The 217,672-nt window shown below is 42.2% G+C and overlaps 1 protein-coding gene across 4 annotated transcripts; it reads left to right on the top strand.

Moving 5' to 3' along the window:
- Positions 1–24,277: 24,277 nt before the first annotated feature.
- On the top strand, positions 24,278–169,564 carry DPY19L1 (dpy-19 like C-mannosyltransferase 1). 4 transcript variants are annotated; one of them, XM_032234962.1, is made up of 23 exons: positions 24,278–24,774; positions 27,459–27,527; positions 28,371–28,395; positions 36,579–36,666; positions 38,534–38,671; positions 40,414–40,534; positions 43,554–43,647; positions 59,801–59,858; positions 74,339–74,430; positions 75,328–75,427; positions 86,000–86,077; positions 92,568–92,654; positions 110,820–110,879; positions 112,700–112,780; positions 114,429–114,530; positions 131,462–131,518; positions 133,073–133,113; positions 134,339–134,366; positions 150,715–150,834; positions 156,449–156,623; positions 156,989–157,088; positions 163,044–163,169; positions 167,520–169,564. In XM_032234962.1, exons 1-23 carry the CDS (start codon positions 24,402–24,404, stop codon positions 167,674–167,676), a joined length of 2,370 nt encoding a protein of 789 aa, XP_032090853.1. In that variant the 5' UTR covers positions 24,278–24,401; the 3' UTR covers positions 167,677–169,564. The 4 variants fall into 4 exon arrangements, with proteins under 4 accessions (XP_032090853.1, XP_032090852.1, XP_032090854.1 ...); XM_032234961.1 differs by having other exon boundaries at positions 24,279–24,774; positions 131,462–131,533; XM_032234964.1 differs by lacking the exon at positions 36,579–36,666 and having other exon boundaries at positions 24,511–24,774; positions 131,462–131,533.
- Positions 169,565–217,672: the final 48,108 nt, after the last annotated feature.

Raw genomic sequence — 217,672 nt, 5'->3', positions numbered from 1 at the left:
CCCTCCCCCAGTACCTCGGCTGGCTCTGAGCAATTGGAGTCCAGGTCTGCCCGAAACCTTTTATCCACGAGAAATTGGACAAATTCCTCAGCTCTACCTTGTAAAGGGTTGCCCGCATCCCTCCCTTTCAAGAGGGAGCGGGTTATTCTGAACAAGGCGGCTGGGCGCGACTCAGCGGAAGCAATCAGAGCGGCAAAGTATGTGTTTTTTGTTGTCCGAATTGCCAGGAGGTAGGCTCTGATGCAGGTTTTCAACAGTGCTCGGTCTGACTCGGACTTACTGGCCCTCCAGTGGTGCTCTAGGCATCTCTTTTGGCATTTTATCTCCCGGAGTTCCTCAGTAAACCAAGGAGCACTCCTGGATCCGCTACCTCGGAAAGGCGCAATCCGGTTGAGACCCTCCGATGCCGCTGAGTTCCAAGCAGCAACCAAGGCCTCACCGGACTGTGGATGAGAGTATCAGGTATAACACCAAGCGCCATCTGAAAGCCCGGAGGGTCCATAAGGCGCCTGGGGTGGAACCACCTAATCGGTTCCTCCTCCCTACAGTGGGGGATTGGTCTCCGAAAGTCAAGCCTCAGCAGGAAGTGGTCTGACCATGATAGGGGCAAGATCTCAATACCCCTCAAACCAAGATCACAACTCCACTGCTCCGAGAGAAATACGAGGTCGAGCGTGTGACCCGCTGAGTGAGTTGAGCCCCAAATTACTTGGGTCAAGCCCATGGCTGTCATGGAAGCCATGAATTCCTGCACTCCATCAGAGTGTTCGCCGAGAGAAGGCAAATTGAAATTCCCCAGCACCATAAGCCTAGGGAACTCAACTGCCAGCTCGGCTACTGACTCGAGGAGCGAGGAGAGGGCTGTTGCAATGCTGTTGGGAGGCAGGTACGTTAAGCCCACTTGACCCTCAAGGTCCAACTTCACCAGTAAGGACTCACATCCGACAAGCTCCAGAGCAGGGATCCTGCGAGGAACTAAAGACCCTTGGATAACAATGGCCACTCCCCCACCCCTTCTCTGGGGTCGCGCCTGATGAAGCACCTGAAAACCCTCTGGGCACATCTCAGTGAGGGGGACACCTCCCTCCGGGCCCAGCCAGGTTTCAGTAATACATGCCAGGTCTGCCCCCTCGTCTAAAATTAGGTCCCGGACGAGGGGCGCCTTGTGAACCACAGACCTGGCATTTAGCAACAGCAGCCTGAGACCAGGGCCCTGAGTACCCATGCCACCTGGCCTTGGAGTGGAACTAGTAGGGCCAGAAGGAGGGATCTCTGAGACGTAGTGAACCCTCCTTCCCTGGTAATGGCTAGCCCTAAAATTCCCGCCATATCTGCCCCTCCCTGTTATGACCGTAATGTTTCGGCCCACTCCTGGGTCCATGGTCCCCCCATCGTTCCGTCTGGCAACCGCATTCTTTGGCAGGCCCTTCGAATCAAACATCCTAGGCTGGGATTAATCCTAGGCCCCTTTGACACTTCTGCAGTGCACTCAGTGCAGAGGCTACCCGGTTGTGATCCCAGCCTACTTAGACATACAACACGTCCATACACCCAAGCAATCTCCACGTAGCAGTTAAAAACACAAAAATACAACAATAATGGATTAATAAAAAGTGGGCTCATTCATGCAATCATACAATAACACCCATATCACATGCACTCCCCATACAAGTTAAAAATTGCGCAGCGGTGCAAGAAGTTCGTATAAGCTTATGCTAAATGGAAGACGGAGTCCTAATATTCCTGGGCTTCTCCTCTGCGAAGTCCCATAGAGAGGGCAGAGTCCAAAAAGTCTGGAGTGATAGGGAAGCTAATGTCAGTTGGAGGAAGGTGCGGAGCAAGCTCCCTGCCCGCGTTCTCTTCATCCACTGCTCAAGTGGGAGTCTCAGCGAGGCCGGGGATGGATTCAAAAGACCCAGCTCGCTCCAAGGTGATGGTCTGGAGAACGAAAGCGAGGGCGGGGATGACCGGGAGGCAGAAAGGCCGTGGTTAGTCTCAGGTACAGCAGCGAAAACCGAAAGGCTGGTCATGATCGAACGGCCAGGGGTTGTAGCAGCCAAAGCACAGCTCCCCCGGCAATCTGGATCCAGCTGAAAAAGGCTGTGTCCCCGATGGAAGGGGGGAAGAAGAGGGAGAAGGACACCCCTCCCAGCAGCCAAGCCGCAGTATTCACAAGGTGGCATCAGCGAGCCAGCAGTCCATCAGGCTAGCAACCCCAACCCTACCCCTACCCCTATCCTAACCCTAACCCTGGCCCTACCACTAAACCTAACCCTAACCCAAATCCTAACCCTAACCTAACCCTAACTCTAGCCTTAACCCTTGCCCTCACCCTGACCCTAGCCCCCTCCAGCAACAGCACGGTAACAGTTGTAGCAGTCAGGGCAGTAATAGCCGGGTCAGGGCCCCCCCAGGACGGATCTCCAGTCTGCTGAGACCAAAGCGTGACAGCTGCAGCTAGTCACAGGGGGGGGGGGTCCTCCTCCTCAAAGCCAGAAGCTGGAATCTCGCCGTCCCAAGATCATCGCTGCCACCGGAGATTAGTTTAGAAACGCGCCACATTCAAAGCGCCGCCGCCATTTTCCATAGCTGGCCTGAGGTGTGGGCAGGTCTCTGGAGCGTTCAAAATGTCCAGGGGCCACTAAAGCAGTCCCCCTTACAACACTCCCCCAATCCCTCTCTCTTCCCTCCGAAGATTAACAGTCAGGAGTTTGCCGCCATTGCTGAATGCAAAAAGCCGCCCTGCAGCTAGTCTAAAGCCAGTCTAGCGCTGATCTTCAATGACGTCTTTGTTACAAGCCAGCATAAGATGGAAAAATTCGGCGACTGGGGAGCGTTTACACACACCCCTCCGCTCAAAAAACACACCCCCGGACAGCCAGCTCAGTCACCTCCAAGGGGGGAACTTCTCCCTCTGAATTTCCAGGGACTCCGTCCCTCCGTCCTCCCAATTCCGCTCAGAGAGCCTCTCTACAGCTGGTCTGAAGCCGCTCTACAGCTGATCTCTACCGCTGATCTTCCGCGCTGTCTCTGCTGCAGGCAAGCATAGGTGGGAAGATTCAGTTCATTCAGGGCCCCTGGGGGGTGTTTACGCAGCCCCCCTCCGGTTCAAAAGCGCACCCCCGGATTGCCTGGTCGATCACCTCACCAATATGTAGGTAAGTGTAACAAAACTAGGCTTCTACAGGCCTTAGGAAATACCCATTATCTTTCATCAGTGGCTATCCTTCGATAGTTGCATTAAAATGTTATCATCCAGTCCATGAAAAGTACAAAAATATGTTAGCATAAAGTATGCTGCCTTTACTGCTGATTCCTTTTCTGTTTCATTAACAAGGTCAGAGGTGGTGCTCTCCTTACTGTTTTAAATTGGCTCAAATTACTGAAAGCTATTGGTAGATTCCTCTAATTTTATTTCTTCCCCTTTTTGAATATTCCCTATGAGCAAGAGAAATGACCATCATCACTATTTTTAATTTGTAAAATGAGGGTTAGCATCTGTGGGCAAGTGCTTAGAATGATTGGCTTAGCCAAATGAAAGTGGTTTTTTTTTTATAAATTTTTTTTTAATTTTTTTTGTTACATAAACAACACATACCCACAACAGTGGGGAAAAAAAAGTCAGAACAAAAAAGAACAAAAAACAAAACAGAAAAAAAGAACACAAGTATACGTTATAAAAAAGTATATCAGCTGGTTACAACAAGTTTTTGTGCATCTCTTCCATTAATTCATATTAATTCAAATATCTTAACTCAAATGTTTACCATATTAACATCATCATACCTCCACTTTTAGTTGACTACAGTTGTTTAAACGTCCTTCATCCTTAACTATACCAAAGATTTAATCCATAACCACATGCTGGCATTTCATTTACTTGTTTATAAAATCCTCCATTAACATCAAATCCTCATATTCTGTTTTAGCTAAACATCCATAATATTTAATACCAAAAATTTCATCCTCCATGTATATAATTTATTATCATTCTCCTTTCTTTATTTAATTATATCGTATATCATAGCATTTTCCCCATATTAGTTAAGATTTAACTGTATATAGTTTTATTTTATTTTTTATAATAATTATTATTGTGATTAATAACCTTTATATATAGTCCAAAGATATTTCTAACCTTCCCTTCTCATATCCAATTATTATTTATCATAGCAACTCAATATTATATACATTACTATCAATTATTATTTAACTATATCTATTACAAATGAATTTAACTAGGTTTAGCTAGTTTTAAATTATATTCTTCCATCTATCAGCCTGTGTCTCTCCAGTAACAGAACCGCCTTAAATCTGTTGCCATTCGTGGGTCCAATTCTCCAAACATCTTTATGAGCAAGTCCATACGAAGAAATCTTTGCATCTTTTTGCTTATGGTGCCTCTCATATAATGCTGCCGTCCTCCTTTTATTTCCTTTATCAGCTTGTCTTTAATTCTCAGTGGTGGTATCAAAAGTTTTGCAGATGGTATTTCATAAAGTATAAATTCTTTAATGCTTCTCACTCCTCCTGCGCCCTGTCTTTCGAAGTAAATCTTCTGTGTGGCTGCTCCCCCTTCAGACATTCCATCTTTTTCTCCCTCAGAGGTAAACCAGTTGCCCCGAATATCAGCAAATTGAGAATCTTTATCTCTGACATCCTTAGTTTGTATTTGAAGAACATTCAAATGTTCAACATTCTCATTTTTTTCCTCGTATTTTGTTGCTAGAAACACCAGATAATCCAGTTTCCTCTCAATTCTATCATGTGTGGCAGATAATTTCTGTAGTGCCGAAAAAATCATTTGAATAGAGGCTTGAATGAAAGTTTTGAACTGAATAATCTCCAGACTTGTGACCTTTCTGCATGGTATTGGACCTGGGTACTTGAGAGACCGCCTCCTGCCAATTACCTCCCTACGACTGATCAGATCTCACAGATTAGGCCTCCTCCGAATTCCATCGGCCAGCCAGTGTCGACTGGCAACTCCCCGGGGGAGGGCCTTCTCTGTGGCTGCTCCGGACCTCTGGAACGATCTCCCCGTTGAGATCCGGACCCTCACCACCCTTCCGGCTTTCTGCAAAGCCATTAAGACCTGGTTGTTCTGGCAGGCCTGGGGCTGATGAATTTCTAGCCCCATTTGAATTGTTGCTACTGTTGCTGTGTTTTAATTTGTCTGTCTTTTGTTTTCCTGTTTGTATCCCCCCTTCCCCTTTGGTTGTTAGCCCCCCTGAGTCTCTCAGGGTAGGGCGGCATACAAATAGAATAAACATCAACATCAACATCAAATTATTTTTGAACAAAGGTCCACCACTCTTTTGAAATATCAAAAATAGCCTAGCTGACAGATCAGAGATATGAAGGAGAGTTTCAGAATGAAATGGGGAGTAGCAACTGATACTGAGCAGATTCCAATCTCAAGTATTGCTTCAAGGGAATGATAGCGATGGCAGCAAGTAGTTATAATTCATACAGTACTCAGAATGATGCCATTTTCATACCAAATAAAAGCAAGGAAATTATGGTCACACCAAATCTTGTTGACCTAAGACTGGAACTTAGCAATCGTTCAAAGATATGACAGGTTTCCCCAACCTGGCTCTATTCCCCAGTTTATAATTGACCTTTAGTGCAACACAGACTATAAATCTTAAATCTGTCTTAAAGAGAAGTCTGGTTCAAAAGATGCCAAACTGTCTAAATAAGCAGCCAATGTGACAAGCACTTTGAAATAATACGAGGACAGTCATCATGCAGGCAGATATTTTTGCAACAGCAGCTTTTTGTGCTGCAGCCAAAATAGTCATGAGTGTAGTGCATAGCAAATATAAAGTTGATCATTACGTAGACAATAATTCAAAATGGCAAGACATTAGTAATGAAAAATGTTGGATATGGGGGGGAGGGGAAAGGTTGGGGGGGGAGCTTTCAGAGCCTTCTTTTTAATTGCTATTTTCATACCCTCTCCTTCCCAGACTTTGAAAATCCATGTTTTCCTTTTCATCACTTACACCACAGCAGTGTGTTCAACTCTCAACTAAATATTTGATTTGGTTTTCAGTTATAGGCTTCCTAAAATTGTAGTCTGCCTACTTTCTGGTTCCTGAACTTTACCAATCCATTCTTTATAGCTTCAGTTTCCACTAGAACTATGTTTGGGATTTTAGAAGTACAGATCTGAGGGTCTGAGATCTGAGAAGTACAGATCTGAGGGTTTTTAAAGTATCCATATTTTATGCTTTAACATATATATATATGTTATTTCCCAATGTTCAGAATCATTTATTTCAATTGGCCTTGTGCAAACCAATAGCCACCGAGTTATTTTTTAAAAACTGATAAGTAAATAAACTGATTAGTTTATTTATCACTTTTCTTTTTTAAGAAACCCATTGTTTTTCACTATCCCTAAGTTCTCTGATTAAAAAATTACCCATGGTTAACGAGACTGCCAAAATACATGGTGGCTACACACCATTGAAGCTGACAAAAGTTACAATATAAAAGAACTGAAAGAGGATGTACAAGACTGGAAAATGTAGAAAGAGTTGGTCCACAGAATTCTGAGAATAAGACATGATTGAACGGATAGCATCATCAAGACCCAAACGGTAGACAAAGCCGCCACCTGGTGACGAAGCGTGGCTGGAGCGAGGCCCCTCCCAAGGCCCCCTTGTAGAAAGTCCAGCGCCCTTGCCACTGGAGCAGTGACAGGGTCGAGTCCTGAGTTCTCACACCACTGGGCAAAGGTAGCCCAAGTGGAGTCGTAGATTCTAGTCGTCGACGGATGCCGAGCTGCTTGAATGGTGTGGATGTCGTCGTCTGACAGACCCTCAGCCCTTAGCAGGTCCCCCTCAAGTGCCAAACGGCCAGCTGCATCCACTGGGGCTTCGGATGGACAATGGCCCCTTGGCTGAGGGAGACCTGTTCCGGGGAAATCCGCCATGGCGGGAACACCGACAGGCTGACTAAGTCGGCGAACCATGACCTCCGGGGCCAATGGGGCGCCACGAGCAGCACTTCCACCCCCTCTTCTATGATCTTGATTAGAAGACGGGGAAGGAGTGGAAGAGGAGGAAATGCATAGAGGAGGCCGCGAGGTCAGCTGCAGCGAAGAGCATCTGTTCCTTCCGCTCCCGGAGAATGGAAGCGGGAGAAGAAGCGCGGAAGGTGCGTGTTGGCTTTCGTCGCAAACAGGTCTACCAGCGGAAGACCAAACCTGCGGGACAGTTGTTGAAACAGAGCAGGATCCAGCCACCATTCCGCGGAGTCGATGGTGGTCCTGCTCAGCCAGTCCGCCTGGGTGTTGTCCACACTGGAGATGTGGTCGGAGCGGATCGATTCCAGGTGCCGCTCCGCCCAGAGTCCCAAGGCTTCCGCCTGCGCCATCAATCTTTTGGACTTGGTGCCGCCCTGGCGGTTGATGTGACGGTGGAAATGGTGGAGGGCCAACCTCGCAGCTCCAGAAGGTTTATGCTGCAATGTGACTCCGCCGGGGACCACCTGCCTTAGACCACAAGATGATCCATGTGTGCTCCCCAACCTGCGAGACTGGCGTCGGTGGTGACGACCAGTCGGTCGGGCTCCTTGAACAGGTGTCCCTTGGTCAGAGCTGGAGATGTCTACCACCGGAGGGACCTCTTGACCGACTGAGGTACTGGAATCAGTCTTGGTGGGTTGCTCCTGTTGGCCCTCTGATGAGGTAGGAGCAGCCACTGCAGGGCTCTGAAGTGGAGACGTGCCCAAGGGACGATCGACAGACAGGAGATCATCTTCTCCAACAGCTGTGAGAGGAGGACAATCGGAACCTGCCTTGCTTGCCGTACTGAGAGGGTCATGGACCTGAGGGCCTCTAACCTGTCTTGGGAGAGGAACACCCTGCAGGACATGGTGTCTATTACCGCCCCCAAGTGGTTGATCTTTGTGGTGGGGGTAAGGTGACTTTTTTTGAGATTCAGGGAGAACCTGTGATGCCTGAGAGTCCTCATTGTTATCCGGAGATTCCGCAAGGCCTGCCGCCTGGACGACGACTGGATGATGATGTCGTCCAGGTAGCATTGGAGCCTTATGGGCCTGCTGTGGAGATGGGCCGACACTACCACCAGAACCTTGGTGAAAGTCCTGGGGGCTGAGGACAGGCCGAATGGAAGGGCCCTGTACTGGAAGGGGCGGCCTGCATAAAAGAAGCGCAGGAACTTCCGATGTCGGGGGTGAATGGGGATGTGTAAGTAAGCCTCCCGCAGATCTATGGAGGTGAGGAGGTCTCCCTGGCGGATCCCCGCCAAGATGGACTGAAGGGACTGCATCTTGAACCTCTGATAGGCGATATGCCTGTTGAGGTTCTTGAGGTCCAAGATGGCCCTCCACCCCCCCCCCTGAGTTCTTTGGGACCAGGAAGAGAATGGAGTGGGAACCGCTCCCTTCCTGGTTCGGGGGCACCTGCTCGATGGCATTGATCTCCAGGAGATGGAGAAACTCCTGGTTCATCTGCTCCCTCTTGATGGGACACGAAGGAGTAGGGCACCTGATGAAGTTCCTGGGAGGGGGGGGAACAGGAATTCTAGGGATAGACCCTCCTGAACTACCTGCAAAACCCAGGCATGGTGAGCTGTCTGGGCCCAGTGGGAGGCGAACAGCTGCAGTCGACCCCCGATTGGTGATGAACTCGGGGAGTCACTTGGACTTCCAGAAGGGCCTGTTGGAGGCGCCTCCGCGATTGAATTTGCAGAAGCCAAACTGCTGCCTACCACGGTCTCGAAAGGAAGACCTGTCCTGAACCCTCTCCCCCTGCTGCCCCGCTGCTCTGTTAGAGGGGTAGGAGGAGGTAGATGTGGATGGATCAGAGGAGCGAAAGGACTGCCGCCTCGCATAGGGCGAGGACTTGCGGTCCTGTTTTTTAGACGTAGAGGGAAGGATCTTCCTCTTATCTTTCGATTCAACAAGGAAAGAGTCCAACACCTCACCAAATAATTTGGACCCCCTGAAAGGGGCAGAAGCCAATTTCCACTTGTGCTTCTGGTCCGCTTGCCAATGTCAGAGCCAGAGCAGATGGTGGGAGGTGACATTCGCGGCTAGAGCCCTAGAGGCGAATTTAGTGGCGATGAGGGCCGCGCAGCAGCATATTGCGACGCCGCGATGAGCTTGGTCACGTTCTGATGAAGCCGGGCGTCCCCTGCAGGAATCTTGTTTAGGATGTCACGTGACCAGATTACAGTAGCCCTACTGAAAAAGGAGGCGGAAGACGAGGCCCTAATGGCCCAGGCCGCCGCCAGGTGAGTCTTGTGATAGACTTTCTCGGCCTTCGTGTCCTCCGCCTTGAGGCCTTCAGGCAGGTCCGCAGGCAGGGAGGCATTAGAAGTAAGGACCGTAATGGGAGGATCTATGGCCGGGAGAGTCAAGAGATCTTCCAGGACAGGCTCCATTGTGTACAGTTTCTTGTCCACCCCGCTAGGAGAGGACAAAGTGGCTGGCTGCACCCACTGACTCTGGATAAGGTCCAGGAACAACTCTGGAACTGGAACCAACTCTTGCTGGGAAGTTGGGGCATCAAACATGACTGCATTCGGGTTTATTGGAGCTGAATCAGTCTGCGGTGGAGTGGGCTTTGGCTTAATGCCTACCATGGTAGTGGCCTTCACCTTGCGAAGGACCGACTTGAACAGGCTGGGCTTGAACAGGCCGGAAAAAGAGGGAGCGTCCGGGGATAGGTCTTCATCTTCGGACAGGCCCTGCTCTATAAGGTCCATTGCCTCCAAGGCTGAGGCCTCGTTAACAAAGGAGGACTCCAAAGAAGGGTGACGTACCCACTTGGCAGGTGGGGGACCATCCTGAGTCAGGGGAACAGAAGGGGCCACCTGCCTATCCCGTGCCCGCATGGCATTAGCTATGCCCTTCGTTATGGCACGTTCCACTATTGCCTGCATCCTAGGGGACAGCTTGGGAAATTGGTCCAAGTCAATCTCAGCATCCCTGGGCTCCTCCCCTTGGAAAGGTGGGACCTCTGGGGGAACAGCTTCCTGGGCTGGCTCTTGTTCGAGGAACCAAGAATTAGCTGGGGAAGGAGGTTCAGAAAAGGACCGACCCGGAGACAGGTTTTGAGAGTCAATGTCTTCCGTCATAAGGGCTGTCAAATCCCTTCTGGGAAGTGGCAGAACAAGGAATCCCCGGAGGGAGTCTCCTTAGCCGCCTGGCGACGGGCCTTTTCAAATTGCTTGTCAAAAGTCCGTTGATGCCATGCAGTATCCCTGGCCTCAGCAGCAGATATATTTCTGAGGGGAGGGGTCTGGGAGGGAGCCCTGTCTCCACTAGCCCCCCCCCCGCCCAAAGATAAAGAAGGAACCTGATCCAGGCCCTGGGAGGGTCCCGGTCTACTGGACAGAGGTCCCGATTCATGGATGACCAGATTGCAAGCAAGCAAGCAGGCGCAGGCTGAAGGAAGAGTTGCAGTGATTGTAGGCTACTCTGCAATAAAGACAAAAAGAGAGGATTTTAGTAAACAGTTCACATGCAATGACAATATGATAGAATGCAGAGAGATTTCAGTTAGTTGCCTTATCTGGAGGTTTTTATAGGGACATAGCCAGGGACTGGCAGGCCCAGCAGGGATAGAGGGAGGCCTAGGCCTAGAAGTAGGCTCAGATTAAGGTAGGCCTCCCTAGGCCGGGGCGGAGGCCTTTGAGTAGACCAGGGCCCCAGCGCCGCTTCCAGGAGATCCGTGAAGAAAAATTGTTGGCAAGGGAGAGGCAGATGGCCAGTGGGCACCCCCCTAGGCTGTCCGAGTGCCTCTCAGCGATCCCAGCAGTAGCGTGGCTGCGTGGCCCGCAGCTAAGCCTAAACGGTGCAAAAACGCCTTTAAAATGGCTACTGCGCTGTGAGGGGAACTAGGAGGCCATGCGGCGATCGCCCTAGCCATCGGGCGATCGCGCGTGCCTCCGCGGCAGATCCTACAAGCAAGGGTGTTGAAAAAACGAAAAAACTTGCTAGAAAACAATAAACAGGGACCACGAGGGGAACGCTGGCTCCTGGAGCCTTCTGCCGCTCTTGCGCCGTTTTAAAGACGCAGCAAAGCCTCCAAGACCGCCCTGAGGAGAACGGAGAGGGAAGCCCTTCCCCCAGCCTCCTGGAGGCTAGTAGAAAAGGAATTTGTTAGATTAGAAGAGAGAAAAGGCAAGGATTGCCTAAGAGGAAAAGATACTCAGTTGAAAAGTCAGAAAGAATAGCAGAGGGTCCAAGCAAAAAGTTATTTCAGCTGGAGCTCCCAAAACAGCTTCCAAACGGGCCAAACTGAGGAAAATTTCTGGGGATTAGGCACGCCTGGAGGCATGGCCAAGGAAAAGTCTTTTCCTCAGTTCCAGGGCAACCAGACTGAAATAATCCACAGCTTGGACTCTCTAAGCAGTGTGCAGGAGAACAAGTTAGTGTCTACCTGGTCAGAGATCAACATGTCAAATTAAGATTTTAATATGGTGATTGCTTCCTTAACCTTTGTATCGCCTGGATTCATTGTTAACTCCAGCTCTTTCCTCTTAATTTCCTCTTCCAATTCTGTTTGTTTTATCCCTTGTTTATGTGTATGTGATTTATTTATATTTATCAGTACTCCTCTCATATACGCTTTGCTTGCATCCCATACGAATTCCATAGGTGTACCCTTATTCATATTAAAAACAAAGTATTCGGTTAACATTTTTTTGCAATCATTGATATACTTTTCATATCTAAATAAGTTTTCATTCAATCTCCAGGACCTTCTTGCCTGTACCACCCTTCCCAATTCCATCCAAACTGGGTTATGATCCGAAAGGACCCTAGCCGCAATCTTTGTCTTCTTCACCCTAGAAAGTAAATCATTAGTGATTAGTATGAAATCAATCCTAGAAAGGGATTGATATCTATCAGAAAAGAAAGTGAAATCATATTCCTCTGTGTTTCTTTCTCGCCAAATATCTCTCAGTTCAAAGTCATCCATCATATCAAAAAAGGATTTAGGTAGCTTTGCTCGCATCTTGATCTTTTGGCGAGAAATCTTATCTCTCTTAGTGTCTATAACCCCATTCCAGTCACCCAGTAGTATACAAGACCTATAGTCCCACTGTACTAATTTGGCATGAAGATTTCTATAGAATCCGTCTTGCTGTTGATTAGGGGCATAAATTCCCAAAAGTAATGTCTTTTTCCCTTCTAGGATTAGATCTAATGCAATGTATCTTCCAAAGGGATCTGCTTCAATTAATTCAGTTTTCATATCTTTTCTTAAGTATACAACTATACCATTTTTCTTTTCCATAGCAGAAGCTACAAAATGTTGACCAAGTTTTGAGTTAATCAGATATTTTTGATCAGTTGATTTGATATGAGTTTTTTGCAAACAAATTATGTCATTCTTGAACTGTTTAAGATAGTGAAATATTTTCTTTCTCTTCTGTGGAGAATTCAATCCATTGACATTCCATGTTAAAATCTTAGTTGTCATCTCTGGTTACCTGAAACTTTTTTAGAGCCTCCTGCATGGCCTGTTTAACCTTTGGCCTAGCTCCTCCCACTGCTTCTATACTTGTTGCTGTAGCTCCTTGATCGATGGCCGGTGATTGTTGAAGTTGTTGCCTTTTAGCTTGTTTCTCCATTCGTCTAGTAATCATACGGCTAGGTCTTTGTTCCATAACACCTTGCGCTTCTAGGGGAGAAAGATGCTCCATCTTGTCTGATAGTTGTGTAGTTTGCTGTCTCTCCTGTCCTTCTTGTGGTCTTTCTCCAGGTCCAGATGATGCAGGATGTCCAGCCATCAAAATATTATGGTAAAAATCTCGAGCCTTCCATACTAAGTTGAGACGATATCTTTGCCTATCAAATGTAAATATAATACCAAATGGTGCGTCCCATCTGTACTGTATCTGACGGTTTCTAAGTTCTTCGACTTCCTGGCTCTTAGCATTTGAGGTGGTATCTCTTTCAAAACAGTCAGATCTTGACCCCCAATTTGGAGCTTAGTATTATAAGACTCTTGCAATATCGTGTTTCTGAGCTCTCTTGTAGTAAAATATATAACAATGTCTCAAGGAAGCTGCTTCTGCTTTGCAATCCACGAATTGACGCGGTAAATTTTGTCAATTTGGCAGTCAAACTTAGCCCCCGGTCTTCCCACCAGACAGTCAAAAGCTTCTGAAAGAATCTGTTTCAAATTCTCCTGATTCTCTTTACGCAACCCCCTTACTCTTAATGCCAGTTCCATTTGCCTGTACTGTATCATAATAATTTCTTTCTCAGCATTTTCAACTTTTTGTTGCACCACCTCTGTTTTCGCAGTCAAGTTGGTATTAGCTTCATTAAGATCCTCTAGACTATCTTCAATTCCAGAAACATGTTCTGTCAGTACAGTTACCAGCCCCAGCATATTATCCTTAATCTTAACAACCCTGGCATCAATCTTATCATACAGCTCCTCTTTAAGTTCTTTTATCTCCTCTTTTATCTCCTCTTTAAAGACTTTAAGTTTATCTTCCACTTTAATTGTCAGGGTGTTGATAACCTCACTTATTTTTCTCATGAATAATTCTTTCGTTAACAAATCGCCAGCAGGGGGCATGGAGAGCGGAGGCTGCGCCTTTGTGTTAGGTATTGGAGATGTATTTCTGGGAATTGAGGGGGAGGGGTTCAAATTCGGATTTGGTTTTGAAGCCATTCCAAGTTTTATCTTCAAGCAATTAATAAAACTCTACTGGCCCACTGTACAGCTAAGGAAAGAGGTACTGAATCTCCCCCTTTATTTTGGAGTTTTGAGGCTCGTTATAACTTTATAAGAAGTTTCAGTAAATAAGCACCGTAACGAGACAATTCAGCATACTCATCGCCATTTTAAGCTTCTCTATATTAGAGATATATATTAGCAAGATTGATAAAAGACTTATAAAGTGAAACTACTTAGTAAAAATCTGCTGGCCGGCTATGAGGCAAAGTGATGATTCACTCCCTTCCTTTGAAGTTTTATAGCTGTTCTTCACAAGAAGATTAGAAAGGTAAACATTGTTACAGAGAATTCATCATTGCTATTTTAAAAGCAAAATTAACGAAGGAAGATCTTGTAAAAGTGAAGCTAGGATTTAAATAAACAAATGAAGTTCTCGCGTACGAACTCTGCTTGTATTAAAATCAAATAGTTCAAATATTGTTCTAAGTGGGAGGATTCTTACTTTGAGCTGCAAAAGCTGGCCCCCCTCTCTTCGCAGACAGAAAAACTGCAAAGATCAAAAGGGCACTTTGCCCAGTTGGACCTCTCTCCTTCCCTTCTTGCCTGAAGGATAAGGTACCTGTCAGATGTCTGATAGACGATCATCTAAACAGATAACGCGACCAGAAACTCGGGAGCAACTCTGTTAAGCTGCTACCATCAGCAAGGTCCCGCCCAGGAAGTCCAACCCTGACTGCTTTTTAGAAAGCCAGATCCTGAAGATGAAACTCAAATACTTTGGCTACCTAATGAGAAGGGCTCACTGGAAAAGAGCCTAATGCTGGGAAAGATTGAGGACAAAAGAAGGGAGAGAATGAGATGGCTGGATGAAGCAGTAGGTATGAGTTTAAATGGACTCCAGAGTATGGTAGAGGTCAGGAAGGCCTGGAGGAACATTGTCCATGGGGTCACATTGGGTCGGACACAACTTCTCAACTAACAACAACAATGCACATAGCAGATGTAATATTACCTTAAAGAACTGAGAAACTGATAAAAGGACTGAAGAGCAGTTTATCTCCAAAGATTTGAGTATTAGTGGAACAGGACAAAATGTGATGTTTTAAGAATGAATCCTCTCTGCCCTTACATAAGGTCCTAGGGCAGTAAAAAAAAAGTCTACCAAATGTTTGTAATATAAAATTAAAAGGGATGTTTTACAATTATAGCTTGGCTGGAAAAGACTCTCTAGAACAGGAGTATCAAACTTGATTTCATTGAGGGCCGCATAAGGGTTGTGTTTGACCTCGGGGCTGGGATAGATGTGGCCAGGATGAGCGTGGCCAGCTCAACATCACACATGTCAAGGGTGCCTGTGGGGGTCGAGTGCTCTGCCAGCAAAAAAGGGCTGTTTTCAACTGCAACGGCCTCCTGCAATCCTCTGGAAGCGAAAACAGAGCTCAGTAGCGCCATGCACAGTCCTCATGAACTTCATTTTTGGCTGGACAGAGTGCTGCTGGAATCTGTCCAACCAAAAACAGAGCTCGGGAGCACATTTTCGCTGGCAGAGCGATCGGGCCACCACAGGCGCCCCTGACACAAGGAATGTCAAGCTGGCCACATCTACCCCAGCCCCCTAACACAACCCTAATGCAACCCTCAATGAAATAGTTTGACACCCTTGTCCTATAGTTTCATGCCCCTATTATAGTTTATAGTTTAGTTTATAGTTTTATTGATTTGTATGCCGCCCACTCCCGAATGACTCTGGGCGGCTTACAATAAAACAAGGGAGGGGGGAATAATACACAAACAACATTAAAATATACAACAATCACAATCTCCGGGGGGCTGGATATATCGAGGGCCCCCCAGCCTGCTGGAGCAGCCAGGACTTAACAGCTTTGCAGAAGGCCGAGAGGGTAGTAAGGGTCCAGATCTCCACGGGAAGATCGTTCCAGAGGGCTGGAGCTGCAACAGAGAAGGCTCTCCCCTGGGGAGTCGCCAGCCGACATTGGCTGGCAGATGGAATCTGGAGGAGACCTAACCTGTGTGATCGAATCAGTCTATGGGAGGTGATCGGCAGGAGGCGGTCTCTCAGGTACCCAGGTCCGATGCCATCAAGGGCTTTATAGGTAACGACCAGCGCCTTGAAGCGGATCCAGAGACTAATGGGTAACCAGTGCAGCTCACGGAGGATAGGTGTAATGTGGGTACCTGGGTGCACCCACAATCGCTCGCGCGGCTGCATTCTGGACCATCTGGAGTCTTCGAACACTCTTCAAGGGCAGCCCCATGTAGAGCGCATTACAATAATCCAGTCTTGAGGTCACAAGGGCGTGAGTGACTGTCTGAAGGGCCTCCCGATCCAGGTAGGGTCGCAATTGGTGCACCAGGCGAACCTGGGCAAAGGTCCCCCTGGTCACAGCTGACAAATGGTGTTCAAAAGTCAGCTGAGGATCCAGGAGGACTCCCAAATTGCGAACCCTCTCTGAGGGGCGTATAATTTCACCATCCAGCCTGAGAGATGGAATATTTGGCCAATCTTTGGGAAGGAACATCAGAAGCCACTCGGTCTTGTCTGGATTGAGTGCCAACTTATTTACTCCCATCCAGACCCTAACAGCCTCCAGGCACTGGCACATCACTTCTACCGCTTCGCTGAGTTGGCACGGGGTGGACAGATACAGCTGCGTATCGTCCGCATATTGGTGGTACTTAATCCCGTGCCAGCATATGATCTCACCCAGCGGCTTCATGTAGATGTTAAATAGGAGGGGGGACAGGACCGAACCCTGCAGCACCCCATAATTGAGGGGCCTTGGGGTCGACCTCTGCCCTCCAACTAACACTGACTGCGATCTGTCCGAGAGGTAGTAGGAGAACCACCGAAGGACGGTGCCCCCCACTCCCACCTCTCGCAACCGTCGCAGAAGGATACCATGGTCGATGGTATCGAAGGCCGCTGAGAGGTCAAGGAGCACAAGGATAGAGGGGTGACCCCTATCCCTGGCTCACCAGAGATCATCGATCAGCGCAACCAAAGCAGTTTCCGTGCTGTAACCAGGCCTGAAACCCGACTGAAAGGAGTCAAGATAATCGGTTTCATCCAAGGACCGTCAGAGTTGGGAGGCCACCACTTTCTCAACAACCTTCCCAACAAAGGGCAGTTTGGAGACTGGACGATAGTTGCTCAAAATGGCTGGGTCGAGAGATGGTTTCTTCAGGAGGGGTCTCACCACCGCATCCTTTAGGAGGAGCGGGAAAGTTCCCTCCCGAAGAGAGGTGTTGACTATCGTCCGGATCCAGCCGCGTGTCACCTCCCTGCTGGTCGAGACCAGCCAGGAGGGGCACGGGTCCAGTATACAAGTGGAGGTACTCACTGCTCCCATGGCCTTGTCCACTTCCTCAGGAGAAGCAAGTTGAAACTCAATCCATAAAGCATGCTCAAGACCTTCCCCCGGTACCTCGGCTGGTACCGTGCAATTGGAGTCCAGCTCAGTCCGAATCCGAGTGACTTTATCCGTTAAATATTGAACAAATTCCTCAGCTCTACCTTGTAAAGGGTCATCTGCATCCCTCCCTTTCAAGAGGGAGCGGGTTATTCTAAACAAGGCGGCTGGGCGCGATTCAGCGGATGCAATAAGGGCGGCAAAATGCGAACATTTCGCCGCCCGTATTGCCACAAGATAGGCTCTGATAAAGGCTCTCATCAGTGCTCGGTCTGACTCAGATTTAATGGCCCTCCAGCGGCGCTCTAGGCGTCTATTTTGGTGCTTCATCTCCCGGAGTTCCTCAGTAAACCAAGGGGCCCTCCTGGATCCGCTGCCTCGGAGAGGTCGCAAAGGCGCAATCCGGTTTAGGGCCCCCGCCGCTGCTGTATTCCAGGCAGCGACTAAGGATTCCGCCGGACTGCAGACGAGAGTGTCAGGCTATTACAAAAAGAACCACTTATTTTGACTTCCGGGTGGGCGGAGCCTGACAGGGGGTTGTTATTTTTAACAGCTCTGGAATCTTGGCATCGTTAAACTGTCTAAGCTGTTTAACAGTTTATTTACCCTCTCTTCGGGCTTAGAAGAGAGAGGTGAGAAGCTATGCATCGGAAGCCCTCTAACTAAACCTCTCAGCCTAAACGCTGGGAGGAAGGGGAGGGCACCGACTGCAGCATGGAAGCTCCGACCCGGGGTTCATTCTGCCTTTTGTTGCAGAACGAAGGTTTTCGCTCATCCTCAGCACAAATGATTTACAGTGGACTTCAAGCCGAGCTGGACCAATATTTGTGAACAGCTAATTGTATGTATAAATCCTTAGCTCCATTTGCAAAGAATTCCTTCTGCTAATTACTTGCTGAAAGTTCTATAAAAAATGGCGCCGAGCTGTGTAGGAGGGGCGTGACCTGGATAGAATTTTTGTGAAGCCTAAAAGTGATTTATTACCAAGAAATGATTTATTATCAAACCAAATAGCAATTACTGCATAATTGGACTGCTTGGACTTTTTAACTGACTACAGAAGATTAAACTGGAGATGGCTTCTAAGCAAAAATCCCCCCCTCCTCCCCCCGTATCGAAAAGTGCTGGAAATTCACCAGTGCCTTCTGCTAAATTACAGTCATTACTCCCTTCTACTTCTGCAGGGGACCTCTTGACAAGGGAAATTCTGCAGGAAGAATTAATTCAAACATTAAAAAATCATGCTGTTACGATGGAAGCAAAACTTAAGGAAGAGATAGTTGCTTCTAACAAACAGATGTCTGAAGAACTTATGACATGTAACCAAATGATTAGAGGGGATTTTCTGATGGCTCTGAATTCGCTATCTGGTTATGCATAGGGTCTTGAAGAAAAGTTAGAAGATCTTCGTTTCAAAAGTTTTATTTTCTTTTAAAACAAACATTTCATCATTCCTCAATCAGTGAGACTTCAGAGTACAATTTTTTTGTGTGTCAAAATAGTTCTAGTTTACCACCAAATTCTTGTCTAGCCTAATGTATACCCCTCCCTCCCTCCACCCTCCCCCCCAACCCCCTCCTCCTCCCCCCCGACTTCCCAGAACCCGTACACGGTATGGATTTTTAACAAACACAGTCTAAAATCTATTGAGAAAAAAGAAATAAAGAAATTAATGACATCTCTACATTGATCTTAGCGTCTTCCTGCTGAGCTAACTTTAAACAATTTAAATCATTTCTGATCTTAAGCATAGGCTAACTGGAATTTCTTGGTCCCGTATTTATTTTGTATATAGTCAATCCATTTTTTCCAGTCTCGTTTATATCTCTCATTTGAGTGATCTTTAAGATATGCCGATATTTTAGCCATCTCGGCTAAGTTTGTAACTTTCAATGTCCATTCTTGAATTGTAGGCAAGTCTTCCTTCTTCCAGTATTGCGCCACCAACAGTCTTGCTGCCGTTATTAGGTGCAGAATCAAGTTAGTCTCCACCACTGTAAACTCAATACTTATACCTAGTAAAAATAACTGAGGAGTAAACTTTATCCTTCTTTTAAAGATATTTTGCATAATCCACCATATTTTTATCCAAAATGCCTTAACCTTTTGGCAGGTCCACCATATATGAAAATATGTAGCATCGAGAGAGCCACATCTCCAACATTTAGGCTGTAAATTTGGATACATAGAAGCCAGCTTTTTAGGATCTAAATGCCATCTATAGAACATCTTATAAAATTTTTCTCTCAGGTTTTGAGCTTGTGTAAATTTCACATTTCTTACCCAGATTCTTTCCCATGTATCCAGCATTATTGGTTCTTCAATGTTTTGAGCCCACTTTATCATACAATCTTTAACTAATTCTGTTTCCGAATCCATCTGTGTTAATACATTATATATCCTCTTTACATGCATTAAGCTTTGATCTCTTATTTGTTTAAACAGATTATCCTCAACTTGAATAAAACCATTTTTTTGATCTATTTTCCACCTAGCCTGTAATTGCCCATACTGGAACCATGTTTGAACTACCTTCTCCTCTTTTAATACCTCTAAGGATTTTAGTTGTAGTACCCCCCTTTCCAAGATAAGAAGCTGTCTGTAAGTAATTCTATCCTGTTTTTGTGCTATATTCATATTTTCAATTGCGTGTCTAGGAATTGCTCACATGGGTATCTTGTCATAATATTGGAACAACCGCAGGAATCCAGTATGGTTTTAATGAATACGATTAATCAATATGGTCAAGTGTCTGGTTTTAAAATAAATTTAGAAAAAACAAAAATATTAGCTATAAATATGAATAATAAACAAAAGGAAGAACTAGGAGTGATGCTAGGATGTGAGGTAGTTAAAAAAGTCAAATATCTTGGAGTTAACATCTTAACTTCAAATGGGAAACTATATAAGCATAATTATGAACCACTTTGGCATAGTATACAGACAGAGATGAAAAAATGGGAGACATTGCACTTATATTTTTTGGGTAGGATAGCGGCAGTGAAAATGAACATCTTACCAAAATTTTTATTTCTCTTCCAAATGTTACCTATACTTAAAAAAGATGCGAATCTTTTAGAATGGCAGAAGGGTATCAACAAATTTGTATGGGCAGGAAAGAAGCCGAGGGTAAAGATGAAAATAATGCAAGATGTACGCGAGAGAGGAGGCTTGAAACTACCTAACTTAAAACTATATTATGATGCAGTGGCACTATCTGTAATTAGTGATTGGACTCATTTAACTAATGATAGAATATTGAATATTGAGGGATACGATCTGGTATATGGTTGGCATGCTTACCTGTTATTCAACAAAAAATTGGACAAGAATTTTAAAAGTCATATTTTAAGAAATGCTTTACTGCGGGTCTGGAAAAAATACCAATATAAATTAAATGACAAGAAAAGTTAGAAGTTTTTAGTGACTCTAATACTAACTTGGTAATGAAGATGGATGCGGTCCAGCAAAAGGTCAGTGATGCAGAAAATGAAATCATAATACTACAGTATAGACAAATGGAATTTGCTTTAAGGATAAGGGGGCTCCCTGAAAATACACAAGAGAACCTGAAACAGATTCTCTCTGAAGCCTTCGACCTGATGGCGGGAAGGTCAGGAGGGAATCTTGATTGGCAAATCGAAAAGGTTTACCGCGTTAATTCCTGGCTGGCAAGACAAAAACAATTACCAAGAGATATAGTGGTTTATTTTGCCACTAGAGATGTGAGGAACACGATATTACAGGAGTCCTACAAAAATAAGCTTCAAATCGGGAGTTGGGAGGTGATTGTCTTGAAGGAGATACCATCTAAAATGCTGAGATCTAGGAAAGACTATGCCTTTTTAGTTGAAGAGCTTAAAAATAGCCAGATACAGTTTAGATGGGACGCACCAGCCGGCATCGCATTTAGCTACCTTGGAAAAAGACATCGCCTCAATATAGTATGGAAGGCCCAAGATTTCTACAGCAACATATTGAAGGCTGGACAACCCCCTCCCTCTAGATTTAGAGAAAGAGAACAAGAAGGATATGATGGAAAGCAAACCACTCAAACATTAACAAGGGGGAATCAACTTGTTCTCTCAGAGGTACAAGAAGCTAAGGAACAAAGACAAGACCGCGTGGTTACTAGACGAATGGAACAGGAATTTAAAAAGCAACGAACACAAGCCACTGTTCAGGAGCATACAGGCATTACATCAGAAGCAGTGGGAGGAGCTAGGCCAAAGGTTAAATTCCAAGATGTTCAGATGGCTCTTAAAAGGTTTCAGGGGGCTAATGATGGTAACTAAGTTTCTAATTTGGAATGTTAAGTGATTGGATCAATTTAACAGATGATAGAATACTCAATATTGAAGGGTATGATTTGGTATGTGGTTGCTTATTTGTTATATAATAAAAAGGTGGATAAGAATTTTAAAAATCATATTTTAAGGAATGCCTTACTGCGGGTTTGGAAAAAAACATCAATATAAATTAAACGATAAGTTATCTATGTGGGCTATCCCTAGACATGCAATAGAAAATATGCACATAATACAGAAACAGGATATAATTACTTATAGGCAGCCTCTTATTGTAGAAAGAGGTGTACCACAATTGAAATCTTTGGATGTATTAAAAAAAGGAAAAGGCAATTCAAACATGATTTCAATATGGGCAGTTATAGGCTAGATGGAAATTAGATCAAAACTGGCTTTATGCAAGCCGAGGATAATTTATTTAAACAAATTAGACACCAAAGTTCAATACATATAAAAAGAATATATAACGCAGTAATAGAAATTGATTCCGAAACAGAGCTAGTTAAAGACTGTATGATTAATGTGCTCAAAGTGTTGAAGAACCAATAATGTTGAATACATGGGAGAAGATATGGGTTCTAGATCCCCCCCCAAAATGGCTTCTATGTATTTGAATTTACAATCTAAATGCTGGAGATGTGATTGTATGGATGCTATATATTTTTATATATGGTGGACTTGCAAAAAGGTTAAGGTATTCTGGATAAAAATATGATCGATTATGCAAAATTTTCTTTAAAAAAAAAAGGATAAAGTTTACCCCCCAGCTATTTTTGTTAGGTATAATTACTGACTGTACAGCAGTAGAGATTAACTTGATTTTCCACTTGATAACTGCTGCTAGATTGTTGGTGGTGCAATACTGGAAGAAGGAAGATTTGTCTACTATCCAAGAATGGACATTGAAAATCAAAAACTTAGCAGAGATGGCTAAAATATCTGCTCATCTCAAGGATTATTCAAACGAGAGATATAAACGAGACTGGAAAAGATGAATTGACTATATTCAAAATAAATATGGGTCTTGGAAATTTCAGATAGCTTATGATTAAGACCAAAATGATACAAATTGCTTATAGTTAGCCTAGCAAGGAGGAGCTAAGCTCAATTCAAGAACGTTATTAACTTTCTACTTTCTTTTTAAGTATATTTTAAACTGTTTTTGTTAAAGATTTATACCTTGTATTGGTTCTGGGAAGTCGGGGGAGGGGGAAGGTTGGGGGGGTTGGGGGGAGGGAGCGGAGTTTACTAAGTTGGAGGAAGGGTGTTGGATTTTAAGGTATTATGATTGTACATGTATACTGCTATTTTTTCTTTTTTATGTATATTGAAATGGAATTATAAATATCATCAACATAAAAGGGAGTTTGCTCAGAAGCTGAAATACACCAAGTGAATTAGAGGAAGAGTGGGAAGCAGAGGAGAGAAGAAAGATAGGAAGAGAGGGACAGGAGAGAGGGTGAGGGGGGAAGATGAAGTGTATAAGGAGTGGTAAGAGGAGAGAGGAGGAGAAAGGAAGGGGAAGTAGAGTAGAAAATGATGGAGGGAAGACAGGATGTAGAAAGGGGGAGGAGAGGGGGAAGAAAGTGTCGGATAAGGTATAAATATGATGTATGGAGAGCAGAAGAGCCAATAACTGGGTTTTTTTTTTCCTTTGGTAGTTGATGGTAAGATGAATTGATGTAATTACTTAATAATACAACATGATATTGACTATGTAATAGTATACATGTGATTATATGCTATGAAAATGGAAAATAAAAAAAACTTTCTATGTGAAAAAAAAAGAACCACTTATTTTGTTATACCACTGATACCTTGTCTTTCCATACTGGTAAGTAGAGCAATACAGATAATCCTTGACTTATGCATATAATTAAGTCTGAAATTTCTGTTGCTAAGTGAAATATTTGTTAAGTTACCACATTTTATGACTTTTCTTGCCAGTTAAGTGGCAAGTCATTTAAGTCACTTGTTAAATTAGTAACATGGTTGTTAAGTAAATCTGACATCCCCACAGCTTATCTGAAGATTATAAAAGGTGGATCACATGACCCTGGGACACTGAAGTAGTCATAAATCAATCAGTTGCCAAGCATCTGAATTTTGATCACATGACCATAAGGAAGCTGCATAAGTGTGAAAAACGGTCATAAATGATTTTTTCAGTGTCATTGTAACTTTGAATGGTCATTAAATAAAGTGTTGTAAGTCAAGGACTACCTGTATTCAAAATGCCTTTTTAAAAAAACAGGTGCCCCCAGGTGGCATCTGCATAGTTGCAATCTGCTAAGTGCATGTCCCTTGGTGCCAAACAAGTTCCCTGACTTCCCAACGGTTTTCATGTATTTTTCCTTTGAAATAAAAAAGGGAGAAGCTGACATGTTAAAGCATCCAGAGCATTTTTGGCGGTTAAGGTAGGGTGAGGAATAGGAAACTTGGGGGGAGCCAAGGTTAGGCTACGAGGAAAGGCATGAGTGCTTTAGAAACAATTGTTTTGTGAACAGTTATCCGGCAGAAGCAGCCATTTTGTTCTGAAAAAGCTAAATGACCGCAAAGGATGGACAATCTTTCTGAGGAAAACACTCTTACCCCAGAATTAGGAGGGGGGTGCCCTTTCCTCCATACACCAAGGAGAGCTTTTGTCGTGCTCCAGAATCGAGTTCCTCGTTTTGCAAATAAAGCAATAGTTTGGGACGCGACTATAGCTGAAAAGGAACAAAAGAGATACGTGGGCGAAGCGCCATCACCACAGGGAGGTCTAGGCTCGTGTTACTAGTGTCAGCTGCCGGCGCGCGCCGTGCCTTCTCTCGGCCGTTACCTTCACGCGTCCACGGCAACTGTTAACGCTCTCGGTGGGGGAGGAGCGACCCATCCCATTCATCTAAATCCGAAACCCAGCATCGGTAAACTATTCCGCCTTCATTTCCTGTCATCTGCCCTTTTGGAACCTGTCCGCCTGTCCCCTACTTCGGAGCAATGAGAAGGACGGGCCGGCTCAGGCGAGGAAGCGGCAAAGAGTCGCCGCCTCTCAGTGGTGAAGGCAACAATCGCGGCAGGCGAGCTCCTCCTCCTCGCCTGCCACCTCAGGAAGAGAATTTTCAGGGCCGGAGCGAAGACACGGAGCCCGATCGCAGCGCTAGCCAAGACGCCGTGAACGAAGCAACCGCCGCTGTCTTCTTACTCCGCGGGCTGCAACAGTCGCTGGGGAGGCAGCTTCCCGGTGGGGCCTCTCCTCACGCAATGAAGAGGGGAGTACCTGGCAGGAAAGGGACTAAAAGCGACTCTCAGAAGCAAGCGAAGCGGCACCGCTTGGCCCACGAATTCGGCGAGTGGCAAGACTGGCTACGCGGTGAGAGACCTGCGGTGGGGGGTGGGGGGGAGCGTAGGATCTGGAGCGGAAAAGCAAGAACCGAGGGAAGGACTGACTCTGGCGCGGGAGCTCCGGATTAGTCAAATGTACTTCCTGCAGCTCGATCTCCGCCCGCCTTCTTGGAATAGGCGAGAGGAATTGAGTTCGTTGGAACCTCTTCTCACATGAGAGTAGATTGTAGGGTTAGTGGCGCTTCCTTCTGAGTCCTCCGAGTCATTGTGTGGATATGAAGATCAAGCTGCCAGGGACCCTCTTGAAACTTATAATTGTTGTTGACGCCTGTGTCAATGGGGAGTTATACAAAACACCATTCTTGGGGCGGGGCAAGGTTTTATCAAAATACTTTTCTGATGTTTAACAAAATGAAAATTATTTTGAGTAGCGGATTCCCACTTTCCCCACCCAAATTTTGCTTTTTGGTGGTCTTCGAATCAAACTTCTAGAATAGAAAGGATAGTGGGGAAAGGATGTTGTCATAGATAAACTTTAAGAGAAAAATGAGATTGGTCAGTTTTATTTTACTCGAAGGTATACTTACCTGAATGTGAAATGCAGATAAAGAAGAAGTTAATAAAAGCAGAAGATAAAACAATGGGCTTCTATATCTAGCAGTCTAGGTTTGACAACATCATTCATTACACTTACATTACTTTCTATCTTTGCGGATCATCCTTTTTCCCACCTCATTTGTACCCTGATTCATATATTGCCTTTTCTCTCTTTTTCAACATCTCATCAGTTCCATCCAGCCATACATTTCTTGGTTTTTTTTTCAGTCATTCATTTTAAATTCATTTTTTTGGTAAACCACCTTGTACATTTTGTGTTCAATACATATTTCATTCACCTTTTGTTCACAATGCTCACTTCTTTAATAAGCTTTTCCCACTGCATTCCTTGTACTTTCATACTTGTTCTTACATACATAACTTTCACTTTCATATAATCAAGTGACAGATCCTTAATGTTAATGCAAACACTTTCACTTTTGGCAAATATTTTTCCTCTGCCCCTTCCATCAGCAAATACAAAAAAGAAATTGCTACGGAAAGGCCTTTGATTCTATTGATATACTTAGAAAAATGGGAATCCCAGAATATTTAATTGTGCTCATATGAAATATATACACAAGTCAAGAAGCCACAGTATTAACAGAATATGGTGAAGCAAAATGGGTGAGGATTTAAAGTTAAAGGAAGAAAGAACAACCACTATGTTATTGACATTATTCTGATAGCTGAAAATGCAAATGATTTGCAAGACCTAATAATAATGTTAAAAATGTGATTAAAATGAACTACAAAGTGAACCAAACTAATAACAACAGGTACAGCAAGCAGCATTAGAATTGATAGTAAAAGTATCAAAATGATAGATAGCTTCTGCCTTTTGGGAATCAATCATCAATACCAAAGGAATAATTTGCTATCCACTAGCATGTGGTAGAGCAGCCATGAAGTCCTTGGAAATGATATTTAGATGCCATAATATGCCTATACCTATAAATATAACAAACGTGTTCCCTGCAGCAGCAAAACCTGAATTTTGAAGAAGCAGGAAAGGATGGATGTTGATGAAATTGATAGAACTTGCTGAAATGGATAAACTGATTTCTTTGCTTAGTGAAAAGACAATATCAACCTCTATTGGTGTTTGGAAAACCTTATGGACTTTTTCATGAAAATGAAAAAAAACCCTTGTCATTTATAGTTTTGATTATTAGTCAAGATAGAGTGTAGGAAGAAAAGAAGAGTGATGCAACTTTAAAAAATAAATGTTAAAATATATATTTATTTAAATGCTGTGAAGAATATTGAAAGCCATTTCCAACATTTCTGTTATATTTTAGTTTGGACACTATGCAAAGACTTAGTTCCCTGGAGCAGGTATAATTCTGGGAATGAAGTGGAATGAAAGAGGAAATGGGAAAAAGAGAATCATACTCTCTGTATGTGATTGTTAAGGCTCAACATTGACTTAATAGTGCATAATCAAAATCTCCCAGCATTTGTATGTTTAAAATTTTTTGAAATGAATAGCTATCTTTGTTGGTTGGTTTACTATCCAATAATGAGTAGTTTTGTTGTGATAGGATATGAAAATGGGAGGAGGTTCTTTCCATTAATGCAGGCCTGTCAAGTTGGTGGCCACGGGCCAGATGTGTCACGTGCAGGCTATGCCCACCTGGACTCCGCAAAGGCCAAAAACTTCGTGATACGTCACAACACATGTGATGCAATCGAGTTTGACACCTATGCATAAATGGCATATTATTGCCTAATCTTCTCTTATACCACATAGCTTGTCCCATTTAGGAGAGTCTTTTCAACTTTCAGTATAGGCTGAAGAAGAATGGAAAGCTGGAAGAATTATAATGTCAAGAAAACTGCTTTTGTATCCTACTTAAATGTAAGCTAAATCTCTCAACGTTTTACAGTAAGATATATCATCCTATTGAAAAAAACATTATTAGTGTTAACAAAATTTGTTAACTCTTTTTTAGTATTTAGTATTACTGAGAAAAGAACTAGATTCAACATGAGGAAATAAAAGTTACCTTTCCAAATATAATAATCTTTTTTGCGAGGGAAATTCTTTAAAATACATTTTATAAATTCTATGGATTATAGTATGTTAACTATGTTTAATTTCTTTTTATATAGATACTCTGAGAGAAACGGGATTCTTTATTGCAAGAACAGATAGCAAAATATGGCTTACACTTATAATGGGTGAGAATTTTACAATTCTTATTTCTTTACAGGGGTCGTGGAAAAGTCAGTCCTACTGACTAGATTTACTCCCAAATAAGACTATATAAGGGTACAAACTAAGATTTTGATGTTGATACCCTGCTAGTGCCACAGACATAATGCAAGTAAAATATTTGGATATTTAACTTATGGATATTTCCTACAAACAATTTAAAATAATATGTTCATATGGTAGTTGAATCTATATAATAAACTATATATTTGCATTTATATTTGGAATTGTTAGTATTAAAGGCAATAGCTTAAGGCTGATAACACCTTTGGTGTTAACCTTAAATTTTTAGTTATAGATCCAGAAATTATACATTTGACATTTTCTATAGTTGTATTACAAAGATATATCCAAACTACAAGAATATTTCTGCAGTGTTCTCATGGACTTTATATATATTTGAGTCTATCCTGTCTTCTCTCTTTTTTTTTCCATAGCAGAAACTGCATGGATACTTGTTTGTCATTTTTAAAATATATAAAATTGGCTTCATGAGAAGTTAGAAATTTGTTAGATGTATCCTAACTATAACACTGTAATACTTTTAAACCACTAATATATGAAAGCAATAATGCATATATCTATTTTATCTGTTTTAGTTTAATTTTTAAAATTATATATTTGAAATTAATACAGTATAAGAATGATGTATGGATATTCCACAAAAAACAGAGCATGCCTTGTGCAGAGAAATTCTGTGCAAACTTTTAGAACTGTTATGTATATAGCCCTTAATTATTGGGATTACATTTTTTAAAAAATACTTTAAAAATCATTAAGGTGGTATGATTTGTTTTGTTTTTTAACAGCTGCTGTTGCAGGAATCCTTCATTGGTAAGTTTATATTCAATAAACAAAAATGCTTCATCAACATTTAATTACAGTAGCATTATCTCTATAATTTATAACTTAAGTCCCTTAAATTGGCACACAGTGGTAGGCCAGAGGTTATGAAGTAGTGATGGATGGGCCTTGTGTGCCTTCCACTCCTCCTCTTTCAGACTGGCCTCCTCCTTCCCCTATAGCAGGGGTGGCTCTTTCATCCCTCTCCTGTGGCTCTCCATCGCTGGTTGGTGCCACAATTTAGAGAGAAGCTTCCGGTTGGGAGGGGGGGAAAGCACAGTGCACCAGGAGGAGACTAGGGCAGGGGGCAGGTCAGCTCCACAATTGATAGGGTTTTTGGTTAGGACAGGTAGAGAAAAAATGACACTGCGCTAGGAGGAGACTCTATGGTGTGGTAGCCCCAGAATTGAATGGGGGCTTCTGTTTAGGACCTTTGTGGCTCTTTGAGTGTTTAAGGTTGTCAACCCCTGCCCTACAGGCAGTCCTTGGATTAGATGCCAAACGGGATTAGAATTGCTATTGCTAAGTGATGTGGTCATAAAGCATGACCACATTGCTTAGTGACAGCAGTCCCAGTTGCCATCACAACCCCAGGATGTTCAAGTCATTAAACAGGAACATGTGGGAATCCCACATAAGGGGCATGTTGGGCATGTGTGTGCTATGGGTGAGCACTAGGAAGTATGAGTTGATCTGCAGCGGACACAGGTATGTAGACTCGAGATAGATGGGGCTGCTATGAAGTAGGAGATAGTGGACTCCTTGGGAGAAAAAGCAGGACAATATACAATCTTTCCCAATGATTTTGTTTGTGAAAAGCTGCCAGTGGAATTCATATAACACAGCTCACTATGAAGTTATCATTGTGAACTAGGCATTGAGCATTTGGATCATGATCATATGGGGAGGCTACAACAGCAGAAAATTACAGGACTGGTTGTAAGTCCATTTTTTTCTCCAATCATATTTACTTAGCTTTCTCTTCCTCTCAGTATGTAAGGAAGGGGCAAAACATCCTTCCTGATGAATTTAGATCTTTCTGAGTTGACACTGGAAAAAGCTTTTGGAGCTTGCTGGTTCACAGTTCTTTCTAGTGCCACTCCACAAAGAGAACAATTATCTACAAATTACTGGGGAAGTCACTACTGGCTCTGTGCCAAGTGTAGCCCAAGGTTGTGCTCAGCCTTCAAGTAGCCTGTGTGTAATTTAGCCCAGAATTGATATGTTTTTACTTTTTCTCTGTATTTTTGAATTCATTTATATAATAGGCTTCATGTGATTTAGCACTGCTTGGTTGCCCGGCTTAAAAAAAAAAAAAGACTTCACTGCCTCAAACGCGACTGCAAGAGCCTCTGTAGAGGTGCGGAGTGCCTGCCTAGTCCAGGCTAGGCATATCTGTTGTTTTGTTTGAGGCACAGAATCCCTGCCTAATTTTGGCTAGGCATACTCTAGTTTGTTGAGGCACGTCAAATCGCAGCAGTTTCCTCCCTGCCCAATGCTATAGCCTCACGCCTGCTTGCCTAGAAAGGCTTGGAGTCCCTGCCTAGTCTCGGCTAAGTATATCCACACAGCAGGCAAACAACACCACCACCAGCAGCAGCTTTGCTTGTTTAGAAACAAAATGTAGGACAGGGCTGCAGAACAGGGAGACAGGGCACTGCTCCCTGAAAGATCTTGTTCTTCTGTGGAAACTTCAGATTCCAGGTACTCAAAGTCGAAGTCTAAGGCTTCTAGCAGGAAAGGGCATTCCAAAGCTTCTGAAAAAGATGCCAGCAGAAGGCAAAAGGCCTTGGAGAAACAATTTCTTAGTGCTGAGAGACAGCTGTCAGAAATTCAAACAGCTTCCTCTCTGACAGAAGCAGCAGATTCCCGCCATTTTCAGGCTGAGCAATTGCCTCACTCAGGAGATATAATACCACAGGCTTGGTCACCAGAGGGAGCAACTCTTTTCACTTCTCAAGCCTGCAATGCAGCTGAAATAGACCCCTTTTTCTGCCCAGCAACAAGTGAGGGACAGCAAATCTCCACTGTTAGAAGGCTAGTGCCAGAGGCTACTTCTATAGCTAGGCTTCGCCATGAGGACTCTTTGATGTCTGCCTTGCCTGGAGATATAAAATTATTGATTTCCGAGGCTATTTCTTACTGCAGCACTGCAGCATCCCATTACCCAGATAGCAATGCCTCCTCAGTCCTATTAGCCTCCAAGAGAGTCCCAAGTTAATAGGAGCCCGGTCCCACTGGCATGGGACACCATCTCACAACCCCTCTTCTGACAGTGAAAATTCACTTCTTCCTGATGAGGGCCAAAGGGATGCAATTCTATCAGCGGACGAGGGTTTAACCCCAGATATCCAGGCCTTCACCAGGCTGTTTCCCCTTGCTTTTGCATAAAGCAAAGATGATACCTGTCATAGGAGCTGATCCACTCCAAGAATCTTGGGCCTCAGTGGTCCTATTGAACACCTTTTCTTTGAGCCAGCCATGAAACAGGAGGATATTCCTGTACCCCAACTCTTTGTAGATGCACAAACAGTGGGCGGAGCAAGGTTCATTTCTGACCCAAAGCGGAAATGACAAACGTTTTTACAATTTGGCTCCCAACCTGGCTGATACTCTGGAGATACCAAGGTAGATGATCCTGTGGCGTCCCTTGTCTCTTCCTCCCTTGTGTCAGGAGACATAGCATAAGACCGAAGATAAAAAGGTGGAATTAACATTGTGCAAGACGCACCAATCTTCAGCCTGGGTGATCAAAGTGGCCTCTGCAGCTTCCTTTTTTTAATTGGACCTCACTGTTTTGGCTTCACCAGATGCAACAGAGAATTCCACTGCATGAGGCCAGGCTCCAACAGGACCTCAACAAATTAATTGCAGCTACTCAATGCTCAGCAGATGCCACCCTGAATGTAGCAAAGTATGCCTCCAGAGCTCTTTCATCCTCCGTTACATCTAGGAGGATGCTTTTGCTTCATCACTGGCAGGCTGATTTCAAATCCAAATGGAGGCTAGCCTCTGCCCCACAGGTGGCACACTATTTGGGGAGGCCCTAGACCTGATCCTTATTGAAAATAAGAACAAAAAGAAGATTCTGCCATCATCATTTAGGAGACCGACATCCCTCACCATACTACCGCAAGCCTTTCAGCCAACTGAATCAGCATTTCCCCAGCACCAGAGGTTCCTCCCTCAGAGGTCTGAACACCAGCCAGCCAGAGCGGGGTTTTGCAACCAGCCCAAACAATAGTTCCAAGTCAAACAGTCCTTTCATGGAGCAGGAGGCCACTCTTTTCATATACCAAGATGACTTCAAAACCAATCCTCCCATAGGCGGCTGATTAGCTCTATTTGTGGCCCAATGGGTGATAACAACAACAGACAATTAGGTATTCAACGCAGTGAGGCTACGCCTCAGTCTGGAATTCCTTTCTACACCCCTCAATTTCTTTATTCATTGCTTTGTCTCAAAAAAGAACGAAATGCAAGGTCTCATGGAGACCGCCATCCAACACCTGTTGGATATTCTGGCCATCAAGGCGGTCCTAAAGAGCCAAAGAGAACAGGGATTTTACTCCATTCTCTTTGTTGTTACAAATAATTTGGGAGGGTGGGGTGGAGAGCTATTTTGGATCTAAAAAGACTGAATGTACATCTGGTTTACAGAAGGTTCAAAATGCATTCCTTCCAATCCATCCTGGAGGGGATTCAGGAGGGTGACTTACTTGCTTTTATCAATCTGACGGAGGCCTACCTCCATGTACCGATTCTTCTGGCCCATCACCAGTTCCTACACTTTATTACAAAGGAACTCACTTCCAATACTGGGCATTGCCTTTTGACCTGGCATTGGCACCCAGAGCCTTCACCAAGGTCCTAGCGGCACTGGCAGCCTACCTTGGGTCAATACCTGAGTAGTCCAATGCTATTTGGACTATATACTTATCCAGGCATCCTCACTCAGGAGAGTGGAGGACAGGGGACTTACAAACCACCATCAAGATCTTGCAAGATCATGGCTTCTCCGTCAACTTTCAAACAAGTCATCTGCTTCCTACACGACTATTGCATCTGGGAGCAGTGATTGACATCACATTAGGTGAAATGTTTTATCATAGGACCGCAAGGACAGCGTAGTATCCCTTGTTCAAAGGATATGAGAAAAGTGCATGGCTCCCATAGCCCTCCTAGCTCGGCTATTGGGGAAAATGTCATGTATCTCTATAGTTCCCTGGGCAAGACTACATGCCAGGCCATTTCACTGGTTTCTGCTCCCATTCCAATGGGCCTGCAGCAGCAACTCCCGGACCAGGGTTTGGGTCCATCCAAGGGCATTACAGTCCCTCTGATGGTGGACATCCCCAGCCCTTCACAAGGAATGTGCCTTCAAAGAACCCAGCTGCATCACTATAACATCGGATGCCAGTCCATGGTCCAGGGTTGTTGGTCTCGAGAAGACTTGCACAACAACATCAATTGGCTGAAGCTTCAGGTGGCACATTTGGCCCTTCGACAATTCAAGGAAATAATCCAGGAACAACATATTCTCCTTCTTACCTACAATGTGACTACCAAAGCTCACATCAACCATCAAGGAGGCACCCACTCCAGCATCCTCATGACAGGAGCAGAGCATTTGGGGATGTGAGTGGAGAAACCTCCTCTCTCTCAAAGAGGAGCACATGGCAGGAGCAGCAAATGTGCAGGCGGACTGCCTCAGCAGGTCCACAATAGACCACTCAGAATGGAGGTTATCCAGACCTCTTCAGGCACCTGTCCAAGAGATTTGGTCAGCCTGTTGTGGACCTATTCACCTCTCGACAAATGCTCAATTACCACAATATTTCACCAGGTTCACAACACCAGGAGCAGAAGGTACCAACAGTTTCCGCAGCTATGGCCCAGGGGACTGCTGTATGCCTTCTCCCCCTTCCTCTCATCCTAGGGTTCATTCGGAAGGTACTGAAAGAGAGGGCAGAGATCCTGCTCATTGCTCGCCACTGGCCCAGACAGCCGTGGTATATGGACCTGGTAGGCCTTTCTGTATCTCAGCCCTGGGTATCCCTCAGGAGAGAATCTCCCTAAACCAGAGAGTCTTGGTCCATCTGGAGCCTCAGTGGCTCCAAATGACAATCTGGCATTTGAGAGGAGCCTCCTGAGGAAGGGCAAGTTCTCCTCCAGGGTGATACAGACCATTCAGGCCCCGAGAAAACTATCTACTAATAGAATCTACAATTCTTGGACAATGTTTACCAATTGGTGCCTTAAAGTGGACATTACTCCCACCTCAGCATCAATGCCACAAGTCTTGGAATTCCTCCAGGAAGGGCTGGACAAGAGTCTGTCCCACAACACCATCCGAAGGCTGGTGGCAGCCCTTGCAACGGTATTGACATGTGGGGAAAGATAATCTCCGGCTCACCATCTGGTCATTCGGAGATTTCTCAGGGGGGTGGCAAACCTGAAACTGCTTGTGATCCACAGGTACCCAACTTGGGACCTATCAAAGGTCCTACAAGCGCTAACCTTCGTACCATTTGAGCCATTAAGGACTATCAGCTTGCATTTCCTGACTTTTAAGGTCACATTCCTTGTGGCCATCACTTCAGCCAGGTACCTTTTGGTGCTCTTTAGTCATGAAAGACTTAAGTGTATTTCATCAGAAGAGGGTGGTCCTCAGGATGGATCCCTCCTTCATCCCCAAGGTGAACGCCTGGTTCCACAGGGCCCAGCAGATCTTTCTGCCAGACTTCTGTCCAGGGCCAACTCATGCCCTGGAGAAGAAATGGCACATCTTGGATGTGAGGCGGGCCATTCAAGTTTACAACAGGAGGACTTCCTCTACTAGAAAGACTGAGGCACTGTTCATTTCTTTCCACCCTGCATCGATGGGCTCCAAGGTAACGCCATCAACGATTGGCCATATTGGCTGAGAGCTTGCATTGCTAAGATCTATGAAGTTCAGGCCTTACCAGCTCCCAGGGGGGTGACTGTGCACTCTACCAGAAGTGCAGCAACAGCAGCAAAGGCTATGCAAGCATCCATCAAAGGAGTTTGCGGAACGGCAACATGGACTTCTCCTTCGGCCTTTATTCGCCATTACAAAGTGGACGTATTTGCTTCGACCGAAGCATCCTTTGGACGAAGGATCCTACAAAGAGTGCATGTGGAGACGAGGACTTCTAACCAAGCCGTGTCCTATCCTTAGATTGGCCAGCATTGGTAAGTCCCATCCACTCTACCGAGAAGATAAAGGGACATTGGTCCTACCTGAGATGCCCTTTCTCTGAGTAGCTCCAGGAGAGTGCAACCTGGCAACTGCTTGGTCGGAAGCCAGAAGCTACCACTTAACCTTGTTGAGATTTGATTCTCAGCTACATCCTCACTGGGCCAGAGAGGGTAACGACGGGGCATGGTCACAAAGTTGACAGCTTTGTCTCTAAGCAGAACAGATGAGACAACCCATTCTTGCACTCTCCCGGAGCTACTCAGATAGGACCAATGCCTTTTCTCAAGTAAAAAGGCTGTTAATTTATTGCATGCCTATATTTCAAGGAGTAAACAATATTTCATGCTGAGATGAAGGCTTTCTAGTTTAACTTGCGTTTGTTGTTGCTATTTTAATAGCTCTAACGTGCTGTGTTATATTTTAATCTAAAAGGCTCTTCTCAGATATTTTCTAAAGTCAAATATATTTCATTTAATATAACAATCTCCATGTGTGGAGACTTACATGACTCTGAATGTCATGTTCATTTAATGTTTATTTTCTTATAATGGACTGGTTTGTGTAGATCATTTGAGGCAGTGGTGGGATTCAGCTGGTTTGCACTGGTTCGGGAAAACCATTTGTTAATTTTCTGAGCAGTTCAGCGAATCGGTTGTTGGAAGAAATCTTCCCACAGCCTTTTGTTTCTCCCACTTTACTGGGCTAATCCTGTCAGGAAGGCAGGAAGGAAACATTTTGGTGTGCCTCTGTGTTATTTCCAGCCTAATCCTGCTTATTTTTAAATGTCTTCAGAAACTGCCTCTCAGGCTAAGCCTTGTTACATTGTAAAAGCCCTTAATGGTTCTTGGCAGTACGCCCAGACTAGCTGGAGCTGCTTCTCTGGAGGTTTTTTGTTTGTTTGTTGGTATTTTAATTAGGGGCTTGACTTTTTTATGCTTTTTATACTGCTTGGGGTGTATTTGTGGGGTGTACTTCCAAGAGGCAGGGTGCAAGCTTGGCAATCTGTCTGATTTTTTTACTGTCTTTCTGTGGGCATGTGATCTTTCCTTAAATCTGGATGATTTCCTTAGGATATCTTGTGAGGTGAATAAGACCAGCTGGTATCTTTAAGTGGTGCAAATGGATCTAATGATTGTTTCTGGGTGGGAAAAGATGCTTTGTCAGTTCACTGAGCACATGAGTCTCTTGTCTATGGGGATTCTTCAGTCAACCAGGTCAGGGTTATCTCAATTTTTTTTTCCAGAGGTAATTGGACTTTCTTGGCTTCTAGAAAGTCCAGTTGCCTCTTGAAAAATCACCTTTGGGACAGGAGTCTCTTGCATTGCTTCAGAGTGGCTAAGGTACATGATTGCTCACTGATAGTAAGTGGATCCTCCTTCCACTTTGTTTTAGTTTTTTTTCTCATGATAATAAGGCTTTCTAATCTCTAATGATCTTTAATGATTGGTATTTAGGGCAACTTTTTGCAAGTTAAGAAGCTTTTTTGTATTTTTGTAATCCTTGACTTACAACAGTTCATTTAGTGATCAAAGTTACAATGGCACTGAAAAAAGTGACTTATGACTATTTTTCACACTTACAACTGTTGCAGCATCCCCATAGTCACGAGAGGCTGGGTGAGGCGAAGTGCCCCTTGACGTGAGTGACATCAAGTTGACCACGCCTAGTCACATGACCACCTACCCAGCCAGTCATTAGGGCAGCGAACCGGTTGTTACATTATTTGAATTCCACCACTGATATGAACGATTATAGTACACCTAAGTTTTAAAAATATGTGCAAATGATTGTAATGAAGGTGAGTAGACTCACTAGGAAAAGGTAGAATGCTCTACCACTCCATGGCAGGATTCTGCATTTTTGTAATTAGGTTTTATCCAATAATCTCTTTACCCAAATGATTCCTGGCCCCTTCTTCTGATTTGTTGCCAAATATATATACTTTTAACAGGTATCACATAACAACTCTCTTTGAAAATGATCGTCACTTTTCTCATCTTTCAACTCTGGAACGGGAAATGGCATTTCGAACTGAAATGGTTAGAACTTATAACTTAAGTGATATTATTACTTTTAGACATATTAATTCTACAATAAGGATATCAAATAAGATACCCTTTCTTAATTTCTTAATTTTTAATTTTTAAATGCAAACTAACATGTATTCTTGAATCAAGAAGACATTGTACTTGTTTAGATGATTTATTTTTTGTTCTTAATTTTTTAATATTTATGTGGTGTTTGCAGTTTCACAGATTACTTGTCACAGTTTCTTTTATAATGCTAGAAAACTTTCAAATGCATGCAGCTTCTTTAGATTATATCTTTACTAAATTAATTTGCCCTGTAGAGTCACTTGAAGTCAAACAGCTTATAAATTACGTAAGTAAATTGTTTCAATAAATATGATGTAGTGGTTAAGGCACCAGGCTACCAACTATGAACTTCTGAATTCTAGTACTGCCTTAGATGCAAAGCCAGTTTGGTGATCCTGGACCAGTCACTTTCCCTGCCATAGGAAGGAGGCAATAGCAAGCCATTTCTGAAAAACTTTGCCAAGAAAACTTCAGGGATTTATCTAGGCAGTCTCCAAGAATCATAAATAATTGGATAGCAGAAAAATATAGCTATAAGACAGAGGTCTCCAAAGATAATCTTTCCACGGATTTGAGATGCAACCTAAATTCCACCCATGGACAGATAAACCTTTGCTCACTCATCCACACTTGTATGGCCTGGTTGGGGACTCCTACAATGAAAGATATTTCTCTTTTCTATAAAATACATTTTAAATATATTTTAGTTATGCTTAAAGTAAAATTTATGGAATTTAAATTAGTAATGGCTAAGTGTTGATTCAGTTGTTATTTTTAATTTATTCTGTGTTAATTGATTTCGATTATTTGAAAATTAAGAATTTAGAACCTCATAATAGTAATACAAGCTAGTTAGAAATATATTGATTGATTATTTAGATTCATATCCCATCTTTCTTGCATGATCTCAAATATAGTCCTCAACTTATGATCATGATTGAGCCCAAATTTTCTATTGCTAAATGACACAGTTGAATTTAGCCCCACTTTATGATCTTTTTTGCTATAGTCAAGTGAATTACTGTGTTAAGTTAGTAACAGTTTGTTAAGTGAACCTGGCTTCCCAATTCATTCTGCTTATCAGAAGGTTACAAAAACTGTTCATATGACCCTGGGACACTGCAACCATCATAAATATGAGTCAGTTGCCAAGTGGCTGAACTTTAATCATGTGACCATGGGGATGCTGCAATGGTCATAAGTGTGGAAAATGATCATAAGTCATTTTTTTCAATGCCATTGTAACTTCAAATGGTCACCAAACAAACTGTTGTAAATTGGGTACTATGCATAGTTTATGTAGCATTTTTTCTTAGCTATTTATATCCCATGTTTATTATGTTTATAAATAGCGTAAGTTGGTAAAAATATCTAATACTCCTTCTTCCTCCTATTTTACCTACAATAACGTCAAGTCCCCCAACTGACTTTAATACCTAAGAATGAACTAGTATGCACAGTCTCCTGTTGCCTTAACCATTAAGCTAAAACCTCCTTACTCCTATATATATATTTTCTATAGCAATACCTGATGATTGATGTCAGTGACTTAGTATAGACTTGAACTTGGATTTTGCCAGATCTAGTTCAACATATTAAGCAAGTGTTAATATGTTACAGATAACTTGTAATATTTGTTTTAATCTTGTTTTATTCCACTTCTGATCTAGAAATAGTAAAATTACTTCAATAGATATTTTTGTATTTATTGCTATAGCAGATTATTTAAATTCAAATGTATAAATATGAAGCAAATTATATATTTAGATATTAAACATTTAAATATTGTTTTTAAATATATTCACTTTAGGGTCTCTATTATTCCTACTTCAAGATTATAGTTGAAGCACCATCATTTTACAGTGGAGTTTGGATGATTATGAATGATAATCTAACTGAATATCCTCTTGTAATAAACACACTGAAAAGATTTAATCTCTATCCAGAGGTAAGCCACATTTTTAATAACAACAATGACAACAACAACAATAATGATAATGCAATAAGAAAGATGAAACAGATTTACTTTATCAGTGACTGCAGCAAAATCGAGTTGCCAAAATCACACATTGGAAGCTTTTCCAGAAGTTTGGGTTCAAATGCAGCAAAAATTACTGGGAACACCAAATTTACAGTTCTTGAAAATGAACAGGTCAATATCTTGTAGGTCTTCCAGATCCAAAAAACACTCCTCTAGCCCACAAACGCTTGACATCACTATTGTGGAAAAGAGAAAAAGTCTGGTTCACGGATACTGCAATATTAGGTGATACACAAATTGAAGAGAAACATCTAGAAAAAATAACAAAATATCATGATTTGCAAATTGAAGTTGAGCGATTATGAAGGAAGAAATCAATGGTTGTACCAATTGTAATAGAAGCCATTGGAACAATATCCAAAGGGATGCCTAGATATATAGACATTTTGAATTTATTACACTTGAATATTCTGACATTGCAAAAAAACACCTTGATAAATGTGCAACAATTGCTGTTAAGCCAGGAAAAATTGTTGAAGATGATGGATTTGATTTTGATAATGAAGAGTTGATAAAAGCAGTAATACTTTTATTACAGGATACAAGCACTTAGGAAGCTTCTAACATGCTTCTGACAAAATACATAAAGCGAGTGCAGAAAATCTTGAGATCAAAGCTGAATGATATTTCTTTATGAGGAAATATCATAAAACAATAATACTTTGGCAGTGCCTGTAATAGGATACCCAGCTGCAATAATTGATTGGATTCAGCTAGAACTTGATAACTTGAATCAAAAGACAAGAAAACTAATGACAATGCACTATGCTCTGCACCCAAAAAGTGACATTGAACTATTGTTTTTAGCAGACTGAATTGAATTGAAGATTAACCATAATAATATTAGTAATAAAACAATAATAATTTCAACACAGAATTACATGTAGTTTTAAAAATGTAATATCTTTTGTTAGTATCTAAGACTTCTAAATATACAGGTAATCTCAACTTACATCCATTTGTTTAGTGATTTAGAAGTTATGATGGCATTGGGGGAAAAAAACCTGACTATGGCAATCCCTCAAAGGGATATGTGATCAAAATTTAGGCTCTTGGCAACTAGCATGTATTTATGATAATTGCAAGGTCATGTTATTGCCATGTACTTTCTTAATAACAGCATGATTCACTTGTCAGCCATGGCCAAAAAGTATTATAAAATTGCATGTAACTTACTAACAATTGCTTTGATTAGCAACATAAATTATTATCTTAAAAATCTTAATTTGATCAATTTTATTTGGTCACAAGTCTAAGAATATCTGCATTATAAACATAAGATCTTGATTTCACATGATGAATCCACAGAGAAGAAAACATTTCTGTGAAAAATATTTATTAGTAAAATTTCAGTCGGTATAAATTCCAGAAGAATTACTTTATTGTCTTCAGAATATTTAATGCGCTATCTAGTTTATTGTTAAACAACTTGAAAGTTTGCAAATGTGTCTTTATGTTTTTAACAGGATGCTTGTATAATGTCAGTTACCATGTTATAAAAAATACACTAAAAATTAAAATGAAGTTTCAGGAAGGAAGAAAAGGAATCTTAAAATATTCAGATACTGAAGAAGAGCCATAGAAAAAAATATTTTAACTGCTGAGGTAAACAATGTTCTTTTGAAATTATAATCCTGTTTTCTGCACAGGTTGTGTTAGCCAGCTGGTACCGCATATATACAGGGGCAATGAATTTGTTTGGCATTCAGACACAAAAGTGTTGGACTGTGAATAGAGGAGAAGGTCTGAGTCCTGTTGAAAGCTGTGAAGGCAAGTGTTCCTTATTTATTCATTGTGAACATTGCACAAAATGGAGTGTGAAATAATATAAAAATTCCTTTTTGAAAAGTTATTAAGAATTAGAATTTATGGTTATCCATGGTCTAATTAAATATTTAGTTAATCAATTAACATTTGACTAATTTGTGCTTATTGCAGGAGTGTTAATATAGAAATCTTATTTTCAGAAAGGATAATACTTAATATTAGCTTGTTAAAAGGAAATAAAGAAATTGGCAGATATAGGTATATAAATAATTTAGAAACCTAAAATTATAAAAACACAACATGTATAAATAGATTTGAGTCCAAGCAGCATCACACGAATATTCATGTCAATGGGCAGCCCTATGAGGTCTACCTAGGCTGTTTTTTATTTGACCTTTCATTTTTTAAAAGTTTAGTATATTAAATTTAAATAAAATCAAATGGAAGCAAAATACAAGTCATTCAACATTATTTTTGTTTATTACAATGTCTTGGTACTACATAATCTTTCATTGCAAATACAAATTATGGATGGCTATATTAGAAAATGTAGAGTACTTCTATGGGAGATAATCAAGAAAACTCAGAGTTGAGGACTAGATCAGAAAATTAAGAAAAAAATCAGAAAGCAGCAATAGCAAACCATTTCCATGTTGTCAAGAATAATGTATATATCCATTAAATCAGCATGAATTCAGCTCAAAAGAGGCTGCCTTTAAACTGACATTAGTAGATTATATCCAGCAGCATCCAGGAGATGAAATTCTACAAAACTGCATGTGCAGTGCAAATAAAATTGTTCTGCACATGCGCAGAACTGAAAAATAAGATGGTGCTAATTGTGCCAACCGGGGCGTGGCAGGCCTGAGTCACTGCCGGTTCCAGCGACCCAGGCCACCAAACCACTACCGGTTCAGTTGAACCGATCCAAACCGGTAGGAACCCTCCACTGGACTGCAGTGATTTTAATATGATCTGGCCATCTTTAAGAAGCTGAGTTATCATTATTATTATTGAAAATTATGTTACATTTTGAAATGGAGCTCTGGGAGGATGATATTGCAATTATTCCTTTCTAGAAATAGTACAGTCTAAATTCATGAAGGATTTCAGATCCTCAAGCATGTTCTTCCTCCTTACAGATGAAAGCTGGTTTAGCATTCTGCTGAAACCTATAAGGTGTCCAGCTAGAGGTATCAAAACTCTTATCCCGAACACTGTCAAGCATATTCACAACTTGACCACATTTTCTGGTAGTTACCACTGTCTTCCAATGAGTATCATCTGATCTCCCATCCTCTAATAAAGCACATACATATTTTACTTGAGGAGCTTACAAAAGTAGTTATAATGTTCCTGGCAGACCACAAGATGGTGCTAGTCTCCTAAGAATGAACTTGAGATGGTTTCCAAATTATTGTCAACCACAAAAAGTTAATAAAGAAAAAAAATGGGGACATAACCTGAAATGAAATAAATCTAGGATTATACAGAAAGAGAACAATAATCAGAAAAGGTTAAGTAATAATATACACACAAACAAAATCAATAACGTAATGCAGTTTCCTGACTAAATCTTTACTTATCCCATAAGCAAAAGTGGTTGTTTGGTCTTTCTGTAGGTTCCTGGAAAGTCATCCTTCACTTAGAAACTTTTTAATACATCTCTTTTCTGCCAGCTCTAGTGCATAGATTTTTTAAAATTACCTCTTCAAATTCTCTTCACTTTTTAATGAGGTGCTGAACTAGCCAAATACATTTTCAGTGTTCTCAGTGTTTTCTTATTTATATTTTATATAGATGAATCTATCTTACTAACTAGCTAATCCCTCATATTCCAATTAAAGTGGCATAATGAAGCTTTTCAAATATCATCTTACTCTAAGGAAATATACATTTGTTTCCCCCTATTTTCTGTCATTATATAGAATTACCCATAGTCCTTGACTTACAGCCATTCATTTAATGATCATTTGAAGTTATAGTGGCATTGAAAAAAATAATTTACAATCTTTCTTATGACATAGAGGTGTTACAACCTTCCCAAGGTCAAATTTGAAATTTGGCAATTAGCTTTTATTTATGACTATTGCAGCACCCCAGGACCACTTAATAACTGTCTTGCTTAGCAACTGAAATTCTGGTCTCAATTGTGATCATAGGTTAAGGATTACCTGTAATTAACGTTAAATACTTTCATACATGAGCAAGCTGCTCCAAGATACAGAAATGCTGGGAGAAGTGCATCGGCAGCAAAAAAAGAAGAGAAGAAAGGCACTGTTGGAATAAAGATTGAAGGGATGCATTTTAATTTAAACATGACAAAAGCAAAAGAAGGGATAAGAAAGGAACTGGGATAATCAGTGATGGTTAGGTTCATGGGACATAATAGAGGTGAAAAGAAAGAGACAAGGAAAAATAGTATTCTGTCCAACAAATCCAGTCTACAATTCATCAGGCCCAGGGGTAGGTTCTGGCTGCCGCTACTGTCGGTTTGCTCAGGGCTGCGCTGCAGGCATTTAATGCACGCTATGTGCGCATGCGCAGTACTATAAAAATGTTTCTGCGCATGCGCAGAAGCAAAAAACAAGATGGTGATGCCTATGGCGCCATCCATAGAACCAGTTTGGGGTGTGTGCCCGGCCGAGTTATTACCTACTTGGCTGAACTGGTCCAAACCAGTAGGAATCCACCTCTTATCTGGCCAAAATATAAAAAAAGCAAGAGGTTTTGGTGTGACCAGATCATAATGCACCCACATTTGCTGGAGCTAAGAAGCTGTACATGTTTTGTGCATGGAACAATGCAAATTTTTCACTTCAGTCATATTTTTATTAAGTTGTTTTGTGAAGTTGTCTTTGAAACCTATTAAATAGATAAGTTAAATAATGCAAACTTAAACATAAAGAGAATTTAGTTATATAACAATATATTAATATATGCAGAATTTTTGCACAGTGGAACTTAATTTAAAAATCAAAACATGAAGTATTTTATTTCAATGTGAATTGTTATTTGATAGGATTAGGAGACCCTGCTTCTTTTTATGTGGCTATGATATTTCTTCTAAATGGATTGATGGTGTCAGTTTTCTTCCTATATGGCACATATCTAAGGTAAGATAACATTAAAGAGGTTTGTTTGCTAAGTGGATAATTGTAATTATTCTGCATTTTGTTAAATATGCACTAAATGTGAAAATTTGTACAACACACTTTACATTATTTCAGAATGCCACAATTTATGGGACGTATATACAATTCTTAGATTTAATTTGTATGGGACAGTTTGATGTTATAGAATTATGGGGCTAGGAAATATATTTTCACAGATATATTGATTCATCCATGGAATTTCCAGGTGATAGACTATGGTGCAATGCTTGTTTTTAACATTTTAAGAGTAGATGCTTGTCTTTTTTCTTTCAATGATTATTGTGAAAAGAAAATGTATAATACCAATTCCAGTCTAATGAAAGATATGATCTAGAGCAATGATGGTGAACCTTTTCGGACCAAGTGCCCAAACCGGAATGTGCATGCATGCACACACACCGGAAACCTGAAGACCAGCTGCCCAGCACGCACATGTCTGTTTTGTTAGCCATTTTCAGGCCATTTTCCAGACTGTTTTCAGGCTGTTTTGGGGGCCAAAAACAGCCCAGAAAATAGCCTGGAAAAGGCCTGAAAAGCGGCATGGTTTTTGGATGTTTTCAGGCCATTTTCCGGTGCTCCGACACCCACGAAGTGCCAGAAACCGGAAGAGGAGCTGGCAATGGTGCACGTGCTCACAAAGAGGGCTCTTTATGCCACCTCTGCCATGTGTGCCATAGGTTCGCCATCACGGATCTAGAGCCATTCAGAAAAATGAATAAGAATTTGTACTCTAGCCCTTGACACTCTTATTGTAATATCTTCATTCAGCTGTATTTTTCTGTCTTCAGTTATTTGCTTTCATGGCTATGCCCACAATCTTTGCTCCTTCCACCCATAAAGGCACAACTTTGTCTTGTTAAAGTTGGCTGTTACATAGGAGATTGTGGTTGTGGAGTTAGGGCTGTACAATAATCGGAGTGCACTTCTGCTGATGTAGCAAGACTTGTTTTTTCTCATCACACATAGGCGGCATATATTTCTTTTTTCCCCTGCAGAATGTTGCCAACTTCCTAGAGCATATCTGTACTATACAAGTGAAAATGAGGAAAATATTTCATTCAGTGGTAGATACTTTCTACAGTAGAAAGACACTTCTACATGTAATTCAAAAATTAGTACTAACTTAACAACTTCAGTGATTCACTTAACAACTGTGGCAAGAAATTAATACTTTTAAACATGACATAATATTTTCACACTGGCCTTTTATTTTTTATTATTTGATTTGACTCAGAGGTTTCAATTATTACTGTTTTGATCATAATTATTTCATTAAATATCAATATAATTAAGCTCTAAGATTTTAACCCAAATTTCTGTTCTTTTTTAATCAGGTAAAAAATACATGTTTTTATTTAAGAGAGCATTTTTATTGCTTAGTGTTTAATAAGAACCATATTTTCGTACTGTGACACACTCCCCCCCTCCAGTGGGTGGAAATGTCTGTGCATCTTATAGAGTGAATATTGCGGCAGGTGGAAGGGGGGTTGGTGGCTGTCACAATGAGAATGCTGGAGCCTTCACTGTCTAGCAGCTGATTGGCAGTTGGATTGGCCTCATGGAATAGCGCTGATCAGCTGTTCTAGCTGCCTCTGCCTATCGTCGCTGAGATTGGACTGGGATAACTGGTTTCCAAGGCCCTGTAATTTTATGTCACTCTATGGGGGTTGGAATACAGCAGCATGGCACCATACTGCTGAGGTTTCCTGAAATTCTGTGGCTTTGTACCATGCAACTGGGGCAGAATATGGCAGTTGAGATTTTGAAAGGTGGCTTAATACTGCCTAGAGTGGCTCTATACCAAGAAGATCTTCTTTGTCATGTTAAAAATAACTTTCTGTTTTATTTTTAACCATTGACAACCTTCTCAGCATCTTTCAATTATCTGATTGCCATTATCTATATAAATAAAAACGTAAAGGTTGTTTGTTCAAAATCGCTAATCTTCGAAAGTTCTTTACCGATTGCTTTGAAATTTTGACACAACGTTGCATTCGAATACGCAAATGTTTTTATATACGTATATTATATAGATATCACATCTGTGACAGGTAAAAACATGCTTTTTTGTAAAAACATGCTTTTTTGAAAATCAGCGCCATCTGGTGGACGTAAAAGCAACACATGCCATACTAAATATTTCATGATTCCATTTCAATGTTTCCGATTGCATTGTTATATTGAATTTTCATAGATTTCAATTTATTTTCATTTTGATTTAATTATTTCGTGTGACATTGCATTGGAATTGAGCTATGTCATTTACCATAGCGTTCATTTAATGAGTAAAGTATATTCAGAACAGTTTGGCCTCTCTCCAGCTTCATCCTGACGGTCCCTCTATATGTGTGGCTGGGCTGCGGCCGCACCCTTTCCCCTTTCTGCCCCTCCTCTGATGAGCTTCGGCCATTTCTGCCAAGGGGAGCCAAAGCCCTTCGGCCTCTTCCTCTCCTCTCTCCCCTCCCCTCCCGCCGGGCCTTTGCTGTCTGCGGCGGGGCACCACCTATGCCATCCCTCAGCCGCCTCCCCCCACCCTTAAGCTGGCCTACCCTGGCCAGCCCAGCAGAGCTCCAGAGGAGGCAGAGGCGGAATTCTCCTCAGCCCAGCTGGCCATGTGCACTTTCCACCCCCCCTCATAGTGAGCCAGCTATAGCCTCACCAAGGAGGCAGCGGTGGCAGTGTCTGCTTGAGGTCAGGGGGCTGGGGTGGCCCCGGGTGCCCAGTGAGGCGGCATACTGAGGTCTTCTCCTCCTCCGAGATCCTGGACATCTCACTCTTCTAGGCCACCGACTTGGGAGAGCCCGAGAGCAGCTCCTCCAAGGAGATGCTCAACAACTTCCACGAGGCCGACAGCCCCTGCGCCGTCTACCCCAACCAGCCTCGCCCGGCCCAGCAACCCCGAGTCCTGACAAATGGCAGCACCCACCTGCCGCCCTACTATGCCCAGACTGGGCCACAGCAATGCGTGGCCAGGTACAGCTAGTAATCAATATAATCAGTATGTATTGTCCTGCGCCTAAACTGTGGTTTCTTTTTTCTTTCCCACTTTCCAGAATAGGGAGATTGGAGAGAGGGATTGCAAGAAAATAAGCACTTTATAAGAATTCAAAAGCAATGTGATTACACCAGCAGCAGAAAAGTATAGCATAGATTGCCTCTGGCATAGCAGAGATTGCCTATAGAAATTGCTTTCCTCACACCTCCTATCCACTCTCCAAGATCAGAGAATTTGGATACAAACAGATTTAAAGAGAACAATCTGTGATGAGATGCAATCATATTGCTTTTGATGTGTACAAGACAATAAGTAAGCATTCTAGCATTCAAAAGAGCAGGGGAGCAGTTAGGAGAAAATAAAAGCTCCCTATACTGGAACACTTCTGATGTAGAAATGTTTCTGCATGCAAAAGTATTCTTCAGAAGGCAATAACAGGTAGTTCAAAATGTTTTAAGCGTAAATTACAAGAAATTCAGATAATTGTTTCAAATTTAAAGCAAGTTGTTCCAGCTTAGTTGAGAAATATTCTGATGCTGTTCTAATTGTTATGCTATACAAAGTGATTTTTGAAGTTGAAACACTTAATTGATTAGAATAACATGAAGCATTAGTAAGATCTTGTCAACATCTTTTTTACATTGTGGCAAAACTGGAATACTGCAACCAGTTTTGCTCACCACGGTGTAAAAAAGATGTTCAGACTCTAGAAATAGTTCAGAGACGAGCAACAAAGATAATTGGGGGACTGGAGGCTAAAACATATAAAGAAAACAAAGATATATAAGAAAACAAAACATAAAGAAAAGAAATTTGCTGGAATTGGGTGTGTCTATTTTAATGAAAAGAAGAACTAGGAATGACATGATAGCAGAGTTTCAATAGCTCCGTGGTTGTCACAAAATAAAGGCAGTCAAGCTATTCTCCAATACACCTGAGGGCAGTACAAGACGAAATGGATCGAAACAAATCAAGGAGAAAAGCAACCTAGAACTAAGGAGAAATTTCCTGACAGAACAATTAATCAATGGAACAACTTGCCTCCAGAAGTTGTGAATGCTCCAACACTGGAAGTTTTTAAGAAGAGATTGGATAACCATTTGTCTGAAATGGTATAGGGTTTCCTACCTGATCAGGGGGTTGGACTAGAACACCTTCAAGGCCCCTTCCAATTCTGTCATCCTATTCTATTCTAATTGAACAATCTGTTTTGACCTGAAATATAAAGTTTAAAGCTTAAAAGCAATAGCAATAGCAATAGCAGTAGCAGTTAGACTTATATACCGCTTCATAGGGCTTTCAGCCCTCTCTAAGCAGTTACAGAGTCAGCATATTGCCCCCAACAACAATCCGGGTCCGAGTACAATAAAATGTTTTAATATAGATTAAATTGTAATGTGATATATAGGTAATCCTCAATATGCAACAGGTCACTTAGTGACGATTTGAAGTTATGGATCCCCTCTCAAAAAATTACTTAGGATCCTGAGGAGGAGCCTATGTCACTACAAAATGGTCACCCAATCTCGTTGCTCCGAGATCGCTGCCAATACTTTTATTGCTGGGTGGTACAATCAGACGTAAACCATCCCGTAGAGACAGTGAACAGTAAGACTACGTTCTGCTGATCACAGGGACATTGCAAAGTCCCTGATTGATCCAGGAGAAGATCTTTTAGCTGGCATTAAAAGCTCAGCCCCTAGGCTGATGAAGTAGGGACAGCTCCAAAATGGAAGGAAACGTAAGAGAAAGTGTTTACAGCTGGTGAGGAATTTTTATCCGTTTTAAAAGAGACTGCCTATAAAAAACTTAAAGCTAATTTAAGAATAAAAGAAATAAGCGGCGGAATTAAGCTTTGGAAGGTTTTGGTCAGTGTATCTTAATTTTTAAATGTTATTTTCATGGATGGAATTTATGCAAACCATTTGAAATGAATGAATCAAGTTTTCTTCTTCTATAATTTTTACTATTATTTTCACAACCTACGGACTAAATTTCTCCTTATTCATCACTACGTGTGTTTTTTACTCTTTCTTCTCTTTCATGTAAAAATTTGACTTTTTAAAGCTTGGAATATTAAAAGATACAAAAAGAACAAAGAGAATTGCAACAATTGTAACAACAAAGGGGGAGATAACACTGCAACTGGAAGACTGGAAACTTGTGTATTGAAAACAAAATACTTTTACTTTCACTACTGATTATCCTGGTCTGGAACTTTAAAAACTCACAGTTTGTTTATAGAAAGTGATAAGAAGTAAAGCACCATTTGTTTATACAAATGTTCCTTTGACGTATATCCTTAACCAGAGATCTCATGGTGAACCTAGGTGTAACTTTGTAAAAATCTTCCAAGTCAGACCAGCAGTGTTTTAACAGCTGGAAACAATGGGTTATTTTCAACAACAGAGAGAAACTGTCAGCTTGCAAAAGATAATGTTTGCAATACAGAAACTATCAAATACATTTGAGAAAATGTTTGAAAAATTAGAGTACCTAACAGAAAAATATGATGAAAAGGATGGAGATACTTATCAAATGAGAAAAATAGAGGGTAGAGTCCCAAGCAACAAAGAGAAAAATGACTACAAAGAAATCAAATCTGCTGACATCCATGGTGAATGGTTTCTGTCTGGAAATGGAAAAAGTGGAATATGGAAAAGGGAACTAGATGGATGGGAACCTTACCCTAGATGGCAAGATACCGAAGAAGAAAAAATAAAAGAACTTATGGACTTAAAGGGAGAAATTTTATTAGTAACACCATTGATAACAACACTGGCAATTAAAGACAAGCTGATTAAGGAAAAAGAAGAACGGCATCGAAATTACATGAGAGAATCAATAAACAATGAGTTGCAAAGAAGAGTCCATACAAACTTGATTAAGGAGGACTGATGCCACAAACGGCAGAAGACATGAGACTGTTTCGCTACTGAAAAAATACAGGCTGATAGATGAAAGTGTTTAATCTAAAACTAGTTGGACTTAGTGAAATTTAGTGACAATAGATATGGTTAAATAAACAATTGAAAATGATAATAATGTATACATATGTATTGGTATAACAAGTAATAATTGGATATGAATATTGAATAGTACCTATGAAAGGAAGATGAGAAATGATTTTGTTACATATAAAGATTAATAAAAAAGAACTAAATTATGATAATGGATATAGTCAAATAAAGGAGAGATAACAATGTATATAAAGGTATGGGTACAACATGGGGAAATTGGATGTAAATTGTAAACAGTGAATATTTGTTACTAAATATTATTGATGTTTAGCTAGAATAGGCCATAAGGAATAGTGTTATTGGGATACTAGAAATAGCAAATGAGATGCCAGTATGTGGTTATGTCTTGAGTTTTGGTATGTTTTATGATGAAGGACGTTTGAACAATTATAGTCAAATGAGAATGGGGGTAGGATGATGGTAATATGTACAAATATATTTGATTTAAAATACTAGAATTAATATGAATCATGGGTGACTGTGAAAGAAACACACGAATCCTTTTTGTAACCAACTGATACACTTTCTACAGTATGTAAGTAAGTACAACCATTGAATAAAAGTCTTTATTATGGCAACAATCACATTGCTCGCTACAAACACAAAGGATAGCTTTTAGAATCCATTTGAACAGACCTAATTATGGACGTTGGAATTCCAGAAGTGCAATATTAAATTCCCTAAGCCAGCTTCTTCACTGTCACAGGTGCATGATTGATCTCTGTGCTGTGGAGTGGTTACCTGAGGCCCCAAATTGGAAGCAGATCCTTCTGTCTTTCAAACAGCCCACCATACCACAGATGTTATTCAAGATGAAGGCATTTTTAGCCTCCTTCCAAATCTTTCCCATCAGAGTCTTTGGTGAGGAAAGGGTTATCCCGTTAATAACTAACATGCGAGCCTCCAAGGCGAATGACACCACCTCATTTTCAACCTTGGAAAAGAAAGAGAATGATAGTGAGAGTCAATCAATCTTGCACGGAGAAGACATACTTAACAGCACAGAAGCTGGCCTCATTGACGCTTTTGGTGCTCTCCCAAGGAAAGAACAAGACAATATATTATTCAAGCTAGAAAATTTAAAGAAATCCTTATTGGTCACAGTGGAAACAGCAGAGCCACTTATAGACCTGGTTTCCCCAATAATTGAGCCTCTCACTTCCAGAGGACAAGAGATTGCATTAATTCAAGATCATAGAAAATAGAAACCAAGACCCAAAGGGGGTATTAGAGACCCCAGAAGAGATGGAGATGTTTTCATCCCTGTGTGAAAATTCCATGATACCTTCATCACCGCCAGCTCCAAACCAAGATACTGAGAGTCGACTCACGAAAGAGCCACCATTGCAAAGAATGAAAGATGACCTAATAACGCCTTGCCCTAGAACCAGAGAAGAGGCTTCGAAATGGCAAGCTCTGCTAGCTGGTGCTAAAACCTCTTACCCTGAACAAGTTTCTCAAGAGTCTACACATGACCTAGACGGGTCCTCCCTATTTTTAAAGAAGACCAATTCAGTGTGCAATGACACCTCAATCCATGGTAACAACCAGACAACTTCCCTTTGTACAAATCAAGTTTCCTGATGAGCTCCAAAAGTTGACCCACTCTCCCTTATAACCTGGAATATAGCAGGTCCATCCCATCAAAAGACCAACTCTTTTTTGACTATATATCACAATTTGACATCCTCTTCTTGCAGGAAACCTGGGCCTCCACAGAGATTCAGTTAGATGGCTATTGGGTCAACTCAATTTGGGCTGTCCCAAGCAAGGTCGGGGGGGGGGAGAGCTAAAGGGGGTATTGTGACATTAGTTAATACATCCTTGCATTTTAAATGTGTACCACTGCCACCTTTCCAGTCATGGGTTGTAACTACATTACTCTTATTTAAACAGTGGAGATTTTGCTATTCAATATCTATATTCCTCCACTTAATAAGAATAATGTGATTAACAAGATTTGGGACAGCATAGAAGATTTTATCTTTGGCTGTTCAGCCAAATTCCCCAAAGCTGCAATAATTATAGGGGGGGACTTAAACGCTAGGATGGGTCCAAATGATCAAGCATTATATAAGCAGTTTAAGATTCACTATGATGAAAATGTAACAGATGAATCTTTGCATACCAGACAATTTAAAGACCCTAAAGCTAATCGGGCAGGCTTATGTGTAAGACAAATGACTGAACGTTTGGATCTGTGTATCCTTAACGGGTCCCCATGGGGCTATTTCCCAGCAGAATATACTTACCGGGGAGCAGGAAGAAAATCCACAGTTGACTACTGGATAATATCATATGACCTCCTGAAGTTCTTACAGAAGATAGAGGTGGACTCGTGACTGGAAAATGATCATAATACAATACTCCTTACTCTCACATTGCACCAGAATTCTCGTAAGGGCAGGCACAGCCTACCTACCCAGGTTAGAAACTCAAAATACCCAGGTAAACATTAAATGGAATGAGAAAAACGCTAAGGAAGTTACCAAATGGATGTTAGCCCCTGAAACCATAGAGTTACGTACATCTCTACTAAGAAATAACTGTGGGGGATCTTACCTAGAGGGGTTTGAATCCTTAATTGTATACTTGAATTCGGTTCTCAGTAACAGATCACTAGCTCACCCCAAAATGCTAGTTTCAAAAAACAAAAAATGGTTTGATAGAGATTGCGTTCAACTAAAAAAGATATATAATGAAGAATACAAGAAAAGTAAAGGTGCCCCCTCCGAGGAGCACACTTACTACTTAAAGCAGCTGAAAATACAATATAAGAACCTTCTAAAAGAAAAGAAAAGTGCGGCCCTGAAGGAGTCTTGGCATAGACTAATTACGGCAGTCAGGACAAAAAATACATCCCTTTTTTGGTACATCACCAGGGGACTGGGAAAACCTCCCGTACCCGCTACAAATCAGGTTCCAATTCATGCTTGGGAAGAGTACTTTAGGGAGCTTTATACAGATCCTGACTATGTAATCAAGGAGAGCCAAGCTAGTTTGGACCACACTCCTCACTGGCCCCCTGTTACACCAGAAGAGATATCCCAGTTGATCGGAGCCCTAAAGGCTAATAAGGCACCCAGAGCTGATAATGTCCTGCCAGAAATAATTAAAAAGAACGCCAGTTGGTGGGCTCCACTTTTAGCATCACTGTTTACATTTATAGACAATACAGGCCATATGCCTAGAGATTGGGGAGTAGCAATTATCATACCAATTTATAAAAAAGAGAATAGAAATGACCCAGGCAACTATAGACCCATTAGTCTTCTAAGCGTTATTAGTAAACTGTATGCCAAACACCTAAATTATAAACTTCAAGATTGGCTAATTCCAGGAGGGATAATCAAAGACGAACAAGCCGGTTTTAGAGAAGGAAGATCGACGGTGGATCATATCTTGGTACTCCACCATTTAGTACAAAAATATACACATAAAAAAAAAATCCTCTCTTTTTGTGGCCTTCCTGGATTTTAAACAGGCCTTCGATTCAATATCCAGGATCACCCTCTGGGAGAAGTTAAAATGCACCGCTATCGATAAACGCCTCCTCTTCCTCATACAAAAATTGTATGACAATTCCACCCTGAAAGTGAGGTGCAATCCCCAAGGGAGTGTAACCGGCTCAGTAAGAATACAAAAAGGGGTATGGCAGGGTTGCATCCTGTCCCCCTCCCTCTTCAACTTCTATATTAATCCCCTGATTGAGCTTTTACAGAACCCGGATTTCCATCGTCCTAACCTATCACAATGCAAAGTGCCAATTCTCTTATATGCTGATGACGCCGCTATCATTTCACAAACCCCCATAGGACTGAAGAGAGCAATTAGGGCAACACTCGGCTATTGCAGGCAAAACAAGCTGGTCCTTAACTTCGATAAATCAAAAATTTTAGTTTTTGCTAAAAGACCACGCAAATATTCCTGGCAAATAGAAGGATATAGTTTGGAACAGGTTAGAACATTTAGATACCTTGGTGTGGTTTTCCACTCGCTAGGGATATGGAAGGCACACCTGGATCACACATTGCAAGTAGCCATTAGGTCCTCAAATGCAATCAAACATTTCTTTTATACAGGTGGAGGTCAGTTAGTACCTGCTGCCTTAAAACTTTTTGAGGCCAAAACATTGGCACAAATTCTTTACGGGGCACAAACAGGAATCCTTACAAAGAGAGACTTGTTAGAAACCATTCAAACATTCCTGTGAGCCATCTTAGCTGCTCCCAATGGAACTCCAAATGCCCAGTTAAGAATTGAGACAGGCATGCCTCAAATTCAAGTAAGAGCCTGGAAGATGATGGTCATTTATTGGCTTAAAATGCATTTCTTTCCAGAGGGTCTGTCCCCACTAGTGTTGACTGACAATTTCCCTTCCCCCTGGAAACAAGCAATTGATCACAAGCTAGGCTCTTATGGGCTTTCACCATTATTCTTAATGTCCCTAGGCTTTGAGCAAGCAAAGCAAGAAGTAATCAATAGAATGAGGGACATGGAGTTCCAAGAAGAACTAAATAGGTTGCCTTTCCACAGTAGGGACAGAATCAAACAGGGTGTGTGGAAATCGGCAAGATATCTAAATGACCTGATCTCTCCAAAACAAAGAATAGCTTTCTTCAGAGCCAGATTTAACATTCTTCCTTCAGCACTCCTCCAGGGCAGGTATAAGAGAACACCTATAACCGAACGCGTTTGTATATGTGGTAAAGGAGAAGTGGAAGATAATTCACATGTACTATTACACTGCGAGCTATACAGAGCTTGTAGGTCTGCATATATTCTCCCCTTATTAGAGAGATTACCAGGGAGGGCAGACAATTTTTATCCAGGCTTTCTCCTCCAGGACACTAACCCGGTTACCACATATGCAGTGGCAAAGTTCTGTGCTGCTGCAATGTCCATAAGAAAAAAATTGGCTACAGTATAGTACCATCTTGTACCAATTATCTGGACATACCTTTAACAAACTTTGGACCATAATGTTATTATCCACTTTTAATGTAAATACTTTTAATTATATTTTAATGTTAGTATTTTTAATATAGTGTAAAGACAAATGTATATTGCTGATCTTTGACCGTAATAAAGATCTTACTTACTTACTTCTACAGTATGTAAAGAAAAAGGATTTTTTTGTGTGTTGTGCCTGTTTTGAAAAATAAAAATAAAAAACTTTAAAAAAATTACTTAGGATCCTTTTGAAGTTATGATGGTTGCCCCTCCCCTTTGCTCATCTCATTATGGATGCCTGGCAATCAGCTCAGTTTTATGGTCATTTGCAATGTTCCAAAGTCATATGACTGATTTTGCCACTGTTTTGCTGATTTCTGGCTTTTACTTTTGTTTTGAAATGTATTTTGAAATGTGCTACCCTGTTTCTCTGAAAATAAGACCTCCACGGATAATAAGCCCAATCGGGCTTTTGAGTGCATGCGCTAAAATAAGCTCTCCTCCGAAAATGAGCCCTCCCTGAAAATATTGCAACACAGCAGCAGTCATGAGGTGACCATGCTCGCTGCCTCCTGCACCTCAAAAATTGTAAGACCTCCCCAAAAATAAGGCCAAGCGCTTATTTCAGGGGTCGGGGAAACACGGAAAATAACTGGTAGTTCGATGTTTATGTTATGATAGAGATTATATAACATATTTTTTGGACTATAAAATGCAACACAGTATAAGATGCACCTTAAAGTAGGGAAAAAAATTCTGCCTACTAGGCATTCATTTTTTTTCCCATAACATCAGAAAAGCAAGCAACAAAATAGTATAATAAAATAACACTTTTTGCCAGTTTTTTTTCTTTCCCTAGGCAGCCGGGAAACTTAATAAGCTTAACTACTGTATATACTCGAGTATAAGCCTAGTTTTTCAGCCCACTTTTTGGGCTGAAAAAAGCCGCCTCGGCTTATACTCGAGTCAGTGAAAAATTTGCCCGAAATGGAGGAGAAAAAGGGGCGGGGCCATGCCGCTGGGTGACACTCGTGAATGGCCCAGTGCCCCTGTGAGTTTCCCCTCCCTCTGTGTCAGTTTGCCGCGCAGCGCGCACCGCACCATCCCCCCTCCTCACGTTCTAATGTAATGCAGGGCTGTCTTACGATTCCCCTTCCTCCCCCTCCTGCCGCTCTGCAACGATGTCCCACCTCCTCCTTGTTATGGCAAGCAGCCACATAGCGATGTCCCACCTCCTCTGGTACAGTGATCCAATGATAGGAATCACTGTACCGTGTGTCATAGGAGGCGGGACATCGCTCCCGCGGCTGCACGGGACATCATCATCACAGCGGGACATCAGCATCATGAGGTGAGTGAAGTATTTCATTGAATACACCGCTAGTTTACTGTTTTTCTTTGAAATAAATATTCAAAAACATTATTGGTATCTATTTTTATTTTTGAAATTTACCGGTAGCTGCTGCATTTCCCACCCTAGGCTTATACTCGAGTCAATAACTTTTCCAGTTTTTTGTGGTAAAATTAGGTGCCTCGGCTTATATTCGGGTCGGCCTATACTCGAGTATATACTAGATGTCTGGGCATTCAGCCAAAAGCATTTAACACCCAGTAAAAATGTAAGAAAGCTGAATCAACAAACCAGCCCAGCGTTTGCCTGAAGGGAACCATTGAGAAATCTCAGATAGCCCATAGGAAAAATCTCTGCCTTGCCCTTAAATCCCCAAAAGAATAGAAATCACATAGTCACAGGAACTCTCTGCCTTGCCCTTGAGAGAATTATCTTCCAAAAATAGAAACAAAAAGGACAAAAGAAGTACCTCTTAAGGCAGTCTTCAAATATTTTGTCCTGGGTTTTACCCAGCTGGAATGAACCGGGAAATTTTTCCAACAGTATGCTGCACTAAAAATATTGGAAGTTTTTTTTCAGCCTTAATGAGGTGCTAAGGAGTGAAGCAATTGCTTCACTTGTTAGCATCTCATTAGGGTTGAAAAAAGCTTCCAAAAAGCTACAATCATGAGTATAAGAAGCAACCAAATTTTCAGCCTCTTTTTTGGGGGGGTGGGGGGTGGCTGCGTCTTATACTCTGAAAAATACGGTATGTCTACAGTCATAGAGGTAGTCAAGATAAAATTTCTGAGAGGACATGTTTTATCAAAGATAAGCGTTAACAAGGAAAAGTGTTTATGTTTTTAGATTCATAAATTCATTATTTTGCTTCTGAAATGTAGGTCATGATTCTAATATGTGGCCAGAATAAAGACTTTTATTCAATGGTTGCACTAAAATGTAATACTATAGAAAGAAAATTCAAATATCTATCCTTTTCTTTAAAAATAATTTGTTGATTCTAAATGCCCATTGTATACTGTTTTTCGTAATGTCATCTAACTCTTGGGTTGATAGATGGATTTAAGGCATTCCCACTGCCTTTTAACTGTGCATTTTTTTTTCTTTTAAACCATTTTCATTTTGTTAATTTTTTTCCTATGATTTTATAATTTTATTTGTAAACTGCCCAGTCATGCAACTGTGATGGATAATATAAAAAATTGACAGAGATAGATGATAGATAGAGAGATAGATAGATAGAGATGAAAGAAAGAAAAGAAGGAAGGAAGGAAGGAAGGAAGGAAGGAAGGAAGGAAGGAAAGAAAGAAAGAGAGAAAGAAAGAAAGATCTGTACCATTGGGAATTGTATCACCATTTACTTCTATTCTCTCAGAGTTATCATATCAGATCTCTTGCAGCTTTTAGATGCTATTGTAGGATGAGTCAGCATGTACTACTACTTCAAAATGCAGAATATCAAAACACATTGTCTGAGTGCATGAAATAATGAGAAATAAAGAGTGCTAGTTTTTATTCTCAGTTTAGTTTAATAATATAAGAAAGTCTTGCTAAATAAGTCCATTTTTTAGTATTCTCTCTCATATAGTAACTGTTGCTTGTAGCTAATTCTATACTGTGTAAAATGTTTTTCTTTTTGACGATCATGAACCTTCCTGCGTTTAGATTCAGCATGTGACTCAGGCCTCACCATTATATGTGTAAGAAAAAAACCTTTCTTTAAATAAAGATTGAATTATTTAAATCATGCATTAAAAATAAGTTTATTTAATGCAATATGCAGAAATAAATGTATTCCACAGAAAATATTGTTGTGGATAATTAAAAAATTAATACATGCAATACAGTGATTGAAACTTCCCTTCATTTCTCTTAGTTCTACTTTATAAATTAGTGATCCAGATTTGTAAAAGTCATTCGAGTTTTATAAGCTACTTTGCAGAATATTTCTGTTCTATTCACATGTAAAAGTACAGCTAGACCTTATTTAATGATTTTAATTGGGACTAGATTATCTATCACCAAGTGATGCAGTTATAAACCATAATGTTGTGTGACCACCTCACTTAGCAACAACAATACCTGCTGTCTCCATTTACATTGTAAATATAAGTAAGGACTTTGTCACAACTTTCTGCTGGCTTCCAACAACCAAAATCAATGGTGAAGCCAGCAGGAATTTATATGTCCCAAATGATTTGAAAACAGGCTTTCAGACATGTAAAGAGGGATGTGCAGGTGGCTAAGAAGATAAAGTGCAAATACAGTGGTGCTTGGGGTGGCAACTACCTGGCAGGGTTTGTGAGTGGCCATGGAGAAATGCAAATGCTACTGCGTGATTTGCCTAACAGCTGCCATAAATTCAGGTCTGATTACACTGGAAATTTTGTTCTTAATTGTTGTGAATGGAGGACCTTCTGTACCTGTAATTTACAAGCTATAGAATTTTCAGTTGTTTCAATATTTCTTCTACCTGTAATAAACGGATACTTTTCATGGGTTCACATGATAGCCAGGAAAATACATGTTTGAATTAGGTGGAAGTAACAGTGAATCAAATCTATCGAGTACCTCTGTAACTCAAGCATGTCTTTCCCTGGGAGCACAAGACTTACTTTTTAATCCAGGAAAAAATGCGTCTTCTTAAAGAAGGTACTGAAAGCTGCACCTGTTTTTCCTAAAACATCTTTTTTTAACTTCATAATATGATCAGTTGTATATTATGAATACTTGTTTATTTGTTCGCTGGATTTATTTGGCCACCCATTAACTGTCAGTGACTCTGGGCAGCTTACAAACAATAAACACCCAATATAAAGGATAAAAACAATAACCCCCTACCCACTGGTAACAACAGGCAATTAAATGAGCCACTGGATGTGCCCCATTCCACTGTGGATTCTTCAGGCTTGTTGGCAGAACCAGTCTTCAGGGCCTTGTGACACTGTCTCAAAATGAAGACCAGTCTAATCTCTCCAGGAATGATGTTCCAAAGGAAGGGAGCTATGAGAAAAAAGGCCTTTCTTCTGGGTGCTGTCAGATATATCTCCTTAGGAAATAGGAATCTCAACAATCCGCGCCTACTTGTCTAGTGCCTGAGGTGACTGTAACTGGGAACAAATAACCTGATCCCAAGCTATAAAGGACTTGAAAGGTGACAACCAGCACCTTGAATTGCACTAGAAGCAAATCAGCAGTTAATGCAGCTCCTGCAGGAGAGGTGCCTACCTGGGGGTGCATAAAACCATCTGACTGCTGCATTTTGAACCAATGGGAGCTTCCGGATGTTTTTCAAGGTCAGCCTCACGTAGAGAGTGTGTTGCAATAGTCAAGCCAGGAGATGACTAGGATGTGAAGCAGGGATTGTTGGTCCAAGAAAAGGCATAATTGGCATACAACCCATAGTTACACAGAGGCTGTCCTGTCCTGGCCATAACCTGCTCCTTAAGCAGAAGTTTTGAGTCCAGGAGAATCCCCAGATTATGCACTGGATCTGTTTGGGGTAATGCCACTTCATCGAAAACCAATGGTGGCAATTCTCCATGGATCAAGAAGTCACAAACTCAGAGCTATTCTGTCCTGCTTAAGATCAGTTTTAGCCGGTTGCTCACCATCCAGCCCTTAACAGCCTCCAAGCACTGTTGGGAGGGAGGATCATGAAATCACTTAGCTTTTTTACTTATCTAAAATTTTGAAGCAGATTATTTATAAAATGAAATTATTATTATTTTGTCACTTAAGCTTGTCTGAAAAAGAAAATTTTATTACTCTCCCCTCCTTTCTCTCCCTTCACAGTGGGAACAGATTTGGAGGGCTACTTACAGTGGCATGCTACTTTTTCAACCACGGGGAGGTACGTCTGCAAATTAATAGTTATTTTAACATTTGAATTAACATTTCAGATTTAAGTACTTTATACTTAAACTAATTTTTAAAGGATTTACTGTTGGAAATAAATTAAGATGTTCATATTTTCTTCTTAGATCAAATGAATTTGGATCCATTTCAGAAAGATGGTTTGGAATATGCAGAACACCAATGTAGCATTTGTCTGTAACTCTTTAAATCAGATGCACATTTTGCTTGCTTGAACAGTATGCTTTAAATCACAAAACTATGTTCCTGCATTTCCAGAAAGACAAATGAAATATGAAGCCCTGCGGAGCTCTGCTTGCTATGCTTCTTAACTGTAAAACTAATTCTATTCATATTTATTTGGAAATAAGTTTGCTCTGGGTGTAATTTTGATGAAAACTGGAAATAACTATGGGTTTTTGACAAAACTATCATAAAATGAGATCACAGGACCTCATTTGCAGGATGCTCCAAATGATGCTGCTATGTTGCCAATTGACCATAGAGTTGGGTTGCGACCATCATAACTATGGATCCAGGTCATAAGTCCCTTTTTTCAGATAGGTTATAACTTTGAATGATGGCTAAGTGAAGAGTCAAGTGTTACCTGTATTTGTTTTGCAATTTGAGTTTCATTCATTGCTTGTATGACCAAACTATCTCAATATCATTCTGAGAACTGATTAGTCTATTTTGCATTTAGCCCACTTTACCCATATTGATGAGGGGGAAAAATCTGACACTGACAAGTTCTAATTTGTGTATCAAGTATCAAACAAACAAGTACTGAGAGAAATTTTTCTTGTCAAAATTCATTAAGTACCAAATTCAATGAATTTCAAAACAGTTGAGTACTGAGATATCACTATACTTTGTTTTAACTTTGATCAAACAAACTTTACATTCTCCACGATTGGTGGAGACAGCAATCACATAGGATTCACTCTGTCCAGTAACCAGTAGGGCTGAGTCTACAGATTATAAAGCCTTCCTCCTTGCTGCTCTTCCCCAGCTTTTTAGACTCAGGCAGTTCTGGGCTGGACGTGTAGTTGTATTTCTCTGATTATATTGTTCTTTCTTACTAATTGGCTATTTCTAAAACTTTCATATTTCAACCCCTGCCATTCTTAAGATCTTGCAGGCAGAGGGAGTGCTTACATTAAGCAAGGGGCTTTGTCTCTCGCCATGCAGCTAGCCACGCAGCTGGGACAGCCTTTTTAAAGCAACGGAGGCTTTTTTTCCTGTCAGCGATTGTCGAAGGCTTGCATTAAGCAGTGAAGTGGCTCTGACGCTTATCTTTCAATCGGATTGCTGGAAGTTGCCCCGGTGAAAAGCCCAAGGGTGGTAACCTTGCGGTTGTTGTCAGGAACACAGCGCTGGGGTTGCAAAACTCTCAGGAAGATTGCTGTTTTCCTCAGAGATTGCAGCAGGCGCCATTTCAAGCCAGCAGAGAGTGTGTGACAGTTGATTTTGGCGCGAAGAGCAGCGAGCGCCATTTTGAAGCCAATGGTCGGTAACAGGGCTCTTTTGCAGCATTTACCTTGAGGGTGGCTGTTTCTGCTTGACTTCTATTGATGGCTTCCAGCACAGGAGATGAGGCAGTAATCTCTCCCAAGCCCTCTCCACTAGAGAGCCCTACTGCTGGCTCTTTATCAACTCAGAGTTCTAGAAAAAGTGTTGCAGCTGAGGCAGCTGAGGAGCTCCCTGCAAAGGCTCTTAGGACAGCAAAAAAAGGGGGAAAGGGGCAGCTCAAGTCCTCATTGCACAACAGCTCCCAGCAAGCGCACACAAGATGGCAGTGAGAGCCCTCACCCTTTCCAGGTGATCCCTGTCTCTCCTGGTAACCCTCCTCCTGTGGGTCTTTCTTCTGGTTCAGAGGATTCTCTTTCTGAATTTAGTTCTCCTTCTCAGTTAGGGGATGGTACAGGGGTTTTTGATTCTCCTCAAAGTGAGGATGATTCATTAGAGGATGCAGGCCCTTCTCAGGTGGCAGATCAGGCTTCCTCTTCCCCAGGACTTTTGGGGTTTGAACCAACCTCTGCTACTACATCTACTATTGCCACTGATGTAGCTGCCATTATCTCTTCAGCATTGAAAAGGGGATAGCTGCAGGTCTCAAATGGAAGAGATTTTCTGGCCACAGCTCTAAATCTAAATCGGAAGGGTCTAAATCCAAGAATAAAAAGAAACACTCTTCTAGTAAGGATACTGCTGATCCTTCGACTTCGAGGTCTGCCACAGCAGGGGATGAGGATGAGCACACCCCCCCCCCCGAGATTCTGACCTCTCTGAGGACGAGGATCTGGCTCCTGACCAACCAGCTTTTGTGGGATTGTTCAAACCGGCTCTTTTCCGGTCCTTGCTGTTTAAGGCAAAGAAGATTGCTGGTTTTAAGCCTACCCCTGATCCTAAGCCTGCAGCCTCTGACACTGGGGATTCTGAGGATCCTCTTTTCCTAGAACCTACCATTGAGAAGGAGGTGGTTCTTTCTCCTAGGAGTTTTATGAACGTGGTGCAAAGGCAATGGGCCCCTCCTGGCACCGGTCCTCTTCCTAATTCTCTTGATAAGCGCTTGTATAATGTAGAACCTGCCTTAGTTAAGACTCTAGACCTTCCAGCCATCGACCTGCTTGTGGTAGCTCTAGCCTCTCCTAATGCAGCTGCCAGTGCTCCTGAGGATTCGCTTAAACCTGAAGACAAGCATTTAGAACAAATGCTTGTCAAAAGTCACCAGGCCTCTGCCTGGGCTATTAGGGCTTCCACTTCTTCCTCATTTTTTAGCAGATCTGTTCTCCTTTGGCTAAAGCAACTTCAGAGCAGGATTCTAAATAAAGACACTAGGGCCCATAGGGATTTAAACAAATTAAAAACAGCGCTTGAGTTTTCTGCAGATGCTGCGCCTAACGCAGCTCACTTTGCCTCAAAAGCCATTGCTTCTCCGGTCACTTCTAGACGATTACTGTGGCTAAAAATTGGCAAGCCGATGCCAGACACAAGTGGCATCTGACTTCATCTCCCTTTTTGGGGGTTAATCTGTTTGGGGCCCCTTTGGAACCCTTTATTAGTGGAGTCAAAGGACAAGCGTAAGGTCCTCCAATCAACTTTCCGCAAGGCAGACAATAGAAATCCCTCTACCCTCTATAGACGCCAGCCCTTTCGAGGGAAGGATGGGGGTTTCTCCAACTCCTATCTGCAGTGTCATTCACTCTCTAGGCAGGGGTCCAACCAACAGCAGGTTAGGTCCAATAGGACCTTCCAACGATATCTTCCTAGGGAATCCTTTAGAGGGGGCTTCAATCGTTCCTACAGACATCAGAAGTAACTGTCTGGAGGATCTTCCTATAGGGAGCCGACTGACATTGTTTGCGGACTGATGGGAGGACATAACAACAGATGCTTGGGTCGTGCAGACCATCAGATGGGGTGTGACCCTGGACTTTTTCTCCATTCCCCCGAGGCATTTTGTCCCTTGCCCAGTGTCTCGGGACAGTCTCAAGAGACAGTTGGTTTAACAGGCCATTTGCCATCTTCTTCAGATCAGGGCCATCCAAGCTGTTCCTAAGGGCCAGGAACGTATGGGATTTTACTCCCGGCTGTTTGTGGTTCCAAAGGCCTCAGGGGGATAGAGACCAATTCTGGATCTGAAAATCTTGAATCAATATGTCCTTTATTGGTGGTTTAAGATGCACTCCCTGCAGTCCATCCTGGAGACCGTCTGCAAGGGTGACTTCCTCTCCTCGGTGGACCTCATGGAGGCATATCTTCATATTCCCATTCTCCGCAAACACAGGCAGTTCCTTCGATTCGAGTACAAGGGAAATCATTACCGATACCGGGCCCTCCCCTTCTGGCTGTCATCAGCCCCAAGGATATTCACAAAAGTGCTAGCAGTGGTGGCTGCCCATCTCTGCTCAAGATTAGTCAGAATCCAAGTATATCTAGATGACATTCTCCTGCTGTGCCCCTCCATCAGACAGGGTCACAGGGACATTTGAACTACCATTCCTCCAAAGGCTAGGCTTCTCCATAAATCTGGCAAAAAGCTCTCTAAGCCCAGACACCCGCATCCTTCATCTGGGAGCTCTAATAGACACTGTGCAGGGCAAAGTGTTCCTCTCAACAGATTGGCGGAACAGTCTGCAGGAACTGGCGAAGACAATCCGGCAACATTGCCGAGCCCAACTTCTCCAGTTGTCTCGTCTCTTGGGGAAAATGGTGTCCTGCTTCTTCTCCAGTGCATTGCTCGGAGAGTCCAATGCTGGGTTAACACAGCCTATCTGCCCTTGGACTGAGTGATGTTTTTAGTTGACCACGCCTCCCTTTGCCTCTGCATGCTCAGTTCGAAAACTCAGTCCGCCCGTTAGGACTGTTTTGGGAGAGCTCCAGTCTAAGGTCAGATAGGCTGGAAAGTTTCTCACTTTGGACCACGTTTAGATTCTCAGATAGAGAAAATTACAGCTACTGTAAGAACTGTCAAAATTGCCTCCATTGAGGCTTCTGTCGCTTTAAAAGGGCTACCGGGCTTTCTCTGCTGCTGCTGGTCGCAAACGCTCCAGAGGATCGAGAAAGCTCGCCCAGCGGATGCTGGCGAGCGGCAGGAGCGGCTAGTGGGATGAGCGATTTCCCCAGCCAGGACAGGGCCGTTCCAGGCGAAAAGACGCCCCAGAGAAGGCTCTGAGAAGGCTCTGAAGCCTGCAGGCAGTATTGCTAGGGATCCCTCAGCTGCTCCATTCTGCCCGGCAACAGCGGCGACGGTTGGAACCTTCGCACGCTTTTCTGGGCTGTGAGGCTAGAAAGAGTGGGAAGCGGCTGCGTGTGCACCCGCCGCCATTTTGGATCGCTCCGAATCGCTGTGAAGAGCGGCAAGAGCACAGATCGTGCGAGGAGCGAAAAAATTCCTTCAGAGGCTGCTAGTGAGAGGCAGGAGAAGCGAAGAGCCAGACAGCCCTCAGCGACGCAGAACGCCGCGAGGAGGCTGGGGACTAGCCTGGGGAGCCAGCTAGTCTCTCCCTCCTGAGAGGAAGATAAGTCTCGGGGAACCGAGGGCGGTGGGAGGAAGGAATCCGACCCCCAGGCGGCCCTTCCCTCCTGAAGATTCTGCGAGCGCATTTGAGCCTCAACGGCCAGCGCGTGCCCATCCCAGCTCCAGCTATCTTCCAGGCCTCGTGGGGACCTGAAATGGCAGAGGAATGCAGGGAGGCCTTAGGGGAACAGGCAGGGCCCTCCAGCAAACGCAGCAAGCTGGATCCCTCTGTCAAAAAAGGCAAAGGGCACAAGGGCTCACTTGAAAGGTCTTCACCAAGAGCCACAGTGGATCCCAGGGAGGTTTCTAGGCACCATCAGCCAGAACCTAGCCCAGAACATCGCAGCAGGGAGGTAGCTTCCCCTGTTCGTGAGGCCCAATCCCCTGGGGACAGTGAATTCTTGTCTGGGGATGACTATAGGTCCAGGGATCCGTCTCCAGAAGCTTCTTGTGGGTACCCCGACTCCCCTAGCTCCTCCATTGGAGAGGAACGAGATTCTATCCAGGATTCCCAGTGTGGGAAGGGTGAATCCAGATCAGGCAGGCCTAGCCATCGCAGGCCCAGTAAGCAGAAACTGAAAAGGGGTAAAAGCCCTGCTCTTTCTGATGAAATGAGGGAGGTAATTTCCTTAGCCATTTCCCAAGGGATAGCTGAAGGCATTAAGCACAGGGGCTCTCGCAAGGGCAAGGCCCCAAAGGAAAAGCGCAAGCCCTTAAGGCCTCCACTTCCAAGAAGCCTGTATCCTCCTCTCAATCTTCTAGCCCATCTCATTCTGGGCTTTCAAGTTCTGAGCAGGAAGAAGGGGAAATTTTCGTATTTTCTGAAGACGAAAACCCTACCCCTGACAAACCAGCATTCACTGGCCTGTTTAAGCAGTCATTATTCAAATCAATCTTACACAAGGCCATGACGGCTACAGAGTTAGGCCCCACTTCCAGGCATGAGGCCACTCAGGCTTCCGCATCCAGGGATCACAAGCATGGCTTATTCAAAGAGACAATAGAAACTCCTGAGGTTATCCCTGTGCCTGACCTCTTTATGGACGCTGTGCAGCGCCAATGGCTACAGCTGGGCATGCTAACCAACCCCAGTGGGGGGGACAGAGCACTGTATGCCCTGGAGGGGAAAATGGAGGATATCCTGAAATTCCCTGAAGTAGATGCCCCAGTTGTGTCTCTAACTTCCAACTCAAACCTGCCAGATGAGCTCCTAGAGGGACTAAAGGCAGAAGATAAGAGGTCAGAAAAGGCATGTTAGAAGACACACATGGCGTCTGCCTGGGCCATTAAGGCATCCACTTCTGCCTCTTTTTTTATTAGGGCCACCTTATTTTGGCTACGCCAACTCAGGTCTAGGCCACCACCCAGGAAATCTAGATGGCGCCATGAGTTAACAAAAATTATTACCGCTGTCGAGTATTCGGCAGATGCCACCTTGACAGCAGCCAAATTCTCATCCAGAGCCCTCGCTTCCAACATCACTTCACGCTGCCTCCTATGGCTCAGACATTGGCAAGCTGAAATGAAAGCCAAATGGAAGCTGGCATCGGCCCCGTTTGAGGGAGGCCTTCTATTTGGAGAGGCCCTGGACAAGTTTGTCACCGAAACCAAAGACAAACGCAAATCCTTCCTGCAACCCTTAAAAGGGGTGACCGGAAAGAGGCGGGGTCCTTTCGCAAGAGACCTTACAGGAGTCAGGAAACAGGGCAATCATCTCACCCTTCCTCCTACCAGAGACCCTTTCAGGCAGGGGGGGATAGGCACCAAGACAGACCCTTCGGTGCTCGGGCCAACCAATCTCAGTCTTCCTTTCGGAGACCATTCCGAGGAGGCGGAAACAACAGTGGTAGCTCCCATCCCTTTTGTAAGGGAAAGTGACGGTCGCACGGATCCCCCCATCGGAGGTTGGCTACGGCTATACGCCGACAGGTGGGAGGAGATAACATCGGACAAGTGGGTCCTCAACACCATTTGGAGGGGCCTTGTCCTGGATTTTCTAACCTTTCCCCAGAGAAAGTTTATTCGCTGTCCTACCCCCAGGAACCCAGAGAAGAGGGAGCGCATGAGAGCAGAAATCCGCCATCTCCTAGAGATAGAGGCGATAGAGCCAGTCCCCAGGGATCAGCAGGGGAGGGGCTTCTATTCCATCCTCTTCCTGGTGCCCAAGAGTTCAGGGGGGTGGAGGGCCATCTTGGACCTCAAAAGTCTAAATCTGCATCTGGCTTACAAGAGGTTCAAGATGCAGTCACTCCACTCCATCCTGGACTGTGTGAGGGAGGGGGACCTATTGACATCAATAGATCTCAAAGAGGCCTACCTGCATGTCCCCATCCATGTGGCCCACAGGCGGTTCCTGAGGTTCTGTTCGGAAGGGAAGCATTTCCAATACAGGGCTCTTCCCTTTGGGCTATCATCTTTGCCCAGAACATTCACCAAAATTCTGGCAGTGCTAGCGGCTCATCTCCGCAGTCATCCGGTTCGTCTGGAATGTTATTTGGATGATATAATTATTCATTCTCTCACCACCAAGCAGGCACACCGCGATGTTTCTCTAACTGTGCAGACCCTGCAGCAGCATGGCTTCTCTGTCAACATGGAGAAGAGCCAGTTCCGGCCGTCCACCTGTATACAGCACCTGGGTTCAGTCATCAACTCCACCTCCTGCCAGGTATTTCTTTCTCCAGACCGGCTGTCCAACCTGAGACGCAGAGTGAAACACTGCAGCCTTACCAGGTCGGTACCAATCATCCAGCTGTCCCAGCTCCTGGGGATAACAATATCGTGTCTGAGGGTGGTTCCCTGGGCTCGTCTTCACGCCAGGGAGCTGCAGTGGTTCCTGTTACCCATGCAGAGGGCCAAGGCCAGCAACTCACACAGGCGGGTTTGGCTCCCATGAAGGATGATCTGATCTCTGGCATGGTGGAGTTCCAAAGCAGTCAAGAAGGACTGCTTGTTCAAGGAGCCGGAAAGACTAGTTGTCACCACGGACGCCAGTCTCCTGGGGTGGGGCGCCCACTGTCAGGGCCACCTAGCCCAAGGCCGATGGAATCAGAGGGAGGCCGCCCACAGCATCAATTGGCTGGAACTGAGGTCAGCTCGCCTCGCGCTGAGAAGGTTCGCTGCTCTAGTAAAAGGGGCTCATGTTCTGTTGATGACAGACAATGTGGCGACAAAAGCGCATATAAACTGGCAAGGGGGCACTCGATCAAAGGCCCTCATGCTCGAGGCGGAAGCTCTGGGCAGGTGGGCGGAACGTCATCTGGCTTCTCTCAGTGCAGATCACATCTCCGGCGTAAGCAACCGGGAAGCAGACTGGCTGAGTCGCCAACGCATCGACCACTCGGAGTGGCGCCTGCACCCGGACCTGTTCCAGCAGATCGTGAGGAGATTCGGCAAGCCACAGGTAGACCTGTTTGCCACACACAACAACACACATCTCCCACACTTCTTCAGTCGCTACCACTCGCCCCAGGCGGAGGGATCAAACGCACTGAGGTCTGTGTGGCCTCAGGGACTACTGTATGCCTTCCCTCCACTTCCGCTCATCCCTCAGGTGGTGAACAAGCTCCTGGCCGAAAAGGCAGACCTCATCCTGGTGGCTCCCTTCTGGCCCAGAAGGCCCTGGTACGCAGACCTGGTCAGTCTCTCAGTTCAGAGACCGTGGCGAATCCCTCAGGACCAAATCTCCCTCAGCCAGGGGGCCGTCACCCATCCGGAGCCCCAGTGGCTACAGCTAGCCGTTTGGCACTTGAGGGGGAGCTCCTGAGAAAACAGAAGTTCTCTGACCAGGTCATTCGAACAATCCAAGCGTCCAGGAGGCCTTCTACCACTAGAATCTACGATGCCACCTGGGCCACATTCTCTCAGTGGTGCAAGACTAGAGACATAGAGACCTCATCAGCCTCAATCCCTCAGACCCTAGACCTTTTGCAGGAGGGTCTGGACAAGGGTCTTGCGGTCAGCACCCTCAGACGTCAGGTTGCAGCACTGTCTACTATCCTGGCTAGGGGCTCCTCTCGCTCTCTGAGTCAACTTCCTCAGATCAAGAGCTTTCTCAAAGGAGCAGCGAACATCAGCCCCCCAGCTGTTCATCGGTATCCGTCTTGGGACCTTCCATTTGTGCTTAGGGCTCTGACAAAAGCCCCATTTGAGCCTTTGAGAAAGACCAGTGTGCGCCACCTTACCATCAAAACTGCCTTCCTGGTGGCTATTACATTCGCTCGCAGGGTATCTGAGCTGGCAGCTCTTTCTGTCAGGGAGGATTTGTGCGTAGTTCACCCGGACAGAGTAATTCTGAGGCTTGATCCGTTCTTTACTCCGAAAATTAACTCTCTGTTTCACAGGACTCAAGAGCTTATTTTGCCCAATTTCTGCCCCATCCTTCTCACCCTAAGGAGCATGAGTGGCACAAGTTGGACATGAGACGAGCCGTGCGCACGTATGTAAAGAGGACAAAAGACCTCCGCCGTTCAGAGGCGTTCTTTGTCTCCTTCCTCCCTGCGTCCCTTGGCCACAAGGTCTCCTCTCACACAGTGGGACGTTGGCTACGCGCTTGCATCAAGCTGGCATATGAACACCAGGGCAAAGCAGCTCCGAGACGGGTCACCGCACACTCCACTAGGAGCGCAGCAGCTTCTGCAGCCTGGGCAACCCAGGCTTCTATTCTAGACATTTGTAGAGCGGCCACATGGGCCTCCCCCACGGCCTTTATCAAAAACTATAAGATTGACACCTTTGCCTCAGCCGAAGCCTCTTTTGGCAGAAGAGTTTTGCAAGGAGTGGCTGAAATGCCAGAGGCTACGGCGCTTCCCCACCCTGGGACTCAATAGCTTGGGCATGTCCCAGCATTGGACTCTCCGAGCAGTGCACTGGAGAAAGACAGTTGGCTTACCTGAACGGTCGTTCTCGGGGCACTGCGAGGAGAGTCCAAACCCGCCCGGGGTGTTTATTCTATTAAACGATGTGACTGTATTGACTGTGACTGATTACAGGACGGTTTCCTTCGTTTTCGAACTGAGCATGCAGAGGCAAAGGGAGGCATGGTCAACTAAAAACATCACTCAGTCCAAGGGCAGATAGGCTGTGTTAACCCAGCATTGGACTCTCCTCGCAGTGCCCCGAGAACGACCGTTCAGGTAAGCCAACGGTCTTTCATCGTGCCATGGGCGCACCTCCACAGCAGTTGCCTGCAGTGGTACCTGTTACCATACCAGAAGAAGGACATCAGCTGTTCTCTGCAACAGGTTTGCGCCCCCGCACACATGAGGAAGTCCCTGGGGTGGTGGCTTTCCCCGGCATTGACTCAAGGGACTCTCTTTCGAGAGCCAGTTCATCTAACTATCATCACCGACGCCAGCCTGATGGGGTGGGAGGGCCACCTTCAGTAAGGGATGAGTCGGAGACTGTGGTCACAGGCCGATCTTGCCAATGCTATCAATTGGCTGGAACTGCGAGCCATTCATCTAGCCCTTTCTGAGGTTCTAAAAAACGGTGCGCAACACCCATGTCTTAATCCTCACGTACGACATCACCGCGAAGTCGCACTCAAGTCGACCAGGGCGAGTAGAGCATCTAACACAGCTCTTCCAGGAGATATCCCGCAGATACGGGAAACAGGTACTCGACCTCTTCGCCTCGAGGGAAAACGCCCTTGTCCCACGGTACTTCACCAGGTATGCGGAGCAGGAGTGGAGGAGGTGGACGCTTTGGGGTGCCCATGGCCCCCGGGCCTTCTGTATGCGTTCCCTCATCTGCCACTAATATAGAGGGTGGTACGGAAAATGCTAGACGAGAAGGCAGAAATTCTCCTTCTAACACCACATTGGGCCCGCCAGCCATTCTTCGGTGACTTAATGGTGTTATCTGTAACACCTCCATGGCGCATTCTGCTACATAGACTGTCCCTCTCACAAGGCTCGATCCAGCATCTAGACCCACATTGGTTACAACTAACCGTGTGGAGGTTGAGCAGCAGGCGGTGAGAGCGGATGGGCTGTCGGACAGTGTCATTCAAACCATTCAAGCCTCATGCCCTCCCTCCACAACTCAAATATATGATGCAACCTGGACAGCGTTTACCAAGTGGTGTTCTTCTTCTGACATTCTTCCCTTGTCTGCCTCTCTGGCTAATGTGTTAGACTTTCTCCAACAGGGCCTCACCAAAGGTCTTTCGCCAAACACGTTAAGGCGTCAGGTGGCAGTCCTCTCTATAGTCTTGACTCTACCGACAGGTGAGCCCAACTCTCATCTTCCACATATACGTCGGTTTCTCCGTGGAGCGATCAATATTCGTCCTCCGACTGTTCACAGATACCTAACCTGGGAGAACCAAAGTTTTAGACTTTCTGACCAGGGCTCCGTTCGAGCCATTGCGGACTGTATCTCTTCAATATCTCACGCTCAAGGTCTGCTTCCTGATCACAGTGACGTCGGCAAGATGAATCTCTGAAATCGCAGCTCTGTCGATTAGAAGCGACCTTTGTATATTTCATGCAGATAGGGTCGTTCTCCGTCTAGATCCAACATTTATGCCTTTCATAAGGTTCAGGAACTGATTCTCCCTAATTTTTGTCCCAATCCTTCTCATGGGTTAGAAAAAAAGTGGCATTTCCTAGACCTTCACAGGGATTTATGTATCTATATCAAAAGTTCAGGTATGTTCAGGCGTTCTGAAGCCTTGCTAGTTTCTTTTCAGCCAGCTTCCCTGGGTTCTAAAGTCTCCTCTTCCACCATAGGTTGCTGGTTTAGAGCCTGTATCTCTAAAGCTTACAGAGCCAATGATCTCGTTCCTCCACAGGGTATAACCACTCATTCCACTCGTAGTGCGGCCACGTCAGTTGCCTGGGCTACTCAGGCATCAGTGGAGGAAATTTGTAGTGCGGCCACATCAGCTGCCTGGGCTACTCAGGCGTCAGTGGAGGAAATTTGTAGGGCGGCCACTTGGACTTCTCCCATTTCCTTTATCTGTCATTACAAGATAGACCGGTTTGCTTCAGCTGAAGTGGCCTTTGGAAGGAGGGTTTTACAGCAAATCCATTCTCTGGACTCCTCCTCCACGGGGACCGGATTCCTCCCTTAATTGGGGACTAGCTTGGGTATGACCCTATGTGACTGCTGTCTCCACCAATCGTGGAGAATGGGCATTGGTACTTACCTGATTTACAACCATTCATTTAATGACTATTTGAAATAACAATGGTACTGAAAAACGTAACTTATGATCGTTTTTCACACTTAAGACCATTGTGGCATCCCCATGATCATGTGATCAAAATTTGGATGCTTGGCAACTGGCATGTATTTATGATAACTGCAGAGTCCAGAGGTCGTGTTGATCACCTTTTGGGACCCTCTCAAAAGCAAAGTCAATAGGAAGCCAGATTCAGCCAACAGCCATGTTCCTAACTTTCAAGTTTAGTACAGGGTTAAGACCAAAGCATCTCCTAGAAACTAATCTGAGACTTCTAACAAAAAAAGTGCATAACACTTCATAAAGGGCCAAAAACTCTTACATTTTTAAAATCTCTGAATTCCCTTTTCTTAAGAAAAAATCCTTTTCAATTTTTTTAAAAAAGTCTTTTTTCAATTTTTAAATTCCTTGTTTCAATTTTAATCTTTTTTCAACTCTTAAATATATTTTTAAATTACAATTCTTTTTTCAATGTTTAAATCTTTTTCAATTTTTCAATTCTTTTTTCAACATTTTAATAAAATTCTTTGTTTCATTTTTTAGATTCTTTTTCAATCTTTTTATAATTTTTTCCCCATTTTTCAGTCTCTTTTTTCAACTAAATATTTTTAAAAACAGTTTATTCATATTAATTCTTTAGAAATTTTAAAATTCTTAATGACCTAAGAGGAATTATCTTTTAAAAAACACAGAAAAAGAGACAGACATTTAGTGCATACTTGCAAAGTGTACCATATGTTTCAGCTTATGCCCACAAAAGACCCAAACTATATATGTATTAAATGTAAACTATTTGAATTACTAGAAGAAAAAGTAAAGTGTTTAGAGGCAACTCTAGCCACTCTGAAAATCAATGAGCAAAATAAGAAATCCCAACTTTATAAAGCCTTGGTTAGACCACATCTGGAATACTGCATCCAGTTTCGGTCACCAAATTACAAAAAAGATGTTCAGATTTTGGAGAAAGTGCAAAGAAGAGCAACTAGGATGATTAAAGGCCTGGAGGCTAAAACATATGAAGAATGGTTGGAGGATTTGGGTTTGACTAGCTAAAGAAAAGAAGGACTAGGGAGGAACATAGTAGTAGTATTCCAGTATTCAAGAACCTGCCAAAAGAAGAACATTTCCAAAGCATTGGAGGGCAGGACAAGAAACAATGGATGGAAACTAACCAAGGAGAGAAGCAACCTGGAATTCAGGAGAAACTTCTAACAATGAGGACAATTGACTAGTGGAACAGCTTGTATTTAGACATTATAGGTGCTTCGTGACTGAAAGTTTTTAAGAAGAGAAAGAATAGTCACTTGTCTAAAATGGTATTGGATCTCCTGCTTGAGCAGGGGGCTGGATTAGAAAACCTCCATGGTCCCTTCCAGCTCTATTCTTATTCTTTCCTCAAGATTCACTGTTAATATTTAAAAAAAACAATAGTCTGCCCCATATTCAGGACTCTTCATCCTTGAATCTCTTACAGATTTTCTTTTCTTTTTTTATTTTAAACAATCAAATTAATTATTGTTGTAAATTCACATGAATTCTTTTTTCAGAAGTATTCATGAGGACATTTGCATATATCAGTTATTTGAAACAAACAAGCTAAGGAAGTTGAGTCTCTGTTGGGCCTTCCTGGCCACCTGGATCATGTTGTTTTTCCAGGTGAGGTCTTTGCTGAGATATACTCCCAGGAATTTAAAGGAGGAGACTCTCTCTACACAGCCCCCCTTAATGTAAAGTGGGGCAGGTTCCTCTCTCTTCCTCTAAGTCCAACATCATCTCCTTGGTCTTGCTGATGTTCAAGTGCAGGTTGTTTTTTAAGCACCATGTGGATAGTTTTTTAATCTCCTCCCTGTACACTGTTTCGTCTCCACCTACTTATAATGTAAGTATGAATATGTATGTATACGTATATGTATTCATATATGTATAATTTTAATTGCCATGGCCCTTATTAGCTATAATTAATCTTAGTTTTCTTTTGAAGTTATGTTCCCAATTTAGACTAGAAGGACTAGTTCGGGAAAATAGAAGAAAAATAGCTGCAATATTCACCTGTAAAATAAAATTACAATATATTTTTCTTATAATATGGACAATTTTTCTTACATTATGGACAAATTTTCTTACATTATGGACTATTTTTGAATCTTTTTTTTAAACAAAATCCATAACTGCAATTCAGAACCCCGATAAATATATTTTCCAAAGATTGATGAAGAAAAAAAGAGCATTAGAATATGAAACAAATTACCTGAATTTTTATTTTCAGAGTACTCGTGTGATGTGGACTCCTCCTCTCCGTGAAAGCTTTTCTTATCCCTTCCTTGTGGTTCAGATGTTACTATTAACATACATTCTCAGGTAATTTCCATTCTTTTCCATTCTTAAATATGGAAACAAAATCTTCAGATATGATACTGATTTATACAGTCTAAGTTATAAGATGTATTACTGCTATGTAAATAATTTGCTTTAATTTATGGTACATACATGTAATGGTATACAAAAGCAGGAAGGTGCTCTGAATTCATATTTAGCTGCACCTTCCTATTACAGCCAGTATTGTCTTTTCTAGTCTCTTCAATGTAGTGTCCTTCCTTCATCCTCAAACAAAGATGATAGGACAAGAGAGATAATTCAAAATGTTGGGGCACCACCAGATTGGGAAAGACTAGAAACCTAATTTGTAATTTGTCCATAGAGAACCTATTCCTTCTACTGGAAAAAAGAAAGAAAGTTTACATGTGACTAAATACCAACTTTTCTGTCTGTTTTTGAGGAATGATTAGGATGATCCTGTGTACATCTAAATGTAGTAAGAATTTGTGTCAAATTTACTTTTACTTCGGATAAAAAGGAAAAATAATAAAAGATTTCCTATCAGAGAAAGTGGGGAAATGAAGATCAGACTAACATTAAAAGAAAGTTATGGGATTTTAAAACAAATCTGTGTTGACCCAAAGTTTTTATAATGATTATGTTTTTTGCAAAGTCAGCCAGTTGCTTAGACTGGATTTGGGATTTTTATCCAATTATTATTATGTAATTATTAATTATATTACACATAAATAAAAGGTGTGAGTGAAAGGTCCTTTTTTGTTTAATTTTATGGTATTAGATATCTATTTTAAGAATTTTTCTATACAATGTTTTGAAGCTTAACCAGAGTTCAAGTCTGTTGGGGAAAAAAAACTATTGTTATTTGGGTACATTAATAGAGCCATTATTGTTAATGAATCTCTTATTCTTTTCCCCAAGGACGCAGAATGTTAATAGAAGAAGCTTGATTGCACTATCTGTTTCTAATGTTCTATTCATGCTTCCATGGCAGTTTGCTCAGTTTGTTCTTTTAACACAGGTAACATAATATCAATAAATATTATTAGAATTTTGCATACCCCTTTATCAGCAGTACAATGGTTCAACAGTTAAAGCCACTGAGCTTTCAGTTGGAAAATTTACAGCACAGGTTCAAGACCTGGTGCCATGACAAGGTGAGCTTCTGCTATTTACCCCAGCTCTTGCCCATCTAGCAGATCAAAAGCATGCAAATGTGAGTAGATAAATAGATATGACTTTGATGATAAGGTAACAGCATTCCATGTACCTTGGCATATAGTCATGTTGGCCACATGGCCATGGAAATGTTTTTGGAAATGCTGGTTCCCTCGACTAAGAAACAGAGATTAGAACTGCCTTTACCTTTATTTTATCATTATGTATATTTGTTGTCTCAAATAACTGTTGAAAGAAGAATAGAATACACATTATACATTTAACGCCTAAGAACAATAATAGTTTTTGATTTGACCATGAAAAAGTTACATAGGCTCCTTCTGAAAAGAAAAAAGTCTAAATGACAAATTGGGAAATTCTCCTGTGCGCTGCTTGGAGAGTCAAGCATGGGTTAAATACAGTCTATCTGCCCAAGGACTGAGTAGATTTTTTTTCAGCCACGCCTCCTTTGCCTCATTAAGGACAGTTTAAAAACTCAGTCCACCCATTAGGACTAATTTTGGGGAGCTCTTCAGTCCTTGACAGATAGACTGGAATTCTCCAAGCAATTCACAGTAGATTTAGGATTTTTAATTTTTCTTAGTGTAGTTATTCAGTTAGAGTAGGGTTAGAACCTTACTTGAAGTTTGATTTCCTTTAAGAGGTTGCTGAGGTGACTGTCAGCAACTCGACCTGCTGCTGGTTGCACGCAGCAGTCGGGCTATCAGAGACCACTTGTCCGGCGGCTGCTGGCGGGTGCGGAAACGACAGTAAGGTTCTGTGCGTTTCTGACCATGTGACAGCATCATGAGCCTCCAGAGAGCCCTGCGAGGCCAAATCGCCCTTCCTTTCGATTCTGGCAGAAGCAGACTCCTGGAAATCACGCTTTACAACCTTAACGCAGATTGCCACAGGGGAGTGCTTGGTTTTGCTCGGAGCTCCGGCAGGGCCTCCCTCCCCCTCCAGAGGACTCTTCCTGTAGCAGGAAGGCGGCATTGGAGTGTCCTGGCCGACTAGCCAGCCTCCAGCTATCAAGCAGATCTGCAGATGCTACAAAGCCAGCCGGCCAGCGTCAGTTGTCCTTCACTACTGCAGCTTTGCCTCACAAGCCAACAATTCAACCACTTACATTGACTATGGCAGATGAAGGTTTGTGGACACGGGAGAAGCTGCAGGGCCCTCTTCAAAGCACAGTAGGCCAGATCCCCCAAACCAAGGGGGGAAAGGGCAGAAGGGCACTGGGGGGAAATCCATCCATTGTTCATCAGGGAGTAAGGGCCCCAGAAAACAGGATTCTGACAGGCCCAAGGGCGAGCCTTGCCTCATGAGAGTGACAATGCTCCAGACTCACCTCCATCCAGATCTGAGGAGGGGGAAGTCTCCTCATACCAGGAGGATCAATTTCCATTCCTGTATGATAGTAACCCCAAATTGGATCTCCTGCTGCCTCCTTGGGATACCCGGATTCCCCCAGTTCTTCTATGAGTGAGATATTGGAGCCTTTTCAGTGCATTTTACCTGAGGAGGACTCCTCAGCCCCTGTTAGGCGTAAGCGTCTCCTGCCTTCTTCCAGGTCCAGGCCTGCAGAAGACAAAGGCCCGGCTCTATCAGCTGAGATGAGGGAGGTTATCTCCCAGGCCATCTCCCCGGGCGTTGTCTCCAGTGCCTGTAGGCCACGAGACGGGCTTGCCCACCTGGCATGGGGAAATGCAAGACTCCCATCCCTTCCAGGGCAGCAGGTGCCCTTCTTTGCTAGATGAAAGATCTGGGGGTGATTCCCCAGAGGCATCCTGGGGTGCCCCAATTCCCCTAGCTTCTCTATCAGAGAGGAGCTAGAGTCCTTCCAGGGTCTCTTCCCTGCTGAGGAGAGACCCAGCTCAGAGAGGCACAGGGGTGGTCCTGGTCCAGCTAGGCCTCGGCCTAGGGAGGAGAAAGGTTCGGCCTTGTCTGCGGAGATGAGGGAGATCACCTCCATTGCCATATCCCAAGGGATCGCTGAAGGCATTAAGTACAGGGAGGCGGGGACATTTGCGGCCCCCTGGTCTATATGGGCCTCGAATTCCGCTCAGGCTCTGGCCTCTCCGGGCACTTTGGTCGCCACGGAGGAGTCAGTCTGGGAAGATGAGGAGGTGGCTGGAAGTTGAATTGTTGGAAGATGAGGATTTGCCTCCCGACAAGCCAGCCTTTACAGGATTGTTCAAACCAACATTGTTTAAGTCCATTTTGCATAAGGTCAAGGCGGCTACCGACTTAGGTTCTACCCCGAAGGCTACAGCTGCTGCATCCTCCTCTACCAAGGATCCCAAGGAAGATCTGTTCAAGGAGACCGCTCTCACTCAGGAGCTAATTCCAGTTCCAGATCTGTTTTTGGACGTGGTCCAGAGACAGTGGCTTCAGCCTGGTACCTTGACCAATTCTAGCGGAGGGGGTCAATCCCTTTATTCCGTGGAGGGTAAAATGGAGGATGTGCTGAAACTGCCCAAGGTGGATGCACCGGTGGTTTCCTTAACATCAACCTCGAACCTGCCAGCAGACCTCCTGGAAGGTCTCAAGGTGGAGGATAAACGACCTGAGAAGGCCTGCCATAAGACGCACCAGGTGGCTGCCTGGGCTATCAGGGCATCCACCTCGGCCTCTTTCTTGATCAGGGCATCCCTTCTTTGGCTCAGACAGCTGAGGGCTAGGCCTCCAGAAGGGGGATCCCAGTGGGAGCATGACCTCAGCAAGATCATTACGGCTGTGGAATACTCAGTAGATGCCTCATTGAATTCTGCCAAATTTGCTTCTGAGGCATTGGCATCCAATGTTACTTCACGTCGGCTGCTGTGGCTTCAACACTAGCAAGCCGACATGAAGGCCAAGTGGAAGCTGGCTTCCACCCCTTTTAAAGGGGGGCAGCTTTTGGGGGATGCCCTGGACAGGTTTGTCATCGAAACAAAGGACAAATGTAAGATTCTCCCAGCCACCTTGAAGAAGGGCGAGCGCAAAGGCTCTGGTTCCTTTCGGAAGCAATCCTTTTGGGCTCAGGACGCCCACCATCTGTCCACTTCTTCCGCCTATCAGACACCCTATTCCCAGGGTGGGGATAGGAATCAGGACAGGGTTCCTTTGGGTCATGCGGCAGGCAACAGCAGCAGCATTCCTTTCAGAAGCTGTACCATGGTGGGAACAATTCCCGCCAGTTCTGTAAGGGCAAGTGACCATCACAGGGGTCCTCCCATAGGGGGTTGGCTACAGTTATATACTGACATGTGGGAGGAGATCATCACGAACTCTTGGGTCCTCAACACGATCAGAAGGGGCCTGGTGTTAGAATTCCTGTCCTTTCTGTAAAGGATGTTCATCCAGTGCCCAACCCCGAAGAGTCCCCTGAAGAGGTCCCTTATGCAGGTGGAAATTGCTCATCTTCTCCAGATCAGGGCCATAGAACCCGTCCCCCAGGAACAGGAGAGGCAGGAGTTCTATTCCATACTGTTTTTAGTTCCCAAGAGCTCAGGGGGGTGGAGAGCCATCTTAGATCTGAAATGCCTAAATCAGCATCTGGCGTACAAAAGGTTTAAGATGCAGTCGCTCCACTCCATTCTGGACTGCGTCAGGCGGGAAAATCTTCTCACGTCAATAGATCTAAAGGAGGCCTACCTGCACATTCCAATACACGCGGCTCACAGATGATTCCTGAGGTTCTTCTACGACAGGAGGCACTATCAGTACCGGGCTCTGCCGTTCGGCCTCTCGTCTACGCCCAGGACCTTCACGAAGATTCTAGCGGTGGTAGCGGCACATCTCAGGAACCACCTGATTCGTCTGGAATGCTACCTGGACATCATCATTCACTCTGCAAGCCGAGATCAGGCCAAAAGAGATGTCCAGCTGACCATCCATACCTTGCGTCTACACAGGTTCTCGGTGAATCTGGCCAAGAGCCAGATGGAGCCGACCATGCGCATCCAACATCTAGGCGCAATACCTGACAGGCGCTCTCTCGACTGTCAGGTATTTTTCACTCCAGACCGCCTGCAGAACATCAGACGCAGAGTACAGCAGTGTCGGAGATCCAGGTCAGTGCCGATTGTCACGCTGTTGCAGCTCCTCGGGATCATGATCTCCTGTTTGAAGGTGGTTCCCTGAGCGCGTCTCCATGCCAGGGAATTACAATGGTTTCTCCTGCCGATGCAGAGGGCCAAGACCAGCAACTCTTCAAGATGGGTGAGGACTCCCCCCAAGGTGATCCGGTCCCTTGTTTGGTGGAGGACGGCAGTGGTCGAGAGGTGGTGCCTCTTCAAGGAACCCGAGCAGATTGTGGTGACTTCCGATGCCAGCCTTCTCAGGTGGGGGCTCACTGTCAGGACCAACTCACTCAAGGACTGTGGACCCAGAGGGAAGCCTCCCAAAGCATGAACTGGTTGGAGCTGAGGGCCGCCTGCCTCGCCCTAAGGCGATTCTTGAGCCTGGTTGCGGGGCACCATGTACTCTTGCTGACGGACAATGTGGCCACAAAGGCACACATAAACAGGCAGGGCGGCACCCACTCCAGAAAGATCATGGCGGAGGTGGAATCTCTGGGCAGGTGGGCAGAGTGCCACCTGGCGTCCATCAGAGCGGACCACTTCTCGGGGTCCAGCAATCAGGAGGCAGATTAGTTGAGCAGGCAGCAGATCGACCATTCCGAATGGCAGCTGCATCCGGACCTGTTCCAACAGATTGTGAGGAGATTCGGCAAACCGCAAGTAGACCTTTTTGCCACACATGCCAACACACATCTGCCATGGTTCTTCTCCCAATACCGTTCTCAGTGGGCGGAGGGGACAGATGCACTGAGGTTCAAGTGGCCCCCAGGACTATTGTACGCATTCCCTCCTCTACCTCTCGTTCCGCACATGGTATCCCAGCTCATTGCAGAAGGTGCGGAGATCCTTCTGGTCGCCCCCCATTGGCCCAGGAGGTCCTGGTATGCGAATCTAGTGGGTCTCTCACTGCAGAGACCGTGGAGGATTCCTCAAGAGCAGGTCTCTCTCTGCCAGGGGGCAGTTTGCCACCCGGATCCCCAGTGGCTGCAACTAGCCGTCTGGCATTTGAGGGGCAGCTCCTGAGGAGGCAGAAGATCTCGGACAAGGTCATTCAGACTATCCAGGCTTCCAGGAGGCCTTCGACCACCAGGATATATGAGGCGACCTGGGTTGTGTTTTCTTCCTGGTGCCAGAAGCAGAACATAAGGGATGTGTCTGCATCTGTTCCCCAGCTGCTGGACTTTCTGCAGGAGGGTTTGAACAGGGGTCTGGCCCCCAGCACTCTCCGGCGTCAGGTCATGGCTCTTTCTACCATCCTGATCAAGGGGTCCTCCTGGCCCTTGAGCCAACACCCGCAGGTCAAGAGTTTCCGAAGGGAGCGATGAACATCATCCCCCGAGCAGTTCATTAATATCCATCCTGGGACCTGCCATTGGTTCTTCGAGCCTTGACGGGGGCGCCGTTTGAGCTGCTTCGACAGGTGAGTCTTCACCATCTGACTTTCAAGACGGCGTTACTGGTGGCCATCACATCCGCTCGGTGGGCGTCTGAGTTGGCGGCTCTCTCAGTCAGGTCAGATTTCTGCATCATTCACGCTGACAAGTTGTCCTGCGACTTGACCCCACATTTGTTCCAAAGGTCAACACCATGTTTCAACAGGCTCAGGAGATAACCCTCCCTGATTTCTGTCCCAAGCCGTTGCATCCTAAAGAACGTGACTGGCACAAATTGGACGTGAGACACGCTGTCAGGATTTACGTTAAAAGGACCAAAGAATTTCGGCAGTCCAAGTCCTTTTTCGTATCTTTTCATCCGGGGTCCCTTGATCGTAAAGCATCTTCCCACACCATTGGGCGTTGGTTGCGGGCCTGCATCAAGCTTGCCTACGAACATCAGGGCAGGTCTGCGCCTAGCTGGGTGACTACGCATTCGACGAGGAGCGCTTCCACTTCTGCGGCTTGGGCAACCCAGGCATCTATTCTCGACCTATGCAGAGCGGCCATGTGGGCTTCTCCCACTGCATTTATCAGGAACTATAAGATTGACACCTTTGCATCAGCCGAAGCCTCCTTTGGGCGAAAAGTTCTACAGAAGGTTGCGGAGGTTCCGGAGACTCAAGTTTCTTCCCACCCGGGGATATTATAGCTTGGGCATGTCCCACACTTGGATTCTCCAAGTAGTGCACTGGAGAAAGACTGTTGGCTTACCTGAACGGTCGTTCTCAGGTTGCTGCGAGGAGAGTCCACTCCTGCCCCCGGGTCCTCGCGGATGCGAGGGTGAGGACTGGACGTGACTGTGTACGGGCTTCCTGCTCGGTGGTTCCTCGTTTTTTAAACTGAATAATGGAGGCAAAGGGAGGTGTGGCCAAGAGAAAAAACTCACCCAGTCCTAGGGCAGATAGACTGTGTTAACCCACGCTTGGACTCTCCTCATAGCGCCCTGAGAACGACCATTCAGGTAAGCCAACGGTCTCTTTCGGTGAATTGGAAGAAAAGTCATCTAGAACCAGCAACTCGCATTCAGCACTTGGGCACCATAATAGACTATGTCTCCTGCAAGGTGTTTCTGTTCCCGGATCGCCTATGCAATCTCTGGAACATGATCTGCCAATGCCACTGGCTCCGGTTCATTCCGATTGTTCAACTAACCCAGCTTCTTGGGATCATGATAGCTTGCCTAAAGATAGTTCCCTGGGCGAGACCGCATGCCCGGGAGCTACAATGGTTCTTATTTCCAATGCAACGGTCAAAGAACAGCAATTCACCCAGATGGGTTTGGCGTCCGCTGAAGGTGCTCCGCTCCCTCAGGTCGTGGCAATCGTCTTTGATCGAGAAAGGATGCCAGTTCAAGGAACCCTAAAGAGTTGTGGTCACCTCGGATGCCAGACTCTACGGCTGGGGGGCACATTGCCAAGGTCAACTGACACAAGACAAGTGGTCACAGACAGAGTCCCATTGAAGTATAAATTGGCTGGAGCTGAGAGCAGCCAGACTTGCACTACGTTGCTTTTCAACGCAAATGGTGGGCTACCATGTACTGTTACTCACAGACAACATTGCAACAAAGGCCCACATAAACCGGCAGAGCGGCACCCACTCCAAGAGGCTCATGGCAGAGGTGGAGACCCTGAGTCGCTGAGTGGAAGGACACTTAGCATCAATCAGAGCGGATCATATATCTGGCTCAAGCAACATAAGAGCAGACTGGCTGAGTTGACAGATGATCGACAACTCCAAGTGGCATCTACACCCAGACAGACAGATAGTGCAGAGGTTTGGTCAACCACAAGTCGACCTGTTTGCCACTCAAGTCAACATGCAACTGCCGAGATTTTTTGTCATGTTACCACTCGCCAAGTGGCTCCCAGGCCTTCTATATGCATTCCCGTTCCTGCCGCTTATTCCGCAAGTAATCGCCAAGATCCTGATGGAGGAGGCGGAAGTTATACTAGTGGCTCCACACTGGCCCAGGAGGTCCTGGTGCGCGGATCTGGTCAATCTCTCCCTCCAGAGGCCATGAAGGATTCCTCAGGAGCAGATCTCCCTCAGCCAGGGGACCATCAGTCACCTGGACCCTCAGTAGCTCCAGTTGGCCATCTGGCACTTGAGGGGGAGCTCCTGAGGAAACAACATCTTTCCGATAGGGTCATCCAGACCATTCAAGCGTCCAGAAGGCTATCCATGACATGTATATACAACACGACCTGGGCCACATTCTCCACCTGGTACAAGGGCCATGGTGTTGTGGATGTATCTTCATCCATACCCAATATTTTGGACTTCCTTCAAGAGGGGTTGGACAAGGGACTGGCGCCCAACACTCTTCGTTGCCAGGTTGCGGTCTTGTCCACTATTCTGGCAAGAGATTCTCATCAGTCACTGGGGCAACATCCCCAGGTCAAAAGTTTTCTGAAGGGTGCATCTAACATCCGCCCTCAGGCCATACATAGATACTCTTCCTGGAACTTACCTTACGTTCTGCGAGCCCTGACCAAAACGCCCTTCGAACCTATTCAAATGGCCAGCATTTGCCACTTAACTCTTAAAACTGCCTTCTTAATAGCAATTACATCTGCTAGGAGGGTGTCAGAGATTGCGGCTCTCTCGGTCAGGGAGGAACTGTGTATAATGCATGATGACCGAGTCATTCTCTGACTCGACCCTTCTTTTCTACCAAAAGTGCACACTCTTTCACAGGGTACAGGTGGTGATCCTCCCGAGTTTTTGCCCTAGACCTAAACACCCTAAAGAACTTTCTTGGCACAAGCTGAAGAGAGGTTCACATATAGGTCAAAAGGACCAAGGAATTCAGACGCTCTGAGTCCTTTTTTGTGTTATTTCAGCCTGGGTCACTAGGCCGCAGGACCTCTTCCTCCACCATCAAATGTTGGCTACAGGCCTGTATAAAAATGACTTATGAACACCACGGCAGGGCTGTACTGGGTTGAGTGTCAGCACACTCTACAAGGAGCGTGGCCCCTACAGCGACCTGGGTGACCCAAGCTTCCATCATTGACATTTGCAGAGCGGCTACGTGGGCGTCTCCCACAGCCTTCATCAGAAACTATAAAATCAATACCTTTGCCTCAGCCAAAGCCTCCTTTGGAAGACTTATTTTGTAACAGGTTGCCTTGGCTCCAGACAATCAGGACATGAACTCTTCCCTCCCTGGGACACAATAGCTTGGGTATGTCCCATGCTTGAACTCTCCAAGCAGCGCACAGGAGAATGACCGTTGGCTTACCTGAACGGTGGTTCTCGGCACTGCGGGAAAGTCCAGGGTTTCTGACAGTGTCCAAAATTATGCATCCACTTTGGGGACACACCGGGAGGAGCGTCCTGCAGAAGCTTAATCTTCGTTTTTAAACTGCCCTCAATGAGGCAAAGGAGGTGTGGCTAAAGAAAAATCTACTCAGTCTTTGGGCAGATAGACTGTATTTAACCCATGCTTGAACTCTCCCGCAGCACCCAGAGAACGACTGTTCAGGAAAACCAACAGTCAATTTGTCCAGATTACCACCGATAAACATACCGCAGTAATATTTGTCTCATCTGCCTTTCCTAGGAATTTCCTCTGGACCAACAGGTTTTTCAGGATACATCTCCCTCAAAGCATGTCTTGAGCATTTTCAAGCCCATTTTGGTAGTATCAATTGCGTTCCCACCTCCCCAAAATATACAAAAGTGGAATTTTGTGACTTTATCCGATAATACTAAACTTACATTTCTACTAAAAATAGGGAAGGCTGCTGTGAAAGATCGAACTTTTGCAGACCAATGCAGACATATCAATTGCATAATTCAAATACTACCTGTTTGGTTTAAAACCATTGGCATCCTCAGTTTTTAAAAAAAGATGACTCCCCCCTCCCCCCAAATATTAACTTTTGCTCACTTATTATGGTGAGCATTGTAAACAAAATCTCTGTAAAACTAAGTCTAAAAGTGACTGGCTGCTTGATGCAATACAGTAAGTATCTTAATAGTGGAGCAAGCTGGAATCCAGCTTTATTAAAATTATTAAATTATTAAAAATGTCTACTATTTCTAATCATGAAGTATAAGAACAACTTTGCATAAATTTAATATAGTTTCTAGAATCTGTTGTTCTCAATGATCCAATATTATAGTTATAAACGCATAGAGTGAATCTATGCGTTTATAGAGCTTGTATGTTGGCCCTATCTTTTTCAATTTCTTTTCAAATGCATGTGTGTAAATCCTATCGGGGCTGAAAGTCCACCCATTCTAATACAACCATTGTCATCCTATTGGATGCAGTTGATATATCTCTTCTTTAAATATCTTTAGTAGTTAGGGCTTGCTCCGATAATATAGATAAAATGACCTTGACATCAGATATGAAAAGAATACATTCGTCGTTCTGTAGAAATGGTCTTCCATTTCACTACTTTTGGAAAAATTATAGAGCGTATGGAGCAGAAAGCCAAACATCTTAGATTTTTTTGTTTTGCATGATGAAATGTCAATAATCATGTCCTGGTGACAGTTAAGATATATACAATGGAACTATTAGTTGTTTAAGTCTGTATAGGTCTGTAAATATTGCTCTGAAGCAACCCTTTCAGATCCTGAAAATTCCCTACCTATGACCATTGTTAGGAATTCTGGGAATAAGAGTTCACTTGTTGGAAAACAGATGGAAATTTGGGGAAACAGATGGAAATTCACACTATATCAAAAATTAGATATTGTACTGTAAATTATGAAATTAGTCAATTAAATTGTAGTACTTGTACTCCAGTTATAAATTTAAACTGTTATCTGTAGTTTATATGATAAAACTGTTTAAAATTCATTTTCTCTTTCCATTTTTTCAGTTCATTTTCACAAGATGAATAATTTGGATCTTTGATACCTTTCTTTAAAATATTTTAGGTAAAATGCACTATATTTTTTCAATTGCAGGTAGCATCTGTTTTTGGTATATACATTTTGGGATTTATTGATTCAGCCAAACTACAGAAGATAATCTATGCACATATGGTAATATTTCCTTTATATTTTTAACAATATTCTTTGGTAAAACCAGTTTCTCCTATGATCGTGGAGAAAAGCAGCCAGACTGGGTTGCTCTGTCCAGTAACCAATTGGACTGAGTCTACACTTGTGATGTCATCTAGCCCTGGTGACTCCTCCCAGTTTAGACTCAGTCCAACCTGGACTAGCTGTGAGAATTTCTCTCTCCTCTTGAAATTGATCTAAATTGTACTTTTTTCTCATTGGCATTTTTCTAAATTTAAAATTTTTTGATTGGGATTTTTTTTCCATTTTTTTTCTCCTACTCAAATTGAAGGGGAGATTCAAAATTGCCTTTGGGCTTCAACTTGCTTGCCTGCCTGCCTCGCGACCACGAGTTCGCTCCAACCTTAGCCAGCACGGTGCTGGCTCAATATTGAGCTCATGAGCTACAGCTCTCCAATCGGTGTGCTCTGCTTCTCCTGGCCGTTTAGAGGGACTGCTGCCTCATGAGCCTCGTGGATTGCCATCTTAGCGCTCCGGACGGTGTCGGAAAAGACAGCCGCCATTTTGGAGCCCTGTAGGAGGAGGAAAAGTGCGTGAAATCAACGACTGCCATCTTGCGGCCCACAAAAAGCGTGCGAAAAAGCAGCAGCAGATTTCTTCACCACTCGCCATTGTGAAGTCGTTGGGGGAGCACACAAACTGTTCCGGGATGCAGCACCTGCATTTGTGGACTTACTGGGGTGAGATCGCTCCTTTTCCTAACCGGGAGATAGTTTAACCAGGCTGACCTTCCAGTAGCGGGAGCTATTCCCGACAAAGATCTGTAGGGGGCAGGACCATCGGGGGTGAGGAGCAGCCACAAGAGAGCGGCTAAGGAGACCCCTGTTCCTGAGAAGGCCTCCAAATATTCCAAGTCCTCTGCTAAGGGGGAGGAACGAAGACAACCTGCCCCAGAGAAAGAGTGCCAGCGGGCCCAGAAACAGATGAGCCAAACCATCTAGGCCTCTCCTCCCCCTCCCATAGGGGATCAAGCTACCTCACCGGGGCCTCCCGAGTTGTCACCCATGGGCCCCTGCCCATCATTGGATGATTCAGATGAGGAGCTGCCCTCCTCCTCTTATCTTCCTCCATAGAACCTGATACCGGGGAAATTTCTTTGATGTCCCTCTCAATAGGGATCATAGTTTTGAACAGGCCAGTCACCCTCCAGTTCAATACTCATGGGTGCTTCAGGCCTCTCTATCCTCCCTACAGAAATGGCAGTCATAATTTCAGAAGCCATAAAACAAGGCATTGCTGCTGGGCTCCAGCAGTGCCCCCCTCCTGGCCCATCTCACAGAAACAGACATAGATCACTGGGGATACCCAACAGCCCCTTCCTTCTGCTTCTACCATTCAGGCTTCCATCTTTGGGGATCAGGATACCCTCAGAGACTTTGATCTATCTGATGACGAGGGGGTCATGCTAGATGCCCCGGCTTTTGCTGAATTATTCAAGACTGATCGCTTTAAATCCCTCCAGTTCAAAGCAATGAAAGCTGCTAATTTATCTTCTTCTTCTTCAGCTTCTTCTTCCCAGGATCAGACTGCTGTGCCCGCTTCCTCTGATCGCCTTAACACTCTTTTCTCTGTACCTACAGTGGAAAAAGAAATCATTCTGTCTCCAAAGATCTTCATGAATGTTGTCCAACGACATTGGGATTCCCCTGGTACAGGTCCACAACCAACCAACCTAGACAAACGTCTCTACAATATCGCTCCGAACTTACCAAATTCCTTGAGACTCCTCCAGTGGACGCACTGGTGGAGGCCTTGTCTTCGCCCACTGTGGTCTCTGGAGCCCCCGAAGAAGTCCTCAAGCCTGAGGAGAAAAGGTCAGATCAAATGTTAGTCAAAGGTTATCAGGCTGGTGCCTGGCAGTTAGGACCTCCACAACCACTTCCTTTTTCTCCAGGGCTGCGCTAGTCTGGATTGAACAATTCCAGGAGCACTTTGCTTCCACTGATACCAGGTCACACAGGGATCTGAATAAGATTAGGGCTGCCATTGAATATTCAGCTGATGCTTCTTTAAACGTTGCAAGGTTTGCTTCTAAAGCCATGGCCGCTTCAGTCACAGCCAGGTGCCTGCTATGGCTCAAACTATGGCAGGCAAATGTCTGTACTAAGTGGCACCTCGCAGCCTCCCCTTTCAATGGCACTCAGCTCTTTGGAACTCCCTTGGATCCTTCCTTACTGAGTCTAAGGATAAGTGCAAGGTCCTGTCTTCTATTTACAAAAAACAGGACAGCCGCCCTTCTACTTTCTATAGAAGGTCGTCCTTTCAGCCAACAGATGGGGGATCTTCTTTCTCCCATCCACAACATCATTCATTCATCCCCAGACAGGGATCCAATCAGGACAGGTCCAATCGTACCGCCCAACATTTCCCCCAAAGAAGTCTTACCGGGGAGGAAGTAGCCACCATTTCTCAAAACGAAAGTGACTATCTGTACTCTCTTCCAATAGGGGGCCACCTAGCGTTTTTTTGCCCACCGTTGGGAAGACAATTGGGTACTCAAAACAGTCATATTCGGTCTTCATTTGGAATTCCTCTACACCCCCTAGGAACACTTTGTGCCTTGCCTGATAACCCAGTGCCCTCGCAAAAGGCTACTGATGGATCAGGCCATCCAACACCTGCTAGAGATTTGGGCCATCCAACCGGTCCCTCCCCATCAGAGGGGTCAGGGCTTTTATTCCCGCCTCTTTGTGATACCAAAGGCTTCTGGGGGCTGGAGAGTGAGCCTGGACCTAAAGTCATTGAACCGCCACATCATTTATCAGCTGTTCAAAATGCACTCCCTCCACACCATCCTACAGGGAGTCAGAAAGGGCGATTATCTCACCTTGGTACACTTGACCGAGGCTTATCTTCACATTCCCATTTTTGCAGACCACCATAGATATCTCCAGTTCTCCTATGGGGGAGGGGGGCACTTCCAGTTCCTGAGCCATCCCGTTTGGTCCCTCCTCCACTCCCAGGGTCTTCATGAAGGTGCTGGCGGCTCTAGCTACCCACATCAGGTCATCGCCCATCAGAATTCTTTGCTACTTGGACGACATTCTCTTGTTGTCCAGGTCGCCCCAGCAGGCAGAGAGGAATCTTTCCCAAACAATCCAGACCCTATAGGATCACAGGTTTGAATGACTCTCAAGAAGAGTTACCTCATCCCCAGGACTTGCATTCTACATCTCAGAGTTGTCATAAACACCGTGGCAGAGAGAGTATTCCTGTCCCAAGATCGTAACCTCAGCCTCAGGGAGTTAGTCAGGAGAGTCATGCGTCTACGCAAAGTGTCTCTCCTTCTTCTTTCCCAGTTATTGGGAAAAATGGTGTCATCTTTTGGGGTAGTCCCGTGGGCCAGGTTCCACAGCAGGTGCCTGCAGTGTTTCATGCTCCTGCACCAGAAAAGCAAAAGGAGCTGCTCCTCCCACAGGACCCTCCTCCCCAGGCAGGTCACCCAGTCTCTACAGTGGTGGCAGCCCCCAGCGATTTTGCTGGGGATGTTATTCAGTGAGCCGGCCCGTCTCACACTTACGACGGATGCCAGCCTGACAGGGTGGGGAGTGCATATGCAGAACCTGGTGGTCCAGGGTCAGTGGTCATTAGAAGAAAGCCAAAACAGCATCAATTGACTAAAGCTAAGGGTGGTACTCCTTGCCCTGATTCGCTTCCGACAGACAGTTCAGGACAATCACATCCTAGTCCTAACCGATAACACCACTGCCAAGGCACACATAAACAGATGGGGTGGGGGGACACAATCCTGGCCGCTAATGCAGGAAGCCAACCGGTTATGCAATTGGGCGGAGTCTCATCTACTTTTCCTCAGGGCAGAGCACATCTCGGGGGCCTCCAATGTCCAGGCAGACTGGCTGAGTTGAACCAGAACAGATCAGACAGGTTGGAGTATTCACCCGGATCTCTTCCACCGACTCACGCTCCAATTCGTGATCACTGCCAGTGCTAGATCTGTTTGTGGCAGCACACAACATCCAAGTCCCCAGGTACTTTTCAAGGTTTGCGGATCCCAATGCAGAAGGATCCCAATGCTTTCAGGTGCCAGTGGCCCAGGGGTCTCCTATATGCATTCCCTCCACTTCCTCTCATCTAGAGGGTAGTACAGAAGATATTGGAACAGGAGGCAGAACTCTTACTCCTGGCCACGCCAGCCTTGGTTTGCCGACCTCGTAACACTATCGGTCTCCCCCCCGCATGGCGCATTCCAGTCACTAGCCTCTCTTCATCAGGGGTCAATCTTACATCCCGACCCCCCGTGGCTGCAATTAACCACATGGTGATTGAGTGGCAAGCTTTAACAGCTGATAACATCTCCCCCAACGTCATCGCTACTATCCAGGCGTCTCGTAGGAGTTCCATGAACCGTATTTATGATGTCACTGGCGAGCGTTTACTCTCTGCTGCTCTAACATCTCTACTACTCCACTAAAGACCTCCATCTCTCAAGTACTGGACTTCTTGCAGAGGGGACTTGATCAGGATCTCACTCCAAACACTTTACTGCAACAGATGGCTGCTTTGTCTTCCGTTCTAGACGGCTCTTCCTCAGAACATCTTTCCGCGCACCTCTTGGTCCGGAGATTCATCCACGGAGCCTCAAACCTCCGATTTCCTGTCATCCATAGATACTCCACTTGGGATTTACCACAGGCCCTGAGGGCTCTTCCCTCCCCCCATTTGAACCAATGAGGTCCATATCATTGAAATTGCTGTCAATGGTTTCCTGATCCTAGGAAACAAGGCCTCCCCGTCGAGTCTTGGGCTGTGGCTCAGGACCTGTATGAAGATGTCTTATGAATTTCAGTCCTTACAGATCCCACAGAACATTACAGTCCATTCTACTTGGAATGCGGCAACTATGACAGCATGGTCTACACAGGCTTCCTTGGAAGAGGTTTGTCGGGCAGCCACTTGGACATCTCCCACGGTTTTTATCCGTCACTACAAATTAGACAAGTATGCAACGGCTGATACATGTTTTGGCCGCAGAGTGCTGCAGCAAGTACATGTGCCCCTAGCAATCCTTACTCTATTGTTCCCACCCTGTAGACAGCCCATTCTTTGGTATGTCCCAGTCTGGCTGCTTTCTCCACGATCATATGAGAATGGGCGTTGGTCCTTACCTGATACGCTCATTCTCTGTGACGTTGAGACAGCAGCCAGCCTCACCCTAATGTGCTTTAAGTTGCGCTTTATTTTTTGTGAGGAGAGAGAGTTTGCTTTGCAGAGTTATTTTTGTTTCATAATTCTCACTTGAGTCTATAGTCTACTTCATCTAATCTGGGAGGAGTCACCAGATGACATCACTAGTATAGACTCAGTCCAATTGCTTACTGGACAGAGCAACCCAGTCTGGCTGCTGTCTCTACGTCACAGAGAATGAGCGTATCAGGTAAGGACCAACACCCATTCTGTTTGTACTTATGATTATTCTCAAAAGAATGTTAAGTTGTTGTTTTTATTAATAACAAAATGTTATCTCACTTTTTAAGGTAACATTAAATGTAAGAGAAGTATTCTGACAGAAATATACAAGAATTGTTACTTAATCAAAGAGGGCTAAAACATTCTTTAATTCCTGTAAATCAGAATAGCATTCAGAAGAGACTCAGGCAGGCTTCTCCCTTACCTATTGGAATAAAACAAGAAGGGAAGATAAGGGTCACTCTGGCTTGCAAGATTTTATTAATACAGGTAGTCCCTAATTTATGACCACAATGGAACCTGCAATTACACTCATAAGTTGTGACAGTTGTCACTGCTTCTTGATTCCCTTGTATTTTATTTGTAAGAAGCAACAGTGATGTTCACAAATAGTGATCAGGTGATTACAGGATACTGCAACATAGTTGCATGCTGATTGCAAGCACCCAAATTACAATTCAATGGTATCAACTATGAGTACCTCTCCTAGGTCCTCCTCATTCAAGCACCTTTGTAAATTTGAACAGTCACTGAAACAATAAAAAAATGGATGATGGGGGAGAAAGAGAGAAATGAGCATTAATCCTCATTGAATCATTAATCCTCATTGAATCATTGAATCAACAGTCACTGAAATAGTGTCTGTTGATTCAATGATTCAGTGAGAATTAATAATTCAATTATGATTAATGCTCATTTTTCTTTCTCTCCCCAATATCTTTTAAGTGCTTATAATCCAGTGTCAAGAGTTATTTAGTTGCTGTTTTTAAAAACAAACAAACATGGTTGTTAATTTATTTTTAAATTGAAACCTGAAATGTCATCAATGATATAAAGTTAGAAAAAATCTCAATTATCAAGAGTAATTTATATTTCTGAATATTTTGTCAAAATGATATATTATTTTAAACATTTTAAAGATAGCATTTTATACACTGTTTTTAAATATCTTGTAGTGTAGATACTCTACATATTTGTCATGCCTCTGTAATCTTAATTAACATCTTTAATCATGTCACATCAGGTATCACTTGCTGTATGCTTTGTCTTTATGTTTGGAAATTCTATGTTGATGACATCCTATTATGCTGCCTTTTTGATAGTCAGCTGGGTAAGTATTAAACAGATAACCAATAATGATTTACTTAGGGTACAATTACAGTAGTCATGTTATCTAAGTTGAATATTTTTTCATGCAGCTTATGCAAAGCCCAAAATTTCTATTTTAAAGCAACACATTTTAAAATGACCTTTGCCCCCTTTTATGACTTTTCTTGCCATACTTGTTTTAATGAATCACTGCAGTTGTTAAGTTGACTCTGGCTTCCCTACTGACTTTGCTTATCAGAAGGCTGCAAAAAGTGATTCCATGACATGGGATCACTGCAACTGTCATGAATATGAGACAGGATCCAATCTGAATCGGTTACTGGGACTAGAGATTTGTTCTTCCAAATTGAAATGCATGCCCTTGTTCATTGCAGTGTGAGGCTACCCATGAGTTCGGATCTCCTTGTCTAACCATTCACTTGTGTTCTTGTAATCCTTGCAATAAAAGAAGGTTAGCTTCTTCTCCTTTTGTCCTACATAGTGACAGGGAAATCCATGATTGGGACTTATTTTCTGGGAAACATGGTAGTACTACCACCATACCTTCTTCACATTTAAAAGAGAAATATATGAGCAATTAAAAGGGATGTCCATGGGATCATCCGCAGTATCAGGAGTCACTGAAGAGTCAGTCTTATCCGAAGTAGAACACTGTGCATTTCATAATTGCAGACCTAAAATTTGGCATGAATGACATCTTTGTCATCATCAAAAGAAATATGCTCAAAGACTTTCATACCTTACTGAATTCCATTTTCCTGGATAAACAATTCACAGTGGAGGAAAACAATGGTTAGACTATTGCCATTTTTTAGATATGCTTTCAAAATACAGGAAGATGGAAGCCGAGAAACCATAATATATAATTTATTTACAATCTATTTACAATTTACAATAATATATTGCAAGGCTATCAACACTCCATGCATTCTGTGTTTCAATAATAACCACCCACTGTCCACATCTAAAAAGAGTTGCACCAGAACACTATATGGGAGGGTGAAATCCACTGTAGTACCCAGCAAACAAAACAATTGCAGAGCAAGTACCTATGTGAACAATTTAAGCAGAAGGCTACTCACAAGCATTTATCACAAGATGCCTGAGCAACATGCTGGGGAGAGAAAGGTACAAGAAAGAAGGTATAGCCTGCCACAATGAAAAACATTTCAGAAGCAGTAGAATGCAGCTTCTGAAATCTGCAAGTAGGTATTGTCCACTGCCCAGAGGCTACCATATAAGGTTAAATCATGTGGTAGAAATACTGCAGGGGAGGTGGGGGAAATTTCTAATGTAATTTACCAGATTCCATACATGGATTGTCCCTGTGACTATGTAGGACAAATGAGGGGGAAGCAAATCACCAGAATACAAGAATGTGAGCAGTTAAATAAGGAGACCCAAACTCACTGGTAGTCTCACATTGCAGTAAATAAAGGCATGCATTTCAATTTTGCAGCTACTAAGATTGTTGGCCAAGCAAGGACAAAAATAGCCAGAGAAATTATTGAACTCTGGGAACAGCCCCCTTGTCAGTCAGTTAGAGTGCTGATTTACCACCAGCTTGCCAGGTACTTAGGAGCTGAGGATGCCTCAGTGTTGTGGTCCGGCAACCTGTGGAGGAGGTTGGAGAGGAACATGGGCCAGTCCTGAAGTGTGGGGAAGGCTCAGACAGGAGCTCTGCATCAGAGGCAGAGAGGGGGTCAGGGCCATCTGAGAGTTATGTGCTGCCTCCGGAGCCTCCAGAGTCGGAGAGCAGCAAGGCAGAGGAACAGACTCCTCCAGTTCCCAGTGCATGCATGCACAGAAGGCAAGAACAGTTAAGACAGAAGGGACAACTCAGGAGTAAGGCTTGGAGGTGGTTGGCCCCTCCCATAGGACATAAAAGGAGGAGCAAAAACACATGAGCTTTTGCAGGAAGCAACTTAGTACACGTTGGTCAGTTTACCTTCTGAAGCTCCGTTCTGACTCTTTGCTGCATATGGCCTTGCCAAGCTAATTGCCAATTAAGTCTTTGGCAGCAGTTCCAGGAATAAAGGTGGGTGCTTATCAGCCTTATCCTGAAGGACTTTGACAGCCTACTGTAGGACTCGTTACAACTATTGGGGAGTGCAAATGAACATAATTCACAGCCTTTGAAATAAAAAGAGGGTTTTGGGGACTAAATGTGTGCTTTTTACTATATCAGGAAGCCTAGGTCAGAACAATCAGCATAAGAAAACAAACAGTGACTTAATATCTGGCCATCAATACTCCAATCAACAACTAAAAGCCACAGAGGGCTTGATTTCTTCTACCAGACCCACATTTTGTGCGAATTCAAATATTTACTGAAATATTTGTCTTTTGCACAATTTAGATCCTGTCTTAGTAGACTTGGTATTTGTTGTCTTTGGCTCATCATTTAGGGATTTTTGGCTGGCATCCTTACTTGGGTGTCTCATGAGGTGGGAGGTGATTTTGCAAGCTACTAGGGCTCCCAAAAGGAGAGCTTTCAAACCATGAAGTCTAGCAGCCAGGACAAAAGTTCTGGACAGAAATTTACAGTATCCAATTTTCCTGTGCCAATTCAGATATTTCTGAGGCTTTTAGTTATGACTAATATTTCTAAAGTTTTCCTTATGGTTAATATTTTATTTGGGATAATGGGGTGTGGGTTGATTTCTTCTTACACCAACAAATTCAATAATGCTTGGTACTTTCCTAATACCTTGGCCTGCGTGAGGAACTCCTGTAATCTGTAATGTTTTTTGTGCTTATCTTTTCTTGTATTCATATCAAAAGATTCTTAACTGGTCCCTCTATTCCGATTCCTGAATCTTTCTTCACATATAAAGGCACCCATGAACCTTTCCCATTCCCCAATCCCGATAATGTTTTCTGACCTATTCTTTTTGAATTTTTCCACTAGGTTTTAGTAAAGTCTATTACATTGACCATTTTTAATTAATACTTTTAGTTTTTATAGGTTGTTGGTTCCCTATAATCTGTGAATTTGTATAGCAAGAGTGGAATCTTGGAGATAACATAATTGAACTATACCCTCTTTTATTTATATAACATATCCTGTTTATTTTATGCCCTCTCCAATCTTCCCAAGAAAGCAGGATTCTTGAAACTGCAGTTGTTCCAAGAGGACCTTTTATTGAAAATCTTGTGATAACAAGAGATCTAGGCAAGAACTGTAGTTTCCCAGTTAAAACCAGCTATTTAAACCAAAGCTAACCAAACCCCTCCCATACTACATCATTGCAGGGAAACAGAAACTTTATATAGAGATTAGCACAGTAATGCAGGAAACAAACGCTTCATAAACAGATCACTCCATTCCATCCCTCTTTCTCCCACCAAAATGCCAGCATCCCTGTAGAATTATCTGGGACCTGACATGCCGCCCCCTAGAAAAATGGGAAGTGCTCTTGAAAGAAAACAAAAGAGGGAAGGGGAAACAAAGGAAATAGAAAAGCAATGAGGTTTGTCAGGGTACAATCGATGAAATATGCATACTGATTTAGGGGCATGCACATGTTTTTTGTGAACCCATTCATTATGTGAGAAGGGGAGGTGTTTCCAAACCACCAGTTACTGAGTGGTCCCGTGGAATTTCCTATTACCTCAAAATGTTGTTCACCCTGCACCATAATAGGGGGTGGAATAGGGGTAGTAGCCACACGAAGATCAGAGGTGACTTCAGACTTCAATAAACTACAATGGAAAACAGGGTGGACTTGCTGTAATGACTTAGGGAGTTATAATTCCACAGTGAATTACACACAGCACAGTGACTGCTGCAAAGATTTTAGAAACTTGGTGGAAAGGTAAACTTTGCCCGCCACTTTATAAGGTTTAGGTTGTGTTTGTTTCTTGCCTGTGTGTGCTTTATAGGCAGCCTTGGATTTATTCAAGGCTTTGTGGACCACCAGCTAAATGGTTTGCAAATGAATGATCCACTGTTTCAAGGAGGGTATATCTGGCTCATGTGAGGGTGACTTGGGTATAGCATTAAATTCTTGCCTGTGGCCACTCTGAAAGGGATAAAACGTGCTAGTGTGAACTGCATTATTATAGGCTACTTCTGCAAAAGGCAATAGTTCAGTCTAGTTGTTCTGCTGGTAATGAATAAAACACTGTTCCAGAACTGTATTCATTCGTTCCATGGCCCCATTTGTCTGCAGATGATGACTAGAACTAGGTCCCAAGTAGATTCAAAAAATGATTTCCAGAACTTGAACACGAATTGGACCCCTCTGTAAAATAATACATCATGGGGCCCTATGCAAGCGGTAAATGTGGATCAAAAACACTTTAGCCAAGGCTTTATCTGTAGAGATCTTTTGGCATGGGATCAAATGAATCTGTTTTTGAGAAAAGATCTATGACAACCCAGATCACTGTGTTTCCAGAACTCTCTGGCAATTCTACAATGAAATCCATGGAGAGCTCTCTCCATGGTGCTGATGGGTCGGCCACTGGCTGCAGAAGACCAGGGGTTTTCCCCTGCCTGCATTTAGTGGCTACACAAATGGGGCAGCTTGCTACATAACGTTCTATGTCCTTTTTAAATGAGAATTGCCTTTTCAGTAAATGTAATGTTTTTACAAAACCAAAGTGACCAGCTAATTTGAAGTTGTGACAAGCTTGCATAGTTCTCAGCCATTCCCTAGCTGGGAGGTAGAGCTTATTTCCAACCCAAGTTAACCACTTTTATTATACAAGTATATTTATTGGCACTAAACCACTCATCTATTTCTAAGGCTTTTTTTGAAATCTGTGGTGGTGGCATTGTCTAAGGTAGAGGAGTTGTTCTTCACCTGAGAATGTGTGATGACCTAAGCTGCTAATTGGGAGATTGGGATCATGGACTTAATTACTTCCATCTTGATACTGTTGGATTGCGATAATTTAGAGAAGGCCAAAAAGTTTTTCCCACCCCGTAAATACTTCAAAGTGAAATTAAAGCTGTGCCCACTGGACTTGTTTTGGAGACATTCTCTGTGGGGTTTTGAGTGCTTTCAGATTCTTGTGGTCGGTCCATATTTGGAAAGGTATTTTATTTCCTTCCAATAAATGTTTCCAAGTTAGGAATACCCAACTAACTACAAAAGCCTCCTTTTCCCATATTGCCATCTCTGTTCAGTTTCAGTTAAGTTCCTAGAGGTGTATGCACATGGTTGTAATTTGCCTTCTTCATTTTCTTGTAGTAAAACAGCATTGACTGCCACATCGCTAGCATCGACCTGTATTACAAATGGTTTATCTGGGTCTGGGTGTTTTAATACAGGTTCAGCTGAAAAGAGTTTTTTTCAGCTTTTAAAATGCTGCTTGGCAATCCAAAGTCAAATTCAGTGGTTGGCTTGGTTTCTATTTATCCCCTTGATTTTTAACAGATTTATAATCAGCAACAGTATTTGGGCAAAAGAGGGGATAAACGGCTTATAAAGGTTAGCGAAGCCCAGGAAGCTCTTCAATAGTTTGCGAGTACTGGGGTTTCCCAGTCAAAGACTGTTCTGACTTTTGCAGGGTCATTTCCACATCCTGGTGAGAGATTCTCTGCCCTAAGTTGGCAAACAACTTAGCTGTCCTTAATTTCTTCAAAACGTCCTGCACCAACTTAACATGTTGAGTCTTAGTTTCAGTATAAATCAGTATATCATCATGATAAACCCAAGCTCCCTTATACAAATGCTCATGCAACACCTCATTAATTAGCTGCATGAAAATGGCAGGAGCCCCTTGGAGTCCTATGGCTGAAAACATCCTAGTGGACTGAGACATCCTAGCGGACAATTAAATGCTGTATTCCATTCATCCCCTTCTCGGATCCTAATCCGGTAATAAGCCTCCTACAAGTGTAGTTTGGGGGAAAAAATTCCCTTCACCATATGGGCAGCAAGTGCTTCATTAAGGATAGGGGACAAAGATTCCTTGCAAATAGCATTTAAATTCCTATAATCCACACATAAACAAAACGAGCTGTCCTTCTCCCAGAACAGGATGGAGACAGCCATCTTGGGTCTCACCAGTTCGATGAACCCAACCTTAAAGTTTTTGACTGAATTGCCACAATTCATCCAGTTCCTGGGGAATCATTGCATAAAGTTTTGGCTTAGGTAGTTATCCTATTGGTAAAATCTTGATGGGACAATTCGTAGACTAGTGGTGGCTTCCGGATTCCATTCCAACTGGTATGGTTGGAATGGCCCCGGCATCATCCACATGCACGCATGCATTGTAGCTTCAAATGACGCTTCCGCAAGCCTCCACGATGCTTCAGCTGTTCAGCAAAGCGTCGTGCATGCGCTGTACGTGCCGTGCGTGGAAGCGCTGACAGCTTTAAAACACGGTAAGGAGCTTGGGTGAATGAGTGGGCCCTCCTGAGCACTGTACCAGAATGCAACCCACCACTGCCATAGATCTATGGAGGGGGAGTTCATCTGAGGCTGCTTTGTTGAAAACATCCATCAAATCCTGGTATTCCCTGGGGACACCCGTTAGAGGTCCATTTGCCGCAGCTGTCTCCTCACTCTGCGGTATTTCAGTCTGGTCGGGTTGTTGTTCCGAATCAATTCATCATTAGTGAATTGGAGGGGCCACTCTGTCCAGTCCATCCTTGGGTTCCACTTCTTTAACCAGATTAGCCCCAGAACTAGAGCCCAGTCCATCCCTGGTGTCACAATGAAAGCAATGGTTTCAGAGTGAGTTACCATCATTAGTTCAAGTGGTTTAGTGGCAAACATGGCCAGGGCACCCCCTGTAATGGACCCATCAATTTGGCAGAATGAGACTGGGATTTTTAGTGGCCTTAGTTGAATGTCCAGTTCTCCGACCATACTTGGGCTTATTAGGTTTCTCATGCATCCCGAATCTAGCAATGTCTTAAGTCTTTTCTCCCCATTACCTGAATTAACAGTTCTATAGTGGTTGTAAAGGGTCCGATAACCCCATTCGCCAAAGTGTCTCTGTAGTTGCTCTCCGACTGACTAGGTTCCTCCACGAGAGGGGTCAGAGTTTCTTGCACCATAATTGATTCCAGCAGGAACTCAACGACTGCATGGGTTATCAGGGCAATATCTTTGGAACATGGTGGTGATTTTCAGAGTTTCCCTCCAAACTACTTCTCTCCCTTTCGGGTGGATATTCTCAAATGGAACTTGTTTGTGTGATGACCTTCCTTCCTGCAATGGAAGCAGGTGACTGAGCACGGCATTCCCTGGAGAGTAAGGTTTGGTTTCCTCCTTTCTGGCGGGGGTCTCTTCCAGGAGCAGTTTGCCCGGTACTGGTTTTGAGCTTGGTCAATTTCCACTTCCTCAGCCAAGACACACCAGCTATGTAGGCAGACGAGGGCTCCACGGGTAACACAGGCATTGTACAGGTCATTGTTTAAGCCATCTTTGAACCAACTCTGGCCAATCTACGTGGCAAGTCATGAAACTCTTTGATGTACTCGATGACTAGATGGCGTCCCTGTCTGATGTGCCTTATGCGGTCTCTAGCCTTGTGGTTGGCTGGGGAGTCCTCAAATCTCCATCTCATGGCTGTCATGAAACAGTTGAAGTTATGGAGCTCTTGAGCATATGCATTATGGAGGTTCACCATCCAACATGCAGCTGATCCTTCTAGAACCAGGGTGACTACCCTGACTTTGGCACCTTCTGTAGGGACATCCCTCCCATACTCCTGCACGTAGGTCAGTATGTGTGTGAGGAAAAATCATAGTTGCTGGGGATTCCTTTTGGAAATTTGACACCAAATTTGACACCAAGCCTTCCTTTCTAAAGGGGGGAGCCTCCTATCGTCAAGACACAAACTTTGCTTTGCATCGAGATGTGTCCTAGGTGAATGTTCCATGTTGGAACATCAATAGCTCCCATGGTTTCAGCCAATGCCCCTGGATCCCTTTTATTCACTGGTAATCCCCTTTTGTACTCCTAACTGCGCAAACCTGAGCATCCTGGATTCATGAGGTTCATGGCTTCCCTCAGGAGTTGGTTGGTTGGGCCAGTCTGGGACTCCTTCCAGTTCATCATTGTAGTAAAGGTCTCCCATCTCCTTTCAACCAGGTCGTTGACTCCCATGGGTGAAGGTGACATCTTTGGTTCTGCCATCCCAACTTTCCATCTTCCAAACACTGATGGACCACCTCAGCTTGGCAGTGGTGCTTGAGACAATGTTCTCCTTGATCCAGGCATTGAGGGTCACAATTGAAATTTGTGGTTGGGGTCCTCTCCCAGTCTTCATCCTCTTTGTGGTCGCTACCCTGGGCAGACGTGGTATGCACGGTCCCCATGGTAGGGCTTTTACCTCTCTGAGTTAACCAGTTTGCAGTTTTTGCCTCTCCAATCTTCCCAAGAAAGCAGGACACTTAAAACTGCAGTTGTTCCAGAGGAGGAGCCAATGTCGCGACAAGAGGTTGTGTGGTCTCAATGCTCTGAGACCACAACCAATACTTTTGCCACTGGGTGGTCCCAACGGACCTAAACCGTCCCGAAGAGACGGTGAACAGGAATATTACGTCTTGCTGATCTCGGGGATATAGCAAAATCCTCAAAAGAAGCAAGAGAAGATCTTCATGCCGGTGACAAAAATTCCAGTCAGAAGGCTGACAAAGTCGGAGCAGCCCAAAATGGAAGGATATGGAAAGAGAAAGTGTTTTCAGCTGGTGAGGAATTTTTATTGTTTTAAAAAATAGTCTGCCTATAAAAACTCAAAAACCAATTTAAATTACAGAATAGAAGAACCAAGTGGCAGAATTGAATTTGGAATGGTTTTGGACAGTGCTTATCTTACTTTTTAAATGTTATTTATATGGATCAAATTTATGCAAGCCTTTTGAAACGGATGGACTAAGTTTTCTTCTCTCTTTGTGACTCTCTGTAATTCACAAATTAAAGTTTTCCTCTTTATCCCTGTGGCTATATACAAAAAGAAACTCTTTAAGAGTGTTTACGCTCTTAAAAGTAGTAGAATACTCTTTGAATATTCAAAACGGAACGTTTCTTCTTTTCTTTCATGGATTACTGAGTTGGTGCCCCAAGGCATTGTTTTGGCTACACACTGATAAAAGAATGCACAGATGTCCCTTTGAAATTTGATCAGAGAGGAGAAATTTTTTAAGCTAAGGTTGCTGTGTTTGTCAAGAATGACACAATACCCAGAAAAAATAGAGGTCTTGACTTTGCAAGATATACTTTCAGAACTACAGAAATTAATAAATAAAGAAGAAAAACAATTGGAATACTTAGAGCACATAACAAGAAAATATGATGAGAAAATTGAAAATGTTCATCAAATGCAAAACAGGGTGATTGAAACTCAAAACACCGAAGTGGAAAATGAATATAAAGAGACCAAACCTGCTGATATCTATGGTAATTGGTTTGCTCCTGAAAATGGAAAGAATGGAATACAGAAAGAGGAATTAAACGGAGAGGAAATCTACTTCAAGGGCCAAGATATAGAAGAAGATAAAATTATGGACTTAAAGAAAGAAATTCCACTAGCAAAAGTTTTGATAACACTGCTGACAATCAAAGACAAACTTAACAAGGAAACAGAAAGAGGGCATCAAGATTATATGAGAGATCTTACAAGCAAGGAGTTGCTAAGAGAAGTCCATACAAAGCTGATCAAGAAGATGACTAGAGGATTGATACCACAAATGGCAGAAGATATGAGATTGTTTTGTTATTGGAAAGATACAGATTGATAGATAGAAGAATATAACCTAAAACTAGTTAAACTTAGTTAAACTTAGTAATAATAGATATAATTAAATAAATAATCGATAATCATAATAATGTATACAATGTATTGTGTTATAATAAGTAATAATTGGATATGAATAGGAAATGGTACTCATAAAAGGAGGATTAGAAATCCTTTTGGATTATATACAAAGGTTAATAAAAAAGAACTAAATTAGATATAGTTAAGTTATGATTATTAAGGGGAAAATGTTATGATACAGGATATAGTCAAATAAAGGGGGGATAATGATGACAACCTATATATATGTATGGGTATAATATAAGGAATCTGGATAAAAATTGCAAAAAGTGATCTCGGAAGGAGAATTAGAAAAGTTTGTTACTAAATATTATGGATGTTTAGCTAGAAAGGACATAAGGATTCAGTGCAGAAATATTAAATGAAACACCAGTATGTGGTTATGTATTAAATCTAGGTATATTTTATGATGAAGGACGTTCAAACAATTATAGTCAAATAAAAATTGGAGGTATAAGGGAAATATGTGTTTAGTGTTTATTAGGATTTGTATGCCGCCCACTCTCGAGAGATTTAGGGCGGCTTACAGATAAAAGCAGGAAGGGGGAACATATAAAAATAATAATAATAAAAAAACAGACATTAAAATTCACAACATTCATAGCTCAGAATGGGGCTGGATAAATCAACAGCCCCAGGCCTGCCAGAACAGCCAGGTCTTAATAGCTTTGCGGAAGGCCGGAAGAGTAGTAAGGGTCCGGATCTCCACGGGGAGATTGTTCCATAGGGCCGGAGCCGCTACGGAGAAGGCCCTCCCCCGGGGAGTCGCCAGCCGACATTGACTGGCAGATGGAATCTGGAGGAGGCCTAGTCTGTGCGATCTTATAGGTCTCTGGGAGGTAAATAGCAGGAGGCGGGGTCTCAGGTAGCCAGGTCCTAAACCATGTAGGGCTTTAAAAGTAACGACTAGCACCTTGAAACGTGTCCGGAGACCAATGGGAAGCCAGTGCAGCTCGCGGAAGATAGTGTAACGTGGGTGTACCTAGGTACACCCATTATCGCTCGCGCGGCTGCATTCTGGACTAACTGAAGTCTTCGAACACTCTTCAAGGGCAGCCCCATGTAGAGCGCGTTACAGTAATCCAGTCTTGAGGTGACGAGAGCGTGAGTGACCGTCCGAAGGGCCTCCCGGTCCAGATAGGGTCGCAACTGGTGCACCAGGTGCACCTGGGCAAAGGCCCCCTTGGTCACAGCTGACAGATGATGTTCTAGAGTCAGCTGCGGATCTAGGAGGACTCCCAAATTGCGAGCCCTCTCTGAGGGGCGTATAATTTCACCCCCCAGCCTGAGAGATGGAATAGCTGGACCATCCTTGGGAGGGAGCATCAATAGCCACTCAGTCTTGTCGGGATTGAGTGCAAGCTTGTTTGCTCCCATCCCTAATAGCCTCCAGGCACTGAGACATCACTTCTACCGCTTCGCTGAGTTGGCACGGGGCGGACAGATACAGTTGCATATCGTCCGTATATTGGTGGTATTTAATCTCGTGCCGGTGTATGATCTCACCCAGCGGCTTCATGTAGATGTTAAATAGGAGGGGGGACAGGACCGAGCCCTGCAGCACCCCATAATTGAGGGGCCTAGGGGTCGATCTCTGCCCTCCAACCAACACCGACTGTGACCTGTCCGAGAGGTAGGAGGAGAACCACCATAAAACGGTGCCTCCCAATCCCACCTCTCGCAACCGTCGCAGAAGAATACCATGGTCGATGGTATCGAAGGCCGCTGAGAGGTCAAGAAGCACTAGGATAGAGGAATGACCCCTGTCCCTGGCTCACCAGAGATCATCGATCAGCACGACCAAAGCAGTTTCCGTGCTGTAACCAGGCCTGAAACCCGACTGAAAGGGATCCAGATAATCAGTTTCATCCAAGGTCCGTCGGAGTTGAAAGGCCACTACCTTCTCAACAACCTTCCCTACAAAGGGGAGGTTGGAAACTGGACGATAGTTGTTCAAAATGGCTGGGTCCAGAGAAGGTTTCTTCAGGAGGGGTCTCACCACCTCATCCTTTCGGAGGTGCGGCAAGGATCCCTCCCGGAGAGGGGTGCTAACAATCATCTGGAGCCAGCCACATGTCACCCCCTGCTCGTTGAGACCAGGCAGGAGGGGCACTGGTCCAGTATACAGGTGGAGGCACTCACCGCTCCCAGCGCCTTGTCCACTTCCTCAGGAGCGACAAGTTGAAAGTCACTCCATAAAATCCGCTCAAGACCTTCCCCTGGTACCTCGGCTGGTATCGTGCAATTGGAGTCCAGGTCCGTCTGAATCCGAGCGACTTTATCCGCCAGAAACTGGAGAAATTCCTCAGCTCTACCCTGTAAAGGGTCGTCTGCAAACCTCCCGTTCAAGAGGGAGCGGGCTATTCTAAACAAGGAGGCTGGGCGCGATTCTGCGGCTGCAATAAGAGCGGCAAAATGCGCACATTTTGCCGCCCGTATTGCCACGAGATAGATCCTGATATAGGCTCTCATCAGTGCTCGGTCCGATTCAGAGTTACTAGCCCTCCAGCAGCACTCTAGGCATCTCTTTTGGCGCTTCATCTCCCGGAATTCCTCGGTAAACCAAGGAGCCCTCCTGGATCCACTACCTCGGAGAGGCCATAAAGTTGCAATCTGGTTTAGAGCCCCCGCCGCCACTGTATTCCAAACAGCTACTAAGGACTCTGCCGGACTGTGGACGAGAGCGTCAGATATTTCATCAAGCGCCGTCTGAAATCCCATAGGGTCCATTAGGCGCCTGGGGCGGAACCACCTAATCGATTCCCCCTCCCTACAGTGGGGGATTGGTTTCCGAAAGTCAAGCCTCAGTAGGAAGTGATCAGACCATGACAAGGGCAAGGTCTTAATGCCCTTCAAATCTAGATCACGTCTCCACTGCTCCGTGAGAAATACGAGGTCAAGCGTGTGACCCGCTGAGTGAGTCGAACCCCGAATTACTTGGGTCAAGTCCATGGCTGTCATGGAAGCCATGAACTCCTGCGCCCCATCAGACTGTTCGTCGAGCGAAGGCAGGTTGAAATCCCCCAGCACCATAAGCTTGGGGAACTCTACCGCCAGTTCGGCTACTGACTCAAGGAGCGCAGGGAGGGCTGTTGCAACGCTTTTGGGAGGTAGGTACATTAACAACAAGCCCACTTGACCCTCAAGGTCCAACTTCACCAACAGGGACTCACACCCGACAAGCTCCAGAGCAGGAATCCTACGAGGAACTAATGACCTTTGGATGATGACAGCCACTCCCCCACCCCTTTACTGGGGTTGCGGCTGATGGAGCACCTGAAACCCTTCTGGGCACATTTCAGTGAGGGGGACTCCTCCCTCCTGGCCCAGCCAGGTTTCAGTAATACATGCCAGGTCTGCCCCCTCGTCTAATATTAGGTCCCGGATGAGGGGAGCTTTGTGAACCATAGACCTGGCATTTAGCAACAACAGCCTGAGACCAGGGCCCTGACAGTTCTCGCCATCTGGCCCTGGAGTGGAACTAGCAGGGCCGGAAGGAGGGATCTCTGTGACGTAGCAAACCCTCCTTCCCCAGTAATGGCTAGCCCTTAAGTTCCCGTTGTACCTGCCCCTCCCCATCATGACCATAATGCTCCGACCCACCCCCGCACCCGTAGACCCCATTTCCCCTCCCGTAGCCTCCGGTCTCTCTGGCAGGTCATTTATATCAATCATTCTAGGACGGGAGGTAGGCCTGGGCCCCCTACCACTTCTGCAATAGCACTCAGTGGAGGAGGCACCAGGCTGTACTCCCAGTCCTCTCATACATACACAGCCGCTCACCCATACAGTCCCCACATAAGTCAATTTAAAACATACAAAATACAATGGTAATAAAAATTAATAAAAGTGGGTACAGGCATCAGCAGTCACACCATACACACCTCATTCATAAAATCGCGAGAACTGTGTTTGTGCAATTTTAAGATAGAAAACAGTGAGGAAAAGGAGGGAGAGCTACTCCGCTCCTCTCCCTTCCTATAAGTCCTGAAAAGAATCCCAGAGGCCAAGGCTCCGAAGTCCATGTTGGATGAGATGGTTGCAGATGGGGGAGGAGGGGGCATAAGCACCAGATTGAAACAGGTGGTAACTTTGCAATATGTATAAATATCTCAGTTAAAATACTATGGCAGAAGATATAAGATTGTTTTGTTATTGGAAAGATACAGGTTGATAGATGGAAGAATATAACTTAAAACTAGCTAAACTTAGTGAAATTTAGTAATAATAGATATAATTAAACAAATAATCGATAATGATAATAATGTATACAATGTGTGGTGTTATGATAAGTAATAATTGGATATAAATATTGAATGGTACCTATCAAAGGAAGATTATAAATCCTTTTGGATTATATATAAAAGTTAATTAAAAAAATTAAGTTAGATACAGTTAAGCTTTGATTATTAGGGGTAAAACATTATGATACAGGATATAGTCAAATAAAGGAGGGATAATGATGACAACCTATATATATGTATGGGTATAATATAAGGAATCTGGATGAAAATTGCTAACAGCGATTTTGAAAGGAGGATTAGAAAAGTTTGTTACTAAATATTATAGATGTTTAGTTAGAATAGGACATAAGGATTCAGTATTATTGGAGGTTTTTAGAAATATTAAATGAAATGCAGTATGTGGTTATGTATTAAATTTCAGTATATTTTATGATGAAGGATGTTTAAATAATTATAGTCAAATATAAATGGAGGTACAAGGGTAACATGTATAAATATTTGAGTTAAAATACTTGAGTTAATATGAATTATGTTTGATTACTGTGGAAGAGATGCACAAAAACCTTTTGTAACCAACTGATACACTTTCTACAGTATGTAAGGAAGGAAGATTTTATGTGTTGTGTTTGTTTTGAAAAAAAAATATTTTAAAAAACCCGCAGTTGTTCCAAAAGGAGCTTTTACTGAAAGGTTTGTGATAAAAAGAGATCTAGGCAAGAACTGAATCTTCCCACTTAAAACCAGCTATGTAAAGCAATGCTAACCAAACCCCTCCAACACTACATCATTGCAGGGAAACAGAAACTTCATATAGAGATTAGCACAATAATGCAGGAAACAGAAACAGAAACTTTATATACAGATCACTCCATTCCTTACTCCGTCCTCTCACCAAAATTCCAGCGTCCCTGAACAAATATCTGGCTGGGACCTGACACCTATGCTTGATGTCACACTATCCTGGTCTGTCTCTCTCTTCTCCCTGAGGATTTTTTTTAAAGCCCTCTGGTTTACATTATTTGTCAGTTTTCTTCCAAATACGTTCTCCCTAGGCTTTGTGAATTATAGGGAATCTTTTATCAGATGCCACTTATCTATATCAGAGATGTCAAACTGGATTTCTTTGAGGGCCAGATCAGCATTTTAGTTCTCCATGGGCCAGTGAGGAGGGAGGGAGCAGGCAGGAGATGGGACAGACTCCTCCTATAGTACTGTGCTGGCCAAAAGAGGGCACAAGTCCCTCCTTTCTGCCCCATTTTCGGCCTGAACGGCCTCCTGCAACACGTTGCCAGCCAAAACATTCTGTGCGGAGACCCGCAAGGCACCTGCACAGCACATTTTCAGCCTCCATGGCCTCCAGCAGCATTCTGCAGGCCAAAAACAGGCTGCAGGGAGGCACCTTCATGCAGCCCATTTTTGGCCGGTAGAGTGCTGCTGGAGACTGGGGAGGCTGAAAACGGGCTTTGCAGGTGCCTCGTGAGGCCTCTACAAGGCCTGTTTTTGGCCAGAAGACACATCACGGACTGATCCTTTGATATTCTGAATCAGACCTGTGGGCCTTGAGTTTGGTAGCCCTGATCTATATCATAATGTAAAAAATGAGAGTGTATGTCAGCTTCCGGTAGGTCAGAAGAAGTGCTGGTTTGTAGAGACTTTATCTCTGTTCTGGCATGAACTGATCATTAATGATTACAAAGCAAAGCAATGAAATATAGTCAGGGCTGTCTTCCCAGTGCTCCCCGTCACCATTAAATGTTCCTACTGCCCCGCCCTTGTGCACGCCAAGTGTTCCATCTCTCGGGCTGGGGGGTCAAACAGTACGCCCCTCAGACAGGGTTCGCAATTTGGGAGTCCTCCTGGACCCACAGCTGACTTTTGACCACCACTTGTCGGCTGTGACCAGGGGGGCATTTGCCCAGGTTCGCCTCGTGCACCAGTTGCGTCCCTACCTGAACCGGGAGGCCCTCACAACAGTCACTCGCGCCCTTGTGACCTCTGGACTACTGCAACGTGCTCTACATGGGGCAGCCCTTGAAGAGCATTCGGAGACTTCAGCTTGTCCAGAATGCAGCCGCGCGAGCGATCGTGGGTGCACCTCGGTTCACCCACGTAACACCTATCCTCCGTGAGCTGCACTGGCTGCCTATTGGTCTCCGGATACACTTCAAGGCGCTAGTCGTCACTTATAAAGCCCTTCATGGTATTGGACCTGGGTACTTGAGAGACCGCCTGCTGCCAATTACCTCCACGAGACCGATTAGACCCCACAGATTAGGCCTCCTCCGAATTCCATCCGCTGGCCAGTGTCGACTGGCGACTACCCGGAGGAGAGCCTTCTCTGTGGCTGCTCTGACCCTCTGGAACGAACTCCCCGTGGAGATTCGAACCCTCACCACCCTCCAGGCCTTCCGCAAAGCCCTTAAACCCTGGCTGTTCCGACAGGCCTGGGGCTAAAGAGCTGTTGCCCCCGTCTCGAATGGTATGACTGTTGTGTGTTTTAAATTATGCATTGTTATGTGTCGTTTTTTTAATTTTTTGTCTGTATCCCCCTTCCCTGGTTTGAGTTGTGAGCCGCCCTGAGTCCCCTTCGGGGGAAAAGGGCGGCATATAAAGATAATAAACAAACAAACAAACAAACAACCCCCACACAACACTGGAACTGCTGAAGCAAGTCCTGTGCTCCTACGGCCACCTCTCAGATGTTCTCGCCACTCCCTGTTTTATTTAGCCACCTCAATGCACATGTGGCTGCCTCCCAGCTGTTCCTGCCACTGCGGCTCAATTGTTCCAGCCGGAACCATGTTGGAGCAACAGAAGACAAGCAGGGCCGCCTCTCACCAACTCGGATCAGTCATGGAAGGGGTATGCAGTGGTTGTATTGTCCTCACCAGAAGGGTCCCGCAGTAGCCTCCCCCACCAGAATGGCAGCCCCAGACCGCCAGGCACGCCAGAGCTGACAGTGTGTTTCTAGAACATCTCTTCATTATTAGCTCAGTGAATTAAATGTGTTTCAGAGTCTATACAAAATTATTTCTAGTTTCAATTGTAACATCATCTGAATGTCATGCAAGTGCAGAACATTACAGTATTTTTCAGAGTATAAGATGCACCTTTTTCCCGCACCCTTTTTAAGAGGGTGAAAATCTGGGTGCATCTTATACACTGAATACAGCATTTTTTGCCTCCTGAAACCCCGCCCCCTTTGCAAAAATGACCATGCATAGCCTTTAGGAGGCTTCCAGAGTGCTCCTGGGGGCTGGGGAAGGCAGAAAATGAGCTGTTTTTTGCTTGTTTTTGACCCTCCCAGTCCCCAGGAGCACTCTATAAGCCTCCTAAAGACTATGCAAGCCATTTTTTTGACCAAAAAAAAAAAAAAACGGGCCAGTTTTCGTGAAAAACAGGCCATTTTTGAAAGGTCTGCAGAGTGCAATTTTTATAGAAAAAAATTTCCTCTTCAAAATCTTATACTCCAAAAAATACGGTATTTGTTTGTTAAATTGATATGCTGAAAGTAACCATTTGCAGAAAATGTTGCGGGTTTTGTAATACAGTGATAAAATCATTAGCCTAATGCTAATATTTAGTAGCTTAAATATTAATATTTAATTTAAATTAAGAAAGGCATTGATAGGCATAGGGAAAGCTATAAGTTGTATTTTAAATCAAATTAAGATGGCAAAATATTATTGGCTTCCTCTTTCACTGTGAATGCATAGTGAATGGATGTGCTTTACATGTGATTGAAACAATTCTAAATATTCTTAAGACTAATTCTTAAAATTTTTAAAAATATTTTAATTGAAGTTAATTGGTTTTATATATTACAAAGTGGAATTTACAATGACTGTCAGATTACATGAAAAGCAAATTATGTATATTAAAATTCCATGGAATCCTGCCTGCCTACTTTAGTAACTCAATCTCTACAAGTTGAACTAGCAGCGATGATACTTATCAGTTTATGCAATAATCAATTTGGCAAAAAGGTTATGTTTATAGTTTTACTATACTTATTCAAGTATATCTGATACCATTTTTAATTATTTATTGTTTCATCTTCTGAATCACATTTACAGAAATATTCTGGAACTAATGCTTAAGCTGCAAGTGTTAATGCAACAATTTTCTTATTTTAGAGTATTCTGGAACTGGGCCCTAAGTACCTGAAATTGTATACTAAAAATATTCCTTCATGGGTACGTTTAATATTTTATTGCACAAATATTATGATATTGTATCATGATTTTAAAACTATATAAATTTTAATGTTATATTGGTCTTTTCAAATAAATTGTATTATTTAATCTGTTATTCTATCTGATTTAATAGTAAATTTGATCTTTTTTTTCTATTTGTCCATTTGTTTGTTATCTTCATTTTTATTTGTTTAAATTCTGATTTACATCATTATGAGATTTATTTTCTGATGAAAGTGTTTATTTATGATCATGCTTTGTGCCCTGACAACAAAAGCCATATGAAACGGATTAAGGTCTGGTCAGTTTCAGCAGCAGTGTAAGCTAGCCAAACCAATTTAAGTCACCGAGCTGAGCATGTTAACTTATGGTTAACTAAGAGCCGCGGAGGCGCAGTGATTAGAGTGCAGTACTGCAGGCTACTTCTGATCACCAGCTGCCAGCAGTTTGGCAGATCGAATCTCACCAGGCTCAAGGTTGACTCAGCCTTCCATCCTTCCAAGGTGGGTAAAATGAGGACCCAGATTGTTGGGAACAATATGCTAACTCTGTAAACTGCTTAGAGAGGGCTGTAAAGCACTGTGAAGTGGTATATAAGTCTAAGTGCTATTGCCATGGTTAGCATTTTTTAGGGATGTGCTGTGTTGCAAAGAAAAGCAATTCTGGAAAAGATAGCTCATTTAAACAATTTCTCCTCAATGTGGGAGAATAAAAAAAGAGGGAAAGGTCAGGCACAGAACACAGTATGAGGAACTTTATCTGAATAAGATAACAGCAATCAATGATCTTGACACTCTCTCCCTCTCGCATTTGCTCCCTTTCTGTCACATGTTTACTTAATAACCAAATTGTTGGAACAGAATGCAGTCATTAAAAAAGGAGAGGGTATATTTTATAAGTTTGGTAAGCTACTGTCAGCCCTCCTGGATTAACCAGATAGGAAACATAACTATATTAGCTATATCTACTTCATTGTAAAAGCTATATTAATAGACTCTTATGAGTCTGAAGGTACAAACTTTCAATCACCACTTTTAACATTTGATCTATTAAGGCGGATTCTTCTTTATTTTCTTTCTCTAACAGCTAGGCCGTTGGGAGCTCCTCCTTCTCTTATATGATTGTTTCCTGGTCAGCATCTCTTTCCCTCATCCTACAATGTCATTGCATATTCTATTTCAGCTACTCAATGATGTTATAAATAAAAAAAATACTGATTCAATAAACACAGTATTGCAAGCACAGGCAGAGCAAAATACTTGGCTAGCATGCTGCTTTTTCTTCCATCAAAATATTTTCTCAATTTATTTCCTATTTATGGGTAAACAGGTTGCTATTGCATCTCATTGCAGCAATAGACTCAAGTTTTAAATTATTAGTTTTTAAATTGGTAAAATTGTGGCTTACAATTAGATTTAATAATAAAAGAATGTCTAAGACAATAATTTTGACTATTCAGAGAAACATAAGCAAAAAAATCTTTATTCAGTTCCTTAGAGCACATCCCGAATGAAAACTTGCTGATTTATTTAAAATTAGAATATGATTCAGAGCAAACAATTATGTAAAATTAAAATAGCTATTTTATTATAATAATTATAGTTGTACTTATGTGGAAATCTTTCAAATGTCTACTGTCACTAGCACTGCTCAATTTTTAAAGTATTTCCTTCAAACCTTAAACAGTGATGACTGAATATTTTCTTGCAGTTTAGGAGCAGAATAAATGCAAACACAGTTTATGGAAATTGCAATCAAATGTAATAGATCCAATCTGGAGGACATTGTCCCTGTTCCATCTGTTCTTATCATTTCTATAGGCTTTGGAAGGATTTTCTTGCCTGTTTGGGACAATTATCTTGAAATTCTTGATGTGTCTAATATTTGGAATATCTGACGACGTAAGTTAAAACCTAGTTTTTATGTTTGCTATCAGAGTAATGCTTGCTAGCTTTATATATTTTGTATTCTGGTAATATGTATAATGTTAAAATTTCATATTAGATGTCATTGTTTTACTTGAAGTTGTAAAAATATATTTGAGAACTATGCCTATGAATAGAGTATTATAGTATAGTTTAAAAAATAAATTAATACCAAATTTAAATCTATTAATTAATCACCCTCCTTGGATATCTTTATGTTTCATTGGGGTGTACTACCTGAAGAAAATTACGAAACACAGCAATCATTGTGCAGTAGTAAGTTATTTGACAGATTATAAATGTCTTTAACTATGTCTGTATCAGGTGTACTCTCTGAGTGATGTCATTGAGTTTCACAGCGCTCTTCCTTGGAGATTTGAAGCAAGTGTCAAGTAATACATATCCTGATCTTGGAATGAAAAATTTAGCCTCCATTTGTTCCTAACACCCAGAAGCTACTGAAACTTTTGCAGGGGTGTTCTTCTGGTCCTTTTTCCTTCACTCTTTTATGCTGGTGAAGATTCTGGGAATTATCTAGGTTTCATGTTTCGTTGCTCTCAGTGAATTACAGAAGTATCTGGTTGCAAATTATTAAAAATAGGGGGTAAGAGACACTTATATTAAGTGTAATAATGATAGAAATCATAAATCAACATATTTTAAATAAATAATGAGAATAGGAAGCATAATTGAACGCCAAATAACTTAGGCAAATAAAAGGGGAAAAAAAACCATATATTGTTTTATGTGTTGTGAGAATAAATGTGTACCTGTGGTGATTTACCAGCAATATTTTAGGCAGCATTAAATTATTTATTTATTTAGCAGCATTTCTAAGCTATTCAAATCCTGAATTGTCTGGTGGAAAATAGGGAAAACAAGAAGCAAAGTCAATTTCAAAATTTGATTTTGAATAATATAATTAATACAAAATAGTATAATTAGAACAATAAATCCTAAAATCTACTTTGCCCTCTAGTTTAAGCCAAAGACTTGGTGGAAAAGACCTCCAAAGGGAGAAGACCGTTGCAAGTAGAGATTATTATTAAGAACACCTGCTAGTTTGTTGACATCCATGTACCTCACAAACAACAGAGATTCTTAGCACCTCCAGGACACCAGATTGGATGGGTATATGCTATTCAATAAAGTATTGTTTCACATAATCCAGCACAATATTGTGTAGGGTTTTAAAGGTAACAGCACTTTAAATATGCATGGAAGCCTACTAGTAACAATACACCAACTTTAAGGTTGGTGTTATTTTTAATCGGCAGATTCATTCCACTACCAATCTTGTCACAATACTTTGCATTAGTTGTAGGTTCCAGGTCATCTCCAATGGCTGCCCCAGAGCTAATTACAGAGTGATCTAGACATGAATTGCTGTTTCATGGAAAGAAGTAAATAATGTCGAAATGAATACAGGGAAACATATATGCCTTCCAATTTCCTAGTCTTTTTTTAAATTAGAATTCTGCCCAATTCTTGCAGTGTACTCTGATAGGACAAACAAAACTGAATGTAGTTTTCAGCCAATAATAGTTACTTCCCTATTTTACATTACAGCTCACATAATACTAATTTGTCTAACAAATGTTTCACTGTCATTTTTTTCAATTAGGTCCATATAAGTAATTTGTTAAAAGCAAAACTTACCGGTTATAGAGATTTTGATACATCAATGTATACTTGTGCTGTGGAGTTTGATTTCATGGAAAAAGAAGTAAGTATCATTGATTCATTCATTCAATACATTTCAATTCTTTTGCAATTAATAAGATTAACATACTAATTTATTGAAATTTTTCTACTTTGCCAACTCACCTCCATCCAAAACAATATTTTGACTAGACTGAATGTATATATGTTTGTGTGTGTACAAAAGCAGAGAAACTTCAAAAATTCTCTAAACACTATTCTGAATAATTAGCATATGAATGGCAAAGTGCTCAATTCTCACACATGGGAAATTTATATACTATATGCATTAAAGGGAAAGTTAAGAAAATGCTGTTCAGTTTATCTCTGCCTACTACTTTGATAATGTTTGTTTAGATTTCTGCATCATTGTTTTTGTAGTTAGATTGAACCATAGTTAAATAGTTTCACTTATTTAAAAGCCAATTAAATTCTATTTCAAAACAAGCCCCATCTAGTGTAGTAGAAATAAAATGAGTTCAGAAAAATGTGTATTTATTTATTATGATCCAAAGGCTTCCCAGTCCAAACCAAAATAGTTTGCCAAATGTGCATTGCTGAAGTGAAAGGCATAAATAAGAATTATTTCTGAATGAGAAGTGATCATTTAACTATACAAAATAATCCACAGGAATCCAATGGATTTGTAGATAACAGATTCTAAATCCTGTGATGTGTTTATATCAGTGTGGGATTTAAATAATTTAACAACCGGTTCTCTGCCATAATGACTCGGTGGTCATGTGACTGAGTAGGCTTGGACAATACAATGTGATTCTCTCCTCGAGAGGCCCGAGTGGGGTCTCCTTCAGGCTCTATCCTGGGATACCAAGAAGTAATATGAATTTTGAAACCCAGCAAGAAGCCTAATTTGTCCTTGCACTGAACTGCAGGCAGAGCAGGAAGTTCGCCTGGCTCCAGCTGGGGAAGCTCCCATCTCGGGCCTCAACTTTTCTCTACCGGGTAAGAAATGGTGGTGGCAGGAGTGTCACCCTCTGCTTACCCGCCTGATGCTGTGTCATGAATGAGGGAATAAAGTGACAATAAAAATTCGCAAATCCCCAAAAAATCTGTAATTGTTTGCGGATGCAGAGGGGCGCCCATTCAGTGACAACTTGGACCTTTGCTGGGTCCATCTCGATGCCATCATGGGAGATGCGATACCCAAGGTAGTCAATTTTCCCCTGATGAAATTCACATTTAGACAGTTTGGCATACAGTTCCGCTGCTCGGAGTTTCTTGAGCACTGAATGCACCAATTTCACGTGTTCTTCACGTGTTTCTGTGTAAATAAGGATGTCATAAGGATAGACCATCACGCCTTTGTACAGGTGCTCATGCAAAACTTCATTTATTAGTTGCATGAAAACAGCTGATGCCCCCTGTAGGCCAAATGGGAATACTTGGAATTGAAAACAACCAAGTGGGCAGTTGAAAGCAGTTTTCCATTCATCATGGTCTCTAATTTAATTCTGACTCTGTAGTAGGCTTCTCTTAGGTCCAATTTCGTGAAAATATTTCCTTTACCCAATTGGGCCAACATATCCTTCATTAAAGGTAGTGGGTAGAGATTCTGAACACACACAGCATTCAGTTTTTTGTAATTAACATATAGACGAAAGGAGCTATCTTTCTTTTCTCTGAACAATACTGGAGCAGCCACTCGGGGCCTAGCAGGCTCAATAAACCCCCTTTGCAAATTTTTGTCAATAAACTTCCTTAATTCATCCATTTCATGGGGGTCATCGAATAAATCTGAGGTTTTGGAAGTTTTACCACAGGGAGAATATCAATGCTGCAATCAGTTGGATGGTGTGAGGGTAATTTATCAGAGGATTTTTCACTGAAAACATCTCTTAGGTCCCAATATTCTTTTGGGATTTTCTCCTCCCCCTCAATTTTTTCTTGACCCCTGGCTGCTATGTTAGAGTCAGCGTTAATTCGTTTGGGAGCGCTCCCCACCCTCAGGGAGTGTAGCAGATCGGATATGCAACCACCCTTTCCTCCAATTGATACGTGGCTTCCATTTACATAACCAGGGTAAGCCTAATATAAGAGGCCGGTCCATCCCTGGAGCCACAATAAAATGTATTGTCTCTTGGTGAGTTCCCATCCATATGTCTGTTGGTTCAGTTAAAAAATGGGCAGGGCTCCCTCCAGCTATTGAGCTGTCCAGCTGGCAAAAAGCAATTGGGACTTTTAAAGTTTTCAGTTTCAGGCCCAATTTTTCCATTACTTCGGGGCTAACGATGCAACGTGTGCAACCCAAATCTAAAAGGGCCAGCATTTTTCCTTGCACTCCAGTAGAGGGCACTTTAAGTTCAACTAGGATAGTCATGGGACCCGATCGGGAACTTACCAGATGTTCGTCATCAGATTCGGTTTCACTTTCCTCCAATGAGGAGGGTGATTCCTCTTCCCCGGGGGCAGGGAGGAACTGTGGATTAGGTTCCACCCCTTCCATGGCGGTCTCCCTCCTCTTCCCAGGCAGTTTCTCTGGCTTTTTCGCCCCCCCAGCAGAGGGCTTCCGGCTCATCTTGGTGCAGCAATTTGCCCTTCTTCCTGCAATAGAAACAGTCGATCGGCCTGGGTTTGCTTGCAGACCCACTTTTCCCTCCTTTAGGAGCTCCTTTGGGGGGCGGGGGTTGGGAGGGGTAGTCTTTTCTTTTTCACTATCTCCGCGGTAATTGTCTCGGGCTAAATCAATCTCCACATGCGCAGCCAGTTCATATCAAGGCTGCAATCTGCGGGGGATCCCCCTGTTTACACTGTTCTGGTATATGTCTTTGTTTAGCCCATCCATGAAATCGTCCATCAAAGCCTCTTTGGACCAACCCCACATATACACTGATAATTCACAAAATTCTTGTATATATTCAGCAATTCTCTTCTTCTCTTCTTCTTCTTTTCTTTTTTCTTTTGTATGGGATATGTATGTGGTATGCATGTGATGTATGTTTGATGCTTGTGCCCACTTTTATTCCTATTGTCATTGTATTTTTATAATTTTAACTGACTTGTGGGGACTGGATGCGTGAGTGATTGTGTATGGATGAGGGGACTGGGGGAACAACCTGGTGCCCCCTCCACTGAGTGCCATTGCAGAAGTGGTAGGGGGCCCAGGGCTATCTCCCATCCTAGAATGTCTGAAATACATGGCCTGCCGGAGAGCGCGGAGGCCACGGGGGGGGGGGAACGGGGTCTACGGGTACGGGAGTGGGCTGGAGCATTCCGGTCATGATGGGGAGGGGCAGGTACGACGAGAACTTCAGGGCTAGCCATTACCGGGGAAGGAGGGTTCGCTACGTCACAGAGATCCCTCCTTCCGGCCCTGCTAGTTCCACTCCAGGGCCAGATGGCGAGAACTGTCAGGGCCCTGGTCTCTGGCTGTTGTTGCTAAATGCCAGGTCTGTGGTTCACAAAGCTCCCCTCGTCCGGGACCTAATTTTAGACGAGGGGGCAGACCAGGCATGTATTACTGAAACCTGGCTGAGCCCGGAGGGAGGAGTCCCCCTCACTGAAATGTGCCCAGAAGGTTTTCAGGTGCTTCATCAGCCACGACCCCAGAAAAGGGGTGAGGGAGTGGCTGTCATCGCCCGAGGGTCTTTAGCTCCTCGTAGGATCTCTGCTCCAGAGCTTGTCGGGTGTGAGTCCCTGCTGATGAAGTTGGACCTTGGAGGTCAAGTGGGTCTGTTGCTAACGTACCTATCTCCCAACAGCATTGCAACAGCCCCCCCCCTCGCTCCTCGAGTCAATAGCCAAGTTGGCGGTAGAGTTCCCCAGGCTTATGGTTCTGGGGGATTTCAACCTGCCTACTCTCGGTGAACGCTCTGATGGGGCGCAGGAGTTCATGGCTTCCATGACAGCCATGGACTTGACCCAAGTAATTCGGGGTTCGACTCATTCGGCGGGTCACACGCTTGACCTTGTATTCCTCTCGGAGCAGTGGAGACGTGATCTAGAGTTGAAGGGCATTAAGACCTTGCCCTTCAGCCCCAGACCGTTCCGCCCCAGGCGCCTGATGGACCCTATGGGATTTCAGATGGCGCTTGGAGAAATACCTGACACTCTCATCCACAGTCCGGCGGAGTCCTTAGTCGCTGCCTGGAATACAGCGGCGGCGGGGGCTCTAAACCGAATTGCGTCTTTGCGACCTCTCCGAGGCAGCGGATCCAGGAGGGCTCCTTGGTTCACTGAGGAACTCCGGGACATGAAGCGCCAAAAGAGACACCTAGAGCACCGCTGGAGGGCCAGTAAATCTGAGTCAGACCGAGCACTGATGAGAGCCTTTATCAGAGCCTATTTCGTGGCAATACGGGCGGTGACATGTTCGCATTTTGCTGCCCTTATTGCATCCGCTGAGCCCAGCCGCCTTGTTTAGAATAACCCGCTCCCTCTTGAAAGGGAGGGATGCGGATGACCCTTTACAAGGTAGAGCTGAGGAATTTGTTCAGTATTTAACGGATAAAGTCGCTCGGATTTGGACAGAGCTGGACTCCAATTGCATGGTACCAGCCGAAGTACCGGGGGAAGTCTTGAGCATACTTTATGGATTGAGTTTCAACTTGCTTCTCCTGAGGAAGTGGACAAGGCCATGGGAGCGGTGAGTGCCTCCACTTGTATACTGGACCCGTGCCCCTCCTGGCTGGTCTCGACCAGCAGGGAGGTGACACGCGGCTGGATCCGGACGATAGTTAACACCTCTCTCCGGAAGGGAACTTTCCCGCTCCTCCTAAAGGAAGCAGTGGTGAGACCCCCCCTGTAGAAACCGTCTCTGGACCCAGCCATTTTGAGCAACTATCCTCCAGTCTCCAACCTGCCCTTTGTTGGGAAGGTTGTTGAGAAAGTGGTGGCCTCCCAACTCCAACGGTCCTTGGATGAAACCGATTATCTTGACTCCTTTCAGTCGGGTTTCAGGCCTGGTTACAGCACGGAAACTGCTTTGGTCGCTCTGATCGATGATCTCTGGTGAGCCAGGGATAGGGGTCACCCCTCTATCCTTGTGCTCCTTGACCTCTCAGCGGCCTTCAATACCATTAACCATGGTATCCTTCTGCGACGGTTGCAAGAGGTGAGAGTGGGAGGCACCGTCCTCCGGTGGTTCTCCTCCTACCTCTCGGACAGGTCGCAGTCGGTGTTGGTTGGAGGGCAGAGGTCGACCCCAAGGCCCCTCAATTATGGGGTGCCGCAGGGTTCGGTCCTGTCCCCCTCCTATTTAACATCTATCTGAAGCCGCTGGGTGAGAGCATACGCCGGCACGGGATTAAGTACCACCAATATGCGGACGATACGCAGCTGTATCTGTCCGCCTCGTGCCAACTCAGCGAAGCGGTAGAAGTGATGCCCCAGTGCCTGGAGGTTGGTAGGGTCTGGATGGGAGTAAATAAGTTGGCACTCAATCCAGACAAGACCGAGTGGTTACTGATGTTCCCTCCCAAAGATTGTCCAAATATTCCATCTCTCAGGCTGGGGGGTGAAATTATACGCCCCTCAGAGAGGGTTCGCAATTTGGGAGTCCTCCTGGATCCTCAGCTGACCTTAGAACACCATTTGTCAGCTGTGGCCAGGGGGACCTTTGCCCAGGTTTGCCTGGTGCACCAATTGTGACCCTACCTGGATCGGGAGGCTCTTCAGACAGTCACTCACGCCCTTGTGACCTCAAGACTGGATTACTGTAATGCGCTCTACATGGGGCTGCCCTTGAAGAGTGTTCGAAGACTCCAGCTGGTCCAGAACGCAGCCACGCGAGCGATCGTGGGTGCACCCAGTTACACCCACGTCACACCTATCCTCCGCGAGCTGCACTGGTTACCCATTAGTCTCCGGATCCGCTTCAAGGCACTGGTCATTACTTATAAAGCCCTTCATGGCATTGGACCTGGGTACCTGAGAGACCGCCTCCTGCCAATTACCTCCCATAGACCAATCAGATCGCACAGAGTAGGCCTTCTCCGGATCCCATCTGCCAGCCAATGTCGGCTGGCGACTCCCCGGGGGAGAGCCTTCTCTGTTGCAGCTCCAGCCCTCCTGAACGATCTCCCCATGGAGATCTGGACCCTCACTACCCTCCCGGCCTTCCGCAAAGCCGTTAAGTCCTGGCTGCTCCAGCAGGCCGGGGGGCTTTCAAAATATCCAGCCCCTCGGAAATTGTGACTGTTGTATATTTTAATATGTTGTCTTGTGTATTATCCCCCTCCCTTGTTTTATTGTAAGCCGCCCGGAGTCCTTCGGGAGTGGGCGGCATACAAGCTCAATAAAATTCAAATTCAATTCAACTGGCCTCCTCCCCTGGGTAAGGGTTTTAAATTTAATTCTTGCTTTACGCTCCATGAGTGGATCATCAAAGCGTTTTCTCAAGGCAGCGATAAATATATTATAGTTTCTCAGTAGGAGGGAGTTAGCATTATGCAGGGCCACCATTCAAGCAGCTGATTTATTTTCCAACGCCATCGTAAGAATTCTTACCTTGGCTTCTTCAGTTGGTAGATTGTCTCTGAACTGTTGCATGTAATTCCACACTTGAACGTGGAAAAGACCTAAATCTTTAGATTCTCCCCCAAACTTCACACCCGGGGGGGGGGGGACTTTAGCCATCTGGTATCTCCCCCTCTTGGAATGTTTCTGGTGGCTGCTGCTGGGGTCAGAGCTGGGTCATCCTGATCAGTTCCACCTTCTGCCCCCCCCCCCCCCGGCTCTTCTCGGGCAGAACAGGCCCTCTGCAGACCTCTCCTCTGTTTCTGGGAGATCTGCTTCTCTTTCAGGACCACTCTCACAGAAGTGTCGCCTCTCCCAAGCCTCTTCAAAGAGCTTCATAGCCTGGGATATCATAAGGTTCTCATCCGCCTCCTGCCAAGCAGCTGCTGGTCATCTGTCTCCTCTTGGTAACTCCAGACGGTGTTTCCTCAGGGTCATACTTCTGTCCCATTCCCAACGTCCATCTGGGGCAAACAGATCGTTCTTCCAAGTGCAGTCCAGCCATTGCTCCGTTTCCAAAGGGCATGAGGACGCAGCCGCTCCCATGTCTTCAGCCTGGTCGCTGCCTTGGTGGGACATTCTTCAGGGGTTTGGGATTTTGTTGCACTCCCCTTGGAAGGTGTTAGCTCTGGGATGAGCGCAAAACTGAGTTCACAACGGCCTCCCTCAGTAACCAAGAAAGAAACCACTCAACTCCATTTTGCAGAATTAAGAGTACTGCAGGAGTCTAGGATGGAAAGGAAAATGCAGAGCGGCTACTGCAGGACAAAGTCAAATTATACATACTATTAATAACTACCAAAACCAGGAAAAACAAATTACCAATAATAATAAGGAAGCTTCAGTAAAAAAAAACACGGAAAAACAAAATTGGCAACGTAACTAACTTCATGCCCCACATTTCCCAATCATACCACAACCAATTACAATGATCTACTACATGTCGATTTTACAGAAGATGCCGTTGAAAAGGCACTACGCAACCTAAAACCATCTCTATTGACCCTGATGGATTAAGTGCCTACTTCTTTAAAAAGCTCTCAACCACCATAGCAGAACCTCTTAGCATAATCTGTGAAATATCCTTCAGAACCAGCTCCTTGCCTAACTTACGGTCACTAGCCACGGTCATCCCTATCTTCAAAAAAGGTGATCTGAGCCTAGTTGAAAATTACAAATCAATCCCATGTTGCATGACTGCAAAGTTATGGAATCAATCATAAACCAATCCATTACCCTCTACTTAGAGACAAACAATTTACTCTAACAAGCAGTTTGGCTTCAGAAAAAAATTGTCTTGCAATCTGCAACACTTACACTGCAAAAACACTGCACAACTCGACCAGGGTAAAGCAATAGATGCAATTTATATAGATGTCTGTGAAACCTTTGATTCAGTGGTACATAACAAACTACTTCTAAAACTAAAATCTTATATCATCTCCAGTTCCCTGCATAAGTGAATAGATGTGTTCCTATCAAACAGGCAACAAGTAGTCACATCAAATCCTGCACCTGTTAACAGTGGTGTCCCACAAGGTAGTGTTTTAGGACCCACACTCTCTATAGTTAAGTTACCTTTGCAATCATATTATAAGCAACTGTGTTCGCTTCGCTGATGATGTAAAACTATTCAATACCACTGACAATGCTGCTACCCTACAAAAAGTCACTATGTGTCAGAATGGTCAAACAATTGGCAAGTTCAAATTTAAACCAACAAATGCTCTGTCTTACACATTGGTAAAAAAAAATCAGAACACAAAATACAAGCTGGGTGGATATGACCTCGTATACCACTATGTCAAGGACCTTGGAGTACTCATATCAAATGTGCCAGAGCTCACTGTAACAGCATGGCCAAAATGCATTAAGAGTTGTTAACCTAATCTTGTATAGCTTCTTCTCTGGTAATATTGAACTGCAAACTAGGTCATACAAAACATACAAGACCAATTCTTGAATACAGCTCATCTGTCTGGAACCCACACTGCATATCAGACATTAATACAATCGAACAAATCCAGAGATATTTCACAAGAATAGTCCTCCAGTCCTCTGCTTGCAACAGAAGACCTTATACCACCCGACTTGAAATTTTGGGCTTAGACAATTTTGGACTTCACTGTCTTCAATCCGACCTGTCAATGAATGCTTCACCTTCAACCACAATAGCACACAATAGATACAAACTTATGATTTGCAGAAATACAACTTTACTAAAGAGTTGTCAATGCCTGGAATGCACTACCTGACACTGTGGTTTCCTCCCCAAACCCCCAAAACTTTAACCTTAGATTGTCTACTGTTGACCTCACCCCATTCCTAAAAAGTCTTTAATTGCAACCCAGTCCGATGCAGTACAGGGGTATGAGCGCTTGGGGACAGCTCTTCACTGGGGCCCTGGCAGACAGCCCACTACAATCTCTTGTTTCATGTCTCCATCCATGCAAGTTTGCTAACAGGAGCAACTGTGCTCGTGACTGGTTTTCACTGGAAGCATGGCGCAAATTGCATGGCCTCGAGCAAAGAAGCTCCCAGAAATGGATTTTTTACAGCTGGTCTAGGCCAGCCTGTGCAGAAATAACAAAAATGCTCAGGAACCTGTATTTGAGAGTAAACCTCTGAGTTTTATTTGTGCTACAGACAAGACCTTAGCACACAACTAGTTAGGAGAACCAATTAAAGCCAGCATTGGGAGTCTCTACTTTCCAGCGCTTCTCATAAGTTTCCAGTAGCCACCATCCGGTGTTGCTCCCTCTCGCAGCTGATTGCTCTTTAGTCAGTTCAAACAGCCTGTCTGGCTGCTCAGCGCAGTGCTAGTGTGGGGAGGGCACTAATGTGACATCATTACCCATCAACACCTCTGGCAACTGCCTCCTGCCGAGAGTCAGTCCCTTACAGCCGCTTCAAGTCTGCACCCCCTGTCTGAAATAATTCGACATGGCACTTTGTGCAAATGATAAAAATGTGTTGGAGAAACATCCTTGCCAATTTCCGTGCCAACGGTATACTCTTGTATGGGATGAAATGAGCTTCTTTTGAAAACAAGTCTATCACCGTCCATATCACTGTATGTCGGTTGCTACTGGGTAGCTCCATGATAAAATCCATAGCGATTTCTTCCCACAGACAGATGGGATCAGACACTGGTTATAACAGCCCAAGGGATTTTGCGGGCCTCCTTTTAATGACTGCACAAAGGTGACAGGTTTTTTTTTAATTAAAAATTTAAAAAGCTTTTACAAATATTTACCTCCCCTCCCCCACCTTCCCCCACCTCCCTCCCAACCTCCCAGAGCAAATACAGGGTATAAATCTTTAACAATTATTCTAAAGTAAACTAGACTTTAGCATCATCCTTCATTTGTACTTTAACTCCCCTTTTGTTGAGCTAACTCTAAACAAATTATATCATTCCTTGCTTCTTCAAACATAAGCTATCTGGAGTTTCTTAGTCCCATATTTATTTTGAATATAATCAATCCATCTTCTCCACTCCAGCTTATATTTCTCGTCTGAGTGATCCTTGAGATATGCTGATATTTTAGCCATCTCTGCTAAATTTGTTACTTTTAATGTCCATTCTTGAATAGTAGGCAAATCTTCCTTCTTCCAGTATTGCGCCACCAACAGTCTTGCTGCTGTTGTTAGGTTCAGAATCAAATTAGTTTCTATAACAGTACAATCAGTAATTATACCTAACAAAAATAACTGAGGGGTAAACTTTATCCTCTTTTTAAAAATATTTTGCATAATCCACCATATTTTTATCCAAAATGCTTTGACCTTTTTGCAAGTCCACCATATATGGTAATACGTAGCATCAGCACAATCACATCTCCAGCATACAAGCCAATTTTTTGGGATCTAAATGCCATCTATAAAACATCTTGTAGAAATTTTCCCTCAGATTTTGGGCTTGCGTAAATTTTACATTTCTTACCCGTATCTTTTCCCATGTATCCAGCATTATTGGTTCTTCAAAATTTTGTGCCCACTTTATCATACAGTCTTTAATTAATTCTGTTTCAGAATCCATTTCTATTAATACATTATATAACCTTTTTATATGCATTTGACTTTGATCCCTAATTTGTTTTAGTAGATTGTCCTCATTTTGCGTAATACCAATTTTCTGATCTTTTTTCCATCTGGCCTGTAACTGTCCATACTGAAACCATGTTTGGATTACCTTTTCCTCTTTTAGTACATTCAAAGGTTTTAGCTGTAATACACCTCTTTCTATAGTAAGAAGCTCTCTGTATGTGGTTACATCCTGTTTTTGTGCTATGCTTATATTCTCTATTGCATGTCTGGGAATTGCCCACATAGGTATCTTGTCATTTAATTTATGTTGATTTTTTTCCAGACACACAATAAAGCATTCCTTAAAATATGACTTTTGAACGTCATCCACCTTCTTGTCGTATATCAAAGAAGCATGCCAACCGTATACCAAATTAGGCCCTTTGATATTCAGTAATCTATCCTCTGTTGAATTAATCCAATCACTAATTATTGATAAAACTACTGCTTCGTAATATAGTTTTAAATTTGGCATTTTCAAGCCTCCTCTCTCATGTACGTCTTGCATTATTTTAAGTTTTATTCTCGGTTTCTTCCCTGCCCAAATGAATTTATTAATACCCTTCTGCCATTCAAGCAAGTTTGCATCTTTTTAAAATATTGGTATGATTTGAAAAAGAAATAAAAACTTAGGCAAATCACTCATTTTCACTGCTGCTATCCTCCTCAACAGAGACAATTGTAGTTTTTCCCAATTTTTCATCTCTACCTGTATTCTATGCCATAATGGTTCATAATTATACTTATATAGTTTCCCATTTATAAACTCCTAAATATTTAACCTTTTTAACTATCTCACATCCTGTTATTCTTTCTAATTCTTCCCTTTGATTAGTGTTCATATTTTTAACTAACATCTTTGTTTTCCCTAGATTTATTTTAAACCCAGATACTTGACCATATTGATTAATCATATTCATTAAGACCTTAGTAGATTTCCCTGGTTGGGTTAAAGTTACAAACAAGTCATCTGCAAATGCTCGTAATCTATATTCGTGATGCCTAATCTTAATTCCCTGTAAATCATCTGACCCCCGTATTTTATTCAGCAATAACTCCAAGGTTATAATAAACAATAATGGCGATAGGGGGCAACCCTGTCTTGTACCTTTCTCGATTAACTATAATTTGTGCTGTTTGTTCCTGATATATTGCATTGATTGATTGTAGAAAATACTCCAATTTGCATCTTTTGCATTGTTTTCATTAAAAATTGCAAATTCACTCAAATCAAATGCTTTCTCTGCGTCCAGAAATATAAGCACTGCGGGGACTTGATTATTCTTTCCCAGATACTCCAATATATTAACAATTTGTCTTACATTACTTCTCATTTGTTTCCCTTGTATAAAACCAGTTTGATCATGTGTAGTTAACATCAACCTGTTAGCTAGTATTTTGGCAAAAAAATTGTAATGTGTTGAGTAATGATATAGGCCTATAATTTTTTGGCTGACTAAGATCTTGATCTTCTTTGGGAATCAAAGATATAAAAGCTGGTCTCCAAGATGGAGGTACCTTTCCTTCCATTTGGATTCTGTTAAATAATTCCTTAAGAGGTTCTACCATTTCTAATTGTAAATTTTTATAGTAAACCGCTGTCAAGTCATCTGTGCCTGGTGCTTTCCCAGCCTTTAACTGTTTAATTACCTGGAGGATTTCCCCCGAAGTTATTGGTTGGTTCAATCTCTCCCTTTGCTCATCTTTAACTATAGGTATTTTTTCTTTGTCCAGGTATCTATCTATATCTAAGTCTTGTATTTTATCACCCGTGTACAATCCTGTGTAAAATTTTAAGAAGGCCTTTTGGATCATATCCTGTTGATAAACTTCTTTACCTTTATAATATATTTTTTGTATAGTACGAGATTTTTTGTTTCTTCCTCGTCATATATGCTAACCATCTGCCTGGTTTATTTGCATTGCAAAAAGTATTATGTTCAGCATATAACAAGTAAGTAGCCACCTGATCTGACATCAGCATATTAAATTGTGCTCCTAATAGGGTAATTGCCTCTTTTATCTTCTTGTCCCCTGGGTTGGATATTAACTCCTGCTCTTTCTTCTTAATCTCTTCCCCTAGTTCCTTTCTTTTTCCCCCCTGTCTACGTCTATGTAACTTATTTAGATTTATTAGGACTCCTCTCATATACGCTTTGCTTGCATCCCAAACCATTTCCATAGATGTATCCTTGTTCATATTAAAAACAAAATATTCTCTCAGGAATTTTTTACATTCATTGACATATCTAAATAAATTTTCATTTAACTTCCAACACTTTCTAGATTCCTTCCCATATTCCAATTCCATCCAAACCGGGTTATGATCTCTTAAGGTTTTGGAACATATCTTCGTCTTCTTTACCTTAGAAAGCAAATCATTTGTAGTTAGTATAAAGTCAATCCTAGAAAAAGATTGATGTCTATCAGAAAAGTATGTAAAGTCCTGTTCTTTAACATTTCTTTCTCGCCAGATATCTCTTACCTCCAAATCATCCATCATATCGAAGAAAGACTTGGGTAATTTTGCTCGTGTTTGGATATTTTGCAAAAGACCCTTCTTATCTTTCTTGGTATCCAAAACTCAATTCCAGTCACCCATTAGTATGCAGGATCTATAGTCCCATTGTATTAACTTGGTATGGAGCATCTTGTAAATTTTTTCTTGTTGTTGATTAGGGCCATATACTCCCATTAAGAGTATCTTTTTCCCTTCTAATAATAATTCTATTGCAATATATCTTCCTTGAGAGTCTGCTTCAATTAGTTCAGCCTTCATATCCTTTCTTAGGTATACAACTATACCATTTTTCTTCTCTGAGGCGGAGGCTACAAAATGTTGTCCAAGTCTTGCATTCATCAAATATTTCTGGTCATTTGTTCTAATATGTGTTTCTTGCAGGCAAATTAAATCATTCTTGAATTGTTTCAAATAATGGTTTATTTTTTTTCCTTTTCTGTGGTGAGTTTAAGCCATTGATATTCCAGGTTAAGAATTTAATTGTCATCTTTAGCTCCCTAAAGCTTTTTAAGAGCCACCTGGAAATCCTGTAATTTGGTTTTCGGCTTGGCTCCTCCACCGCTTCTGAGCTAGTATTTATGGCTTCTTGAGCCGTTGTCTGAGCTTGTTGCAGGGCTTGTTGCTTCTTTAATTCTTGTTCCTTGGTAGCAAAGGTGACAGGTTTTAACGTAGTCGATTGTTGTTCTCATTTTAGGCCACCAGAATTGTCGCCACGCTAGATGTAATGTCTTAAGGAAGCCGAAGTGGCCAGCTGGTTTAACATCATGACAACGGTGTAATACATTAGACCTCAAAGCTGCAGACACATAAAATTTGTCCCCCTTCCATGCCATCTCATCTCTATGGGTTAGAATGGCTCTATTTTCAGCTAATCAGGAATCTGCCATTTTCGCAGCTCCTTGTGCAGAGGATTGATAGAGGAAGCACTTGTCACTCTTCACACTGGCTGAGTGGGAGGAATGGGTTGCCTGCACAACCTCATCACGATTACTATTGTACTGAGGAATGCGAGACAATGCATTGGCTAAAAAGTTCTTCCCAGCCGGAACGTATTTCAAATTAAAATCAAAAGTGTTGGAAGTACTGTGTTCAGTGAACCTGCTGGGGTGATAACCTTCATGGGGTCTGCAGAGCTTCCAAATTGTTGTGGTCTGTCCACACTTTGAATTGTTTTCTAATGCCTTCCAGAAGATGCCAACATGTTAGAAGTACACAACGCTGGCACAGGCCTTTTCCCTGGATGTATAAGCACACGGCTGCAGTCTACCCTGCTGATTGGCTTGTAACAAGACGGCCCCACAGCAACATCGCTGGCATCTGCCTGTACCACAAAGGCCTGCTCTGGGTCAGGGTGTTTCAAGACAGGCTCACGAGTAAAGAGTGTCTTTAGCTCCTTGAATGTCTTTTGACATTTCGTTGTCCACGTCAATGGCTGTCCTGGCCGTGGTACATAGGATTTGGTATATAACAGGTTTGTCAGAGGCAATGGCATTCTGGCAAACTCAGGAATAAATTGCCTCAGCCTGGGGCTCGACATGCCTCTTTTCTCAGTGTGCACAAGAAGTTACACCCATCACTGTTTCCATGGCAACCGTAGGAGCCGCCAGAGGAGGGGGCTACTGTATAATCCTTGGATGGTTTGCAATGCAATGGTTCTAGACGAGGGGACAGGAGGAGTAACCTATTCAGATGAAGAACAATGAAGGGGAACATTCCTGCTGACCCTCAGAGGAAACTCCCTTTCCCTCTCATGCACAGTTCCAGCACAAACTTCTGCAAGCAACTGTGGCCAATGCCCTGACCTCTGAGTGTGATGGGCCTGAGCAGGTCTCCCTCCCACACCGTTTATGCTGCTCTACTCACTGCGGCTGCCCACATAGGTGAGGCCGATGGCCGGGGTGGGGGGAGATCCATTCTGGGTCTGCAGGGCTCAGCCAAAGGGCACACACCGCCATGTGGAGGGATACAGCGAGGCTCAGCTGTCTTTTGGACACATCTCCTGGCTTTTGCAGGGCCTTTGGGCAGCTGCCACCCACTCGTTCCCCCCTCCATCTCAGGTCCCACATCCAGCCCACAACTGGACAACGTGCTGCTTCCGGGCCAGCCAGGTAGGTGAGCAAGCAGCTCTCTCGGGAGAGCACCATGCTGGGGCCAAATCTGGTGTGTGCCTGCAGCCCCAGGACATCGACTGCCAGCCCACGAGTGCTGCCACTGGGCGCTGGCCATGTTGTGATCTGAAGGGCACAACGTTTTGCCCAGTGGAAGTATGTGGAAACTCTAGAGCCCCTTGAGACCGACCGACCGACCTAAACTGATCTGGTCATCCAAGACCAGTGACGTGCTGTCAGCTTTAGCCCTGGTGAGGCACTTTTTAGACTTGTAGACTTCAACTCCCAGAATTCCACAGCCAGGCATGCTCAGTTCCAATTTAAAGCGACAGCATTTTTCCCCCTTGCAAAATAAGTTTTCCCATTCTTTTTCTTCTCCCTCCCCCTCCTTCCTCCCTCTCTCCCTCCCTCCCCCCTCTCTCAAACAGACACACGCACACAGAGAACTTCGATCCCTCTCTCACTCACTCACTCTCAAACAAACACAAACACAGAAGTTGGATTGGATATATTTTCCAAAGGCTTGAAAGCAGCTCCTCTGCCATACTCCCACCTTCCCCTGCTGCCTTCCGATCAAACTTTTTGAATTCCTCCCCCCCTCCCCACATGCACCTTTTCCAGCTGTTTCAGAGACGATTTCAACTCTGCTTCTCCCTGGCCTGCCCTGCCCTCCCCTCTTGAAAAGCCAGAGCTCTGTCAGACTGAGCTAGTTGCTCCCAGAGAACTCTAAAAAGCCTCTAAAAATGCCCTCTATAGGAGGCGAGAGAATATGTGCCTCATTTGCATAAGGAATTCTTTGCTTGTTAACCCTTGCTTAACTCTTAAAAGGCAAAAAATTCCTTATGCAAAAGAGGCCCCTAGTTCTCTGGCCTCCTCCTAGTTAATACTGAGAGCAGACACCAAGTCATTGTGACTTGAAATCTGGTAGCAACTACCCTGGCTTTAATTATTTTAAGAAAATTATTTAAAATCCTTTTCTTTCTCTGAGGAGACTGGTGAGGCCCCGCCTCCCTTGCCTCTAGTGACTCCACGCCCCTGTCCAAGACTTTGCTCCCCAGGAAGGACTCCATCATGGAGGACTGTGTGCTTGGATCAGGTGCTTTCTCTCTGGCCTCCTGCCCAGAGGCCCTGCTGAAGCTGAGAGCTAGGCCCAAAAGCAGTTTTTTTTCTTTTTTTTAAACTTTTGTATTATGTGTTTCTTTTAATGTTGTATGGCGCCCTGAGTCCTTGGGAGAAGGGCGGCATATAAATCTAATAAACCTAAACCTAAACCAGTCAAATCTTGCCTTCCTCCCTCTCCCCCGAGGCAACCCTTCAAGGTGGTTCTTCAGCCGAGCCCAGCAAGACCAGATCATGTCTCCTTCCCCTGCTATTGCACTTATCTTCTCAGACCAAGCAAGGAGTGGCTGGGAGAGAAGGAGTGAGGGGCGGGACCAGGCAGTGGTGGGATCAGCAAGTTTGCTGAACTGTGCAAAAACTTAGCTACCAGTTCAGTTGAACTGGTGTGAACCGACTGCATCCCATCACTGGTTTTATGATGTCTTTCAAGAATGATTTTCCTAATGCAAAAATATAAATTTTACAAAATAAATTTGCATGTTAGCCTAGCTGAGGCAGATGTTTTAAGTAGAAAGGAAATGCATAGAGGTGACAAAATCAAATACTAACTTATGAGGGGTAATTGTGTGACTACTTCCTAAAAATGATTTTTTTTTTACATTTTTATCGTCAAATATCTCTACATAAAAGTTACTTTAATTTCAGACTCCAGTTAGATATATGAAGACGCTCCTGCTTCCAGTAGTCCTTATTGTTTTTTTAGTAAGTATTAAAAAGGTATGTCACCATTTTTTTTCTTTTACCTTTAGCATGTTGTGTCACATTAGAAATCAAATACATGGCCCAATTTTTAGCTACCCAAATTGGGGGAACAATCCCAGGGATCCTACCATCCACAATAAAGCAATTTAGAGGTTGAATGTGTTACCAACTTGTTATTCATAAATGCAGATGAACAGTACAGGTTTGAATGTATTGAATAGTATAAAATCTTAGGCAAAAAACATCAGAATGAGTCTTTTCCTGTCTCATTTATTGATTGCAATTTGTTTCAGTGAAATAGTCACTAGGCGCACCGTTTATCAGAGAAAGTGAGAAACTGCGAAGATTGCTGATTGCTGCCATCTCATTCAGATAAAATTCTCCCACACATCCTTTGATCTGCTCCCCCCCCACTTTTTTTTTTGCCTCTTCTCAGCTATCTCTTTCTGAACTGTTTCTCTTCAGTGCAGCACTTCCCTAAAAAGTACTAATTGCAAGTTAAGAAGCTCAGCTCTGTGGCATTAATTAGTTGATTGGAACCTTTAGTTGGCAGTTGCTACCTGAAATTGACCAAACTTTAATTAACTTCACATTGAAAGTATTTTTGTAGTAAATGCACATATTGGTTGGAAAAATATTTTTATTACTGTTTATTACTGTTATATTTGCAAATGGTCACTATCCAAGGCAGTTGCTAAATGAGGACTGCTTGTGCAGAGGGTTAAGAAATGTGTGAAATGGACAAATTATTTGAAATTAGCTATTATGTGCAAAATACTTTTATTAATTTTAGATTATTTTCTCTCCATCCCACCCCAGTTCCTACTATAATTAAGGAAGTAACATTTTAGACTTTTTGACTGATGCCGTAGATAAACTTTTCAGATGATATAAAGGAATGTATCAACGGAGAAGGGGAAAGGAAAAAAAATAGTTCCACACATTTTCCTTCCGCTCACTTTTCAGTTATACCTAGTAGATTTATTTAGCCTTTTTGCAATAATGTGACAGAACAAAGTCTTGCTCATTCAGGTATATATAACCAAGTTATTGTCTAAAGCAGGAGTGTCAAACTCACGTCATCATGGCAATGTCACATAACATATCAGGACTTCCCCCCTCCCTTGGCTAAACTGGGTGTCGGTGTGGCCAGTGACTGACACATCCGGTCCATGGGCTGGAGCTTTGACAGCCATGATCTAAAGCAGTGGTAGTCAACCTGGTCCCTACCGCCCACTAGTGGGCATTCAAGCTTTCATGGTGGGGGGTAGGGATTTGCTGTAACTCTGCTTTATAAATTTTATAAAGTAAAGTTACTTCCCTACTTTATAAATCATCATTACTGTGGAACCAGTGGGCAGTTAGAAAATTTTACTACTAACAGAAATACTAAAGTGGGCGGTAGGTATAAAAAGGTTGACTACCCCTGATCTAAAGTAATGTAATGCATGACCACAAAAAGGATTAGCAGTAGGTATCTCTTCCAATGTAATTCATACATATCCTTAGAGAAAAAAGCATTAACTTGTTTACTTTTTAATCAATGTTTCATAGGCATTTCAATACATTATGCTTAAAAAGAAATCCTCTGAAAGGTAAATATATTTTTATTGAAGATCCAATTAGAGAAATACCATTAGTAATGTTTTGTATCTTTAAAGATATAAAGGATTCCTGTACCTTTAACATCAGTTTGTCATTTTCTCTAGATATTAATCACATGGCTGGTTTCTTTTTCTAATATTACATATCTTGTACACAGTAAAATTTACTTCCTTTCTTGGCTCTGTGCTTATAGGAGCATCCTTCACAACACAAAAATATCATGCAGGAATGAAGTTCCCAATTCTGAAAACTAGTTTGGATATTCCGTATTACAGTAGGCTTGAAAGTTTGTTGTTAATAGATCAATGGGGAAAGTTCTATATTCAGATATTTATGAAAGGCAACTGTTAAATGAAATATAAGTACCATGCTTAGTATTATGTCATATAAAGTTAAAGCATTTTTACTAATAATCTACCGTATAAATTCATCTACCCTATCATATATTAAGTACAGGTAGTCCTTGATGTGCAACCAGTCACTTAATGAGTATTGAAAGAGAGACTCCAACGAGGAAGCTAAACAATTCTGTTTCCCGTCTCTTTACTGTTCACAAAGATTATATAACACAATATTTCTGAAGGCTTTAAAAAGCTAGCACACAGAGAGAAAGGTAACTACTGCATTGGATCAGAAAAAGGAAACTTGCGTCTTTGGGATCCAATCTTCTTTTCTCTGGCCCAGAGCAGGAATTTCCTCCTGTGCATGGATGGGAGGGGAAGGCCTGCAATGGGCTGGACAAACAAAACTCGAATCTTTGTGGTCTGAGCTTCCTTTCTCTGGCCCTTCTCATTAACAGACCTAAAGTAGCCCAGAAAATTAATATAATTAAAACGCTGTATTAATATTAAAATCAAGAATTAAATTGCATAAGTTTTTAAAATCCTTAAATGATCGGCATTGTAATAGTTAACATCTAGGAACAGCCAATATAAAAAGGTTGTGTTAAAAAAAGGTACCTAAAAATTTCAACTTTGCAACCTAATGTACTACAGAGGGGAAGATCTCACAGGACAATACCTATAGATCAAGTTCATTTTTATATTTATCACCAAATGATAATCTGCAAACTGTAACTGAAAGCATAGGATATCATCTGATAATTGTAAGTGTCTGTGAGGCTGATGTAACTAAAATGTTTAAGGTAACATATAATTTAGGGTTTTGTTAATTATTTTATAGACAAATTGATTAAGGTTGTTTCTTTTATTCCAGACAGGAGTATTATTTTAACCAGGGTGAGGTAAGGATATATTCTCTCTTTTCTTCCAGTATACCATTTAGATGTATTCTGCCTAGCATTGCCTTGTTTCAAAAATATTTATTTAAAATAAAATGGCTTTTTATGCATTTTAAAAAAGTTAATGTCAAATTAAAGGAATAAGGAAGCAAACGTAAGGTAATCCAGTTGTTTGCAGAGCAGTTTTTATAATGCTAAATTGCTACTTTGAGGCATATTATGGTATTAACAATGTATTGTTTCTGTAGCGCTTAGTATCCTTGACATATTTTTGTCATTAATATTGTTGCTGCTCTTTTCTACAAATTGTATTTGTTTTATTATATAAAATACAAAGAAAAAAAATAAAAATAGGAAATTAAGTGAAGGAAACAGAGTGGGGAAAAGAGGGTGTGAGATACAACTGTTTGACAACAAGAGAAAAAGAAAAAAGGGGAGGAAGGGGGGAAAAGGCATTCACTTCTTATTATTCTTAGCATAGTACAAGATAAAACATTCCAAGCTCAAGTTTTTGCTTTTGCACATAAATATATAACTATTTCTGTAACGACAAATCTTTCTGATCAACAAAACCAAAGTCAAAGTTTTATTTTTTTCATCACAAGCACAAATCCAGAAGTGATATCCAAATGAGAATATATTTTCCTCCTTGAATAAAATAATTAATTTAGCCATTCCTGCTTTTATCTTCCTTGTTATGGAAATAGTATGTATTTCTATTTGCACCTAATAATCTTTGTGAACTGTCACCATTTTTATTAACAAGATTCAAGGTATTCTTTCAAATTCTTTGATGTGAGGAAGAAACCTCCCCTCTTTTTTCACCCTTTTTTTAAAGTGCCAAACTTTTTTAAATCAAAACTTTCTAATATATATGTATCAGTGGTGGGATTCAAAAATTTTACTACTGGTTCTGTGGGAGTGGCTTGGTGGGCGTGGCAGAGGAAGGATACTGTAAAATCTCCATTCCTCCCACTCCAGGGGAAGGTTACTTTAAAATCCCCATTTCCTCCTGATCAGCTGGGACTTGGGAGGCAGAGAATAGATGGGGCACAGAATAGATGGGCCAGCCAGAGGTTACTGGTTCTCCGAACTACTCAAAATTTCCGCTACCAGTTCTCCAGAACTGGTCAGAACCTGCTGAATACCACCTCTGATGTGTATACACACACACATTCGCTTATCTTCAAGGAGTAAAATCTTTTTCTTCTCTGGAAGATTTATCAAGGAGTTATAAGCCTTACTTTTTATTACAAAATCCTCAACCTTGATAATAGCCTTAAAGAAAAAGTCCCAAATTTGTCTTTTTTTCTCAATGATCTTTTTTCAGTTGTGTTGAGAGGTTTATATATAAACCATAATAGTGGAAGTTAGTATCAGGTTCTTCCAAAAATGCAATGAACTCTGCATTTTCAGCTATCTGTGAAGTTGCCTTGGTAATTTAGTAACATTCTCTATATGTTTACATCTCAGAAGTAATTTGAGTGGATTTTTTTATTATTATTGAAGCACAGCTGGTCCACACATTGAGAAATTTTATTTGGAGACCTTTCAAATATATCTCTAATGCTTTGCTCCACCATCTTCCTCTTTTAATCAGCATCAGAAAATTTTAGCCACCCATAGCAAAGAAGATTAAGCTACAAGTTACTACAATAATAAGTTAAAACCACAGCCTTTAATCTTCATATTTCTATATCAGCTTTTTTCCCTCCACCACACTTCCTTTTTTGACTTGCTTTATCAACCTTCTTCCTTGTTATTTAAGACAAAAAGAAATATCTAAAATGGCATGAGTCTTCAAAAAGGCTTAGCAAGCTGTGACTAAAGAGAGCCTCTTTTAACTTCACTTTTAAAAGATTAATATTTGAAGGTGATTAAGAAGAGAAATGCACAACTTACTTTCTGTTTTAAAAGTGAATTTCAAAATGGGGGCTTCAACCTCAAACAGATTGCAGCCCCCCCTCCCCCCGCTTTTGGCATGCAGATAGCTTTGGACTTTCAACTCCATTTGCCATCTTTCAGCTGTTTTGGAGAGTTCCAAGGGAAAGTTCTTCGACTGACCTTGACTGCATGGGTTCTTGTCAGAAATATATATATTCTATATATTAAAGAAATGGTCAAGGAGACTGTGAGCAACAAAAAGCATTTATTTGGCTCTTGAGCAAAAGGATTCTCAATCAGGAAGAGAAAGAATGATCATTAAGGCTAAACACAGGGTTTAAATACATTATTTATGGGTGTCATTGGTTACATAAATGCGTTTCATAATACGTTTATATAATTGTACTTGACTATTATTCCACCTGTTATTTCCTAAAAACATTCACTTAACAGAAAGTCCTCATAATTTCAGTTCCCATTACATGACATAATTTCAGTTCCCATTACATGACATAACAAGACAATCAACCCATATCAGCCTCTTGAGAACAAATCTGACGCTAACATCCTCTAGTTCATCCAAGTTCCCCTTAGCTCAGCTTCCCCAGCTGGAAAGGCCCTAATAGTTTTGCTAAGTGTTACAAAAGTCATAGTGACCTTTGAAAGTGCTGCCTCTAGCTAAATAAAAATGCTAAGCTAAATAATAAAAGTGCTTTAATAATAGTTAGCTAATACAAATACACTAAAATGGTCTATATGTAATAAAATGTAATCAATAGCCACTCAATTTTATAAAAGAGATTTTATAATCTCTCCCATTTCATCAGCTAAAGCAGCTATTGCAGTTGAGGTTTCATTTATGCTTTTAGCTAAAGCACAAGCAAGATGCCCAAGCTGCCTATGTTTATACTGAGTAGCAATCCAGGGAATTATCCCCAAGACCCCACCCTGCACCTTATCCAATATTACAACCTCATCATTACATCCAGCATCATATGCATCACTCAATGTAGATCTCTTCCCTCTATACACATTTATTTCTGCATTCTTTTTAATATCCATCGATGTTATAGTCCATCTTATAAGATTCACACCAATATATGTAACTACATGTGATTCTTTCTCTTTTATGGTGGCTCAACATGTTCATGACCATGCTCATTGTCATGTATGTGTACATGTGTTCCATCTACTGGGTCATGTCCTGCATCCTTAGTAGCATCGTGCGTACCACCCTTGGGAACTACCTTTCGTGGCACTCTGTTACTATGATAGAGAATTTGATTCATCATCTTATAGTAAAACTCTGCTGGTTAATATCCTTAAAACATGTTACTGCCATAAAGATAGTTAAACATCCAAAGTACAAGGGCCTCCTATTGCATTAGAAGGTACATATGCATAAACATGTAAGCCACAAAACAAAAACCATCTTATGGGTAAATATAATACTGGTCCTATAGCATCTACTTCTTCCACCTCAGAACAAGTAAATACATGATGAGTAGACACCGATACGTATATTACCTTTTCCTGTTTATTTTCTAGGTGTTTGTAATATACACAATCATAAGCAGACAATACTGTTTTTAATTCTATCACTATTTTTTTCTGATTAGTCCATTTATTGGGCTTATGTGGACTTCCAAAAAGAGTAATTACTTGGGAAAGATTATAATTATTAGGTTCAATGGTGATTTTTTGCTATATCAAATGAAAACTTTCCAGGGACAGGCACTCCTACAAAACATGTAGATATGATATCAGAGACTGTTGTCTCTCCTTTCACACAAAAAGATGAACTATTCAAAGCTAGCTACATTACATCCAGAAAAACATTTCCCTCCTTTTTGTTTGGATCACTAGCTTGCTTATAGGTCCAGGTCTTGGTGGTCCACTCATCTTTTTTGTCTTATATGTGGTGGAACGTTAACATATCCTATTGCACATCTACCATTCCATACATAGGGCAACCTAGTCAGTCCCAGAAAAGCATAAGCTTCGAAGGAGCTTTTATTTCAACATAAGGTAAAAGTAATGCTTCTTCGATAATTCTAAACTTCCTATATGACAGGGTGTAATTTCCATACATGTCAGTGCATTGTTCACATAAGATTTCCATTCTATGTGATAATTCTCTAGGTTGTGTAACTATTTCATAGGTACAGTTACACTTTGGGTATTTACCTAAAGGTACACCTTCCTCAAAGTTTGATTTGATGCAGATGGCAGCATCAGCTGTAGATTCAACTAGTGATAACAGTGTCTACATTTGCAAATATCCCTGTTCAAATTTGGTATGGAAACTCAGTTGATGCCACGTTATAGGATAACTGGGCAATACCACAACAGGTTCCATCTCTATTTGCAAGGCATCCAGCAAGGCATCCAGCAAGGCAATCACTATCATCACTGTGAATTTCATTGTTCAAATGAACTAGGCCTCCTATTCAGGGTATGTATAAAACAAAAAGCTTACCCTTAAATGTCCAGGTCTTCAACTAGTTCAAGGCTTACATTCACTGGATGATATAACATAGATTTCAATCACTCTATTAATTCTTTCCTTAACAAAAGCAAAAGCACAATGTAGAAGTTTATTACCCCCAGCCAAATAAACAGTTCCCACTCCCAATGTTCCATCAATAAGAGCCGAGGTGGCGCAGTGGTTAAATGCAGCACTGCAGGCTACTTCAGCTGACTGCAGTTCTGCAGCTCAGCTGTTCAAATCTCACCAGCTCAGGGTTGACTCAGCCTTCCATCCTTCCGAGGTGGGTAAAATGAGGACCCGGATTGTTGTTGGGGGCAATATGCTGACTCTGTAAACCGCTTAGAAAGGGCTGAAAGCCCTATGAAGCGGTATATAAATCTAACTGCTATTGCTATTGCTAATTTATTAAGCTAATCCGATACTTGTCTTCGAAAAGTCAGCTTAAGTGGGTTGAATGTATCTGGTGACACTGTCCATCCGTAAAGTGAGTCCACCCATCCCTTCGCTCTGGAGTAATGCACCCAGCCTCTTTCCTTGGTTCACACAGCTGACTTAGTTGTTAACAGTACTTGGTACGGGCCTTCCCACACTGGTTGCAACTTCTTCTCCTTCAGAGATTTGATCAGGACCCAGTCACCACTTCTGTAATCATAGACTTGGAAATGAAGCAGACTATTTGTGCCAATAGTCCCTTGGACCTTAAATGAGAAAAAAATTGGGACAGTCCTTGTACATATTTTCTAAGAAAAACATCTTCTATTCTTGGCATTCCCACATTTCTAGTATAAAGCAATTCAAACATCATTTCATACGGTGATATTCCCACATCTTTCCTTGGACTGGTTCTCATACGTAAAGAGCTAAATGCAAATATTTAGTCCAAGGTAAATGGAATTCTAACATTAATTTTTTTAAATATATTTTTCAGGGTTTGGTTCATTCTTTCAGCCTTCCCAGAGGAAGTTGGGCAATGTGCCAAATGATATTGCCCATCAATTCCTAATTGCCCCATTACCTTCTTCAATATATGTGCCATAAAATGTGTACCTGTATCACTATCAATAGTTTCCACCAACCCATAACTAGATATTATCTGGTCCAATATGATTTTAAAAAAACAATGAGAAAAGGAGAGGAAAAAAAAGGGGGAAAGAAAAAAAAAAAGAACCCTATCATCACATACAATATGTCATTTGATCACAGGTGCATCCCTACTACGTTTATACATCCCGTATCTCTCTGTTGTATATTTAATAAACACCACAATAACCTAGGGTTTAAAAAAAGGGGGGGGAGGGGGAAGACAAAAAAGACAAAAAAAAAAACCATCATCCCATGCAGCATGTCGTTTGGTTACAGTTGTTTGAACCTCTGCATCTTCAAATAATATTTACCGTCTCAGATATTTCATCTAATATAACTAAAGGCCTTATTTTCATTCTACAATATATATTTAGTTAACATTAGCATTATTTTCCCCCAGAGAGTATACTTCTATTTATTGTTAACCTTGCATTTCATACCTTCAAACAGAGATCTTATTCCTTCATTTTTCAACAAAGCATCGCTGCCTATATATACCAGTTTTCATTTGTTCCCCTATTAGAATTGCTTTATCAGTAGCGACATATCATTATAGTAAGTTCTTAACCTTATACATTATATCCCCAGACCTTATATTAATACTTCATTGTGTCATTATTAGATTATTTCACAGCATAATTATATCATCATTTACTTTTTTCAATTAAGGCATATGTATATCATTTTTCATTTCCAAGGTTTTTTTTTCCCCTAGCCACTGATAAAACAAATCCCATATCTTATAAAATTGTTCATCCTCTTGCTCTCTAATTTCAAATGTCAATTTACTCATTTCAGCACAGTCCATTATTTTTCGGATAACTTTTTCCTGTTTTGGTATTGTTTCGTTTTTCCAGTTTTTTGCAAAAACAATTCTGGCTGCTGTTAGCACATTTACAATCAGATATTTTAAGTCTTTGTTATAGGTTTCTGGTATGATCCCCAATAAAAAGACCTCTGGTTTAAAGTCTATTTGTTCGTGTGTCATTTTCTCCAACCACATGTGGATTTTAGTCCAGTATCTTTTAGCTTCAGTGCAAGTCCACCACATGTGGTAGTATGAGCCAGGTATCTGGTGACATTTCCAACATTTTTCTGATTTATTCTTGAACATTCTTGCGATTCTGGTCGGGGGTAGGTGCCACCTGTAAAACATCTTATACAAGTTTTCTCTATATGCAGTAGACATTGTCATTTTGTAATTTTGAGACCACAATTTCTGCCAATTCTCTAAATCAATCCCATACCTAAGGTTTTTTCCCCAAGCTATCATAGTTTCTTTAACTTGTTCTTCATGCAATTTAAACTCCAATAAATATCCATATAGTTTTTTAATTTTTCATCAGTACCTGTTAGAATTTTGTCTAACTCAGTCATTTTATTATAAAGACCTTTAGTTTTTCTATCTTCATTATATCTAGATTGTATCTGTACATATGAATACCAGTTCATTTCCATCCCTTCTTGTTTCAACTCTTGACTAGATTTGAGCTCACCCTCTGTATTCAATAATTCTGTATATCTAACTGATTGTTCCTTTTTATATATTATCGGATATGAAAATGCTTCAATTGTTGATATCCAGACTGGAATTTTTAAATAATGTAGTCTTTTAACCTTTTCCCAATTTAACAACAACGCCTCCCTTATATAATGTCTTCTAAAGTAACCATGTGATTTAGTACCCTTATACCATAGGAAAGCATGCCATCCCAACAGCAAGTCGTGACCTTCTACATTCAATAATCTAGAGTTTTTTAATAATATCCATTCCTTAATCCACATCAAGTTTGTTGCCTGATAGTATAGCTCCCAATCAGGTAACCCAAATCCTCCACTCGATCTAACATTTGTAGTAATTTAAGTTTTATTCTAGCTTTTTTCCCTTGCCAAATAAATTTCAAAACTATTTTATTTAAATCTTGAAAAAAATCCTTATCCAATCTGATTGGGATTGTCTGAAACAGATATAGAATGCTAGGTAGAATGTTCATTTTAATTGTAGAGATTCTTCCCATCATTGATAAATGCAAATTTTCCCATTTCTCCAAGTCAATTGCTATTTGTCGTTTTAATCTGGTATAGTTATCCTCTTTAAGAGTGCTACATCTAGGTGATAAATATATATCCCCAAATATTTAACCTTACTTGTGTTTTGAATCTGCAACATTTCTGACAACTCTTCCTTTTGTGTTGCTGGGATATTCTTTGTCATGATCTTTGTTTTATCTTTGTTTATTTTCAAGCCTGCTACTTCTCCATATTCCTCTATTCTTTCCAGCAATTTGGATGCTGTTTCTAATGGATCTTCAAGAATAAAAACTAAGTCATCTGCGAACGCTTGCAATTTATACTCTTCTCTCTTAATTTTCATTCCTCTTATTTCTTCTTCTTCTCTGATCTTTCTGTTTAAGACCTCTAGTGTTAGGACAAAGAGTAGTGGTGATAGTGGGCAGCCTTGTCTTGTGCCTCTCTTTATTTCAATCGGATCTGTTAGTTCTCCATTTACCATTATCTTTGCTGCTTGTTTCTGGTATATCATTCGTATAGTTTGAGTGAATTTCTTGCCAAAAACAATTGGCACTGATGTTCCTCGATGCGCAGAAGGCCTTTGACAATGTGAATTGGCAATTTATGTTTTTGCAACTGGAGCAGATGAATTTTGGCAAGAAATTCACTCAATAATAATAATAATAATAACAGTAGACTTATATACCGCTTCATAGGACTTTCAGCCCTCTCTAAGCGGTTTACAGAGTCAGCATATTGCCCCCAATATTGCCGGTGAGATTTGAACCGCTGAACTGCTGATCTAGCAGTCAGCCTGCAGTGCTGCATTTAACCACCGCGCCACCTTGGCTCATACTCAAACTAATAAATATTTCAAAGTACCTACTGCTGGCATTTCAGTATAATCCACCTGGTTTTGCTGAAAAGGCCATACAGCCAAATCTTTTCCCCCCGCTACATGTAGCCTCATAATCTTCTTATTTATTCGTACACAATGTATACATTTTCTTACTACTTGTATTACTATAGTATACATTTCTTTGCAAATGTATTTCCATTGTACCAAATCAATTAAAGCTCGTGTTCCTTAATGAGTTCCCTCATGCTCTCTTTCTATTATATTTCTCATAATTGGCTTATTTACTATTTGTAACCCATTTATTGTAATCCATTTTCCATTCATTTTCTCTGCCCCCTTTTCAACCATTTGTTTCTCCTCATCGTCATTGAAATTAGGTTGCACGTCACATTCTAAAGTAGGAATCAAAATCATTAATCCTCTAGTTAGAGTAGGAATCAAATCATTAATCCTCTAGCTATGCTGCCTCTTTTGCAGTTTCATCAGATAATTATTTGCTATAATTTGCTTCGAATTTCCCTTCTTGTGAACCTCAATATGTGTTATAGCCAGCCGCTTTGGATATTCAACTGCCTTTAATACAACTTTAATAAGAGCCACTTGTTTTACTTCTTTACCTTTACTAGTTATTAATCCCCTTTCCATCCAGATTTTCCCAAACGTATGCAAAATTCCATAAGCATATATAGAATCTAGGTCGCGCGGAGCAGTGGAGACGTGATCTAGATTTGAGGGGCATTAAGATCTTGCCCTTGTCATGGTCTGATCACTTCCTACTGAGGCTTGACTTTCGGAGGCCAATCTCCCACTGTAGGGAGAAGGAACCGACTAAGTGGTTCCGCCCCAGACGCCTGATGGGCCCTATGGGATTTCAGATGGCGCTTGGAGAAATACCTGACGCTCTCGTCCACAATCCAGTGGAGTCCTTAGTCGCTGCTTGGAATACAGCGGCGGGGGCCCTAAACTGGATTGCACCTTTACGGCCTCTCCGAGGTAGTGGATCCAGGAGAGCTCCTTGGTTCACCAAGGAACTCCGCGAGATGAAGCGCCAAAAGAGATGCCTAGAGCGCCACTGGAGGGCCAGTAACTCCGAGTCAGACCGAGCACTGATGAGAGCCTTTATCAGGACCTATCTCGTGGCAATACGGGCGGTGAAATGTGCACATTTTGCCGCTCTTATTGCATCCACTGAATCGCGCCCAGTCGCCTTGTTTAGAATAGCCCGCTTCCTTTTGAAAGGGAGGGATGCGGACAACCCTTTACAAGGTAGAGCTGAGGAATTTGTTCAGTTTCTAACGGATAAAGTCACTCGGATTCGGACAGATCTGGACTCCAATTGCACGGTACCAGCCGAGGTACCGGGGGAAGGTCTTGAGAGAATTTTATGGAGCGAGTTTCAACTTCTCGCTCCTGAGGAAGTGGACAAGGCCATGGGAGCGATGAGTGCCTCCACCTGTATACTGGACCCATGTCCCTCCTGGCTGGCCTCGACCAGCAGGGAGGTGACACGTGGCTGATCCAGACGATAGTTAACACCTCTCTCCGGGACGGGTCCTTCCTGCACTTCCTAAAGGATGCGGTGGTGAGACCCCTCCTGAATCCAGCCATTTTGAGTAACTATCGTCCAGTCTCCAACCTCCCCTTTGTAGGGAAGGTTGTTGAGAAAGTGGTGGCCTTTCAACTCTGACGGTCCTTGGATGAAACTGATTATCTGGATTCCTTTCAGTCCGGTTTCAGGCCTGGTTACAGCATGGAAACTGCTTTGGTCGCGCTGATGGATGATCTCTGGCGAGCCAGGGATAGGGGTCACTCCTCTATCCTTGTGCTTCTTGACCTCTCAGCGGCCTTCGATACCATCTACCATGGTATCCTTCTGCGACGGTTGCGGGAGGTGGGAGTGGGAGGCACCGTTTTTCGGTGGTTCTCCTCCTACCTCTTGGACAGGTCACAGTGGGTGTCGGTCGGAGGGCAGAGATCGACCCCTAGGCCCCTCAATTACGGGGTGCCGCAGGGTTCGGTCCTGTCCCCCCTCCTATTTAACATCTACATGAAGCTGCTGGGTGAGATCATACGCCGGCACGGGATTAAATATCATCAATATGCGGACGATACACAGCTGTATCTGTCCGCCCCGTGCCAACTCAGTGAAGTGGTAGAAGTGATGTGCCAGTGCCTGGAGGCTGTCAGGGTCTGGATGGGAATGAACAAGCTTGTGCTCAATCCCGACAAGACCGAGTGGCTATTGATGCTCCCTCCCAAGGATGGTCCAGCTATTCCATCTCTGAGCCTGGGGGGTGAAATTATACGCCCCTCAGAGAGGGCTCGCAATTTGGGAGTCCTCCTGGATCCACAGCTGACTCTAGAACATCATCTGTCGGCTGTGACCAGGGGGGCCTTTGCCCAGGTGCACCTGGTGCACCAGTTGCGACCCTATCTGGACCGGGAGGCCCTTCAGATGGTCACTCATGCCCTCGTCACCTCAAGACTGGATTACTGTAATGCGCTCTACATGGGGCTGCCCTTGAAGAGTGTTCGAAGACTTCAGCTAGTCCAGAATGCAGCTGCGCGAGCCATTGTGGGTGCACCTCGGTACACCCATGTTACACCTATCTTCCGCGAGCTGCACTGGCTTCCCATTGGTCTCTGGACACGCTTCAAGGTGCTAGTCGTTACTTTTAAAGCCCTACATGGTATCGGACCTGGTTACCTGAGAGACTGCCTCCTGCCAGTCACCTCCCAAAGACCTATTAGATCCCACAGACTAGGCCTCCTCCGGATTCCATCTGCCGGCCAATGTCGGCTGGTGACTCCCCGGGGGAGGGCCTTCTCTGTGGCTGCTCCAGCCCTATGGAACGATTTCCCCGTTGAGATCCGGACCCTTACTACCCTTCCGGCCTTCCGCAAAGCAACTAAGGCCTGGCTGTTCCGGCAGGCCTGGGGCTGTTGAATTATCCAGGCCCATCCAATGTTATGACTGTTGCTGAATTTTTAATTGTTGTTTTTATTTTTGTACTCCCTTCCCTTTCTTATTGTTAGCCGGCCTGAGTCTCTCGGGAGTAGGGCGGCATACAAGCCAAATAAACCTAAACCTAATCTTTATAAATGTTCCCCACTTCATTGTCTAACAATGTTAAAACTTGTAATAAAGCATACACTTCACACGTTTGAGCTGACCAAGTAGATGGCAGTCTCCCCACTTCCAAAACTTCAGCATTGTCCCCATTAACCACCGTATATCCATTCATTCTTTTCCCATTTACAACCCGAGAAGTTCCATCAATAAATAGGTTAATACCGCCCTCTAAAGGACAGTCTTCCAAATCCTCTCTTACTTTAGTTTGTAAATCAATGGTTTGCACGCCATCATGCACAAGTCTGTCCCATTCTTTCTCCTCACCCCCACCCCGATAGGAACTTAGCCAGATTTAAATTACTATCAGTAGAAAGTATTAGATTCTCTTGAGACATCAAAATGATTTCATAATTTAAAAGTCTAGAGTTAGTAATCCATCTCTGAGCTTTCTGCATCAGGATCTTCCTCACTTGATAAGGACTACTCAGAATCAACGTCCATCCAAAGGTTAATTTCCTACTTTACCAGAATCACCGTAGCTGCTACAGCCTGTACGCACACAGGCCAACCTCTCACTACCAAATCCATTAATTTTGACAAGAACACCACAGGTTTCTTCTTCCCAGCCCAGGCCTGAGCTAATACACCCTTAGCAATTCCATCCTCCACTGCTACAAACAAATGGAATGGCTTTTCTAAATCTGGCAAGCTCAAAGCAGGAGCTTGATCATTGTTTGCTTCAAACCTTTAAATCTTTCTCTATCTCCCTGCTTCCAAACAACATTCCAAGGCTCTTAATACAATAACTTATCATACAGATACCTTATCTGTGTAACCATCTATCCACAACCTACAATATCTTACCAAACCTAACAACTTCCTCACTTCCTTCTTATTCTTAGTGAGGGTTGAGTAACTATCCCTTCTATCCATTCTGGATTTATTTTCTTTTTCCCCTGACTAAGTGACCCAAATACTTAACTTCAGTTTCTACATATTGTAATTTCTTCTTTGACCCTCTCAACCCTTGACTACCTAGAAAATTCAACAAATCATTTGTACTTTCTTCAACCTCTGCTTTCTTTTCTCCAGACAACAACAAATCATTTACATACTGTAACAACTGAATATCTCTGAGCGGTTTAAACTTCTCCAACACCTGTTCCAACATTTGTCCAAATAGATTCAGACTTTCCGAAAATCCCTGCGGTAGAACACACCATTGATACTGCTGATTACGATTTGTATCACGGTCAGACCATTCAAAAATATCCCTTGATTCCTCTGTCAATGGGCAAGTCCAAAAAGCATCTTTCAAATCTATAACATTAAAATATTTATGACTATGTAGTATGCGACTTAGAAGAATTTGATACTATAGAATAATGACCAGCAACTATTGTATTTATGGACCTGATCATGGCATATTCTAATTGATCCATCAGGTTTCTTAACAGGTAATATAAGTGTATTATATTGAGACATTGCAGGTTCTATTAACCCATCTTTTAATAATGTCTCTATCACTTTTTCAATTCCCTTTTTACCTCCACTGGTATTGGGTATTGCTTTAATTTTAGTGGTTCAACTCCTTTCAAAGTAACTTTCAAAGGAGAAATATCCAAAATACCCCTATTTCCTGTTGCCTCCCAAACTAAGGGTTCTATTTTTTCTCTTGTTTCTCATTAAGATATTAACTTCATGAGAGTTATTTGCAAATTTAAGTTCACATCCTAATAAGGCTAAAGCATCCCTTTCTAATAAATTCATCCCAGCTTCTGGTACTAATATTGCATCCAAATTAATTTTACAATTACCACTTTTAAAAACTACATTTTTCAATAATGGCACACATTAAATGATTCTCCTTTCATTCCCCTTATCCTTAATGTTTCCCCAGATGTTTCAATACCTTTTGGAAGTTTACATATTGAAGTCCGAGTCGCTCCTGTGTCTATCAAAAATGCATACTCCTCTTCTTCTGGCCCCACAAATAAATTTATCAAGGGCTCGATGGGACTCTGAAATCAATAGCCCCTGACACCCCTAATCTTCATTGTCTCCTATCAGCATGTATAGGGATTGTTCTCTCCACTGATTTTTCCCTTTCTCCGGACAGTTTCTCACAAAGTGTCCCTCCTTTCCACAGAAAAAACGTTTCTTCACACTCTTGTTTCCATTCCTGGTTAAACCATTACCTGGTTTCTTCCACTGAAGAAATCCCCTGCTCAGACCTGGCTGTTGTCTCCACTAATTTCTGACATTTTCTGGCTATTTCCCATTCCTTTGTCAAAAAACCCCTTCTTGTCTGATTTGCAGCTTTAATAACAGACACCATCATCTGGCTTTCTGCCTGGTTTTTGCTTCGTCTCAATTCACATAGACCTTCTGGGCTTCCTTCAACGAAGTCCCAATGTCAGTGCTTTCCCAGTTGTCCAGTTTTTGTATTTTCCTTTGGATATCTGGCCAAGTCCTGGTGACAAATTGAACTTTCATCAAGGCTTCATATGCTGGTGTTTCAGGAGAGAGACCAGAGTACTTATTTAAACTCTCCTTAATTCTCCCTAGGAACACTGAAGGAGTCTCATCTTTTAACTACCCCAATTCAAAGGCGTTAACTAAATTATTCCCTTGTGGTTTTGCAGTTCTCACCCCATGAAGAACGATTCCCTTTTGTTCCATCATCTGTTCCCTATCAGCAAAGTTATTGTTATCCCAACCAGGGTCAACTAAAGGAAACTTAGCTATTCCAGCTACTGGGTTGTTCACCCCCTCCTGTGTTTTATCCCAATAAGCTATGGCTGCTGTTCTAATCTGTATCCTTTCCTCTGGAGTAAATAAATACCCCAGAATATGCTGTATCTCAGTAAATGTATAAATGTTTGATCCCAGAAACAACTCCAAAGATTCAGCTAAGGCTATAGGATCTGATTGCAGAGATGGCATATGTGCTTTATAACCCCTTAAATCGGGAAAGGTAAGGGGCACATTTACAAACGTTGTTACAGGCACTCCTCCCTTAAGGGGAGCATGTTATTGTCTATTATTGTCCCTAGTGGTCAGGTCATAACTTCTAGCATTTAAAACCATCCACTTTTTTTAAATTTCTGATTAAACGTGTGGAAGACACTTCACTGTCACTTATGCCGTCCTCAGCAGCATCTTCTGCCCTGGCTCCTGCCCTCTGCCCCATTTGGGTTTTATGGGGGTGGACGAGAACAGGTGGCGTATTCTAAAGGATGCCATTTTTTTTCTTTACTACCTGGTGGGAAAGGATCAAACCACTGTACATGGAACCATGGTTCAACATACAACAGCTGAGTTGTTAACTTCTTTTTCTCTAGAATTCTTTTTAAAGTATTTATCCAATAAGTCTCTGCCTCTCCAAATTTACTCCATCTATAATTTGGTTTTATCATAATATATTTCAGCCAGACATGTGTGCAATTCTTAATCATTGTTATTTTATCCAGTTTGGCCATAAATGGGCTAAGCCATTCCTCATTCCACTGAGCTATTACATCTCCCAGAGGAGAAAAAGGAGGAATAGAGGGTATCTCCCTATCTTCTTTAGGAGCTTTAGAAAACAACTTTTTAACCCAGGATTGCTCCCTGGGTTACCCGTAGCGTCAAACTGTTCAGCTAAAATCTGTTTCCTTCCTGCAACAGTTATGAACTCACTCAACGGCTTAACCTCTTGCTTTCCAGCTAAAATCATTTAACTGAACTGCAGAAGAAAGCTTCAATCATTCAGAAAACACACACTCAACACTTTCAAACAGGAATTTTGCCAATTTGTTCTATGTATAGTTTAATCCATACCTACCTGATCTGGTGCACCAGGCCTGCTTGGGTTCTACTACGTTTTGTTATCCAGGTCTCCTCTGTTCAAATTGGCAAGAGCGGTCCTTCTGGAAAGCCTCTTCACTCCTCCGGATCGCTGCAAAATAATGCGTGGTACCCCCAGCTGGCAAAGACCCTTCCCAGATGGAGACATCTGCTCTCTTCCTGGCCAATGCATCACTTGTCAGAAAAATATATATTCTGTATATTTTCTATATATTAAAGAAACCGTCAAGTGACTGAGCAACAAAAAGCATTTATTTGGCTCTTGCACAAGAGGATTCTCAATCAGGAAGAGAAAGAGAATGATAAATACATTATTTGTGGATCTCATCGGTTACATAAAGGTGTTTCATAATACGTTTATATAATTGTACTTGGCTATTATTCCACCTTTTATTTCCTGAAAACATTCACTTAATAGAAAGTCCCCATAATTTCAGTTCCTGTTACATGACATAATTTCAGTTCCCATTACATGACATAACAAGACAATCAATCAACCCATATCAGCCTCTTGAGAACGAATCTGACGCCAGTATCCTCTGGTTCATCCAAGTTCTCCTTAGCTCAGCTTCCCTAGCTGGAAAGCTGGAATGGCCCTAATAGTTTTGCTAAGTGTTATAAAAGTCATAGTGACCTTTGAAATGTTGTCTCTAGCTAAATAAAAATGCTAAGATAAATAATAAAAATGCTTGAATAATATTTAGCTGTAGCTTTTAATTAAAATGTAAAATGGAGTCTATTCAAAATGGAGTCTGTCAGTTCATTCCTTTTTTACACAAATAACCAAATTTTATTTATCTCAGTCATAAAAATTGAAGGAATGTCAGTCCCTTTAGTTAAAGGCTGAAGAGCTGCACCCTAGGAAAAAATCCTTCACAGATCTCTCCCCAGGCGTGTATTTTAGTTGGCTATCTTTCTGGAAGTCCTGTTGCTGTTTTTTTCTAAAATGCATAATTTTAGTTAAAACTTCAAATAGTTTACATTTTAAAAATTATGCCCAGGAGAATAGGATTCAGTAAAAATTAGATGTTACTTAATGCTTATGTACCATATGCCACATTTAAAAACAATTGTATTTTCTTATGCTGTCCTTTATTTGCAGATTGTATACCATGCATTGCAACTAATTTTTTTTACTATACTTGCCATTTTAATAATGAGACTAAAGTTGTTCCTGACTCCACATATGTGCATTATGGCATCCTTGATATGCTCAAAACAGGTAAATTATTGTTTCATTGTCATACTATTATTAGTATAGTGACATAACATATTTTATGAAGTGATATACACGTATTCCTTAACAGAGCTTAAAAGGGCACTTTTCAAATGATTTGAAATTCCAGTGGCAGCCTTCCATGATGTGACTGCATTTGAGATGCTCAGCAACCAGCAAATATTTACAATCATTGCAACACTCTTGATGATGTAATTATAATTTACATTTTTGCTAAAAATTGATGTTTACTTCTCACTTGCTCACTTAATGAGCACCACAAAATAAATCATAAAATCAGGCCAATCACATGATAACCCACTTACTACTGACATGATTTAAGTTTGGGCTCAGTTGTAGATGTAAGTCAGGAACTACATCTATGCAATTTTTTTAATAGTTTAAATTGTCTTTGTAATAGAGTACACCGTCTCTTACTTTGGAAACACAATTTATTCCCTAAATCAGAAGTGAAATGTTTGCTAAGTGAACAATTTGACAGAAAGAGAGAGAGAGAAACTGCAAAAATTCTCTCATGCCGCAATACCAGCCTTATTTTTACCCCAATTTACATTGTTGTGAGGCACATAAAATTTGTTTTTAATTTTGCACATTGATCAGAAAATGTTTTTAAATTTGTTGTATTTGTAATGGTTGTTAAATGAAGTAACTGCTGATTGAAAAGTTGTTATATATGAATGTATAGAATCATGGATAGAATTATATCAATATATTATATTTGAAATATATAGTATCATTTTTTCTATATTGTGCATGATAATAATAAGTTTCTTTCCAGTTTTAAGAAACATAAATTATTTTCAACCCACACGTAGGGATTCTAATAAAGAGGTAAAAGTGCTAGTTAAATGCTTGGGTAATTAAATGTTATGCAAAGCTTGACATAAAGCTTCTATTTGTGTGGCATAAAGTATGTGTATCATCACTAATATGCATTGTGGAATATATCATGTAATATATCATGCATATGTCCTCCTACATATGCAACACTGTCAAGAAACATCTCAAACTTGCTCAAGTGATAAAGAAAACTCATTTATTGCAAGGCAAACAATAGAAGGAATACAGGATTGTTTTGGAGGAAATAAGGAGATTGAAAATAAGTGATTGAAAGGATTATAAATGTTGAAGGGATTGGTCAATTTGAATAAAAATGAATAGGGAATATATTGCAGGATAGATATAAATCTGAAAAAGATAGATGAACAGTTGGAAAAAATGTTTTTTTTAAAGCAGTAAAATACATCTGAATCTGTTTTCTTTCCTCCTGTTTCAGTAGATTCTAATAAAGGAGTGAGGCATAAGTAATGTATCATTCTTGCATTCCATCAAAGATTATGGATAACATAAAACTAATACTTAAATTATTCGTTCAAAACATACACTGGAAGAGATTGGACAACCATTTGTCTGAAATGGTATAGGGTTTTCTGCCTGAGCAAGGGGTTGGACTAGAAGACCTCCAAGGTCCCTTCCAGCTCTATATTTCTATTCTATTGTTTGTCTGATTTTGTGAAAGTGACTTTTCATACAACTATCAACCAGATATATCAAGAAATACATAAATGGAACATAAGATGATTCCTTTTCATTATTGTTCCTTAATGATACCTTTGATTTTCAAGAGAATTTGGCTATCAGAATTGATAGACATAATTAGGCCTTTTCTGTGTGATTTTGTTCAGTCCACTTTAAAAGCTGCTTAAATTGGTAGCCGTGAATTTTGAAAATAAATAATACTTTTTAAAATATGGACCTGAAAGTAATATTTTGCTCCTTGTTATTGTGACTTAAAGTTTGGCATATTTCATTACTGATACTATTGTTTTATTTACCCCATCTTTGAATGAAAGAAGTCCTTGATATTTTCTGAGCTTGATTGCTTGCTTGTAGATGTTTTATTACTGACTAGGTAATATCATCAGGATATTACATAATTGACTAATGAAATGTCTTCAAGCAAATAACCAGGTTCAGAGAGAACCAAGGATTACACAGTTAAAGTGACCAGATTTTCAGATTGGTAAAGAGGGATACCATTGACCGGGGGGGCTTGATTAAAATTTTTATATTTTGTCAAAAGGTCACAAAAGGCGATTACATGACCCCAGGACACTGAAACCATCATAAATACCAAACATCAAAATTTTGATCACGTGACCATGAGGATACTGCAACGGTCGCTAAGTGTGAAAATGGTCGCTAAGTGTGAAAAATGGTCATCAGTCACTTTTTTCATTGCCATTGTAACTTTGGTCACTAAATGAACTGTTTGAAAGTTAAGGCTAGCTTGCATTATAATGCCTTATGCTAGCTTACATTTTCAAGAGAGAGAAGCTAAACTCCTTGTTAGAATTGAAATAGAAATGAGTAGAGTAGAGTAAAGTAGAATAGAATAGTTTATTAGCCAAGTGTGATTGGACACACAAGGAATTTGTCTTTGGTAAATATGCTCTCAGTGTACATAAAGAAAAATAAAATAGTAGGATAGTGGGATCCTTGCTGCACCAAGCTCAGAAAGCAGGAGATCCCACCATTTCCCAAGCTGGGTGGAGGTGTGTGAGGTGAGGGATCCTAGGTGCACCAAGCTCTTTCTGAAAGAGGAGGTGTGTGAGGTGGGATCCTAGGTGCACCAAGCTCTTTCTGAAAGAGGAGGTGTGTGAGGTGGGGGATCCTAGGTGCACCAAGCTCTCTGAAAGAGGAGGTGTGTGAGGTGGGGGATCCTAGGTGCACCAAGCTCTTTCTGAAAGAGGAGGTGTGTGAGGTGGGATCCTAGGTGCACCAAGCTCTTTCTGAAAGAGGAGGTGTGTGAGGTGGGATCCTAGGTGCACCAAGCTCTTTCTGAAAGAGGAGGTGTGTGAGGTGGGATCCTAGGTGCACCAATCTCTTTCTGAAAGAGGAGGTGTGTGAGGTGGGGGATCCTAGGTGCACCAATCTCTTTCTGAAAGAGGAGGTGTGTGAGGTGGGATCCTAGGTGCACCAAGCTCTTTCTGAAAGAGGAGGTGTGTGAGGTGGGATCCTAGATGCACCAAGCTCTTTCTGAAAGAGGAGGTGTGTGAGGTGGGATCCTAGGTGCACCAAGCTCTTTCTGAAAGAGGAGGTGTGTGAGGTGGGATCCTAGGCAGATATCACACAAGGGCCCTTCAAAGACTAAACGGTTTTTTTTACTGGTGGGGAATTAAAACTCCCCTTTTCCTCAATGGGAAATCATATTCAGACAAAGAAAATTATTAAAAATATCCTTTCCTTTCTGAAGACTGGCTCTTTCTCTGCACCTATATTGGGAGGGGAGAACAGGGGAAATGCAAGCAGCGAGGCCACCCTGCCCCCTTCTTGTCTCCCACCTACCCCCTTCCCAACGGGACAAGAAGGTGGAGGGCTGGTCTTGCAAACGGGGATCAGCGCACTCGCCGCCTCCCCCTCCCCCTGGAGGAGCTCTTCAACGGGACAGACGAATGGAGGGGGAGATCGCCCCTTCCGCCTCCGAGCCCCCAAACCCCGTCTTCCCTGGCCTGCACCCCTGCGCCCAGGCTGCTTTGGGTTTGGGAGTAGTCCGAATGGGTGGAGCGGGGGATCCCCGGGGTGGAGGCCTCCCGGTGCAGCAACGGTCTTCCGCAGCTCCGGAGCGAACCTTCGTCTTCCCCACCAAGGATTGCAAGGCTGGAAGCCTCGGCAGCAGCCACCCCCACTCCCAGCCGGCCAACCCTCACCCATACCATGAGCGGTGGGACCCGCGCAGTTCCTCTCCTCCCCAGCGCTGTCCTGTGGGCGCTGGGTGCGAGCGCTGAATGGCCGGCCAGCCTGGAAGGCTGCCGGCAGGGCTCGGCCGCCCTTCAGCAACACATGTTTCGCTGAAAGGCGGCCGAGGGGCACGCTAAACTGCCGGCATGACTTTGAAGTGCCGGCTTGCCTTCCGCGCGGGCCGATGTGGAAGGCAAGCAAGCCAGCCCTTCAAAGTCATGCCGGCACTTTAGCGTGCCCCTCGGCCGCCATTTAGCGAAACATGTTTTGCTGAATGGTGGCCGAGTTCTAAACTGCTGGCATGACTTTGAAGGGCTGGCTTGCCTTCTGCGCAAGCCGACGTGGAAGGCAAGCCAGTCCTTCAAAGACATGCCGGCACTTTAGCGTGCCCCTCGGTCACCATTCAGCGAAACATGTTTCGCTGAATGGCCGCCGAGTTCTAAACTGCCAGCATGACTTTGAAGGGCTGGCTTGCCTTCTGTGCGGGCCGACGTGGAAGGCAAGCCAGCCCTTCATAGACATGCCGGCACTTTAGCGTGCCCCTCGGCCGCCATTCAGCGAAACATGTTTTGCTGAATGGTGGCCGAGTTCTAAACTGCCAGCATGACTTTGAAGGGCTGGCTCGCCTTCCGCGCGGGCCGACGTGGAAGGCAAGCCAGCCCTTCAAAGTCATGCCAGCACTTTACCGTGCCCCTCGGCCGCCATTCAGCGAAACATGTTTCGCTGAATGGCGGCCGAGTTCTAAACTGCCAGCATGACTTTGAAGGGCTGGCTTGCCTTCTGCGCGGGCCGACGTGGAAGGCAAGCCAGCACTTCAAAGTCATGCTGGTAGTTTAGCGTGCCGGCATGCAGGGCTGGAGCGAGCGAGCGTACTCCGTCCCCATGGGTGCATGAGCAGAGCACTTTTCCAGCGCTCCTGTTCCTGGAGAGCTCCATCTGCATATGAGCCCAGGATCCGCCGCTTGCGCTCCCTTGCTCCACCATGCCACCTGCCTTCCCTATCTAGGGGCTCCTCCAGCAGAAGTAGCAGAGTCGCGTCGAGCGCCGCTCTGCCTTCCTCTGCGCTCTTCCCACCCGGACACCCAAAGCCTCCCAGACCGCCTGGCCCGGGGCGAGTCAGCTGCAGTGCCTCGGGCGGCGATCCCACCACCATCCTCCCGCTCACTCGCCCCGCCCGTCACTTACTCTGAGTTCAGAGAAGAAGCGGCGGCCTCAGGTGGCTCTTTTTGCAGAGGCTTTCCCACGGCTTGTCCAGAAGTGGGGCTGGAAAGGCGAGCTCGCTCCCCCGCCCATCTGCCCGCTCACTCGCTACGCTACCCCACCCATGCCAGCGGCAGCGGATGGGCAGGGGAGCGAGTCGAAGAAGGCGCCAAAATTAAGCGGGATCTTTTGGGAATGGCCTGGGACGCGGGAAAAATTATGAGAAGGTGTGCCTGTCCTGCCAAATGCGGGACGTCTGGTTACCCTATACACAGTTCAATTTTGAGTTATTATATTCTCTTCTATTTGTCTATAGAGATTCTTAGTCATCCAGGTCATGGCTGTCTCAAAAGTGTTTTTTTTAAAGGCAATTGAACTTTGTTTTTCCTTCAAGAAAAAATAAAGTCAGTCCAGTTGCCATTTGAAAAAGCACTTTTGAAACACACTCTTCTATTAGCATTAATAACAGTTTTCAAGTCTTTTAAAATCAATATAAAATTAAGTAGTCATAATGATGTGAATATTTATAATTACTGAGATTAACTTTAATGATTAAATCAGCATGAACTGTGTTTTAAAATAGCTTGATGTAATTTTAAAACTTAAAACTGAAATTAATAATCACCTTGATTAAGTGCTTAACCATTTCTTTTCACAGTTGTTTGGATGGATTTTTCACAAAATCCAACCTGGAACACTTGTTCTTGCAATTTTGGCAATGATGGCATTTGAGGGAATAGCAAATCTTCAAAAAGAATGGAGTATTGTGGGAGAATTTAGCAATTTGCCCCAGGAAGAATTACTGTTGTGGATAAAAGCAAATACTAAACCAGGTAAAATCAGAGTAGAACAACTCATCTTATTCCATGCAATGTAGTATGTAAAAGGCTTAGCACTTTTAACACTGAACAGCTTTTCCTGATGCCTTGATTTCTTGTGACTGCCATGTAAATGATACAGTTTAAGAAAAAACTGTCTTTATAAATACTATTTTGTGGAATTAAAAATTCATTTTGAATGGAATAGCATGTTTTAAATAGAAAGAAAACCTTTATAATATTATGTTTATTTTTTTTTTAATTTTTGTGGTTTGGAGGGAAAATAAGATTTTTAATCAATTTTACAACCTAAAAATGTATGGTAGTTTCTAGTTCTTTTTCCAATTATTCCTGCATTTTTAGATATCCTGTTATTTCAGATGCTGTTTTTGCCGGTGCAATGCCTACAATGGCAAGCGTAAAACTATCTGCACAACGACCTATTGTGAATCATCCCCATTATGAGGATGCAGGTTTACGGTAAGGCTTTATATATTTTATAAATATTATAGATTTTTATATAAATTATATAAATATTTACATATTTTAAGGTTTGTTGTGATTGATGCAGTATAGGAAATTTCTACACTAAACTAAACTAAACTAATTGTAACTATTAATATGAAGGTATAAGAACAAGGAGAGAAAAAGTTATGTTCATAATAAAACATATTACTGCTGTTAGTTGTAGGATACCAATATGCCCATGAATAATTCTTGGTACTTACCAATCTCCTGTCTCCTTCTATTTGTAATATTTTAAAATATTTTAATTTGTAGTAGAATTTAAAAGAAAACAGGTACAATTAATATTTTCCTTTAAATATGGTGGAAGGAAATATAATAAGTAGAAGATGATATTTTAGAATGCATTTATTATAGGCAGCAACTTCATCATTTTATCTTTTAGAAAAAGATAAAAGTGTTTTGTGAAAAGTAATACTCAGACTACTGTAAGAGTAATTTTATGAATGAACAACCTCTCCCTTAGATATTTATTTTAATTTTGATTATTTGGAATGAAGGTTTATTTATTTGGAATGAAGGATTATTTAGAATGAAGAGCCGAGGTGACGCAGTGGTTAGGGTGCAGTACTGCAGGCCACTTCAGCTGACTGTTATCAGCAGTTCAGCGGTTCAAATCTCACCGGCTCAAGGTTGACTCAGCCTTCCATCCTTCCGAGGTGGGTGAAATGAGGACCCAGACTGTGGGGGCGATATGCTGACTCTGTAAACCGCTTAGAGAGGGCTGAAAGCCCTATGAAGCGATATATAAGTAACTGCTACTGCTGCTATAAGGTTTAAATAGGGAATTTGCGTCAAATCAGTTAGCCAATTTCAAGTAAATGCATTAATTTACTAAAACATTATAGTAAGTAGGATTATGTATTGTTATTCATTTGTTTCAAATAGATGGATAAACATACATTAACATAACATAAACATTAAGGATACTAAGGGACCATCTTCTTCCAGTTATTTCTACTAGCCCAATTTGGTCAGGCATGTTGGGCGTGTTGTGTGGATCCTATCAAGGAATGTTGGGTTTGGGAATCAGGAAATGTGCCATCTCTGCTGTAGCCCCTGTCTTCTGGAATTTTCTCCAGATAGAAGAATGATTCCAACCTCTTGGCCTTTCATAAGCTCATGAAGACTTGGTCATGGGCCCAGGCTTGGAATTTCAAATGTGTTAAGGGCATGTATTTTTATCAATAGTAATAGTTTTGCTTGGTGTTGTATATATTTATTTTGTACTGCTTTAATTATTTCAATATTTTATTTGTTTTTATATTTTGTAATGAATGCTGTCCCATGTCACTTGTAGAGATGGTTTGTTTCAGCAATCAGATAATTAAAAAAATAATAGTGACTGATTTAGATAAAACTTTATCATGGAGAGTTGAATGAATTGATAAATATTTGGTTTCATTTAGGATAACAAACTCTAAGAATTACTCTATTTAAGACAGGAAAGCACAAGATTTGTGACTTTGCAAGAACATCCATTATTAAAGGGGAAAACATATAAAATTATTTTCTTTTCTTTACCCTTCTCCTTTAAATAAATGTTACTCTCAATTTTGATTTACAGGAAACAACTCTTTACTGCCATTGGTTTTTTATTTTTATTTGCTGCTTATTATTATAAACATCATTATGTGATGTTTCTGGTCATATGAGCAGCAAGTATAGATAAGAAAGTTCTTTTTTCTCTAAAAACAGATTCTTTTAAAATTATAAAACCTTAAACTCTAGGTATGTAAAACCAATTAATTATTAACAAAATGAATATTAGTATTTAATTAAAATTATTAGTAGAATTAATATAACCAATATAAAGGTCAGTTCAAATTAAATTTAGCAATTGTGCACCATGAATATATTAACAAATCTAGTTTACATCTGATAATTTTGCCTGGTCTTGATTGCCATGATTTAATTAGCACCTTGTTCAAAAGAAATTTGAAAATTGGTAGGAAAAAAAAGGACAATGGACAAAAGTTCTATTCATTTCTACATATGTTCTACTGTAGCAGCTTTATATTGCTTTTTTCAAACAACTGATTTTGACATAAAAGATATGCTTCCCTTCCGTTTGAAGCTAAATCTAGCCTGCCTCAGTAGACAGATACATTTAAATGTAATAAGTACTACTGTCTGGGTCCAAAAGAATGTGATAGTGTAAAGCAAATCCTATATAGCAATTCATCCAATCAATATTTTATGAATACTTTTAATAAAGTATTATAGCAATAACACTTAAACTTAGAATAGGAGAGAGACCTTGGAGGTGTTCTAGTCCAACCCTCAGGAGAACCTATGCCATTTCAGACAAGTGATTGTCTAGTCTCTTCTTAAAAAGCTCCAATGATAGAGCACCCACGATTTCTGCAGGCAAGCTGTTTCACTGGTTAATTGTCCTCACTGTTAGGAAGTTTCTCCTTAATTCCAGGTTGTTTCTCTCTTTGATTAATTTCCAACCATTGTTTCTTGTCCTGCCCTCCAGTGCTTTGGAGAATAATTTGATCCTCTGTGCTTTGTGGCAGCCCCTCAAGCCCCTGGAATACTGCTATCCTATCACCCCTAATTCTTCTTTTCTTTAGATTAGCCAAACCCAAAACCAGCTGTTCGTCATATGCTTTAGTCTCTAGGCCTTTGATCGTCTTAGTTGTTGTTCTTTGAATTTTTTCTAAAGTCTAAACATCTTTTTTGTAATATGGTGACCAAAATTGGTTGAAGTATTCCAGATGTGGTCTTACTAAGGTTTTATAAAATGGTACTAGTACTTCACATGATCTTGATTCTGCACCCTCTGTTTATAGACACCAGGATTGTATTAGCTTTTTTGGCTGCTGCTGCACACTGCCGGCTCATATTCAAATGATTATCCACTAGGACTCCAAGGGCCCTCTCACAGTTACTGTGTTTGAGCCCGGTCTTGTCTAATCTGTATTTATACCTTTGATTTTTCCTGCCTAAATATAATACTTTGCTTTTCTACACATTAAAATTCATTTTGTTGGATAGGGCCCATTGTTCAAGTTTGTCAAGATCTTTTCAGATCCTGAGCTTGTCTTCTGGGGTATTGGCTATACTTGCCAGTTTATATCATCTGCAAATTTGATGAGTTCCCCTTCTATTCCTTCATCTAAGTTATTTATGAAGATATTGAAGAGTACTGGACCTGAGATGGAGCCTTGTGGTACCCCACTGCTTACTTCTCTCCATGTGGATGTAGTACCATTAAGGACTACTCGTTGAGTATGGTTTGTCAGCCAGCTACAAATCCATCTGGTGGTTATATTGTCTATTCCATATTTTTCTAGCTTACCAGAAGTAGATTGTGGTCTACTTTGTCAAATGCCTTACTGAAATCTAAGTATACTATGTTCACAGGCATTTTGCTGGTCTACTAATTTAGTGACTTTATCAAAGAATGAAATAAAATTGGGTTGGCATGATCTGTTTTTAAAAAACCTATGCTGACTACTAGTTATAACTTTATTTGCTTCTAGTTGTTCGCAGATCTGTTTTTTTATTATCTTTTCCAGGATCTTCCCAGTTATTGATGTTAGACTGATTGGTCTATATTTCCTGAGTCTGTTTTTTCCCCTTTCTTGAAGATGGGAACCACATCAGCCCTTTTCCAATCTTCAGGTACTTCCCCTGTGCTCCAGGATTTTTGAAAGATATGGTACAATGGTTCTGAAACAACGTCTGCCAGCTCCTTCAGAACTCTGGGATATAATCTGTCAAGTCCCAGTGATTTATATTCATCTAAATCAGATAGATGAATAGTGTGTGCACAGCAGTGTAGAAAGCAAAGGGAAGACTACTACCCTATATATTTTCCAGGAAAATAATGTGGCAAAACCTAACAATGGCCCCAAACACGGGCGCCCCTTAAATAGGGCAGGAGTGCGAAGACTGTCCCGGTCCTCTGGAAGCATGATATACCCAAAACTACGAAGGCTTCAAAACCTAAGGGACTGGACAAAACTCAGCAGCACTTTTTCATGCAACTATTGACAAAAATAGGATTGCCAACATGATCGCCAACATCCGATGACGGATATGGCAGAAGAGGAGGAGGAGGAAGAAGAGGAGGAGGAGGAGGAGGAGGAGGAGGAGGAGGAGGAGGAGGAGGAAGAAGAAGAAGAAGAAGAAGAAGAAGAAGAAGAAGAAGAAGAAGAAGAAGAAGAAGAAGAAGAAGAAGAAGAAGAAGAAGAAGAAAATTTTCTTATTTATTTTAATTTTTATTTTTGGTTCATCTTTTACAGTTGGTTTTTTGGTATGTTGGGCTATAATTTCTTTTTGCATGAAGACTGATGCAAAGAATGAGTAAAAATGCCCCTTCTTTCTCCCTGCTGCCTGTTAGCTCCTTGCCATCTTCTCTCTTTAGTGGACCTACTGTTTCCTTGATATTTTTCTTGTTATTAATATGTTGAAAAAATGTTTTTTATTATCTTTGACTTTTGTAGCAAGCCTTAGTTTATTCTGAGCCTTTGCTTTCTTGACTTAATCTTTGCATATTCTGGATATCTGCTGATAATCAGCCTTAGTTATGTATCCCTCTTTCCATTTTTTGTATTTGCCCTTTAAATACTGTTCGACGGGGAAAAGATGAAGAGGTAACTACCTAATGTCATCCGTGGTAATATCAAGCCCTTTGTCACATATGCTTTTTCCAATTGTATTTTGCTTATTCTACCTTTCCTGACCAGTCTCCAGTAGGTTCTTTTTTGACATGGACTTCAGTCTCAGAAGATTTGTGACAGACCTTCTTTGAGACCTAGTTTTTTAGACCACTCTTCTTCACTTAAAGATGACTAGGACCAAATTCCGCACAGTTTGCATATTGCAGTTAGTCCTAGTTTATTTTTTAAAATATACTCTTACACTATTTTTTGTTGGTCCTTAGCTTTTCTTTAGTTGTCCATTGATGTTCATGGAAACAGTTTTACTTAGGTCGTAATTAGCTGACTCATATATCTTATGAAAGCGCTTTTCATATATTGGTCTTCCATTATATACTAGCCTTGCATTTCTAGCTACAACCCAACTATGTAGCAATCAATTTCCAGCAAGAAACATCAAAACTTCAGTGAACTTAAAAACTTCATTATATAGTTGTCTACCCTGCCCACCAAATTGGAGAGGCAGGTATGTTACAAGTCCCCTCACTTAAGGAGGTCTATTTAGTGGAACCAAGAAGAAGGTATTTTTCTGTGCAATCTCCAACCCAGTGGAACATCACAAAATTGTCCCCCTACCCCTATTGTGCTCATTGTTGCGGGTCGGGTAGGGTAAGGGTTTATTGGGTTTTGTATTTGGGGTTTTATTTCTGTAATCTTCCTGGAGTCACTGTGAATTAAGCAATCATATACATTTTAATGAAAATAAATTTTTCAAGGAGACCTGATATGCAATTTGCAGCCTTGTATGATCTTTTGCCCAAGGATTACTGTCATTCCTTAATCACTTCAGAGATGCCTAAGCCTTCAACCTAAGCCTTTTGTTTTGCCATTAAACCATGGAAACTGCTCCATATACCACCTGGTTGAACTCAGGTATATCTCCCAGCATGTATTGATTATATTTCACCATTCAAAAGATCTTTGGTAGATCCATAACTCTTTACATGTTAATTCATATATGACCACTTGCAGAATTTCATTTACAGACTATTAAATTATTATGTTCAGTATCCATTTTCTGATTTTCTAGCAAAATATTATACACTAATATATTTCCTAATTTCTTAGTTTCTCTATTATTAATTTTATTTATCTCCTTTATAATTTAATAGATATTTAGGTTTGTTTTACACAAATGAGAAGGCATTTTGTTCTATAAAAACGAATGCAAGAATAAATTATCTAGGCTACCTCTTCTATCACTTCTTCAATCGTAATATTTTGTTTTTCTGCAAAGGGCAAGAACAAAAATCGTTTATTCCATGTATAGCCGAAAACCTGCAAAAGAAGTTAAAAGAGAACTATTAAAGATGGGAGTAAATTACTACATTTTAGAAGATTCTTGGTGCCTGAGACGAACTAAGTAAGTATTCAGTAATAAGACTGTAATTGTTTCCCTCAAATGTTCAACAAGCAGAATGCTGCTCTCTAACACATATTAGGAAAGTTTTGAGATTCCTTTTAACATCACCCATTTCATGAAATGATGTGGTTGCGTGATGTGCTTTACAGTTGTATCACTTTAGAATTCTGTTTGTTTATTTTATATCCCAGTTTTATTATTATTGTAATAACTCGAGGTGATGAACATATCTAACATTTCTCCTCTCAATTCCTCCCCCACCCACCCCCAACACAATCCTGTGAATTGAGTTGATTGAGTGAGAGTAATTGGCTCAAAGTCACCCAGTGGACATATAAAGAGGAGACCATGACTTAAGCATGCCTAGGCTTTAGGCATGAAAGTCCACTAGGTGATTTTGAGCCAATTACTCTCACTCAATCAACTCAATTCCCAGGATTGTGTTGGGGGTGGATGGGGGAGGAATTGAGAGGAGAAATGTTAGATATGTTCATTATCAGTGACGTGCAGTCACTAGAGGCAGAGGAGGCGGGGCCTCACCAGTCTCCTGAGGAAAAGGAAACAATTTTTAAAATAAAAAGGCTAAGGTAGTTGCTCCCAAACTCTAAGTCACAGTGACTCTGAGTCTGCTTAGTGCAATTAGTAGGAGGAGGCTAGAGAACTATGGGCGTCCTTTGCATAAGGAATTTTTCATCTTTTAAGATTTAACCAAGGGTTAAAAAGCAAAAAATTCTGTATGCAAATGAGGCACGTGATTCTCCCGCCTCCTCCTGCAGAGGGCACTTTGTTTAGAGCCCATTTTAAAACATTTAAGCAGAGTCATCCAGCAGCAAGTAGCCTAGCCTGCCTAGCCCTGGCTAGACCAAATCTAGCATTTTTGACGCAGCTGGAAGGTATGTAGGTCAGAGGGAGGGGGCAGGGGGGAGGAATTCAATTTATTTGTAATGTAAGAAATTGTAATTTGTTTTTATTATGTGTATGTGCGTGTGTGTGTGTGTGGTTTTTTTTTTAGCCACCTCTGCTTGCGCGTGGGTTGGCACGTCTATTTTTATTTTTCATTTTTTATTTTTTATTTTTTATTTTTTATTTTATTTTATTTTTTTTTTTTTTTTAAAGCCATGCCGCCTCGGTGCGCCATAGAGCGAAACATGTCCTGGTTTGTGGCCGGGCGGCATGCACTTTAAAGTGCAAGCGTGCCACCCGGCCCACAAACCAGGACATGTTTCACTGAATGGCGGCCGAGCCCTGCCGGCACTCTAAAGTGCCGGCATACCTTTAAAGTGCCGGCTTGCCTTCCGCGCCGGCCGGCCCAGAAGGCAAGCCGGCACTTTAGAGCTCGGCCACCATTCAGCAAAACATGTTTCGCTGAATGGTGGCCAAGCCCTGCCAGCACTCTAAAGTGCCGGCATGCCTTTAAAGTGCCGGCTTGCCTTCCATGCCGGCCGGCCCGGAAGGGAAGCCGACACTTTAGAGCTCGGCCGCCATTCAGCGAAACATGTTATGTTCCAACATCTGTCAATCGGCTCGTCACAAGAGTCCATCACGACAGAAACCCAATATTTTTACTGTTGCCTTTTGTTATATTTGTGTTTTTTATTTGTGCTGATAAATAAATAAAGGGAGACTAGTATAGATCTATTTCAAGCTATTTAGCTCTCATCAGCTAGCCACATCCTTACCGGGATTCGAACCTGTGCTGTTTCTGTCGTGATGGACTCTTGTGATGTGCCGATTGACAGATGTTGGAAGCATTTAGCTTCCTCCCATAATTGGGGCTTACCAGGGGTTGTGACACTAATATATACCTTCTTCCCTGGCTTCAGCTGTTAAGGAGGAGACCTGTGGCTTGATGGCTAAGACGTTTGCCTAAGATGCAATACAGCACAGGTTCGAATCCCAGTAAGGGTGTGGCTAGCTGATGAGAGCTAAATAGCTTGAAATAGATCTATACTAGTCTCCCTTTATTTATTTATCAGCACAAATAAAAAACACAAATATAACAAAAGGCAACACTAAAAATATTGGATTTCTGTCGTGATGGACTCTTGTGACGAGCCGATTGACAGATGTTGGAAGCATTTAGCTTCCTCCCATAATTGGGGCTTACCAGGGGTTGTGACACTAATATCAGGACACACCTCCACCCAATCAGGACACAGCCAAGCTCCTACCCAATCAGTTCAAACCCCCACTGGCAGTTAAAAGGAAGAAACAGCCGAGATCTCACATTGCTCCTGGAAGCACCAAGCGTGAAGTAGCCTGAAGATGACGAATGAGACTTCGTCGAAACATCGCCAAGACATCTCCAATTTTACGCGGGAGAAAACCCGAATAACTAGAGACCTATATATATGTATGTATGTATGTATGTATGTATGTATGTATGTATATATGTATATATGTATATATGTATATATATATGTGTGTGTGTGTGTGTATGTATGTATGTATATATATATATATATATATATATATATATATATATATATATATATGTGTGTGTGTGTGTGTGTATGTATGTATGTATATATACGTTTGTGTGTGTGTGTGTATATATGTATATATATGTATATATATGTATATATATGTATATATGTATATATGTATATATGTATATATATGTGTGTGTATATATGTGTGTATATATATATGTGCATATATATATATATATATATGTATATATATATATATATATATATATATGTATGTATGTATGTATGTATGTATGTATGTATATATATACACATTTTGTTGTATTTGTGCTGATAAATAAATAAAGGGAGACTAGTATAGATCTATTTCAAGCTATTTAGCTCTCATCAGCTAGCCATACCCTTACTGGGATTTGAACCTGGGCTATATTACATACTAGGCAGACATCTTAGCCATTAGGCCACAGGCTCTTATCCGTTATCAGCCAAGCCAGGGTGAAAAGTATCTATTAGATTTTTACAACCCCCAGTATCCCCGGTATATATATACATATATATACACACACATGCACGCACGTACATACACACACATACATATATTAATTTTAAACAAACAAAAGCGAACAAAAAACATAAAACACATACAACCTTCCTCTATTTCATATAATGTGTCGTTTGGTTACAAGATTTTGTGCATCTGGCCACCACTTACAATTATATATTGAATCACAAATTGTTCATTAGATAAACATAAGTAGATTATTATTAAATGTCAATTTTTCAACTGTAATTATTATTCCTTAATTTTAAACAAGATATTCTGAATATTGAATCCATACATGCAACATTATTTTGCATCAATAGTTCAATGGTCTCCTCTTTCTATGCTGGTGCTTTAAACCACTTGAGAGCTATTTTTATAATGTATCTTTATCTTAGTTATGTATTAAAATTCAGAGAACTTATTCCAGTAGTTTAAAATACACTTCAGACCAATGATTTAAATTAAAAGAATTTTATAATCTTGTGGGAAATAAAATGTGATTTTATGCTTTTACTGTGCTGCTTTTATTTTAAATATTAAGATAAGTTTGGTCACTAAGGGGTTTTCAAAATATGAAATTTCAGAAAATTTTACTATGTTTCCTTGTGGAACTGGATTGGCTGCAATTTTAATTGATAGGGTAATTGTTCTTGACTTTCTTGTAACCTACTGTTAAGCTTGGTCATAAAATGTGGTAATAAATAATGAATCAATTTCTCTATCTATCTACTTGTAGTTCAGCAGAACTGTCATTCTGGTTGCATTCTGGAATGCAAAATAATTCTACATTAGTAACCTTTTTGAATTTTAATATAAAAAAGAAAACTTCCCATCAATCCCCTTCTCTACCTAAAATAGCTTCTAGAAAATAATGCAGGAGGGTTTTGTTAAACACTGAGGCCTATGGCATAGTGGGAAGCTACTGTGGGAATCATTATATATGACTTAGATCTAACACAACTGACTTATAAAAGGTAAGTTTTTTGCTCACTTCTGAATACATTTTTCTGTGGTCTATCCACAATGTTCATTACAGTCTCAGAAGCCATATTCAGGGCTTCTATATTCACATTGCATCTCTCTTATTGTATCTACTTATTAAGAGGAGAAAGTCTGAAATGAGAACAACATTCTATATGTAAACTCCATGTAATTTAGAACACAAGTTATATAGAGGTCTAAAATGTGTGTGGGCCTACATATATAAAACAGTGCATGGGCACTGGCTAAAAGGGAGTGAATTCAGGCCCAGTCTTCTAATAACTGAGATGTGAAGCCTGAGGTGGCTCTATTGACCTGCATTACAATAATACATAATTCTTTTATTGCAAGATATGTGTTTTTGTTTGCTCATAATATTTATTATATTTTTAGGCCTGGTTGCAGTATGCCAGAAATTTGGGACATAGAAGATCTTACCAATGCTGGGAAAATTCCTTTATGCAATCTCATGTGCAAAGATTCCAGGCCATTCTTCAGGACAGTATTCAACAATAATATATTCAAAATATTGGAAGTTACCAGAGAATGATTCTTCAGTACTGTATCATTTTTGGCAGTATATGTTTCAAACCAGCATTTAAAAAAAAAATCTACTTGAATTCCATTTAAAAATAAAAAGAATTGATGTTAATTACAGGCACTGTTAGATTTGACTTGCATTCCAGAGAACTAAACACTCACGTTTTTGTTTTGTTTTTTTTTGAAGCAATTGAAGATAGTCATTGGATGAGATTCTTAGGAGTCCAACTGTATTTATTGAGAAGTAATGTTCATTTGAAAAAAAAAATGAAAATAAATTTAGTTTGGATCTGTAGGTGTTCTAAGATACTATATGGAATATCACTCTTTAAAATGTGAACAGTTAAAGTATATTTTGGCACAAATTTGTCTCCTCCTGGGACAGTTGTTTAAAATTACCTATGCAAATGTTTATTGCATTTCAACTCTTAATAAATACTGATCCTAAGAAAGAGAGCAAAAATATTTATAGAAAATAATGCCAAACTCAATGAAATTGTGCAGGTAATGATTCCTAGAAAGAGTGCTGCAATTTTAAACCCTGAACAAATAAGAGTTGACAAAACCTAAGGTTTTCTCACATATAGTCATCATTATATTGCTAATTTAATTTTCTTTTCATGCTTCTCCTTTTCAAGTAAGCATAGTTTTGTGAAAAAAGGTGGTTTCCATGATCCTATATTAGCATAAATTGCTGTTTATTAAAACTGAAAAAGTTCACTTATTACAACTTGCTTATTTGTTCTGCTTTAAAATTCTGAGTATCTTAAAATTTGCATTGAGCCAAATGATATATAACAAGACTTCTACATTCTCGTTTATCAAAGCTGAGAAAGCATTATAGTGTATGTGATTAATCTTTATTATTCCTATCATTTTTCTTACTTTTCTTTTTTTTTTCTTTTGGTAGAATATTACATCTAAACCAGAATTCCTGGTTTGTTATTTTTAACAAGCCAAATTTAGAATCCACCATTTATTCTTGGCTTATTTATTGTCTTGAATCCAATAGTCCAAGGAATCCTTTTCTGAATATGTTTTTAAACACTTTCACTGGTAGCAGAAATAGTTGAAAAGTAAACCACCCAAATCTATATAGAAAGAGTATATATGCTTCTTCAATAGTTACTAAAATAGGACTGCTGAAATTCATGTAAATTTATCTGAATTTTTCTACTATTGACATGCTATGATGAACAAAATAAAGTTGTTGCATGTGTTAATCTTTTAAAAACAGAAATTTTCCAGGAAAATTGTACTATTTTGCCTTAATGCAATAAAGGATCATCATTAATCCTTGTAGAAAATTTAATGTAATAGGAAATAACATTTATTCTCTAAGAAATAAATTGTAACCACTTGGTAAAATGCAGTGTAAAACAATTATGCTTTTGTGTTATTCCATTATACACCTTAGAGTTACTTTATACAACATAAATTCCAATACTGCAGCAAATGTTAGGTAAGTTAAAACCGAATTCTTAGGCTCATTTTTATAAAACCCTTTTAAAACTTCAAAAATATTGTAGTCATTTCTGATTAACTGTAAAGACGATGCATAGCTCCAAACCCTGGTCGCAGTTCATTTTTTTGTTTGGTACTATAGACCATGATTGTATACATTCTGTGTATGTTTAAAACTGTTGAAAAATCTTACAAGTTGTTTAACTAAGAACGGTTGCCACCTTCCCTGACAAAGTACAAAAGGGTCAATTCAAAATGTAAAGAAATTTATTTTCTATTGAGGATTGAAGCGTAAACTAAGATCCATTCAAAAGGCAGGAAATTGGAGTCATTATTTTGTACTTAGATTATATTGTAGAATAGAAACAACTGTACTTTTATGGATTTTATGCCTATTGTTGATGTTCATTTTCAAATAAAAGTTTTGTTCATAATTGTGTTTACGTAAAAAGTATTTCACAAATAGCTATTATATTATTTTCCAGAAAATCATTGAAAAACAACTTTAATCTATTTTTATCTGAAGTTGCTCACTAAAATATATTGTACTTACATATTAGAGAAAAGGCGAAAATACTGGTAACTGTTCTGAAACACACCCCGCCCCCTGGTCTGGTAAGTAACGCCAACACAAACTTACTGTTAGCCACACTTTATTCACAGTAATTAATCACAGAAAAGATGTTGGCAGCAACCCAGACTCCCATAGATAAGAGATACAATACACACAAGAGCTTCTCCAGCTTGGTATAAACGGTTGTGTCCTGCAAAAGATCTCCTCCCAAAGCCTCTTCTTATATATTTTCTTGGGAGGAGCCAAACCACAACGACCTGGGCCTGATTATCTCCTATGAGTCTGTCTCCATAATTGCTGCCTTCATTTCTCCGCGCTCCTCTGCCTGGCATTAGGGACAAACTCCCTTCGATCTTCACCACTGCTCCATGCCTCAGGCTCCTCCTGGTGGCCAACCAGCCTCTCTGGTCCCTGCTCGGAGCCTGAACCCTGCCCAGGGTCCTCCACATCATCCAGAGCCGACTCATAGGGTCCCTCGCTATCGGAGTCCATCGGCAGCTCCAACGGCTGCTGCTGTCCTACAACACTATCCCTCACCCAGGGCCTTTCCCCTGGGTCTGACACTCAGGGTGCGGCCTCAAGGGATATTGTGCATGAAAGGCCCGCACCAAAGCAGGGGCATGTACGTCTGTCGCATTGGGCCAAATCCCCCCTGTCCGACCCCCTCGTCCTTCCAGTCTACCAAGTACTGGAAACATCCCTTTAGCCATCTCGAGTCTCGGATCTTCGTGCGGTAGCCGCGTCTCCACCCTAAGCGGTGATGGCTGGAGGGGAGATGGTTGGTGGAGAGGACAAGCCGACCGCTCAGGGATCAAGAGCGAGCCATGGAACACCGGGTGCATTCGCATCGAGCGCGGCAGGATCAGGCGATAGGCCACCGGGTTGATGACGGCCTCCACCAGTGGTCCAACTTCTTAGCCGGCCGGTGGGACAGAAGATGCCGTGTGGAACTCTAGATTCCTATGGTCCGTCCAGACATATATATATATGCACACACACACACACACACACACACACATGTGTTGTATTTATGCTGATAAATAAATAAAGGGAGACTAGTATAGATCTATTTCAAGCTATTTATATACATATACATATACATATACATATACATATACATATACATATACATATACATATATATATATATATATGACTTTTCTTTGTATCTTTATTAATCTATTTCACAACATAATTTTATTATCACTTAACTCCTTCAATTAAAACATAGGCAAAACATTTTCCATTTTTTTCCCAACACTCATAAAAGAAATCCCATATCTTATAAAATTGCTCTTCTTCTTGTTCTTTAATTTCAAATGTCAATTTACTCATTTCAGCACACTCCATTATTTTTCGAATAACTTCTTCCTCTTTTGGTATTGTTTCATTTTTCCAGTTTTTTGTAAATATGATTCTAGCTGCTGTTAAAATGTTTACAATCAAATATTTTAAGTCTTTGTTATAGATTTCTGGTATAATTCCCAATAAAAAAATCTCTGGTTTAAGATCTATGTGTTTGTGTATCATTTTCTCCAACCACATGTGAATTTTAGTCCAGTATCTTTTGGCTTCAATGCAAGTCCACCACATGTGGTAATATGAGCCTGGTGTCTGATGACATTTCCAGCACTTTTCTGATTTATTCTTGGACATTCTTGCAATTCTCGTTGGGGGTAGATGCCACCTGTAAAACATCTTATATAATTTTTTCTATATGCGGTAGACATTGTCATTTTATAATTTTGAGACCACAATTTCTGCCATTTCTCTAAATCAATCCCATGCCCAAAGTTTCTCCCCCAAGCTATCATGGTTTCTTTGTTCCTCTTGTAATTTAACCTCCAATAAATATCCATATAATTTTTTAATTACTTTTTCATCAGCACCTGTTAGAATTTTATTTAACTCAGTCATTTTATTGTAAAAACCTTTTGATTTTCTATATTCATTGTATCTAGATTGTATCTGTACATATGAGTACCAATTCATTTCTATTCCTTCTTGTTTCAACTCTAGAATAGATTTGAGTTCACCCTCTGCATTCAGTATTTCAACATATATAACTGTTGCTCCTTTTTATATATTATTGGATATAAAAATGCTTCAATCGTTGATATCCAGACTGGAATTTTTAAGTAGTGTAATCTTTTAACCTTTTCCCAATTTAATAACAAAGCCTCCCTTATATAATGTCTCCTAAAATAAGCATGTGCTTTAGTTTCCTTATACCATAAAAAAGCATGCCATCCCAACAGTAAATCATGACCACCTACATTCAATAATCTAAAGTTTTTTTAGTCTTATCCACTCCTTAATCCACATCAAATTTGTTGCTTGGTAATGTAACTCCCAATCAGGTAAGGCCAATCCTCCTCTAGTTCTAGCATCTTGTAACAGTTTGAGTTTTATTCTTGCTTTTTTCCTTTGCCAAATAAACTTCAAAACTATTTTATTTAGATCTTGAAAAAAGTCCTTACCCAATCTGATTGGGATGGTCTGGAACAGGTATAAAATTCTAGGTAAAATATTCATTTTAATTGTAGAGATTCTTCCTATCATTGATAATTGTAGGATTTTTCATTTCATCAAGTCAGTCGCAATTTGTTGTTTTAGTCTAATATAATTGTCCTTAAGAGTACTGCATCTAGGTGATAAATATATCCCCAAATATTTAACCTTGCTTGTGATTTGGATCTGCAAAGCTTCTGACAACTCTTCCTTTTGTCTTGCTGGTATGTTCTTTGTCAAAATCTTTGTTTTATCTTCGTTTATTTTCAAACCTGCTACTTTTCCGTACTCTATTCTTTCTAACAATTTGGATGCTGTTTCTAGTGGATCTTCAAGAATGAAAACCAAATCATCTGGAAACGCTTGCAGCTTGTATTCTTATTTTTTAATCTTCATTCCTCTTATTTCTTCTTCTCTAATCTTTCTATTTAAAACTTCTAATGATAAGACAAAGAGTAACGGTGATAACGGGCAACCTTGTCTCGTACCTCTCTTTATTTCAATAAAAACTGTCAATTCTCCATTTACCATTATCTTTGCTGTTTGTTTATGATATACCATTTGTATGGTTTGGATAAATTTCTTACCAAAGTTCATCTGTTCCAATTGTAGAAACATAAATTGCCAGTTCATGTTGTCAAAAGCCTTCTGTGCATCAAGAAACATCAAAGCCATTTGTTTTTCGGGATAAGCCTCATAATATTCCAAAGTATTCAAAATCATTCTCATGTTGTCTTTAATTTGTCTCTTTGGTAAAAAACCATTTTGGTCTGAGTGGATAAAGCTATTTAAATATTTTTTGAGTCTCTCTGCTAGTATAGATGCAAATATCTTATAATCTGAGTTTAATAAAGAAATTGGTCAATAATTCTTAGTTTGTGTTAAATCAGTCTCTTCCTTGGGTAGCAATGCAATGTATGCTTCTGACCATGATTTTGGTATTCTACTCTCAGATATCACTTCATTCATAACTTCTAAGAGTGGGAGAGTCAAGGTTTCTTCAAATGTCTTGTAGAATTCCACAGGTAGTCCATCCGGACCTGGGGCTTTTCCATTATTTTGTTTTTAAGTGCTTCCATTCGCTCCATCATTGTTATTTTACTTTCCAATATTGTTCTAGTTTCATCTGATATCTGGGGAAGATTAGCATCCTGTAAATACTTTTTAACTCCTCCCTCTTCCCCCATCTCTTGTTCATAGAGCTTAGCATAGTAGTCTTGTATAATTTTTTTTCTCAGTGTTTCCATACTAAATTTGTCCTTGTTCATCTCTTAATTGGAATATTTTCTTTGCTTCTCTCTTTTTTCATCTTATATGCCAACCATCTGCCTGGTTTGTTTGCATTTTCAAAGTAATTCTGTTTAGTGCCTCTAATTTTTTGTGCCAGTTCTTCCTTTTCCAATAGATCCATTTTATGTTTAATTATATCCATTTTTATTTTAACATCTTTTTTTGTGGCCATCTCTGTAATTTTCTTTCAGGTATGTTATAGTCGTTGTCTAGAGCTTTATGTGTTTGTCTTTTCTTTAAATTTCTCTTCCTCATATAGTCTATTATCAGACCTCTAGTGACAGCCTTCATTGTATCCCAAAGATTCTGCATTGATGTATCTTCTTTCCTATTTTCTTTAAAGAAAAAGGCTAGTTCTTTTTCCATGTTTTGTACAAAGTCTTTTTCTTTCAATATAGTATTATTTAGTGTCCATCTAGATCTTATCCTTTGGTCTTTCTATTTAATTGTAATTGGATTATGGTCCGCCCAAGTGCTTGTTTCAATCTCAATTTCTTGTACATTGCAAATCAATTCTGCTGAGGCCCATATCATATCAATTCTGGAGAATGATGAATGTCTATTTGAGTAGAAAGTATATTGTTCTTTTTTAGTATTTCTTTCTCTCCATACATCTTTTAAATTTATTTCATCTATCATCCTGAAGAAGGATTTCGGAAGCAGTTTTCTATTTAGCTTTGTTGTTTTGTGTGTTTTGTAGTCCATGTTCTGGTTTACAATGCCATTGAAATCTCCCATCATACAAATATCAACATAGTCCAAATCCGAGATTCTTTTATGCAATTTTTTTATAAAATTCATCTTGCTTTTCATTAGGAGTGTAGATTCCAATTAAAAGTGTTTTTTTGATATCCATAATTTCCACCATCAAAATTCTTCCCTCTTCATCTGCATAAATTAATTTTGCTGGAATATTATCTTTACTATAGAAGATCACTCCTCTTTTCTTGCAATTCACCAGTGTAGTAAACAGTTTCCCAAGCTTTGGTTGTGTTAGTAGGTGTTCATGTCTCTTTTGAATATGTACTTCTTGTAGGCAGATTATGTCAAGTTTTAACTTTTCTAATTTGTGAAATATTTTCTTTCTTTTAATTGCTGAGTTGTCCATTAATATTGATTGTAACAATTTTTCTTTCCTCCATGTTTATACTTTATACACAGGACTTATAGCTCTAGTAGATCTGGGTTCTCATTGTTCTCTATGGCTTACACGCCCCACCGCACTTTCTTCTTTATCAATTCTACCTACAGCTCCTACTACTTTTTCAGTCCCGATTGTAGGTGCCTCCGATAGTTGTGCCACTAATTCATCTTTTCCAATTTTCTCAGCCATTTCTCTGAAATATTCTGCATAGAAAGCCTCTGCCTTATCAATTATATCTATCCTGTATCTTTGTCCTTGCCATATAAATAGTAGACCTTCTGGTGTGAGCCATCTGTAATTAACACCTTTTTAAATCAGAACTTTAGTCAAAAATTGATATTCTCTTCTCTCTCACTCCTCTCGGAATTTGTTTCAGAACTACAATCTCCTTTCCTTTATATTCTAATTTTCTATCTCTCATTTTCTATAGAATTTGTAGTTTGATTGTTTTCTTCGTAAATCTTACATGGACTTCCCTTGGAAGGGCATTTCTCATTGCATACCTTGTATGTACTCAGAACTCTTCATCTATGCCATCCATCATCTTCTCTTTGGATATCTCTAATACGTTTGTCAATATCTCGGATATTATCTGTACTAGGTTCTCTCCTATGTTTTGAAATCTTAAGAAAAATTCAGACCTATCCATCTCCCATCTTAATATTCCACTGCTCTCCCTTTCCACATTGCTCAGTCTACTGTCTAACTTCTCAACCTTCTTCTCTTCTTGTTGAACCTTTTCTTCAATTTTTTGCAGTCTGTCTTCATATTTCATCATCCAGTTTTGCATTTCTTTCATTTTTCCTTCCATTTAGTTTACCTTTGATAATGGGACAAATATAGCTAAAATGTCCACCTTAGTACAATTCTATGCCAAGTTACTATTGGATACTATGCAATATAAAAAAATTGTGCTACTAAAACATGCTATTATTTGAGAAAGTATATGCTGCACCACAATGTCATTCTCAGTTGTATGAAATGGAGTTGCTATTTCTCTCATGATTGCCACATAAAAAAAATTATAGGGTCCATCAATTTTACTTCTAAGAAAATCTTTTGTGGATATGTTAGCCAATATAAGCATTTGTCACATTGACAGCAGAATTGAATTGAATTAGTTTAAGTTTAAAATTATGAAAAAAAACTGCAATGGCTACATAGTGTACACTACAGAAAGTCTTCGAGTTACAACCATAATTGAGCTGAAAATTTATGTTGCTAAGTGAAAAATTGAGTTTTATCCCATTTTACAACTTTACTTCCCACTGTTGTTAAACGAATCACTGCATTTTTTAAAGTTAGTAAATAGTTGTTAAGTGAATGGATTCACAAAAACTGATCACATGACTCCAGGATACTGCCACCAACATAAATATGAACAAATTGCCAAGCATCTGAATTTTGAACATGTGATCATGGGGATGTTATAGTGGTTGTAAGTATGAAAAATTGTCAAAAGTCACTTTTTCAGTGTCATTGTAACTTTCAATGGTCACTAAATATATATAGTAGATGGAGATGTGATATGAAAAGATTTCCTTTGAATGATATGATATTGATTACTCTGGGTAGGGAAGGATATATTGCAGAGATGGTTTCCTCCCTATATGGTCCGATATGTCAGAAGAGGTAGTGAAAATCTGGCATACCGGATAGGACCGATAATAAAAAATAGTGGCTTGTTCTCCCATCAGAAGCTTTTTTAAAAAAGTTTTTCCCCTGCAGGTTCAGGCAAGAGGGGGGGGGGAAGCTTTAAAAAGTAAGAGAGGGAGGGAGGAAGAAGGAAGGAAACTCACTTTTCTGCCAGGAGATTTAGCAAAGGAGAAAAACAAATGCTGTCGCTTTAAATCGGAACTGAGCATGCTTGGCTGTGGAATTCTGGGAGTTGAAGTTCACAAGTTTTAAAGCTGCAAACTTTGGAGTCCTGCTTTAAATTGAAAAGCTGCAACTCCTCAGGTTTGCAAAGTGACATTCAGCAGTTATTTTGGGGGAGGGGGGTTGCTTCCCACAGAGGGAACGGAGAAAGAAGGAAGGAATAGAAAGAAAGAAAGAAAGAAAGAAAGAAAGAAAGAAAGAAAGAAAGAAAGAAAGAAAAACAGCACAGCAATTTAGGGCTAGAAGACTACTCAGAGGTCATCTAGTACAACTCCCTGCTGCAGCAGGAAACTTTACATTGTCTGAATTATTTTGGTGCCTCTAACAGAAAGGAAAATTGCCAGAAAGGAGGAGTTTACTAGGACAAGACTGCCATGCAGAGGAAGGCAGAGATAGTCTTTGACTTATGACTACAATTGAGCCCAAAATTTTGGTTGCTAAGCAGGAACATTGTTAAGTGAGCTTCACCACATTTTACCCAATCCATGACATCTCCTGTTAAGTGACATCAAGTTGGCCACGCCCACCCAGTCACATGACCACCAAGCCATGCTCACAAAATAGGCCACACCCACAGAATAGGTAGTAAAAAGTTTTGAAACCCACCCTGATATATTGCAACATATAGTTTGCCATCTTGCCAGTTGTGAGATATGCACACTAATACACTGCTATTCTATTTAAGTGAAGAGCTTGAACTGTATCTGCAATTCTTTTGCTTCAATCATGGATTGAACAAATTGAAGGAAAATGTTGTTTGATGTATTGTAGAAATTATCTTTCTTCTACCAAATTAATAAATAACCCCACAAAATCAATCTTCTGATAGATTTACTGGATCTTTGTCTTGAAAATGAAAACTTGAAAGACCAAGATATAAATACCATGTTCCCTGACAATTAAACCCGGTCTTATTTTCTTTTGGACTTGAAAATAAGCATTTGGGCTTATTTTCAGGGAGGTCTTTTTTTTAAGTGCAGGAAGTGAATCTGGAGGTTGACAGGAGCGGGAGTGCAGCTACCGCTGTCCCTGCCCTCTGTCCCACTGTCTGCTTGCATAGCAGCTGCAACAGGCCAAGCTTTTGGCATGCTCTGGTCACCACACATCCTGCCTGCTGGCCCAGTTGCTACTGGGACACTTCTCGGCTGCGGCAGGCACCATGCTGGCCACCAAGCATCTGCCCATCCTGCTGCTGGTCTCGTGGGGGCCCTTTGCTCTCCTGGCAGGGTGGGTGGAGGCTAGGGCATGCTGAGAGCTTGGCCCCGATTGAGGCCACGGGCAAGCAGACAGTAGGATGGAGAGGGTGGAGCCAGTGGTAGCTGCCCAAACACTTTTCATCAGAGAGGGATGAAGCTTCATCTGCTTACAAAGGGAACGCTTTGAAATGGAGCTAATTGCCCCATTTCAAACTGTCCTCTCTGCAAGGACACAAATCTTTGAGTCATTTCTTTATCTGGGCAAAAAGTGTTTGGTCACCTATGGGGAACTTGGGATTAGAGCAAATTATTCCGTTCTGAAGCACCCCATAGGTGACCATATGAAGCTTTGAGTCTCTGTCATTTCCCCATCTGGACAAAAATTGTTAGGTCGCCTTTGGGGTGCTTTGAGGTGGAGTGATTTGCTCCATAGGCAACCAAACACTTTTTGCCCAGATGAAGAAATGATGGAGACTCAAAGCTTTGTGTGCTTGCAAAGGAGACCATTTGAAATGGAACGATTAGAGGTGATCCCAATGCACCACCCACTCTGTTCCACCATCTCTCGGCTGGCCTGCTGCCACGCCAACCAAATGCCCACATGGGGCATCAGGATTACCTGCCTCCTCCATCCCTCATGTGTTTGCCTGCTGCCAATGCCATTGTCACTGTGCAAGCCTCTTACAAAGCTCCCATAAGTCAGGCAGCCATGTAGCATGTCCAGATCACCTGTTTTCCCCTCTGCCTGTGCCTCCACACTTGGACTTAACAGTATTTGTGCTGTGTCAATGGGCTGCGGGCTGACATCGTCGGCCCCCAGGTGCTAGCCGCCTCTCATGCTGGCCACACTGATTCCTCTGGGCTTAGTTTTGGGGTAGGGCTTATATTAGGACCACCCCCAAAAAATCAGGCTAGGACTTGCATTCGGGGTGGGTCTTATTTTAAAAACATTGAGGAATGCACCAGAAAATGAAGCAAAGGTGGATTTATATGTTTTAGTTTGGTCCACTGGTTTCTCAGAAAATGCTAAAACTGTGTTTAAGCGATTGTACAGTAGACTCACAAGTCAAGTCCTGGATAGTTTTCAGGTTTCTCAGTGATTTCTGACAATAGGCTTCATACATCCAATCCAATTGCAGGAAAATGTAAATGTATTATTTTGAAGCTATGTGCTTCAAAAGAGAAATTATCTTTTTAACTACATTGGCTTAGTTTGATTGTCATTGTTGATCAACCTCTGCTCAAGCATGAGACCCTATACTATTATGAACAAATTACTTTTTAAAAGCCTCCAGTGATGGTATACCAACAACTTCTGAAGGAATCCCATTCCTCTGGTTAATAGTTCTCATTGTCAGGAAATTTCTTCTTATTTCTGGGTTGGGTCTGTTTGATAAGTTTCCATCTCACAGATCGGTCTCACAGTTACTTCCAGTTGAGCCAGACACCACCTATTCTATACCTTTGCATTTGTGTTTTTTTTTCTTGCCTAAGCGTAAAATCTTACTTTACTCTCCATTAAAATGCATTTTTGATGAGAAATGATGTTCTACAGTGGCATTCAGTTTACAGCAATGATTTTTGCAAAATGCACTAAAGCTTGAAGAATACAACTCTGCTTATACTGATAAAGATTATTCTTTTTTAACATTAAAGCATAAGATCAAGCAAATATTTCTGCTCCATTGTAAATGAAAACACATTTGAAAGGCATTTTCAAAGCACTCAGTTAGTGGATGTCTTACCATTCTTTCTCTTTTCTTTTAATTAAATCTGCTTTCCCTCCCTCCCCCCTTGGGCTTTATTGCAATATTCCAAAAAGTTCACAGATCCTTCACAAAGAACCACTGCTAATTTAACTGGAATACATTGTTTTTATTCTCAGTTTTCTGGTTACAGAACTTCCCTTCTCCTTCACTCATCATTTCTCCCTTTAATGATGTTTGTATGTACTTGCAAGAAAAGGAAGCATTTAATTTTGGAGCCGCTCAAACGATGGCAGCCTGCTCCATCCAGGCCCAGCTGCATTCCCTGAACAGCGATCCCAGCACCAGAAGCCACCACCACTTCACCAGCTAGCCTGCAAGCCTAGCCCGAGCCCAACAGGCGCCCATGACCAGTTTTCTGGGTATATGCATGGCTGCCCCCCCAGCCCACATCTCACGCCCTGCCCAGATTCTCCACAGCTGCTGGGCCTTGCCTGCCAGTGGGCAGAGGATGACCAGGGAGCATGAGGCTATGCTGCCTGTACCGCCATCTGCCATCTGCCCCTCCCTTGCCAGCTGGCCTGAGCACTTCTGCCGAGCAGGGGGTGCTGCAGTGAGCAGAATGGTGTGAGGCCCATGGGCTGGAAAGTAAGGCTGATGGCAGGGAAGGAAGATCCACTCTGGGCTCAGTTGAAGGGCTGCCTCGATAGAAAGAGACACAGCAAATCTTTCAGACCCTGCTCTGGGCTGCTGCCTGCTCGCTCTCCCCTCTGTCGGGTCCTGCATCCAGCTCACGACAAGGAGACATACTGTTCCCAGGCCAGCCCAGTCATGGATGGGCAAGCAGGCAGCCCTCGGGGGAGACAGTTTTTTCAGGCCTCCCACACGGAGACCCCATGGGAACCAAAGTAGGGCATGAAAGGCGGCCGAGCCTCACTGTGTCCCCTCTCCAAAGCAACCCTTTGACTAAGTGCAGCAAGGCCAGAGTGGATCTTCCTTACCCACCATCAGCCTTACCTTCCAGCCCATGAGGGCTGCATCATTCTGCTCACCACAGTGGCCCTCGTGTGGCCGAAGCATGTGGGCTGGTGGGCAGGCAAGGGAAGGGCATCTGGCAGAGGAGCAATGTGGGCAGCATAGCCTCATGCTCCATGGTTGCCCATCCCCCACCCTCTGGCAGCCAAGGTCCAGCAGCTGTGTAGAATCTGGGCAGAGGTGAAATGCAGGCTGGGGGCAGCCGAGCAGCAACAGCTCAGCCCTGACTCACTTTCTATTCTGACACCAGCTGCAGGAGGAAGGTAAGGTCATGGGACAAAGAAAGAGATGGTTGTGGGGGGAGAAGCGGGGAGAGTGCGTAAGGGGCCTCTGAAGGAGGGGAAACCAGGCAGAGGTAAGCGAGCCGATACAATGAAGGGTGAGACTGGGATGGAAACTTGTGGGAGCAGGTGGGGAGGTGTCCCTTTAGAAAGGCAGGAACTGATGTGTCCCCTGACCCAAGGCAAAGAGCAAGCAGGCGGTATGCAGGCGGAAGGATGATGAGAGCCAGGCCTGAATGGCAGCCAAGCCTTGTTGTGTCTACCCCAAGGCAGCCCTTTGGCTGAGTGCCTTACCTTTGCAGACAGGCATGGTGAGCAGAGCAGGAGAAACACAGAGATCAGCTAGGTGTCAGCATTCCTGAAAACCCCAACTTCAATGAAACTCCAAGACAGGCATTTTCTCAAAGTTCCCATTTATTAGAGTAGGTATACAGGCACATCTGGGAAAACCCAAATCTGAGATTTCTGGACTTTCCTTCAGTAAGTCAAAAGTCCAAACCCATCTCCTGCACCCATCAGTCCATTACCTTGTCCAATCCCAATCCGTTCCAACTTGAGACATCACTCTAACTACTCCTCCACATGCAGGAATACCCTGACCTTGACCGAAAAGAAGAATGCTGTTTTATCTAACTACATCCCCCCTACTAAATCCCCCCTCCTACTTTCCCAGGCACAAGAATGTGGCAGCGTGAAAGCATCTGGTTTTAATATGGCTTTCAAAGCTAACACTGAGCTGTTTGACCAGCATGATAAACTGTGGCAAAGGCAGGCAAAGGGGGTGAAGTGCGGAGATCAGCTGGGCCATGGGTCTGGGTAGCGAGCGAGAAAAGGAGCCAGGGAGCAGTTGGGCACGTGCATGACTCTAGGCACTGGCCAAGGCAGGTGAGGCAAGAAAAGGAGGGGTGGAGCAGGGCAGAGTGGAGCCAGCCAGTGATGCAATCAGCTGGTTTTCTGAACTACACAAAATCTTAACAACTGTTTTGCCCTAACCGAACCAAACCAGCTGAATCCTACCTCTTGGTATGCCTTCTCCAATAGGGATGAGCAGCTCTTGTAAAATTGTTCTATATGTAGGCAGCAATGGCATTTTATCTTTGTCACCACTGCGACCCCCAATTCTGTCATTAAGAGTAATATAGTAACCTGTATTAGGATTGCCGTTTCCAAAGTACATTTTACAAAGTACAAATTACAAAAACTTTTTTTTTCATTTCTACTGCCTAAATTCATGGCAAATTGAACCTGGAGAGATTCCAGGAGCTACAAGATACAGGTTCAGGGTCATATTATTAATATAAATTTGCTAATTAATATAGAACTCCAAGAACTGTTTCCAAATGTAAACAGCTTTCGGTGACTTTGTTATTTTGAGCTAAAATTGGTGGATGGGGCACTAGGTATGTTCTACAGTTTCTAGATCTAACCAGAGTTCTAAATCCAAATATATCTAATTAGATTTATCTAATTTGATTTTTAGGAATCAACTCAAGATATGCTCAGAGCCAAGTCCTGAACAGCAGTGAAAACCAGTGACTTAATGACCTCATTTCTTTATTCGCAAAAATATAATAGAAAGAGTTATAAACAGATTTTTTTAAAGTGATTTTGTCTTTGTGGCAGCAGCAAAAGAAATATGGGCAAAGTTTTTTTTCTTTTTCTAGTTTTTTCATTGAAAGGAGGGAGCAGAAGCACATAATAAGAGAATCAATGATACTTTATTGGTTTAAGCAAGTTAATATATAGTCATTAGCAATCATTCAAATGCAATTAAATAAGCTAATAAATTGGTTTATTGTAATCTTTTTTTTCTAGATATCTGCATGTTTTCTTGCAGGCAGAATCCATGAAATTGATTGCTTAGCACCAGTGGGGGTTGCATGGTGGGTGCAGAGTGGGTTATGTTGGACAGAGGTTTTGTATTAGGTTTGTGTTTTTTTCTATGAGTGACATGTTTCTATCTTTCTTCTTCTAAGGAGTCAATTCTTTTAGAAGTTTCTTTATCATTATTAATCATTGACTTATAACTAAAATTGAGACCAAATGAGACAAATCTTAAGTGACTTTTGCTCCATTTTATGTCACCATTGTTAAATGAATCACTGCAATTGTTAAGTTAGTAACAAGGTTGGTAAGTGAATTTGGCTTCCCCATTGACTTTGCTTCTGAGAAGGTTGTAAAAAGTGATCACATGATCTTGAAACACTGCAGCCATCATAAATAACAGTTAGTAGCCAACCATCTGAATTTTGATCATGTGACCATAGTTACATTGCAATGGTTAGAATATAAGCTATCCTATTTGGTATTGTATAAGTACAGATAGAGCAAATAATAGTTATGGATATTTATCTGTTTGTAGTTTATCTAAACTAAAGATTGAAGCTTCCATTGTTGAAAGCCACATTGGTATTTCCAAATGATATTTTCTTTCACTTTTTCCCATACTGTAAATAAGCCATTTCTTACATATTGTCTCTGAAAATAACCATGTATTCTATTTTTCCCATACCATAAAAATGTGTGCCAACCCAGTTGCATATCATGTGCCTCCAAAGACAGTAACCATATATTTCTCAATAATATCCATTATTTTATCCACGTTAAGGCTGCCGCTTGGTAATATAACTCCCAATTCGATAGTCCAAACCTACCTCTCATTCTTGAATCTTGTAACATTTTTATATTAATTCTTGCTTTTTTTCCTTGCCAAATATATTTCCATATTATTTTATTCAATTTTTCAAAGTACTTTTTTTCAAGTTTTATTGGTATTGTTTGAAATAGAAATAAAATTCCTGGAAATATATTGATCTTAATTACCACTATCCTTCCCATTAATGATAACTGCAAGTTCCTCCATTTCTCCACATCTATTTCAATTTGATTCTCAGTTTCTCAAAGTCACCTGTATACCCAAGTATTTCACTTTCTTCACTATTTGGATGTCTACTTTCCCCATTATTTCCCTTTTTTGTTTTTCTGATATTTTTCACTAAAATTTTTGTTTTGACTTTATTTTCAATCCTGCTATTTCTCCTTATTCTTTTATTTGTTCAAATAAATTTGGCCCTGTTTCTACTGGATCTTCCATAATAAACACTAAATTGTCTGCAAATACTTGTAATTTATATTCTTCTTCCTTAATTTTCATTCTTTTTATTTCTTTTTCTTGCCTTATCTTTCTGTTCAAAATCTCTAGTGTCAGTGTAAATAATAATGGAGATAGCGGGCAACCTTGCCTGCTTCCTTTCCTAATAGGTACTTTTCTGTCATATCACCATTTACAATCACCTTTGCCAATTGCTCTTTTAGTTTTATAGATAGTTTTAGCCATATTTATAAACTCTTCCCCAAAATCCATCATTTGTAATTGGATTATCATAAATTGCCAATTCACATTGTCAAAGACTTTCTCTGTGTTAGATTGGGTGTATGGAAAAGGCAAGACTCAGGCTTCAGCAGCAACAGCTCTTTATTAAGTGACAACTATGTACAATCCAGCAAAACCTCTGTATGGCAGCAGCTCTTTTATGGGGAGCTGTCAGACCTCTTGACCAATCACATTTGAGTATTGTTCCCACTGGATCAGAGGACCTTGGTGGAAACTACCATACTGGCTGTCAGTATGTAACACTCTCCTCTTAGTTGGGCTGATATGACTTGTAACGTACTCACGCAGATAGGCGGGTTTTCTAGTGATTCTCCCTGACTTGCATAGTTCAGTCAGTGCTGGAACTTCGGTCAGGTCAGATGGACCTGTTGTCTCTCTGGCTTCACCTGGTGGAAGCTCCTGGTACTTTCCACGGGGCGTGGCTGGAGTTTCTGGAGCCAGTTTGCTCGAAACTCACTGCAGCCCTGCAACTTCAGCAGATAAGTACCCTGGTACCTTCGGGCTTGAGTGGTCTGTGGAAGGAGTGAATTCATGCTCCTTTGGGTAGGGCTTTGGCTAACTCATGCAGGAGTTACCTCTTCTTGCCTAAAGTTGGATTGGAAGAGGCAGCCTCGGAGTTGGTCAATGAGCCACCTCCAAATCCTACCGTCCTTGAACTCTAACTGATAAGAATGAGGTCGAATGATTTCTGTAACAGTGGCAGAAATCCAGAGAGCCCCCCCCCCCACATAATTGTGGGTGTAAACTCGATTCCCTACGCTAAAGTGTCTACATTTGCCAGACGAATCTGGGGGTATCATGGCAGAGTAGTTTGGGTGTAGTCGGTATAAGGGCAATCTTAGCCGATGACCCATCAGAAGCTCGGTGGAGCTTCTGCCGGTGGTTGCACTTGGCATGATGTCCTGGTAAAGGAGGAATTGGTCTACCCGTGTTTGCCAATCTTCCAGCCTCATCCTAGATAGGGCTTCTTTTGCAGATTGCACCATTCTCTCCACCTGTCTGGCTGGCTGGAATGGAGTGACCAGGGCATGTCTGATTCCCTGAGAAACTAGACTAAGTGTCTAATTGCATGGCCGTAAATTGGGGCCTGTTGTCAGAGACTAGGATGTTGGGCAGACCATGAGTGGAGAAAAGTCTCTGTAGTTCCTTGATGACCACTTCTGCCATGGTAGCGGACATGAGGACTACCTCTAACCATTTCGAGTAGGCATCCACAACTACCATGAAGATTTGGCCATGAACAGGGCCAGCAAAGTCAATGTGCACCCTCGACCAGGGTGACTGAGGCCGTTCCCATTCCTTAGTGGGCACCTCTGGGGGAGCTGGTCTGGACTCAGGCACTGTGTGCAGGTAGCCACCCACTCTTCTATCTCCCTATCCACATTAGGCCACCACACGTAACTCCTTGCCAAAGATTTTATCTGGACAATTCCCGGATGCCCTATGTGCAAGGCCTCTAATATTGCAACTCGCAGTTTGGTTGGAACAACGACCCAGTCCCCACATGGTAAACAACATACAGTCCATCCCTTTTTGGTTACAAACATTTTAAATTCAGACCACCCCCTCCACACCCAGTTCAAAACCTGTACAAAAGTTCGGTCTTTTGCTGAGTGGCGGGCAACCTCGCTGAAAGAAACCGGGCCAGCCTCAACACAGTCGATAAGCAGGACTAGAGTCTCAGGGATTGGATCAGCAAGAAGTTCAGGTAGTGGGAATCGGCTGAGGGCGTTGGCATGCCCCAAAGTGGTGCCTGGCCAATGAACAAAGCTGTAGCTGTAGGCCACGAGGAAAATAGTCCAATGAGTCATTCACAGTGACAGCAATGCTGGAGTAAGCCAGTCCCCAGCCAAGAGCCCCAAAAGTGGTTTATGGTCCTTAATTATTTCAATGTCATGGCCGTACAGGTACTCGTGGAACCTCTTCATGCCAGCTACCGCAGTCAGAGCTTCACGGTCCAGTTGGCTGTAGTTCCATTCGGCAGCTGACAGGGTCCTCAAATAGAGGGTGATGGGGGCCTCGGTTCCATTGGGCATGCGATGGCTGAGTACTGCCCTGACACCAAACGGAAAGGCATTACAAGTCAGCACAAGAGGCAGAGTCTGGTTATATTGGACCAGGAGTGTATCGGCTGACAGCAATCTTTTTATCACAGCAAATGTGGCAGCTTCAGCTCTGCCCCAGGTCCACTTTGCCTTCTTGCTGAGGAGTTAATGCAATGGCTCAGCAACAGTAGCTTTCTGTTTTAAAAAGATGCTGTAGAAGTTAAGAAGTCCAAGGAATGCCTGCAGCTCGGTCTGATTGCGAGGTTGGGAACATCCTGGATTGCTTTGATTTTTTTATTTGTTGGGTGAATTCCAGAGTCATTGATCAGGTACCCCATAAATTCAACCCTTTGTACATTAATTTGGCATTTTTCTTTTTTAAAACAGAGGCCTTTTTCACTAATTCTGGTCAAAACAGTTCTTAGTCTTTTGAAAAGTTGCTCCTTATTTGCAGCCGATACCAAGATGTTGACTTCTGGTATCCCCTGCAAAAGCTGTTCCATGACTCTTTAGAACAGTCCAGGAGCAATACTAAAGCCGAATTGTAGCCAGGTGCATTTAAATGCACCCCTATGCATCACAATGGTTTGGCCCTCCACCGTGATGCCATCTACAGGCAATTGTTGGTATGCCTGTGCCATATCTAATTTAGCAAATACTTTTCCTGGGCCAAGGGAATGGAGTAAATGCTGGACAATAGGCACCGGATAAGCGCTCTATTGTAGGGCTTTATTTATTGTGCATTTATAGTCCATGCAGATTTGGATAGGCCCATCAGGCTTGACCGGGGTCACTTTAGGAATCTCCCAGCATGCGTGATCGACTGGCTCCGGAATCCCCTGGCCAATTAGTTTGTCCAATTCAAGGTTGGTTTTGGGTCAGGGAGTGAAGGAGACTCTCTGGAGCTTTAGCCTAATGGGGGCTATGTTGGGGTCCAAATTAAAGGAGATTGGGGTCCCCACATACTTGCCTAGACCAGTGCCGAAGACGTCCTTGAACTCCTTAAGTAGTTCTTTGGTGCTGTCATCACTAACCGGGTTGATACTGGTCACCCCCATGCCCAGGGATTCAAACCAGTCTAAGCCTAGGAGGCTCTGCAGGGCTCCGCTGACCACAGACACAGGAAGCAGCCCATTGAAAGACTTGAATTGCACTTGGAAAGTGCCTTGGCCTTGAACTGGGATTTGGTTTTCCTGGTAGCTGCTCAGGCACATGTCTGGAACCCTCAGCTTGTGCTTCCTCAAGTTGAGAACAGCCTTCTTCAGGACATGATGGTCAGTGATGAGCCAGTATCAATCTCCATATAGCAGGGAGATTCCTTAAGGAGGATGGAGATCCTCAACTTCTTGTTCCGTGGGTGCTTGCTTGCCCAATGGTTGTCTGGAATGTAGCATTGTTGTCCGCCTATGTTTGCTTCTGCCATGGCTTCCATGACTCTCACCTTGGCAGTCTTCGGCATGCGGCCTAAGCAGCCGGGTGCTTTGGTGTTGCAGGGTATTCACTTCGGCAGACCCTTGTGATGTGCCCCTTTCAGTCGCAGTGCTGGCAAATGGCATCTTGAAAATGGTAGGCAGATCACTGATGATTGCTTCCACAGCCAGTGCAAGGAGGGAAACAGGTTTTGAATTTCCATGCTGATTCTGTTTTCTTCTCTGTATGCATACGGTAGACCTCATCCTCGCTGTCAGAGAATTCTTGTTCAGCAGTCTTGCAATGGACTTCAGCGGTCCTGAGCACACTTTTGGGGCTGTTCTACCTCTGCAGCATCTCCATCAACTTGGTTGAAGACTCGGTAGCCCTGGCTTACTCCCTGGCTCTACTTTGTAGAGTGAGGTTTGTCCTGGCAAGCAACCTCCTCTGTAAATTATGTCCCGAACACCACAGATGATTTTATCCAGCAACAGTTCATCTAAGTCCCTAAATTCACAGTAGACCACAGCCTTTCGCAGGGCAGCAACATATTGGTTGATCATTTCACCCTCTTTCTGGTTACGGAGCACATATTTAGATGGTTTGGGAGCGTAGTGTGTCCTCAACGTCTGTTGTAGCACCAACCAAGTGACTGACTGGACTGGTGTTGGCTCGGATAGATCCTTGGCAGTGTCGAATACCTCTGGCCCATAGTAGCTCAGGAACATGGCTTTCTTTCAACCTTCGGACAGGTCCAGGAGGTCATTGGCTTTGAAAAAGTGTTCAAACTGCATCATATACGAGTCCCAGTGCTCCATGGCTGTCGTACGGAGCTGGTGGGGCGTGCATAGTCATGTTGTTCAATCAAGGCAGATTTGAATTTGCCACTTAAAGATGGCTACTCGATGCTGAGCTTAGCTCCGGGCTGGATTGACTTGCTGGATTGTGTTTGCTCTTTTTGGTGCCTAGTTGCTTTCCAATCCCACCTTCATCACCAGATCGGGTTAGTGTTAGATCGGGTGAATGGAAGAGGCAAGACTCAGGCTTCAGCAACAACAGCTCTTGATTAAGTGACAACTATGTACAATCCAGCAAAAGCTCTGTCTGGCAGCAGCCCTTCTATAGGGAGCTGTTAGACCTCTTGACCAATCACATTTGAGTATGGTTCCCGCTGGATCAGAGGAAACTACCACACTGGCTGTCAGTATGTAACACACTGCATCCAAAAATAGCAATGCCATTTCCTTCTTTGGATGTGCTTCATAATATTCTAAAGTGCTCAATATGATCCACATATTGTCCCTAATCTGCCTCTTGGGAAAGAAACCATTTTGATCTGAATGTATGAATTCATTTAGCAGTCTCTTAAGTCTTTCTGCCATTATTGATGCAAAAAATTTATAATCCACATTTAGTAAAAAGATTGGTCTATAGTTCTTTACTTGCTGCAGGTCTGACTCTTCTTTTGAAATAAGAGTTGTATACACATCCGACCATGAGTCCAGTATTCTCGCTTCTAATAACAACTCATTAAATACTTCTAGCATTACATTACTTAACACATCTTGTGATGTTTTATAGAACTCAGCTGACAATCCATCCAGCCCTGGTGTTTTCCCATTCTTTTGTCTTTTAATTCCTTCCATCACTTCCATCATTGTTATTCTCTCTTCTAGTGCCTTTTTAAATTTTTCTGGAATCTTAGGTGTTTCAGCTTTTTCTAAATATTGTTTTATCTTTTCCTCTACTACAATCTCCTGTTGATATAATTTCTTATAATAATTCCCCATTATTTTTTTCTTTTCCTCATTTTGGTAACATATATATCCTTCTTGATCTATTAATTGATTTATTAATTTTTTCTTTCTCCTTTTTCATCTTAAATGCCAGCCATCATCCTGTTTTATTTGCATTCTCAAAAAAATTGTCTTGTTGATCTTATTTTATTTGCCATGTCTTCATTTTCCATTAAATTCAATTTATGTTTTTGCAAGTCCATCAGATTCTTAATCTTTATATTTTGTGGATTTTTCTATAATTCTATCTCCAACCTCTTATATGCGTCCTCTTCTTTTATGTTTGTCTTCTCAGTTTATTCCTTTTTCCTGAATATATCATTTCCTGTCCTCTAATATATGCTGTACTGGCATCCCACACATTCTGCAGTGACCTATCCTCTTTTCTATTTTCCTTAAAAAAGAAAGCTAATTGTTTTTCCATGTACTGCTGGAACTCCTTTTCATTTAATAGATTTTGATTTAATACCCATCTCATTCTTTTTCTCTGTCCTTTCCAAGTCATTGTTATTGGATTATGATCTGCCCATGTACTCATTTCTATATCAATCTTATATGTTTTAGCAATTAATCCTATTGTCATCCAAATCATGTCTATTCTTGACCATGATATATGTCTGTTTGAATAAAATGTATATTGCTTTTCTTTCAGATGTCTTCTTCTCCACATATCCTATAGACTTAATTCATCTATAGAATGTTAATTCATCTATAGAATGTTTAGCTTCTTTTTCAATTTTGTAGTTTTATAATCCAACTCATTATTTACAATCACATTAAAATCTCCTATTAAACACATGTCTTTGTGTTCATATTCTATTATGTTTCTGTGTAATTTCCTATTAAATTCTTCTTGATTCTCATTTGGTGTGTATATTGCCACCAACAATATTTTTTTACAATTCATTGTTATTTCCATTATTAGTATTTTCCCCTCCTCATATATTTGCTTTGATTGAATTGTCTTTTTAATATATAGTGCTACCTCTCTTTTACTTTGACAGGCAAGTGCAGTGTATAAGTTTTTAAATTTTGGATAGTCCAAAAACTTTTTGTGTTTGTTTTTTTATGTGCACTTCTTGCAGACATATAATATCTAACTTTAATTTCCCTAGTTTATTAAATGTTCTTTTCCTTTTTATTTCTGAATTTAGTCTGTTTATATTTATTGAAATTACTCTTATCTCTTCTTCCATGTCTTATTTGCTTGTGGGTTTAGTTGATCTAGTTGCTCTTATCTCCCTTTGTTCTTTTATCTCCTTTGCTCTTGTCCTTTCTCTTAATGCTTTTTCTTCTTGTTGTTTACTTAACTCTCTTGATACTTCTCCTTCTCTGTTTGATATTTAATTCCTTTTTCCTCTCTCAATCTCTCTTCCTCTTGTAATCCAAAATATTGTTCATAAAATAACTCTGCTTTCTCTAAAAACTTTTAGGACTGCGGTGTGACTGGTATGTTTGATTGATGACTGTACCCACTTTTTTAACCTCATTATTGCTGTATTTTTTGTGTTTTAACTGACTTATGTGGGGAATGCATGGATGAGTGGCTGTGTTTGTGTGAGAGGATGACTGATTCGAAGGGCCTGTCGGGAAACGCGGGGGCCATAGGGGTGGTTGGTGGGACTACGGACACGGGAGTGGGCCGGAGCATTACGGTCTTAACAGGGAGGGGCAGATATGGCGGGGACTTTAGGGCTGGCCATTACCGGGGAAGGAGGGCTCGCTACATCACAGAGATCCCTCCTTCCGGCCCTATGAGTCCCACTCCAAGGCCAGATGGCGCGAGTAATCAGGACCCTGGTCTCAGGTTGCTGTCGCTAAATGCCAGGTCTGTAGTTCATAAGGCTCCCCTCGTTCGGGACTTAATTTTAGACGAGAGGGCAGACCTGGCATGTATTACTGAAACCTGGCTGGGCCCGGAGGGAGGAGTCCCCCTCGTAGAGATGTGCCCAGAGGGTTTTCAGGTGCTACATCAGCCACGATCCCAGGGAAGGGGTGGAGGTGTGGCTATTGTTATCCGAGAGTCTTTAGTACCCCGTAGGATCCCTGCTCCGGAGCTTGTCGGGTGTGAGTCCTTGCTGGTGAAGTTGGACCTCAAGGGTCAAGAGGGCCTGCTGTTAACGTACCTGCCTCCCAACAGCGTTGCAGCAGCCCTCCCCTCGCTCCTCGAGTCGGTAGCCGAGCTGGCAATTGAGTTTCCCAGGCTTATGGTTCTGGGGGATTTCAACTTGCCTTCGCTAGGTGAACACTCTGATGGAGCGCAGGAGTTCATGGCTTCCATGACAGCCATGGGCTTGACCCAAGTAATCCGGGGCCCAACTCACTCGGCAGGTCACATGCTCGACTTCGTATTTCTCTCGGAGCAGTGGAGTTGTGAACTTTGTTTGAGGGGTAGCGAGATCTTACCCCTGTCATGGTCGGACCACTACCTACTGAGGCTTGACTTTCGGAGACCAAACCCCCACTGTAGGGAGGAGGAACTGATTAGGTGGTTCCACCCCAGGCGACTTATGGACCCTTTGGGCTTTCAGACGGAACTTGGGGTTATTCCTGATACCCTCGTCCGCAGTCCGGCGGAGACTCTGGTTGCTGCCTGGAACTCAGCAGCGACAGAGGCTCTTAACCGGATTGCGCCTTTACGGCCGATCCGAGGCAGTGGATCCAGGAGGGCCCCTTGGTTTACTGAGGAACTCCGGGAGATGAAGCGCCGAAAGAGACACCTAGAGCAACAATGGAGATCCAGTAAGTCCAATTCAGACCGAGCACTTCTAACATCCAGCATCAGAGCTTACATACATTGCCTCTCTGATTGCTTCCGCTGAGTCGTGCCCAGCCGCCTTGTTCAGGATAACCCGTTACCTCCTAAATAGGAGGGATACGAGCGATCCTTTGCAAGGCAGAGCTGAGGACTACGTCCAATTCCTCGCGGATAAAGTGGCTCGGCTTCGGACAGACCTGGACTCCAATTGCGCAGAGCCAGCCGAGGCACCAGGGGATAATCTGGCAGGACATCATTGGATTGACTTTCAAGATGTTACCCCTGAGGACGTGGACAAGGCCATGGGAGCTGTAAGTACCTCCACATGTGTTCTGGACCCGTGCCTCTTCTGGCTGGTTGCTAACAGCAGGGAGGTGACACGGGGCTGGATCCAGGCGGTTGTTGCCACCTCTCTTCGGGAGGGGATCTTTCCCCCCGCTATAAAGGCGGCGGTGGTGAGACCCCTTCTGAAGAAGACATCTTTGGATCCAGCCGTTTTAAACAACTATCGTCCAGTCTCCAACCTCCCCTTCATGGGGAAGGTTGTTGAGAAGGTGGTAGCCTTTCAGCTTCAGCGGTCCTTGGAGGAAACCGATTATCTAGATCCCTTCCAGTCAGAATTTAGGCCTGGCTACAGCATGGAAACCGCTTTGGTCGCATTGATCGATGATCTCTGGAGAGCCAGGGATGGAGGTCATGCCTCCGTCCTAGTGCTCCTTGACCTCTCTGCGGCTTTCGATACCATCGACCATGGTATCCTTCTGCGACGACTGCAGGAGGTGTGGGTGGGAGGCACTGTTCTACGGTGGTTCTCCTCTTACCTCTCGGACAGGTCGCAGTCGGTGTTGGTCGGAGGGCAGAGATCGACCCCTAGGCCCCTGACGTGTGGGGTACCGCAGGGTTCGGTCCTGTCCCCCCTCTTATTTAATATCTACATGAAACCTGCTGGGTGAGATCATTCGACGGCACGGGATAAAATATCACCAGTACGCGGACGATACGCAGCTGTATCTGTCCGCCCCGTGCCAACTCAATGAAGCGATTGACGTGATGTGCCAGGGCCTTGAGGCTGTTAGGGACTGGATGGGGGTTAACAAGCTTGTACTCAATCCAGATAAGACCGAGTGGCTGCTGTGCTTCCCTCCTACTAATTGGCCAATTGGCCAACTAATTGGTCAAACAGTACGCCCCTCAGACAGGGTCCGCAATTTGGGAGTCCTCCTGGACCCACAGCTGACTTTTGAACACCACTTGTCAGCTGTGACCAGGGGGGCATTTGCCCAGGTTCGCCTGGTGCACCAGTTGCGTCCCTACCTGAACCGGGAGGCTCTCACAACAGTCACTCATGCCCTTGTGACCTCCAGACTGGACTACTGCAATGTGCTCTACATGGGGCAGCCCTTGAAGAGTATTCGGCGACTTCGGCGGCTTGTCCAGAATGCAGCCGCGCGAGCGATTGTGGGTGCACCTCAGTTCACCCATGTAACACCTATCCTCCGCGAGCTGCACTGGCTGCCTATTGGTCTCTGGATATGCTTCAAGGCGCTAGTCGTCACTTATAAAGCCCTTCATGGTATTTGACCTGGGTACTTGAGAGACCGCCTGCTGCCAATTACCTCCACCAGACCGATTAGATTGCACAGACTAGGCCTCCTCCGAATTCCATCCGCCGGCCAGTGTCGACTGTCGACTACCCAGAGGAGAGCCTTCTCTGTTGCTGCTCCGACCCTCTGGAACGAACTCCCCGTGGAGATTCGCACCCTCACCACCCTCCAGGCCTTCCGCATAGGCCTTAAAACCTGGCTGTTCCGACAGGCCTGGGGCTAAAGAATCATTGCCCCTATCTCGAATGGTATGATTGTTGCGCTTTTTAATTATGTATTGTTTTGTGTTGTTGTCAACGGTCTGTATCCCCCTTCCCTTGCTTGAGTTGTGAGCCGCCCTGAGTCCCCTCAGGGAAAAGGGCGGCATACAAATGAAATAAAACTCTAAACTCTAAACTCTAAACTCTATTGAGTTCAGTTTGTGTCTTTGTTCCTGCCAATTCACTAATATCCCTTCTGGTATTAGCCATCTGAAATTCACTCCTTTTTTAATCAGATATTTGGTCAAGAATTGATATTCTTTTCTTAGGTCTCTAACCTTTCTTGGTATTTGCTTCAACACCACTATTTCTCTGGCTTTGTATTTTATCATAGTATTTCTTGCAGCCTGCAAAAACTCTGTTCTTGATGTTTTCTTAATAAATCTTACACATACCTCTCTAAGCAGATTGTTTCTCATGGCATACCTTGTGTGTTTCCTATATATTTCATCATTCCCATTTAACATCCTTTTTTTTACTCTCTTCAAATTCTTCCACGAAAATCTCTGCAATCTTTTCGGCTAAGTTCTCCCCTTTTTCTTCTTCAATATTTTGGAATCTTAAGTAATAATCAGCTGTATCCATTTCCCAGGATATATTTATCCTTCTTATCTGTTATTGCAAGTTTACAGTCCATCTCCTCCACCTTTTTCTCTGTTACTTCCACTTTTTCTACCTTCTGTAGTCTTTGTTCATTTTTCCCAATCATCTCCTTAACCTCTGTTAATTCTTCTTCTACTTTTTCCATTCTCTCATCTACTTTGTTTATTCTTTCCTTAAGATCTTCATGCATAGCCTGTAGCATACGTTTTAGTTCCATACTAGTTTTGTCTTGTTGTGTTGTTGTGTTTGATTACTTTTGTGTCATAAGGCTGGAAGTTGTTGTTGCTGATGATGAATATGCTGTTATTTTCTTCATCTTGCTCCTTATATTTAACTTTGTGATCTAAATGCCAAGTAAAACTGTAATCCAAATTTTAGGATCCTGGAGTCCACCCAAACCAACCAAATTTTACCCCCAGATGATCAACTTTCATGTATTTGAAATCAAATTTCAAATCTTCGGTTCTTGTTACCCTAATCCAAATGTTTTTTATATCTACAAGAAGTATTTCGCCATCAAAAATGGAAAAATTGCAGAAGGAAGAAAATCAAAGAGAGAAAGAAAAAATATGATAAAAAACAAACATAGAAATTATCCACCTTAATAGCTCCAACTCTCAGAAAAATAAAAAGGGGAGGGAAGAGAAAAAAGAAAAAAATAGCTTAAAAAGGGTGTCTTCAAAAATTGTCCAAATAGAAAAGATGCCAAAGCTCCAAAGTTATAGGTAAAAAGAAACAAGAAAAAGAAAAAGAGAAAATATAAGTACATAGCTGGTGTTGTTTCCTTTTTAAGAGACAATTATTATCAGTACTGTTTACCAAGTCTCTGAGCATTGTCCAAGGTCATTCCCTTCTTATCTTTCTCTTTGTTCTTTGACTGAATTTAATATATTTCCTCAGCCCCACTAGATGGCACTATAGTTTACTCCCACTGTTCAATTAATGGGGAAAAAAGAGTTCCAAAAGCAAACATCAGAATTTCAAATATAGAATCTATCAGTGTGAAAATGTCAGTGAAAACCAACTCTGTCCAATCTGCTTTCCATTCTCAAATCAGTCCTTATGACAGCTCGCAATGGCTGTCTTCCTGGCCATTGGGTCAGAGGCTATTGCTGGTGCTCCAGGGGATTTGCGACTTCCCCATTCACATTCACACCTACACATGCCTCTGTTCCTCAGTGTCCCCATGAGATGGCTCCTATCCCCAGTGGGACCCCCAAAATGGCAGGGATATCGACATTTCTTTGGAGCCTCGAAGTTTGTGTGTGTACCGTTTCTACTGGACATGCCTCCCTGGTACCTGGGTTCTTTTTTAAAATTTAATTTATTTTATTTTATACACATAAGCACATCAACGGAACACATAAACACATTAACAAAAATAACCACATGACTTAAAAACAACATAGGAACAATAAGTTCCATCGTATATCATACAGCAGTTCCGAATCGGTTTCTTTGCAGTTAGTGTTTTCCTTTCTATACATTTCTATCTTGCGTTTGTAATCTCGTTATTCATCATCCATTTTTATATACATTTCTTTATTTATTTATACTTAGCTACATGATCCAGTATTATTTACCTATATTGTGCTTTATATTTTTACTGTCATCTATTCTCTTACATGCAGTTGTAGGTATACATTCACATAGTTAGTCTTTTTCTTTGCCATTCTTATATTATTATAATTCCATTTAAAAGGGTATAAGGTATAATTTGGAATGTATTATTTACCATCCTTCACACCTGTTATGACACCACCTTATTTTCTCTTTCTTTTCTTTTCTCCCTCCCTTCCTTCTCTACTTCCTTCCTTCCTCCTCTCCTTCCCCTTCTTCCTTCCCTTACTTCTCCCCTACTCCTACCCTCTGTCTTCTCCCTCCTACCCTCTCTCCTTCTCTTTTTCTCTCTTCCTCCCTCCTCTCCTTCTCTTTCTCTCCCTCCCCCACCTCTCCTTACCTCTTTCTTCTTCCCCTACCTCTCCTCCACATCTCACCTTATTTTCTCTTTCTTTTCTTTTCTCCCTCCCTTCCTTCTCTACTTCCTTCCTTCCTCCTCTCCTCCCCTTCTTCCTTCCCTTCCTTCTCCTCTACTTCTACCCTCTTTCTGCTCCTTCCTACCCTCTCTCCTTCTCTTTTTCTCTCTTCCTCCCTCCTGTCCTTCTCTTTCTCTCCCTTCCTCCCAACTCTCCATACTTCTTTCTTCTTCCCCTACCTCTCCTCCACATTTCTTCTTCCTCTCCTACTGTCTCTCCTTCTCTCTCTCTCTCTCCCACCCTCCACTTCTTTCCCTCCCTTTGTTCCTCCATTCTCTACTTCCTTCCTCCCCTCCTTTCATTCCTTCTTCCCTTCCTTTCTTTTTCTATTGTTATAGGTGTCTCTTTCAAATCCAGTTTATGTTTTCTTGAGGGTATTATTTCCACAAGTCCATTTTTTTTCATATCATTTCCTTTTTTCTCTATCATTCTACAGTCTATATGCCAGCTATCATCCTGATTTGATTTCACCAATCATGACCCCCTTGTTTTACTCATAATTATTTTTTCTGCAGTTGTTCTATTCTTTCAATGCTTTTTATTTCTTTGTTCCATCCATCTATACCAATTAACCCATATCTGGTCTACTTTCAATTTCTTAGGAATATTAAACATCTGGGCTCTTTTTTTTTTAGTGCGTTCAGTCCATTCAAGTTTATCGACATAATTGTTATTTCTTGATCCATCTTTAGTTGAGATTGTTTCTTTTACTTCTAGTTTGTATCTGACTTTTCCCTCTCGTGCCTTCCTTCTCTGCTCTCTCTTTCTTGCCTCTGTTCTTCTCTCCTGCTTCTTTCGCCATCTTCTGATGTTTCTTCCACTTGACCTCTGTATTCTAGTTCCTCTTTGCTTCCTTGTTTTCCTTCCCTATTTCAGTGTTCTTCATAGAATTTGTGTGCTTCTTCTAAATTCTCTATCTTATATCTTTTTCCTTGCCAAGATACCAGAACCCCTTCTGGGGGTACCCAGTACCTGGGTTCTGATTGCATTTCCAGCATTTGGCTGACAGATTTCTGAACATTTTTGCCAATCTTGCAGGTGGTAAAAGCCACTTGTAGAACATTTTATAAAGGTTTTCTTTGTAGGCCAAAGCTGTAGTCAATTTATAGTTTTTGTCTCAAAGTTTTTGCTTTGGGACAAAGCAAAAACTTAGAATTAGAATTTCTCTAATTCTATATTGTATCCAAAATTTCTTGCCCAAACAATCATTGATTCTTTAACTATTTATTCTTCCATTTTGTAATTCAGTAAGTAATCGTATATTTTCTTAACCAATTTTTCATCTGTCCCCATTAAAATTTTGTCAAATGCTTTTGTTTCTTTAGACCCCATATTTTAATATATTTCTCATACCTTGACTAAATCCACCCCTTGATTCTGCAGTTGTTGTCTTGATTTAAGTTCACCACTCTCATTTAGAATATCGTTATAAGACACATTTTTTTCCCAATTAATCAAATTTGGATATATTAATGCCTCCATTGTGGAGATCCAGACTGGTATTTTCCTATAATGTTGTAATTTTTTCCCCATATTAAACAATGCATTCCTCACATAATGCCTCTGAAAGTATTTTTGTGCCATACTTCTATCATACCAGAGAAGAGTATGCCTGCCTAATTGCAAGTCATGTCCTTCTAACAGTAGTAGTCTTCTGTGTTTCAGATTAACCCATTCTTTTAGCCATGTGAGAGCTGATGCTTGATAATATAGTTCCCAGTCTGGAAGTCCAAAGCCCCCATTACACCTAGATTCCTGTAATATTATCAGTTTTATTCTCGGGTTTTTACTTTGCCAAATAAACTTCAAAGTTGTTTTATTTAGATCATCAAAGAATTTCTTTTCTAATTTTATCGGTAAAGTTTGAAATAGAAAAAGTAGTTTTGTTAGTATATTCATTTTTTACAACTGTTCTTCTCCCAATCATAGATAATTGTAAATTCTTCCACCTTTCCAAATTCAGTTTTATTTGTATCAGTTTTATATAATTATCATCTTTAATTGTTACACACCTTGCTGTTCAATAAACACCAAGATATTTAACCTTTTTTGCTATCTGTAAACCAATTTTTAACTATTAAATTAGTTTTTTCTTTATTTATTTTCATCCCTGTCACCTCTCCAAATTCCTCAATTTTTCTTATTAATTTAGGGTGAGTTTCTAATGGTTCTTCTAATATGAATACTAAATTGTCCACAAATGTTTGTAGTTTATACTTTTCTAATTTCCATTCCTTTTATATCTGGGTCTGATCTCACATCTCCAGCATTTAGGTTGTAAGTTTGGATACATGCAAGCCAGTTTTTTAGGATCTAAATGCCATCTATAAAATATCTTATAAAAGTTCTCTCTCAGATTTTGGGCTTGCGTGAATTTTACATTTCTTACCCATATCTTTTCCCATGTATCCAACATTATTGGTTCTTCAAAATTTTGTGCCCACTTTATCATACAATCTTTAACTAATTCTCAGAACTAGAAGGAGTGAAGGAGCATAAACAAACCCATGTGATTACTAGGCGAATGGAACAAGAGCTAAAAAAGCAACAAGCTTTGCAACAAACACACGCTACTGTCCAAGAATTCACAGGTTCTGGCTCAGAAGCAGTGGGAGGAGCCAGGCTGAAAGCCAAACTAGAGGATTTTCAGATGGCTATTAAAAAGCTTCAGGATGATAACTAAGTTCTTAACCTGGAATGTCAATGGCTTAAATTCCCCAAAGAAAAGGAAGAAAATAAATCATTATTTGAAACAATTTAAGAATGACATAACTTGCCTGCAAGAGACTCATATTAGATCAACTGATCAGAAATATCTGACTTGGACAACACATTGTAGCTTCTGCCAGAGAAGAAAAATGGTATAGTTATTTACTTAAGAAAGGACCTGAAAGCCGAATTAATTGAAGCAGACTCTCAAGGAAGATATATTGCAATAGAACTGGTATTAGAAGGGGAAAAGATGCTTCTAATGGGAATATATGCTCCCAATCAACAACAAGACAAATTTTATAAAACGCTCCATACTAAGTTAATACACTGGGATTATAGATCTTGCATATTAATGGGTGATTGGAATGGTGTTTTGGATACCAAGAAAGACAAGAAGGGTCTTCTGCAAAATATCCAAACGCTAAAATACTAGCGATTAGGTTAATGTTGGTTATTCAGCAATTGATTCATAATGATCAAACCGGTTTTATACAAGGGAGACAAATGAGAAGTAATGTAAGACAAATTGTTAATACACTGGAATACTTGGGAAAGAATAATCAAATCCCTTCAGCGCTTATATTTTTAGATGCCGAGAAAGCCTTTGATCGAATGAACTGGCAATTTTTAATGAAAATAATGCAAAAGATGCAAATAGAAGAGTATTTTTTTACAATCAATTAAAGCAATATATCAGGAACATATAGCACAAATTATAGTCAATGGAAGTTTAACAGACCCATTTAAAATCGAGAAAGGTACAAGACAGAGTTGCCCCCTACCCCCATTATTGTTTATTATAACCCTGGAATTATTGTTGAATAAAATACGGGGATCAGGTGATTTACAGGGAATCAAGATTAGGCATCAAGAATATAGATTATGCGCATTTGTGGATGTTTTGGTTATAACATTAACCCAACCACAGGAATCCTGCAAGGTTTTAATGTATATGATTAATCAATATGGCCAAGTATCTGGATTTAAAATAAATTTAGGGAAAACAAAGATGCTAGTTAAAAATATGAACACTAATCAAAGGGAAGAACTAGAAAGAATGACAGGATGTGAAATAGTTAAAAAGGTTAAATATCTAGGAGTCTACATTTCAACCTCAAATGGGAAACTATACAAGTATAATTATGAGCCACTATGGCATAGCATACAGACAGAGATGAAAAATTGGAAAAAATTACAATTATCCTTGTTGGGAAGAATAGCAGCAGTGAAAATGAATGTTTTGCCTAAATTTTTATTTCTTTTTCAAATGATACCAATACTTAAAAAAGATGCAAATTTGCTAGAATGGCAGAAGGGCATTAAGAAATTTGTTTGGGCAGGGAAGAAGCCGAGAATAAAACTAAAAATAATGCAAGATGTACGTGAGAAAGGAGGTTTGAAATTGCCAAACTTAAAATTATATTATGAAGCAGTAGTTTTATCAGTAATCAGTGACTGGATTAACTTAACAGATGATAGAATACTTAATATCGAAGGGCATGATTTGGTATATGGTTGGCATGCTTACTTGCTATATGACAAAAAGGTAGATAAGAATTTTACAAGTCATATTTTAAGGAATGCTTTACTGTGGGTCTGGAAAAAATATCAATACAAACTAAATAATAAGATATCTATGTGGGCAATTCCTAGACATGCAATAGAAAATATAAATATAGTACAAAAACAGGATGTAACTATATACAGCCAGCTTCTCACCCTAGAAAGAGGTGTATTACAATTGAAAACCTTGAATGTACTAAAAGAGGAAAAGGTAATTCAAACATGGTTTCAGTATGGGCAGTTACAGGCCAGATGGAAAAAAGATTTTAAAAATTGGCTTTACGCAAAATGAGGATAATTTACTAAAATTAGGGATCAAAGTCAAATGCATATAAAGAGACTATATAATGTATTAATAGAAATGGATTCTGAAACAATCTTTCAGCAATTATTGATGTACAAAAATTGTAATCTGCATTTAATAACAAAATTGACCTATAGTTTTTTCTATATATTATATCTGAATTATCTTTTGGGATAAGGCTGATATAGGCCTCTTTCCATGTATCCAGTATTTTAGCTTCTAGTAGAACTTTATTATATACTTCTAACATTGATATACTCAAGACATCTTGCAATTCTTTATAAATTTCTACTGGTGGGCTATCTGGTCCTAGAGTCTTGTTGCTTTTTTTTGTCTTTTAATTGCCTCTATTAATTCTGACATTGATATTCTTTCCTCCAACATATATTTCAAAACTTTTGGAATTTTTGCTAGGTTAGCTTTTCCCAGATATTATTTTAGCCTCAGGTATTCTATCATGATCATACTGTCAGCCTCTGCTTTGCTGCTGTTTCGGCTGCCATTGTAACGGGGAGGGGGGGCATGGTATTTGGGAGGGGAATCATGATGTGCTGGAGGAAGATTCTAGATGCTGACCTGACCATCTTACGGTGGAGGAAGGGAGTTTCCCGCCAAGGTTAACTGTCCGGCATTCCATCCTGGTGATGCCTTTTGAAGTTATCTCCCACCTGACAGTTGGGTGCATTATAATTGGACTATGGACTGGGGTGCCAAGGGGAGGGGATTGAATTATACATGATATTCTTTGCTTTCGCGCCTAATTAACCAGATTCAGCTTAGCTTTGCTACTGTTCATTTATAATTAGTAAAAGTACACTAGATTTCAAACAAATAGAGTTGAGTGGTTTCTTTCCTGATTATTAAATGAAGTCGCATCTGACAATAAGCTGAATCTCAATCGCACCCATCCCGGAGCGAACAACTTCCGAGGGGGGGTGCCCTCACAAGAAGAAAAGAAAATGTCTTTGCATGAAAGCGACCAGGAGGAAGAAGTGAGGGCAGCGGCGGGACCATCTCTAACAGAAAGACTGGCCGAACTGAGAGTGAAAGAACCTGCCATCCGTCCCAGATGGACTTGGGGTGTGGGACAGGAAGAGGAACCTGAGGAATTACAATCTGGAGTCACGAGAAGGAGGCCAAAGAAAAAAACAGTGGCTGTCTGAAGTGGCACTGGAGAAGAAGACTACAAAATCTCCCACGCCATGAGGCTCCTTGAAGAGGCATGGAGTGAATGTCGAATTCGAGAGAGAGCTGTGGAAAGGGAGCCAACAGAGGAGCTGGAGAAAAGGTACTCAATGCAGGGCTTAAGGGAAACTGGAGGGGCCGAAGGGGGATGTGCACAAGAAAACCCAGAACCAGCCTCCCCCCTGTGGCTAGAGACATTCCAAGAGCAGGGGGGGCAGGCAACGCCAGATGGCTAAGGTCCCACCCTTAAGCGTAAAATATGATGGAGACCCCAGAGGCCTCGGGTTGTTTATTATTCAGGTCTGGAATTATATGGAAATATATGGAGCTGATTTAGAGACAGATGAAACTAAAGTGAGAATGGTGTTAATCGCTTTGGAGAAGAAAGCGGCCGAGTGGATGGTTGGGCTGCATCAATGCAATTCCCCTCTCCTCAGGAATTTTGATGAATTTATGGCAGCCATGAGAAGAAGGTTTGACGACCCTTTGACCGAGCGTCGCGCTAGGCTGAAATTTACGGCCCTTAAACAGGGAAATAAAACTGTGCCTGACTATGTGCAGGAATTTCAGGAATTGTCAGCCTATATGAGGGGGTGGTCGGAAGAGGCCTTGCTGGATCAATTCGCTGAGGCTTGGATAAAGATGTTTACCAGCAATGCATAAAGAGACGCCTTCCCCATCGTTTAGAAACTTGGTATGAAAACGCGGCAGACATGGAATTGGATTTAGTCAGATTGCGTTGCATGAGAGAGGAAGAAGTTGAGAAATCCCCCCCAGCACTTCCTAAATCCCCCCGCCCAAGGAGCGAAGGCAGGGGAAGTTTTGCGGGCAAAGCCAAGCCTTTTGCTTGCTTCCGCTGTGGAAAGGAGGGGCATCGTGCTATGAATTGCCGCGTCCAACTGACTCAACCCGCTCCATCACCACCCCGGAGGGAGGGGAAACCGGAGAAGACTCCAAGCAAGAGGAGGGAGGCTGCCTTCACTGCTGAGAATGTTTCTCGACGCTTCGAGCCAGAGGAGGAGGGAGACGGAAGCCCCAGCTCGTCTGAAAAATCTGATGATGAGAATTCTCAGTGCTGGGTAAGTTCCCGATCTGGTCCTATGCTTATCCCAATTGAGCTTAGAGTGCCCTCTTCTGGTGCAACAGAGAAACTTTTAGTTCTATTAGACTCTGGGTGTTCCCGTTGTATGATAAGCCCTGAGATGGTGGAAAAACTGGGCTTAAAATTAAAGACTTTAAAAGTCCCTATTGCTTTTTGCCAAATTGATGGTTCTATTGCGGGAGGCGGCCCTGCTCTTTTTTCCACTGAACCCATCGAGATGTGGATGTGGACCAGGAATTAATAACTTTTATTGTGGCCCCTGGGTTGGACCGGCCCCTTATCTTGGGACTCCCCTGGCTCCGTAGATGGAACCCACACATTAACTGGAGAGAGGGTTGGTTACAGATTCGAACAACCACACCCCCTGAGGGGAAAGTTGAAACTCCAGCCTTTGATACTACTACCCCCACACTGGCAGCCAGGGGGCAGGAGAGAATTGAGGGGGAGGAAAGAATTCCAAAGGAATATTGGGACCTCAAGGATGTTTTTAGTGAGAAATCTTCTGATAAATTGCCCCCTCACAGACCCACAGATTGCACCATTGATATTTTACCTGGAGTAAAGCTTCCAAAGCCCCAAATATATTCAATGTCCCCTAAAGAGATGGAGGAAATGAGGAAATTCATTGATAAAAACTTGGAAAGGGGTTTCATTGAGCCAGCAAGACCCAAGGTAGCAGCGCCAGTATTGTTCAGAGAAAAGAAAGATGGCTCCCTCAGATTGTGTGTGAACTTCAAAAACCTGAACTGCATCTCAGCTCAGAACCTGTACCATTACCACTGATGAAGGACATGCTGGCCCAACTGGGAAGGGCTGTATTTTCACTAAGTTGGACTTAAGAGAGGGATATTATAGAGTCAGAATTAAAGAGGGAGACGAATGGAAAACTGCTTTCAACTGCCCCCTTGGTTGTTTCCAATTTTGAGTAATGCCGTTTGGCCTACAGGGGGCGCCAGCAGTTTTCATGCAGCTGATTAATGAGATTTTACATGACCATCTTTACAAAGGAGTTATCGTCTATTTAGATTATATCCTTATTTACACGGAAACACATGAAGAACACGTGAGACTTGTTCGCACAGTGCTAAAAAAACTCAGGGCGGCTGAACTCTACGCCAAATTATCCAAGTGCGAATTCCATCAGGAGAAGGTTGATTACCTGGGCTATCGCATCTCACACAGGGGTATTGAAATGGACCCCGCTAAGGTCAAAGCGGTCATCGAGTGGGAGGCCCCTTGTACACATAAGCAATTGCAAAAGTTTTTGGGTTTTGCTAATTTCTACCGTCAATGTATTCCCTCCTTTGCTAAGATAGCTCTCCCAATAACTAAACTCCTTAAGTCTAAGGGAGGGGCCAAATCCAAACCTAGCAAGCCGCTGGATTGGACTATGGACTGTCAAGCTGCTTTCAAGAAGTTAAAGCGCCTTTTTGCAGAGGAACCAGTTCTCAAACACCCGGACATGGACGAACCTTTTGTGGCCCAAGCTGACGCCAGTGACGTGGCTGTGGGTGCTGTACTACTTCAAGCTAATAGCCAAGGTAAATTACAACCCTGCGCTTACACCTCTTGCAAACTGACCGAGACGGAGAAACGTTGGGCCATTTGGGAGAAAGAGGCTTTTGCTGTTCGCTGGGCTTTGTCGACATGGCACCATTTTCTGGAGGGCGCCAAACACCCTTTCGAGGTGTGGACTGACCATAAAAACTTGGAAGCTTTGAGAACGCCCAGAAAACTTTCTCCTAAGCAGATGCGCTGGGCTCAGCATTTCAATAGATTCAATTTTGCCTTGAAATACATTCCACGGGGGAAGAATTTTATGGCTGATGCTTTTTCCAGACTCCCTCAGCACAACTGTTCTAAGCTCAGTGTGGTCCAGCCTGTCATTCCCGCGAAGAGCCTCGCTGCTCCTGTTGTTACTAGACGTCAAGCAACTTCTAAGGTGGAGGTCACTCAGGACTTTCTTTCTAACCTAAAAAAGGCCCTTACTGGAGATGACTGGTTCCAACAGCACATGAATGAATGCACTATGAAGGATGAATTGCCTTGGATTGGGGTGAAGTTATATGTTCCTGTGTCCATTAGACCCATTGTTCATGACTCCCGGATGGCTGGGCACTTTGGGTTCATCAAGACTCTACACCTCATCAAGCGGCAATTTTGGTGGCCCTCGTTGAAAAAGGACATTGAGACATATGTTGCCAGTTGTCCCATTTGTGATCATATATTATATGATCATGCATACATGTATACATACAAAATAATGCATATTTTATACATTATAAAAATCATAAATTATATCTTTTTTCTTTTCGGGATGGCTATGTAATGTACCATATTTTTCGGAGTATAAGACACACCTTTTTTCCTCAAAAAAGAGGCTGAGAATCTGGGTGCATCTTATATACGGAATACAGCATTTTTTGCCTCCCAAAACCCCTCCCCTTCACCAAAATAGCTGTGCATACTCTTATGGAGGCTTTCAGAGTACTCCTGGGGGCTGGAGAGGACAGAAATGAGCTGGGGGGGGCATTTTTTGCCCCCCCCCCCAGCAGCACTCTATAAGCCTCCATAAGGCTATGCATGCAATTTCATTGACAAAAAACGGGGCGTTTTTTGCTCATTTTTGCCCCCTTCCCCCCAGGAGCACTCTGCAACCCCCACCCTCCCAGGCTATTCATGCCTTTAAAAAAAAACGAGCCCATTTTCGTGAAAAACAGACTGTTTTGGGGAGGTTTGCAGAGTGCAAAAACTTTATTTTTCCTTTTGAAAAGCTCTTTAACTGATTGATGAGAATTATATTGATCAAGTGCTGTGCCAGCAGAAACACATACCTATCTACTGTATCTCTCTCTCTCTTTATTAATTTCTCTCTATCCTTCTACCTACCTACTGTATTTCTCTATCTCTCTCTATTTCTCTCTCTCTATCCCTTTATCCCTACTTACCTACTTATGTACCTACCTACCTAACTAGTCTCTCTCTCCCTACCTACTGTATTTCTCTCTCTTTATTTTTTTTCTCTCTCTCTATCCCTTTCTCTACTTACCTACCTAACTACTCTCTCTCCCTACCTATCTACTGTATTTCTCTCTCTCTTTCTATTTCTCTCTCTCTCTAACCTTCTACCTACCTACCTACACACGCTCTCTCTCTATCTCTCTCTATTTCTCTCTCTCAATCCCTTTACCTACCTACCTACCTACCTACCTACTCTCTCCCTACCTACCTACTGTATTTAGCAATAGCAATAGCAATAGCAGTTAGACTTATATACTGCTTCATAGGGCTTTCAGCCCTCTCTAAGCGCTTTACAAAGTCAGCATATTGCCCCCAACAACAATCCGGGTCCTCATTTTACCCACCTTGGAAGGATGGAAGGCTGAGTCAACCCTGAGCCGGTGAGATTTGAACAGCTGAACTGCAGAACTGCAGTCAGCTGAAGTAGCCTGCAGTGCTGCATTTAACCACTGCGCCACCTCGGCTCTTAATTTCTCTCTCTTTCTCTCCCTCTCTATCCCTCTACCTACCTACCTACATTTTTTTTTTAAAAAAAAGCCTCTTCAAAATCTTGGTGTGTCTGAAAAATACGGGTACCTTCCTCATCCTGTAGCTTTATTATCCAATTCTTCTCTTTTTCTTTTTTCAATCTATAGGCTAGCCACCTTCCAGGTTTATTAGCATTCTCAAAAAAAAATTGCTTTGTTTTTTAATTTGTTGTGACAATTCATCCTTTCCTATAATATTTAGCTTATGTTTAATCAGGTCCATTTGATTTCTCTCTTTCTTGTGATTTGCTTGGTATCTATTTTGCCAGAATATACTGCAGTTGGGAAAGGAGGATTACTTGTAAGAGTAACAATCTTCTAGAGATTTGTAGACAACAGAAAGTGTATAAATATAAACAACCTCAGTTGAAGATCCTATCTGCAAAGACACTTCTAAGAAAACAATGTGCAATGCAGAATACTTTAACCTCTTTATATTCATTCCTCAGAACTAATCCCTGCAAACAGAACATCCAATAACAGTCGCAAATATACATCTTTTTAAAAAACACAAATATACATCTAATTAAATCATTATTATGGTAGGGAGTACTTTTTATATGTACCCTGGGTTAATAACTATGTAATCAAATTAATATGATTCTCAACTCCAAGGCAGGGATTTTTTTAGCTTACCTGTGATAGATAGCTATAACAAAGAAATGTTAAAATACAGCTAAGAGAAAAGAAAATTGTACAAATTAGTTGCAGCCTTCTTCCCTTTTAGGTTTTTCACAAAAAACGGGCCACTTTTTACTCATTTTTGTCCCCCCTTCACCCCCCCCCCCGAGCACTCTACAAGCCTCCTAAAAGCTATTCATGCCCTTTAAAAAAGCACAGGTCTATTTTTGTGAAAAACGGGCTGTTTTTTGGAGGTTTGCAGAGTGCAAAAACTTTTTTTTAAATTTGCCTCTTGAAAACCTTGGTGCATCTTATACTCTATTGCGTCTTATACTCTGAAAAATACTGTAAATGCCAGTTATTTTAAGGTGTTTTTTTGTTACATAGACAACACATACCCACAACAATGAAAAAAAAACAAAAAACAAAAAAAACCCCATCATCACATATAGCATGTCGTTTGGTTACAAGTGTTTTAACATTTATCATTCTTATACATTTATTATTTCATTTAATAGGTTATAATATACAGTTTGGGTTGCTTTGTTTACCATCCCTTCCTCCTGTTATAACACCACCTTATTTTCCCTTTCTTTTCTCCCTTCTTCCCTTCTCTACTTTCTTCCTTCCTGCTCCCCTTTCCCTTCCTTCTTCCTGTACCTTTCTCCTACCCCTGCTCTTCCTCATCCCCTTCCTACCCTCTCTCCTCCTCTTTCTCTCCTTTCCATCCTCCTCTCCTTACCTCTTTCTTTTCCCCCTCTCTCCCTTCTCTACTTTCTTCCTTCCTCCTCTCCTTCCCCTTCCTTCTTCCCTTACCTCTCCTTTGCTCCTACTCTTCCTCTTTCCCTTCCTACCCTCTCTCTTTCCTTTTCTCTCCCTTCCATCTTCCTTTCCTTTCCCTTTCTTTTCTCCCTCCCTCCCTTCTCTACTTTCCTCCTTCCTCCTCTCCTTCCCCTTCCTTCTTCCCGTACCTTTCTCCTACTCCTGCTCTTCCTCTTCCCCTTTCTACCCTCTCTCCTCCTCTTTCTCTCCTTTCCATCCTCCTCTCCTTACCTCTTTCTTCTTTCCCCATCTTCCTTTCATTCTCTCCTCCTTTCTCCCTTTCTTTTTCTACTATTGTTGGTGTTTCTATTTTAAATCTCAGTTTATGTTTCCTTGGGATGGTACTTCCGCCAACCCAGATATAATTTAGTATCATTTCTTATTCCCTTACCTTTGCTAATCTATCCTAACTATATTTCCCCCCATAGACACATTTTGTATCTCTCTATTGTATATATACTTATATATTTGATACATGCAACAATAAAAAACACAAAAAACACAACAAACATATGTTATAAAAGAAGTATAGCAGCTGGCTACAAAAAGTTTTTGTGCATCTCTTCCATTAATTCATATTAATTCGAATGTCTTAACTCAAATATTTACTATATTAACATCATCATACCTCCACTTTTAGTTGACTACAGTTATTTAAACATCCTTCATCCTTAACTATACCAAAAATTCAATCCATAACCACATGCTGGCATTTCATTTACTTATTTATAAAATCCTCCATTAACATTAAGTCCTCATATCCTGTTTTAGCTAAACATCCATAATATTTAATACCAAGGATTTCTAATCCTCCATGTATATAATTTATTATCATTTTCCTTTCTTTATTTAATTATATCCTATATCATAGCATTTTCCCCCTGTTAGTTAAGATTTAACTGTATATAGTTTTATTTTATTTTTTATAATAATTATTGTTGTTATTAATAATCTTTATATATTTTTAACCTTCCCTTCTCATATCCAATTATTACTTATCATATCAACTCAACATTGTATACATTACTATCATTATCAATTTTTATTCAACTATACCTATTGCAAATGGATTTAACTAAGTTTAGCTAATTTTGAATTATACTCTTCCATCTATCAACCTGTATCTCTCCAATAACAGAACAGTCTTATATCTGCTGCCATTTGTGGGTCCACTTCTCCAAACATCTTTATGAGCAAGTCCATACGAAGAAATCTTTGCACCTTCTTGTCTGTAGTGCCTCTCATATAATGTTGCCGCCCTCTTTTTATTTCATTTATCAGCTTGTCTTTAATTCTCAGTAGTGGTATCAAATGTTTTGCAGATGGTGTTTCATAAATTATGAATTCTTTGATGTTTCCTTCTCCTCCTGCGCCCTGTCTTTTGAAATAAATTTTCTGTCTGTTTAACTCCTCTTCAAACATTCCATTCTTTCCTCCCTCAGAAGTAAACCAATTGTCACGAATATCAACAAGTTCGGATTCTTTATCTTCGACATTCTTATTTTATATTTGAAAAACATCCTCAGTTTTTTCCTCATACTTTGTTGCCAAACACACCAAATAATCCAATTTTCTCTGAATTCTGTCTCCTGTGTCAGACAGCATCTGTAGTGCTGAAAAAATCACTTGAAGAGATGCTTGAATAGACGCCATGTTTATACGCAGTTAGTATTTTTTCTTGAGAGCTCTGAAGTATTTGCAAGTAAAAGCAGACTGAAAGCTGTACAATCTTATCAGATCTTAAGCCAATACAGCCAAGCAATAAAAGTGTCAAGATGTAAACAGCCAAATTATAGTGAATTGGTTTACAGCCCGCTTGCAGAAGATCAGAGGAGATGTTGGAGTAATCTATCATTATCCGTGTGAATAACATTTAAAACGTAGGATAACCACCGTCCAAAACGATTAAAAGAATCAAAATCGCCGTTAGATTCTTCTGTTCTTTAATTTAAATTAGTTTGAATTTTTAGGCAGTCCGTTTTTCTGTAAACAATAAAATGTTCTTACCAGCTGGAAACACTTTCTCTTTCTTTAGGGCTGTCTGCAGTTTCAATAGCCTTGTGGCTAATCCGGAAGTCACTGGCAAAGGGGTTTTTTCCTGGGTCCCCAGAGACTTTGGGACCACTGGGTCTCCCCCTACCTTTCACTGTCTCTTCGGGACAGCTTGTGTCCAAAAAGGAACCGTCCAGATGCTCCGGTATAGATGGAGATTCAGGAACAGCCTGAAAGTCCGTCTTCACACTGCTAAGCCCTGCCTTCTTCCTCCGGGAGCTGTCAGCTACCTGTCACAGCCAACAAATGGTGTTCTAACGTCAGCTGGGGATCCAGGAGGACTCCCAAATTGCGGACCCTCTCTGAGGGGCATATAATTTCGCCCCCCAGCCTGAGAGATGGAACAGTTGGACAATCTTTGGGAGGGAACATCAGAAGCCACTCGATCTTGTCTGGATTGAGTGCCAATTTGTTTACTCCCATCCAGACCCTAACAGCCTCCAGGCACTGGCACATCACTTCTACTGCTTCGCTGAGTTGGCACGGAGCGGACAGATACAACTGCGTATCGTCCGCGTATTGGTGGTACTTAATCCCGTGCCGGCGTATGATCTCACCCAGTGGCTTCATGTAGATGTTAAATAGGAGGGGGGACAGGACCGAACCCTGCGGCACCCCATAATTGAGGGGCTTGGGGTCGACCTCTGCCCTCCAACCAACACTGACTGTGACCTGTCCGAGAGGTAGGAGGAGAACCACCGAAGGACGGTGCCTCCCACTCCCACCTCTCGCAACCGCCGCAGAAGGATACCATGGTCGATGGTATCGAAGGCCACTGAGAGGTCAAGGAGCACAAGGATAGAGGGGTGACCCCTATCCCTGGCCCGCCAGAGATCAAAGCAGTTTCCGTGCTGTAACCAGGCCTGAAACCCGACTGAAAGGGATCCAGATAATCGGTTTCATCCAAGGACCATCAGAGTTGAGAGGCCACCACTTTCTCAACAACCTTCCCAACAAAGGGCAGGTTGGAGACTGGACGATAATTGCTCAAAATGGCTGGGTCCAGAGATGGTTTCTTCAGGAGGGGTCTCACCACTGCATCCTTTAGGAGGAGCGGGAAAATTCCCTCCCGGAGAGACGTGTTAACTATCGTCCGGATCCAGCGACGTGTCACCTCCCTGCTGGTCGAGACCAGCCAGGAGGGGCACGGGTCCAGTATACAAATGGAGGCACTCACCGCTCCCATGGCCTTGTCCACTTCCTCAGGAGAAGCAAGTTGAAAGTCAATCCATAAAGTATGCTCAAGACCTTCCCCTGGTACCTCGGCTGGTACCGTGCAATTGGAGTCCAGCTCTGTCCAAATCCAAGCGACTTTATCCGTTAAATACTGGACAAATTCCTCAGCTCTACCTTGTAAAGGGTCATCCGCATCCCTCCCTTTCAAGAGGGAGCGGGTTATTCTAAACAAGGCGGATGGGCGCAATTCAGCAGATGCAATAAGGGCGGCAAAATGCGAACGTTTCGCCGCCCGTATTGCCATGAGATAGGCTCTGATAAAGGCTCTCATCAGTGCTCGGTCTGACTCGATTTACTGGCCCTCCAGCGGCGCTCTAGGCGTCTCTTTTGGCGCTTCATCTCCCGGAGTTCCTCGGTAAACTGAGGGGCCCTCCTGGATCCGCTGCCTCAGAGAGGTCGCAACGGTGCAATCTGCTGTATTCCAGGCAGCGACTAAGGACTCCACCGGATTGTGGACGATAGTGTCAGGTATTTCTCCAAGCGCCGTCTGAAATCCCATCGGGTCCATCAGGCGCCTGGGGTGGAACCACCTAATCGGTTCCCCCTCCCTACAGTGGGGGATTGGTTTCCGAAAGTCAAGCCTCAGTAGGAAGTGAACAGACCATGACAAGGGCAAGGTTTTAATGCCCTTCAACTCTAGATCACATCTCCTCTGCTCCGAAAGAAATACGAGGTCAAGCCTGTGACCCGCTGAATGAGTCGAACCCCGAATTACTTGGGTCAAGTCCATGGCTGTCATGGAAGCCATGAACTCCTGCGCCCCATCAGAGCTTCACCAAGTGTAGGCAGGTTGAAATCCCCCAGAACCATAAACCTGGGGAACTCCACCGCCAACTCGGCTACTGACTCGAGGAGCGAGGGGAGGGCTGTTGCAACGCTGTTGGGAGATAGGTACGTTAGCAACAGACCCACTTGACAACCAAGGTCCAACTTCATCAACAGGAACTCACACCCGACAAGCTCCGGAGCAGGGATCCTACGAGGAACTAAAGACCTTCGGATGATGACAGCCACTCCCCAACCCCTTTACTGGGGTCGCGGCTGATGAAGCACCTGAAATCCTTCTGGGCACATTTCAGTGAGGGGGACTCCTCCCTCCGGTCCCAGCCAGGTTTCAATAATACATGCCAGGTCTGCCCCCTCGTCTATGTATATATATATGTATGTATGTATGTGTATGTGTGTGTGTGTGTGTGTATGTGTATATGTGTATATGTGTATATGTGTATATGTGTATATGCGTATATGTAGGTATATATATATATGTATATGTATATGTATATGTATATGTATATGTATACGTATACGTATATGTATACGTATACGTATACATATAATATATAGACCCTCCCAAGGGACGACGTGTCTTTGGTATGTCCCAGTCTGGATGCTACTCCCCCCACTATGGAGAAAGGGCATTTGTTCTTACTTGATATGCCTATTCTCATAGTGGGGGAGTAGCATCCAGCCCCTCCCTGGATTTATCATGTATTTCTTGACTGTTCAATGCATATTGCTACTTGTGTTTTTTGTGCAAAATAAAACGGTTTTCAGTCTACAACAATTGTCTGACACATTGAGTCTGAATCCTTCGCCAGAAGCTGGGTTTGCCTGGCAACATGGGCTGGCTTAACTGTCTTGTCAGATTCAGTCCAATCAATGAGCGGATGAAGTCAACCCAGTCTGGATGCTACTCCCCCACTATGAGAATAGGCGTATCAGGTAAGGACCAACGCCCTTTCTCCATAGTGGTGGAGGTATCATCCAGACTGGGTTGACATCATCTGCTCACTATTAGGACTGAGTCTGATGACAAGTGTTAAGCCACACCCCTGTTGTTAGGCAGACCCAGCTTTCGACTCAGTGTCTCAGTGAGGATGGATGCATTACTCAGTTGCTCCATAACAAATTGCCTAATCTTGAGGTAAGTGATCAATTTTATATGAATTTGTCTGATATTGGTGATTTATCTGAGGCCTGAGCCTTCTTGGAGGTGGCCATTTCTGTCTGCAGCCCCTAGGGGGCGGCGTAGGCCTGCAAAGCTACAGGAGGACAAGTTAAAAACTTTCTGACTGTCTGATAAAGCTCTGCATTTTATCAAAGGTATTAACAGCACTTTTAAAAATCCTGCTGAAGCTTGAAAAGGCTTGAGACTTGCTGGGCTTGTTGGGTGTCCTTTTAAATGATTGGACAAGTGATCTATGGCTAGCCCCTTTTCCTCACCTCATAGTGGAGCCTCATGAGCTGTTAAAAAAAACAGGAAGTGCCATTTTGTTATCCAACCGTCTCTGAAATTCAAAATGGCTGCCACAAGAGCTCTGAGGTCTGAAAACCTCACTGAAGCCTATATCTGAACAGGAGGACAGCCCACAGAAAGTGGCAGGGAACCCAGAAGCTAATCAGAAAACCTCCAATTCTGTTTTCTCTAGAGTAGGGACAAGCAAGTCCCGCAGGAAGGGTGGCAAGCTGACAACTAAATCTTCTAGGTCTCAAAAGACCTCCAAGTCTGCCTCCAGGTACAAAAAACTGAACGATAAGGCATTGGAAAAATACAATAAAGCCTTTAGCCAGAAAACCCCTACTTCATTGTCATCTGCTAGGAGACTCTGTTCCTCATCAAGGTTACAACTACAATTGTCACCTGCAGGCAGAAGGGATAAGGAAGCCTCCCTTGATCTTAAGCTACCCATTGACACCACTGGAACCTGGGGGTCTGTACAGGACCTATGTGATTCACCACACCAAGGGAAGTTTGACTTACCTTTGGGGCTAGATAGATCAACCTTCTCCAGAGGTCATACACTCCCTCCTCTGGTGAAAATCCCCTGCCATATCCAGGGGAATTTGCTTCAAGGCACTGGACAGACTAATCCTGCCAGCTTGGCTTGGCCCCTTTCTGGTCCTGACAGCAGCGGCTCTGCATGGGTGGTGAAGTAAGGTCATGGCAGTGGGGGAGATTGGCTATCCACAAACAGACTCTGAAGAAAGCAGGGATGCTGGCCTGGGGCTCACTTCCCTTACCACTTGCCACTGCCACCCCTCCCAGACAGAAGGTTGGAGGCCAGGTCCATCCCAGCCACCTGCCTGCTCACCACTTTCCTGGCTACCTGCCCAGCTGACCAGGCAGGGCCTGGGCTGCAGCCAGCAGGGAGAGAGTCCACACAGGTTGAGATGGGAGATGCCCCACTGAAAAAGGTTCCATGTGAGCAGCAAGGCAAGGGGTGCCATGGCAGGGGAAACTGGCTGTCCCCCAAGCTGGCTCTCAGAGGAAGGAGGGCTGCTGGCCCAGGGCTCACTTCCCTTACTGCTCACCACCACTACCCCTGCCAGACAGAGTGCTGAAGGCCAGGCCGGTCCCAAGCTGCAGCTGGGAGGGAGGAGGCGCACGTGGGGTGAGATGAGAGGAGCCCATCCTGGCCGCAGTCTCAGAGCCAAGTGGGGGGCCACTTTGCACCTTGTTTGCAAAGTGGCTCTCAAAGAGAATGAAGTGGGTGCAGCACACCCAGAGCTGCCACTTCTTCACAACAGCTGAGGATGGAAGAGGAGCCGAGGAACTGTGGGGAGCCTCCTGCAAGTTGCACCCTCCCAGCCTCCGCCCATGCCTCTTCACCATTTTTGGGTGGTCAGCTTTCTGGGCTGACCCCATCCCTGTCACTGCTACAACTGTGGTGGCTTCAGGAGACGCTGATCACTGTGGAGGGGCACCTAGGCTAGCATGAATGCTTACCTGTGTATAGGCAAGAGAAAGAGTTCTGCGGATGCATGTGGTGAAGGTGAGGCAGGGCGAGCGGCCAAGCGGCTGGTTTGGGGGCATGGCCAACCAGCCATCACTACCAGTTCAGTGACCCAGGCCCAATTACCATTACAGGTTCGCCTGAACCAGTGCGAACCGGGAACAACCTACCTCTGTCCCAGTGCCTATACAATGTTGAGACTTCACAAGAAAACTAGGATCAGGTTTAAATCTAGCAAAATTGAATAGCTATGAGTTCCTCCATTTACCACCATCCTTCCTGTAATTCTTGGTTCTGAATCAGATATGCCCTGCTCTGCTCAAGATTACTGCACAATCTGGAGGGCTTACTCTGGCCAGGAATATTTTTGCACAGGTTCAAGTTTTGCCTGAATTAAAAGTCTCACTCATGGTCACTCATGTTTTGATCCCTTTGCAAGTAGACTGTTGCAATGTATCCCGTGCCCTCTCCGCTTACAGCCACTTTATATGCTACTGACTTTGGACCTGTGGCCTGGGAAGCTCTTCTAGGACTCAGAGAAGGGGAGAAGAGCGGAGCAGCTCGCCCTCCATCTGCACACCATTGTCTTACATTCACTAGCGTGAATTTTTTAGGAATGTAGTGTGAATGGTATGCTTGGTTGATGTTTGCACCCACTTTTTAAAAATTCATACTGTTGTATTTTCTGTGTTTAACTTATTTCGTGGGGACTGCATGGGTGAGTGGCTGCGTGTGTATGAGAGGGTTGAGAGTATTGCCTGGTGTCTCCTCCACTGAGTGCCACTGCAGAAGTGGTAGGGGCCCAGACTTACTTCCCGTCCCAGAATGAGTGTTAAGGATTGCCTGCTGGATGGTGTGGGAGCTGTGGGAGGGGTTGTGGGGTCTACGGTAGCGTGGGAGGGCCGGAGCATTACGGTCACTATGGGGAGGGGCAGGTATGACGGGAACTTCAGGGCTGGCCATTACCAGGGAAGGAGGGTTCGCTACATCACAGAGATCCCCCCTTCCGGCCCTGTTAGTTCCACTCCAGGGCGAGGTGGCGAGAATTGTCAGGGCCCTGGTCTCAGGCTGTTGTTGCTAAATGCCAGGTCTGTGGTACACAAAGCTCCCCTTGTCCGGGACCTAATTTTAGATAAGGGGGCAGACCTGGCATGTATTACTGAGACCTGGCTGAGCCCAGAGGGAGGAGTCCCCCTCACTGAAATGTGCTCAGAAGGTTTTCAGGTGCTTCATCAGCCGCGACCCCAGTAAAGGGGTGGGGGAGTGGCTGTCATCGTCCGAGGGTCTTTAGTTCCTCATAGGATCCCTGCTCCGGAGTTTGTCGGGTGTGAGTCCCTGTTGATGAAGCTGGACCTTGGTGGTCAAGTGGGTCTGTTGCTACCTCCCAACAGTGTTGCAACAGCCCTCCCCTCACTCCTCGAGCCAGTAGCGGAGTTGGCGGTGGAGTTCCCCAGGCTTATGGTTCTGGGGGATTTCAATCTGCCTACACTTGGTGAATGCTCTGATGGGGCGCAGGAGTTCATGGCTTCCATGACAGCCATGGACTTGACCCAAGTAATTCAAGGTTCGACTCATTCAGCGGGTCACACACTTGACCTTGTATTTCTGTCGGAGCAGTGGAGATGTGATCTAGAGTTGAAGGGCATTAAAACCTTGCCCTTGTCATGGTCTGATCACTTCCTGCTGAGGCTTGACTTTCGGAAGCCAATCCCCCACTGTAGGAGGAGGAACTGATTAGGTGGTTCCGCCCCAGGTGCCTGATGGACCCAATGGGGTTTCAGACGGCGCTTGGAGAAATACCTGACACTATTGTCCACAATCTGGTGGAGTCCTTAGTCACTGCTTGGAATACAGCGGCAGTTGGGGCTCTAAACCGGATTGCGCCTGTGCGACCTCTCCGAGGCAGCGGATCCAGGAGAGCTCCTCGGTTCACCGAGGAACTCCGGGAGATGAAGCACCAAAAGAGACGCCTAGAGCACCGCTGGAGGGCCAGTAAATCTGAGTCAGACCGAGCACTGATGAGAGCCTTTATTAGAGCCTATCTCATGGCAATACGGGTGGCGAAATGTTCGCATTTTGCCACCCTTATTGCATCCGCCGAATCGTGCCCAGCTGCCTTGTTTAGAATAACCCGCTCCCTCT

The sequence above is a fragment of the Thamnophis elegans genome, chromosome Z (assembly GCF_009769535.1).
Source record: "Thamnophis elegans isolate rThaEle1 chromosome Z, rThaEle1.pri, whole genome shotgun sequence".
Taxonomy (NCBI): Eukaryota; Metazoa; Chordata; class Lepidosauria; order Squamata; family Colubridae; genus Thamnophis; species Thamnophis elegans.
This window is presented reverse-complemented; position numbering and strand designations above follow the sequence as displayed.

What these genes read in the sequence shown, in the direction of transcription:
- DPY19L1 (XM_032234961.1), top strand. Translation starts at nt 24,402, where the DNA reads ATGAGAAGGACGGGCCGGCTCAGGCGAGGAAGCGGCAAAGAGTCGCCG. An exon ending in GTTGCAGGAATCCTTCATTG is followed by an intron (nt 28,396 to 36,578) that starts GTAAGTTTATAT and finishes TACTTTTAACAG; the next exon opens with GTATCACATAACAACTCTCT. An exon ending in AGTTTGTTCTTTTAACACAG is followed by an intron (nt 75,428 to 85,999) that starts GTAACATAATAT and finishes TTTCAATTGCAG; the next exon opens with GTAGCATCTGTTTTTGGTAT.